Consider the following 288,358-nt stretch of genomic DNA (forward strand, 5'->3'; position numbering starts at 1 on the left):
GAAAACGAGGTAGTTATCTTCGGGAAGGGAAGTGATGGACCCATTAATCAAGGCCTTTAGTCCTTTGTTTATAAATCCTTCTTAATCATGAGGCACAAAATAACTAACAAGCCATTTATCTCTCTTAAATTGACTACTTTGTAAATAGCAAGTTGTTTGGAAGTTATCAACAATGAAGAGCAAATTAAACTGAAGCAAAATATTTTTTAGACATCACTTGTATTAGTCAAGTTTCTCCACAGAAAAAGGATAGGTTTCATATATTTATATATAGATATACATAAATATGTAAATATAGATATAAAGATATATCTATATATAATATAAAGATGTATCTTTAGATCTACACATATGTATAAATATATATGTGTAGATATACCTATATAGAGTTATATAAAGATATATGTATATGTATATCTTTATAGATATATATCTTTATATCTATGTAAATATATCTTTATATCGGTATTTACATATCTTTAGATATGTCTAAAAATGTGTTGCTTCAATTTATAAAGATGTATCTTTATTTATAAAGATATACATACATAAAGATGTATCTTTACATATATAAAGATATATATAAATATATACATAAAGATGAATTTTTATATATACATAAAGATACACATAAATACACACACATCTTTATGTACATATAAAGATTTTTTAATAAGGAATTGGTCTATATAATTATGAAGGGTGAGAATTATCACAACCTTCATCTGCAAGCTGGACACCCAGGAAAGCCAATGGTATAAGCTCTAGCCCAACCTCAAAGGCCTGAGAACCAGGAAAGTCAGTGGTATGAGTCCTAGTCTGAGGGCAACGGAAGGCCAATATCCCAGCTCAGACAGTCAGGCAGAGAGAAAATTCTCCCTTCCTTTGCCTTTTCTATTGTCTTCAATAGATTGGATAATCTCTACACATGTTGGGGATGGCAATATGCTTTACTCAATCTAGAAGTTCAAATATATTTATATGTGTGTGTGTGTTGCAGGGGATCGTTTTGTTTTTAATTTTTTTTTTTTTTTTTTTTTTTAGAGGCAGGATCTCTCTGTTGCCCAAATTGAAGTGCAGTGGTACAATTCTGCTCACTGTTGCCTTGAATTCCTGGGCTTAAGTGATCCTTTCTCCTCCTGCCTCAGCCTCTTGATTGGCTAGGACTACAAGCTTGTGCCACCACACCTGGCTGATTTAAAAATATATATATTTTGTAGACATGGGATCTCACTATGTTGCCCAGGCTGGTCTCAAACTCCTGATATCAAGTGATCCTCCCACTCTGGCTTCCTAAAGCACTGGTATTACAGGTGTGACACAGTGCCCAGACCTTGATTCAAATATTAAATCTCATTCATAAGTACCCTCATGACATAATCAGAAAAAATTTTTAACTAAATATCTTTATATCGTGTCAAGTTGACATGTAAAATTAATCATCACATCATTCCAAATAATGTATTTCACCTATTGAAAAACTATACTGCCTAGTCTTCCCAAAATACTTTTGTTCTTTTACCCTACTTGGAATTATAGGCTAGAATTTGAGGTGTTTTAAAGATATACTCTTATCAAGGACTACCAATTACCAACACTGCAAATCAAATTTGCAATTCTCAGTTCTTATCTTTATGGACTCATTCACAATATATGATATATCCGTTCACTCAAAACATTTTCCTCTAAGAAATAAATTTTTGGGTAATTTGTTACCACATCATTAATTAGCCTAAGTGATCTGACATGACATACTATATAAAATAGTCTCTATTGCCATCTCCCACTGTCTTTACACTACCTTAATTTTTTTCTTAATATTTAGTATTGCATTGAATAATAGACATTTGTATTTATATTTGCTTGTTTTGCCCTTGTTTGAAGGAATATGAGATCCATTAGGGCAGTGGTATTTTATATTATATTTATTCTGTGCCCACTGGCACATAACAGGTTTTAAGTACCTACTATAATTGTGATGTTTGTTGTTGAATATGAAAACAAGTATCTATACATAGTTGTAATGCTTGTTGTTAAATATGAAATCAATGATTTTCAACTTCCCATTAATATTGTAATAAGCAATTAAATACCACATGTCAAAACTCTGAAACACTGAAATTCTTAAAATACTTTACAATAATTTAAAAATCTTAGTTGAAACTGGTTTAGTAATTCAAGAATGTCCATCAGTATTTTAGCAAAATACCTTTAAGCACTTTAGTAATTATCATGTATTTATTTAGTATATATTACCTAATATCACATGATAAAATGATGCCACTCTTTTAAGCATATTGTTATTACCAGGGTGGGCAAATGAGAAGTTAAAGAAATATTCTAAAGCTTGATAAGAGTTGTAACTCTTCTTTTAAGGACTCCACTGCAAAAGCAAATCATGTAATTAAAGTCATAGTTCAATTGCAGAAATTATGTTAAAGTATACTTTGAAATGTGTATCTCTCTAGTCATTGCAGGATGTTTAATAATCCACTTACATGTAGAGGTTGTTTTCTACTGAATAGTTATATTAACCTTTCCAGGACACTATTTTATTTTCTTAAATTAGACCTAGTTCCTTGAGGCAATGAACATAGTACCTGAATTTCACTAACTAAAATGATGAAAGTATTTTCTCAAAAGAATATAATATTATAAGCAAGGAAAAGATTGATATTTAAATTTTATTTGAAGTATAAAAATGTTAAAGTGATTAAACTTTGCAAAAATATGCTATATTCACCTTGGTGATTGGCATAAAAATATTTAAATGCAATGAATCTTAATCTTATGACAATTTTTACAAATGAAAGAAAGCTGCCTTATACTTACACAATTATATTTTGTGAAGATGAGATACAGTTCACTGTACTTTAATATATCTTCTGATGCTCTAATATATGTTTCTACTTGAGATACTGTATTCTGGAATTTCAGAATGATTTCTAGAATGGGTCAGAGCTTGGAAAATTTATTTCCATATATGGAAAAATAACCTAGATTCATCTGTATGGGAATCATATCACAGAAGAACATTTATGTTTTAATAAAAAAGAGTGACCTAAAACACTGACATAGATGTGAAAAATGCTATCCTTGGATATTGGAAGAACTCCAGATATAGGCAAGAAAAGAATCTTAAGAAATAATAATTACATATATCTATGGGATATGGTGTGATGTTTTAATATGTATTGTGGAAAGGTTAAATTAAGCTTATTAACATATTCACCACCTCATATGCTTATTTTTTGTGGTGAGAACATTTTAAATCTACTCTCTTAGCAATTCTCAAATATACATTATTTTTAACTATAGTTGCCATGCTATGCTTTAGATCTCCAAAGCTTATTCTTCCTGTATAAATGAAATGTTATACCCTTTAATCAACATCTCCTCATTCCCACTCTATTCCATATTCAGCCCCTGGTAACCACCATTCTACTCTCTGCTTATTTGGGTTTGATTATTTTAGATTCCATATGTAAGTGAGATCATACAGTATTTGCCTTTCTGTGCTTGGTTTATTTCACTTAGCAGAATGTCCTCCAGATTTATCCATGTTGTCTCAAATAACAGGACTTCCTTCTGTTTTATGGCTGAATAATATTTCATCATGCATATATACCACATTTTCTTTAGCCATTCATCCATTGGTGGACACTAAGGCTGATTCCATTTCTTGGCTATTGTAAATAATGCAAATGATTTTTCATAGGTATTGGAGGGAGTTTTCTCTTGGGAGCTTCTTATTGGTAATATCTGTGGCTTAAGTGCTTTTCCTAATCTGGTTCTCAATGATGTTTTTACTTAGACGCAGAAGGAATGGAAAGGGGCTAATTCTTCATATGATAAAGGAACATTAGTCACTCATGTTACCTGGAAGAGGGCAATGCTTCATCATTTCGGTGGTTGGGACAATGTTGTTTATATCTGTGGTTTAATTTTTGCTCAAATAAGATTATGAAACCATGCTGCTTTTTTAGTCCATTAGTCAACCATGATCACAGAGTGACCCTATTTTACATTGATCTTTTGTGAAAATATGTAGTTTTATTCATTTGGAAAAGCCCATGGTCTAGTTGTTAGCACATGAGTTGAAGGCTACTTTTTCTATCTCAGTCTTTTAGTCAATTCTAAACATAAAATGAAAGATTATATTTTTATTATTATTACTCCTGATGTATTTTGGTCAATACAGTAACTGCCAGAAAGCTCATGTCATTTACATTAAAAGTTCAGTTTTATAATCTTAATTATTTTACTTTTCGGAATCTAAAAATAATATTTAGACTTAAGTATTTCTCCACCACTTGATATAGGACTTTCTATTTTTTCTTTATGATGCATTATTGAAGACCTCACCTTATCATTGAACTTCAAAGACTGAAGCTGAATAGAAATATACTAGAATTCCTGAGCAAGTTAACATAATTTTTTGTTTTCTCACCCATAAAATGAGGGGAATCATGCATATGCCACAATTGTAGGTAATTTGAGTTTATTTTTGACATTAGATGGTTTATAACTGACATTCTTCTTCATTAAAACTTTCAAAAGCTCAATAGTCTTGATATTCTTCTGAACTCTTCTTTATTTAAAAATAATGTAGGAATTGTCTCTCTTAAATGCACTGACAACATTTTTAACAAGTTACAATCATTACTTTTCAGTGCATTAGAAATAATGAATAGCTGTCCTTTGAGGTCCAACTGTTATTTCTTGAATTAGATATCCTAATTAGTGGACACCTCTAAAAATAAAAAAAAAATCTTACTTTCATTAAATTCCCTGCTATATTTTAAGACATCATTAAGTTTGGTGTGCAAAAGAATATCTTGAAATTTGAAGTAATGTTAGAAGTACTGATTGGGTATTTTGTAGGATGCTTCTCTATTTGAATTTCGCTGGTGTTTTTCTCAGTTAGATTGAGATTATGGGTCTTTGGAAAGAAGCTGACAGAAATGAAGTGCTATTTTCATCACATAATACCAAGGTGACATGCTACAAACATGATTTTTGAATATTGATGATGACTCTCCCCATAACCCACTCTTTTTCTTACTGGACTCTGAAGGAATTCACTATGCATAGGTCAAACTTAAATTGTGCTCCCCTCGGCCAGGCGCGGTGGCTCACGCCTGTAATCCCAGCACTTTGGAAGGTCGAGGCGGGCGGATCACGAGATCAGGAGATCAGAACCATCCTGGCTAACACGGTGAAACCCCGTCTCTACTAAAAAAAAAAAAAAAAAAAAAAAAATTAGCCAGGCGTGGTGGCGGGAGCCTATAGTCCCAGCTACTCGGGAGGCTGAGGCAGGAGAATGGCATGAACCCAGGAGGCGGAGCTTGCAGTGAGCCAAGATCGTGCCACTGCATTCCAGCCTGGGCGACAGGGCAAGACTCCATCTCAAAAAAAAAAAAAAAAAAAAAAATTGTGCTCCCCTCTTTGAGAGCAGTATATCTACGAAAAGCAAATTGGTGTCTTGTCAACTAATGTATTCATTATCTGTATCAGTGTTAGCTCACAGTCATTTATTTCATACTTTAGATTATAATACAATACTATCTTATTTAATTTGTTTCTCAAACTGCTCCAGATATGGCCATCTAGACCACTTTCAGTTGCCTTATGTACCCCTTTTACCTACTCCCATCAATGTGATTGTTTTATTTTGTTTTGTTTTGTTTTCTCACTGAACTCTTCCTTACTTTCTGGTACTGAAAGATTCATCATATAAATTTTCGGCCCTTGTTCTAGAATCAACCATTTATCCCAAGAATCTTCTCTTATTGGAGAATTACATGAAAAATCAACATCTGGGACTGAGTCTGTTACAGCTACTGGGATATTATTTTAGATCTGACAGAGTAAATAAATAGACACACAAGCACACACAAATACATATATACATACATATACATATGCATATATACACACATATACATATACATTCACACACATACACAATATTTACTTTTCTTCTTAAACTGGGGAGGACATCTAGTATGATGTTGAATAAAAATAAAGAGAGGGCAACTCCTTGATTTCTTCTTGATCTTAGGTGGACAGCATTCAGTTCCTCACCATTAAGTATGATGCTAGCAGTATAACTTCTGTGGATGTTTTTTATCAAGTTGAGAATATTCTCCACTTTTCCTAGTTAGCTGAGTTCACCATACAAATTTTACTGAACTTTCTCAAATGCTTTTTCTGAGTCGATTGATATGATCATATGTTTTTTCTTTTAGTTTGTTGATATGATGTATTACATAATTGATTTTCAAATGTTGAGCCAGCCTCACATACCTGGAATAATTGTCTGCAGTTTATGATTCTTATTAAACTCATTATATATTGTTAAACATCATTATTTTTGGAAAACATTAAAATACATATTTATGAGAAATATTGATCTAGTTTCCTTTTTTATGACTTTATATAGTTTTGGCATTAAGACAATGCTGACCTTATTTATATGAAGAGTAGGAAGTGTTTTTGGTTTTTGTTTGTTTTGCTTGTATATTCTGAAAGAGATGCTCAATGGTCATGTCATTTTTCCTTATATGTATGGTAAAATTCATCAGTAAAACCATCTGAGACGGGTGCTTTAAAAAGATATTAATTATTGATTCAATGTCTTTAACAGATTTGGTTTTATTGAGGTTATCTATTTCTCTTGTCTACGTTTTGGTAGTTTGTCTTTAGGGAAATTTGTTCTTTTTATTTAAATAACCAGATTTTTATCAAAATTGCCACTTTAACATTCCTGCCATCTTATGGCCCCAGCAGTTTCTTATAAAAGTCAGATGATCTCAACTGTGGTTCTCTGACTTGGCATTTCTGTCTAAATTTCAGGGTGTTGGTTTGGCCTGTGATATCATTTTCTGTTAGGTTTAAGAGAAGCCACTGATGTTCAGTTTGTTCCGATTTTTTCTTGCTATAAAAAATGTAAGCGATGACTTCTAAGCTCTTTATGCATCAGAGCTGAAACCAAAACCTCACATTTCTCCTTCCATATTTTGCCATTGTCTTATCTCTTTACAAATTTTGGTTAAATAAACAGTGTTATTAGTTTTATTTATTGTGTGTCTCAATGATGGTAGTATACTTAAGCACATTAGTTTAAATAGGTGTCAAAATTAGATTTTTATTAAAAATACTGGTATGTTTCATCTTTTAATCTCTTACTCTATTTTACTATTCAATACAACTTCTCTAGGTGAAATCTATTTCCTTTGTGCTTTAATAATTTTTGTGCACTCTTCTAACATAAATCTTATGAAGTATGGGATCCTTAAGGAAAAATTATCTATACCCATAATGTTACATGACTCTTTACCTAACATAGGTATTCAATCAATTTTTATTGAATAATTTTAATGAACAAAACACTTATTCACCTAATTTTGAGTAACATGATGTATTCCCAGTTCAAACTTACTGTTTGAACACAATTGTTTTCAGTAAATATTAATGAATATATGAATAAATAAATAAACTCCCAATTCTATTCTCTTTTACCAAATCTAAGTCAAAATAACCATTTTATGTTTTCTTCAGCTCATCACATTTATTTCTCTGACTTTTCTCTTAGTTAGACGTGTATTCTCCTAGTACAGGAAAATATTTCTGTAAGAGAAATGTTGATGAAATCTCCTTATGCTTATGCTCATTAGGTCCCTCATTTTTATTTTTTTATATTTAAAGTAGAAGCCAAGAGTTTTTAAAATTATCTTCAAGAATTTAAATGGGAAAAAACTAAAAGTTACACTAATTTTATGTAGCACACTTTTTTTCATTTAATAGTTTTTTTTAATTGTGAAGGTAAAGGAGATTTTTTTTCTCTGTATTTGTATTTTTACTCAACAAAATTATTGGTACTAATGGATAAAGACTAACTCAAATTGAAAATATTTTTCTAAAATATTTATATTCAAAACTAGTCACTAATGTTAGTATTATTTGTCTGTATTGTGATTTTTACCTGTATGTAAGAAATTTAGTTAAGAGAAAGAAGGCTTGAATATATACTGAGGTGTAATTACACTGAAAGTTTCTGCTTTTTACCAGTACATTTGATTTATACAAACAAGGACTAATGGATTTCATGGTGATATTTCCTTTGGCGAGGCAGACACAGTTGATATTCTTACCAGACTCAGTAACGGAAATTTCTTGTAGTTGAAACATATTTCTTTAGAGACAGAGATTTTCAAATTGTGTCTGACTGGACCAATACTTGGAAAAATAGAGGGCTTGCTCCTACAGAAACTATTAAGAAAAGAAACATTTCACTTTGTTTCTGGTTTTTATTTATAGCCACCATACTTCTTTCGTTGTTTACATTTTGTGGATTTTCTCATAGTACGTTTTCTAAATACTGTAGGCTGCTTACATGTTTATTCGTCAGCCTTGAAAACTATAAAATGCAAATTTTATTTTTTCTTAAAGGATTGGTCTTATTGCTGTATAGAAATCTGTCATAGACACGGCGTCTGGGGTCTGTAGAAGAGTTCATTTAGAAAGCGTCTTATTCCATGTCTTGGTTATGCACAGTATTCCAACACAATGTCCTTTTCCATGTCAAGCAGTTATTTTTTCTTAAGCTTTGTCAGTGTAAAAGTATAACAAATTATTATTTTATTTTTAACAGAAATTATGTCACGCTTGTAAAAACTAGTAAGGCAGTAATGTAACATAATGGGGCCAAGATCATATCTGGCTTTCTGCTTTGAAGATCTAGCTTAAGAACTCTTTTTTGATTTGCCCAGAGATGACGTGTTCCTGAAGTAATGACTCATACTAATGAAAAAAAAAATACACCAGACTACACATGTATTCATGTCCAGTAACACTACTATCAAACAAAATGCAAATTTTCCAGTTCAGAAAAACCAAAGTCTAGTGAAACAAGAAATGTTCTGCCCTACACAGACCTAGGTAGGGGAAAGCAAAAACATAATTGGGACTAACTTAGAATAACCTGTTGCACAGGCCAGAAGCCTATAATTACACACTAGCAAGGTTTACTCTTCAGGCAGAATGAAATTGGAATACAATTTGATAAACAAAGAATCATTATGAGAGAAGTTAGAAGGGTTAAATGTTAAGTGACATAACCATCTCACCACAGAAGCAGCCATACAAACTCAAAAGCTTCTGCAGCCACTCTGAAAATTAAAAAAATTAATATTTCAAATGATCAGCTGTAAAGCAGTAGGGTATGTTTGATAATCCTACAAGGTAGAGAGTATTTGGAGTATTCAGAAACCTTGCAGGCCTAAGAAAATCCATCTTTGGAACCATGATCAATATCCATTATCCCCCAAAGTATTCAAACAAAAGGAGAAAACAATAAGTTTCAAAACTTTTTGCAAGAACAAACAAATCCATCCACCAGACTACATTATACTAGTAGGTATAAGTTTGCATCTTTGCCATACAAACATTTGGAATTAGACATTTAAGGTTTCTTGAGTGTACTAATACTAGCTATAACTAATAACTCTAACCATAGTTATCTTAAAATAATCAGTTGACAGTCTTACTTTTTGCCTAGGTAGGGTCTCTGTCTGGTAATTTTTATATCCTTGTTTTGACCTCTATGAAATACATTTATTTTGGAGTTTAACTCAATAAATATTTTAAATTAATCAATTAATTAATATTTTTCAAAATTTGTGGGGAGTATCTCACTCTAATTCTCAGATCTTCAAATAAGACACACAACACAATATAGTCAAACCATATTTTTGTAGTATTTTATTAGGTTGGTGCAAAAGTAAATGTGATTTTGGACTGTGAATTTTAAATCATTATAACTAGGCTCAACACATCTTTATTAATCAAAATAGGAACGATTACAATCAACACATTTTTGCCAAAGAGAAATAAGTCTGTTTATTCCTGTAGCATAAAAATCAGTGTGTTGGAATTCCACGAACTCTTCGAAAGCACTTTTTGCAGGCAAGTGTTTTCCCTGCAAAAAGTTGCTGAGAAGCTTGAAGAAGTGGTAGTCAGTTGGCAAGAGGTCAGGTGAATACGGCAGGGTCAATATGGCAGATGAGGCAAAACTTCACAGCACAATTTGTTCAACTTTTAAAGCATTGATTGTGTGACATGCAGTCAGGCACTGCCATGGAGAAGACTTGGGCCTTTTCTGTTGACCAATGCCAGCTGCAGGCATTGCAGTTTTCTGTGCATCGCATCAATTTGCTCAGCATACTTCTCAGATCTAATGGTTTCACCAGGATTCAGAAAGCTATAGGGGATCAGACCAGCAGCAGACCACTAAACAGTGACCATGACCATTTTTTGGTGTAAGTTTATATTTGGAACGTTTTTTGGATCTTCTTCTCAATCCAACCATTGAGCTGGTCACTGCCAATTGTTGTATAAAATCCATTTTTCATGGCACATCACAATCCGATGGAGAAATGGTTTGTTGTTGTTTTGTAGAATAAGAGAGGATGATAGACCGGACGCGGTGGCTTACACCTGTAATCCCAGAACTTTGGGAGGCCAAGGCGGGCAGATCACCCGAGATCAGGAGTTCAAGACCAGCCTGGTCAACATGGTGAAACCCCATCTCTACTAAAAATGCAAAAAATTAGCTGGGCATGGCGGTGGGTGCCTGTAATCTCAGCTACTCAGGAGGCTGAGGCAGGAGAATCGCTTGAACTGGAGAGGTGGAGGTTGCAGTGAGCTGAGATCACGCCACTGCACTCTAGCCCGGCTACAGAGCAAGCCTCCGTCAAGAAAAAAAAGAGGACAACACTTCAAAACAAAGATTTTTTTTTTCACTCAGTTCATGAGACACTCACTTATCAAGCTTTTTCATCTTTACAATTTGCTTCAAATGCCGAACAACCATAGAATGGTCAACATTGAGTTCTTCGGCAACCATCTCATGTAGTTCTAAGAGGATCAATCAGCTTCGATGACTGCTCTCAATTGGTAGTTGTCAACTTCCAATGGCCAGCCACTAGACTCCTCATCTTCAAGGCTCTCATCTCCTTTACAAAACTTCTTGAGCTACCACTGCACTGTATGTTCTTTAGCAGTTCCTGGGCCAAATGTGTTGTTGATGTTGTGAGTTGTCTCCACTGCTTTACGACTCATTTTGAACACAAATAAGAAAATCACTTGAATTTGCTTTCTATCTAACATTATTTCCATAGTCTAAAATAAATATAAAATAAACAGCAAGTAATAAGTCATTAGCAAACAAAAGTGAAAATGTGCATTAAAATGATGTATAACATAACCACATTTATTTAAGAATGTATTCCAATATCAAATGGCAAATTCCAGCAATGCAAAACTGCAATTATGTTTGCACCAACCTAATAAACAATGTCCTCCTATTCTGTTACATAATAGATAAGTGTTTATAAGTAGGACTTCAGATGGTCTTTTTTGTTTCATCTCTAATATTCAAAAATCTTGGGCCTCAAAAAAGCTTAGAAAATAATGTGGAAACATTTGTGTAGACTGGAGATGAAAAAATAACTTGCTAGATAGGGAAATGATTGACATAACATTTATATGTTGTTTAAATCCTAGTAAGATTCACCTGCAACTTACTTCAAAAATACTTTGCAATCAAATTTTCTTACTGTAATAGAACAAAGAAATAAAATAAAATCCCACAGACAACCATCTAGAAAACCAAAGCTTCATTTAAAGTTTATAACTTATGTATTATTAGTATGAACACTGGTAAAACAGCACCCACTGGTGTAAATTTATTTAAATTAGGAATATATTTTTGACAGCTCCCATAGTTTCTTTAATCCCTTGTTTATCAAGGGCCTACTGGACAATAATGACTGTACTAAAGTCATACTCCTTAAATTATTAAGTGATGCACCTATAGTCTCTCAAAAAATACCTTATACTGATGATAAAGTGCCATTTAAGATGAACTCATAATAATTGTTATTAACACAAGCGTGATACATACTATTAGAATATTAAATATTTAATGAATAAATAAATATTAAATTACATATTTAGGGCATTGGTAAAATATTTTAATGAATTATAATATGTAGTGCTAAAATTTCTGGCACTGTGCCAAATGGCTAAAGTTTTACTATTTAAGATATACAACCTTCCTGAAACAATTGCCAGTTCTCAGTGAATGACTCTTAAAATAATTTGGTGCAAGGAAAAAATTAACTCCCTCTGCAGACCAGTAACACGCTCTGAAATTGAATCAGTAAAAAATAGTCTACCAAAAAAGGCCTAGGACAAGCAGGATTCATAGCTGAATTCTAGCAGATATATGAAGAAGAGCTGGTCCCTTTTCTACGAAATCTATTCCAAAAAATTGATGAGCAGAGACTACTCCTCAGCTCATCCTATGAGGCCAGCATCATACTGATACCAAAGTCTGGCAGAGACACAACAACAACAACAAAAAGTTCATGCCAATATTTTTTATGAACATTGATGCAAAAAATCCTCAACAAAATGCTGGCAAACTGACTCCAGCAGCACCTCATGAAGCTAATCCACCACAACCACTTAGACTTTATCCCTTCAATACAAGGTTAGTTTAACATGTGCAACTCAGCAAATGTGATTTATCACATAAAACTAAAGAAAAAATCCACATGATTATTTCAATAGATGCACAAAATGCTTTCAATGAAATTCAACACTGCTTCATGTTAAAAACTCTCAATAAGCTAGTTATTAAAAGAACATACCTCAAAATCGTAAGAGCCATCTATGACACACCCACAGCCAACATACTGAAGGACAAAAGCTGGAAGCATTCCCCTTGAAAACCAGCACAAAACAAGGATGCCCTCTCTCACAACTTCTATTCAACATAGTATTAGAAGCCCTGGCCAGAAAAATTAGGCAAGACAGAATACAACAACAATCAGAATAAAATAAAGAGCACCCAAATAGAAAGGGAGGAAGTCAAGCTATCCCGGTTTGCAGATGACATGACCCTATATTTAGAAAATCCTATAGTCTCAGCCCAAAAGGTCCTTAAGCTGATAAACAACTAAAACAAAGTCTCAGGATAAAAAATTAACGTGCAAAAATTATTGGCACTCCTATAAACCAACAGTCAAACTGAAGGAATGCAATCCCATTCACAATTGCCACACAAAAAATAAAATACCTCATATATTAGAGTTTTTTAGAGAAAGAGAACTAACATATATACATAGAGAGAGAGTTTATTAAGGAGTATTCAACTCACATGATCACAAGGTCAAACAATAGGTCATCCGCAAGCTGAGGAGCAAGGAAACCAGTCTGAGTCCCAAAGCTGAAGAACTTGAAGTCCAATGTTTGAGGGCAGGAAGCATCCAGCACAGGGGAAAATATGTAGCCTGGAAGGCTAAGCCAGTCTAGTTTTTTCACGTTCTTCTGCCTGCTTTATATTCTAGCCTTGCTGGCAGCTGATTATGCCCACCCAGATTAAGGGTGGGTCTGCCTTTCCTAGCCCACTGACTCAAATGTTAATCTCCTTTGGCAACACCCTCACAGACACACCCAGTATCAATACTGTGCATCCTTCAATCCAATTAAGTTGACACGCAGCCTTAATCATCACAAGTCGACCCCTTGTCAACTTGAACCCATACACATCTCCTGAGATCGGACATAATCTTCAAATAAAGACAATAATAAGGTCAAAATTATGCCTAATGTAATACAACTATCCTTTGTACAACTGGAAATGCACCAATCCCCAAGCCAAATGCTATTACATAGAGTTAATAACACTTAAATGCTGATATGAAGTCAATAAATCTTATGTCACATGATGAAGGAAAAAGGAAATACAATGAGGTATTTTCTTAGTACAAGTGTATACATGCACAAACATGTTTTTAACAAAAGAAGGAGGAAATACTCATGACAATTACAGTCCCCGTTTCTGCATTTGGTCATGTGGTCATAGCTAGTATTGATGACTACCTTCCTCTACTACCCCTTCTGTATTCCCTTTTTCTTCAGCAAGCACCTCAGCAGGTTGTGGGTTTTTTTCCTGGTAGAGTGACCTAAACCTTCATTCCTGAAGGGCCTGGGTCATTTATAGCCCTGCCTGGACTGAGCTGTTGCAGTTCCCCATTGACCTTAACCACAGGGCATGGCAATACTAAGAGACACCCCAAGGGATCTACTGTATTCCATGCATAGTCTTCCATACCTTTATTGTGGAATCATAGACTGATTTCATCTTGATAGTGTGGTCAATCACCCCAACCAACACCGTAACTCCCTTCTTAGCCTGTTGACTTAAGGGTAGGAGAAGCCCAAAGGGTAAAAGTTATTTTCCTTCAGCACTTTAAACATGTCATGTCACTCTCTACTGACCTGTAAGGTTTCCACTGGAAAGTCTGCTTTTATTTGTTTCTTTCCTCTTGCTGCTTTTAGAATTCTTTCTTTAATCTTGACCTTTGGGAGTTTTATTATTACATGCCTTGAGGTAGTCTTCTTTGGGTTAAATCGGCTTGGTGTTCTATAACCTTCTTGTACTTAGATTTAGATCTTTCTCTTCTTTCCTTTGTCTCCTCTGACTGTATTTTCAAATAGCCTGTCTTTAAGCTCACTAATTCTTCCCTCTCCTTGAGTAATTCTGCTATTAAGGGACCCTGCTGTATCCTTCAGTATGTCAATTGCATTTTTCAACTCTAGAATTTATTATTCTTTTTAATTATTTAAGTTTATTTGTTACATTTATCTGATAGGACTTTGAATCACTTCTCTGTGTTATCTTAAATTTCTTTGAGTTTCTTCAAAATAGCCATTTTGAGTTCTCTGTCTGAGAAGTCACATATCTCTGTCTCTCTGAGATTGGTCCCTGGTGCCTTATTTAGTTCATTTGGTGAGGTGATGTTTTCCTGGATGATCTTGATGCTTGTGGATATTTGTTGATATCCGGGCATTGTAAAGTTAGGTCTGTATTGTAGTCTTCACAGTCTGGGCATGTTTATGCCTGTCGTTGGTATGGCTTTCCAGGTATTTGAAGAGACTTAGATGTTGTGATGTAAGTTTTTGGTCACTGCAGCTGTACCTGCATTAGGGGGCGCCCCAAGCCCAGTAACACTTTGGCTCATGCAGACTCATATAGGTATGGTCTTAATGGTCTCGGACAAGTTCCAGAAGAACACTCTGGATTACCAGGCAAAGACCCTTTTTCCCTTTCCTTACTCTCTCCCAAACAAAAGAGTCTCTCTCTCTCTCTCTCTCTCTGTCTGCTGAGGTGCCCAGAGCTCTGGGAGGTGTGACACAAGCACCCGTGTGGCTATCACACTTGGAACTGTACTGCATCAGACCTGAAGCCAGCACAGCACTGGGTCTCACCCAAGGCTCACTATAACCAATACCTAGCTACCTCCTAGGAGTGCTTAAGGCCCCAGGGCTCTACCGTCTACAGATGGCAAAGCTAGCTCGACTTGTGTCCTTCCCTTCATGGCAGTAAGTTCCCTCAGTCCCTGGATGAGACCAAAGATTTCACCCAGGAGCCGGGGCCTGGAGTCAGAAATCTTAGAAATCTACATCTTTTCCACTTCTGCTGAGCTGGCACCCAGAGGAGAACAAGTTTTTCCCACTCTTTCTTCCCCTTGCCTCAGGCAGAGGAGTCTCTTCCCATGTCAACCATTACCACAGGCCCACAGTGGGTACTGCCAGGCAACCACCAGTGCTCACAGTGTTCACTTAAGGCCCAAGGGCTTCTCAGTCAGCTTATGGTGAATGCTGTCCAGCCTGGAACTCGCCCTTTAGAGCAGTGGGCTCCCCTCTAGCCCAGAGTAGGTCCAGAAATCACATCAAAGAACCAAGGCCTGGAATTTGGGACCCCAAGTGCCCACCTGGCACTCTATCCACGTGGCTGAGCTGGTGCCTAAGCTGCAAAGACAAAGTCACCTTTACTCTTCCCTTTGCTTTTCTCAAGCAAAAGGAATTTTTGCTTATAGCCACCACAGATGTGAATGTGCTGGGTCACTCCTGAAGCCATCACATCTAAGATTCATACCTAAGGCCTATGATATGTACTACCTGGCTACTGCTGCTGATTATTCAGAGTCTGAAGGGAAGGACACAAGTCGAGCTCACTTTGCCATCTGTAGACGGTAGAGCCCTGGGGCCTTAAGCGCTCCTAGGAGGTAGCTAGGTATTGGTTATAGTGAGCCTTGGGTGAGACTCAGTGCTGTGCTGGCTTCAGGTCTGAAGCAGCACAGTTCCAAGTGTGGTAGCCACACGGGTGCTTGTGTCATACCTCCCAGAGCTCCGGGCAGCTCAGCAGACAGAGAGAGAGAGAGAGAGAGAGAGACTCTTTTGTATGGGAGAGAGTAAGGAAAGGGAAAAAGAGTCTTTGCCTGGTAATCCAGAGTATTCTTCCGGAGCTTAGACTTCAGTCAGCAAGTGATGAATCCTGCCAGGACTGGATTTCCCTTCAAGGCAGTGGGTTCCCTTCTGGCTCAGGGTGTATCTAGAAATGTTGTATAGTAGCTATGGCCTAGAATGGGGGCCTCATGACTCTGCCTGGTGCCCTATCCTACTGTGGCTGAGCTGGTATCCAAGTTGCAAGATAAAGTCCTCTTTACTCTCCCATCTCCTCTCCTCAAGCAAAGGGAAGAGGTCTCTTTCAGAGATGCAAGCAGTGCTGCCTGGTGTTGGCGATGGAGCAGATGGCAAAGCTAGCTAGGCTCATGTCCTTCCCTTATAGGCAGCGAGCACTGATTTAGTCACCGTGGCTTGTGTCTTACTAGACTGTGTGCCTCCCAAGGCCACTGACTTAGAGCCCAGTACAGCAATAGGACTTGCATAAAAATTGCTGTCCTTGTGTCCTAGACTGCTGTTCAAGTTTATTTAGGACCTCAATGCACTTTAGCCCTTGGTGGTAAGGCTTGCTGAAACTCAGGTTCCAGCCACTGGGATGGGCAGTTCTTCTCTGGTTTGTCTAAATGCTCCCTCTGTGGGCATCAGTGGAGCTCTGCTCAGTGTTGGCAGCACTGTGTTCCAATGCAAAGCGCCATAATTGCTGTGCTCTCCCTCCACCAAGTGTACAGATTATCTCTTCAAGACAGGTGACTGCTGCTGAGGAATGGAAGATGGATGGCATCAGAATTCAAGACTCTTTTACCCAACCTCTTTAGTTCCTCTTTCAGCAATATGAAGTTAAAATCAGATACTGTGATCACTCACCTGCTTTTTTTAATTCCTATGAAGGTGCGTTTTTGTGTAGATAGCTGTTAAATTGGTGTTCCTGTGGGGAGGATGATTGGAGAACCCTTCCATTCAGGTATCTTGCTCTACCTCTACCTCTCTCTAAGATACATTTTTTTTGTATTCAACATATAATTGGTTTTATTCTTTTCATTCATTTTGACGATGTCTTCATTGGTGTACTTAGACAAGTAATATTTAAGTTGACTAATTATATATTATAATTAATACCTACCATGTTTATAATCTTTCTAAATTTTGCATTTCCTTTGTTTCTCTCCCTTCCATCTATTTCTGTTCTTTCTGGTTTTAATTGATTGTTTTATGTGATTTGATACTAGCTGATGTCTGAGGATACACATTACACTTAGAATGTATCGAATTCCTTTATACATCCCTTGTGATATTGTTGTCAGTCATTTCATTTATCCATGTGCTATAATCACCAAATACATTGTTACTATTATTACATTAAACAAGCAATTATCTTCAAGATAATAAGAGACATATAAGATTTTTTATTCTTAAAAAAAACTCCATTTATTCCTTCTCTTACACTCTTCCTTTCCTTAGACCCAAGAAAATAGCAGTTCCCTTCTGCTCAAATAATTTTGTTTATTATTTCCTGTGGGAGGTATGGCATGGTGGCAATAAATTCCTTCAATTTTTGTTTAGAAAATAAAGAAATCTTTATTATTTATTTTGAAGAATAATTTTGATGCATATATAATTCTAGGTGATTTTTTTTTCTCTTAGCATCACTCTCTTCTTGCTTGAATATTTATGAATAGAAGTGCAATGTAATTCTTCCCCATGCTCCTGTATAGGTAAGATGTATTTTTGTTTGTTAATTTGTTTGTTTCTCTTGTGGTTTCTTTCATGATATTCCTTTTGTCTTCGCTTTTCTCCACAGTTGTTTATTTGTAACATTCTTAGGTTAGTTTGTTTTGCTTGTTTTTGTTTGTTTCTTTGTTATTGTCCTGCTAATTGTTTTCTGAGCTTTGTGGAACTATGGTTTGTTGTTTGTCATTAATTTTGAAAATTTTTCAGCCATTATTTTTCCAAATATATTTTTCTACTTTGTTCTCTCACTTTTTTGCTTTTGCATTCCACTTATGTATATATTATAACTTTGGAAATTGTCCCACAGCTCTGAGATGTTTGTTGTTTTTCATTCTCTTTTCTCTTTGTATTTCATTTTCTGAAGTTTCTATTGTCCCTTCTTTTATGTCACTGTTTATTTCCTCTGCCATGTCATCTTCTGACAGGTTCATTGAAGACATTCTTTATTTTGGTTATAGTGTTCATTCCAGCATTTCTTTTCGACTATTTCTTAGAGTTTTTATCTCTCTGCTTATATTATCTATTTTTGCATGTTATCTAGTTTTTCCATTAGTGTCCTTAACATATTAACCATAGTTATTTTAAATGACTTGTATGATAATTTGAATGTCTGTATCATATATCTGTCTGGTTTTGATGATTGCTTTACCTTTTCAAAATGTGTTTTCCTTGCTTTGAAACATGTCTTATAATGTGGTGGTGTTGAAATCTGCCAATGTTGTGGAATAGGAAAAATAGGACTTCAGTGTGAGATCCCATGTTTATCTGGCTAAGAATCAGTCTCTGTTCAAAATTTGGTGGAGCTACTGGTGCCAGAGGCTCCAAATTCTGCTGTCTTTGTTTTTGTCTCACTTTGACTTTGGACTTTATAAGTACTCCTCTTCCGCGAGTCTATTTCTTGCACAGCATTGTTCACAATGGGTACTCTTTCCTTCCCCAGAAACAGTTATAGATCATCTTTTTCATTGCTTCACTCTGAGAATATGGTGGGATTCCTAGAGATTAAATCCACAAAAGTCTAACTTTGAGTTTCTCATTCTCAAGTTAAAATCCATACACAGCCAGGAGCAACTTGTCGAAAATTACCATTTAAGTTTTCCTACCAGTTTATTGTCTTAGCAGCTGCTGCTCAAGGTAAGCAAATCTCTGCTGTATCTCTGATTCAATATATTTCTACAGATTTTGGTGTGATGGTTTGCTTTATTAAATGCAAGTAGAGTCAGTAATATTGTCTGTCTATCTGGTTTTATCTTTATGTTTTTGTAATGACAGAAATGATGACTGCCACTCTCTGTACATGTCAGACCTGGGAATAAAAGCCCACTTCATAGATTTTAATTTTCTTATTTTTAGGACAGAATGTGGTTATAAATTATAGTTTTAAAAAACTCATTTTAGTCATGGCCTAATACACTTCATTTAAAATATTTTTATGTATGAAGATTTTAAAATATTTTTGAAAATATATTTGATAAAATTTTTTTTCTTAATATAACAGTTGTCAGTTGATCCTGGTTCCTGATTATCTTATGGTTAAGTTAAATGGTAATAGAGTGCATATTTCCCATTGAGTTGAAGTATTCAGGGTATTTAGAAGTATTTAGAGGACATATAGACTCACACGGTTTACTTTTTCTTCCAAATCTGTAAGCAGATAGGAAGGTTCTCCAGGGATTACAGAAATTTGGTCAAGTTGAGCAACAGCCTGTTTAGTCTCCTGACATTCAGCCTGTTTTTCCCTAAATCCTATATGGAATACAGTCACCTTGTTGGTCAAAACCAGCTTCTAACACAACCTGGCAAATTATAAATGAACCCAGGTGGACTTTCCTTATTACCATGCTAAAGTCTCCATCATGAGAGGAACTGCAGCTACATTACAATAACATGTGACCTATGTGCTGCCATAATGACTCACAGCGTCTGCACAACTGGAACTCCTCCTCTGCATGCAATGATGCACTGTCTCCCCACTCTATCACCCCATAAAACCCTTCTGTCACTTTCCCTTAGAGAGACATTGCTTTGGAGAATACTCCCAGTGTTCTCCTTACTTATGCCAAGTAATCAAACTCTTCTTGATCAAAAACTGCATTCTCATGGAGAGTCATTTGTTACTTGCTAGGTGAACGAACCCCATCTTTTTCTGGGTAATAGACCCATAGTCCCAATCCTGGCCACAGAAGACTAACACAGCTGAATGTTTTATGACTTTACTAGATCCTTAAAGATATTATAGACTGTCAGATATTTTCCTAAAGAAAGGAAATGTTCATTTCTGCTCCAGAAAAAAAATATTATAAAATCCTAGCGTCATATTCTACTTAGGGGCCAGAGAAAGGAAGGCAGATTTTATAGTTACAAAAATATTATTTTTTCAAATGCCAATGATGACATTTATTTCTCTCATACAAACAGTGATAAATATGATTATTTTTATAAAGCATTTTGAGTTCCTTGAGAAAAAAATCCATAGTGTTATCTGTGCTGTTTTTGTTTAGTCAAAAAGCAAGACTCACTCTAGCTTACAATTTCAGAAATCTTCCTGGAGGGCAATAGCTGAGCAAAGTTGGGAGAGGGGGAAGAGCTGACTAAGAAAGGCCATCTTTTTATGTGGAAAGAATGAGTTACCATCAGAGAAAGAAAAAAATGAGTACATCAAGGAAGCAAATATATCAAGGAAACAGCAGAATGTCTCCTAACAACAACAACAAAAGGTTTCTACTTAAAAGAGCGTAAAGGAGCAGGCAGGACAGAAGTGTACTCAGAGATCTTTCATGAAAATTTTGAGGAAATGTTGAAGAATTTGAATTCAATTTTGGAGGCAAAGTGGAGCTTTTGTCAAAGTTGATGTAACAGATAATGAAGGTTTAAAGGACCATAGTGGAAACAGAAAAAGAAAAGGAGCAAGGGAGTCGAAAAGATATTGAAGCCACATTTGCATGATTTTATTTTCAGATATAGAAATTAAGGGAAGGTAGAAATCAAGGTTGTTGTTTAGATTTCTAGGTTTGGTGACTGAATGGATGTTGCTGATACTTCCAGAAAGAAAAAAAAAAAGATAATTGTGGAGTGCAATGGACTGAATGTTTATGCCTCTCCTGAATTTATATTTTGAAATTCTAACCCCCAAAGTAATATTAGAATATTGGGATTTGGGGAAGTGATTAGGTCATTGAGGCAGAGCCCTGATGAATGGGATTTCTGCCCTTATAGAAGAGGTCCCAGAGAGCTCATTTGCTCCTCCCACCACATGAGGACACACTGAGAAGGCACCACTTCTGAGGAAGCAGGTCCTCATCAGACACTGAATCTGCCAGTGCCATGATCTTGGACTCCTAGCCCCCAGAACAATGAAAACTAACTCTCTGTGTTTTTTTTATAAGCCCCATAGTCTGTGGTACTTTGTGATAGAAGCTCAAATAGACTAAGACAGGAGAAAATGCATTTGTAATGAGGTGAAAATTTGAAAAAAGGTACAGGCCCAGGTTGGTATTCTGTGGATGAGGAGTTTGTTATCTGTGGTATATTTATAGTCAATAACATAACACTTATAGTAAGAGCTGTGAGAATGATTATAGAGAGGAAAGAGTTAAGGTAAGGACTCCAAGAAATATCACTATTAAATTAATAGAAAAAAAAGAGTCAAGGAAAAAGAGGGAATACTAATGTTTAAATGGAAGGGGAAGCAGAGTGAGTGGTGTTACAAATCCAATTGGAAAAATTACTGTAAGGCAAAATATGTGGTGAACAATATTGAATACAGTGAGTTGGAGGTGGAGTATGAAATTCCCATTGTTTTATGAAATATAGAATTCACTGGTAACCTTTTCCAAAGTAAATTTAATGGAGTCAGAGATGTTATCAAATAAAGAAATGAATGGAATATGATGAAGAAGGCATCAGACCAAGACTATAAATAAATTTAGTTGCAAAATTAGAAAGAGAGAGAGAAAGAGGGAGAAATACTGTAATTGGGGAGATAAATCTAGGGAATCTAGGGGAAGGTTGTGTGTACATTAACAAGAAAGATTTCAGCATATTTGTAGTGTGGGGGGAAGAGTAGGTATCAAAAATAAAGATGAAGATGCAGAAGTGATGTAAGAAGGGAGGGGATATAGGGACATGTTCTTTCCTGAGACTCTGGAAAATTGGTTAGCTCTGTGTGCAGATATGTGTGTAGGATGGAGAAGCTGTGGAAGACTAACAGAGAATTGCAGAGACCATGCTTCATCATTTGTATATCCTTCTTGTTTTAAATCTGAGGTAAAATAATTTTGTTAGACAAATCCACAAATTTTTAAAAGCGATTTCATTTAAGTAAATGCTTACCTATTTAAATTCTTTACAGAAATGCATGGTTTGTTAGTGGCCTGCCTTTGTGAAAGCAAACAAATTTAAAACAAAAACCAACAAAGAGAAATCAAGACAACTTGTGTCTGCTTATGTGGTATACTGAATGTAAATCCTGTATTATTTAGAACTTTATGAAACATTTGGGAGTTGCATTACCTTAGGAAAACTATGATCACATGTGAATCTTGTAATATCTTAATCAGTAGAAAAAGATAAATTATTGGCATGAAAAGATAGAAAATAAGAGAGGCTTGCACATTTTTCCTCCTGTTCGTTCTTCACTCCATTTTCCTTCCTACATCTTGACTAGGCTCAGGTACAGGGCACCAGCTGCTCCAGGAAATGCCACACCAGCTTGTGCACAGGTGCTTCTTACCCATTGTGAGTGAAATTGACTGGAATCACACAATCTTCGTCAATTTCCCACTTGTAAAAATCAGTTCTTCTAGGCAAGGGTGCTGCACTACATTTGCTCTGCAGCTGGCAGTCCCATAGAGCTGAGGTGGAGGAAGAATAGGAGATGACCTGCTGCCAGCACATGATGTGCCCTGTGTTAGTAAGCTCCCCTGATTTTTATCAGTATCAACCACCTATATGAAGAGACCAGGAGAGTATCTGGCTGAACTGAAGGAAGTAAAGAGTTTCTTGTTTTAATCCTCAAGCTCCATTCTAACTCATAACTAATGAGCTAGCATCATGCACAGCAGTACCATCTTCCACAGGCAGCAATTATATAAGAATAGCATCCCAAACTTGGTAATTCTGTGACTGGCTGGCACACAGGCTGCTAGTGTGGGAAGATGCTTTTCACACAGATGTTAGCTAGAAAATAGACTGATGGAAGTGACTGTAGATTACTGGGATCACAATAAGAAAGGACAAAGATTTAAATTTAAAATCTTTAATGCACAAGATGATTCATGCTGAAGATATTTTTTCTTTGTGTGACTCATGAGACTTCTAAATGGGTGGATTTCAATTAAGAGCACAAATAGAGGTGATTTTAATAACCAGCCTGGTGTGTTCTCCCAATAACCTGAATTGGAATGTCCTATGGACCTTATCACAAAGCAGATACCTAGATTATACCTCTGTTATTCTAATCAGTAATTATAGGTGAGGCAGAAGAATCAGCCATATATAACAAACAGGTGATTCCTGTGCACAATAAAGTTTAAGAACTACCAGTATATACTGACCTTGGTAAGGGACAAACAGGCAACATAATTATGCAGAGAAAATTCAAAGGCACTTTCATTTTAAATTTTACCATTTTTAAACTAACAGCAGTTAAATAAACTCTGATGTGAACAAATAAGAATTAAAATTATATGGATAAAGAACAACTGAGTAATTTTAGCTATCATTTGAATAGCAAAAATTGATGTTTCTTTTTGCACAGAAGTACTCCTGGGCCAAGCATTTGAAGCTATTTGGTAGTTGTTACTGACCTCTTCAAGTGTGTTAGAGCTAGATGGCAAACATGCTTACTGGATGAGAAGGCTCCAGTGTCTTGCTGGAACCATGAGACTACCCTAACCCTACCTGTTAGGGAACTCAATTTGCACATCGTCACTTCAGCACACAAACAGAATAGAATGAGATAGTGTATCACTCTGTCATCCAGGCTGGAATGCAGTGGTGTGATGGTAGCTCACTGTGGCTTCCATCTCCTGGGCTCAAGTGATCCTCCTGCCTCAGCCTCCAGAGTAGCTGAGATTACAAGCAGGAGCCACTATTCCTGGTTCTCTCCCATTTCTAAAATCACTGATACTGTTCTTTAATTATAGCAATCCCACTCCTGCTTCCATCCCCGACCCAATTTCTGACTTTGCCTCAGAATCCATGTCCATATGACTCCCCATTTTCCTAATCCCCAAATTACAGGTAACCACAACTGAATAAATAAGTTACATCATGGAAAACAATTCTTTTAGTTTATAAACATGTATCAGATAAAAGACAGCTAATCTTCAAAAGGAAAATTTTACACAATGCTTGGACACACATTAGCCTTCATTTGCTTAGTTTGAAAAAGTCAAATATAGACTAATACCTTACCTTACCTAGTAATGATAACTACCTTGACTTTATTATGGTTTTGAATATTGAAATTCATATTTTTCATATCAATTTACTTATGCAAAAAATTTATGTAATCAAGGAAGTAAAGATGTTATCCACAACATCTTCGTTTTTTCAATTAGTTCTTAGAAAATTAATTCACAAAAAGATATTATTCAGCAAAACTGAACATCAAATTTATAATCTAATCTGTTTAGGAGACAATCTTTGAAATTTAATTAAGCTAGCTAGAACAAAGAATGGTGCGTATGATTAGAGTCTACCTATAATATGTCCAGATATCTGTTGTCTTATTAGTCGATCACTGTTGGAAAGTGTGCACTCCCACCCCTGCTAAATGCACAACTAAAATAAGAATTTACACATTGAAATAAACTTTTTAATGTTTATACTGAACTTTCTGTACCAGTGAACAGGAAAACAAAGTGTAACTAACCAATTAGTAATGAATCTTTCTCTTTTGAAATACTGTATATTAATATCTGGTTTTCCAAATATCAGCATGTCATATACAGAGTAGTTTCACTGTGGAAAAGAAAAGAGAGTGATGATTTTTATATACTGTTTTTATGTCTGGTGGAATTGCTAGCATAATTTCTGTGTCCTTAATAGCCTTAGGAGCAAAACATAAAAATCAAATGAAAAGGAGTAACAAAGAGATTATCATAAATTTTTTTGTAGCCCTAAAATATGTAAAATCTTCAAAAACAAGAAGTTGTATTTCATGATACTATGCTGTATTTCAGGCTCTGTAATGATCCCTTGTGACATCTTCTTTAATTCCATCCCAGCTATACCCAGGTGAACCTGATGAGTTTTTGCTTGCCCATCTTACATTCATAATCTTTCAGAATTTACACAATAACCTTGTAATTACTCATTTTTATTACCAATCTCTTAGTTCCTTAAAGGTATGGATCGAAGTTTGTTCATTTGGTATCCTCAGCAACTAGAGTACATTTTGTACGTATCAAGCAGTCAACAAAATTTTGTTGAAGCAATAATAAAATCATTTGAAAAAAGAGTCCTGAATATTAACATAACATACATCTTTTGAAAAATATAGATTATTTTCCCACAGATCTTTTTTTTCCTCTCTAGGTTTTAAGAAATATAAGAGTCTTCAGGGGCTAGGAGTGAAAAGTTGTTAACTCAGACCACTTATGTTTCAATCATGAGACAAGTAACTTTTGGTAAAACTATTCTCTATGTAGATTGTGTTGAGTTTATTTAAATCTGGATAATCTACAATTAACGTTAGACTTTTAACAGTTTTCTATTCACCACTGAACTGGAAGAAATTAATGGATGAATTATTTTAATTAAAAATAAATACTACCTATGTAATTGTAGCTTCTGTACTCACATTACTCAAAAATATAAGAATATTTTGAGGCTTAGTATTTGTCAATTACTGAGAATGTCACAATAATTACACTAAAAAATCATAAATTTAGAAAAAAATTGGTACATAATATATTTTTACTATATGTAATCCAGCCTACTGGTGTCATCTATGCCTCACAACATCAGTACTTGCTATGAGCTCTGAATGTAATCTTGGGTTCTTTGAACCCAATATTTTATGCCAAGAAGGCATAAAATACTAACAAAGATAAAAATATATTTAAATAGATAATTGACTGGAGCTTAGAATCTATTCCATGTTAGTTTACAAAATGCACTCTGCTTTCTATTCTAACATTATATACCTTCTATTAATACTATTAGTCAATGATTGCTACACCTAAAAATAAATGTTGTGTCAAATTTTCTAACGTGTATTTTTTTACTCCAACTCATCTTTGTGTTATTTAAAATGATCATAATGCTTTTGACTTTTTGAGATATCTAGTCATTTTTGAGGCTGGCATTTTCTATCTTTCCAATCTCACCTATCATACATTAAAATTAGAGAAATGAATGGAACTTCTGATGATAAAAGAAATCAGTCAAGCATTTCACAGAGGTAATTGAGAGCAGAAAAAGAGGAATGTGTTATGTCTAAGGGGAGAATATTCTATTTTAGAAAATTCACTTGCAATACAACACCACTTTTAGATACCTTGTTTTTCTTCTTTCATATATTATGATCAAATACTAAGAAACAGGAATAATTAAATGTATATACATTTATTCTACTGAAAGAATAATTCATAAAGAGACAGTTTACCTTCAAAGAGAAAACAGCATCTAAGGTGACCACTTCATTATGAAAGAGTGAACACAAACGATGTGGCAAAGTTGTTGAGATGAGAGACACAAGTTTCTCATTTCTTATCATTACTTAAGAATGTATTTTTTCGGGGCAGGACTTTATTCAAAAGAAATTCACATGAACCTCTGCTGAACCTCTATAATAGGTATAAAGTGGCAAGTGAAGGGTTCTGTAGTTGTGGATTGGGAGAGGAAAAAAAATGCTATTAAAAATAAAAACGTTTCTAAATTATATCAACATTATATTCTGTATCAATGATTTTTATATATAAAATAACTTATAATTAAGCATGTATCATTATACATATAGGAAAGGAGTCATATTGGGACTTGAATAAATATTATCTATATTAAATAACATAAACCTATTAAAACACTAAGCAAGCATTTCAGTTTCCCTTTGATTTTCAAGAAAATGTATACTCCATGGTAATTCTAAAATATGCATCTATCAAAGGCCAAGAAGTATCAAAGTTGTCAGGTGAATAATTGGGATTTTAATGGTTACCATAAGATTTGGGAATTGTAATATAACTAACATGATTAACAGATTAGACAGAATGTTGTTAGATCAAAATAAGAGAATTAGATTTTCTATAATCATATAAAGTCTTAAGAGTGATTCAAAATATAAATTAAAAGATTATAACTCTGTTGTACCATTGATTAATTCATTAGATCAATTGTATATACTTGAAACTTCTTTTTAAAGACTAGCTTATAAACTATTTTATGCCTGTTTAGAAATACAACCAATAGAAAATTGATTAATCTGTGATCTCACTCTGGGATGTAACTATTGAAAGATAATCAGTGTTTACTAGCAATACATATTTATGTAGAAAATAACCGTATTCCTTGAAGCTAGTTACAAACATTTTGTCTTCCATCATCATACGTAACATAGTGCCTGGCACACAATCAATGTACAATATGTATGTGGAGAATAAAAGAATAAAAATAAAAATTCTTGCAGACTTTTAAAATTAAACATATAGGACTTCTATTTCTGGTCTGGCATGTGAGTTGCTTGGAAGTCATCACTTCATTATAACAAGTAGAAGGCTGAATAAACTGGAAAACCAACACCTCTTAGGTCCAACAGAGAAGTGAGGTCACTGGGCAAACTGCTGCCCTCAGAATTACAGAGAATTACACTTCTTAGAACAGAAACTCATGGGTAGAAACTTCCATGGGAGATAGTACCAAGGTAGGAGAGAAGGATTAGGATTATTTTGTTATTGTAAAGTACTTGTACTACCTGTAAAATTGCATAGTGTCATTTGAAAGTAGATTTGCATTAGCTGTAAATGCATATTGCAAATTCTAGGGAACCACTGAAAAAGTTTTTTAAAAAGTATAACCTATATCCTGAGAAAACAGAAAAAATAAAATCATATGAGATGCTCAATTAAAAGCGTAAAGGACAGAAAAAAGAGTAGAAGACAAAACTAGGAACATAACTATACTTTTTTTGTTGGTAGATATTAATCCAACTACATCAATAATCACTTTACACATCAATAGCATAAATACACCAATAAACAACAGAGATTGTCAGAGTGGATTTAAAATAGGATTCAACTCCATGTTACCTACAAGAAACCCACTTTAAATATAAAACACATATATATTAAAAGTAAAGGGAAGGAGAAAGATACATCGTGCTAACACTAATCAAAAGAAAGTAGTAGTTATATTAATTTCAGACAGAACAGACTTCAAACAAAGGGAGTTACCAGGGATTTTTTAAAAGGCCATTACATAATAATAAAGGGATCTATTCTCCAAAAAGACATAACAGTCCTTAATGTGTGTGTGCTAACAAGAGAGCATCAAACTATATGAGGCCCAACAATGATAGAACTATAAGAAAAAATAAATTAAAAAAAAAATCTACTATCGGCCAGTCGCGGTGGCTCACGCCTGTAATCCAAGCACTTTGGGAAGCTGAGGTGGGCAGATCACCCGAGGTCAGGAGTTCGAGACCAGCCTGGCCAATGTGGTGAAACCCCATCTCTACTGAAAATACAAATCTAGCCAGGCATGGTGGCAGCTGCCTGTAATCCCAGCTACTCGGGAGGCTGAGGCACGAGAATCGCTTGAACCCAGGAGGCGAAAGTTGCAGTGAGCCAATATTGCGCCACTGCATTCCAGCCTGGGCAACAGAACAAGACTCTTCCCCCACCACCCTCCCAAAAAAAAAAAAAACTATGATCATAGTTAGAGACTTCAACACCATTCTATCAGAAATAGATCCAGCAAACAGAAAATCAGTACAGACATAGTTGAATTCAACATTATCAATTAACTGTATATAATTGACATCTATAGAGTACTTCATCTAACAGCAGCAAAAAACACACTCTGTGAACCTTAAACTGCTCCAAAGAAGTCTTTCTTAAAAAGTAAACATATAGGCATTTGCTAAATGTAGCTTTGTGATTGATGCAGAAATTTACCACTCCTTTCCATCAATACACAATGAAGCATATACAACATAGCAAACCTCAACGCCAAAATAAATATCTCAGAGAAAAGAAAAACAGCACAGCAATAAGAGAAGGTCAAAGCCTCAGAGCAACAGCCAAAATTCCGGATCATGTGATGATTAATATTGTCAACTTGATTGGATTGAAGGATTTTATTTTTTCAAAGATCAATGTAAAGTTTTATTGAAATGGTGCAGAAGGGTTTAATTCTTTTTTTTTTTTGAGTTTGCTTTTTTTTTTATTATACTTTAAGCTTTAGGGTACATGTCCACAACATGCAGGTTAGTTACATATGTATACATGTGCCATGTTTGTGTGCTGCACCCATTAACTTGTCATTTAACATTAGGTATATCTCCTAATGCTATCTCTCCCCCCTGCCCCCACCCCACAACAGGCCCCGGTGTGTGATGTTCCCCTTCCTGTGTCCATGTGTTCTCATTGTTCAATTCCCACCTATGAGTGAGAACCTGCAGTGTTTGGTTTTTTGTCCTTGCGATAGTTTGCTGAGAATGATGGTTTCCAGTTTCATCCATGGCCCTACAAAGGACATGAACTCATCATTTTTTATGGCTGCATAGTCTTCCATGGTGTATATGTGCCACATTTTCTTAATCCAGTCTATCATTGTTGGACATTTGGGTTGGTTCCAAGTCTTTGCTACTGTGAATAGTGCCTCAATAAACATACGTGTGCATGTGTCTTTATAGAAGCATGATTTATAATCCTTTGGGTATATACCCAGTAATGGGATGGCTGGGTCAAATGGTATTTCTAGTTCTAGATCCCTGAGGAATCTCCACACTGACTTCCACAATGGTTGAACTAGTTTACACTCCCATCAACAGTGTAAAAGTGTTCCTATTTCTCCACATCCTCTCCAGCACCTGTTGTTTCCTGACTTTTTAATGATCGCCATTCTAACTGGTGTGAGATGGTATCTCATTGTGGTTTTGATTTGCATTTCTCTGATGGCCAGTGATGATGAGCATTTTTTCATGTGTCTGTTGGCTGCATGAATGTCTTCTTTTGAAAAGTGTCTATTCATATCTTTCACCCACTTTTTGATGGGGTTGTTTTTTTTTTTCTTGTAAATTTGTTGGAGTTCATTGTAGATTCTGGATGTTAGCCCTTTGTCAGATGAGTAGATTGCAAAAATTTTCTCCCATTCTGTAGGTTGCCTGTTCACTCTGATGGTAGTTTCTTTTGCTGTGCAGAAGCTCTTTAGTTTAATTAGATCCCATCTGTCAATTTTGGCTTTTGTTGCCATTGCTTTTGGTGTTTTAGACATGAAGTCCTTGCCCATGCCTATGTCCTGAATGGTATTGCCTAGGTTTTCTTCTAGGGTTTTTATGGTTTTAGGTCTAAGGATTTAAAGTATTGTTCCTGGATGTGTGCATGAGGGTGTTGCCAAAGGAGATTAACATTTGAGTCAGTAGACTGGGAGAGGCAGACCCACCCTCGATCTGGGTAGGTACCATCTAATCAGTTGATAGCACTGCTAAAATAAAGCAAGCAGAAAATGGAAGAGCAGACTTGCTGAATCTTCCAGCCTTCATCTTTCTCCCATGCTGGATGCTTCCTGCTCTCGAATATCAGACTCCAAGTTCTTCAGCTTTTGGACTCTTGGACTTACATCAGTGGTTTGCCAGGAGCTCTTGGGCCTTTGGCAACAGACTGAAGGCTGCACTGTTGGCATCCCTACTTTTGAGGTTTTGGCACTCAGACTGATCCACCGCTGGCTCCTTTGCTCCTCAACTTGCAGATGGCCTGGCCTATCATGGGATTTTACCTTATGATTTTGTAAATCAATTATCCTTAACAAACTCCTTTTTATATATACATACAACATATTAGTTATGTCCCTCCAGAGAACCCTAATACAGATCAGAAACAGATAGAGAATTTTTTTAAAATGCACTAGAGAATTTTTTAAAAATAAGTTAGAGGAATAGCCCTGGAATTCAGGGTGAAGGGATACTGTAAGAATCTCTTTCTCATGATTAGAGACTAAAATACATGTTATCATATGCTGTCTATGGCCTCTACCTACAAGCTTATTAGATATCTGTTAAGAATTAGAGAAAACCCTTAATCATGTCCTACATCAAGCTACCCAATGGTTCCAGCAAATGATCTGAATTATATGCATAAGAAAATGAGTCTATGCTACCAACGCAAGATCTGGTTCTGACTAGGAACTCAGGTGAGATCCAAGGAGTCCAACAGGTACCAACATAGACATCTATACTCAGCCTCTCTTTTTCATAATAAGCTTGAAAAAAATCAGTTTCAAACAAATAAGAAAAGCTATGTCATGAGATAATCATCTATTGGGAGAATTCGCTGTCATTTGTGAAAAGACATATATTAGAATAATCTTCTAAAAATAATTTAAAGCCAATATATTTTAAATACTTAAAAAGGAAATAATATTTCTTTAATAATCCAAAAAAGTTATAAAACAAATATATGTAGATATAAATCAATGATAAGTAGAAAAAAATAACAATTTTGGGAGATAAAGTAGATATTAAAATAAAAATAGAAAACTCTTAAACAGTGCATGTTATAATGACTTCATGTAAAGAGAGAAATAATCAAAATAGTGTACTCAGGAATTGATAAAATGCCACAAAAACATTAATGACATGAACAATATAAAAAATAAGTTAGGAAACAAAAAGAATAAATTGAAAATCACCAAAACGCACCTGAATGAGGAATCAGAATTAGAGACTAGAAGGAATAGCAGAGACACAAGATTAGATAAAATGGAGTTTTACGATTCAAAAAGACATGGTCCTTAGATAGACAAAATTGTATCTAATTCCAAGAAAGATAAATAAAAATAAGGCAACATGTGTGTATGTCACTATGAAGTTTTATAACATCAGGAAAAAATTGAAAACCTCAGAAGCTACCAGAGAGAAAGATACAAATACTTACGTAAAAAAGTGACAATTTGACAGCAAACTTGTCATCCACAACGAGGAAGTAAAAAGTAAATAGCCATTTGTAGTACAAGGGAAAATGTTTAGACTTCTATATCCTGGTAAAATTACATATAATTATATACATTTTATATAAATTATTAGTATATTTATATATAATTTTTTCTCCAATACTGAAATAAAAGTAAATATATGAGTACTCAACACACAAATCACCATTGAAAAAAGACATTAAAATTTGTTCTTCAGGTAAACCAAAAATTTTCTGAGAAGAAGTAAGATTCAAGAAGAAATAGTGAGGCCAGGCACCGGTGGCTCATGCCTGTAATCCCAGCACTTTAGGAGGCTGAGGTGGGAGGATTGCTTGAGGTCGGGAGTTCGAGAAAAGCCTGGCCAACATGGCAAAACCCTGTCTCTACTAAAAAAAATACAAAAATTACTCGGATGTGGTGGCGTGCCTACGTAGTCCCAGCTACTCAGGAGGCTGAGGCAGGAGAATCGCTTGAACCCAGAAGGTTGCAGTGAGCTGAGATCGTGCCACTGCATTCCAGCCTGGGTGACAGAGTGAGACTCCATTTTAGAAAAAAAAAAAAAAAAAGAAAAGAAAAGAAAAAAAGAAAGAAAAAAGAAATGGTGAGCAACATTTCAGTAAAATATTTGGACTAATTAGTTGACAATTGAAATATATTTGTAATATTTTAACTTAAAAAAAGAAATACTAAGTAGCAGTAATTAAAACATAGAATTGAGGGAAGTGGATTGGAAATTGAACAAAACATTCTAAGACATTTTTATCCTGTTTGACAGATAGATGAGAGTGAGACTAAAATGGCTTTCATTTTCTATGGATGTGTTTTGCAATTTCTGTGGTCCAAGCTGGCTTGACTGGAATGCCGGGTCAAGGAAAGCCTTCCTCTCACTTCTCTGCTGGAATATCTGGGGACTCTGCATGATCTATTATCTTCTAAGGGAATAGCATGAGCTAATTCACATGGAAGCAAAATGTTTCTCAGCAGCAAAAGAGAACAAGCCCCAGTAGAGAGAGATTTTTTAAGCCTCCTCTTGGATCGTATTTGCTGTAGTTCAATAAGCCCAAACAAGTCACAATTCATGCCTAGAGCCACTGTCAGAAGAGACTACAGGGAGGGGTGAACAAACGAAGAAGCATTCTGCCACAATATACCACAGTTAGAAAAACAGGATATTAAATACACTTGCTAACAAATGAATGATAAGCTGAAAAATAAGCGAATCCATGATGCAACTTTACAACCGTGGGAGAATAAAAAGGGGAGGGAGGAAATGTCTTAATAAAATCCAAAATGAGGCAAGGATGTTGGTGAAAAAGGCAAAGAATGCGTAGAAAATATAGTAGAAATAAGTCGAAATATATTAGCTATCAAAGAACTGTAAATAAATTATAGAGTATATTAAAAATCATTATTACTTATAAGAAGTTTACTTTCAAAAGGACAACAAAATCACAGTGAATGTTTACAAATTGGAAATTAAAAATTTGCCTTAAAAATAGTTTTAAAAAAACAGGCAGGAATATTGTTTTTGACAAATTAGGTTTTTGGCTTAACTTATTCATAGTACAAAGAAGTCATTACACAATGATAAAAAACAATCTAATCTAAATATGAAATGGTTATGAATGTTTGATGTTTTAACAGCATATGCTCACTTTTTTAAAAGAAAGAATTATAAGAAGCAAAAAGGTCTATGATTATATACAGATATTTCAGCATGTCAAAAATCTCAAAAAACTAGTAAAGCAAGTAGATGCAAAAATGTAACAACATAATGAAGATTTTTTTGTTGTTGTTTTTGATTTTTGAGACAAGGTCTCACACTGTCACCCAGGCTGGAGTGCAGCGGCGTGATCATAGCTCACTGCAGCCTCAACCTCCCAGGTTCAAGGGAGCTCACTCTCACCTCAGCCTCCCAAATAGTGGGACCACAGGCACATGCCTCCACACCTGGCTAATTGTTTGTATTTTTTCATAGAAACGGGGTTTTGCCATGTTGACCAGGCTGGTCTCTAACTCCTGGGATTAAGTGATCCACCTGCCTTGGCCTCCCAAATTACTGGGATTACAAACATGAGCCACCACACCTGGCTCAGAAGACTGAAGAACACAATTAACATGCTTAATTTGAAAAAAATATGTGAAGTACTCTGCACCCCTAAAATAGGGTAAATGCATTCTTGTCAAGCACACATGAAGTATTTACCAAATTTCTCTATTTTCTAATCAGTAAAGGAAGCATCTATGGATTCCACAGAACATGTATTATACAAATCATATTTTCTGATAACACAAACTATAATCCAACAGTGAAAAGTTAGTTAAAAGTCTATTTTTCAATATTATATAGGTTAATAAGAAAATTATTATAGAATATGGGATCTATTTAGAGCTCAAGTGGCAAAATATTTGTGATAATGGTACTTTAAAAGTAATTCATATTTATTTTTATTTAAGATAAAAAATCAACTAATTTTTAAAATAATTGAGCTGAGTGATCAATTTTTAAACCTCAAACAAAAAGCAGATATTTGAATCAAAATGTAAGAAAACAACTAGATGGAAATAGACAAAGGACCTCAATGCGAGCTTCATAAAAGACGAAATAGACAACAACAAATGAAAAAGTACTTCATCTCATTGACTTCAGGTAAACACAAATGAGTATTTCAAGGAGACATCTTTTTTTTTTTTCAACTTTTATTTTAGAAACAGAGGGTACATGTGCAGGTTTGTGAAAAAGGTATATCACATGATGCTGAGGTTTGGGGTATGATTAAACCTGTCACCCTGGTAGTGAGCATAGTACCTAATAGGTAGTCATTCAGCCCTTTTCCTCCTCTCCCTCTCTCCCCACCTCTCCCTTTCTCCCCACGAGTAGTCTAGTGTCTCTTGTTCCTATCTTTATGTCCATGTGTACTCAATGTTTGGCTCCCAGTGAGAATACGTGGTCTTTGGTTTTCTGTTTCTGTGTTAGTTCGCTTAGGATAATGGCCTCCAGCTGTATCCATGTTGCTGCAAAGGACATGATTTTATTCTTCTTTATGGTTGTGTAGTATTCCATAGTGTATATATACCACATTTTCTTTATCTAATCAACTGTTGATGGGTACCTAGGTTAATTCCATGTTTTTGCTATTGTAAATAGTGCTGCGACGAATATACAGGTGCCTGTGTCCTTTGGGTAAAACAGTTTATTTTCCTTTGGATATATACCCAGTAGTGGGATTGCTGGGTTGAATGGTAGTTCAACTCTCAGTTCTCTAAGGAATCTCCAAACTGCTTTCCATAGTGGCTGGACTAATTTACACTCTCACGAACAGTGTTTAAGTGTTCCTTTTTCTCTGCAGCCTCGCCAACATTGGTTATTTTTCTTAACTTTTTAACAAAAGCCATCCTGACTGGTATGAGATGATATCTCATGCTGATTTTGATTTGCATTTATCTGATAATTAGTGATGTTGAACATTTTTTATATGCTTGTTGGCTGCTTGTATGTCTTTTGAGAAGTGTCTGTTTATGTCTTTGACCCACTTTTTAATGAGGTGACTTGTTTTTTGCTTATTGATTTGTTTAAGTTCTTTACAGATTCTGGATATTAGATGTTTATCAGCTGCATAGTTTGCAAATATTTTATCCCATTCTGTCACTGTCTGTTTACTCTGTTGATAGTTTATTTCGCTCTTCAGTAACTCTTTAGTTTAATTAGGTCCCATTTGTCAATTTTTGTTTTTGTTGCATTTGCTTTTGAGGACTTAGCCATAAATTCCTTCCTGAGGCCAATGACCAGAATGGTGTTTCCTAGATTTTCTTCTAGGATTGTTAGAGTTTGTGGTCTTATATTTAAATTTTTAATCCATCTTAATTTTTGTATATGGTGAAGTGTATGGGTCCAGCTTCATGCTTCTGCATATGGCTAGCCAGCTATCCCAGCACCATTTATTGAATAGGCAGTCATTTCTCCATTGCTTATTTTTGCCAATTGTGTTGAAGATCAGATAGTTTTAGGTGTGTGGCTTTATTTCTGGATTCTGTTTTCTGTTCCATTGGTCTATGTGTCTGTTTTTTACCAGTACCATGCTGTTTTGGTTAGTGTAGCCTTGTAGTATAGTTTGAATTCAGGTAATGTGATGCCTTCAGCTTTGTTCTTTTTGCTTAGGATTGCTTTGGCTTTTCAAGATCATTTTTGGTCCTATATGAATTTAGAATAGTTTTTACTAATTCTGGGAAAAATCACAACCTATACACCAAATATATTAGTAGAAACTAAAAACAATTTTGACAATCCAGTGACGGTTTGGATATGGATGTAGATTGGTTCCATTCTACCTATGCTAAACAAGAGAAACACTAACCCCTAACTCACAGTGTCAAGTGTCTGGAAATGGTTGGAGGTAAGCTGGTTTCCAACCTGACACTCTTGACTGGTATATTTGAGTGCCTTCCAAGAACAGCTAAGAAAATTCTGAAAAAGAAAACAATGACAGCTCATTGACCTTACTACTTTCTGAAGCCTATGGATCTTTCATACATTACAAATCGTCTGTAAATCAATACTAAACTACAAAAACAAATAACTTTGCCTATCTACACACCTTACTTCAGATGAAGTCTGAAAATCACATTGTTCTTGTTTTTACCTTGAATTAAAGCATTCTACTTACCAAATACTCCTTGGAATATTTATGCTATTTCCATCCAAAATTCTTCCACAAAAAAAATAAGTTTTAGTTTATCTGTCTTCAGAAGGCCTACCTTTGTACTCTGCTAACTTCTCTTCCTCCTTCTCCCACTCTTTTTCCTTTCTTACCTTCCATTATTTTGTGTATAAGGTACATTGTGCCAGACATTGTGCTAAATGCCAGAAATACAAAGATCAATTAAAAATGACCACTTTTTGGGTAGAGTTTAAAAACTTGTATAGAGATTTCTTAAGAAAGAACAATTATATTTATAAAAATAAATGCACTACCACTTCATAAACTAATAGCAGCCAAATTTTCTTCATTGGGTTTTCTTGATATCTGTTCTGAGATATTTTGGTAACTTCTACTGATATTCACAATACGCTTATTGACTACATATGGAAAAACTGCTAACTGAGAAAAATGTCAGTAATTAATGGGCTAATTACATTCTTTCAATTAAATGTGTTCTCCTCCTTTAAGATCATGATAAAGACAACCAACATACAGTTAGATACTAATACAGAATTGTGGGAGGTTTTCAGATTTGATAAAGTTTTTTGAAAATTTGGAGTGATAATTACAATGTTATTTGTAGGCTCATAGGATTCCCAGTAATACATGAATTACACCAATTAGCTCTAATAGGTATGGCAGAGGAAAAAGCATGGAGTAGCCCAGAAATAATTTATGTTGCATGAATAAACTGTTCTTTGGCTCATACTAACAGGTTTCTTGATTATATAAACAGTTACAAAATGAATTGAAAACAGGAATTATCACTTACAGAAACTTTCCTTTATGCAAACTTTAAATATTAACAACTTTAACTTATTTTGCCTGACAAGCACCCTTATTGCTTAGATTTTGACTATGTATCAAAAGTTATCTAAAATAAATGTGGTACTGTAATTTACATTTTATATTTACATAACTACTACTGATTATGTACATATGGAATAGATAAATTAATCTCATCGCTTGATGAAGGTAAACATAATAAAACTTTTTGCTAATATTAAGGATCATCATTTCACAGTGCCTTATATTATGCTGAATGATCTAGTAGACAGAGAAACTTTCCAACTTTCCTAACATTTTGCATTTTTCTCTTGTTCGTCTTTTTTATCAGAATAGAATTATCTGAATTTAACTAAAATGCTATGTCTTATTTTGCTCCTAGGGTGTCGTAGGCTATGTCTACATCAAGACTTGTTAGTGTCAAGAAAAAGATAAGCTCAGTTGGAAAGAAAATTCCCAATGTAAACCTCTTTTTCACTTTGCCATGATTCTAGCCAAGGTGCTTCTCACCTCAGCAGTGACTTCACCTGACATTATTACTTAACTTGCATTTTCCTATTCCTTACATAAGGGAAATCTTCTGGAAACATATTAGATCTCTACATTCCTTTATCTCTAATTCTAAAGGATTATGAGTTGGAAACATTACTTTATTTTCAGTAACTCTTTATGTTGATTTAGTTTTAATCTTTTTGGTACGGTTTTAAACTTCCAAAAAGTATAGGAATAATACAAGAAACTCCTATAGGCTCTTTACCTAGACTTATATATTTTTTATTTTCCTCATTTGCTTTAATGTGAGATAAATTATTATATACTTTTTCTTTTAACACTTTAAATATTTATTCCACTAGTCTGATTTCTCACATGTCCACTGTAATTTTTATGTTATCCTTTATACTAAAAGTTCCTTCTTCTCTCTTCTGGCTTCATTTAAGATTTTTATCTTTCTCTCTCTCTGTCTCTCTCTCTCTCTCTCTGTCTCTCGCTCTTTTGAACATGATAGGCTAACGTGTTTTTTTTCGGGGGGAGAAGTATTTTTTCTGGTTAGTGTTTTCTCAGCCTCCTTTTATGTATGGTCCGGTGTTTATCATTAACTTTGGAAAGTACTTAGCCATTATTACTTCAAATATTTTTTCTGCTGTTTTCTTTTTTCTCTTCAGGTAATCCAATTACACATATGTTACATAGCTTGGAACTGCCCCAGTGTTCTTTGATGCTGTTTTGTTTTTGTTTTTAATTCTGCTCATAAGCACATCATGAGCATTTTTAATCTTGTTACATTGCTTTTTACTTCTAGTATTTTATTTTGATCTTACATTTTTTATCTCTCTGCTTACTTTACCTACTTGTTTTTGTTTGTTGCTTAATTTTTTTATTAAAACAACATATTAATTATAGTTATTTTAAATTATCTAATAATTCCAAAATCTGTGTCATATCCAATTCTAATGATTGTTTTCTCTTCAGACGAGGGATTTTTGTTTCTTTGTTTTATGTGTGTCTCTGTTTTGGTTGGTATATCTTATAATTTTTGGTTGAAATGCAGGGATATGATCAGTTAATAAGAACTGAGATAAGTAGGCCTTTAGTGTTAGGATTTATGGTAACCTGCCTAGAAGTGGATTGTGTTAATATTTGCTATATCTATAGATGCCAGAGGCTTTAAATTACTCTATGGTCTGTTTTTATATTTCTCCTCTTGACTTTATCCTTAACTAAATACTGTTCATCAGAGAGAGTCCATGACATGCCACTTTTTTTACCTGTAATCCACTGTTACTCTCATGGGGCCCTGTTGCAGTGGAAAGGGGATTAAAAGGCATTTTATCATCTTCTGATTAAATATCCAACTTTTAGATGATCTGTGTCTCTCAGATCTAACATTCACAATTGTTCGTATTTTTTCACGAGTATAAATTCCTTTTTCCTTGCCATCTACTTATTTCCCTGGCTGAAATATTTGTAGTCTATTTATGACAACCCTGACAGCTGTTTTTTGTTTTGTTTTTCTTTTTTTCTAATTTCAGTTTCTATTTTGGATTCAGGGGATACATGTGCAAGTTTGTTACATGGGCATATTGTGTGATGCTGATGTTTGGGATATGATTGATCCCATCACCCAGGTAGTGAGCATAGTACCAAAAGAGAATTTTGCAACCCTTTCCACCCTCTCCCTCTACCCTCTCTACTAGTCCCCAGTATCTCTTGTTCCCATCTTTATGTCCACACATAGCTGAAATTTAGCTCCCACTTTTATAAGTGAGAACATGTGATATTTCACTTTCTGCTTCTTCATTAATTCACTTAGAATAATGGCCTCCAACTCCATCCATTTTTGCCACAAAGGCTATAATTTCATTCTTTTTTATCGCTGTGTAGTATTCCATATTATATATTTACTACATTTCTTAATGCAATCCACCATCAAAGGGCACTTAGGTTGATTCCATGGCCTTGCTATTTTGAATTGTGCTGCGATGAACATAGGAGTCATGTGTTGTTTTGGTAGACTGATATATTTTCCTTTGGGTGGCTATGTACCCAGTAGTGGAATTACTGGGTTGAATGGTATTAGTTCTGTTTTAAGTTATTTGAAAAATCTCCAAACTGCTTTCAACAGAGGCTGAACTAATTTACATTCCCACCAACAGTGTATGTATTCCCTTTTGTTTGCAGCCTTGCCAGCCTCTGTTGTTTTTTGGCTTTTTAATAAGAGCCATTCTGACTGGTGTAAGAGGGTATCTTATTGTGGTTTTGATATGTATTTCTATGATGATTCATGATGTGGGAGCATTTTTACATACATGGGAACATTTTTACATATGTCTGTTGGCTGTTTGTATGTTTTCTTTTGAGAAGCACCTGACAGTTTTTGACAGTTTTTTTTTTCTTCCTTAATGAAACGGAAAGGCTGGTGGGAGAGACCTGGAGTAAAACGAATTTCCATTCCTCATCTGGGATAATGCTCTGGCAAAAAAAAATTCTCTGCACATAGTAGTTCTTATTGTGAAGTCTCTGGGTTTATTTCAATGGTTACTCTTCTCCTCTGCTTGCCACAACCAGAAGGGGAATTTTTCCTGGATCTCATTTGTAAGAAATTAGTGAAGTTTCTGTAGGTAAATCCCATGAATGTGATGGGCTCCCCTGTAAAACTTTAGCCCTCAGGAATTTTACACTCTCATGTTTATTCACACTCAGCCTCCAGCAATTTATCAAAATTACCATTTCTACCAGTTTATGGCTTCTGAGTTCCTACTAGTTTATGGCTTCTACTGCAACTAAGCAGATCTCGTCTGTATCTGTAGATTTAAATGTCCAGGTTTTGGAGTAGCAGTTTTTCCTTTTATACACCAGTTTTCTGATATTTCCTAGAAAAGTTTTTGACCAGTTCACCCAGCTTTGTCTTGATATAAAGATGAAAATGACAACTTTCAGGATTTTTACATAGCAGAGATGAAACTGGAACTAACTTCAGCAAAATGTATCTAGTATTTTTATCATCTACTGATAATTTTCTAACACCTTCATTCCTTCCGTATGACTTCACTTTGTCCTTGTTTTATAAGGAAGTGCTTTTCCATTGTTTGCATTTATTTATGTGCTTATTCATTTATTTATATCAGTGTAGGCTAAATGATTTCTTTTTCATTGAATAAGACATAATTTAGTAAATATTTTGATGCTCAAATTGTTCAGATTTGGCCAGTGTAAAGCCCAGCAAGCTGATTCCTGGGAACATCTGAGAAGTCCCCATGATTTTGATACTTTCTTTCTGACACATCACTATGTCTTTGGATCATTTTTTATTCTTCTTATAGGAATTAGTCATTTCTTCAAGGAACTTTAATTGCTTTTGTGGAAATTGGCATTTAGAAACTGAGATTTGGACTCTTAATGCTTTCATTAAGCATTATTTTCCCTTTCTGTATTTATAATTCCCTTTCTCAATAGTAAAAATATCTGGCTCCTGTTGATCAGCCCTTATAATGTTTTCATATTCTAGCAAATATAAATAGAATTGTTATGAAAGCGTTTTTCTGATTTTATAGTTTATTCATCTTAAATAAAGACTGTAAGTGGAATAGTAGGTCTTAGAATATGTGTTTGTTTAAGTTCAGAAGAATGTGCCAAATAATGTGTCAGAGGTTCCATCGAAGAAGGTCCCACTAGTAATATATGAGAGTTACTAATCCACATCCTTGCCAACATTTAATGTTGCCAGAATGTAAAGTTGTCCCATTTGAGTATGTCTCATGTGATTTTCATTTGCATATGCCCAGCGATTCATGATATTGAACACTTTTTATATGCACACTGGCCCTTTATTTTGCTTCCTTTGTGAATTGTTTGTTTAAATGTATTGCCAATCCTTTGTTATATATTTATTCTTAGTTTTAATTTATATAGGATATTATATATTCTGAACACATGCTTTGTTCTAATATGTGTTTTATATTTTTTAACACTGTCATATAATAAAAACATGTTTCTAAATTTGATTAGGTCTAATCTATCATTGTTTCCTTCACTATTTATGTGTTCTAAGTAAGAAATATGCTTCTATTACAGATGTCAAAATAATCTGCTTTTGTCACTTAAAAGCTTTTTATGCATCTTTTTCATGTAAGTCTATAATACATTTCTAATTATTTGTGTGTGTGTGTGTATGTTGTGTGTGTATGTTGTGTATGTTTCTGATGTGAGCCATAAAGATTCATTTTTGTTCCTTCGCATATCTACTTTATCCAGCCTCATATCAGAAAGACATTCCTATCTCCCTCCACTGAATTCCTTTAGTGACTTCAAAAATAATCCATTTATCATAAAATGTGAATCAATTTTTGGACTTTCTGTTATGTTTCACTGATCTATTTTTCTAAGTATTGTTTAGAGGAAAACTTATAACTACAAATGCCTATGATAAAAAAGAATGAAAGAATGATTTCAAATTAATAACCTAAACTTCCACCCCAAGAAAATAGAAAGAATAAACTCTGAATGGCCAGGAGGAAGGAAACAAACAGACAAAAAGTTAAGCGGAATAAATAAAATTTTGCATAGGAAAATAATAGAATGAATCAGAAAATTCCAGAGTTGGTTATTTGAAAAGATCAACAATGGTGACAAAACTTTATTTAGACTTACAAAAGAATGTTCAAATTACTAAAAATTAAAAATGAAGGAGAGGATATCATTTCAGAACTTAAAGAAATAAAAATAATTATAAGTAAAACTGTGAGTAACTATATGCCAACATATTAGTTCACCTAGATAAAACTGACTCCTGTCTAGGAATTAAAATGCTATCAAAACCGAGTCAAAAGAAATAGGAAATATGGATAGAACTTTAAAATTAAAGAGATTAAATTGGTGATTTTAAAACTTTTCACAAAGAAAATCCCAGGTCTAGTGGCTTCACTGGTGAATTTTAGAAATAAATTAAGGAATTAAATTCAATTCTATGTAAACTGTTTCAAAAAATAGAAAAGGAGAGAACACTTACCAACTCATTCTGAGATTAATATTAACTTGTTACCAATACCAGACAAATGCATTACAAAAAAGACTACTGACCTATATATAATAGAAATGTAGGTTTAAAAAAAAAAGGCAAAACAAAACAAATAAAAAATACTTCAAAAATATTAGTACACCTGCAGTCTTAGCTACTCAGGAGGCTGAGGTAAGAGAATTGCTTGGGCCCAGAGGTCAAGGCTGCAGTGAACCATGATGGAGCCACTGCACTCCAGCCTGAGTGACATTGTCAGACCATGTCTCAAGGAAAAGTATATATATTATGTATAATATATATTAGGAAATCAAATATATATTTGATATTATATATACCGTATATGTAGTATATGATATATAGTATATTTTTAATATATAAAATAATATATAATCTATATTAGCATATAGATTTACTAATACATATTTATATTATGTTAAATACAATGTATATATTTACTTATATATTGTATATATTTACATATATTATATATATAAATCTATAATAGCATATATACTAATATATATTTATATAATTATATATTATATAATATATTAGTATATATACTAATATATTATATTATTAGTGTATATACTAATATATAAATACAGATAAAATACATTAGTATTATATACACAATATATATTAGTAAATCAAATTCAGCAAAATATAAAAATTATTATGTATCATGACCAAGTGGGATCTATCCCAGGAATTTAAGATTAGGTTAATACCCAAAATCAAAAAATTCCAGTAGCTGGGATTACAGATATGTGCCATTGCTTCCATATAATTATTTTATCTTTGTAGTGAGAGGGTCTTGCCATGTTGCCCTCAGTGGTCTCCAGCTCTCGGGCTCAAGTGATCCACCATGGCTTCATGGCTTCCCAAAGTGCTGAGTCTACAGACCTAAACCACCACACCCAGCCTTTATTTTATTATTAATATGGTTCAATTTAATTATTAATATGATTCAATTCAGGTCTGTCTTTTTTTAAAAAAAATGTATTTCTTTCTCATTTTTCTCTCATTTGCACCCTCTCTTAGATTTTTTTTTTTAGTGTTACATCTGGAAATTATAATATGCATTTTAAGCTTATCATTGACTATTAGTGTTTATATTTTACCATATCACATAAAATCAAAAAAGACTGCAATAATATATTTTCATTTACCCCCATTCCTTTGTGCTATTTTTTTATATACAGCTTCTACATATTTGATGAAACCTACAATACATTGTTAGAATTTTTGCTTGAATGAACAAATTTAGGAGAATAAAATTAAGCTAATGAAAATATATTTTTGATATGGTTTGGCTCTGTCTCCACTCCATCTTGAATTGTAGTTCCCATAATCCCCACGTGTTGTGGGACCCAGTGGGAGGTAATTTAATCATGGGGGTGGTTACCCTCCTGCTGTTCTCAGTGATAGTGAGTTCTCATGAAATCGGATGGTTTTATAAGGGGTTTGTCCCACTTTGCTCAGTACTTCTCCTACCTGCCACATGTGAAGAAGGATGTGCTGCTTCCACTTCTGCCATGATTATAATTTTCCTGAGGCCTCCCCAGCTCTGCAGAACTCTCAGTCAATTAAACCTCTTTCCTTTATAAATTACCCAGTGATTTATTAATAGCAGCGTGAGAATGGACCAGTACAACTATATGTCTACCAACATATATACCATTATCAATATTTTTATTGCTGGTTTAATCTCTTCAGTCCAAACAACTTTCTTTACTATTTTATGTAGTGTATATTTTTTATGATGCTGCCATGACATTTTCACATTACTTAAAAAGGGGAAAAACATATGCCAACCAGAGTTGTATACTTGGTGAAAACAGTATACAAATATTAAACCAATTTGAAGTCATTTTCAGGTAAACAAAAATTATGGATGTTAACCGTGGGGAGGTTTGTCCAGTAGTATGTATACAATCAGGGACAAAGTGGGGAAATTGCTTAAGCTATATTTGTTTTTCTCTTTGTATACAGCAATAAAAATATCTGGCTCAAAAAAGAGCTTTGCTCAGAGTACAAGGAAAACCTGTTAAGATGGAAGATGGAGGTTGCAATGCAGATAATAAAAAAATTAGTGGTCCCTAAATTAATTTTGTTATTTCTTTATTATTTTATTTTTCGTACATATATTTAATTTTAACAATTCAGTATTTTTTAAATTGCTTATTTCATTTAGAAATGCAGACTTCCTACTTCTGTTAAAAAATCTGCAGATCTTACATTAGTCCCTCATATATACTGTTAACACTTAGTGGATCTTGAAATTCCAAGTTCTCTACAGTCATCTCCACTTTATCCTGCCTATTAATGAAATGCATTTTATATTAAGAGTAGGTCTCTGAAGCCATTGAGTTTGATACTCCCATAATGAAAAATGATGCACAAAAATTAATCTTGATCTATATGGAAAAGTAGAAAGGGTGACTGGAGAGCTTTTTAGAAAATTATATGTACTTATGTCCAGGTATTTACATCACCAGGAGGTTCCAGCTTGCAATTGCTCCTCAATCCATCACCTACTTGAACCAACACAATGTCTCTCACCACCTTCCACATCCTTCACACTCTTGCTTTCCTGAAATCTAAGTCCTCATTCATGGGCAATAAATTCTGCGGAGCCAAAATGTATATAATAAATCTTACATTTCTGGACACATTCTTACATAAAGCATGTTATATAAAGGCTGAGATTTTAGAGAAACATTAAGACAATATTTTATTTTTGGCATGTTATAGGCCAAGATAGTTTTGAGGCTGATTTTTAAAAATTAAAATGTAATTCTACTCTTATAAAGGTTAATTTTAAATTAAAGAGAAAGACAATTTGCACATAGGCTTTTATAACATTTTAAAGTTTAGGGATACAATATATTCAATACATCAGTAGGTGGATAGGGATGGGCAGACAGTAGATGATAGCTAGCTAGATAAACTTGGTTTATTCAAGTCATATTACATTCTCTGGGAGGAAGTTAATTAATTTTCCTTACATTTTCTCTTATTCGACCACATGCTATCTCATATCTTTCTGACATCTTGATTTATATTATAATACTCTCAGTAACAATAAAAATAAAGCAGTGATATCTGAAATTGAGATTAAATATAATTATTTTCAGGAAACGTATAATTTATTTTCATTTTCTTATCTCTTCAACTTAATGTGATATGTTATTCATAAATAATTCTTCAAAATTTCAATAACCATTGAAATCCTATTTACTTCGACTGGAGGGTAGATTTTAGAGTCTACATATTGGCCAGTATAATTATAAAACTTCATAAACTACCTTCCTTTATGGTGGTGTTTTGCAATTTATTTTCTGGTTAAATTCTTAGGTAATATGATTCACTTTTTTTAAGACAAATATTTCTACTGGTGATAATGTCACAACTAAAACTCAGTTGCTCATGGATTCAGAAAATAGGCTGTCATTGTAGTGTGACTGTCTGAATATTTCAAATAATAAAAAAATTTAGCATGGAACCCACCCACCAAAATATGTTTGAGTACTACAATGTTTGACATGTACAGAGATATTAATAAGATAAAATTTTATAGTATTAACTTAGGTATCTTGGCTCATTAGAAATCTACCTAAAATGAGAAAAAATATTATAATTCAACTGTAATTTTAAAAAAAATAAATAGCTTTACTGTTCTTATGCTGAATTTATCAATCCATTCTGACATTGGGTTGACACAGCCTTAGGCTGTTTTCTAATTTTTTTCTTATAAAATAAGCAATGCTGGAGTAGAAGAATATTGCTGGTGTTTTAGATCTATGTACAAAGATAAATTACTTCATATACTTGGATGCATTTTCTTCCTCCCCAACACATACACTTCTACAATCTACCCCATGATAACTGTATTGTAAGCTGAGAGGTTAAAATGTAATCGAGAGCTGAGCCTTTATATGACATGCTCACAGCAACCTTCATGAAAATTTCATTTGTTAAGAATGACTTACTTAGAGTAATAAAAGACAAAGATATTTTGAAACTATATCCTCTAACATCACCCCATCTTTCAGCGAATCCTTACTGCCAAAAAAAGACTGCAACCAGCTGTAAAATATAGAAAGTTATTTAATCTTAGAAATCTGGGGAGGCTGAGGCGGGCGGATCACGAGGTCAGGAGATAGAGACCATCCCGGCTAACAAGGTGAAACCCCATCTCTACTAAAAATACAAAAAAAAATTAGCTGGGCATGGTGACGGGTGCCTGTAGTCCCAGCTACTCGGGAGGCTGAGGCAGGAGAATGGCGTGCACCCGGGAGGTGGAGCTTGCAGTGAGCCAAGATCACGCTACTGCACTCCAGCCTGGGCAACAGAGCGAGACTCCGTCTCAAAAAAAAAAAAAAAAAAAAAAGAAATCTGGATTGTCTTCATTTGGTCTTTCAGAATCTTCATCTAAGCTCATTGCTAGAGTCATTTATTTCTCTAACAATAACCTCACATGTATATGTCTGTAGTCCCGACCACAAACTTGCAACTTGCATATATAAAGACTTTGCCATTTCGAGGCTTGTCACCTCAAACTCGCTATTGCAAAATTCACCTCCTCCACATCATCCCCAAAGCTCATTTGCTTTCCAGCTAACCCAATTCTGTCAATGAAGTTTTTTCCAGGTAACTTTCTAGATTCTCTATCTGGAAAACTTAGAATCATATATGATGCATCCTTCTTTAAAAAATACTTTATGTTCTCTATATCACTGAATCCCGCTAATTATTTCTTTAAAATAAATTCCAGTTTGAACCTTCTTCATGTTTACCAGAGGTTCCAGAAAGATAATCACCATTGTTTCTACCTAGATAATTGCAACATCCTTACGTTTACCTCCTTTCTTCTGTTTTAACTGTGTTTATAATTTATCCAATCTGCTACTATCACAGGCTATCAGAATTTTTTTAAAGTAGTTCACAAAGCTTTAAATAATTATTCCACTCCCCTGCACATTTTAGGAGGAAATCTAATATTTTTCCTGAAAACCTTAAATAACTGTAAATTATGTAATGCTTACCTCATTGTTATAGTCCTGTCTTAAAGCATGATTTAAATGTATCCAAAAATCAACATGCTATAACAATTTGATAATCATCAACTATTAAAATAAATTACAAATCTCATCATTAATTGTAGGAAATATTTCACCTGCTGTATTTCTAAAAAAATCATAGAAAATTTTTTTTTCTGAGTGTTGTATGGTCCTAATAAATATCTCGTCCAGTTTGACTAAATATAAAATATTAGTTTTTCTTTGCTTGAATATTCTAAATATATTATCTCATTGTCTTATGGTCTTAAGCATTGTCAAAAAGATTGATGACAAGCTGATTTTCCTTTCTTTGTACATTATGTAACCTGTCTGCCTAAATATCCAAAGATTATTTTTTTCTTTCCCTTTCTACTAAAACACTACTTTTCCTGTGATATGTCAATCTGTGGGTCACTTCGTGTTACTTTATGTATGAACTGTGACACTGCAAAATTTTGTTTACAGTAGATTTTTTTTCAGTTACATTTAAAAATTACATTTCTTTCTGTTGAATTGTTTTGCTTTGTAGGGGGAAAAAATCCTATTTTAGTTTGTTCATTTATCATGTCTCATATGCTATATCTAATACTTTAACTCAAATCCATTTGAATTTTTCATTTAAGAATATTAAAATTTCATATTTCCGTATTTTATATATCTTATGAAATTATCTATGACTATTTTTTAAAAAATTTTAATTGTTTTTATATCTCTTTCTTTCAAATACTTTCTTGACCTCATTTCTTATTTTCTTTGACTTGTGATTTAATTTGTTCTTTCACAGCTTCAATTCTTTTAGCACTAATTTTTTTAATTTTACTTTGAGTTCTAGGATACATGTGCAGAACATGCAGATTTGTTACATAGGTATACATGTGCCATGGTGGTTTGCAGTACCCATCAACCCCTCATCTATGTTTTAAGCCCCACATGCATTAGGTATTTGTCCTAATGCTCTCCCTCCCCTTGCCCCACACCCTCCAACAAGCCCCAGTGTGTGATGTTCCCCTCCCTGTGTCCATGTGTTCTCATTGTTCAGCTCCCACTTATGAGTGAGAACATGCAGTGTTGGGTTTTCTGTTCCTGTGTTAATCTGCTGAGAATGATGGCTTCTAGCTTCATCCATGTCCGTGCAAAGGACATGAACTCATTCTTTTTTTGTTTTTGTTTTTTTTTTGGCACTAATTTTAGATCATTTTAAAATACCAGGATATATTTTTAAATTTGTGAGCAGGTCTTTCTATTATGCTTTTACTCTTTTATGAATGTTATCCTGCTTTTTATTCTCTTTTCTTTATAATTATTTTTTATGGAAACATAATTATTTAAGTACTATTTATTTATTTATTTTTGAGATGAAGTCTCACTCTGTCACCAGGCTGGAGTGCAGTGGGGCGATCTCGGCTCACTGCAACCTCCGACTCCCTGGTTCAAGCGATTCTCCTGCTTCAGCCTCCAAAGTAGCTGGGATTACAGGTGTGCACCAGCACGCTGAGCTAATTTTTGTATTTTCAGTAGAAACGGGGCTTAAACATGTTGGCCAGGCTGGTCTCGACCTCCTGACCTCATGATCCTCCCACCTTGGCCTCCCAAAGTGCTGAGATTACAGGTGAGTATTCCCTTATTTATATATAACACATTTCAGATACTCATTTTTAAGTGAGATTAATGTTTTTGTATTTTTCAAAATGTAAAAATGAGCCAGCATAGTTTTTCTAACTCCACCATTCTAGAGCTTTTTTCTTCTGTTATTTTTATAAAATTATCAAACATGTTCACATGCTTTCTGAGATATCATTCCCCTAAACTCTTCTCTTTTCCCCTGTGTCTCTGTCCTGCTCATTTCCATCATATTTCCAACACTTTCTTTGTAACGGAGGGTCTTATCCTGGATGTGAACTTCGGCTTTTTAGGTTCTAGATTTCAAAGGGCTCAGACTGTCCTTCAAACAGTCTCCTTAAAATCACCCATTTGTTTAGGCCTAAAATCCCCCTCTCAGTTTTGGATACTCTTCTCAGTTTAATCTGGGAAGATTATCTTGGGTGACTTGAGGGTTCATCAGATTCCAGGGCTGCAAGAACCTATTTACTTTTCTTCTGATTCTCCTCTTGCAGTTTCTTATTCCACATGGGTTTTGTAGGTTTGACTACACACACATATTTCAGAGTTTATGAAACCATTTTTTCATGTGATTCTATGTAGATATTTCAATGGGACATTTGGTTTTGCTATATTAATTTATCTATCTTTTTTTAATTTAAGAGATTGGGGGAGATTCACCAAGCTACCCTGACAATGCATCCATCTATCCAGAATCCCACCCTAGCTTATTTTTTACAATAAATTTTTAGAGATCATGAATTATTTGTCTCTAGAAATCTTTTTGTTTTTGAAAACAATAAACTCTTGAAATTTTATTTATAGTATAGGTTATACTAATTAACTTTGGCTGTTTTTCTCACTTTATAATGATACAGAATTTCAATATTCCTTATAAAAGCTGACAAAAATACTTGAAGGAGGATTCCTCTATATTGTGAATGTTAATCAATGTTTGACTTTCTGTCAACATTAATGTTTGACTCTCTGTAAATCTAACTTAACTTATAAAGCCTAGAATGTGTATGTATACAAAAAACTGTTCAGTTTAACTCTGAAGCTAGCATAATAAAATTGTTATTAGGAATATATTATCAGGATGCATTAACTAAGGACCAAGACAAATGTTACCACTCAGAAATACCATTAAGAGTCAAATGTGCAACCTCCTTCAAATGATGTTATCTCCAAAAATATTTTCACACATATTTATCTCAGATTTGTGGTTACTTTCAATGACGATTCATATGCCTTCATTCATTAGATGTTTTTAAGTGTATACTCTGATTATCAACAGAACTGAAATATAATAATACATGAAATTTCCATAACTGGAAATTTACATTGAATATAATGCCAATCATCACTGTATATAACCCTCATTTTGGGAACAAGTTTTATTTTTATTTCTTATAATCAATTTACATGAAGCCACATAGTCCTCTTAATTTGAACTGGTCTTCTTAATATATGTTTATAATACCATATATACATTCATATTTACACATAAGGTAGAGCTACTAGATTTACTGCAAAGACATCAGATTTCTTAAAAGTATTTTCATCCAACTCAATTATTAATTATTAATGCAACTTTTCCCTGCTTCTACCCTTGCCAATCTACATTTTAGTCTTAAAAGAGCAGCAGAAGAGGCCTCTTTAAAACTATAAGCAAAAACATGTCACTCTTTTGTTCAAAACCATTCAGTAGTTCCCCATTTCACTCAGAGTCAAAGTAGAAGTCCTCTCTATGGCTCATATTGTATTACAAGATCTGGCCCCTCTTCATCTCTAATCTTACATCCCCAAGATGTAAGATTGTCACCAAGATTGTTTAGTCTACCACCAAGGCCAGCTTCACGGGCATGCAACTTATGTCCAGTGCTCAAGAGGACCCCAAATTTGTTTGATTCTTTATTGTCACCATCTTTAAATATTTAATACTTTTAACATTTTAATTGTATGTAAATGACATAACCTATTCTCTTGACCACTTTACTATGTCTTGACTATACCAGTCATTCCCCATTTTATCCTTTATAGCAGTTATTCCATTTCCTGGAATGCTGTTTTCTCAGAAAATTGGATGACTACCTTTCTTACCTCTTTACAATTTTTGCCCAAATGTCAGACCTAATCTGTACACCTGTAAAAAACTATAGTTATTCCACCATCATAAGCCCCTTCATATTTCTGATTTCCTCTTACCATGCTTCATATTTTATTTTTCTCTGTAATTCCTAATGCCTTACAATTTATGTCTATAGTATGGGTTTCTTTTCCTTTGCTTCTTTTTTGTTTCCCTTCATTTGCTTGTCTGTAGACCATAAAAGATAGTGATCTTTGCTTTGTTCACTGACATATATCAATCACCTACACAAGTTCCTGTTATGAGCTCATAAATCTTAGTTGGATAATGATTCTATTCATTCCACTTAACTAGAATGTAGCAACTGTAGCTTCGCTCATATGTATCATGTATTCACAAATTCATAATTTACCATTGAAAAAAACTTGCTACCATTTGGTCACGGTTTCCTGATTGGCATTTTATTGATCAAAAGAATGATACCCATCTAGAAATTAAATCATTTCACTGGACTTGAGAAAAACACTGACCTAAGTTTTATTCAGAAATTTCAATATGCTCACTAGCACTAGGTTTTTTTTAATCTCTCATAAATTAAAATCAGAAGACAAGAACTCTAGAACAGACTCATTATAATAATGCTTATATAAGATGTAAAAAAATCACAATTTCATGATGCCCTATACCTTATTTGTGATGTGAGAGGCAATAAATAAACGTTATGATGAAATTCTATGAGGCCAGATTGCCTGGGTTGTATTCAGGCTCTACCACTCTTAAACTGTGGGATGTTGAAAAGTTACTTACTTTCTATGACATGATTCCTTCATTACATATAAATGGGGAAAATAATAGTGCTTCTTTTTTTGAGTTTTGTAAAACCTACATAAGCTCATCAATATAACACATTTGGAACAGGCAAATTCTCAACATTCACTAAACAGGAATATACTAAACACTTTGCAAATACTTGCTAACATTACATGTAAAATGGGAAAATTAATGTTTGTGTATTGTGTACTGCTTTGGTTCTCGTGACACTCAAATATAAAGTTAAAAAGTCAAATTGAAAATTATAAAGAACTATAAAAATATGTATTTCATGATTCAGCTTTCTGCCTATCATATAATAATATTTCTTTTTTTGTTTTTTAAGAAAATAGCTCAGTGACACAATTATAGCTCACTACAGCCTTGAACTCCTGGCCTCAAGCAAACCTCCCGCCTCAGCCTCCCGGGCAGCTGGGATTACAAGTGCCAGTCACCTCACCCAGCATGTTTTTTAAGAAGTGATTTTGACATATAAAAGACAGTTTTTACTACATATATTTTTTTTCCTTTCTCTATTCCACCATGTTTGTCTCTAAGATGATGAGTACATCTTGTGTATTGCTATCTGGACATTAGAAAGATAAGAAATTATCAAGCCTGTAGGGTTCATGTGAACTATGTGGTAATGAATAAAGTCTTTCTGAGAAACATGAATGGAGGAAAAGAGACTATTATTTCAGGACTGATATTTGAAAACCAACACAAACTTTACAGGTAAACAATGGTTCCAAGTTCACTGACAATTTCTATTTCCTAGAGTAAGCAGCAGTAAACAGGGCTAGCCTAAAGAAGGAACAGAGGAGTATTTGTTAGAATTGTTAATGAAAAGGGTCATTTAAATTATTGTTATACAATGATTTTATTCGTATAGACCATTTAATTTCAAGAAACTTTGCACTTTAATCTCTTAGTTCTTTCTGTGCACTTCTAATGTGCATCATCAAGCATTTAATTGCATTTCAGTTACATGCCTTCTATGGATCTAGAGACTTTTTCTTTTAATCTGCTCAATCTTGTGATACATTGACTGACAATTGAGCATAGAGTTTAAAAAAATATATTTTTTTTCAACAAAGAACTCTTCTGTAACTCTGGAAGCCTGTGTAAACTGATAGCTTACAAGTAGCAGAGCAAAGACTCAAAATGAAATTTTATCCAGAGCTCACTCACATTTCCAAAATCAGGTTACTGACAGAAATATTCTCTCATTTCCTAGGGACCAAGAAATGTCTCAGTTTGCTAAACAACCTTATGGTATGCATGAGGGTACTAAAGAAATCTGATTCCAACCCTAAGGCCGGCTTAATTCACAGCTGCTGAATAGTTGATATCGGATTGGCCCTAAGCAGAAAGCTACTTGGAAACTAAAGTATGAAAATATTCTAATGTACCTGCATAGATCCAGATTTCACAATTGAAGAAGTCAAGCAGAAATTCAAACTGTAAACAAAGCCAGAACAAATGGTCATTTTTTTGGTGGCACCTCCCTAGAGAACAAGGGACATACATTTCTCTTCAATATGTCTCCACTCAACTTCATGGCAAACATGCAAATTGGTTTTAATATAATTTGTTTTCACCATTAAGAAGGTATATATCAATGGGAAACATTTTATTTTTCCAGATTTAAATTATTTGATCTGTGAAAGAATGATGATGGATAATTTTTCTACTATATGAAGTATACTAGAGATCTCATTCGAGATCTATCAAAAAGGAATCTTTATTTGGAAAAAAAAATGCATTAAAAAAGAAAAAAGTTACAATTCTTCAAAAAGTTATCAAGATTTATATTACTGGATTTTTTTAAAAAATGTAATATATCCTTACAGGAAGAAAATGATGCAATTACCTGACAACAATAATCAATAAGTAAAGGAATAACATTACTAAATTTAAAAATGCTAAAAATTTTTGAGGGAAGCAAAGGGAAAAGTTAGAAGATACATATAGAGATAGGCAGAAAAACAGAGCATGGAGCGATTTTCATTATCGTTGTAGTCAAAGCTTTGGACCACAAGCATTAGAGGAATAACCCTGACTCAAAGGTCATTCTAACCAAGTCACAACTGTATGTTCTACATGGAAGTTTGAGGTCAAAGCTTTGTGCTAAATGCCTGCACTATACCATCTGTATATCTACTATGTGAACTTTGGCTAGGGCAAAAACTGTTAAAGGATTCAGGATTCTACTAGTTCTTCAAAGATGCATATAAAGTATAGCATAGTATGATTTCATCTGATTTACAGTCATAGAAAGGGAGAAAAAAGTCATTGTGGGGTTCTGTGCTTTAGTGTATGTAATTTACTTTTACGGGAAGTTGTTTCATTCCAGAACAATCTTGTTTATCATAAATACTGAATCTTGGAAAATCACCTATTAATTCTATAATAAATGAGTCACAAGGAATATCAGGCTGAATTTCAACAAATAATTTCAGAATTATATCCATCATAATTTACACCTGAACTTTTTAGTATAAAAGGAAGCCATAATCATTGAATTAATAATCCAACATAATAATCACTCAATAGGAGGGTTAGGATGGTATTGATGAAAAAGAACCCATGTACTATTAACTATAGTGAAGTTTCATAGCACTTTTAACCTCCTTTGTCTTTCTTTTTTTTAGATTTTATATTTTACTTAAACCCAAGTACCTAAATGCTATTAATAGTATGTGGATTATGACAATTCAGAGGCTAATGAAATCGCTGAATAGCTTATATGGCTACCCAGAAGGGATTTGGAGGCAAGATGTACTTTAGGTTGACATTCTATGTAGTAATTTGTATTATAGTGAAATGAGTCTACAAAGTATCTAGTAGACCAGGAAAAAAACAGTGATTTTTTTTTTTTTTTTAAGAATAACATCCTTTTATCTCTTCTTATGCACTTACCCTCTTAGGTTACTTAGCTTGTCACCACAATAAATAGCTTCTACCTCCTGCTAAGCCATGCTCAGTGGGGGCTTTGTAAGGTCAGAAAACTAAGCAAACAGGAACAGAGGATGAAAGGAAAATAGTTTTATAAAAAGGCAGAAATGTTAGGAAAACATAGAAAAATATATACGGTTAGTCTACAGTAGTACTTTGCAAAGCATGCTGTATGTAACATGAAATCCATAAAATATTTTTATCGTGAGACAATCCATTAAAAAGTGCCATATTCAAAAACTGTGGAAAATCTGCATATGCCAACAGATTCAAAGGTATGTTTGCACATCTAATGCTCTAACTCATGAAGAGAAGAAACTTATTTAACCTTGCTTAGCTATGTGATTCCAAATGTGTTTGATTGTTGAAGTCTTTCTACCACTTAATTCCTATCAAACAGCTGCTTAAATCAGGGTTCTGCAAATCACACTTTGGGAAAACGTGGTTTGGGTTAAATAGTCAAGTGTTGATTGTTCCCTTCCAAAATGAAAATTAAAAGAGCTAAATATATTCAAAAGACAAACATTTTATATTTGCATTTCTCATGCATATATTCATTCATTTAAAAATTTAAAAATAAAACAACTATCTGTGAGATCATGTCAGTCAAACTGGAGTTCCTGCCACCCTGTTGATTAGATAGTGCTTTAATCCCTTGGATTGAAATTCTTTAAAAAATTACAAGACACCATTTCCTTTTTCTCTCCCAAATATACTGCCAAGGAGGGTACAGCTATAACAACCCATTGCTCTCACCTTCTTCAAGTATCCTACTGGTTTTGTAACCAAGAGAAGGAAGCATGGCTCACTTACAGAATGAGGCAGACAGACGGATTTTCCACCGTTAAAGCCGAGTATCTGAATTCTACCCTTTAACTCTACCAACAGTGTGAGAAAGTGTTTTGACACCCTTATGATTTCTTCAGAGCAGAAATTTTGGACCTAGTGTGACCTCCAGCCATAAATGTCAGATCTCATTTGGAATAAAAAGGGAAGAATTTCCTTCAGTTCCTTTTACAGGAAAAAGAAAAGCAACCTAGCATGATCTAAACAAATAAAAGCCTTAACTTTTGTAGATATATATTCTTCTCTTTTAATTCAGATATTCAGTCTGTTTTCAGAAAAGAGTCCATAAATATTGGTGTATAATATATAGGAGTAAATGTCTGTTTATATCATTGCCTTCATATGAGAAGGCTGCGTGTGTGGGATAGTCTTAATGTCAAGGGACTAGATGCAGTTACCTTCCAATAGAAAATATAGCAATATTATATACAAGATTATAATATAATTAGACAATTAGAAATAGACATATGCACAGAATTAAAGATAGAGTATTAATTAGAGTCATTTGAGCTATTTCTAAAGAAAAGGTTAAAATAGGAATAATAAGAGGGACAAAAAGCAACAGCATGTTATGCATAGGATATTATATGCATATAATCAAAGATATAAAGAGACTGAAAGTGGTGAAGTATGACACAATGTTCTTATCTGGGTGACTGGGCTAACTGTGATACTGCAATATGATTTTGAGAATACATAAATAGACTGCGAGGATGGGATGATGAGCTTATTATAGTGCATTTTGTTGTGGAAGTATCCACTAAATGTTTAGATAGCAAAGGGGATGGGAGAGGTGGAGGGAGGTCTGGCCTAAAGCTACAAAACTGGTAATTTTCAGCACATCAGAGATAACTGAAAGCCTGAGAGAGAATTAGATAAGCCAGATAAGTGATAGGTTGGGAGAGATTTAGTGAGAATACCTTAATTTGAAGGGATCCATAGGGAATATTATATCCAACTACATATTATTTTAATATTATATATTATATTAATGTCTTATTTCTCTTTATGTGCCATTTACCTTTTTAAATATGTTTACACTTAAAAAGCAGTCTTGCAGTATATCCAAATAATTTAAATCTTTGTAGAAAAAGAAAACTCCTACCTTCCAAATAGTTTGTCAGTACTACTATTGAACCCACACACCATGAGTGTAACCAAAGTCCTACTCTTTTATTTGTCCTTTAATATAAATAGGGAAATTCCAATTTTAAACATAAATAAATCTTCGCTTGAGGTGATATTTTATGCAGAATTATTGATGAATTATGTTAAATTGTTCCTATATTAATATGATGTCATCAGTACTATTATTCAGGACACATTCTCTTCCATGTTTCAGGGTAACTGAACTTTAGAATTAGATATAGATGGTATTATTTATTTTAGGAGAGCAATATGGCATAACGGAGATTGCATGGACTTCGGAATTGAAAAACTCAACCTCAAACTGTAATTTTTTTTTTTTTTTTTGAAACAGGGTCTGGCTCTGTCACCCAGACTGGAGTGCAGTGGTGCAGTCTTGGCTTTCTGTAGCCTCAACCCAGGTTCAAGCAACCCTCCCACTTCAGCTTCCCCAGTAACTGGGACTACTGGCACACACCACCATGCAGAGCTAGTTTTTTGGATTTTTTTCTAGAGGATCTCAAATAATTTAGTGTTAGAAAACACACTTCAGCCAGTTGTAGTCCACCTGTCCACACACACACAAAAGTGTAGAGCTTGAAGATAGTTTATGTACAACCCAAAATCAGATATACAATATTTTTCAAGACTGCAGAAGATTCCCTCATTCATTTTTCTGTTCATTTCTCACCCTCAGTTTTCTAATTATTCTGGCTTTCTTAACCATCATTTAGTCCATTCTTGAAATTCACATAAATGGATTTATATAATATATCCTCTTTTGTGTCCTGCTTCTTTTGCTCAACATAATGTTGATAAAATTAATCTACATTATTCTGCATATTAAGATTTTATTATTTTATAGATTAGTATTGATTTTGAATAGGTGGGTAGCATTTATTTTTTATAGGTGGGTATTATCTATTTTTTATATGTAAGTAGTTTTTTTTTATAGGCTGGTAGTATTTCATTGTTTGAGTGTATTACCACTCATCGATTTTCTTATAGGTAGATTTATGGGTTGTTTCCAGTTTGGAAATATGAATAAACCTGTCGTAAATATCATTTCGGATATGAGTTTTGAGAATCTATGCACTCATGTCTTTCAGGTACGTAGTAGCAATGGATTTTCTGAGTCAGGATGTAGGCAAATGTTTAGCTTTAGTAGATACAAGCAGTTTTCCAAAGTCTTTTAACCAATTTATACAATCACCAAAAGTGAATACAAGTTCCGGTTCCTCTACATCCTTGCCAATTATTAATACTGTAAATCTATTTAATTTTAGCTATTCCATAGGTGAAAAAGTGGTATATCATGGAGGAATCAATTTGTTTCTCCAATGGTAGATAATGTTAAATATTGTTCCATATACTTATTGGAGGTTTGAATATTCTCCTTTATAAAGTTCCAGTTAATGTTAATTTCTTTCATTGGATAATATATTGATTTCCTCTTTATTCCTGAAGGATATTTTCATTAGATAAAGAATCTTGGTTGGTAGTTCTCTTCTTTCTGGCCTTTATGGTTTCTGATGAGAAATCTGTTGCCTATTAGAATTATTTTTGCCTTATTGGTAATGTGTCATTTCTCATTTACAGCTTTCAATGTGTTTTCTTTGTCTTTAGTTTTCAGAAGTTTAACTGTCATGTCTGTTGGTGTAATATTTTTTGTTTTATCCTGTTGAGAGTTTGCTCAATGTATTAGTCAGTGTTCTCTAGAGAATCATAACCAATGAGATAGATGATAGATAGATAAGAGGGGATTATTAAGGGAATTGGCTTAATTGATTATGGAGGCCAAGGAGTCCCGTGAACAGTCATCTGCAAGCTGAAGACTCTGAAATGCTGGTATTACGTATGGTTCAGTCCAAGTCTGAAAGCCTCAGAACCAAGGAAACTAATCATGTAACTCTCGAAGGCAAAAGCCCAAGAACCCGAGGGGCTACTGGTGTAAGTTTTGGAATCCAAAGGCTGGACAGCCTGGATGTACCAGGTTAGCAGAAGAAGGGTATTCCAGCTGTAGAATAGAAAGAGAAAGAATTTGCCTTTCCTTGGCCTTTCTATTCTATCAGGACCCTCAGATAATAGGATAGTGCTCATCCACACTGAGGGCAGATCTTTCCTAGCCAGTCCACCAACTCACATGCCAACCTCTTCTGGAAATACCCTCTCAGACCTACCCAGAAATAAGGTTTTTCCAGCTCTCTAAGTATTTCTTAATCCAGTCAGGTTGACAGCTGACACTATCACACTTAGCTTCTTTAGACTAATGTGTTTCTGTTTTTGCCAGCCTAGAGACATTTTTAGCCATTATTTTTTAAGTACTATTACAGCCTCACCTTTTTTGTTTCCTTCTTGGACTCTAATAACATGAATGTTATGGTTTTTTTTTTTCATTATAATCCCACTGTTCCTGCCCAGTTCTGTCCACTTTTTATTCAGTCTATTTTCTTTCTATTCTCATTAAGTAATTTTTGTTGTTGCATCTTCAAGGTCTTTGTCTCCTTTGTTTCATCCATTATGCTGTTGAAATTATCCATTGAGTTACTAATTTCAATTATTTTATTTCTCAGTTCTATAATTTTTACTTAGTTCTTCTTTATATCTTTACTTTCTTTACTGAGACTTTCTACTTCCTTGCCATAGATTCCTATTTTTATGTTTCAAGCTATTTTTTGTGGCTTATTTAAGTATTTTTATTATGGCTGCTTTAAAATCTTTGCCAGATAATTCTAACATCTCTGTTATCTCAGTGTCAACATGTATTGATTATCTTTTTAATTCAGTTTGAGATCTTTTTGGTTCTTGGTATGATGTATAATTTTATATGAATACCTAGATATTTTGGGTATTATAAAATGCTGCATCTTACTTAAGCCTGTTTTAGCTCTCTTTCTCTGACATCACTCTGGCAGGGGAAGAGTGGGGCACCCCCTTGTTACTGCCAGAAGGGGACAGAAATTCGGTTCTACACTTGGCCGACATCTATACTCAAGGAGGGAAGGTACTAATTATTGTGAGATATTAGGAGTTCTGGCTCACCGCTAGATTTCTACTAATATCTCCCTATCTAGTAGGAGAAGGGGTGCCTTGTTTCTGTATCTCACATGACCTGTACTTACACTAAGATAGCTGGGGGTGGGAAGCCTTATTGCTACTGAGAAGGTGAAAGCATTGACTCTCTGAGAGACATCTTTTAATACCTTCCCAGTGAGGAAAAGAAAGAGTAACAGTTCATTACTGCAAGGTAGAAGTGAAAATGGAGGCTTACCATTTGGTCTTCATTAATACCATGTGAGGGTCCTTGTTACCACCTGGAGAGAAGGAATGTCTTGGTACCCAATTCAGCCTTCTCTGACACCAGCCCTGTAGGGTAGAGAAGGGAGGTTTATAAACTTCACTACAACCTAGAGACAATGAAAATCTAGGCTCTGAACTCTGCATTTGCTGGCTGGATGAGGGTGGTACCATGGTCTTTCTTAAGGTGTTTTTCTTCAATAAAGAGTTTATTGTATAAAAGTTTCTGTCTTGCTAGATTGCCATTTTTCTGTTCTTTCAGTTAGGAACAGCAGGCATCTGTTAGGACTTTTTAAAAATATGTTTCTGTTGGCATTACCAGGTTACTATCTTAGCCAGCTCGCAGTTTGGAATATGTGAATCAAAAAGAAAATCCAGGAAACTCATCACTACATCATTTCTCCGGTACTGAGGCCCCTAAACTGCCTGATTCTCTCTCTCCACCTTTCAGAATACGTTTTATATATGTCTCAGTTTTTAATTGTACATAGCCAGAGGAATAGGGAAAAATGTGTCTAATCCCAGGCAAAAGTATATATACATATATATATGTATATATATATACATATATATATATATACACATATATATGTGTATATATATATATATACACACACACACACACACATACACACAAACACACATATATGTATTTGTGTGTGTGTGTATATATATATATATATACTTTTTGTGTGTGTGTGTGTGTGTGTATATATATATATAAAACTTTTCATTATTGGCTCTATAACCACATAACACAACCAAATTTTAAAATTCTAGTGAAATAAATTTCTAAATAAAATATTCACAAATACTTATTTGATACTAAATCGAATAAGTATCATCTTATCAGATATAACCATTCTCTTTTAAGGCTAAGAACGAGGAGCATCTCCTTGGTTATAGCTTAATACTTGCCGTGGCAAAATGTGCAAACTTACAAGAGAAATGCAATATATATACATATATATAATATATATATAATATAAATTATATATGTACATATATGATTTATATATACACATATATATACACACAGTTGTGTAATAAATTAAATAATAATTATCTTTGAAAAAAGTGGGACTTGGGATCAAACATAAGATTTGAAGAATACAATAAAAATATTAATAATTTCTGATATGGGATGGTGAGTATGTACCCAGGCATATGATGAAAGATCTATAGAGTTTAATATATTTTTATCATTTCACAAAATAAAAATTATTTGCATATGTGGAATGATGTATACAACACTGAACCATTACATCTGAAAATCGAAGTAAAACAGGTAATTTACAAAGAAAATTTTATTTAATGAAGTTGGCTGAATAAGTAATAAAAGTTTGAAGGAAAAAACAATAGGAAATTATGAAAATAGTAAATATATTTTGTCCTAAATTAGAATACACTGAGGTTATTTTATTCTGAGTTCTGAAATGCCTTCAGAAAGTAGTTTCCATTATTTACACTATTTGAGAACACAAGAAAAGTTGTGAAACTTTTTAACTTTTCATTATTGGCTCTATAACCACATAACACAACCAAATTTTAAAATTCTAGTGAAATAAATTTCTAAATAAAATATTCACAAATATAATTTACCAGTGTTTTGAAAATAAAATATATCATGACAAAAGTAATATTCAACCCTGAGAAGACAACACATATTAAATTCCCTAAGAATTAAATTTTTGGTAGTCATTCTAAGTTGTCAAAATATTGTAATAAAGCATAAATTTATAAAATAAAATATCAAACTCTTAATATGACAGGACTAATTTACCCACCATGTAAGATAACTATTCTTAGTGGAGAGTTAAGAAATAATGTATTAAAGACAGAAAAATGTGTGAATAGTTGCATCTAGGTAAACTGTAGCCTAAGTGCACAATATAGGGTAAACAATTTAGTAAAATGTGGTATACAACCCATATTCTAAGAAAATAAACATTTTATTGACAGAAGCACTGGGAAGAAAATTTGACTTGATGTCTTAAACTTGAGTTATTGTTCTTAATTTCTTAATTCAATGATATTAGAACCTAGATGTTTTTGAATCAGCTACATCTCATTTTTATCCTCTATACATCCTATTGAATGTATTATCCTACTATAAACAGTTGACCTGGAAACACAAAATTCATGAATACTGAAAGAAAACTGTGATTTTTTTCACTATTTTTAGTTTTGTTTTAAAGAATTTCTTATTGTTGTGTTTGTAAACACATGTACGCATGCATATACACAGAGTTGCATTTCTCTTGTAAGTATGCACATTTTGCCACGGCAAGTATTAAGCTATAACCAAAGAGATGCCCCTCATTCTTAGCTTTAAAAGAGAATGGTTATATCTGATAAGATGATACTTATTTGATTTCTTACTTGATCTGTTGGCTGGAACACCTAAAATCAACTCCTCAGTCCTTCTCTTACATGGTCCTCTCTCTAGTTGAGGCAACCTCCAAGACTCTAGACACCAATCTCTGATTCTCCTATTTTCTTGAATTATTCAACTTTATGGTCATCTCCATCCTGACTTTCTAACTATTTGAGCCACATTCGTATCATATTTTAGGATCAATCAAGAACTGCCTAGCCTGAGGGCATTTTGAATAGCAGCATTCTGTATCTGAAAGTTCTATAAAACAGAGACTCAGTATAAAACTGAAGGAAACCTAGACAAGGAAAAATCTTTAAGTTGGTTTACTCCACCAGTTTCTGATGTCCTTCCTCGGTGACACTCCAGAGGATCAAAGCCAGGTCTAGGATTGTAATTCAGAGTTCAGAGGTGGCAGGAATAGGAGTGAAGTGGAGTCAACCTCTCAGCAGAGAGACTTGCCTCACATATAGGAAAATAACAACAAAACTTCTCTAAAAAGTATATTTTTGGTGAGCTATCATGAATCTTCTTTTAGGAAAAAAAATACAGCTTATTTTGTTGAATTTTTTGGTGTCATTTAAAAAATTCCAGCCTCCAGTTCTCTGATTAAAACACCTCCCAACTTGACTCAGGTCAAAACCATTAATTAAGACAAGCATAATCTCTCCTACAATGTGAGCTGAAATTTCCCCCAATTATCTTTTAGTAACTCAGCTTCTGGTGACAAATTATTCCATATTAATCAAAACACTTGTATGAACTCTGTAGGTAGAAGGCCACACTGCTTTGCCTCTAAGGAACTTGGATTCCACCTTCAAGATCTCGTGTCAGAGAATGATTCATGACTGACAAGAATCCATGCTGAAGGCTAACCTTAGGGCTTCTGAGACCTGCGGCCCCACCCTTTCTCTTAATGAATGGCGAACAGTCTTCCATCTCTTAAGTCTTGTAGAGCCTAATTCTTCTATCAGTTGTTCTGCTCTTTGTTGTAGTATTAAAATAACGTCAATGACTTCCAGGATTTATTTTACATAGAAATTGCTTCTAATAAAGTTGCTCACCTGTTGCTAATGTTGAATTTGCCTGGTCAAGTCAAGTTGATCATTAGTCCCAGCAAGTGCTACACATGTAGTTCTTGGGACATAGTTAAATTGACCTAAATTCCCATGAAATCGTATACAGTTGATCTCTTATCTTTTACCCAAATTATTTTTAAAAGAAAATTCAACCTGTATCACTTCACTGATAGAATTAACATTTAAAGCTGGGTGGCTTATGCCTGTAATCCCAGCATTTTGGTAGTGCTGGGCGGATCATCTGGAGTCCAGAGTTTGAGACCAGCCTGGCCAACATGGTGAAATCCCGTCTCTACTGAAATTTTAAAAAATTAAAGGGACGTGGTGGCATGTGCCTGTAATCCCAGCTACTCGGGAAGCTGAGGCAGGAGAATCACTGGAACCAGGAGGCAGAGGTTGCAGTGAGCCAAGATCGCAGCACAGCACTCCATCCTGGGTGACAGAGCAAGACTCCATCTCAAAAAAATAAAAAGAAAGAAAAGAAATACAAAAAAAAAAATTAGGAACTGCCTATATTTAAATACTGTGATTTCTTATTTAAAACAAATTAATGAGGGCCTGGCCTGGTGGCTCACGCCTGTAATCCTAACACTTTGGTTGGCTGAGGTGGGTGGATCATTTGAGGTCAGGAGTTCAAGACCAGCTTGGTCAACATGGTGAGAACCCCGTCTCTACTAAAAATACAAAAATTAGCCAGGAGTGGTGGCACACACCTGTAATCCCAGATACTCAGGAGGCTGAGGTAGGAGAATCACTTGAACCCAGGAGGCAGAGGTTGCAGTGAGCCAAGATTGCACCAGCCTGGGTGACAGAGTGAAATTCCGTCTCAAAAAAATAAATAAATAAAAAATAAAAATAAATTAATTAACGAGAATATAGCAGTAGTTTTTAGATAAAGGGTAAATGATATTTTTCTGTAGATGGTTAAGCTTTTCTTGGCAGGTACTAAATGATCAAGGGTCACACTGAAGGTGTTCTGATTGAAAAATAATAACTGCACCTTATAATGTTTATATAGAGGAGACTTGCTTCTGCGTTTCTGAAAGTTCTACATCTCACCTTTCTCCTTTTACAGGAATGTGTTACGGAGGGATGGGAAAATCTCCACAGTTTTGTTACTGATTATCTGAATATATACACAGCGGAAGCTAGTTTTCAACTACCATTTTCCCCCGCAATTCTCCCCTGAGAAGTGTCTCTTGAAGTTGTTTAGTTGAAAGTTTAAATGGTAACGAGACCAGAAATGATATTTAGGATTCTGTACGGGGATAAGGAATTGAAAGAGGGCAGGCTCCTGAGATTAGTCTATGGTGACATATGAACACAATTATGGCCTCAGGCTGACCATTGAGAATCCATGAACCAAGGATTTAGCAATAAAAAGATTTGGTGCCCTTTTGCTGAGAGAATCTTTGTTCCTCTCCTAAATTTCACAGACAGCACAAATAGAAGAAAGAAAGACAAACATGCACATGGAATGTGTAACCAGTTTAGGGGAAGAAAGGTTAATTAGTAGCAGAAATGGTTAAGGTTGCACTGTAAGAGAAAGATCTTCTTAAGGACTCCACTGAAAAGCAGGGCATCAAAGGATCATAAAAGAGCAAGGGGTGCACACAGTAGAAATATGGATTTTGTTATGTCAGAGCCTAGATTTTTAAAGAACTACTATGATGGGGCTACAAAAGTGTACACAGATATTTTGAACTCCAGAGTTCATATCTTCCCTACAGAGTTGTATTAGTCAGTTCGAAATTTTAAAACTTTGTTAAAACTTTATCAACTCTTTTATATTCAGCTGTTTTGAATATTTATGTTATCTAATATTTATGTTATCTAATGTTATCATAATTGTTCTCTTTCCTGTATTGTGAATTGTCAGTTCATAGTGTATTTATCTATTATTATATCAGTATTTTCTTATCTATTTGTCTGAGGCATTTAAACTTTAATGATAGAAACAGTCTAATTTGTTTTAATAATTTGATTCATAGTATTTGTCTTTTAATTGCAGTTTCCTCAAAGTTGTAGTATTTTATGCTGAGAATTTACTGACATTCTTATTTGGAAGTTCTTCCATTGCTTTTAAATTCAGATAACTTGCCCTGCTGAATTTTTTTTCCCACAATACTTTTATAATATACAACACAACTAGTATTATTTAGAGCCTCATTATGATATCATTAGGACATCATCTTTAATATGTTTATTTGTGTTTGTTTCTGCTTCTGTATTAATCTGAAAACAAATTTTATTTATAAAGTAGTTATTAGTTCCCTCATATTTTCTTATCAAACTAAAGCAAAGGGGTGGAGAAAAATAATATTGCCTATTTTAGCAAGAATGTATGATAAGTAGCTGTTGAGGAACATACTAATAGTATAGTAAAATTCTGGAAGGTAATAATTTCTTAAAGCCATTACAAGCACTGTGTCTTTGAAAATTATGCATGTGATAAAAACAATGAAAGAAATGATAGCATCTGCACTGCTAAGCAACAACCTGAGAAAAGCAAACTGTCAAAATATAATTTTTCCTTCCACATAGCATATGTAGTAACACACTACAGGGACATAAAATGCCAAGGGAATCTATAAAGTCTCTTTTAGAATTATTAGATATCTATTAATTTTGTAATTGAAAACTATGCTTTGTTTGTAAATGTGTATGCGATGTGTACAAATATTCTGAAATATCTTTAATTTATAAACTATAAATATTATCTATGGAAACAATTTTAGGATAATAAGGTACTTCATTCCAATTTCCTCACAAAAAGAAAGTGGTAACCAGGAGGTTTGAATAGCTTGTAAATTATTAAAATTTTGGGAAGGTCATAAGATGATCAGCACAAGCATGTTTCACTTCATGTAGCTACTGGAGTAGGATGTAGTGTGATTGAGAAGGATTAGATTCAGTTCTGTCACAGTCATTCAGTGATTCTGCTTATTGTGACAGCCCAAGTATCATGAGGGTATTGACAAATGTTGATATAGAATTATATGCTTCAAATTATCTTCTTAACCCATTTATTCCTAAGGTTGCAATGTCTTGAATTTTTGCAATCAGACTTTGGTGATGATCTTGATCAGTAGGATATAAACAACCCCCACATGCTCAGTGTTCCAATAATAAAACACAAGGCATACATGGAATCATTGAAGAAAAAATTCATTAAAATGTTAATATGTATAACCAAAAAAAATTTTACTATCTAGGAACTAAGACAAAGCTTTCAATTAAACTATGTTGATTCACTCGTTACTAAATTATAATCAACAATTACACATACACAGTAACATATAATGATAATAATAGTAGTAATACTGCTACTAATACTAATACTAATGATTTTTTTAAAATCTAGGAAGCACCAGGCATTGCATTGTGCATTTTATATGCTTTCTCTATTTAATCTTCACAAAAACTCTACATAGAAGTTACATTCTATAACAATGCCTCTCACACTTTTTTATTTAGTTTTTTTTTTTTAATTCAGACTGAAAATGTCCAAAGACAGGGATAACATGGCAAAATCAGAGTATAAATCTAAGTGTTTAACTTAACTGTGTAATACTGGCAGTTGTCAATTCTAAAAAGCATTTTAACCTTTTTTATTTTATCTGGTAAAAATTATATGTTTAAAAGACAAAGGAGTAATTTCAACATTTAGGATGATGGTTAATTATGGAAGGGAGGAGGACAGGATAGGAAAGTAAGGAGCAAAGAGATAGAGTTAATATTTGCAATGTTCTGCTTTTTTTTTTTTTCTTTTTTTGAGACAGAGTCTCGCTCTGTTGCCAGGCTGGAGTGCAGTGGCACGATCTTGGCTCACTGCAACCTCCACCTCCCAGGTTCAAGTGATTCTCCTGCCTCAGACTCCCAAGTAGCTGGGATTACCGGTGTGTGCCACCATGCCCAGATAATTTTTGTGTTTTTAATAGGGACAGGGTTTCACCATGTTGGCCAAGATGGTCTCGATCTCTTGACCTCATGATCCGCCTGCCTTGGCCTCCCAAAGTGCTGGGATTACAGGTGTGAGCCACCGCGCCTGGCCTGTTCTGCTTTTTAATTGAGGTGGTAGATCCATAGGTGTTTGTTCTATATTTATTACCAATATGTGATATATATTATATATATATATAAAATACATATATAATCAATTAAACAATTTTAAAGTTTCTCAAATTTCTGGTAATTTAATATCCATTCAGATAATATAAAGTACATTTTTGAACTGATTAGGCCCATCTAGAACCTTGCTTAAAAATGCTGTGCCAATCAGAAATGAAAAAGGTTACGTTACAATCGATTCCACAGAAATATAAAATCCTCAGAGACTGTTACAAACATCTCTATGAATACAAAACTAGAAAATCTAGAGGAAATGGATAAATTCCCAGAAACACACAATCTCCCAAGATTGAATCAGGAAGTAATTGAAACACGGAAAAGACCAATATTGAGTTCTGAAATTGAATAAGAAACAAAAAACCTCCAACCAAAAGAAGCTCCAGACCAGATGGATTCACAGCTGCGTTCCACCAGACATTCAAAGAAGAATGGATACCAATTTTACTGAAACTATTCCAACAAATTAAGGAGGAAGGAATCCTCTGTAACTCATTCTATGAAAGCAACGTCACTCTGATATCAAATCCTGGCAAAGACACCACAAAAAAAGAAAACTACAGGCCAATATCCCTGATGAACATAGATGCAAAAACCCTCAACAAAATACAAGCGAACCAAATGCAGCAGCACATAAAAAGTAAATTCACCATAATCAAGTAGATGTTCTTGCTAGGATGCAAGGTTGGTTCAACATACACAAATAAATAATGTGATTCACCACATAAACAGAATTGAAAACCAAAACTATATGATCTCTCAAAAACACGGAAAAAGGCTTTGATAAAATCAAATATTCCTTCATGATAAAAACACTCAGGAAACTAGACATCGAAGAAGCATACCTCAAAATAATAGGAGACATCTATGATAAACCCACAGCCCACATTATGCTGAATGGGCAAAAGCTGGAAACATTTCCCTGGAGAACTGGAACAAGACAGGGATATCTACTCTCACTATTCCTTTCAACATAGTACTGAAAGTCCTAGCCAGGGCAATCAAGCAAGAGAAAGAAATAGGCATCCAAATAAGAAAAGAAGAAGTGAGATTTTCTCTCTTCACTGACAACATGATTCCACATCTATAAAAACCCTAAAGACATGAGCAAAAGGCTCCTGGAACTAATAAACAACTTCAGGAAAATTTCAGGATACAAAATTCATGTACAAAAATCAGTAGCATTGCTATACCCCAATAAGGTTCAAGCTGAGAGTCCAATTAGGAATGAAATCCCATTTACAATAGCTACAATAGAAAAAAATATATATCTAGGAATACACCTAACGAAGGAGGTGAAAGACCTTACAAGGAGAACTACAAAATACTGATGAAAGAAATCATATAAAGGACAAACAAATGGAAAAACATTTAATGCTCATGGACGGAAAGGAACAATATAATTAAAATAATCATACTGCCCAAAGCAATCTATAATTCAGTGTACTACCTATCAAATTGCCAATGTAATTTTTCAAAGAATTATAGAAAAACCATCCTAAAATTCATTTGGAACTAAAAAAGAGCCGGAATAGCCAAGGCAATCCTAAGCAAAAAGAACAAACCTGGAGGCATCAAATTACTCAACTTCAAGCTATACTAAAAAGCTACAGTAACCAAAACATCCTGGTCTTGGTCCAAAAACAGACACATAGACCAATGGAACAGAATACAGAGCAAAGAAATAAAGCTGCACACCTACAAATATCTGATCTTTGACAAAGTTGACAAAAACAAGCAATTGGGAAAGGACTCCTTATTCAATAAATGGTGCTGAGATAGCTGGCTAGCAATAAGTAGAAACTGGACCCATACTTTTCACTACATATAAAAATTAACTCAAGATGGATTAAAGACTTACATATAAGACCTCAAACTCTAGAAATCCTGGAAGAAAATCTAGGAAACACCATTCTGGACATTGGCTTCAGGAAAGAATTTGTGGGTAAGTCCTAAAAAGCAACTGCAACAAAAACAAAACTTGACAAGTGGGTCCTAATTAAACTAAGGAGTTTCTGCACAGCAAGATAAACTATCAACAGAGTAAACAGACAGCCAACAGGATGGGATAAAATACTTGCAAACTATGCAGCTGGTAAAGATCTAATATCTAGAATCTTTAAGGAATTTAAACAAATCAACAAGCTAAAAACAAATAACCCACTTAAAAATGGGCAAATGATATAAAGAGACACTTCTTAAAGGGAGACATACAAGCAGCCAACAAATATATTTTTAAAATGCTACACATCACTAATTATCAGAGAAATGCAAATCCAAACCACAATTTGGAGACTCAGGGGAAAGGGTGGGAGGGAGGTTAGAGAGAAAAGACTACCCATTGGGTACAGCGTACACTGCTCGGGTGTTGGGTTTACCAAAATCTCAGAAATCACCACTAAATAACTTATTCATGTAACCAAACACTATCTGTTCCCCAAAGGCCTACTGAAATTTTAAAAATTCGTAAAAAAAAATTAAATAACTTGAAAAAAAAAACAACCTGAATGAGATACCATCTTACACCAGTCAAAATGGCTATTATTAAAAAGTCAAAAAAAAAAAAACAGATGATGGTGAGGCTGTAGTGAAAAAGAAATACTTACACACTGTTAGTGGAAATGTAAATTAGTTCAGACACTGTGAAAAACAGTGGGGACATTTTTCAAAAAACTTAGAACTACCATTTGACCCAGCAATCCCATTACTGGATATATCCAAAAGAAAATAAAATCTTTCTACTAAAGAAACACGTGCACATATATGTTTACTGCAACACTATTCACAATAGCAAAGACATCATCACTGATAGGTGATCATCAATGCCGGATTGGATAAAGTAAGTGTAATATATCTATAACATGGAATACTACTCAGCCATAAGAAAGAATAAAATCATGTTCTTCTGTAGCAACATGGATGCACCTGGAGGCCATTATCCTAAGCAAATTAATGCAGCAACAGAAAACCAGACCAGTTTTCCTCTAATTCTGCATTTTCCTAATTATAAATGAGAACCTAACACTGCATACTCATGGACATAAAGATGGAAACAATAGACACTGGGGACTACTAGAGAGGGTAGGGCAGGAGGGGAGCAGGTATTGAAAAACTACCTATTGTGTACTATGCTCAGTACCTGGGCGAGATCCACTGTACATCAAACTTCAGCATCACACAATATACCCAGGTAACAACCCTGCACATGTACTCTCTGAATCTAAACTAAGAGTTGAAAAAAAAAACATAAAATAAAAATAAAAGGAAAAGTAAAAATGCTGTACCTATGGAGGGCAAATGAGATAAGCAGTATTCTTTTAAGAAAGTTAGCCTAGTCAGGCTTATTTCTGACCTTATTGGGATATATTATATCATGGTCAGTCAACTTAATAGAGAGGATATGATTTAACACAGGATTTAATTTTTATTCTTATGATACATAATGAAAAAAGACTTTACCTGCAACATCTTGAATTGCTTTCTCTGTAAATGCTTAGTTTTGAAATTTTCATTGAATTAGCACAACAGAAAAGTCAACTACTATTGTCTTCACTAGTCTCCCATATGGATTTGTTTTCCTGCAAGCACATACACAGACCTACATAGACACACACACACACACACACACACACACACACACACGGCAGCACTGTCCAAACACAAGATGAAAGGAGATACTGGTACACCAAGAAAAGTAATTGGTACATTATGTCATAGTGAGCTTACTCCATAACTCTTGCTAACTAGTGGGAGACAAATACAGTATGCAGTGAAATACTCAAAATTTATCTAAAGAAAAATCCCTTCCAAAATGGAATACTTACATCAATATTAAAGTATGATAAAATATTTTGCATTTACTCTGAATATTTTTAGTAAACCTTCAAAGAATATAACTAGAGATTTTATTGACATATTTAATGTAAATGTACAGTGGTAGAGGATAATTTCTAGAAGAGATAAAAATCTTAGATTTTACTATTAGCTAAATTCATCTCAGATATTTATATCCATAATGCTTAACATGAAATACCCTGATTTTTTTAGAAATCTTAAAGCAAACTCATGTGTAATTGCAGGTGAAATAAAGCTAAATTAAATTATAAATGTATTATTATATTAAAAAGGTTAAACTTCTCTGCAAGTTACATAGGAACTTTTCAAGTTGTTTTCTATAGATACATTAGTATAATTTAGAAATTTTATATCAGCTTAATTTTTCAGAAAGTTTTCAAGAAAACAGGGTAATTCAACAGCTATATCATGATTTTATTATCTAAAAATTTTGCTAAATGTATGATGCTGAAGAAAAGCAAAAATGCAATCTCAAAAAAAGTATTGAGCCCTAAATATTAATCTCAGATTTATGTGCTAACTGAAAAACTCTATTCCCCTTTCCATGACTTGCACTTTTCTGTCCAACTTGTATAGAAATTGGGAAAATATTGAAAGAAAATAAAATCTTTCTACCAAAAAGACACATACACTTGTATGTTCACTGAAGCATGTAGATGATTAGTGATTGAACAATATAAGTATTTTTAGAGACGTTGTAAAACACTATGAAATAAAGATCTTCTTTATATTCCTCGTTTCAGGAAACTTTGTATCCCACTGTTACTAAGTAATCAATGTATGTTTTTGGCATTTCTAAATAATCAATGTATGGTTTTAGTATTTAATTTTGGGCTTACCCACTGCCATCTTCCCATTTCTTATTTGTTCTTATTAATTTATAATCCAAAGCATGGGTTTCTACATCTCTTTAACTGCCTTGAAAATACGTTTTTATATTATTTTTTTACAGTAACATTTTATAAAATAAAGTGAATTTCTTCCCATAGAACTGCACTGTAGAGGCCAGGAGCAGTGGCTCACGCCTGTAATCCCAGCACTTTGGGAGGCCAAGGCAGGAGGATCGCCTGAGGTCGGGAGTTCGAGACCCACCTGGCCAGCACTGTGAAACCCCGTCTCTACTAAAAATACAAAAAAAAAAAAAAAATTAGCCGGGCGTCGTGGTGGGCGCCTGTAATCCCAGCTCAAAGTTTCACCCTCAGAGGGAACCGAGACTCGGAAAGTAATAGAGAAATTGGCCCACTTTGTGGCAGAAGAAGGCCCCGCGATAGAAAAAAGTAGCTATAGAGGACTACAAGGAAAACCCGGCATTTGCATTTTTGCAGGATAAGAATAGCAGAGAATTTCTCTACTACAGAAAGAAGGTGGCTGAGATAAGAAAGGAAGCACAGAAGTCGCAGGCAGCCTCTCAAAAAGTTTCACTCCCAGAGGATGAAGAGGTCAAGAACCTTGCAGGGAAGTTGGCCAGGTTCGTAGTAGACTGGCATCCGGAGGTGGAAACCATCGCCCTCCAGAACAACTGTGAGAACCAGGCATTCAGCTTTCTGTACGAGACTAACAGCCAAGGATACAAGTACTACCGATAGAAGCGGGAGGAGTTCCGGAAAGCCAAGGCCGGCTCCACAGGCAGCCTCAGGGCACCCGACCCCGGCCTGAAGCCCAAGTCCCCTCCTGAGGCCCTGTTAGGGTCTTGCCTCCGGCCACCACTTGTCCCATCTCGTCCCCGCCTGCGCCTCCCGCCCCCCGTTCTCCGTCATCCCTGCTCCAGCCGCTCCAGGGAAGCCAGCCTCGGCAGCCACCGTGAAGAGGAAGCGGAAGAGCCGGTGGAGGCCAGAAGAGAATAAGGCAGAACTCCCACCTGCTGAGCTGGTGCAGAGGGACGTGGACGCCTCTCCCTCGCCTCTGTCAGTTCAGGACCGCAAGGGGTTCGGCTATAAGAAGGGGAAGCCCGTGGGTCTAGTGGGCGTCACGGAGCTGTCGGACGCCCAGAAGCAGCAGCCGAAGGAGCAGCAGGAGATGCAGCAGATATACGACATGATCATGCAGCACAAGCGGGCCATGCAGGACATGCAGCACCAGCACGGCTACCACAGCGACGAGGAGGTGGACAGCGAGCTGGGCACCTGGAAGCACCAGCTGCGGCGCATGGAGATGGACAAGACCAGGAAATGGGCCAAGCAGCTGACAAAGGTGGGCTAGGGCAAGCATTTCATGGGAGACTTCCTGCCTCCCGACGAGCTGGAGAAGTTCTGGAAATCCTCAAGGCCCTGAAGGAGAGCCGTGAGCCTGACTACTCGGAGTACAAGGAGTTCAGGCTGACTGTGGAGAACACTGGCTATCAGATGCTGATGAAGATGGGCTGGAAGGAAGGCGAGGGGCTGGGCTCGGAGGGCCAGGGCATCAAGAACCCAGTCAACAAGGCCACCACCACAGTGGAAGGTGCCGGCTTCAGCATTGACCGGCTGGCCGAGTTCTCCAAGGAGGACGACGAGTACGAGGCCTTCCGCAAGAAGATGATGCTGGCCTACCGCTTCCGGCCCAACCCCCTGAACAATCCCAGACGGCCTTACTACTGAGCGTTCTGGAAACAGGTATGAGAACCGTGCTGTGTAATAAAGTCCCCGTGCTCATTGAAAAAAAAAAAAAAAAATTGGAATGGGTGGAGGAAGACATTGAGGATTTAACTTTTTAATACTTATTATTTGCATATTCTACATGACAACTTCTCCATTGCTCACAAACTCCCAAAAATCTCTCTTCTCCCTCCTTACCCAGGAAAAAAAGGAATCCCAGAACTCAAGGACACAAACTCAATGCTACCCTGACGCAAATGGAGAGTGAAAGAAAATAACACTCTATCCATTTTCTGGTGCTATGGCAAAATAAAAACTAGACAGTTATTAAATTTCTCAATACGTTATTCTGCCACATTTAATTCTTAGTAAATCAGACTGCCACATCACGCACAGAAATAGATTTTGCTTTAACTCTCTATTGAATGCATGGAAGGTTTGTGCTTGGTGGAAAGCAGGGAAAATGGAAGGCAAAGAGTGTCTTGTTCAGTAAAATATATATTAATAGACATTCCCTTGTGTACTATAGAAAAAGTGAGTGAAATACTTATAAAGGCTGTTTCTGATACCTCTAGAGCACTGAGTTTTTATTCTGAGCTAATATAATGACCATGAAAGCCTAGCATTTATCCTCACACTCACACAAAATTGATCCCCAATTTTATATTTATTTTAACACATCACTCTGGATTACACCTTCATAGAACAGAATGTTTTTATACATGAGAGGAATGGTCTCTTTTCTGCAATTTTGTAATGTTTGCTCTCCGCAACTCCCACCCCCTCCCTTTTATATATTATAGAGAAATTTTGGTTCTATGAATGAAATATCTGGGCTCATTACATAAAATGGGTCTTTCCCAGTTTTTTTATTGAAAATTTGAGGACAATAGACAACGAGACTTGCCACATTATAAAACAAATATGTAACTTCCAGAGTCCTCCCACCCCAGACTCCACCTCCTTTTTTAGAGGGAAGATAAGCCAAACTAGTGTTTCAATCTTCACTCCTACCAATCCAGCCATATAAGCAGAAAATGGAGAGCACTGGAGGAAGAAACTGAGTCTGTTCATGCTCAGCTCACTAGGATAACTGAAAGGAGCTCCATCTCAGAGAGATTAGAGATGTTTACTAAAGAGAAATTGACATTAATCACTTCTGGTTGGATGTTTCAAAAGCTGTAGAAACCCTTAGGCCCATCCCAGAACTGCCACTGGATGGGAATATGGTAAAAATATTCTTGAGAAACTGACATTTGTCTTTAGTTGTTTGAATATATATATGAATATATGTATATACTCATATATATGAATTTTCATTCATATATATGAATATATATACACACTATATATATGTGTATATATATGTATACTCAGTGTTTACAGCCTGTTTTCCTTCTGAGGAATTTTGAAGACTGTTAGTCTCCTGGGTGAGCCATGATTAGTAGGGCAAGCAGAAAGGGAAGCAGAGACAAAGGCCCAGCTGCATTAATTTATAGGTTAAGAGATGCCATAAAAGTAGCTCTGCCAAGTCAGGATACACACTGTACAGTATGTATACCCTGAGGAAGGCAGCTTCAAAAGAGTCCACCAATACACCCCATGAAAAGACAACATTCTGATGCCAGCCAATAGAATGGGAATGCTAGTGGAAACGTACTAGTATTCTCTGTTTGCCTACACCAAAAGGATCTTATCAGAGTGGCTATGTCTGCCATGGAATAGTTGTGGAATACAGTGTGAATTCTAAGAAACAAACAAACAATAGCAAGAATCTAGAATATTCCCAACACTTTTGAAAAACTAAGCGGATTTTTTTAAATCAATGTATTTGGTGTAGAACAGCTAGAACACTTTTTTTAAAAAAATATTAGTTTCTATTAAAATAATGTTGATAGCATTTTTTGTAAAAGCACATAAAGTGGTAAATTAGTGATTTTTGAAGACTATTATTTCACATATTTACTGGAAAAATCATGCATTTGTTCCAATGGTCAGCCAAAAATATTTATCATTTAAATGCTTAGAAACTGCAAAATAAGAATGAAGGTTTGTTGTTTGACCTTTTGTTTCAGTTGCCTAGATTATTGGCTATGTTTTCAAATTATCCTTTTAATGTTTAAAGTATAGCTCTAGTTTTAAGTATATTAAATTTTGTATTTTTCTGATTAGAAATTCTAATAAATGTGTAAATTGTATCTTTTTTTAATTTTATATTTTATTATTATTATCCTTTAAGTTTTAGGGTGTAAATTGTATCTTTTTAACATTTATATTAGTATTTTTGTAGTTTTGTATTTTAGTGAATTTTTATTACCATCAAACTGAACACTTTATTTTACAATATAATTAATTTTTAGTAAGTACTTAAGATCCATGCTTATTTTAAACACCTTGAAACATGTGAAAACATTTTTTTAAGTTGTTCAGTACCTACACATTTCAGTGACCTGTTTTCATGTGCAGTAAATAAACTTGAATTAACACAATTTACAGTGGTTATTTAAGATTACAAATAGGTGGAAGGAGAAAACAAAGAATATTAGCTTGTTAGAAGATAAAGTTTTTCAAAAGCAGAAATGTCAATTCAACTCAAAATATTTTTACAAGTGTAGATTTTGCATAGCATGGAGTCTATGACAGTTCAGTATATTTCCAGGTTCAGTAGGGCTTCCTGGTATAACCAATAATACCATGGCTATGATGGGTCTCTGACATCTGTAGAGAATCACTCCTCCATTCAGATTTATGTAAAGTCTGTTGAGTTCTAAAATATTATTTAGGAATGGCTTAATGTCTATCTACTATTTCTTAAGTTTTTGTAGAGCTTATAAAGTATAGAAGGGTAATGGATGATATTTCCTAGTAGAAAATCTTAAATTGGGCACCAATGTTAAATGGTTCAAAGTAAACAGTGTTCTGTCGGGGGAACTCACTCCCAATATTTCAACATAGGTTCTTTCTATTTTCCATAAGTGTCGGCCAGCTGAGAAATAAAGAGAGACAGTACAAAGAGAGGAATTTTACAGCTGGGCCACCAGGGGTGACATCACATATTGGTAGGACCATGATGCCAACCTGAGTCTCAGACCAGCAAGTTTTTATTAAGGGTTTCAAAAGGGGAGGGGGTGTAAGAACAGAGAGTAGGTACAAAGATCACATGCTTCAAAGAGCAAAAAGCAGAACCACTGATAAGGGTCTAATAAAGATCACATGCTTCTGAGGGAACAAGGCAAAGGGCAAAAGCGAACCACTGATAAGGGTCCAACAAAGATCACGGGGCAAAGGGCAAAAGCAGAACCACTGATATGGGTCTATGTTCAGCAGTGCACGTATTGTCTTGATAAACATCTTAAACAACAGAAAACAGGGTTCAAGAGCAGAGAACCGGTCTGACCACATATTTACCAGTGCTGAGTTTTCCCAACCCTAGTAAGCCTGAGGGTTCTACAGGAGACCAGGGCTTATTTCAGTCCTTATCTCAACTGCACAAGACAGACATTCCCAGAGCTGCCATTTATAGACCTCCCCACAGGAACTCCTTCTTTTCCCAGGATATTAATATTAATATTCCTTGCTAGGAAAAGAATTTTGTGACATATTTCCTACTTGCACATCTGTTTATAGGCTCTCTGCAAGAAGAAAAATATGGCTCTTTTTGCCCAACCCCGCAGGCAGTCAGACCTTATGGTTGTCTTCCCTTGTTCCATAAAAATTGCTATTATTCTGTTCTTTTTCAAGGTGCCTTGATTTCATATTGTTCCAACACACATGTTTTACAATCAATTTGTACAGTTAACACAATTATCACAGTGGTCCTGAGGTGATGTACATCCTCAGTTTATGAAGATAACAGGATTAAGAGATTAAAGACAGGCATAAGAAATTATAAAAGTATTATTTAAGAACTGATAAATGTCCATATCAAGATGAAATCTTCACAATTTATGTTCCTCTGCCATGGCTCCAGCCGGTCCCTCCATTCAGGGTCCCTGACTTCCCATAACAGTGTTCTTGAAAAGCAAATAGATAAAAGTATTATTTAATCCAAACAAGTAAAAATTATTATCCTAGACTGGGCTTTTAGCTGTAAGTATGTAGGAAAACCATATTAAGTATATATACCTCAGGGGGTAAACATCTTTTTCTGATACATGGCACGAAAAAAAATTTGGTGACAAAATTTAAGCAAGTTGAACATATGTAGAATTTTTACTGAAGAAACTTTAAAAATCTGACTTATTGATATGTCGCCCAAACAAGATGGGTGTTACACAATTTATTTTGAAGATATTGCCCTTAAACTGCCCTCAATTAAAATAAAAGTGAAAATCTATTATCTTTGAATTATTTTCTATAAAAATTGACCAAATCAAATCACTTTTTTATTTCATGCCTAAGCTTTTTTCTGTTCAGTTTCCATAGTTAATTTAGGTCTTTTATTGTTTTGGTTACTTCTGTCCTTTCTTTCCTTCATGCTTTATTCCATTTTGTTGATTGGGAAAATACCACTTTTATAAGCCACTATTTCTGTGTGCCTCGTACATGCTGGCAGATAATACTAATTTTATAAGTAGATGCTAAACCCTAGGACTAACTTAGTTTCAAAATCTGTAACATTTTACTTGGAATCCTTTGAAACATTTTTTACTAATTAATTAAGTTACATTTAAGCATATTAAAAAAGGAAAGGAAAATTGTTTTTAGAATAAATGAATAGCTCATGACAATCTGCTGGAAATTTATTAGGTATTGTCTGAAAACATGGTTGAGCTTGAAAGAGAGCATATTCATAAGCATTTTAAGAACAAATTCATATGGATTGTGTTATATTTGAACAAGTATAACACTTATAATCTATATCTAAAAATTCATGGCCTAGATTGAAAAGTTGGTATCTGTTATGAACTGAAAGTTTGTGTCACCTCCTCCATTCACATCAACAAATTCATGGGTTGAAACCCTAGCCCCACCCTCTGCACTGTGAGGCTGTATTTGGAGATGGCAACTCTAAGGAAGTAATTAAGGTTAAATGAGGCCATAGGGTGGGGAGTAATGGTAATATGTGACAAGAGTAATGCCCTTATAAGAAGGAATCCCAGAGCTCACTCACTTCTGTTCTCTCTCTCTCTCTCTCTCTTTATTTTCTCTCTCTCTACCATTCCTTCTCATGCATATACCAAGGAAAGCCCATGTGTGGACATAGGAAGAAAGTGTCAATCTTCAAGTGAAGAGGAGAGCTCTCACAAGAAACTAAATCAGCTGGAACTTTGATCTTGGACTTCCAGCCATCAGAACTGAGAGAAAATTAATTTTGTTGTTTAAGCAGTCTATATTTCTTATGGTACCCCAAGCAGGCTAACACAATATTCAAAGAAGGCATTCAATTCAGTTCAATGCAATTCAGTTCAAATATTTATTTTGAGGCTGCTATATGCCAGATACTGTTCTACTTTTCTAGTTATTAGGAAAGTTCGATCAGGGTGGGGACAGATAGAAGTCAGTGGCTTCACAGTGGTTATATTCTAATGAGATAAAGCAGAGTAAAACTAAAATAAAGTATGTGTGTTATGGGGAAAACTAAAGCAGGAAAGGGAAGTAAGGAGTGCTGCAAGTTAAAATAACATAGTCATGATGGGGCATCCATATTTAGAAACTTATATTTGAGCAAAGACTTAAAGTGGATGGAGATGCTAGCTTGTACATATGTGGAAGAGAAGCACCATAGGCAGAGAGAAGAGCAAGTGCAACGGCCATGGGGTAGGAATCTAATTGGCAAGCTCAAAATTTAGGCAAGGAAGCCAGTATGGCAAACATGCTATGTAAGAGAAGTTAACAGGAGTAAACATCAAAGAAGTAAGGAACATATATGTGGGAATTTTCCAAATTTCATAAATAAAGGGAGCGATATGAGATGGCATTGTAAATTTTCTTAGAAAAGAAGAAACATAGTCCAGATATGTTTTACAAGTGATCATTCTGGCTACAGTATTAAGCATATATTCCAGAGGAAGAGATAAAAACTTGAGGTGCTGTTTTAAAGGCTTTTGCTATTAGAAACCTTGGACCAGAGAGGAAGTAGTGGATGGGTAAGTAAATGTCTGATTTTCTGTATATATATTTGAAGGGCAGCCAGCATGTGAATTTAATGTGATATATGAGACAGAGAAGGTAAAAAGAGACACCTGGGCCTATGCAACTAGAGGAGTTGTGGAAGACTGTATTAGGCAAAATGGGGTGGCAAAATTGAGTGGAGGAGATCAAGTTTGAGATGTCTGTTAACTATCCAAATGGATTTGGTAGGTAGGTGTATTAGTCCATTCTCATGCTGCTATAGGACATACCCAAGACTGGGTATTTATAAAGGAAAGAGGATTAACTGATAACACAGTTCTGCAGGGCTGGGAAGGCCTCAGGAAACTTACAGTCACGGCAGAAGGAGAAGCAAATATGTCCTTTTTTACATGGTGGCAGGATAAAGAAGGATTAGTGCCCAATGAAGGGGGATGCCCCTTATAAAACCATCAGATCTTGTGAGAACTAACTCACTATAAAGAGAACACGATGGGGGAAACTACTCCATGATTCAATTATCTCCATCTGGTCCCTCCCACAACATGTGGGGATTATGGGAACTACAATTCAAAATGAGATTTGGGTGGGGATACAGTCAAACCATACCAATCCGCCCCTGTTCCCTTCCAAATCTCACGTCCTCACACTTCAAAACACAATTATGCCCTTCCAACAGTTCCCAAAGTCTTAACTCATTCCGGCCTTTACTCAAAAGTCTAAGTCCAAAGTCTCATCTGAGACAAGGAAAGTCTCTTCTGCTTATGAGCCTGTATAATTAAAAGCAAGTTAACTACTTGCTAAATACAATGGGGGTACAGGAATTGGGTAAATACACCTGTTCCAAATGGGAGAAATTGGCCAAAACAAAGGGGCTACAGGCCCCATGCAAGTCCAAAATCCAGTAGGGCACTCATTAAAATTTAAAGTTCCAAAATGATCTCCTTTGACTCCATGTCTTACATCCAAGACGTGCTGATGCAAGAGGTGGGCTCCCACAGCCTTGGGGAGCTCCACCCCTGCGGCTTTGCAAGTTATAGCTCCCCTCTAGGCTGCTTTCACGGCTGGGGTTAAGTGTCTGTGGCTTTTCCAGGTGCGTGTTGCAAGCTGTTGGTGAATCTACCATTCTGGGGTATGGAGGATGATGGGCCTCTTCTCCAGCTCCACTAGGCAATGCCCCAGTGGAGACTCAGTGCAGAGGCTCCAACCCCACATTTCCCTTCTGCACTGCCCTAGCAGAAGTTCTCCATAAGGGCTCTGCTCCTTCACTCCTGCTTTGACATCCAGGCATTTCCATATAACCTCTGAAATCTAGGCAGAGGTTCCCAAACCTCAATTCCTGTCTTCTGCCCACCTGCAGGCCCAACACCATGTGGAATCTGCCAAGGCTTAGGGCTTGCACCCTGTGAAGCAATGGCCTGAGCTGTACTTAGTCCTTTTAGCCATGGCTGGAGCTGAAGCAGCTGGGGTGCAGGGCACCAAGTCCTGAGGTTGCACACAACAGGGGCACCCTGGGCCTGACCCATAGAGCCATTTTTCCTTTGCAGGCCTCCAGGCTTGTGATGGGAGGGGCTGCAGTGAAGGTCTCTGACATACCCTGGAGATATTTTCCCCATTATCTTGGTTATTAACATTTGATGCCTCATTACATATGCAAAGTTCAGCAGCAGACTTGAATTTCTCCCCAGAAAATGGGGTTTCCTCTTCTATTGCTTCATCAGGCTGCAAATTTTCCAAACTTTTATGATCTGCTTCCTCTTGAACACTTTGCTGCTTAGAAATTTCTTCCACCAGGTACCCTAAATCACCTCTCTCAAATTCAAAGTTCCACATGTCTCTAGGGCAGGGGCAAAATGCCTCCGATCTACTTTACTCCAGTTCCCAAGAAGTTCCTCATCTCCATCTGAGACCACCTCAGCCTGAACTTCATGGCCCGTATCACTGTAAGCATTTTGGTCAACGCCATTCAACAAGTCTCCAGGAAGTTCCAAACTTTCCCACATTTTCCTGTCTTCTTCTGAGCCCTCCAAATTGTTCCAACCTCAGTCTACTATTCAATTCCAAAGTCACTTCTACATTTTTGGGTATCTTTACAGCAGCACTCCATCACCCGGCACCAATTTACTGTATTAGTCTGTTCTCACGCTTCTATAAGGGTATACCTGAGACTGGGTAATTTGTAAAGGAAAGAGGTTTAATTGACTCACAGTTTGGCAGGGCTGGGAAGGCCTTAGGAAACTTACAATCATGGCAGAAGGGAGAGCAAACACATCCTTCTTCACATGGTGGCAGAGAGGAGAATGAGTGTCCAGCAAAGGGGGAAGCCCCTTATAAAACCATCAGATCTCATGAGAACTAGCTCAATATCCTAAGAGCAGGATAGGGGAAACTGCCCCCTGTGATTCAATTATCTCCACCTGGTGTCTTCCACGATGTGGAGATTATGGCAACTACAATTCAAGACGATGTTTGGGCTGAGACACAGCCAAACCATATCAGTAGGCAATTGGATCTGCAAGTATTGTATTCATAGTAGATGTAAATGTGGGAGTCTTCTACATGAAGCCTTCATGAGATTATCATGGAGTAAGTATAGACAAAGGAGAAAGGCCAGTGGTCCTCGACACTCTCTATATTAAAGAGTTGAAGATATAAAGAGAAACTAGCAAGTGTGGATGAAGAGGTGTGGTCAGTAATTGAAGAAGGAAAACATCAGTGGTGGTGTGTGGCCTTGACAGCTAGACAGTAAAAAGTTCTTGTAGGGAGGGAGTAATCAATTGTGTCAAACAGAGCTGCAATTTGATGAGAACTGATAAATAACATTGAATTTAGCCATAGTGGTAGTTGATGGCCTTGTCAAGAATATTTTCAGTGTTTGGGGGAAAATCTGACTGGAGTTGATTTAAGGGAAAAAATCAGAGGATAAAGATTGAAGAGTTAAAGGATTTATAGAACAACATGGGAATATGATACTAGAACAGGTAATAATTCTTAGCTCTTTATGCATTATATCGCAGTTCATTAAATTCTTATGGAAATTCCTAAGGCAGAGACACTTACTTCTCTTAAAATAGAATAGTGACTTGATAGGTGAAATATCATGCCGCAGTGAAAAGTTAGAACTGCAAGGATTACACACAAATGACATTTGTCTGATGCCTGACTCTCACATTCCAGGAGAACAGAAAATAAAAATATTACTTACAAAATGCCATTTGAGTTCATTTTCAAAGAATGAAAAGTGGGGAGAGAATATGCTAAGTATAGATAGTGATGAGATAGGAAAAAGTAGTGAAAATGGTTCTGAATATGTCTTGGGTTTTTTTCCAGATTAACTTTCTTTTTTGCTTGATTTTCTTTAGATCTGTTTTAATTTTCTGTAGATTTCTGACTATGAGCTTACAATAATTTACATAGTCTATGCAATCATTCTAAGGAAAAAAAAAGCTCAGAAAAGAAGAATTTGATTACACTGAGAGATAAAAGACTTGTAGGAACAAGCTAAAAATAAAATTTAAAATGTAATATCAATTGAAAACAGATAACTTTAACTATTCTCCATTAAATACTTATTGAATTATTTTCTTGTTTTGTGTATTTAGCAATTTAATATTAACATTGGTATAAGCATGAACCTGAAATAATGTAACAGGTTTATAAATTTATATATATGCTAAGATATGTTCATATGTAGCATACATCATTCTGCAAATATGTGAAACAAATTTGTTTATTAATTACTAATAAAAATTTATTTTGAGAAATAATGCTTTTTAAAGTTTATATGTTCATTAAAACTACACTCTATTGACCAGACTGGAGCACCTTAAATTTTTTTTTATATCTTCTGAGTATGTGTACATTTTAAGAATTTCTCTCAATTACATACAATTTCTTTACAGTTAATTGGAGTTGATTTGCAATCGCTGTCTTATAATCATATTTTTAAATGACCATTTTCATTATTTGAAGCAAAGTACATTTTAAAGTATTTGGTTTACTTAATGACTTGTTAATTTTCCTACCTGTCTGAATCTTTTCTTGTAGGATAGTGCATAATCATCAGATCTAGTACTTAAGAAATTCTACTTGAAAATTAACAATTTATTTTGTATAACAGACAACTACTATTCTTAAAGATAAGTTTTAAAACAACATATTATGTATTTTTGTTACAATAAAATAAAATTATTGGGTTGGATTTGTAAGGAACAATTGTTCATTTAGTGGAGGATGGTGAAAGCATCTACAAATTTGAAGGCCCACCCAGTCTAGACTAATCTAACTGTCCTGCTGAGTAACCCAATGCTTCCCTGCGAAAACCTGCTGCTCTCACAGGGACCTGTGAAAGGTGCAAACATCTCACCTTATCCAGCCTATGTATTTGCCCCTGCTCATCTTTTTTGAACTATCTACTCACATGCTTTCCATGTTCAAATTCACCTTACCCAATAAGGCCCAGTTCCATTGTCACCTTCTTTCTCATCTATCCCTGGCCTTTTGCAATGAAGGAATATCCATTGCCTAAACTGAATTGAATTTTGCATATAATCTCTCAAGGGACATTTACTAGTTTCTACATTTTTAGTTATTTATGTATTTACCTCATTGCTCTTAACTTCATGTCTTCGTGGTTTCATTAACAATTTTATTATACCATCGTTGTCAAATCTGGAATAATTTCAACTGACTTCCTGGTGACTTAGAATAAATTTTGATTAAATTTTAAGTGAAGGAATTTGTGTGTTATTTTGTCAAAGCCCTTGAATATCTGAAAACATCTTTTTGTTGACATCACAGATGACCATATAAAAGGCGGACCATAATAAATCTAATGGTATCTAGTCCTTAACGTGTTTTATTTAGTGAAAAATTTATAACTAATTAATCGTTTTATCCTAAATAGTAATCATGTCTATTACCTCGTACCCACTGTCAACTTTTAAAATGACAATTTTGTAATTGCATGGCATAATTTATTTATCCCCTTGGCACATATTTCTCAGCTCCAAACTTTATCTAAAGGCCTATTTGACAGCTTCCCATGTGACACCTGTCACAGAAACTTTTCACCAATGCTACTCCTTCCATAGTCATCCTGCCTTCGGAGAGACTGCACCATCTCTGTGCAGTCTCTCTGGACATAAGCATGGAAGCTATTTGGAAAAAGCTGAGTAAGTTAACATTTTAGTCCAAAGATGATAGAAAATTTTTGTAAAAGGGGTATTTTCAAATGTTAACAAAATATGTTAATCTATGTATTAGTACATGTTTACATAAAAAAAGAACACTTGAAAATAATACATTTTCTTATTACAAAATGAGGTCCAAATCTTCAAAATCAGAGAGATTCATGATTAACATTGCTAGTCTTTTTTAAAAAAAGAGGTAAACAATCATATAGAGAGATGCATAGCACAATATACAGAAATAAATGTTGGTATAAAACATATTTTTGAATTTTTTTTGCCTGTTTTTTGTCATGTCATTTTCATATTTCTGTTTACATTATTTATATGTGCATAGAGACATTATAATTTAACAGTTTCACACTTGATAGGCATTTAGGCATTTCCAATTATTTCGCTATCAGAAGAAATGATAAACAAAATAACATACAGATTATAATATTTCAATACTTAAATAATTTATTCCGTCAAAAAATACTTATTTAGCCTCAACTTTTCTGATACAAAGTTGATGAAAACCTCTATAGAATGTTGAAAAATACATTTAGGCTACCATACCACTATTGATAAATGAACAACATTCTTAACATGCATTCATAAGCAACTTTGAACGAAGAACTGAAGAAAGGGAGTGAGCCATGTAAAGAGCTGTGCAGGGGGAGGTGTTGGACAGGGAAAGAAGTATTCTGTTTTGTACAGTGTATTTTAGGATGTTTTTGTTTCCAGGTGAATATGTTACTTGGAAGAGTGATATATGATCCTGAATAATAGAGGAAAATGTGAAGTCATCAACTTATAAATGTAATTTTTAAAATGCATTTTAAAAGAGATTAGAGAAAAATAAGTGTGAGTATTGAGCTCTAAGAAATGTGAAAACATAAAATTCTAGATGAGGAGCATCTAGCTAATAACATAAAGAAGGAAGTGTGACACAAAAAGAGATGCCTTTTTCCCTTTCTCAATTATCTAAAAGAAATATGAGATTATCTCCTTCATAACTGTATGTTGCAGCTTAATATTTATGAATTTGTGGTTAATTTTATTATTTATAGAATTTTATTAATTTTATTTTATTTTTATATTATTGCCAAAATTCAGTATATTTTTTAATTAAAAAAAATACAGAGGTAGCAATGTCACCAAGATGGTAGAGTAGGAGATACCAGTCTGCACCCCACCAACAAAAATTAAACATAGACAACTATCCACAAACCAAAATATCCACAAACAAAAACCTCATAGGACTCAACAGCTTATTAAAGGCCCTGCAGCAACATAATGGTGCAAACAAACAAACAAGCAAAAACAAAATGGAGAATATTCACACAGAAATGCTCTCTGGTGAGACAGCATACCCAGAAGGAGACTGCTAGGCACAAAGAATCAAGATGGAGGCAATGAGTATCAGCACCGTGGTGCAAACCCATGTGGTTCCCCACGGCCTGCTCTGCAGAAGACACAAGCATCTTTTGCCATTGAGGTAACAAACAGCCTTAACTTCTGGGGAACCCCATAGAGGGACACACGGCAGCACATTCCTGCCACCCAAGATGTGGCAACTGTTGAGCCACTATGGGAAAAGAGCTTCCACTTCTCCCAACACCACATGCACCCTGACCCCAAAGCCATGGCCACTCTTCAAGTGCCCACACATCAGACCTGTGCTCTGTGGCTTCACTGTGCCTTTCCACTGGAGCCATCACCATAATGAGCTAGTTCACACTCTGGGCCAAGGTCTCACTGACCATGCCCCTGCTTCAGGAACTGGCTTAGTTGTCTTGGAGAGCTAGGCCCCACCCTCACCCTGGAGCTGCTCTTAACTCTGTGCAAGCCTATGCTCCCATTCTCAGATCCCCAGCTACTTCACAAGCATTACAGCCTTGCATACTGTTACCAACCTGGTAGTGGGAGTTCCTGAGCCTGAGGCATCATTGCTATTACTGCCCTAGATTGCAGAGCCACAGTCCCTCCACATGTGCTCATGTGTCAGGTCTTAGCTTTATGGCTGTTCTGCAGATACCATTCATCGGGCACTGGTGCTACTACTACCACCATAAATGGGCCTGCAAGCCAGAGCCAGTGACAAGGGGGATTCCCTCAGCCACAACTTGCCTGATAGGAGAAAAAAAAAAAGTGGGAGGACCTTAGCAGCCATCACCGCTGAAGACCCAACAACTCTTGCCACCACTGCAGATATGCATATTATTGGCAACTGAGGATCCCTGCAATTTTTGTTAAGACTGACCTTAGCTAAAAGAGCTGCACAGAGACTTCACAGCACAGCTGCACCCTCACAGGTACCAGAACAATTGCATTCCAACCAATAAGCACCCTTGCAACACCACCCCCATCCACGGAAGAAAGCCTTTCCTAGAGAAACTAGCCCATAAAGTCTAAAGAAGATGACTGTTTTTTCAAATGTGCAGACATCAATTTAAGGCAACAAGAAACATTTACAAGAAAAGATGACGTAACACCACCAAAAGGACACAATAATTTCTCCCAAAGAAACTAGAGATAAATAAAGAATTAAAAATAATTATTTCAAAGAATCTTAGCAAACTTTAATAAAATAGAGAGAAACAATTCAGTCAAATAAGGAAAACAGTAAGTGACCAAACTAAGAAATTTAGCAGAAATAGAAATTATTTAAAAACAAATTAAACAGAAATTCTAGAGCTAAAATGTACTATAAAATAAAAAATGTAATAGAGAGTCAACAGCAGAATTGGTCAAGCAGAAGGAAGAACTTATGAACTTGAAGACAGGTTATTTGAAATTAAACAGAAGCGAAAACAACAATAAAAACAAGAAAAGTAATGAAGAAAACTTATAGGATTTATAACACAGCATCAAAACAGCAAATTTTTTTTTTATTATAGGAGTTTGCAAAAAAAAGAGAGAGACAAATGGGAAGAAAACTTATTTAAAGAAATAGAGGCAGAAAACTTTCGAAATCTGAGGAAAGATGTAAATATTCAGATACAGAAAGGTTTTCAAAGGTCTCCAATCAGACAACCCAAATAAGACTATCTTGAGACATATTATAATTAAATTGTCAAAAATCAAAGACAGAGAGACGACCCTGAAAGCATCAAAAAAATCAAATCACATATGAGGAAATTCCAATAAGACTAGCAGCAGATTTTTCAACAGAAACCTTACGGGCCAGGAGAAAGTGGGGTGATATATTCAAAGTGCTTAAGGAAAAAAGAAAAAGAAAAAACTGTCAACTAAAATACTTTACCTCGCAAAGCTGTCATACAGAAAAGGAGACATAAAGACTCTCCAAAACAAAGAAAAGTTGAGGGAGGTCCTTACCACCACAACTGTCTTACAAGAAATGCTGAACGGAATTCTTCAATCTGAAAGAACAGGACGCTTCTTTCATGTTACATATGAAACATAGGAAACATGAAAACATATGAAGGTACAAAATTCATTGGTAAAAGTATGTACTGTAATGATAGTATGTAAATTACTTATATATAATTTAGTATGAAGATTAAAAGAAATTACTAAAAATAATAGCTGAAATAATTTGCTAAGAGATATATAACATAAAAGGGATGGAAATTGTGACATCAAGAAGTAGATGGGGGAGTGAAGTGCAGAGGAGTTGTTTTATGTGATCAAAGTTAAGTTGTTATCAGTTTAAAATAACTTATTATAACTATGATGTTTTATGTAAGCCTCATGATAACCATAAAGCAAAAACCTTTGGTAGACATACAAAAGATTAAAAATAAGAATTAAAAGCATGCTACCAGAGGAAAAAAAATCTAATCACAAAGGTACTTAATAAAAGGAAGAAAGGAACAAAGATCTATGAAACAGCCGAAAGGCAATTAACAAAATGTCAACAGTTAAGTCCCTACCTATTGATAATTACCTTGAATGTAAACTGACAAAATTCTTCAATCAAAAAGCAAAGAATGACCAAATGGATAAAAAAATATATAACACTCATCTAAAAAAAAAATACAACACATCATCTATAAGAGATTTATGTCACCTTTAAGGATACAGATACATTGAAAGTAAAAGGATGGAAAATATATTTCATCCAAATAGAAACAAAAAGAGAGCTAGGATAGCTATATTTGTCTGAGATAAAAATAGATTTTAAGCCAAAAACTGTAAACAATAAAGAAAGTCATAATTATAAAGTGAACAACTCCTCAAGAAGATATAACAATTTTTTTTTTGTTTGAGACAGTCTCCCTCTGTCACCCAGGCTGGAGTGCAGTGGAGCAATCTCTGCTCACTGCAACCTCCGCCTCTCGGGCTCAAGCGATTCCCCAATCTCAGCCTTCCAAGTGGCTGGGATTACAGGTATCTGCTACCATGACTGGCTAATTTTTGTATTCTCAGTAGAGTCAGGGTTTTGCCATGTTGGCCAGGCTGGTCTCGAACTCCTGACCTCAACTGATCCTCTCACCTTGGCCTCCCAGAGTGCTGGAATTACAGGCATCAGCCACCATGCCCAGCCAATATAGCAACTATTAATATATGCACCCAATATTGGAGAACTTAAATATATAAAGCAAATATTAGTAGATCTAAAGATGAACACAGACTGCAGTTAAATAATAATAGGAGACTTCAGTGCCAATTTTCAATCATGGACAGATCATCCAGACAGAAAATCAGTATGAAAACACTGGATTTGAACTATTCTTCAGAATAAAAATGGACCTAACAGATATATATATAGTACATTCCATCTAATAGTAGCCAAATACACATTCTTCTGAAATATACACTAAACATTCTCATGGATGGATAATATGTCAGACCACAAAACAAGTCAACACATTTAAAAGGATTGAAATCATATCAAGTATCTTTTCTGACCACAATAGTATAAAACTAGAAATACATAAGAGAAATTTCAGAAAAATACCCAAATATGTGAAAATTAAACGATATGATTCCAAACAAACCAATGGATCAAGGAAGAAATTATACAAGAAATTTAAAAATATCTTGAGAGAAAAAAATGGAATATAGGAAAATTTATAAAATTCAGGAATGCATTTCTCAGAGGAAAGTCTGTGGCTATAAATGCTGACATCAAAAAAGAAGAAAGATTCATAATAAACAACCTATACTCTTACACCTCAACAAACTTGAAAAAGAACAAACCCAGAGTTAGTAGAAGAAAGGAAACAATAAAGATCAGAGCAGAAATAAATTAAATAGAAAATTAAAAGATGGTAGAGAAGATCAAAGAAACTAAGAATTGTGTTTTTTAAGGAAAAAAATTAACAAACCTTGAGCTTCTGAGCTTCACTAAGAAAAAAACTCAAGTAAATAAATTCCATTAAAAAACTGTTAGAACTAATAAATATATTTAGTAAAGTTGCAGGATACAAAAGTAACATACAAAATCAGTATTTTTTTACATACTAACAACAAACTATCCAAAAAATTCCATTGTATAGGAGGAATAAGTTCAATAGATATACTCTACCTCATGGTGACTATAGTTAATATCAGTATGTTACATACTTGAAAATTGCCAAGAGAGTAGATTTTAAATGTTCTCACCACAAAAAAAGTGATAAGTATGTGAGGCGTTTAATATGTTAATTAGCTTGATTTAGCCATTGCACAATGTATACATATATAAAAATATATTGTACAACATATTTATACTTTAACTTTTTTACTTATATGTTACAGCTTTTATGTTGATTAATAAAATAATAAAATGTCTGCTTCATTGGTCTTCTCAGACTCATTTAATGTTATATTACTACATATATAAACATTATATATAATATATAGTTTCTTGAGTTTGCTTCTTCACGTTTTTACTTTTTTTCATTACAAAACATGTTTGTATATATTTAACATAATAAAGTAACTTCTACTTGTCATCTTAGCTGTGTCTTAAATGATTTGTTATGTGGTATTTCATTTCAGTTGAGTTCCTAATTTATTTTATTTTTTTCTCTTGAATCATGAAGTATGTGAAACTATAGGATTTTAGTTTTTTCTTTTTTTTTCTTTTTCTTTTCTTTTCTTTTTTTTTTTTTTTTTGAGACACAGTCTCATTCTGTCGCCCCGGCTGGAGTACAGTGGTGTGATCTCAGCTCACACTGCAACCTCTGCCTCCCAGATTCAAGCAATTCTTGCACCAGCCTCCTAAGGGACTGGGATCACAGGCATGCACCACCATGCCCAGCTCATTTTTGTATTTTTAATAGAGACGGGTTTTTGCCATTATGGCCAGGTTGGTCTTAAACTTCTGGTGTGAAGTGGTTGGCCTGACTCAGCATCCCAAAGTGCTGGGATTACAGGCATGAGCCAACACACCTGGCTGTGTTTCTTCTTTTTATAATTAATTTATAATTAAATACCCTTGAAACCAAACAATGAATGAATGAAACATATATATAAACATATATATACATATATATATATACACACACACACACACCCCTGTGTGTGGGCGTGTGATATATCACACACACATAAATATACCATATATAATATGAATTAATACAAATTTGTAAAGACTGGCTTTATTACTTAGTTTAAAGGGTAATTTTTCATACATAATCTATAGTTACTTGAAAAGAGTATGCTTTCTACTGTGGTAGGGTATAGTGTGCCCCTCTCTTTCTCTTCTGTCTCCTCTTTTTGTCTTTCTCTGAAATCCATTAGGATATTTGCTTTATCAATTACTTGCTCTTTTTTTGGGTGTGTTGGCTCAAGCCTGTAACCCCAGCACTTTGGGAGGCTGAGGCGGGCTGATCACTTGAGGTCAGGAGTTCGAGACCAACTGATCAACATGGTGAAACCCCATCTCTACTAAAAATACAAACGTTAGCCAGCCGTGGTGGCACATGCCCCAAATCCCAGCTACTCGGGAGGCTGAGGCAGGAGAATCACTTGAACCCGGGAGGCAGAGGTTGCAGTGAGCCAAGATCACACCATTGCACTCCAGCCTGGGCAACAAGAGCAAAACTCTTGTCTCAAAAAAAAAAAAAAAAAGTGCTCTTTTCCCAAAATTTCTGTATCTATATTAATTTCATATATTCAATTTCTTTAGAACATATTAGAATTCTCTACTATGACTTTAGTTTAATTACTTTTCTTCATATTTTCTCCAACTTTCACATCATGTATTTTGTCTATATAGTAAGGCATATATAATGCCTTAATTTCATATCTTCCTTCATTCAAAGTTATTTCTTTCATCATCATACCTCCAAAATAAATTATTTCCAACATTATCCTTGCCATACTCATGTTCTTAAAATGTATTTCCATTGGTGATTTTGTTTCTTATTTTTTCAATTTTTTAAAAATATTTAATTTAAGCCTGTTTTTTTTTGCAAACACATATAGATGAATTTGATTGTATTTGATTCAATCCACACTGAATTTAACCCAAAGGAAAATAAATTGTTCTACTGAAAATGTCCTGCACTTATATGTTTGTCACAGCACTATTCACAAGAGCAAAGACATGGAATGGAATCAACCCAGGTGCCCATCAGTGGTGGTACATATACACCATGGAATACTATACAGTCATAAAAAAGAATGAAATTATGTCCTTTGCAACAACATGGATGCAGCTGGAGGCCATATCCTGAGCAAACTAACTCAGAAACAGAAAACCAAATACCATATGTTCTCATTTTTAAGTGGGAGCTAAACATTGGGTACACATGGACACAAAGATGGGAACAATAGACACTGGGGATTCCAAAACTGGAGAGGGAGGAACAGAGGCAAGGGTTGAAAAATTGCCTATCAGGTACTAAGTTCACTGCTTGAATGATGGGATCATTACAAGTTTAACGTCAGCATTACACAGTATGCCTCTAAACAAACCTACACATGTACCTCTTGTATCTAAAACAAAATTTTAAAATAATAATAATAAATGAAATAAAATTCCAATTCAACAACTATAACTTAATTTATATATTGTAATGCCTGATACTTTTGGGATCAACCTTGCCCTTTTTTTAAAAAAGCACATGATTTTAACATGTGTTAATTAAATAATATATATAATTATATAATAATATTAATAATACATTTCTTTAACATAGCTACTTCATAATTCTCAAAAAGTTTCGTATATCAAAAAGTGAGGTTTTTTAAATTTGTATTTTAGTTATTACAGGTACTTAATAGTTGTATTATCCTCTTATTTTGTGTTTATTTCCATCTATTTTTCTTCATCCTTCCTTCTTTCTGTGGATAAATTAGAGCTGCATTTAAATCAAATCTAAAGTTAAGTAAAAGAAGAGAAACGTTTCTGACTATACCCTAGGCAGAGTAAATATTGATTTGCATTCATTATCTTACTCCATTCTCATAAAAATCCTATTAATTTACCATTAGCATTATTTCTATTTTTTCAAAGGAAGAAGTTGAGGCATCAACTGAATAAATAATTATTCAAGGCCATGAACATTGCAAAGGTAGAACTAAGTCTTAGGTCTTCCAGCCCCAAAGCCTGTGTTTTGTCATGTGCAGTACATTATCTTAATTCCATCATGTTCAAATAATTATAACCAATAGTCAATAATGCATTTTTAGGCATGGATAAAAACGATAAAACTCTTAGTTATTCTAAACAGAATTTCCTAGAAAGCTTAACAAATTCCCCCAAAGAAACAGTTTTTTACTCCACAAATTTTTAAAATTGGCTTAAAAGTTGAAATTTTCAAACTAAAGGATTAAGAAAACACTTTTTTCCAGTTATTTACAAATGAGCTAACTTCTAGAATATCTGTTCCATCTAATTTTTGCCATAAAATTGTAGTTTCTACAAATCTCTATATGATTTAGTCTTATGCAATAGCCAGTACTAAATAAATATGACCGTACCGTATAATATGTTTTTATAAACATTAAATAAATTCATGCAAAGTACACCACATGTTTATATTTCTAAAGGCAAAGCTTTCTGTTATCAGCAGTGACTTCAAAAGAGGTAGAAGACAGGCACAATTTCAGACTGATTTCTCAGCTAACATTCAGTCATTTTTTAAATAATTTATACAAAACTGCATTAAACAAAAATGACTGTTTTAACTATTTTTCTTGCTTAAGAGAAATCACAAGCTTTAGCTCTTTAGGTGAAGCTGAACTGACTGGTACTGAATATCTGTCAGTTTGGTTTATTGCAGTTTGTCTACAGTGCAGATTTTTGTGGTAAGAGCCAATGGATACTTGCTTGGTATTAAAATATCTGCTATACTGTTTCTGGCTCTGGCTTTTGCTTTTTCTTGCATTTTATAGGTTGGCATAGATTCTGCCAAAATATGTTCTACTTTATATACAAGATGCTGTTGTAGTACTTCTAATAGCTTGAAATAGGAACACTGGAGAAGAAGGTTGTTTTTATTTAGTAAAACAAACTTCCATCATAAAAAACATTGGCTTCAACATAAAAACGGGATTCTGGGAAAATGATGGCAGTAACATTATATTTAATCTCAAATATCTTTATAAAAATAGAGCAATGAAATAGTAAAGTGAAATCCATGAACGAAATTTATAATATAATTAGGTTGCAAGTTATCCCTACAAACCCGAAATGCAAGTGGGTGGGGAGAAAACATGGCAGTTACAAGCCCTGCGTTATCTCAGCCTTTGTACACATGAAAGCCTAGAGAAACAACCAGACATCTTAAGATCTGAGAACATAAGGTTCACCAGGGGCCAATCTGAAAACAGCAGCAAAGTCTGGGAGGAGTTTTGCCTACTTCATAGTCGGGCAATACAATTGTCTGTTAGGAAGGTGTGAAGGGGTCAGAGAAATTTAGTCTCTATGAATTACTGAAACTGAGAAAAGAGTTCCACACTGCGTGGGGGGAAACAAAATCAACTACTGAGAATTGAATTAAAACTTAACCAGGGCAATAAAAATGAGGACAAAAATGTCTACATAAAAGTGAGGGAGGGGCCTGCTGGGGCAGGAGGAGTGGCAGTTAGGTGGGCTATGCCAGATGATCTCAGGCATCTCTGCTGACACCGGTGAGCAAGCTTTGTCTCTAGCTGTATCATCATGTTATGAGGCCATCCCATCCTGTCATTGGCATTCTAGTGTTCCTGCCGGGATTTTACCCCTGTGCATTACCTACCATGCATCCAAAGGCTGCTGGGATTACTTTTATGCTGTCATTTCAGATTTTGATGACAAGCACACATCTCAGACTTGAAGAGAAGTCACAGTGGGACTCCGCCCAGCTTTAAGATATTGAGCAGAAACTGCGGCTAAGGGCTAAGGAATTGTGCAGTTTGCAGATGTTTAACAAAATAATTGCCAGATTTTATGGGTCCATTCCAAAGATGTTAACTGAGCTTATAATTAGCTAATTAGGACAAGCTCTGCTTTTCATCTCCTGGTTCTGGCAAAAGCTCCTGACAAATTTTTCCACATGAATATGTATCATGGAAGAATAGCAATGTTAATTGCCTGAGAAAATGGGAGTTTATTCTTTAGTGGAAAGTGTTGCCACCACCACTCTCTTTAGAGTTGAGCATTTCTTTTAGATAGTCTTCACTGTGAATTTGTTCTTGCAGCAAGTGGAAGAATGCAGTGTGTCTAATTTCTTATTACTAAGTAATTTATTTTTAAAAAATCTAAGTAACTAATCCCCTACACTTAACTTTACCTTCATGCTGTAGTGAAAAATCTTGGTAAAATCAAGTATCAGTGTGAGTCCATCTGTAATATTTTTTAGTCGCTTTCTCATTGACAACAACTGGGACTTTATTTTCTTAAAATATTTTTTAAAGTTCTGGGGTACAAGTGCAGGATGCGCAGGCTTGTCACCTAGGTAAACTTGTGTCATAGTGATTTGCTGCACTTATCAAACCATAACCTAGATATTAAGCCCAGCATGCATTAGCTATTTTTCCTAATGCTCTCCCTCCCCCCATCACACCCTCCAACAGTGTGCCCACTGTGTCCAAGTGTCTTTCATTGTTCAGCTCCTACTTACAAGTGAGAACATGCAGTGTTTGACTTTCTGTTCCTGTGTTAGTTTGCTGAGGATAATGGCTTCCAGCTCCATCCATGTACCTGCAAAAAACATAATCTCATTCCCTTTAATGGCTGCATAGTATTCCATGGGTATATGTGCCACATTTTCTTTATTCAGTCTATCATGGATGGGCATTTGGGTTGATTCCATGTCTTAGATATTGTGAATAATGCTGTAATGAACATATGTGTGCATGTATCTTTGTAATAGAATGATTTATATTTGGTGGGGGGTATATACCCAGTAATGGGATTGTTGGGTTGAATGGTATTTCTAGTTCTAGATTTTTGAGGAATCCCCACACCATCTTCTCCCACCCATCAGAATGGCATTTATTAAAAAGTCAAGAAACAGCAGATGCTGGCAAGGTTGCTGAGAAATAGGAACACTTTCACACTGTTGGTGGGAATGTAAATTAGTTCAATCAGGACTTTTTAAAATCACAGAGCAAGGTTTCAAAATGTAAACATTCACTGTTTACCAATCCTTGGCCAGCTTTGATCTGTCTGGTTGACCCAAAGGTTGGACGACATACAATTTGGGTTACTCTGTCCTTTGTAGATCAAGATGTTCTCTATATCATGTCTTTAAGGACTAGACTTTTGGCCATTTCCTAATGAAAAATACAGATAAGTTGTTATTATTTAGAGTCTATAACCCTATTGCCAGCATCTTCTATTATGATGTCATTCTGCTAACGATTGCAAGACTCAGCCTGGATCCTTACAAGACTAGATTGCCTTAGGTTGATTATGTTTCCTAGCTTGGAAAACATGACTTATATTCAAAAGAAATTAAAGTGTTGAAATCCAAATCCTAAAAAAAAAAAAAAAAATGTGAGGCAGGGGAATTAAGCCAGAATAATCTTATATTTTTAAATACAAAGTGGAAAAAAATATGAGACCTCTGTAAAGTTAGAAAAGCTATTCTGGTACAAACTGGCTTTTCAAAGTCAAGAAATCTAATTTTATATAAAAATCAGCATATGAAAATAAGCCTTGGGTATATCATTAGCTATATAGAAATAAGACTAAATGAGAAGAGAATATAGAGTATAAAGGCTATATGCTAGGACAAAGTAGGTATAGTAAAATCAGATATAGCTGAGAACAAAAAAGAACACATGCAAAACAATTAAGTATACCCAATCATTATTTTAGTTTTGGAAATATTTGCATTGTTATTCCAAAACTATTGTGAATATGGTTTAGAATAAGGCAAATGAGAAATTATTGAATACTGAAATCTTATCACAAAACCAGTATTCTAATGGCAAAAGGAAGAAAGTAAAGATATAAAGTAGAAAATGTTGAGTAGTCCTGAAGTCCTGAATTTGAATTGGAAATCAGGATGAACTCATTAGTCTCTTTATCTGTCTATTGATGAATTAATTATTCTCTTTTTCTTTCAAGCTCCATAAACAACATAGTAAAGGAAAAAAGTGGATGAAAATGAGCATTCCTAGCACCCAGACAGTAGTCTTTCAATACATTTTTCCACTAAAGAAAGTGAGGGCCTCTTGAAAAAATGGCTGATTCCAGGTCTGAGGCTAAGAATAACCAAAACAAGCCTGGGGTATTTTGTCTGTTACTATCACATCAAAAGGAGACAGGATCCAACTTGAAGATGTGCTACTAGTCAAAGATAGACAACTTAATAGAAAAAAGATAGGACAATCTGAACTCCAAACTGGGTTGAATTTATACTCATAAATGGAAACCCATCAAATATGTTTAAATGCACGAGTTCCTAATCATACTTTAAAATCTAATTAGTTACTTTCAGGAGATGAGATGGAACAAATTTTCTAGAAATATGTAAAATAAAGGGAAGGACCAAGAACTTATTCTGTTTTCTCCCCAAATGTTAATTTTATTAATATTTTATTGTTACTTAATAATGAAATAAAATGCGTATTAACACTTAAATATAATAAATAGTACATATGCTGATATCCAATTAATAGGTGAGGAAAAGTGAAAACTTTACAATGTATTCCAGCTAATAATAATTGTAACAGAAATGATCGGATTCAATTCTCAATAAATTAATGGATCTAGGCATTAAGCATGACTAACAACTAACACATAAAAAGAGACAAGGTGGAAAAATAAAAATCATGTGTGATCTTGCCAAAAATATCTCACCTAAGTCTAATTTCTTCCAAGTTGGAGAAAATATAGGGGACAGTGGAAACAATCATTAGCGTAAAATTAGCAAAATCCAGATGGGGGAAATTTGCAATTTAAATGAATTGTGTTTTTCAATTTGAAACATGGCAAGAAAAAGATGGCATTCGAACCTGTAAATTAACAGACTTAAGATATACAACAAATTTTAAGAAAATATGTAATACTAAACATGTCTAAAGATGCATATGTAGATAAAAAAATAGATATACAAGGAAACCATTACATAAAAGACAGGATTATATTTATTTATTGAGTGTTGTGATCAAGATTGGGCAAATGAAAAGGTTTCAGAGCTTTCAATCTATAGAATTCCCCCCATAGATATAATTTTTTAAAATAAAATAACCTTTTATATTTAGCTATATAGTATGATTTTTATTTAAACATTATATCAAAAATTTTTTACATCAATAACTATGCATGTATAAAATATGCTATATATGTAGTAATCTATTACATGGATATAACAGAATTCATTAATTGTAATTAAATTCATTAATTATTTTTGATAGATTATTCAATTTTTAAAAATTATAAACTATGCTATATTGAAAATAGCTAAAATTTGCAAAACACTTCTATATATGTGATTGTCAGGCTAAAAGATATTTAAAAAATTATTAAGGATTTGGTATGTATTGATAAATTATTCACACAAAAATTTTGTGCATGTTTGCATATTATGGTCTCTCCTATTTGTGGTTATAATCCTTAACATATTCATAAATGTAATAATTCTTTTTTATTTACACATTTAATATGTTCTCATTGCTAAAAAATTAAAAACAAATAAAAAGTTAAAATTAAATTTTAGAAAACAGATATTCAGGATGGGTCAGTGACCCATGTCCTTGAATCCTGATCATAATATAATTGTATGACTCATGCCAATCTCTGGTCACCTGATGTGTCAAATGGTATCTTTCTGTTATTTGATTGTTAGTGTAAAGATTGATTTTTAGCTATATTTCATTTTGTTAAATTTATTTTCATATTTACCTATTTTTCTATTAAGCACTTCATTTTTATCCTATTCATTTCTAAGAATTCCTTATACATTTAGCATAAATTTCCTGTATCACTTCTGTACAATTTCCAAATTGTTGGCCTTTTATTTTTACTTTCTTCCCCCATGTCATCAGTGTTTTTTTTCCCAATATAGTCCTATATTGCTTTCATTATGTCTTCTGCTTTTCTCTTGTATTTGACACTGGTAATTTAATTGTTCTTAATTTTTATATTTAAATATTTTATATTTAAATATTAACACCCTTTGCAAAACTTTCAAATTCTCCCAAATTCAAGTTGTTTCAAAAATAAAGTTTCATTAAGATCGATATTTATTTGAAATTAATAGTAAAATTAAAAAGCACTCAATCATAGATAGAAGTGTATTGATTGTAGGATAAACCAAAAGTTCTGTGAGAAAATTTTTGGGATCAGAGAGTGTTTTTTACACTGTGACATTAATAACTTGGTGTCTTGCCAATTAATTCATCTGATCTTCCACCTATTCCCTTGCTGACTATGCTCTAGCAACACTGGTCTTTCTACTAATTCTTGAACATGCTATTTAGGCTCTGGCATATGCATTTCTTATTTATTCAGCCTGGAGGTATCTTTCCTCAGACACACGAATGGCTTGCTTTTTTTCCATGTTTAGTTCTACATTAAAATGTCTACATTTTAGTGACATTTTCTTAAACTAGTCTCTTTGAAATGGCAGCATCACTCTTTTGACCTTCCATCTCACATAGCATTACCACCATCTGATGGATTGTCTTTACTTATTTATTTATGTTTGGCCTATTTTTACAACAAGAATCTAAGCTCCAAAAAGAGCAGTTATTTTCCCATTTTATTCAATTCTGTAGCAGCCCAAACCTAGATTAGTGTCTATGACATATCATATTCTCTATAGGTATTTATGGAATTTATGAAAGACTGTAAATTTATTATTACAGCTTATTTATTCTGCAGCCATTATTGACTAATGATTGTAAGGCTTTCCTGACATTAATGTTGTATGATCTAGACATTCCAATTTCTTAGCATATTAGAACTCTTGGCTATTGGCGGCAACTTACTTGCATCCAAGAGATTTGCTGCCTGCTTACGTGGTGACTGAACCACCTAAGGCCCAGGAAAACTAGCAAACTTCTCTCTTTTCTAGTGGGTTGCAAGTACACTTATTCTTTAGTTTGAACCCCAATCTTGGTAAGAAAGCTTTCCTACCAAGTTTATGTTTTCCTGGGGAATCTCTTTCAGTCCTACTCTACCCTTATATCTGAGTTACCCTTTCAACAGATTTCAATGATCTTCACATTAAACTTCTGTTTAAATTACTGTGCGCTTTCTTTCTATTGACTGGACCCAGCATAATGCAAATACCATTTATAAAACCAAAAACATAAAATGATAGAGATGATTAAAATATATAAATATGTAAAAGATCAGTACACTAAAAATGAAAAACTATTGATGAGAAAAAGTAATACCTAAGTAATTAGAAAGATACAGCATGCTCCTGAATTTAAAAAGAAAACTTAATTTTATTAAAATACACATTTCCCCCAAAATGATTCCTAGATTTAATACTATTCTAAACAAAATTCTATTATGCTTTCTAGTAGAAATGTAAATTTCATCTACATTGTCAATTTGCTAGTGTAACACTGTTTAAAATTTTTCTTGTAATCTTTGTAATGTAGGTAGAATAGGTAGTAAAATTTCCTCCTTTGTCCCAGATATTGGTGATTTCAGTATTTTCTGTTTCTATTTGTTTCATTATGTTTTACTTATTATTTATCAGTCTAGCTAGGAGATTATGTGTTACCTTTATTTCTGGAGAATCATCTTTTGCCTTTATTAATTTTGCTTATTGTTTGTGTTTTTGATTGTTAAAATTTGTTTTCAACCATTCTGCTTTTATCATCGATTCCTTCCTTCTACTCCAGCACTCTCTATTCTGTTTTATAGACTTATTTGTTTATCTTGATGCCAATACTGTACCATCTTGATTTCTTTAGCTTCACAATAAGTCTTAAAAACAGGTGATTTTATCCCTTCAACTTTATTTTTATTTTGAATGCTGTTTTAGCTACTTTGGATTCTTTGCATTTCCATATGAATTTTAGAGAGAATTCATCAGTTTTCCTAAATATTCATTTAAGGTTTTTATAGAAATGACATTTAATTTGTAGATCAATTTGGAGGTGTATTAGACCTTTTTCACATTGCTGATAAAGACACACCCGAGACTAGTCAATTTACAAAAGAAAGAGGTTTAATTGGACTCACAGTTCCACATGGCTAGGGAGGCCTCACAATCATAGCAGAAGGCAAGGAGAAGCAAGTCACATCCTTTGTGAATGGCAGCAGGCAGAGAGCTTGTGCAGAGAAACTCCCATTTTTAACACCATCAGATCTTGTGAGACCCATTCATGATCACATGGGTCTTTCTCACATGAATGGGATCATGAACAGCATGAGAAAGACCCGCCCTCATGATTCAATCATCTCCCACTGGGTCCCTCCCACAACATGGGAGGATTATGGGAGCTACAAGATGAGATTTGGGTGGGGACACAGAGCCAAACCATATCATTCCACCCCTGACCCCCTCCCAAATCTCATATATTCATATTTAAAACCAATCATGCCTTCCCAACAGTTCCCCAAAGTCTCAACTCATTTCAGCATTAACTCAAAAGTCCACAGTCCAAAGTCTCATCTGAGACAAAGCAAGTCTCCTCCACCTATGAGCCTGTAAAAACAAAAGCAAATTAGTTACTTCCTGGATAAAATGTGGGTACAGGCATTGGGTAAATACAGTTATTTGAAATGGGAGAAATTGGCCAAAACAAAGGGTCTACAGGGCCCATGCAAGTCCAAAATCCAGCAGGGCAGTCAACTCTTAAAGCTCCAAAATGATGTCTTATGACTCCATGTCTCATATACACGTCATGCTGATGCAAGAGGTAGGTTCTCATGGTCTTGGGCAGTTCTGCCCCTGTGGCTTTGCAGGTACAGCCTCCCTCCTGGCTGCTTTCATGGGCTGGCATTTAGTGTCTGTGACTTTTCACGGCACATGGTGCAAGCTGTTGGTGGATCTACCATTCTGAGGTCTGGAGGACAATGGCCCTCTTCTCACAGCTCCACTAGATGGTGCCCCAGTGGGGACTCTATTGGGGGGGCTCCAATCCCACATTTCCCTTCTTTGCTGCCCTAGCAGAGGTTCTCCATGAGAGCCCACCCCTGCAGCAAACTTCTGTCTGGACATCCAGTCATTTTTATACATCCTCTGAAATCTAGGCTGAGGTTCCCCAACCTCAATTCTTGACTTCTGTGCACCTGCAGGCTCAAAACCATAGGAAAGTTTGGACCCTCTGAAGCCATGGCACAAGCTCTACCTTGGCCCCTTTTAGGCATGACTGGAGGAGCTGGGATGCAGGGCACAAAGTCCCTAGACTGCACACAGCACAGGGACCCTGGACCTGGCCCAGGAAACCATTTTTACTTCCTAGGCCTCCAGGCCTGTTATGGGAGGGGATGCCATGAAGACCTCTGACATGCCCTGGAGACATTTTCTCCATTGTCTTGGGGATTAACATTTGGCTCCTTGTTACTTAGGCAAATTTCTGTAGCCAGCTTGAATGGGATTTTCTTTTCTATTGCATTGTCAGGTTGCAAATTTTTCAAACTTTTATGCTCAGTTTCTTTTTTAAACAATGTGTTTAACAGCACCCAAGTCATCTCTTGAATGCTTTTCTGCTTAGAAGTTTCTTCTGCCAGATACCCTGAATCATCTCTCTCAAGTTCAAAGTTTCACAAATCTCTAGGGCAAGGGCAAAATGCTGCCATTCTTTTTATAAAATGTAACAAGAGTCACCTTTGCTCCAGCTCCCAACAAGTTCCTCATTTCCATCTAAGGCCACCTCAGCCTGGACTTTATTGTTCATATCACTAGCAGCATTTTGGGCAAAGCCATTCAACAAGTCTCTAGGAAGCTCCAAATTTTCCCACATTTTCCTGTCTTCTTCTGAAACCTCCAAACTGTTCCAACCTCCATCTGTTACCCAGTTCCAAAGTCACTTCCACATTTTTGGGTATCTTTTCAGCAGCAACCCACTCTTCCAGTGCCAATTTCCTATATTAGTCTGTTTTCATGCTGCTGATAAAGACATACCCCAGACTACTCAATTTACAAAAGAAAGAGGTTTAATTGGACTCACAATCATGATGGGAGGCAAGGAGGAGCAAGTCACATCCTTCGTGGATGGTGGCAGGAAAAGAGAGAGCTTGTACAGAGAAACTCCCATTTTTAACACCATCAGATCCCATGAAACCCATTCACTGTCATAAGAACAGCATGGGAAAGACTCACCTCCATGATTCAGTCATCTACCACTGGGTCCCTCCCACAAAACAGGGGAATTATGGGAGCTAGAAGATGACCATATGAGGAGGTTAATTTATATCTTAACAATATGTCTTTTGACCTATGAAAAAGTGTGTGTCTTTATTTGGGAGGTTTTCCTTAACTTCCCTCATCAATGTTTTGTAGTTGTTAGTGAAGATTTCTTTCCTTGCCATGTCAGATTTGTCTCTAAGTATTTAATATTTTTATCTAATGTAAATGTATATATATATAACATATATACATATATATTTGTAGCAAATATAACAAAATATTTTTCAATTTAAATTTTCAATTATTTGTTGCCTATATATAGAAATGCAATTGATTTTTATAATAATCTTGTACTTATTTGTGTTCTGTAACCTTACCTTTCTTTGTAGACTATATGAGATATATAGACAATCATGTCATCTGAAAATTAGACAATTTTACTATTTTCTTTCCAATCTAAAGAACTTTGTTTATTTTCTTACCCTTATTTCACTGACTAGAGTATCTGGTACAGTGTTGAATGAAAGTGGTAAAAGTAGAAATTCCTCTTGTTTCTAATCTTCCGGGAAAAGCATTCAGTCATTCACTATTAAGTATGATGCTAGCTATAAGTAGTTCATAAATGCCCTATCAAGTTGAGAAAGTATCTTTATTTCTACTTTGAAAGTTTTTATCATGAATGTATCTTGAATTTTGTCATTATATTTTTCTGTCTATTAAGATGATAATTTTTAAAGAAATTTAGCTAATGAATATGATGAATTACATTGATTGACTCCTCAATATAAAACCAAACTTGCAGTCCTAGGGCAAAATCTACTTGGTAATAATTTATTATCTTTCATATTGTTGGATTCTATTAGCTAAACTTTTGTATATAATTTTAGCCTCTGTGGTCATAAAAGATATTGGTCTGTGGTTTTCTTTTCTTCTAATGTATTTGGCTGCTTTTGATAAAATAATAGTTTTGATTTGATAACAAGAATTGACAAGTATTCCCTCCTCTTCAATATTCTGGAAGAATTTGCGTAGAATTGCTCTTAATTCTTTCTTAAATATTTGGTAAAATTCTAAAGTTCAGCAAGGTAGGTCAGCATTTTGGGGGCTTATTTTTAACTACAAATTCAATCATATATATATATATAGTGCAAATTCAGATTTTTCTATAATGTCTATAGTGCATTGTGTCTTTAATTTGTACATTTTATCCAAGTTGTCAAATTTACTGGCCAGAATTTTTCATAATATCCCCTTAATGTCATTTTCAAACCTGTAGAATCTAGAGTGATATAACTGCTGTCATTTCAGATGCTGTTAATTTGTATCTTGTTTAGTTTGTTGATCATCCTGGCCAGGATTTTATCAACTTTATTCATCTTCTCAAAGAACTATATTTTGATTTAATTGATTGTCTCTATTGTTTTTATTTTACATTTAATTTATTTTCAGTCTGGCCTTTATTATTTAATTTGTTCTAAAAACCATGACTTTGATCATTTTCTTAAAGTGGAAGTTGAAGTCATTTATTTTGAGATCTTTCTCTTTTTCTAAAATAGGTATTTAGTGTCATAAAATACCAAGTACTGCTTTAGCGGCATTTGCTGTTTTTAATATGTGTTTTTAATTTTCTCTCAGTTCAAAATATTTTATAGTGTCACTTTTTATTTCTTCTTTGACATGTGGGCTATTAACACCTGTCTGATTTAGACTTTAAGTGTTTGAATAATATCCAGATATCCCATGTATTTGAATATATTTTTATTTTCATTCAGTTTTAAATATCTTTAAGTTCCCTTGGGATTTTTCTTTTTTTACGTATATATTTTTCAGAAGTGCTTCAATCCTTTGAAATGTGTTGGGACTTTTTATGGACTAGCATATGGTCTATCTTGGTTAATGTCCTCTGTTTTCATGCTGCTGTTGTAGTATCTAGTCTTTTATACATATCAGTTAAGTCAATGCCTTGATAGTGTCTTTCAGATAATTTATCAACTTTGAAAATATACCTGTTTTATTAATTCCTTAGAGATGGGTTTAGATACTTACAACTATGATTATGGAATTGTTTATATCTTACCTTAATTCTGTCAAATTTTGGTTCATGTAAATGTGTCTACACAAACATTTACAGTTGCTATGTCTTCCTGGTTAATTTACCCTTTAATCATTACTATTGAGGGAAAAGAGAGAAAGGAACCAGTTAGGCAGATAGCTAGGACAAGTCCTTGGTAGAATTCCTTTTTTGTTTTTTTTTTTTTTCTAACAAAGGAACAGCCTGAAAGATCAGGAGGCAAGGATGGATAAGGAGGCAAGGTCCACCATAAAGATGCCTTCTGTGTAACTAACAAGGGTCATGTATACATGGTAGGATTCAGTAAGCACATTCCTTCCCTTTTTTTGGGGACATACACAGGTAAGGGAGTTTGCACAGGGAAGGGAGGTGGGAGACTTGCTTAAACATGCCTAAGAGGAGTAACACAGAACCTAGCACGTTTGCAATGAAAATTCCACCCCCTCACACATGCGCAGAAAGGGAAATTAAACAATATAAAGTAACTTAGGCTAAGAGTTCGCATGCATGCTAAAAGGACATGGAATTTGCACCTTATGCAAATGAACACCTAGTCCTAACCAGTTTTTTGCTCCTTATGTAAATGAAATATCTCGCCCTACTAGCCTGTTTATAAAAGCCCATGTATTCAATTGTAGAAAAACAACCCTCTTTTGGGCCCCTTCTTCTTTGTGGAGAGCTTTCTCCTTTCACTTATTGAAGTTTCACTCCAACCTCACCCTTGTGTTCATGGCTCTTTAATTTTCTTGGTTGTGAGACAAAGAACTCTGGGTCTTACTTCAAACAACAAAACTGAAACATTGTGGTGCACTGGCAAGGCTGCTACAGCATTTTGATGTTCTTTACCGTTTTCAGAGATCCAAGTTACTTTTGTCATCATTACTCTTCAGTTTGGGAAACTTCATTTAGTATTTGGGAACTTTATTTTAGTGCAGGTTTTCTGGTAGTAAATTCTATTAGCTTTATTTTGTCTGAAAATGCCTTTATTTTGCCTTTATTTTTGAAGGATATATTCCCAGGATGCAGAATAATTAGTTAACTTTTTTCTGGTAATTTAGAGTTTTCTAGCCTTCATATTTGCAGATGTCAGTAGTCATTCAAGAGATTATTCCCAGTATGTAATCTGCCATTTTTGTCTGACTTTAATATTTTTCCTTTATCTTTCCTTTTTGTCACTTTGATTATTCTGTACCTATAATGGTTTTCTTTGTATGCATCCTGCTCAGATTTACTGAGCTGCTTAAACTAATACATTTATATCTTTTTCTCACTAAGGAAAATTTTTGGCTTTTATATACTGAAATATATTTTCTAACCATTTTTTCTCTCTCCACCTTCCACTACTCCTCTTAAACATATGTCATACTTTGTGTTATGCTTTCTTGAATTCCTTAGGTTTGGGTAATATTTTTCAAGATTTTTCTCTCTGTGTTCTTCAGATTAGTTGGTTTGTATTGATCTATCTTCAGGTTCACTGATTTTTTTCTCTTAATGAATATGTATCTTTTCTTAAAATTTCAGATATCATAGTTCTGTACTTGCAGAATTTCCATTTCATATTTTTTCTATTAATATTTTAAATATTTTCATTAGTTATGAACACACTTTTTTAAACTTCACTAAGCATTGTTATAATATCTGGATTAAAATTCTTATCTGCAAATTCTTATCTGTGATCACAGATTTGGGTTGGATTCATTGTCTTTTCTATTGAGAACAGAGCACATTTCTTGGTTCATAGTCCTTTAACTAATTTTCCACTGTACTTTGGACAATGTTAGTATTTTCTTTGAAGACTCTGGGAGTTTTCCAAAGAGTGCTTATACTTTAGTGTCAGTCAGCTGTTAACTTGGTTGGACTAAAACTTTAAACTCTGCTCTTTGGTGGCAACTCAGACCTGTAGATTGATTTTGTCTTATTTTTATTTTACTTTAGCTAATTACATTCTATTCATGCATGGCTTAAAGTCAACCAAAAGGTTCTTCAGAGTTTACCTATGCAACTCTGGCATGTGCTCTCAGGCTCTGCCATTTTGCCTTAACTTTCTAGGTGGCTGTATTTGCCCCAAAGTTATTCTCTTTTTTTCTTAATGCCAGATAGACTTCATGCTTTTATCAAAATTTCAACCACCCAACATGGAACTGAGTTTAATCTACCCTCTTGCTAATGGCTATTAAAAAAGCAAGTTACTCTGCAACTTTCATATTTTAACTCCTTTCAGAAGTTTCCTGTTTTGCTTTACTCACCAGTGCCTACTGGTCATTTAGTTTTCTCCACATTTAATGGTTGTTATCTATGGGTGAGTGAGAAATTGTGGAAGGTTACTCAATTTACTGAAAATGGAAATTTGAGCAATTAATGTTTTAAATGTTTTCTAATATAATTCAGATGGGGAAATTATAATGTTTCACTGGAACCACTGGACTTTAATATGGAATAAATGATGCCTCAATCCTTATGTAACATCATACAAAAAATTAATCTGAAATGGGTAATTGTCTAGAACTGAAATGCAAAAACTTAAAATAAATTTAAGGACACACATACAAAAATACCTTATGATGTAAAAGCAGTTGAAATTTGCATAGATAGTTCACAAAAAGCAATACAATGAAAGAAATATTAATAAGTACATGTAGTAAGCAATCTTCAAGATAACCCTGGATATCCCCTGGTACTTCCTGGTCTTCACTCCCTGATGTAGTAGTCCCTCCCACCCAATACTAGTGTTGGTGTGTGTAACCAATAGACAATGGCAGAGGTGATAGTATGCCATTTTCTGAGGTTAAGTTTTATCAGACACTATAGTTTCCATCTTGGCCTTTCCTCTCTTGAATAACACTCTCAGGAAATTGAGTTGACTTGTGATAAACAGCCTTATGGAGAAGCCTATGTAAGCAGGAACTGGAGACCATTCAAAAGCCATGTGAGTGAGCTTGGAAGCAGATTCTCCAGCTCCAGTCAAACCTACAGCTTTAATGCAGCCTCATAGGAGATCTGAGCCCAGAACCATCCACCTAGCTACTCCCAGATTCGTGATTCTCAGAACTATATGAGATAATAAATGTTGTTGGTTAAGCTGATTGTTAAATAGTAATAGACAACTAACAAATGAGATTTTATTAAAAATATTAAAAATTATGTTCTGTTAAAGATGCTACTAAGAAAATAAAAGGCAAGCTATATACTGGGAAAAATTACTCAAAATAAATATATGTAACAAGTATTGTAACCAAAATACATAAAGGCCCCTTGGGGAAAAACCCAGCTTAAAAATGGACCCCAAAAAATAGATACTTCACCCCCCCAAACAAATAATACAAATGGTCAATAAAAACATTTAAAAAGCTTACCATCATTAATCTTCAGGGAAAGGCGGTGCACGGTGGCTCATGCCTGTAATCCCAGAACTTTGGGAGGCCGACGTTGGTGGATCACCTGAGGTCAGGAGTTCCAAGACCAGCCTGACCAACATAGTGAAACCCCATCTCTGCTAAACATACAAAATTACCCAGGCATGGTGGTGCATGCCGGTAATCCCAGCTACTTGGGAGGCTGAGGCAAGAGAATCACTTGAACCTGGGAGACAGAGGTTGCAATGAGCTGAGATCAAGCCATTGCACTTCAGCCTGGGCAACAAGAGTAAAACTCCATCTCAAAAAAGAAAAAAAAGTCTTCAGGGAAAGAAAAATTAAAATCACAATGAATTACCACCACCCATCAACTAGAATAGCTAAATGTAAAAGGCTGGCTATTCCATATGTTGGGAAGAATATGAAACAAGTGGAATTCTCCTTGACTGCCAATGGGAATTAAAGTGGTAAAACACTTTAACTTTGGCAGTTTCAAACACTTTAAGAAACTTTGGCCGTTTCTTAAAATGTTAAATATACACTTATCATACAGTTAGCATATGATCCAGCAATTTTTAAGTTATTCACTATGTATTTACCTGAGATAACTAAAAACATATGTGTAAAAAAGACCTGATGTGAAGGTTTACAGTAATTTATTCATAAAAGTTCCAAGTGGTAAATACTGCAACTACCCATTAACTAATGACTATTTGAATGCATTGTTTTGTATCCATACACTAGAATAGTTATTATTAATATAAGGGACAAACTACCGATACACTAACTAGATGAATGTTATGTTAAACAAAAGAAATCAGACATAAAATACTAAATACTGTATGATTTCATTTATACTAAATTCTAGAACATGCGAAACAATTCAGTGGTGAAAGCAAGCAAATCAGTTGTTGTCTAGAGGTAGAGGGTGAGGGTCAGGGGTTTGTCTGCAAAGGAATAAGATGGAATGTTTTGAGATAATAGCATCATTGAGGTGCTGATTTCATGAGTACATGTATTTGTGAAATTCATCAAACTGTGCCTTTAAAATCTGTGTATTGATTTATACATAAATTAAATTTCAAATAAGTGTATTTAAAAAGACAAACTTTTGTCAAGTAAATGAAGCTGTGCATTTTTTTATTTTTAAAATAGAGGTTGAATATCTGAGATCATAGGGTGTTTAAACACTTTAAGATCATACCCTAATTGTTAAATAACAGACATAGGAAGTTTTTACAAGTTCTAAATTTAACATCTACAAATACTTATTCTGTATTTAAATAAACCACAAAGATAAGGATGCTGGCTTTTGTAAACCTTGTGTGCTTATGTGTTAGCTATATATGTGTGTAGAAAGGAATAGAAGAGGGGGAGAGAAGAGACTAATAGCATAAGAAAAAAAGAAATAAAAATAAATATGTCGTTCTACACAAAATTAGAACTAAAGTTTGCTCACCTTTATGTCAATAAGAAAATATTTAGAACCCCAATTATTGAATATTTAAAGAGACACATGAACTATTTCTACATAATATGAACTGTAGCTACAAAGATAAAAAACATAACAATGCTCCTAATTTAGCTATTTATATACTTTGCATTTTACCTTTTCACTGTCTTTTACATTTGCCTCTAACTTATTTCATGTTAGAGAAAAAACACTAAGGTTGGATACTGGAGAACAAGATCTCTGTAACTTACTAGTTATAAAATAAACTTAGGCAAATAATTATGTGATCTCAACTTAATCATCTGTGAAAGAGAAAAAAAGGATGCATTTTTGGGGTTTCAATTGAGAGTGTGACTAAATGATGTCAACATTTTTCTAAAGTTTTAGATTTTGTAGTTAAAATTAGATTCATAGTTTATATACACTCACACATAAATACACACATATGTATATTAATACTTACAGAGGGATAATTTATACTGAATTTGGTTTTGAATTGCATTCTGTATTTAAAAAGCATAATTGTTTTTAAGCATTATTAAGGTATAATTGAGAAATTAAAACTTTATATATTTACAGTGTTCAAAGTGATGTTTTGATATAACTATACATTAAGAAATGATTAAATCAAGCTAATTAACTTATCCATCACCTTATATATATTTTTTTGAGTGAGCTGAGAACATTAAGATCTACTCTCTTAGAAACGTTCAAGTATACAATACATTCTTGTTGACTACAGTCACTATAGTCACTATGCTGTCCAATAGGTCTCTAGAACTTACTCATCTTGTCTCAGTGAAACCTTAAATTCTTTCACCATTTCTCTATCCTTCAGCCCCTGTCTCAGGTCCTGGAAATCATCATCCTCCTCTCTACTTCTTTGAGTTTGTCTTTTATTCATTTTCACATATAAGTGAGATCATGCAGTATTTGTGTTTCTGTCATGGCTTAGCTTATCTTGCATAATATCCTCCAGGTTCATCCACATTGTTGTAAATGACAGAATTTTAGTTTTTATTACTTTTTTAGAGGCTAAATAGTAATCCATTGTGTATATATATTACATTTTCTTTATCTGTTCTTAGGCTAATTCCACATATGGGCTATTGTGAATAATGCTGCAATGAACATGGGGGCACAAATATCTATTTGCCATACTGATTTTATTTCCGTAGAATATATATCCAAAAGTGAGATTCTTGAATCATTTTATCCCACACCATATATAAAAATCAACTCAAATTGGATTAACGACTTACAAGACCTAAAACTACTTGAAGAAAACATATGGAAAATATTTCTTGATAGTGATCTCAGCAAAGATTTTTTTGGATATGATCTCAAAAGCACAGGCAAAAGATCAAAAAGTGTGCAAGTGAGATCACATCAAAATGAAAAGCTTCTGCACGGTAAAGGTAACAATCAACAAAGTGAAGAGAATATATATAGAATACGAGAAAATATTTGCAAATCATATGTTTAATAAGGGGAGAATATCCAAAATATATAAGGAATTCAAAAAGGTCAATAGCACGGAAAAACTAGCAATTAAAAATGGAGAAAATACCTGAATAGACATTTCTCAAAAGAAAACATACAAATGGCCAATAGGTATACAAAAAGTAATCATCACTAATCATTGGGGCTACGCAAATTAAAACATCAATGAGGTATCACCTACAAATGGCCAAGAAGTGTGTAAAGAATGCTCACTATCACTAATCATGATGGAAATGCAAATTAAAACCACAATGAGGTATCACCTTACACCTGTTTACAATGGCTATTATCAAAAAGACAGAAGATAACTAATGTTGGTGAGGATGTAGAGTAAAAAGAAACTTTGTACATTGTTGTTGGAAATGTAAATTGGTACAGCCATTATGGAAAACACTGTTGGCATTTCCTCCCAAAACTGAAAAAGTTATTCTTAGTTTTGACTATTTACATAGCTAATTCAATAAATATTCATTTTGCTGAAGTCCAAGACTTAATTTTTCTCTCTAGGAATCTCTAGGTGTAGACTGTAAAGGGTGAATGAAAACAAAAAAATTTAATAACTTCTCAACAGTTATACACACAGTTTCTTAAATACGTAATTTACAGTATCCATGCTATTACTATTATCACTATTATTACAATAAACCTACTGCATAAATTTTCTCATGTTCTATAAAAATGGCATTAAATAGAGTTTGAGTAGTTACTGGTTAATTATTTGATCTCAAACATAACAGATATATTCCCTATACATTTTTAACAATGTGTTTTAGTTTTCTGTCCTCAAGACACTGGCAAATAAATATGGCAATTGGCAAAGGCAGCTGTCAAAATAAATAGTTGTTTTCCTCCACACACATACATTGTTTTATTTTAATTGTAGGTGGGATTTTGTGAACTCATCACATTTTGGGAATTTTTTTTTTGTCTATTCTAAGAGCAAGACAGCAAAAATAGAATTGTAAATTCCAAAGGTCTCCAAAATCATTGATGCCATTCAATAAAAGTATGAGAAATAAACTATTTGGTGTTTATAAAAGCATCAGTTAGCAAAACTTGAAGGTCAGTATATCAAAACTTCTCTTCAAAGTTGAAATACATGATTTTCTGTCATATTAGTCAGTATTGTTGCAAGTCTTTTAAATATATGGGTCCATAAAAGGGGCCAAATGAGATACAAGAGAAAAACATATACTCTGAAAAAGAAAAGATTCTTAAAAGATACAGATCATACTCACAGATTCATGTTAATATATATTGCACTTTCCCTGTAATTCTAGGATTTTTCTTTCTTTTTATGGGGGGTGAGTGGTGGATTACCTACTGGTAGTTCATATACCCACTGCTGTAAATTAAAACACATCTTTCAGCATTGATATGAAAAATGACAGTAATTATAAATAAATAGCCATCAATACAGTGTGTTTCCCTGATGATTTACTAATACAGTTCTTGCAAACTGTTGATGGGAATAATCAGAGCCATGCATTTTTTATAGCAATTTTCCTTTGAAACTTTTGTGTAACATAAATGTTACCTAGGAGAGATAGGGAGAATTTGAAAAAACAAAAATTTACAAAAATGTTGGATAGTATTTTCATGTACATTATCACTTTATGTATAACTAATCTTTTTCCTAATAGTTATAAATTTAATCACAATATACGATCCCCTGAGTTTAAATTCCAGGTTCAACATCTTGACCTTAGGCAAGACACATAACTATAAGCATCGGTTTCCCTATCTATTGTTAAAAGAAAACCTTTTAGCTCAATTAAGTTTAAAGTTTAATTGAGCAAAGAACGATTTGCAAATCAGGTAGCCTCCAGAGCCAGAGTAGGCTCAGAGACTCACATGCAGCCTTCTGGTAGAAAAAGATTTATAGACAGAAAAGGGAAAATGATGTACAGAAAACAGAAATGAGGAACAGAAACAGATAGATTGATTATAGCCTGGTGTTTGCCTTATTGAACACGGTTTGAACAGTTGGCCACCTTTGATTGGAACAAGAGTCTGTTTATAACTTCATTTAGGTTATAGTTCGTGATGTGCAGAGAAACCTTTAGGTTATAGTTCGTGATGTGCAGAGAAACCTTTAGGCCAAACTTAAAATACGTAAGGCGGCAGCTTTAGGCTAAACTTGATTTAACACTGTAGAATAAAAAATTTTAGGATATGTATTGTATATTTGTTAGCAGGGAGAAAGCAAATAGTATCTACCATGCCAGGTATAACACCTAGAATAAAATAAGGATTAAAAATGTTAATTTATATTCCTGTTCTTATCCTTACATTGTGATGTGTTATAATATGATGTGCAATATATTATTCAGCAAACATATTCCAAATTACATAGATCAATTTATATCATCTCTCTTACTAAGTAAACAATGGTTGTAGTATTTGATAGACATTATATTTCAAAATGCTCAGGACTAACTTAATTAGCACAATTTCCTAAAAAGTTTGTGACATAACGATCAACCAAACTTTCTTAAATTAATATACCTATGAAAAGTGAATAATAAAAATTCAACAAAGTGAGAACTTAAGGGTGACATAAATAATCCTACTAAGCTAAATGGAAATTTCTGAATTACAGGCATAACTTGGAGACAGTAAAAGTTCTGTTCTACACCATCACAACAAAATTAATATTGCAATAAAGTCAGTCACATAAATTTTTTGGCTAGCCAGTCACATAAAAGTTACATTATAATACACTACAATCTATTCAGTGTGCCGTAGCATTATGTCAAAACTGTACATACCTTAATTTTAAAAAACTTTATTGATAAAAAATGCTAATGGCCATCTTGGCCTTCAGCCAGTCATTAGCTTTTTGCTGGTGTGGTCTTGCCTCAAGGTAGATGGCTGCTGAAGATGATGTGGTGGTTACTGAAGGTTGAAGTGGCTGTGGCAATTTCTTAAAATAAGACAGCAATGAAGTTGGCCACATTGATTGACTCTTCCTTTGATAAAAGATTTCTTTGTGTCATGTGATGCTGTTTTACCCACAGTAGAACTTCTTTTGAAATTAGAGTCAATCCTCTCAAATCCTGCTACAGCTTTATCAACTAAGTTTTTGTAATATTGAGATGGGAGAGTTCCCTGGCCCCCTTCATAGGATGTGCAACAGGGTTGTGGCTCTCCAGTTGGCTCCTGCGAGCTCAAACCCGTTACAGGAGGGGGAGCATGCTGACAGGCAGGTGCAGGAGCCAGGGTGAGCTCTTTGGACTCTGCCCCAACATTAATGTCTAAAGGTGGATGTCTTCAACTGCCAAAGTCCAAGTGGGCATGTGTTACAGTGTGCTCTTTCAGCTTTGCTATTCACAGATGGCTTAAGTGTTAACCAGCTCAGTGTCCTGTTGGTACCCAGGTCCTTGTCCGGCATCCAGGAAGAATCAGGTTACACATGGACTGGAAGGATGAATGTAGGGGTTTAACTGAGTGGTGGAAGTGGCTCTCAGTGGGATGGACGGGGAGCAGGAAGGGGGATGGAGTGGGAAGATGATCTTCTCCTGGAGTTTGGCTGTCCAGCGGCTGATGTCCTCCTCGATTGTCCTGAGCCAAACTCCTCTCGGTATTCAGACATTCCTTTTCTTTTTTCCTTCTCTACCATGCTTTTCTGCCATTCTTCTGCTCATCTGCTTCTGGAGCCTGGGGTTCAGGGTTTATATGGGTATAGGATAAGGGATGTGGTGGGACAAAAGGCAAACTTTTGGACGTGAAAGCAGGAATACCTGTTCTCATTTAGGGCTGGGGGATTCCAGGCTTGAGTGTGGGGACTCTGCTAGGGAACTGCCCTCTTCAACCCATTATTTCTCTGTCTCCTGTTTGTATGAATATTCTAAATTATTTGTTTGCCATTTGAACATTGTTCACACCATCTTTACCAGAAGTAGAGCCCATCTCAAGAAACTTTCTTTGTTTATCTAAAATATGCAACTCCTCATCTGTTTAAGTTTTATCATGAGATTGCAGCAATTCAGTCACAACTTCAGGCACCACTTCTATTTCTAGTTCTTTTGCTATTTCTACATCTGCAGTTGCTTTCTCCACTGAGTTTTGAACCCCTCCAAGTTATCCATGAAAGTTGGAATCAACTTCTTCCAAACTCCTCTTAATGTTGATATTTTGAATCCTGAATATTTTTCATGGCATCTAGAATGGTGAATCCTTTCCAGAAGATTTTCAATTTACTTAGCACAGATCTGTCAGAGAAATAACTATCTGTGACAGCTATAGCCTTACAAAATGTATTTCTTAAATAAAAAGACTTGAAAGCCAAAATTACTCTTTGATCCATGGGCTGCCAATAGAATGTTTTGTTAGCAGTCATGAAAACATTAATCTCTTTGTACTTCTCCATCAGTGCTCTTGGTGACCAGGTGCATTGTCAAAGAGCAATAATATTTTGAAAGGAATATTATTTTGGAAGAGTAGGTCTAAACAGTGAACTTAAATGTTCAGCAAACCATGCTGAAAACATTTGAGCTGTCATCTAAACTTTGTTGTCCCATTTATAGAGAACAGGTAGAGTAGATTTAGCATAATTCTGAAGGGCTTTAGGATTTTTAATATGGTAAATAAGCATTGGTTTCAATCTGAAGTCACTAGTTGCATTAGCCCCTAAGGAGAGTTAGCCTGTCATCTGAAGCCTTCAAGCCAAGCACTGACTTCTCTCTAGCTACAAATCCTAGATGGCATCATCTTTCAATATAAAGCTGTATCATCTACACTGAAAATCTGTTGTTTCGTGTTGCCACCTTCATCAGCCTTCTTAGCTAGATCTTCTGGATAACTTGCTACAGCTTCTCCATCAACACTTGCTGCTTCACCTTGTGCTTTTATGTTATAGAGATAGCTTCTCTCCTTCAACCTCATGAATCAATCTCTGCTAGCTTCACACTTTTCTTCTGCAGCTTACTCACCTCTTGTAGCCTTCATAAAATTGAAGAGAGCTTGAGTATTGCTTTAGATTAGGCTTTGGCTTAAGGGAATGCTGCTGCTGGCTTGATAATCTATCTAGGCCACTAAAACTTCTTTCCTATATGTGATAAAGCTGCTTTCCTTTCTTATCATTCATCTGTTCACTGGAGTCATATTTTTAATTTTCTTCAAGAATTTTTTTTGCATTCACATATTGTCTAAGTGTTTAGTGCAAAACACCTAGCTCTCAGCCTGTCCAAGCTTTTGACCTGCCTTCCTCACTAAGCTGAATTATTTCTAGTTTTTGATTTAGAGTGGGAGATGTTTGAGTCTTTTTTTCATTTGAACACATAGAGGCTATTGTAGGGTTATTTATTGCTCTAATTTCAATATTGTTGTGTCTCAGGGAATAGCAAGGTCTGAGAAGAGGAAAAGAGGGAGAGAAATGTGGGAATAGCCACCTGATGAAAAGTCAGAACACACACATTTATCAATTAAGTTATTTGTCTTATACAGGTACCATTTGTGGTGCTCCAAAACAATCACAATAGTGACATCAAAGAACACTGATCACAAATCATCATAACAAATATAATAATTTAAAAGTTTGAAATATTACAGAATTACCAAAATGTGACACAGAGGCATGAAGTGAGCACATGCTGTTGAAAAAATGGTGCTGACAGATCTGTTTAACAAGGGATGCCACTAACCTCTGATTGGTAAAAAATGCAATATCTGCAAAAGTCAATACAGTGAAGCACCATAAAACATGATACTCCTATACTCAATTAAGCCTCAAATATCTTTGCTAATGAGATAGAGTAGTGTTAGAGGTGGGAAAGTTGGTGTTCTAATTTTAACAGTAAGAAAGGTGGGAAAAGCTAATTGAAGACATTCTAGGTTGATATTATGGAAGTAAGCTTGAATAAGAAATACTTAAGGGCAGTTTTAGTCACAATATATTCAGGCTGCTGATTGTGAAGTAAGAAAAGTTCAGGAAAAACTCTGGGAATCAGTTGAGATCAAAATCAAGACAGGGTCATTCAGTATTCAGTTCTTCATATATAAATGAAGAACTAAGAATTGTATTTGTTAATTTTGTGATGTTTTTATTACATATAAGTAGCTCAGAACCCAAAGAAGATTAACCAATAAATGTAATCACTGAATTTAGAAGACATTTCACTATCCCATGTTTATGTATTTATTGAGTCAGTTTATGTATTCATTCTAACTACATTAGTTGCTCTGAGTGCCCCCTTTCTATCAAAGATTCTCAAGATTGTCTATCCAGTTAAATTGAAAATCCTTTCCAACTAGAAGATATCTTAGGGAAGAAACACCATGATGAATTTTAAAAGATGAACTTCAAGGGGAGGTAGATGAGTGATCCTTATATCTGGTCTATTTTCATCTACTGAGATCACAAACGAAGCCTATAGGAGAAAAAAATGAACTTTGTTATATATAAAATTAGGGTTTTTGTGTACCACAGGTCCAAGTTATTTGATGAAACAAGTTATTTCACAAATATTCTTTTACTTTGATATCTCAAAGTGAGAGGTATAGAAATAGTAGACATTGATTGCATCAGATGCACTAGATTGGATTTATCACAGGATGAATTACCATTTTAGAGTCTCTGATTAAATCATCCAGAGAATTGTCTTCTAGTTTTGGCATTGTGAAGGAAAATCTGAGGCAACCCTATTTTTTACTTTTTAAATAAATAGGTAAGATTTTCTGTTAAGCCAAAATGTTTTGAAAGTTTTTCTTCTCCTTTGTACATATTTTATTCATTTTTCTTTTTTTCTCTTTTTTGCTTCTCTTTACATTGGATTTCCCTGGAATGTTATAATTTCTTTTAATTAGGTCATGTTTTACCCTGGGATGTATTTCTGATTTTTGCTTCTATTCTGGTCACTATTGTTTCTTTCTCTGAGTATGTTGGGGTTCAGAAAGTGATATTTCCAAAAACTGGCACTTTGATATTGAGAAGCCTTAGAAGCTGCCTCAGAATCAAGTTTCCTCTAACCCTGTCTCATTCTTCCCCTAAGGGCAGGGAGGGACTTTCTCCGGAGTTTTCTTACCTGACCCAGAAAGCTATCCAGAAGACAAGCAATTGTCCTAACTGTCTTTAGAGATCTCATAAAATAACCAGGAAAGGTCAATTACCTGAGAAGAGACTAGGAGTTATCCCCATGGCCAGAGACTTTCCATCTATTCTTCTGAGAGCAGCTTTAAGAAATTACCTGGGAAACTTAATCTGCATAAGGCTTTTGTTCCTGTGCAGCTCTGCCTCTCACCTTCCTGTAATGATTCCAAGATATATACATTTCTCCACTATGAAAGAGTATTTAAGCAGTAACCATCTGACCCCTCTCTGAGTTCATATTTTGTGCAACTCCTGTGCATACATGGGCAGGTTGATAGACTTTGTACATCTTTTCTGCTATTAATCTGTTTTTTGCTAGTTGATTTTTTAGTTACCCTTCAGAGGGGGAAGGAAAACTTTCCTCTTGGCCCCTACAGTTTTGGTGATGTGAGTCGAATAAACAAAACTCCTCTCTCTTTTGTAAGCTGCAGTCAAGGGAACCTAGAACTTAGCGAACCGGCAGAAGTATAAGAATTTGTTATCAGCCAGATTTCTGGTTGTCTGTCTTTGGAATCCCATCAACTGAATGGTGAAATCACGGTTTGCCTCTTTTTTTTTTTCTTTTTCACATTTAATATTAATGGGAGAAAAGCATTTATTTAGACTAGTCTTAGGTATAGCAACTATGATGTATTTTTTTATCTGAATATTCATATTGTCTGATCCTTTTCTTACCAGAGAGTCTTTATTATTTTCCTTGTCTTTCTGTCTCATTTGTCATGAAGATTCCTTCTCATCTTTTATGTTCTTGAGAGCTTGACTGTGACCAAGTGAGAGTAAACTCTCTTGGTATCCACCATCGGGGTGAGAATATGATTTTTTGGGTCATTTCCGGTGGCCAATGTGAAAGATCTGGGAACCTGAGTCACGTAAGATATTAAAAGGCACATATTTTTTTCTCTTAGTTTTCTATGTGTGAAACTCTCAAGGGAGTTTGTCTTAATAAGAGCTCCCACCTATTAGGGGCTTTTGCTGTTTCAACCTTTGTTGCCCAGTTAGCCTAAGACAGTTTCGACCCAGGAGGACCTACTCAGTGTCATAAATTAATAAGTCTGTGACTGGCAGCCCCCAACAAATATGTGAGATAGTGGAGACAGCATATGCACAAACACTGTCCTTATCTGTCCATGGCAACAAGAGTCTTTTGCTATCTTAGCCTATTCCTGGGAGTGAATTTGTGAGGAATCATGAGGGGATACCTTTTATGTGCCCATTTTTTAAATGCCCCTTACATCCATGGTGTACGCTAAACCTGCAATGTTACCCCTGGGACTTACTGTGAAAAAGGCTTATTGATTTGAGTCACTTATGGAATAAGTAAATTGGTTATATTTAAAAGAAAACTTTTTTAGAGGGCTCTCGTCTTAAACAACTCACTTATTTGTTTCTATAAAAAGTACAACAAAGGTTTTCTTCTAGGGTTTTTATGGTTTTAGGTCTTATGTTTAAGTCTTTAATCCATCCTGAGTTAATTTTTGTATCAGGTGTAAGGAAGGAGTCCAGTTTCAGTTTTCTGCATATGGCTAGCCAGTTTTCCCAACACCATTTATTAAATAGGGAATCCTTTGCCCATTGCTTCTTTTTGTCAGGTTTGTCAAAGATCATATGGTTGTAGATGTGTGGCATTATTTCTGAGTCCTCTGTGCTCTTCCATTGGTCTATATATCTGTTTTGGTACCAGTACCATGCTGTTTTGGTTACTGTAGCCTTGTAGTATAGTTTGAAGTCAGGTAGCGTGAGGCCTACAGCTTTATTCTTTTTGCTTAGGATTATCTTGGCTATACGAGCTCTTTTTTGGTTCCATATGAAATTTAAAGTAGTTTTTTTCTAATTCTGTGAAGAAAGCCAATGGTAGCTTGATGGTGATAGCATTGAATCTATAAATTACTTTGGGCAGTATGGTCATTTTGATGATATCGATTCTTCCTATCCATGAGCATGGAATGTTTTTCCATTTGTTTGTGTCCTCTCTTATTTCCTTGAGCAGTGGTTTGTAGTTCACCTTGAAGAGGTTGTTCACATCCTTTGTAAGTTGTATTTCTAGGTATTTTATTCTCTTTGTAGCAATTGTGAATGGGAGTTCATTCATTATTTGGCTGTCTATTATTGGTGTATAGGAATGTTTGTGATTTTTGCACACTGATTTTGTATTCTGAGACTTTGCTGAAGCTGCTTATTAGCTTAAGGAGATTTTAGGCTGAGACGATGGAGTTTTCTAAATATACAATCATGTCATCTGCAAACAGGGACAATTTGACTTCCTCTCTTCCTATCTGAGTACCCTTTATTTCTTCCTCTTGCCTAATTGCCCTGGCCAGAACTTCCAATACTACGTTGAATAGGCATGGTGAGAGAAGGCAACCTTTTCTTGTGCCAGTTTTCAAAGGGAATGCTTCCAGCTATTCCCCATTCAGTATGACCCAGCAATCCCATTACTGGGTATACAACCAAAGGATTATAAATCACTCTACTATAAAGACACATGCACATATATGTTTATTGCAGCACTGTTCACAAAAGCAAAGACTTGGAACCAACCCAAATGCCCATCAATGGATAAAGAAAATGTGGCACATATACACCACGGAATACTATGCAGCCATAAAAAAGGATGATGAGTTCATATCCTTTGCAGGGATATGGATGAAGCTGGAAACCATCATTCTCAGCAAACTAACGTAGGAACAGAAAATCAAACACCGCATGTTCTCACTCAGAAGTGGGAGTTGAACAATGAGAACACATGGACGCATGGTGGGAAATATCACACACCGGGACCTGTCAGGGGGCAGGGGGCTAGGGGAAGGATAGCATTAGGAAAAATACCTAATGTAGGTGATGGGTTGATGGGTGCAGCAAACCACCATGGCATGTGTATACCTATGTAACAAACCTACACATTCTGCACATGTATCACAGAACTTAAACTATATTTAAAAAGTACAGCAAAAATATAGCATGAAAAAATCTCTTGGAAGATTTTTTTTAAAGGCAGAAATCAAATTTTAAGAAAATACCCCAAAAATATAGCCTTAAAAAATTTCTTGGGAGGTATTTTTTTAAGGCAGAAATCAGATGTTAAACAAAGGATTTAAAGTTAAAATCCTTTGTACACTCAAACTGCCTGCTTGTATACCCTGCAAGATTTGGCAAAAAAGGCACTCTACCCTGAAGTCTAGTGGCTAGGGTTCCATGCATTCATTGACACACCATGGCACAAGCTCAATTTCCATCAGAGAACCAACCACTTGAAGATGTCATACTTTACCTTGACAAAAAAAGAAATATTTATAAGAATGAGTTTGAATTATTTGTTTTGAGTTTATATTTGTGTGATTCGACTTTTGAGGGCATCCATTTATTATTGATCTTTCTCCCTTCCATAAGCAGCCATTCTTTTCCTGTTCATTGCTAAGTTTCTTTTTCTTTTAGCTGCCTTTGGGAGTGGCTTTGGATCTTGTGAGGACTGCTTCTTTGCATCACTTTGGAGATGCTCACAAGACCTTGGTTAAATAATAAAAGGCTTATTGGTTTCCATTCTGAGTTACTTGGTAAATATAAATATCTTTAGTTTAAAAGAAAGGAGAAAAGGAGAAAAAAAGGTTAAAATGCAGGAATATTGGCTGTGTGCCCTGGCTGAAGCCTGATAATAAGAAATTTGAAAAAAAAAAAGATTTTTTAAAGAGGTTTATGGTCAGAAATTGGCTTAAATAAAAGCTGATATTCAGGCTATATATATATATTCTTTTAGAGATGTTTCTGCCTTTTTTGAATCCTGTTTCTCCTCTGGGGACTCTTTTTAGTCAACTGAAACACTTTTTATAAAAAATTATATGTTTGGTCTCTGCTTTCTTTCTTATTGGAAAATTTTTACTGAGAAAAACATAACATTTTATTGGTCTTTTTAGGAAGATTGAAATCTCCCCAAACTGACTCCTTTAAGACTTGTTGCATCTGCTTCTACTCCTTTTTGTCCACCTTCATAGTTCCATCCAGTTGTCTTTAATCATTGATATGTTTTCCTTCAAGCCTCTACCTCCTCCCTTTGATGAGCAGTGAATGGAGAATTACTTACACACACAAACGCGCACGCACACACACACACACACACACACACACACACACTTCTGGTTATCACATGAAGGGTTCTAGAGAATCACTTCTAGTGATTCTGAGTCTCCTTAAGGAATATACCCAAGGCACCACTGGCCCCTTTCGGGGTCAACCGTCTTTCAAGTGGAGCCCCAAGAGTCATGAGGGACTTCAGCCCTATTTGTTAATGGACTCTGCCCTGAACTCAGTAATCCAGTTAATAAATAAATTAAAAAGCCACCTACTGAAATAAACTTGTTTCCAAAGTACAACATTCTGACATTTAGATCTAAATTCTGTGTCTTTGAGATTTAAATGGATATAAATGTTCTACTTTTTTATGTAAGAATCGTCCCATTAAAAGTATAAATTTATGATCGCCTAGCTAACAACTGTTTGGGGCAATGGAACAGGTAATAAGAAGATTGATGGTCTGAATGGAAAAGACAAACTATAAGCCAGCAAATGAAGAATCTTACTGAAAGTTATAAGATCTGCTCCTGTTCATGTCTGTATGTCTATATGTGTCATGTGTGTGTGATATTTCTATGTGATCTGAGATAATATTTGATAAATAAAGCTAGTTTTAAAATTGTTGGCAAAATAAAATAGAAATGTCTTCAGAATTTAATTTAGACATTTTTGCCTAAGTCTATTGGTCAGGCAAATTTATCTTCCCAATGCTAGATGTTAAGGTCATAAAACTGTTGCTCCTGTGATATTTTATACTTGCTTGATTTTTCCATATGCTAAAACTGCAAAAATTGTTTGTTGGGCTTCCCCAAATTACACATCAATGATAGAAAACTAGACTTACAAAATTGCTAACTTAACATCAAGCAGAACTAGAATTAACTACATGGGACTAAACTGATGAAGGACTCAAATTACTTTTTTTACTTTTTAAATTTGAAACATTGCTGATTATTTTTGTTTCTCAGAACCAATTTTTTTTAAGCTACTTATAGCTTGCAGCAATTAGGTAACATGCAAAATGGAAATATTTACTTTTCTCTCTATTGGATCCCTCCAGAATTCAAAACTATTCATGATTATTCTTATTTTATAGCAATACAGTTGTTGGCATAAGTTTAATAAGAATCTGTTTTCTTTTGCAACAGGAAACAATTAGAGGCACTGGTTATTTTACTAAGAATTTGAGTGGTGTATCAGTCTGTTCTTGCATTGCTATAAAGAAATACCTGAGACTAGGCAATTTATAAGAAAAAGAGGTTTAATTGGCACATAGTTCTTAGGTTATGTAGGAAGCATGATGCTGACAACTGCTTGGCTTCTGGGGAGGCCTCAGTATACTTACAATCATGGCAGAGGGCAAAGGGAGAGCAGGCACTTTATATGGCCAGAGCAGGAGCAAGTGAGTAGGGGTGAGGGGGAGGTGTTACATACTTTTCAATGAGCAGACCTCACGAGAACTCACTCACTACAAGGAGGACAGTACCAAGAGGGATGGTGCTAAACCATTCATGAAAAACTCACCCTCATGATCCAATCACCACCTCCCACCAGGCCCTATATCCAACATTGAGGATTACATTTCAATATGAGATTTGGGCAGGGACACATATTCAAACTATATCAACTGGAATGTTATAATTTCAAATATGGCCAGACTGCTTTGAGAGACTGAGGTTTACTTTTCTGGGGCCAATTAAAAACCCCAAGAAAAAACTTGACTGGTACCTTGCATGTCTATTTTTTACAGAGTTCTTGACCTTGCTTTAAGGAAAGAACAGCACTTTCTGACCGGCTGAAATATTTTGGGATCTTAAACAGAGTGATACTCACTTGATTCACACAGGAATAACAGACACAGGCTTTAGTCTCAGGAGGCTTTTAAGAAGTTCAGTCTGAGATTCCTTATTTTTAAAGTTCCAGAAAAAAGGATTTAAAACTGCCTAAATGATAAATTACTGTTCTTACTGCACTTTATGCAAATAATCAGGCCAAGTATAATAGGACTACAGCTTATTTTACAAATAAATTGTTCTTACTATGATTTTGGCTTAAATAGAAGAATGGAAAAACAAAAAGTTGTGTGTCAGAAGAAAACCATAGTGCACCTGTTATTAGATTCAAGCCTTGTGAATTGTTTTCGATTTTTATTATTAGACTAAAATTTGAACTGAATCCAGAATTCTTTCATGGCTGTAAGTCTCCAAACTAACATTTCCACATTTTTCTCCAATTTTTCTGGCTTGGACTCACTGATATTGAAACTACCTTCTTCCCAAGACCCTACAAGATAAAGCTCATGTATAAACTACCTTATGACATGCAAAGTATAAACCAGAAAAACTTTTCAGGTTGCTACTGCCTGCCTGATGCAACTGGAGATGCTTCAAACAGAAATCTAAGAATCTTCTCAACTGACTGCCCTCCAGACTCTAAACAAATTAGTTTATAGACTACTCCAGTTAGTAATTTTTATTTTTCTTTTATTTCATAGAAATACCTCTTATTTAAGACTTGTTTGTGTGAATCTTATATAGAGGGGTAACTTTGAAAGTCCATTTGCAATGCCATCTCTTTAAATGTGATACAACTGTTTATTTGGACAGGCTTATTCTCACAAAAGGGAGACTGATTTAATACACTTCTTTGCCACTTAGTTATTAACTTGATTTTTCTCTTCATAGTCACCAACTCAGGTTTTAGTGAATAAAACTGCTAAACAAATTTCAAACAGGGCAATGATAGGGCTCAGAAAATGATACCCCAAAGACTGGTGCATTGGCAAATTTTTTCATTCTCATTACATTAAATTTTGCTAAAATGTTATAAGGTTTTTGATATCGTTTACTATGTCACGTTTTAGCCCGAGAAATAATTCTTATTTTGCTTCTTTTCTAGTCACTGTGGTTCTTTTCTCTGGGTATGCTGAGGCACAAAAAGTGATACCCTCAAAGACTGGTGCTTTGACATACTGAGAGACCTGAGAAGCTGTCTCAGAATCAAGGTTTCTCTCACCTTGTTTCTCTCCACGTGCATGGAGGTGGTCTCTCTGGAATTTTCTTATCTGACCAAAAATGCTTTCCAAAAAAAAACCAAAAAATGCAATTGTCTTAAGCCGCCTCATTTACTAACATGAAAAAACCAACCACCTGAGAAGAGAAGCCATTGGAAGTCACCATGGCCAGACACACTTCTCGTTTATTCTTCTGAAGACAGCTCCAAAAGATTACCTGGGGGACTTTATCTGCATAATAAGACAACTTTTATTCTTGGACAGCTCCGGCCCTCACTTTCCTTTAATGTCTGTCTGCTGCCGCCTGGGTCATATGCCCTATGAAGAGCATATTTAAGCATTAACCCTCTGGCTTCTCTATGAGCTCATAGTTTGTATGACTGTTGTACACACGTGTGCACATTAATAAATTTTGTACACTGATTCTTTTATTAATCTACCTTTTGTCAGTTGATTTTTAGCTAAACTTCATAGAGCAAAGGGAATGTGTTCCCTTTCCCTTACAAGTACTACATCTCCAAAGGTTGGCTATCTTTTTGTTGTTGTTATCATGGTAATAATGATATTTTTTAATTTTTTTATGTTTATAGATTTAGAGGTACAAGGGAAGTTGTGTTACATAGGTATATTGCATAATGGTGAAATCTGGACTTTTAGTGAACCCATCACCTGAATCACCTGAATAGTAAACATTGCAGCCAGTAGGTAGTATTTCCACCCTCACTCACCTTCCACCGTCCTATTTTTTGGAGTCTCCAATGTCTATTAATTTACTCTATATGTCTATGTGTACCCATTGTTTAGCTCCCACTTATAAGTAAGAACACAAAGGTTTTCACTTTCCTTTTCTGGGCCATTTAAATAAAGATAATGGCTTTTAGTTCCATCTATGTTTCTGTAAAAGAAATAATTTCATTTTTAAGGGCTGAGTGGTAATCCACTGTATACACACACATACATTATATGTATATATATAAGACATATGTGTATATATACGTACATATATTATGTATATATGTATATTACATATCAAATATATTATTTATACATTATATACATATAATGGATTTCATACTTTATTTTCATATATAAAAATGAAATATCTTTCATATGTATGTATATATATAAAAGATATAATCTCATTTTATATATACTTATATTTACATATGTGTGTGTCTATCTATATATATGTGTGTGTATATATATGTCAGTGTGTGTATGCACACACCACATTTTAAAATTCAATTATACATTCCTGGACACTTAGTTTGATTCCATGACATTTTTATTTTGAATAGTACTGCAATAAACATACAAATGCAGGTGTCTTATTGATATAATTATTTCTTTTCTCTTGGGTAGGAACCAAATAGTTGGAATGTCAGATCAAAAAGTTGCTCTGCTTTTTGTTTGTTGAGAAAACTCCATACTCTTTTCCATAGAGATTGAACTAATTTCCATCCCCACCAACAGTACATAAGCATTCAATTTTCTTCATGTCACTGATAACATCTGTTGTTTTTTGACATTTTAGTAATAGCCATTCTGACTGGTATAAGATGTTATCTTATTGTAGTTTTAATTTGCATTTCTTTGATTAGTAATATTGAGCATTTTTCATGTGTTTGTTGGCCCCTTGTATGTTTTAACTTGAAAAATGTCTGTTTGTGTCCTTTGCTTACTTTGTAATGAGGTTATTTGCTTTTCTCTTGTTGAATTGTTTGAGTTCCTTGTAGATTCTTATTCCTAGGTTTTCTTCTTTGATTTTTATAGTTTCAGGTGTTATGTTTAGGTATTTAAACCGTCTTGACTTAATTTTTTGTATATGGTAAGAAATATGAGTCCAGTTTCATTCCCAGCACCATTTATTGAGTATGGTGCCCTCTTTCCATTAGTTGTTTTTGCTAACATTGTCAAAGGTCAGTTGATTGTAGGTATATGTATTTATTTTGGGGTTATTTTTTCAGTTCCATGGATCTATGTGTCTATTTTTGTACCAGTACCATGCACCTTTGGTTACTGTAGCCTTGTGGTATAGTTTGAAGTCAAGTCATGTGATGCTTCTGCCTTTGTTCTTTTTGCTTAGGATTGCTTTGGCTAGTCACTCTTTTTTGATTACATATGAATTTTAGGATTATTTTTTTCTAATTCTGTGAAAAATGAGATTGGCTCTTTGATAGGAATTGCATTGAATCTGTAGGTTACTTTGGACAGGACAGTCATTTTAACTATATTGATCCTTTCAATCTATGAGCATGGGATGTTTTTCTATTTGTTTGTATCATCTATTATTTATTTCATCAGTGTTTTGTAGTTCTTCTTGTGGAAATCTTTTACTTCCTAGGTTAAATGTATTCCTAATTTTGTGTGTGTGACTATTTTAAATGAGATTGAGTTCTTGATTTATCTTGAATGCCATTGGGTGTACAGAAATGTTATTTGTTTTTGTTTTGATTGATTTTGTAACTTAAAACCACATATATGGTGGTGGTCCCATAAAATTATAATGAAGCTGAAAAATTTCTATCAAATAAACATCATAACATAATGCATTACCCAGGTATAGAAGATGCTGGTGTAAAGAAACCTATTTCACTGCCAGTTGTGTAAAACTATAGCACATACAATTATGTACAGTACAAAATATAAATAACAATAAACAGCTATGTTATTTATGTATTTACTATATTATACTTTTAATCTTTTAGAGTATAGTCCTACTTATTTAAAAAAAAATAAAAGTTAGCTGTAAAGCAGCCTCAGGTAGGTCCTTCAGGAGTTACTCCTGAAGAAGGCAGTATTATTGCAGAAGATAACAGTTCCATATGTGTTATTGCTCCTCAAGACCTTCCAGCAGGACAAGATGTGGAGATGGAAGACAGTGATGTTGATGATTGATATGGTTTGGATTTGTGTCCCTGCTCAAGTCTCAAGACCTTCCAGCAGGACAAGATGTGGAGATGGAAGACAGTGATGTTGACGATTAATATGGTTTGGATCTGTGTCCCTGCTCAAGTCTCATGGGAGTGGTTTCTCATGAATGGTTTAACACCATGACCCTTGGTACTGTCATCATAAATGTGAGTAGTGAGTTATAGTGAGATCTAGTTATTTAAGTATGTGGCACTTCCCCTGGCTCTTTCTTGGTCCTACTCCTGCCACGTAAGATGCCTGTTCCCACTTCGACTTCCATCATAAGTAAAACCTCCCTGAGACTGAGGCCTTCCCAGAAGCAGACACTGCCATGCTTCCTGTACAGCCTGCAGAACCATGAGCCAGTTAAACCCATTTTATTTATAAATTACCCTGTCTCAGGTATTTCTTTATAATAGTGTGAGAATGGACTAATACAATAATCTTGACCCTGCGTAGACCCAGGCTAATATAGGTGTTTGTGACTTCATTTTTGACAAAAATATTTAAAAAGAAAAAATAAAAATAAACATTTAAATATAGTAAAAGCTTATAGAATGAGGATATAAGGAAAGAAAATATTTTTGTACAGCTGTACAGTGTGTTTTCATTTTAAGCTGTGTTATTACAAAAGCATCAGAAAGTTTACAAAAACAAAGTTTATAGAGTAAAAACATTACACTAAGTTATTTATTAAGCTAGGTTATTTATTTAGTAAGCTAAGTTAATTTATTGAAGAAAGAAAGGTATTTTTAATGAATTTAATGTAGCCTAAGTGTACAGTGTTTATAAAATCTACAGTAGTGTACAATGATGTCCTTGGCCTTCACATTCACTCACCACTCACTGAGTCACCCAGAGCAACTTCAGTCATACAAGCTCTATTTATGGTAAGTGCCTTATGATTGTGTAACATTTTTTATTTCTTAGACTATATTTTTACTGTACCTTTTCTATATTTAGATATGTATAGATACACAAATACCTAGCATTGTGTTACAATTGGCTAAAATATTCAGTACAGTAACATGCTGTATGGGTTTATAGCCTTGGAGCAGTAGGTTATATATACCATATAGCCTAAGTGCGTAGTAGGCTTTACCATCTAGGTTTGTGTAAGAATGCTCTATGGTGCTTCCACAATGATGAAATCTCCTAGTGATGCATTTCTCATTCCTCACTATGCACGCATGACTATATTAACAAATATCTTGCTCTCTATGACTTGCTGTATATGCAATGTCTTTCTGTGTTACCCATTTATTCTTTTTACCATTTGATGCATTTTTGAGAACACATGACGCTTCAGGTAGGATGACTGATGAGGATGACACAGAGGTGATAGCAAATATGAACCAGGTGCTACTGCTTTTTGTTTATTCCCTTATTTTCTGCTCAAGTCTTTTCTGAGAGTAGCAGAGATAATAAATATTAAGAACAGGAAGAGTAAAGACAATGGAGTGTAGAATTCTAAATGTCTCAAAAAGAGTGTCTCCACAGTAACATATATATTTGTAAAATATTTTTAAAAAGATGTATATGACTGGAAAAAATGGAAGTAAACTATATTTCTTCTATATAGTTTGATTATATATACATGTTTACAAAATAGAATGCAGCAAATAGATATAAAAAATTATCAAGTAATAAGTACAATCAGTAATATGCTTTGATTATAAATAACTTAGACAAACATATAAAATTTCATATATGCTAGTACAATAATAATCAGTGAGTAAAGAAATTGATTCAAATATTATATTTACAATTGACAATCTAAATACATCAAATGCCCTACTACAAACTCTTTCAGAATAACAAAAATACAAACCAAACCAAAACAAAACAATCCAGAGATGACTACCTTAATAAAAGGTAAAAGCACATTCTGTTATTGGATAGAAGGATTAAATAATTCAAAATGTCATTTTTTCTAAATTAATATTTTATGTAATACTGCTTTATCTGTATCAAGTAAGAAAACTGTTCTTTAAGTTGAAATGAAAAAAGAAATATCTAAGAAAAATTGGAAATTATCTGTCAAAGAGAAGGACTGGGATAATGGCAGAGGAAATAGTACAGCTGGACATCAAATGATAGAGCTCTAGTTAATAAATGGTTGGTATAGAGTAGACTGACATATCAGTGGAGCATAATAGAGAACCTGAAAATCACCTCTCACACATAAATTGCTTTAACCTATGAAAATTAGTTGAAAAACATGTGTAGGTAAACAAATAATGGTGGAGAAATTGGCTAGGCATTTGAGTAAATATGAATTTCTACTACATGCCCTACTATAAAATTTATTCTAGATGGATATAATTTATACATGTTAAAGTGAATCTAGAAAAAGTACTAGAAGAATATATAATTTTTCTTTATGTCTTCTAATGGAGTAGGCTTTTCTAAGGATGACACAATCTATAAGCCTATAAGCCATAAAAAGGTTTGAAAAGGTTTGCTCATATAAAAATGGGAAAAAATGCAGAAAAATCTTTCACAAACCCATAAAATAAAAACAGGCTGAAAATATGTTTTTAATGCATAATAGGCCAAAAATAATAATTTGTGTTATATATAGTCACTTCAACTCAATAGGAAATAGAAATAACTCATTGAAAAAATAGGCAAGTGGCCTAGGATGCTTTTGGAAAATCTTAGAATATTCATATATAAAATATGCTTACTATTACTTAATTTTAGAAGGTTAATTAAAACAAAAATGAGAAAATATTTTTCAAAAGTGCAGCAAAACACTGTGTTGGAGAGGATGGGTAAAATGAGTATTTTTGTTTAATAAGAGCTGTTGATAAGTTTAGTAAAACTAAAATTATTGCATATATAAAAATCTCAAAAGTTTACTAAAACAAAACTGTTATATATTTTGAAGTCTTTAGAATATGACTAGAAGGAGAGGAGAGTAGTGTCAAAAATAGTGAAAACAAGAATTAAAATGAAGAAAAAATTAAGATAGCACTTGAAGCGGTAAATTTGAGCACTTTTTAATATTGTAATTAAAAATCAAAGTAACAAGAAGAATTTGACAAAGAATGAAAAAAATTAAGTCTGATCTTAACAGACAGTAAAAATTTTTCCTGTTGGCAAGCCATTAAGAAAATGGAATACATATTAGGCTTAAGTTAAAAGCATGAAACAACAGAAAATCTCACCTACTAAGAAAACATCCATTGGAGGAGCAGCAAATAATGAAAGTTAGAAATATTGGCATATGTGATTTTTAATTTTAGGTGTCAACTTGAGTGGGCTAAGGGATGCTCAAACAGCTGGTCAAACATTATTTCTTAGTGTGTCTGTGAGGGTGTTTCTGAAAGAGATTTGCATTTGAATCAATAGACTGAATAAAGAAGATTGCCCTCAGTGATGTGGACAGACATCATCAAAGTCATTGAGGGTATGGGTAGAACAGAAAGAAAAAGGAAGAGTAAATTCTCTCTCTCTTCTTGACTCACAACATCTATCTTCTCCTGTCGGCAGGCATCACAGCTCCTCTGGCCTTCAGACTGCAAGATTTACACCAGTACCTCTTGCCCCCTGCTCCCCCATTTTGCAGATCTTTGGCCTCTGATGGTTAGTTACATTATTGGCTCCCCAGGTTCTCAATCCTTCAGACTTGGAGTAAATTTCTCATTTGGCTTTCCTGGTTTTCCAACTTACAGATAACATATTACAGCACTTCTCATCCTCCGTAATTGCCTGAGCCAATTCCCATAATAAATCTCTTCATATATTTATATGTAGACGGTCTCCAATTTACAATGGATCAACTTATAATTTTTCAACTTTATGATGGTTTTATCAGGATGTAACTCCATCATAAGTCAAAAGCTCCTTACAGCTTACAATGGGATAACAGTTTCTACTGAATGTATATCGCTTTCACACCACTGTAAAGTTGAAAAATTGTAAGTTGGACCATCATAAGTTTGGGACCATCTGCTCTGTTGCCAGCATTAAATGCATTTTTGACTTATAATATTTTTGATTTGTGATGGATTTATCAGAATGAAACCTCAGTGTAAGATGAGGAGCATTTATATATCCCACTGATTCTGTGGAGAACTCTGAATAATACAGGTTTTGGTGCCAAAAATCGTTTTAGAGGAATAGAATTTTAAGTATGAGTTTTCTGAATTTGTTTTGGGGTTTGAAGAACTTCTTCTGTAATGTGATCATTTAAAGATTATAAGTACTCTATTTCCAGTCATAAAGTGAGCCTTGATACTCTATGATATGAACTGTTTATACAGATATCCAAAATATCTGCACTGGACACTACTAAGCAATCACCTAAAGGAAGCAAAGAGCTAAGTAACTCTGAATATGATGCTTCCAAATATTTTTGGTGAAAAATATATAATAACATTGGTTGGTTCTTCTTAATGTTGCTGGGCAAAGTGGTGATGAGAAAGGAGGAGTTTAAGGAATTTGAATTCGCAGCTCAAGGGCCATATAAATGACCTAAGAGCTTCTAGGTGTGCCCTGAGGGACAGACTTATCTCCTGCTGCCCAGCACTGCAATTATTGAAAATCAAATATAGGACCTTAGATTTTCAAGGTCCTTATCCTGTCATTGGCTAAATTACAACACAAGTTAAACTTTCAGCCTCACACAATGTCTCTTGTTAAAGTGAGAGCATTGATTGATTGATTGGGAAAGAATGAGATACTGTAAGTTAGGATGAGGATGTGTAGGAAGACCCCGATGAAGCTGGAGACAATGAGCCCTTAAAATCTAATGAGCCTTCTTTGCCACTGGAAGAGGTCTCCCCATACCCAGCAAAAGTGGTCTTCCCAAACCCAGCAGAAGCTGCTTTCCCAACAGTGGCATTGATCTTTCCAACTCCATCTGAAAGAATTAACCCTGCATTGCATGAGAAAAATGGTAATTACCTTTTCAAGAAAGACATACTCATTTCCTCAGGATCCACTTTCCTCCTCTTTCTTCTAGACCTAAATCTCAGCAGGCTCTTAAAGGTGAAGTACAAAGTGTGACCCATGAGGGTGTGGACTATAAATCCAGAAGAACTACTTGAGTTTTCTAATTTACAGAAACAGAAATCCAGATGAACATGTGTGCGATTAATATAAAGGATGTGTGAAAATGGTGAAAGGAACATAAAGTTGGATCTGGATAAATTTATTCATAAGGGCCTATTAAGGAGAAGTTCTGCATTTTATTCTTCAGCTCGTGGAGTTAGAAAAGGCTCTAACAGTTTGTTTGGGTGAAACATGGATCAAAAGGTAGCCTACAACGAGTGAATTAGAAATGCCTTATCTTCCTTAGTTTAATGTAGAGGAAGAGATTCAAAGGCTTAGGGAGATGTTAGTATTAGAGTAAATTTGCCATTTAAGACCTTCTTGACTCATCCACACTGGGAGAGTCGAGAAGACATATCTTTCAACAAAACTTCAACATATAAATTTGTGAGGGGAGTCCCAACATCCTCGAAGAGCTCAGTAGTTACTTTTCTCTGTAGGGCAGACCTAACAGTGGGAACCTCCACCACTCAATTGGAAATCCTATTGATAGCATAGTAATGGTAGTAGTAACTGGATCACAGGGTGGCAGAGACCAAGTGACAGCACTCAACCACCAAAAGCAAAGTGGGCATAATTACCAAAATGGACAAGAGAGTCAAAGGAGCAATCAGAATAGTATGTCTTGCCCAGATCTATGGTGTTAGCAAGTCAATCATGATGTTCTCAGATATAAAATAAATAGGAAGTCTACTAAATCTTACTTGATCTGTATAAGCAGTAAAGTTACAGGTCCAATGAACAGAAATTTGATTCAACTCATTAAAATATAGAGTCAAGGTCCCTTGAACAGTTCCCAGATTTCAGCCAGTTTGCATACCCAGGACTCCATGAATGCAAGGGAGGCCAGTTATGCCTCAAGGAAAAACATCAGTACACCACTGAAAATTTATACTGCTAATATTTCCACCAGTCTACTCCAGACAGAACAATGTCCTTTTACCAGGTTAACTGTGCACTAAAAAGAAAAGAAAATATTAAGACTTTTTTGAGACTACTGGACATTGGATCTGAAATAAAATTGGTTTCAAGAGACTCAAAACATCAGTGTGGCCTTCTATTTAGACTAAGGGCTTATGAAAATTAGGTAATCAATGACTAATTAGTAATTAGTAATTACTAATTACTGCTCATGTTCAACTCACAGTGGGCCCAGTGGTTCTCCAAACCCAAACTGTGGTTATTTTTCCTAGTTTCAGAATGAATCATTAAAATATAAGTACTTAGCAGCTGGCAGAATTCCCATATTTTTCTCCAACCTGGAGCAAGAGTTAATATGGTAGAAAAGGCCAAATGGAAGTCAATAAAACTGCCTCTACCTACAAAAATAGTAAATCAAAAGTAATACCAAAGTCCTGGAGAAATTATGGAGATGTGTTCCACCATAAAGAACTTAGATGCAGGGACAGTAATTTCCAATACATTCCCATTCAATTCTATTTGACTTGTGCAGAAGACAGATGGATTTTGGAGAATGACAGTAGGTTATTGTAAGCTTAACCAAGTAGTGACTACAACTGCAGCTGCTATAACAGATGTGGTTCCATTGCTTGAGTAAATTAACATCTCCCCTGATACCTGTTATGCAGTTACTAACCTGCCAAATGTGGTTTTTTTTTTTCTATAATTGTCCATAAAGCCCACCAAAAGCAGTTTTCTTTCAGCTGGCCAGGTCAGCAATATATCTTCACTGTTTCACCTCAAGGGTGTATTAACTCTCCATCCCTGTGTCATAATTCAGTTCACAGGGATCTTGATTGCCTTTCTCTTCCACAAGATATCACACTGGTCTATTGCATTGATAACATTATACTGATTGGACCTCATGCATAAGAAGTAGCAACTACTCTAGATTTATTGGGAAGACATGTGTGTGCCCAAGGATGATATATAAATCCTACTAACATTCTGGGCCTTCTCCATCAGTGATATTTCTATGGGCCCAGTGGTATGGTGCACCTTGATGTATCCCCTCTATGGTGAAGAACAAGTTGCATTGGGGCCATTCTACAATCAAGAAAAAGCCCCAGTGCCCAGTGGGCCTATTTGGGTTTTGGAGGCAACATATTCCTCATTAAGTATGTTACTCTGGTCCATTGATGGAATGATAGTTTTGAGCAAAACCCAGAACAAGAAAAGGGTCTGCAACAAGTCCAGGATGTTGTGCAAACTGCTCTCCCCTTGGGCCATAAGAACCAGCAAATCCAATGGTGCTTGACATCAGTGGTGTTTGAAGTATCAGTGGCAAGTAGGGATTCTGTTTGGAGTTTTTGGTAGGTCCTCATAGGTGAACTGTAGTACACCTTTTGGGATTCTGGGGCAAAGCCTTGCCATTATTCATAGATAACTACCTTCCTTTAAAAAACAGATCTCGGCCTGCTCCTGGGATTTAATAGAGACTGAATGCTTGACCATATGCCACCAAGTTACCATAAGACCTGAGCTGCTAATTATAAACACAGTGTTATCTGAATCAATGAGCCATAAAATTGGGTGTGTACGGTAGCATTGCTTCAGAAAATAAGAGTTGTATATATGTGATTGGGCTGAGCAGGACCTGAAGGCACAAGTAAGTTACATGAAGAAGTGGTCCAAATCCCCATGATCCTCACTTCTACAACACTGCCTTTTCTCTCCCAGCCTGTACCTACAGCCTAATGGGGAGTTCCTTATGATACTTAGAGGAAGAGAAGATTCAGGCCTGGTTAATAGATGGCTCTGCATGACATGCAGGCACTACCCAAAGTGAACAGCTGTAGCACTACAGCCCCTTTCTGGGACATTCCTAAATGACGATGGTGAAAGGAAATATTCCCAGTGGGCAGAACTTTGGTCAGTGCACATGGCTGTGCACTTTGCTTGGAAGGAGAAATTACCAGATATGAAATTTTATACTGATTCATGGTCTGTAGCCTATTTTTTCACTGAATAATGGGGATTTTGGAAGGAATATGAATGAAAAATTGGTTACAAAGAAATCTGGGAAAAACATGTGGATAGACCTCTCTAATGGGAAAACAACATGAAGATATTTGTGTCCTATATTAATGGTCAAAGGGTGACTTCAGCAGATGTCAATTTTAATAATCAAGTGGACAGGATGACTCATTTATTGGACACCAGTCAGAATCTTTCTCCAGCCACCCCTGTCATCACCCAATGAGCTTATGAACAATGGGCTATAATGGCAGGGATGGAAGCTAAGCAGGGGCTATGCAACATAGATTTCCACTCACAGAAGCCAGCCTAGTTACAACCACCTCTGATTTCCCAATCTCCCAGCAGCAGAGACCAAGCTGTAACTCCTGATAACGCATCATTCCTTGGGGTGACCAACCAGCTACCTGGTGGCCGATAGATTATAGAGGATCACTTCTATCATGGAAGGGGTAGCATTTTGTCCTTACTACAATAGGCACTTACTCTGAATATGGATTTGCCTTCTCTACACCAATGCTTCTGCCAAAATATATATGGATTTACAAAATTCTTTGCCAACTTACATGGCTTGGATATTTCTCCCCTCCAAATCTCATGTTGAAATGTGATCCTCATTGTTGAAGATGGGCCTAGTGGGAGGTGACTGGGTCATGGGAGTGGACTTCCCATAAATGGCTTGGTGCCATCCTTGTAATGAGTGAGTTCTCACTCTATTAGTTCACAAGAGAACTAGTGGTTAAAAGAAGCCCAGCATCTCCTCTCCTCTCTTTTGTTCCCTCTCTCACTGTGTGATGTGCCTGTTCCCCCTTCACCTTCTGCTATGCGTAAAAGCTTCCTGAGGCCTCACAGGAAGCCAAGCAGTTGCTGTTTCCATGCTTGTACAGCTTGTACAACCGTGGCCCAAATAGATCTCTTTTCTTAATAAATTACCCAGTCTCAGGTATTCCTTTATGGCTATGCAAATTCAGCTAATGCACCAACCATCATAGTATTCCACACACCATTGCTTCTGACAAATAAACTCATTGAGCAGCCAAATAAGTGTGTCAATAGGCACATATTCATGCAATTCACCAATCTTACCGTGTTCCCCAACACGCTAAAGGAGCTGGCTTGACGGAATGGTGGAATGGCCTTTTGAAGACTCATTTACAGTTCTAGGCAGATGGCAGTACCTTGCAGGACTTGGGTAATGTGCTCCGGAAGGCTGTATATGTTCTTAACTAAAGTACAACATATGGTACTGTTTCTCCAAAAGACAGGATTTATGGTTCTGGAATCAAGGGATAGAAATGGGAGTGGCACCACTCATCATTATACCTATTCATCCACTAGCAAAATGTTTGCTTCTTGTTCTTGCAACTTTATGCTCTTCTGGCCTAGAGGCCTTAGTTCCAGAGGAAGAAATGCTTTCACTAGAAGGTACAATAATGATTTTATTAAACTGGAAGTTAGACTGCCACCCAGCCACTTTGGGCTTCTCATACCTCTGAGTTAACAGTCTTAGAAAGGAATAACAATGTTGGCTGGGGTGATTAATCCTACTGCCAAGGGGAAATTTTACTACTATGCCACAGTAAAGGTGAGTAAGAGTATGTCTGGAATACAGGACGTATGTGAGGGCATATCATATCTTAGTATGGTCACATAATGCATAAAGATGTTTCACTGAATGACAGATCACCATCCCCAAAGTTTATAATATTATATTTTACTATGCCTTTTCTATGTTTAGATACACAAATACCATTGTGTTGCAATTGTCTACAGTATTCAGAACAGTAACATATTGTTCAGGTTTATAGCCTAGGAGCAACAGACTATACCATACAGCTTAGGTGTGCAGTAGGCCATGCCATTTAGGTTTTCATAAATACATTATATAATGTTTGCACAACGGCAAAATTGCCTAACAACAAATTTCTCTGAATGTATCCCTGTCATTAAGCAGCACATGATTATATTACCATGTGCTGTGATTAAGTTCAATGGAAAATTACAACACAACCCAGACATAACTACAAATGGCCTTGACCCTTCGGAAATGAAGGTTTGTCTCACCCTGTCACATCAAGAACCACAACCAGTTGAGGTTTTAGCTGAAGGCAAAGCAATATAAAATGGGTAGTAGAAATTAATTATAAATACCACTTACAACCACATAACCCATTATAGAAACTAGCAGTGTAGTTGTCATTGGTATGGTTGACCTTTGAACAATATGGATTTGAATGCTTTGGATCTACTTGTACAAATTTTTTTCAATAAATACATTAGAAAACCTTTTTGGAGACGGGTTAAATTTTGAAAAAAAATTGATCCACATAGCCCAGAAATATTTAAAAATTTGAAAAAGGTATGCTGTGAATGCAAAAATATATATACATACTAGTCAATTTTATCATTTAATACCATGAAATATACACAAATCTATTGAAGAGAATTAAACTTTATCAAAATGTAAAACTTTATCAAAATGTACACAATCACAGATATTATTCATAGATCATACATGGGGCCATTGCAGTCAAGAGAAATGTAAACAAATAAATTTGTAGTATTAAATCATAACAGCATAAAATTAACTGTAGTAATACTGTACTACAGTAATAATTTCGTAGCCACCTCCTGTTGATATTGCAGTGAACTGAAGTATTCTGAGTATCCATTTAAAACACCTGTGATGCTAATCATCTCCAATTTGCAGTTTGTCTCTTCAATAAATTGCCTATCACAGTAAAAAGTGATCTCTTGCAGTTCTTACATATGTTTCACCATGTTTGGAGCAATACTGTAAACCATGAATAACACCATGGGACCAATAGGGAGTGCCATAAATGATGCTGAAAGTGCTCTCAGGAAGCAGAAAAAAAAATTATGACATTACAAGACAAAGTTGAATTGCTTGATATGTACCAAAGAGTGAGGTCTGCAGCTGTGGTTTGCCACCATTTCAAGATAAATGAATTCGGGATAGTGACCATTGTAAAAAAAAGAAAAGGAAATTTGTGAAGTCATCAATGCGGTCACACCAGCAGGTGCAAAAAAGCTTTTGTAAACTACATTTGTATCACATATTGAAAATGCAGCTTTTATATGGGTGCAGAATTCCTATAAGAAAGGCACACCAGTAGACTATAATATCATTCAAGAAAAAATGAAGTTATTATATGACAACTAAAGCAAAAGGAAGATGAAGAATCTAAAGTTGGATAATTTAATGCCAGCAAAGGATGGTTTGATCGTTTTAGTGAGATGTTTTGGCTTAAAAAATGTCAAGGTAACAGGAAAAGCAGCTTCTGCCTACCAAGAGGCAGCAGACAAGCTCCCAGACTCTGTTAAGAAAATTATTGAGGAGAAATGATATCGGCCTAAACAGATTTTTAATGCAGATGAAAATGTCCTCTTCTTAAAATCATGCCACAAAAGTCATTTGATATTAAGGAAAAGAAGTGAGTACTAGAATTTAAGGCAGGAAAGGATAGGCTAACTCTACTGTTTGTGAAAATGTAGTCAGCTTGATGATCAGGATTGCCTTTTTATAAAGTTGCTAACCCCTGACCCTTGAAGGGAAAAATTAAACATCAGCTGCAAGTCTTTTGGATGCGCTACAACAGCTCCCAGGCAATGAAAACCCTTCTTCTGGATTATTTCCATTGACGATTTGTTCCTAAAGTTAGGAAATATCTTTCCAGTGTGGTACTATCTTTTAAAGTTATTTTGATATTGGACAATGCCCCTGGCCACCCAGACCCCAGAAGTTCAATAGTGAAGGTGTCAAAATGTTCTACTTGCCCCAAACACAACATCTCTAATTTAGCCTCTAGAACAGAGGGTCATAAGGACCCCTGATGCTCATTACACGTGGTTCTCTATGAGAAGAATTGTCAATGCTGTGGAAGAGAAGCCTGATATAGAGAATATCATGAAAGTTTGTAAGGATTATTGAAAATACCATTGTTAATATTTTAAAAAGCTGTGAAAGCCAGCAGGCTTTCAATGCAATACTGGTGAAGAAAACTGTCCAGATGTCATGCATAACTTCATGGGATTAATGATACAGCCAATCAAGGAAATCATGAAAGAGATTGTGGATATGGAAAAGAAGGTGAGGGTTAGGATGTTGAAGGGCTTCAAGATATGAATCTTGCAAAAATTTAAGAGCTAATAGACGCCACTACAGAGGAATTTATAGAAGATGATTTGATAAATATGAATGCTTCAAAAACAGTGCCAGAACACAAACTGACTTTAGACAATCTGGCAGAAAGATTCTAATTATACAAGACTGCTTTTGATTTCTTTCATGACATGGACCCTCCTATGATATGGGCATTGAAACTAAAATAATAAGTTGAAGAGGGCTTGGTATCACATAACAACATTTTTAGAGAAATGAAAAAAGCAAGAAAGTCAGACAGCAAATACAAGGTATTTCTGTAAATTTACACTGAGCGTGCCTGCCTCTTCTTCCTCCCTTTCCACCTCCTTCACCTCTTCTGCTTTTGCCATTGCTAAAACAAGAACTCCTAATTTTTCTCCTCCTCCTCAGCATACTCAACGTGAAGACAATGAGGATAAAGACCTTTCTGATGATAACACCTCCACTTAATAAATAGTAAATATATTTTCTCTTATGATTTTCTAGCCTGATTTATTGTAAGAACATATAACCCACAAAATATGTGCTTATTGGTTGCGTCATTGGTAAGGTTTCTGGACAACAGTAGACTATTAATATTTAGGTCTTTTGGGAGTCAAAAGTTGTATGCAGGTTTTCAAGTGCACTAACCCCTCTGTTGCTCAAAGCTCAACTGTATTTCCTCTTTATTTTGTTATTAATATATTTGTGTGTATATATACACATATTAAGCACATATATTGGTTTTCTTATCTTTCTTAATCCCTTATGATGTAACATAAAATGTATTGACTTTATGTCAGTATTTAGGTATTGTTAATTTTACATCATAGTATTTAAATTAGGGTACATCAGATAAGAATAAATATTACTCAAGAACTTTTATCTCCACTTCTGAGTTTTCAGCTGTAGGCAAGCAGAATATTTGTATCATGTAGATGGAATTATAACCTTGTTATTGTCTTTATTTGGAGATTAAGGATGGTTTAAGGGTATGCTCATGGGTGCCAAATTGACAAGAATTGGACTTATGATGGTTAATTTTATGGGTCAATTTGAGTGGACTAAGGGATACCAGATCGTTGGTAAAACATTATTTCTGGGTGTGCTTGTGAGGGTGTTTCTGGAAGAGATTAGAATTTGAAACAGTAGCCTGAGTAAAGAAGATCTTCCCTCACTAATGTGGGCTGGCATAATCTAATCCATTGAGGGCTTGAACGAAACAAAAAAGCAGAAAGGTGAATTTTCTTTTTCTCTTTCTTCTTGAGCCAGGACATTCATATTCTGCTTGTGGACATTAGAGCTTTTGTTTTGGAGACTTTAGACTCTGGGATGTATACCAATTATTCCATCAGTTCTCAGCCTGTGAACTCAGACTGAATTCCACCACTGGTTTCCTGGTTCTCCGGCTTGCAGATGGCATATCTTGGGACTTCTTGGCCACCATAATTATGTGAGCCAATTCTCATAATCATATCCTCATATATCCATAGATATCCAAGTGGTTCTGTTTCTCTGTGGAACTCTGACTAATATAGAATAATATAGATTATGAGTTTCCATGCTACTTAAATAAATTCAAATTTCTTTTTACTATAATGGGGGTTGTTATAAAATATTATAGAAAAATTACTCTAAGGTTACCCGAAGGAATGGATTTGAGATGGAAGAAAGACAGATTTTTCTGTTACAGAGAAAATAAAGAAAGGAAATGGTGTGTTAGCAGCACTGAGAATAGAAAACAAAGATAAATTCAGATTTATATGAGTTGATATTACTGGGCCTTAGCAAATAATTGAACTGTGGAGTGGGAAAGAGGCAAGGGATTTCTTAAGTATGTTGTGAATATTGAAGCAGTCACAGAGATAGAAAATTCAAGATAGAAACCAGTATGGCAGAGAAAGGTTGGAGCTGCAGAAATTACATAATCACATATGGGCACAATGATGCTGAGCTTTTTGTGGACTTTCCTGGTACATGTATCCACCAGGCAGATGAAACTAAGAAACTACATCTTGGAAGCAGATTCTGCATTGGTTCAAAAACATATGGTAGCCTTCAACCCATAATAGAATCTGAAATCATCTGAAGGAAATCACGGAAGGAGAGTGTTCAGAGTGAGGTGATGACAGAGGACAGAATCTTAGGTCCTACTAAACACTTAAAAAGTCATATGAATAAAAAGGAGCTGGTGATGGAATAAAAGATTAACAGTAATGGTTAAATGCATTAGTACTGAGTCAGTCACACTTCCTGGATTTGATTTGCATCTTTGTTTCTTATTAACATGACTATCTGGAGGGAAGTTAGTTTTCTTTCTGTAATAAAATATCTAATAGTATTATTCAGGTAGTTAAAGGAGAAATGCATTTGGAGTACTTAATAGAGTATTCTAAAATTATAAGTGCCTAATTATTAGTAAGTATGATGATATTAGGGAAAAAAAGGAGAAAAGATTAGAGAGGCACAAGAGAGTGTAGTGTCAAGGAAATCATGAGAGTGAAATTTTATGAGAATGTACTTTTTCGGCCGGGCGCGATGGCTCAGGCCTGTAATCCCAGCACTTTGGGAGGCCGAGGCGGGCCGATCACAAGGTCTGGAGATCGAGACCGTCTTGGCTAACACAGTGAAACCCCGTCTCTACTAAAAAAAAAAAAAAAAATTAGCCGGGCGTGGTAGCGGGCGCTTGTAGGCCCAGCTACTCAGGAGCCTGAGGCAGGAGAATGGCGTCAACCCGGGAGGCGGAGCTTGCAGTGAGCCGAGATCGTGCCACTGCACTCCAGCCTGGGCGACAAAGCAAGACTGTCTCAAAAAAAAAAAAAAAAAAAAAGGAATTTTTCTTTTTCTTATGGATATGAACACCAGACTGAAGGTAGAAAGAAAAAATCAAGTGCATTTCATTCAGCTTCTGTCTCTTAGGAACAGCCTATCTTTTCACTTCAAAGACAGGTGATTGCAAAGAAAATGAGGCAGCTTCTAATAACAGTGATTATGGCATTACTAGTGACTATGCTTATATAGAATAACATTCTTCCCTTTTGCAGGCATATATTTTTCTACTTTATTCACAATGTAATTTTTTCAACAACCAAGTGGACATTTGTGACTTGTGGGTATTCATCTAGAAAATGTTTAGGAATATTTGTCATAACTCCACATTACAAAACCTTGATTAACATTGGAAATAAAGACATAGTTACAGTTGTTAACAAATTTACCAACAGTAGGTAAATCACACTGGAGGAGATCAACTTTGGGCAAATTAACAACACAAAGGCGATTATTAAACTCTCCTTTGAGAGACAGGTGGGAATATTATCTTGGCAGGTTTGTCACTAGCTATGATGATAGTGAAAGCAATTGCTGTACAAAGAAATTATCCATATGTTTTAATTGTGAAATATAACAAGTGACACATTCAAAATGGTCATTGACAATCACTGAAGTGCAGAAGTTATGTGTATTATCTCACTTTAGTGAGTTTTTAAGTTTCATGGTAAAAATATATAATTGTAAACATCAGATACAGAAGAGCAAATGCTAAGAGAAGCTGAAAAACTATTGTAATTACTATAATTTACATGTCTGTGGAAAGTTTTTTTTTTTTTAATGGAGGGCTCAGTGTTCATTTTAGCAGAGATGCAGCTGAAGAAAAGCCATGGTATTTTAGCATTTAATAGTATTTAGTGTGGATTTAAAACTAAATGATAAACACACATTGCTAAAATGTTTAATTTCAATAAAGTTAAAATTTAATTTTTAGATATACTTCATTACTCAGAAGACAAAACATTAAAAATACTGGGAATCATTCACTGAATTCCACTTCTAGTGGTTTATTCTACAAAAACAATCAAAATGGATATATCTTTGTGTTTAAAGATGTTCACCATAGCATTGTGTAAAAGCAAACAAAAAACCAAGAGAAGTGTTTTTAAAAAATTAGAAACTTTCTGAATGCACAGTTGATATTTATTTATGTCTTATTTATTTAATTAATTTATTTATTTATGAGACAGAATCTTACTCTGTCGCCCAGGCTGGAGTGCAGTGACGCAATCTTGGCTCACTGCAACCTCTGCCTCCCAGGTTCTAGTGATTGTTTTACCTCAGCCTCTCAAGCTGTTGGGACTACAGGCATGCACCACCATGCCCGGCTAATATTTGTATTTTTAGTAGAGACGGGGTTTCACCATGTTGGCCAGGCTGGTCTCAAACTCCTGACCTCCAGTGATCACCCGTTTTGGCCTCCCAAAGTGATGGGATTACAGGTATGAGTCACTGTGCCCAGCCACAGTTGATAATCTTGAATGTCCATCATGGAAAAAGAGAAAGGTAAGTCTATTTTGTTACGCTCTATATGCTAGAATATTATAAAATAATAAATATTTTAATGAAGTTTAAATAATAAAAAATCTTAACATTAGAATGTTAAACAAAAATGATAAAAAATTATATATACTATAAGCACTGAAATATTTAAATAATAGCTAGGCCCTTACTAAGTGCCAGTGATGTTCTATGTGAATCCCACGTATTAACTTACTTAGTATTTACAATAACCCTGTGGATGGGTACCACTAGTATTTTTTTTCCTCACAATGACCCTATGAGTTGCTACTGCTAGTATTGACACTTTTAAAAGAGCAATTTGATGCACAGATTCATGATGCCTCACAACTATTAAGTAGTAGCGTCAGGATTTATAGCTAGACAATCTGTCTCCGAATCTGTTCTGTTAACCACTAAATTACATTAGAAATACCTAGCAAGAAGAAAGACTGAAAAGAAATATCCTAGACCTACAGTGTTAATAGCATTTATTCATCTACTTTCAAGGGCTTTGCTACTTCTCTTCTTATCTTCTCTTCCCTTCAGCATGAATCTTTCCATTTCTGCTGAATCATTTTCCACTACCTACCATCTTATATAGAATGATATTGCTTCATTATCTACTAAGTTATAGAACCAAAATATATCAAAAACTATGAAAACTAAACAAAATATTCACTTTGTAATTCTGTCTGTTTTAGCAAAACTTTTGGAAGAGCTGTATGTATCTACTCATCTCCCACTTTTCAACCTTTAGAAAAAATTTTATCGAGTTAGTTAAACTAGAACTAGTTTTTCTCATTTTCCTTCCCTGCGTGATTCTGGCTTAATTGGACAATGAGAGGCACTGTCATCAAGATGTAGATGATGGAAATGAAGTCATGTTCTTTTCAGTATAGGAAGGACAGAGGAGGGGACGAGTTGCTACCATAGCTCACGCATGTTTGTCATTTACTGGTGGCTCACCTGGTTGACATGGACAGCAGCTGGGCTCACGGCAACTCCAGCTCCTGCCTCATCTCCTGCTTAAGGGTCACAGACTCCTCAGTCATGTGCATTTTTAACTTGGCAAAGTGCACTCAGTTTATTGACCAAAAAACCCTCCAGTTTTTCTTGCAGTACTACCCTATTGTGAAAGCTGAAGGCTTAGAGGTGAATGGAGACCAATGTCAGTATCATCCTGAATGCATAAGGCTCATTTATCCTTGGAGATTTCAGTTTTTCCTTGTTTCTTCAAGTCACATGCAGGACCAACATCATGTGGAAGCTGCCAAGTCTTGGGGCTTGCACCCTCTGAAGCAATGGCCTGAGCTGTACCTTGGACGCTTTTAGTTACAGCTGGAGTGGCTGAGATGTAGGGCACCCACTCCCTAGGCTACCCAGAGCAGGGCTGTCCTAGACTTGGTCCACAAAACCATTTTCCCTCCTAGGCCTTGGGCCTGTGATGGGAGGGGCTGCCATGAATGTCTCTGACATGTTCTGGAGACATTTTCCCTATTATCTTGGTGATTAATGTTTGGCTCTTCATTACTATACAAATTTCAGCAGCTGGCTTGAATTTCTCCCCAGAAAGTGAGATTTTCTTTTCTACTGCATTGTCAGGTTGAAAACCTTCCAAGCTTTTATGCTCCATCGCCTCTTGAATGCTTTGCTGCTTAGAAATTTCTTCCACCAGATACCCTAAATCATCTCTCTCAAGTTCAAAGTTCCATAGACCTCTAGGGCAGGGGCAAAATGCCACCAGTCTCTTTGTTAAAGCATAGCAAGAGTCACCTTTGTTCCAATTCCCAACAATTTCCTCATCTCCATCTGAGACCACCTCATACTGGACTTCATTGTCCACACCACTATCAGCATTTTGGTCAAAGCCATTCAGCAAGTCTCTAGGAAGTTCCAAACTTTCCCACCTTTTCCTGTCTTCTTCTGAGTCCTTTAAACTATCCAACCTCTGTCTGTTGCCATTCCCAAAGTTGTTTCCACATTTTCAGGTATCTGTATAGGAGTGCCCCACTCCTGGTACCAATTTACTATATTAGTCCATTCTCACACTGCTCTAAGGACATACCCAATACTGGCTAATTTATAAAGGAAAGAGGTTTAATTGACTCAGAGTTCAGCATAGATGGAGAGGCCTAAGGAAACTTACGATCATGGAAGAAGGGGAAGCAAACATGTCTTTCTTGACATGATGGCAGCAAGAAGTGCTTAACAAAGGGGAAACGCCATTTATAAAACCATCAGATGTTGTGAGAACTCATTCCCTATCATGAGAACAGCCTGGGGGCAACTGTCCCCATGATTCTATTACCTCCCACTGGGTCCTTCCCATGACATGTGGGGATTATTGGAATTATAATTCAGGATGAGATTTGTGTGGGAACACAACCAAACCATAGCAGTAGCCTAATCAGTTCCTATCACTTTCTAAGGTCAAATCCCTAGAAAAAAATATTTATTCATGTAATTAGTAATTAGTCCTGATTCTCTGATCAAACGTTGACTGATACAAATCTTGCAAAAAAAATTCTCAAAGCATACATTTGTTTCCTACCAGGCCAATGAAATATTTACAAGTCTTACACATCTCATGCCAATTTTTTCCAGAATTCAGTATATTTAAAACATTTTTTTCTCCTGTTTTCAGCCACACTTAGGATTTTTTTCTTGTACCACTGCAAGTTTTCATTATTCTCTTTTGCAGGCTCTTCTTTCTTACCCCGTTTCTAATTGTCAGAGCCGTTTCAAGGCCAAACTCTTATTTTTATCTCTACCACGTGTAAGTGAAATTCACTTCTGTATACTGATGGCCCAGATTTATAGTTTCTCCCAGGTCCCTTGGACTCCAGACTTGTGTGACCAATCCACCTCCCTGATATTTGTATTTCCATGTTGAGTGTCATTCTCAAATACCATGTGTGAAAAATATAGCTATTGACTTCCTCCCTTCTCTGCCTTTTGAAACTATCTGGGCCAAGTCTACTCTTTCTCAGCAAATGGTACAGACTACCCAGTTACTTAAGCCACTCATTTGAAAGCCTTCCTTGATCACTTTGGTGTTTTTATAGATTTTGCTGTAATTTAACTAAATATAGGATGCCTCAGGATGAGAACAGAGTGGGTACCCAAAAAGTAGTTTTTGAAGTAATTAAAACTGAGTAAAACAACACTGAAGTTTATTTTCTAAGATAAAAATTTGGTATATATTTGTAATAAGATAAATTAATACAACAAACATATATCATAATATGACTTTATCTTCTATCTTCTTTAACAACTTTATTAACAATGATCACTTATGACTTGATTATAATAAGTAAAAGAAGACTTAAAACTAACCCTGAATAGTATCTACTGAACATTACATGGTATGTTCTTATTCACATCTACACACATATTTATTTCACATTTGAGCATTGAAGTTGCTAGAACTTTATTTATAAATGTTTGTTTCATCAATGAATCTATAAAGTTGAAATATAAGAATATTAAGAAGTTATGTTTGAAGGTAAAAGAGATAGCTTCCTGCCTTATACCTATTGTTTACATATATATGAGAACATATAAATCACTTTACTTCTCAAAATCAGTTTTCACATCTGTAAAATGAAGAAAGTATTATTTACTCTAGCTAGTTTACCAACTGGTTGTGAAAGTTATGCAAAACTGTATATCTGGCAGTAATTTTAAATGATGGAATCAAGTGTATTGTAATAGTGCTAAATAAAAACTACAGTTTTACTGTCATTGTTAATTCTTTTAATATTATATTTTTTATTAATACTTCTTGTTTCCCATGTTAAAAACCTGGTGTCAATTTCTGCATATTCCCAGGCAAGCCAAAACGATTTTTCAGCCCTTGCTGTCTTCCTTCCCCTACTTTCCCCCATTCTTAGACCAATAAAAGCATAGGACTTAAAGACAATAGAAATTTTGACCACTAGGAAATACATAGTGGATATAGTTTCCTGTTGTCTTATTCCCAAGGAAAAAATACAATCGAGATCTCAGAACATGGCCTTGAATATATAATATAAAATACATAATGTAATGACCTCCAGTTGAGGCAGGGAGGTATTAAGGGTGCTTATTGAAGACACTTCTCCTCCAGTGAAGTCCCAGTCTTGAGTGACTAACATCTAGATTCAGCTTTTACTTGTCTACTTTGATAAACCTATTGCTTAGTCTGGGCATACTTCCTAATCTCAATGCAACCTGTCTCCCTAATTGTGGGTGAATTTCTCAGCATAAATCCTAGTTCTAGATTTTATGCTCTTATAATATGCTAATAGCTACAACAATAATCATACCAATGAGTACATTTCCTCAGCACCTGCTATGTATGTAGCATTTTATACATACTATTTAATATCATTTTTACAAAACTCTGTGGGGTGGATCTCATTATCATCATTTTAATTTTACGGGAGACGTACTAAGGCAGACCATTTTGTATGGAATAAGCATAGACATAAAGATATGTGAGAGGTAGAATGTGTACATATGTGTATTTAATATACACAAAATGTATATATTACATATGTAAATATATATGTTATACATATAAATGAAATTTTCTATCGAAATTATTTAATCAATTATTAGAATCACTGAGCTTAAGAAAATTATTTTGTTTTATTGTGGTTTCTCTAATACAGGGAGAGGAAGAACAGAACAAGGACACCATGTTAGATTTATAAAGAAATAATGTCAAAATGGTTAATGTAATTCACCAGTTCAATAAACTGGATTACATTTTAGTAGGACAAAAGATCAACGAAAGCTTATTTATATTCATTGGCTGAAGGCTGAAACAGCAACCAGGTAATGCTTTTCCTATCTTTAGGCTCATTACCTGTGGCTATTATATTTGTGGGGTATCATAACATCCAGATGTTTCTGGACAGCTCAGCTGATTTTTTTCTCTATGTACAGATTAAATAATAATGGATAGCAGGTGAAAAAATTCAATCAGTAGTCAAGGTCTGAGATTTATTTTTATGTTGCTATTTTTCATCTCCATATTTTTCAAAAATGTTGATATCTTCATAAAACAGAACTTGAGACACATTCCACTTCTCTCAAGGATGACTATGGTTCAAGGAATGCCTTGTATTTCTTATTTGCATAATATGCTCTTCCATTCCTCTACAGACATGGTAATGAAGTATTATGCTTCCCCCTCTATGATTACTCTTTAAGAAAATAAAATAATAAGGACTTGAAACATTATTTTTCACATTAACTTGTTCTTTCTACAATAGTCAGTGTCACTTCCCTGAAGAGAATATTGTTGGTGTTCCACAGAGAATGGGAGTAATATTTATTTAGTAGATAATTGAGTTCTACTATGTTATCTCTTACCTCTTATTTTATCTAGTTGAATAATAGATTATTTTTTCTAATAAAAATATACACACATACATATATATACACATACATATATATGTTAATAATAGAGAGTTGAAATAGCATTTAGAAGAAAAAAACTGATCTATATGTCCAACAGACAATGATACTACTGTACCATTTTAATGGGTAATCAACAGCATTATTTTCTGTTGGTGGTAGTAATTCATAATATTACCTTCCTCCTTCTTATTATTTAAAGAATAGTTACTGTCATGATAAGCCTTGAAAATAAGGTAAAATGTATTATTAAATACATTTCTTATTGTGTATGTGTGTGTATGTGTACATTTGAAAAAAATGGCATTGCCTATCTTCCTCATATATTTATACTTTAACCAAAATATATACTTGTCTTAATCATCCTCATCATGACACTAAGTGTTGATTAATTGCTTGTTTTTAAATGTCACTTTGACAGCCACTGAACAATGAGAACTGATTGTAAGTAGCTTACCTCCTAGGAGGTTGCAGTCTATGGCACACACCTCTCCCCGGATATATACGTCAAAGAAATATAGGGAGTTAGAATAAAAACGTCAAATTATAAATAGCTTGTGAAATATCTCCAGAATAGAGCAGTCAAAGGCACATCCATGTCAGTACATTTTATATTCAGGGATCAACACAAGTATAATTAAGGTGAAGATCAAAGAGAGTAACTGCAGAGCCTGATGTCCCGACTAGGTGATGATTTACTAACTTAATTATTTCAGAATCTTCTGTGAAAAATGGGGTAACTGCTCTTTAACAGAAGTTGCTCTCAGGTGTGCCATGGAATATGTGATGACATAACACAAATAATTATACCTTATTTATTAAAAAATATATCAGAATACATGATGGAGGGTTCAAGTGAATGCTTTTGGATTCTCTTTGCTTAAATAGAAAATTTGCATGAAATGCCATTGTTTTTCTATGTGTCTCTCAGCTCCGGCAGTCAAGAATCAAGCTTGCTGGACTGAGGAAAACTGAGTTTCTCTAAGATACTTAATGTGAGAAGCATGCAAAAATATATGAATTAAAAAAAACTGGGTTTTTCATCAGCTTCAACCTAGATCTTAGAAACAAAGACTATCAAAGAGTATTAGAAACAAAGAGATTTTAAAAATAAAGAGAACTAGACAAAAATGGTTAAATATTTTACCTTTGACTTAAAAAAGTTTTTCTGGTAAGCTTGTGTAGGTGTATATAAATATGTGTAAACATCTGCATTCTGCAAACTTTAGCATATTGAACATTATTGCTTTCTATATCAAAATTAGCAAGAGTATTTAGGCGCATTGGCCAATCATATATTTGTGATGCAAATTAATAAACAGAAAAGGGAGAAAGATTCAAAGTTTTCTCACAAATTACAGTTTCCTCTAGACAAAATTAGTAATTTCCTACAATCTTCATTTCACCCACTAATTCTACTTACACTTCATTAGAGCATGAGATGTTATAATTTCCATCTCTTTCTCTGTCTCTCTCTTTCAGCAGATGTTTTGTGAAAATAGGGAGGTTTTATTTCAAATCTGTTATTGTAAAAGCAAAATAAGAATAATAAAAAAGATTAGGCCAATGTTCAGTTAAATGTACCTATAACTGTGCACAGAACATTGCTATTTCCCATTGGATTGTTATTTTAAATACTAATTGACTTTACCTGTACTATTTCATTTATCACTTCAGCAATGTTTCAGGGAACACTTTTTTAAGAATGATTTTTTTTAAAGTAAAAGATTTCTTTTCCCAAGTTATTTTGTTTTAAAAAGATTTTATCAGGAATCTAGAGCTGCAGCAATAAATGGATTAAAGTCTAATGAAAATTAATTAAATTAGTGTATTCATGTAAAATGTTTCATTAATTGTCTTAGCATCAGGATAACCAAGAAATAGTGCTGGACAAAGTCTTTATCAGGCCAGCGGGCAATTTTGGCTTAGTTTCTTACTCCTTTTATGGTCTTGAGCTATCTCCATAAATGCATCCTTCCTGGTAACCATAGGAACAGTGTCCACTGTGATTTCTTGAAGTGGAAGAACAGCTAGTGCCTAAAGACATCTACAAGGAAATATATGAACATAATTACACCCTAATTATTATATATGATATCTCACATTGTGTATTAGCTGTTAATGTCCTCTGTGCCTGAATGAAGAATTAGATCTGTGACCTTTCCTCCACAGATGATTCTGATGGATGATATTGAAAGCATATTCTTGAGATTTGGGGGAAAGAAAACTAATGAAGGCAATAAAGTATTTTAATTTTATTCATGATGGAGCTTATGAGTGAAAGCTTTTTTAAAAATCCTATTGTACTTAGGCTGCTTCAAATACATCTGTTGGTGGATGAAAACTCACCTAGTGATTTTTGCATCTGTAAGCTGACATTGCATTTTAGAATGTTTTTTCACTATCCCCGTACCATAAAGAAGAATGTGTACCACCTAAAAAATAATATGCTAGACAATTTAATCAATGTTTTTTCTATTGTGAAATGTGACTGTTAATATTAAATTAAATCTTAATAATTCACTACATTTTCTTTTATGTATATTTATTCCATACACTAAAATGCTATGTTTTCTTCAAAAAAGATATTAAGTGATCAACTTTCTAACCTTAAAGAAATGTATATTTCATGAGGTTCATAGTAGCAAATTCTTAGTTACTTCATTATTTAATCAAGTTTTGTGAATTGATGTGAATCATTAAGACATATACCTTCGGCCGGACATGGTGGCTCACGCCTGTAATTCCACCACTTTGGGAGGCCGAGATGGGAGGACCATGAGGTCAGGAGATCGAGATCATCCTGGTTAACAGAGTGAAACCCCATCTCTACTAAAAACACACACAAAAAATTAGCCAGGCATGGTGGCAGGTGCCTGTAGTCCCAGCTACTAGGGAGGCTGAGGCAGGAGAATGGTGTGAACCCAGAAGTTGGAGCTTGCAGTGAGCCGAGACAGCACCACTGCACTCTAGCCTGGGCAAGAGCGAGACTCCGTCCCCAAAAAAAAAAAAAACATTAAATTAAAATTAAAAAATAAAAAGACATCTATCATCAAGATCTGAAAGTAATGTATATTTTTATTATATAACTATATAGCCTTAGTTAATAGCTTTCATATAAAATAGTTATTTATAAATTAGAATTTTAAAAATGTATAAATTTGGCAAGCATTATATGGTAAATCTTTCAGGGTAGGAGCTTTTTTATAGGTTAGTCTAACAATGTAAGAATCACAATTTTTATAAATTCTCAAACATTATTTTATCTAACAAATACAAATTTTTTATTACAAAATATGAACTGTTCAGATAAATTATGATATTTAAATGACTAGAATTTTATAAAGTCTTTGAATGGAATTTCTTGTTCTGGCAGAATAATAACGTCCTGTGCCTAGTATTCAAACTGATTATCCTAAAGACCAAATAATCAGGGAATAATACATTAACTTTCTATAATTGACATTCCTTCTACTAATATATTATTACATGTATACTATTGCTTATAGTCAATCCAAACTTCTGTTTAAATATAAAACTTCAGAAGACCCTCTATGAGGTTGTGACACTTTACAATCATCACCAGAGTATCCTTGCTCCAGAAAAAGCCACCTTACAATGGCACCGAAGACAGATTTAGCTGAAGTACTAGACTCTCTGCTCTCCAGATTACAGAGCAGGCAATATGGCTGGGGGCCAGGCTGCTGTCTAAGCTCCTATTCCCATGCAGGATTTCTACTTCTCCACAGCCTTTGAAGAATGGTACCTCAGGATGTGAGCAATAGTAAAGGTCCCATCTCAGGTAGTTAATTCTAAGTTCAAACAAGGTGGTTGTTGAACAAATTAGAACTATAATATGTGTTATTGTTTTGTATTTATGCCTGTGCATCCCAGAATTCATACTTGTCTGGTCGAGTGCACACTCTCCAACTCAAAAATGATTCATCTCAAAATTTGCAAGAGTTTTTGGATACAAAATAGGGCCAACTTGTTTCTACCTATTTCTCTCTACTTACAGGTTGTATTTATTCCTGCATTCCCTCTAAGGCTTGATTAGAATCTTCTTGACTATGACAAATCTTTGAACTTCTGGTAGAAGTGGCTGCAAAGAGGTTCTGTTAGGGAAATAGAAAATTATGCCTCCCTCCCCAACTTTGTGTCAATAGAGAAGAGATGGAGAATTATTGAGTATATATGTTAATTATACACATGCAGACAGTCCATGAGAGACTGCAAAGTATGGACAGAAATTCACATAAATTTATACAGTAAAATAAACAAAGCTTCTGTTATCTCCATGAGAAACAAATGGTTACACTTGTGATGGCATCTTGGACCACCATCTTGAGAGACTCTTGAGTGAATTTTGAAGGTATGAATATGAAGGTGCAGAAAGAACTTGACTTTGCCATATAAAATCAAAAGGTTGGGCCTATTATTATTCTCAAGGAGACACTCTAAGGAAGGGAGAGGAATTTGCCACTTTCTCTCCTTAATTAACCTATCGGGGGAACCAGCCCCCAATATTTCACCATAGCTTCTATTTTCCCTAAGTGTCAGCTGGTCTGAGAAATAAAGAGAAAGAGTACAAAGAGAGAAATTTTACAGCTGGGCCTCCGGGGGTGTCATCACATATTGGTAGGACTGTGATGATGACCTCGAGCCTCAAAACCAACAGTTTTTATTAGGGATTTTAAAAGCGGAGGGGGTATACAAACATGGAGTAGGTCACAAGGATCACATGCTTCAAAGGGCCATAAAGATCACAAGGCAAAGGCAAAATTAGAATTACTGATGAGGGTCTATGTCCCGCTGTGCAAGCATTGTCTTGATAAACATCTTAACAGGAAACAGGGTTTGAGAGCAGAGAACCAGTCTGACTCGAATTTACCAGGCTGGAATTTCCCAATCCTAGTAAGCCTGAGGGTACTGCAGGAAACCAGGGCATATTTCAGTCTGTATCTCAACTGCATAAGACAGACACTCGCAGAGCAGCCATTTATAGACCTACCCCCAGGAATGCATTCCTTCCCCAGGGTTGTTCCTTGCTGGGAAAAAAAATCAGCGATATTTCTCCTACCAGCACATCCATCTATAGGCTTTCTGCAAGAAGAAAAATATGGCTCTATTCTGCCCAACCCTGCAGGCAGTCAGACCTTATGGTTATCTTCCCTTGTTCCCTGAAAATTGCTGTTATTCTGTTCTTTTTCAGGGTGCACTGATTTCATATTGTTCAAACACACGTTTTACAATCCATTTGTACAATAGTGATGCTGAGGTGACGTACATTCTCAGCTTATGAAGATAACAGGATTAAGAGATTAAAGTAAAGACAGGCATAAGAAATTATAAGAGTATTATTAGGGAAGTGATAAGTGTTCACAATTTATGTTCAGAGATTGCAGTAAACACAGGCGTAAGAAATTACAAAAGTATTAATTTTGGGAACTGATAAATGTCCATGAAATCTTCACAATTTATGTTCTGCCTCGGCTCCAGCTGGTCCCTCCATTCTGGGTTCCTTACTTCCCGCAACATTAACCAAAGAAAATTTCCTTATTTTAATCTTATAATTTCTTCCATAACGAAATACCTTGGAACCCACATGCAGATTTGTATTTCTGCAGCCATCTTTAGTTTGTCAAATATCAATACATACATAATAATAAATGTTATATAATGTAACCAATAAGTTGCTACCCATTACATGATTAAAATCATATTAATAAAAGTCATACTGAGAAGTTTGGAACCTGGGTTTTTAAACAGGAAGGCTAAATTCTTACAAGTGTGAGAAATTAGACATTTTTATGCTAGGTACATCCAGGTGTCATCCTGGCTTTACATCTGCTTTTGAGAAATAGGGAAATGGTAAACAGTCATATTTCTTTGAAAAACAGAAACAGAACAAAAAAAGTGCTGAAGCTGCAGAACTGATGACTTTTTAAAGATTTAGATGTAGAACACAATTAAGCTGGGTGATATTTATCAAAGTGCTCTATGTCTGCATCTCAGAATCCCTTATATCTGTTCCAAAGTAAATCTTTCTAAAGAATAAAAACTTTTGTCCATTCAACCATAATTTTTGTCACAATATCCAATTTTACTAGTACTTTATGGTTTCACTACTATTTCCTATATGGTATTTTATTTCATTCCTATAACCTGATGAATTTAATATTATTATTATATATACATAATAAAAAACAAAGATTAGAAATATCAGTTGATTTTCCCAAGGTCATGTAGCCAGTAAGTGAAGAGGTCAAACTTCTGACACCAAAGCCACAACTCAAAAACATAGTGCCTGTCTTGTTTACAGAGTTATACTTGGGTATACAAAAGTGAAGCGTGAATCACAGTCTTTGAAATGTAAGAAGGTGAAATATTTTAGGGGACAAAAGGAAGAAAATATGAACACATAGAGTCTTTAAATATTGTTTAAACTTTATGAAGTAGTGTCTAATACCAAATTGTATATGCAAGAAAGAGATGCTTTATGCATTTAGAGAAAAAGATTATGTATGTTGAAATGTTCAGGCAAATATTCACGATGAAAGTAGGACCTGTATTCAAACTTGAAAGCTGGTTAAGATTTTGAGAGATGTGAGAAACAGGAGTCAAGGCAACATTTTAATTGTGTCTCACCTAATTCTTGGAGAATAAAGACACTAGTCCATGTCAGTATCCCAGATATTTCAGGGACTTATACTAAGTAAGATCTGAAACTACATAAAAAGTAATTTGAACTTTTATGGCAGTTTTAAGCTGACAGTAAGTTTATGTAAGGTGCTAGTCAATAAATAAATATATTGTCCACAACTGAAATAATGATCTGATATTGATGCCTACTTTAAGTAATATATAAAATGGTAAATTAAAGTCCATAATTCTCAAGACCCTCTTTTAGGTTGTTTTGGATTTTGTTGTTATTTTATTTTTTATTACTAACAGAAGCTCTTTTCCATGGCCAGCTCTGACTTTAATTTCTTCTTTTATCTAACTTAGACTCTAAGTATTCATACTTTCCCTGATCACATCTCATTCCTCTTCCACTTACAAAAGGAGAGACCCAGAGCTTCGTGAATAAATTACTCATGAAAAGTGGCACTTTGAAGGCAGAAAGGGATGAGTCTTTCACAAATCACAGGTCAAAATGTTGAACATGGAAGGAAGTCAGTACAAAAAGCCTATGGACATACTGGCAGCACTGAGAATGCCTTTCTTCCCCATTCTTTCATTATAAATTTTAGGTTTTCACATTATAATACCTTTAAATAGTTTAAGTTCTGAACCCTCTGGCCTACATAAATTTGCATAGCTGGATTAATCTCATAGAGTTTAAGTACTTAACCTAAATTTAATCTAGCATTAGAGTGAAATAATTATGTCAAAATACCTGTCTTGCAAATGTAATCAATTTAAAATAATATATCTTTGCGTTTTTATATGAAGATTTAATTTCAGCTGAAATGACTGGCTAATATCAATATTACAAATGGCATAACCAAACTGTTAAATTGACTCACAGTCTAAAAAGTAAGTATGGAAGGCAAATTTCCGCTATTAAACTAATAAGCAAGGAGCACCACTTGTAGTGCAATGCATTGTTATTTTAGGACTTCTGAATAATAGAGCAACATTAACTGGGACAATAAAGAATAAAGCATCGTGAAGTGTGGCAAAATGAATTCATCAAAAATGTATGAACTACTAAAAAAGTTTAAACTGTACATAAACACATAGGTCTTGGACGATTCATAGAAAAGTAGTAATCCAGATAACATTATTGTATTAGCAAAAAGCCTGGACTTTGTGTGATATGAGCAAGATTTTGAACTTGAGCTAAAAAGCACATCTATTTGAAAAAGAGGATCTTAATCATCAAAGCAAGGCAGCCTAGGACAGAGATAAAATGGAAAATAATGTTTATTTAAACATTACAAATGTATCAGGAACTCTGTTAAATTACTCTGTTAACTAAATGTTAAATAACTCTGTTATTGAATTCAACAAATTGACCTAAGTTATAGAGGAACCCCAAGATTTGTCTTGCCAGTGGTATTACAACATATTAAAAAACCATAGTGTATTCAGATTTCTGACTTTCACAAAGTAAATCCTTTGCTGTGCTATAGTCATAACATACATCTCATTCATTAACTGGGACAGAAACGTTAGTAAAATGCATCTATTTAAAGGTTAATATTTTATTTACTATAGCACCATAAACACTAATGCCCAGAAATATGAGTTTACTTTGTTGTAACTTATTACAGAAACTAAATGCAGGTACTGTTGTCTTAATCCAGCCCAGCCATATATACAGAAATCTACTAAAAGCATATGAGAAATATAAAAAAAAAAATTAAAATGCTCCAGATTTGATTCTCAATTATGTTACTCTTAAGTTTTAGGAGCCAATAGAAAATACATTACTATTTTAAATTGTATTAATATTTAATAAATTTAATAACAAAAAGCAAAATGGTGAGGCAAGATCATTATTGATGACATTATTATCATGTTAGGGACATGATAAGCAAGTAGTGGTCAGAATAATCAACCTTCATGAAATTTTCCTACATTTTATTTTAGGAGTAATTTGCAAATAACAAAATAAGCTAAGATTGGGAATTTATTTTACAAATCCTGAAAATAACCTGGGCGTAGTATAAATTTAATCAATACAATTCACTTAAGTATTTAATTAATCTCTAATGCATCTCATGTAAATAATGGCTATTCAGACTGATAAACCTGCCATACTGCAAGTGTTGAATAACTCACAAAAGAGAGAAAATACTTAGATTTATCATACTCTAGTTTGAATATACCATTTATTAAGTTTTGTTTGTTCTCCCTAGGTCTAGCATTAAGATATTCAATCTAATAAACTTAAAAGTTTTTCACAATGAAAGAGGGAGGATATTCTATTAACTAACATCAGAATGCTCACATTGCGGGGGACAATCACACCAAATTATGGTAACTGCCATAAATATTCACTTTTAAGATATAATTTGACATCTGTAGTAATAATGGTAATCAGAAACTCAACTGCCATTACTTGGTATCAACTTTATACTTGCAATATACTAAATGTCTCACTTCTTTTCACATTTTCTTCCCAGGACAAGTGAGTTTGAGAAACTTAGCTGAAATCACATATTTTTCAAATAGTAAAACTTTGGTTTGTCTGTCCTGTCAAGTATCTAGTCACTGCATTCTACTTAAAACACACTAGGAAACACACTGTATTACTTTAAGATTAAATTAATTCTTTATTCTGATATTAACTCCTTATTAGCAAGAAATTCACTAAATTTTGAAATTGTTTTTCACCTTCCCTACCTCTGAACCTACAAGCTGGCCCCTTTTTCTCTTTTGAAGCTGTGGGAAGATAAGGATAAAGGCATATTTGCAAGTTTTTGGCAGCATTAATTGCAGTGTCTGAAGCAAATTCACATTTTGCAGCCTTGAAAAATGAAAGATGCAGTGAGGGGGCGAAGATGGAGGACAACTGAGAATTTCTTTCTGCTTTATACCACTTACTGTATGTTGATTTCTAGTAATTAACCTTGAGCAAAATCTCATATTTCAATTTTTTAATTTTTAGACTAAAATTTGATACAGGTTTAATATATTTTTGTGTAATTTCTGTAGCCTTTTTCCCCATGATTTCTCAGAATTACTTATAATTGCCCTATTTTATTTTTATATGTCCAAAAAGGCATGGTTATCAAGGGTAATTATTATATTAATAAAAAGTAATAGATCATTTATTTGCAAATTGTTTTATAATATTAAAACATTTTTACTTAAATTATTATGCTGTTCCATTTTCAGAATAATTCTTTGAGATAGAGATAAATTACTATTTCTGTTATTGCATGGGGATAATTGGGACAAACTATACTACATCAGCCAAAGGGAGGAAGAATAATAATTTTCTTTCTTTTTCTTTGTCTCCATTGATTTGTTAACCATTGGTGAAACATCAACAAACTTTACAAATAATACATGAGCATAAAGCAAATGAAACTGTATTGAAGATTGATGCATAAATGACCCACACAAAAACCAATAAAATCAAAGATAAATGAATCACAATTCTTGCAAAGTTTATTTTTTAGAATGCTTTAACTGTGTATCAATTACTCTAATATCATGATTTCAATAAATAATGTGGCATTCTTAGGGAAAAGGAACACATTACAAATCAATGCAAAACAATGATTTAGCCACAAGAGTTTAACAGCAACAGCAAGCTTTGTTTTTCTCCCCTCTGGGAGACATTTCTGAAACAGATTTTTTTCAGAAGCTCTGCAAACAAAGCTTTGCATGTATCATCACATTGTCATTTCTCTCCTTCTGGCTATCTTTATTCATAAACCTCAAATATTATTGAATTTGTTTATTTGCTATGTGGTTGGAATTACTCTTAACTAGAAACTGGGGATTTCGAATCCTCTTAAGCCAAATTATTTTCCTTCTCAACTATGCACTAATGCTCTCATGATTTCTTGTTGATAATATAACATGTTCTTTAATCAGCACTTTCACTAATACAGTAGGACTTACATGGTTTCAGACTTCTCCTGCCTTGCTTGTACTTTCCCCCAGGTATGAATTATAAGGGACATCAATGTGTGACACAGAGTGGAAAATTAGACCAGCTCACATCACCTTATTTCAAATTCTTACTTTATTTCCCTATTGAGAAAAATTTCACCTTACATATACTATAGAATTCACTAACGGTATATTTGCATCAGGATTAGAGGTACTTAGAGCATCAGATCTACTTCTAAGTCCATTTCCATTTCAAAATCATGTTTACTTACTGTTTATATCAGACATAGCCTACATTTTGGCTTTACATAGGGGGAAGGGAAAAGATGAGGGTGGCTGTAGGGAGACCCCCTGAAACTATTGCTACAGAATAAAAGATGAAATGCTCCTGATTATTGTAAATACAAAGTTGCATGCAGGATTGTGTAAAGACAATGCTAGGTTGGACTGCCAGAACGAGCCAACAGCGCGTGATGTGCTTCCCCCTGCAGAGAGCCTATGAATGGACGTGCAGTCAGGGAGGTTTCACATCACCAAGATTCCTATCCCAGAAAAGCACATGTTCATAGCTCTGGGAATGGAATGCGACCCTTGTGGAGAGCCTATAAATAGACGCATGGGGGGGCACCTGTCCATATGGATAAGATAGGGCTATAAACGCCCTCATCTTGCCACGGCTCTTCCAGGCCTCTTTAGGGTTAAGGCATACTCCCTTCTGAGAATTTCTGGTCTAACCGGTTGTCTAGCTTCACGTCCTGTTTCCATGGATTGTTTGTAACCAACTTTTGTGGCAATTGTTACTGCTGATTAATATCTTGCTAATCATAGGTTATGGAAAGATTGTGTTTCTGTTTTAAGGCTCTGTTAGAAATTACTGATGCACACACTATATTGTAAATTCTTATCTCTGTATACTGTACTTCTACATACAAATGTACTATACTTCTACATACAAATGTTATGTTAAAGAATTACTTCATCCCCAAGTGACCATCTCACCTCATAATCAAATGACCCTAAATCCCTCACTAACCTACGCCCGCCCTCGCTAAACTTAATAATAAATGCTGGTATATCCAGTGCATTGTTGGCACTGCGGGACCAGAAGGTGGTGACCCCCCTGGACCCAGCTTTCACTATCATGTGTGTGTCTATTATTTCTCAACCTGCCGATCCACCTAGGAAAAAAGAGAGAGCCCCGTTGCATTGCGGGCTGCTGGCCAGATCCCACAATAGGTGGCTAACACAGTTTTAACTCCATTCACAAAAACTGATTTTTAGTAAATAAAGGCTTTTAAAAAAAATTTGAGCTAGCATAACCTGAAAATTTTAAAAATATTATATGTACATATTTTTCTATATATTGTAATGAATTTGGTTTTATAATATGATGATATATTGGGATCTCTACACTTTATTACATATAGAAATACTTGTATATGGAATGTGGGGAATTTTAAGTTAAGTTTCAAACAGAGACAATACTAATGAATTTAAAATACATCTATTTATTAAGAGATTAACTTAATTATTATTATTTATGATTATTTAGCATGAAGAAAATTAAGGCAAAACCAGAAATATATTAGCCTTTAAGTATAAGAGCTATTGCCCAAATGCAAGTAAGAGGTTTTTTAAATGAATATGAGACATAAAATACAAAGTATTCAAAACTTTTATTTCATTAAAATTATACTCTATAATTAAGTTCCATATTTCAAATACTATTACTATTAGCTTTATCATATGGCTCATCATATTATTTATTTTTACTCTAAAAGACTTTTAGACCCTTCCTAATATCAAATTAATTCCAAGAGGTAAAAATAATATCACTGATGCTATTTAAAAGTGATAGCCTTAGTCTCTCCCCTTTATGGTCCTTATTGTTCTTTTATTAGGTTATTTAAAAAAAATTATCTGAGATACTTCAATACTTCTGCTATAATCTTATTACAGTTCTATTTACCAACCTGATGAAGTCTAAATTCATTCCTCATCTGGTTTCAGATTGAATTTTAGCTTAAATTTAAATATTTCCTACTCACTTGGAGTCCATCCATATCAACTTACTCTTTACATGTACAAACTTATGTGTTTATTTATTTCTGCTATGTTGTACATGGTATTTCCTTAATTTGAGATGTCTTATATACAATATCTTTAGCCTCAATAGTGTATACCAATCTTTTTGGAATAAATCATGCTTTTACCCTCTATATAGTCTTCCTTTTAATCTTTTACTTTGTAATTAGTAATGCTAGCTCCTGTTGGTCTGCCACATCTATCAAGCCCAGGACACAATCTGAATTTTGCCGTTCACTTTAGTATTTTAATGTTTGGTTCTTCATATTAAAATTATTATCCTGATCTCACACAGATAATTGATTTCCCCAGAATCAACGAATAGGGTTGGTGGCATCAAGTCTAGGATGTTAGTTCAACTATGGAACTATTTATAATCACTGCATCATTTTGAAACTGAACATTAGGCCCTCTTTCTACCTGATCATAGCTATATAATACTTCTTGTCATTTCTTTCTGCTTTTGTTACATTCCTTACATTTTCTGTAACTCTCTATGTTGACCCCTCTCTACTCACAACACAGAAATAAATATTATGCTTTATAGAAATACTATGTAGACTTCATAAAAGAAACAGAGCACTGTATATAGCTACCTAATCTGTCTTTTTACTTATATTGGATAATCAAGCATGAGGCTGTGTCCCCCACAATGTAGGCGCTCAACAAATGTTTGTTGAACAACGAATAAATAAATAACAAACATTTCAATTTTTGACATGCTAAGTTAGAATTAACAAAACCATACTATTTGCACTGAATTTTTTTGGTGTTTTATTTTCTAGAGCATTCTAGGTTATATCCAGTTAATTTAAATAGAATGTGATAATTATCAAGGAAAGTCTAAAAAATGTAGAAAGAAATATATTCCTGCTTTGCCTTCAAGAAGGCTTAACTACTTCTTCAGGAGACTATCTCTAATAACGTTAATTCTCTGTTTTAAGTCACAGGTTCCTGAGAACAATTACTATACGCAGAATGAAAATAGCTCATGCCATTCAGGTCAAAAATGACTCATATCAAATGTCAAAGGTCAAGAAATTGAAAATATAAGCTGCTATTTTCTAGAATAACCCTCTACAAGAGGACATTTAAGCCTAGCAGTGCTGCCTAGAACTGAATGAATCCATAACATTAATGAACATTGTTTCTAAACACAATTTCAAAAAAAGTATTCAAACATTTCTTTTCACCAAGGGAGACACCTTCAGAATGAAATTTCTGTGATATGCCTGAAGTAAATCAATCTCTGTGCCATGAAATTTTCCAAAATATTTGTTAAAAGTAACAATCATCTTACTTAATCCTTCAAGCTTGTTAATTACTACAACACTTAGCAGAATGAGAAAGACTGGTATAAAAAGATTGAGATGTACTATATTCTTTATTCAGTTCAAAAATAGTTTTTCATCGCATCTACTCGATATTAGTCCTGGAAAACTCCGCGATTTATAGAAAATGCATCTTTTTATTTATTAAGATAGGAAAAAAAGGACTTCTATTTTAATCAGTTTGGACTTCTATAACGAATTACCATACACTGGGTTATTTAAATAAGAGAAATTTATTTCTCATAGTTCTGGAGTCTGTAAAATCAAAGATCAAGGTACTGGTATATCCAGTGTCCAGTGAAGGCAGGACTATTTCCATGGTTGGTAGATGTCCACTTTCTTGTATCCTCACATGGCAGAGAGCAGAGAAAGCGGAAGAAAACTCTCTCCTGTCTGTTTTTATAAGGGTGCTACTTCCATCATGAGGGCTCTTGTGACCTAATTACCTCCCACAGACCCCATCTCCAAATACTATAACATTGGTAATTAGAGTTTCAACATACGAATTTTAGAAGAATACATTTAGTCCATACGCTCCACCCCTAGCCTCCCCGAATTCATATTCTTCTCACATGCCAAATGCATTGATTCTATCCCAACATTCCCCAAAGTCTTCAGTTATTTCAGCATCAACTCTAAAATTAAAAGTCCAAAGTCTCAGCTAAATATTATCTAAATCAGGGACAAATGAGACTTGTGGTAAAATTCATCCTGCAGTAAAATTGCTCTCCAGCTGTGAAGCTGTGAAACAAAGTAATGTGCTTCAGAAGTACAATGGTGGGAGAGGCATAGGATAGACATTTCCATTCCAAAAGAGACAAATAGGAAGGAAAGAAGAGGTGAGAGTTCCCAAACAAACTCAAAACTTAGCAAGGCAAAGTCCATGATATCCTAAGCCTCAAGAATAATCCTCTTTGCTTTAATGGCTCTGCTTTCCAGACCCCCTGGGGTGGCACCTTCACTTCCACAACCTGACATAATGCTGTCCATGCCAGGTTCCCCAGAAACAAACATTCAGTCCATAGAAATTTGTGCTTGAAAGTTTTTCATCACTAATATATATTAGCAGGCATCTTTGTATCCGTTAGGTAAAGAGTAGCTCATTTTGGAATTAGAGAATTGGAAAAACAAAGCCAAGTGAATCAGGGTACATGCATACGTGTGTGTGTGTGTGTGTGTGTGTGTGTGTGTGTGTGTGTAGAAAGAAGGCATACAGTTTAAGGAAGACAACATTAAAATTTTAGGACATAGAAACCAATGGAGGAGACCACCCCTCATATTGTCTTATACCCAATTTCTGTCTCCAAAGAAAGAAGTAAAAACTAAAAGGCAGAAATGAAATCCACAAGCAGGCAGCCCGGCGCCACATCCTGGGCCTGGTAGTTAAAGATTGACCAGGACCTAATCAGTTATTTGCATAAGAAAAGCACTGTGAAGATCCCTGTCCTGTTCCATTCTAATTACCAGTGCATGCAGCCCCCAGTCATGTACCTACCCCCTGTTGCACAATCGATCACGACCCTCTCACACAGACCCCCTTAGAGTTGTGAACCCTTAAAAGGGACAGGAGTTGCTCACTCAGGGAGCTCGGTTGTTGAAGACATGAGTCTTGCTAAAGTTCCTGGCTGAATAAAGCCCTTCCTTCTTTAACACGGTGTCTGAGGGGTTCTTGTCTGCAGCTTGTCCTGCTGCATTTCTTGGTTCCCTGACCAGGAAGCGAGGTGATTAACAGATGGTAGAGGCAGCCCCTTAGGTGACTTAGGCCTGCCCTGTGGAGCAACCCCAAGGGGGACTCCACCAGCTTGAGCAACGCAGGACGCGGATCCTGAGAGCGCTCCCGGGTGGGCAATTGCCCCGGTGGAACGCCTCACCAAAGCAGCGCTTGACAGGCCCCCGTGGAGGATCAACGCAGTGGCTGAACACCGTGAAGGAACTGGCACTTGGAGTCTGGACATCTGAAACTTGGTAAGACTAGTCTTTGGAACTTGCCTACTCCATTTGAGCAGAAGCGTGGCCTGATCACTCATGGCATGTCCGTACCAACACTTTGTTTTTTTGTTTTTGACTTGATTTGGATTGCTTGATACTTTGGTTTTAGTTTTGACCTGGCTTGGACTTCTTGATACTCTGATTTCGGTTCTGATTCTGATTTGGTGTAAACTGAAAAAGTGTGTGTATGCCCTTTTTACCTGTTCTTTGTTTTGTGGTGTATGTGTGGTGTGAGCATGGTGTTTTGTCTTGAGAAAACATGGGTCAGGCACAAAGTAAGCCCATCCCACTAGGAACTATGTTGAAAAATTTCAAAAAGGGATTTAAGGGAGACTATGGAGTTACTATGACACCTGGAAAACTTAGAACTTTGTGTGAGATAGACTGGCCAGCATTAAAGGTGGGTTGGCCATCAGAAGGAAGCCTGGACAGGTCCCTTGTCTTGAAGGTATGGCACAGGGTAACCTGTAAGCCAGGGCACCCAGATCAGTTTCCGTATATAGATTCTTGGTTACAGCTAGTTTTGGACCCCCACAGTGGTTAAGAAGACAGGCAGCAACAGTACTAGTAGCAAAGAGACAGTTAGTTAAGGAAGGTTCGTGCTCCACCCACCGAGGGAAGTCAGCACCAAAAAGTCCTGTCCAACCCAACACCAGAAGAATCATGGCAGGAATTGGTACCAGCAGCACCCCCCCCCCGCCTATCGAGAGGAAGGACTCCCAACTCCTGAGCCCACAGCACCTACATCTCCACCAGATAGCAACGCTCCTAGACCACCCAGAGTAGACAAAAGAGGAAGTGAAGCCGCAGGAGAAACTCCTCCCTTGGCAGCTTGCTTACGGCCCAAGACTGGAATCCAAATGCCCCTGAGAGAGCAGCGATATACTGGGGTAGATGAGGATGGACACCTGGTGGAAAGGCGTGCCTTTGTGTATCAACCTTTCACCTCTGCTGAACTCCTCAAATGGAAAAATAATACTCCATCTTACACCGAAAAGCTTCAAGCTTTAATTGACTTGCTCCAAACTATTATACAGACTCATAATCCTACTTGCCCCCAAGTAGGATTGCCACCAGCTGCTCATGTACCTCTTTAATACAGATGAAAGGCGAAGGGTGCTCCCGGCAGCAACTAAGTGGCTAGAGGAGCACGTCCCAGCCAATTACCAAAATCCCCAAGAATATATAAGAATTCAGCTGCCAGGAACAGACCCCCAATGGGACCCGAATGAGGGACCAGACATGGAGAGGCTAAGACGGTAACGTGAGGCATTAATAGAAGGTCTAAAGAAAGGGGCTCAAAAGGCTACAAATGTAAATAAGGTTTCTGAGGTCATCCAAGGAAAAGAGGAGAGTCCAGCACAATTCTATGTAAGACTGTGTGAGGCTTACGGTATGTACACTCCTTTTGATCCAGATAGCCCTGAAAATCAGCGCATGATTAACATGGCTTTAGTTAGTCAAAGTGCAGAAGATATCAGGAGAAAATTGCAGAAACAGGCTGGGTTTGCGGGTATGAATACCTCACAGTCACTGGAAATAGCCAATCAAGTGTTTGTAAATAGAGATGCAACAAGCCGCAGAGAAAGCCGTAAGGAAGGCGAACTCCAGGCCAGGTGAAACGCCAACTTACTGGCCACGGCTGTTAGGGGAATTCCCCTGAAAGGAGAGGGAAAGGGGGGTTCCGGGAAGAATACCCAGTCTAATCGCCCACGCTTGCAATGTAACCAATGTGCCTATTGTAAGGAAATAGGATATTGGAAAGATAAGTGTCCCCAACTGAAGGAAAAGCAAGGCGATTCGGAACAAAAGACCTCAGATAAAGATGATGGAGCTTTGTTCAATCTGGTTGAAGGGCTATTGGACTGAAGGGGACCAGGCTCAAGCACTCCCAAGGAGCCCATGGTCAGGATTACAATTGGGGGCAAGGACATTAGGTTTTTGGTCGATACTGGTGCTGAACATTCAGTAGTGACCATCCCGGCCACCCCCTTATCCAAGAAAACCATTGATATAATGGGAGCAACAGGAGTTTCCACTAAGCAGACAGTCTACCATGGACCTGCTTGGTGGGGGGACATGAAATAGTTCACCAGTTCTTGTACATGCCTGACTGTCCCTTGCCCTTGCTGGGAAGAGACTGGCTTAGCAAGTTGAGAGCCACCATCTCCTTTACAAAACAGGGCTCTTTACAGCTAAAGTTACCGGGAACAGGAGTTGTCATGGCTCTTATGGTCTCCCGGGAAGAAGAATGGAGACTTTTTCTAACCGAGCCAGGCCAAGAGATAAAACCAGCTCTAGCTAAGTGATGGCCTTGAGTATGGGCAGAGGATAATGCTCCGGGACTGGCGGTCAACCAATCCCCCGTATTCATAGAAGTTAAGCCTGGGGCCCAACCAATTAGACAAAAGCAGTATCCGGTTCCCAGAGAAGCTCTTGAAAGAATCCAGGTTCATCTCAGGCGCTTGAAAGCCTATGGAATTATAGTTCCTTGCCAGTCTCCATGGAACATCCCCCTCCTGCCTGTCCCTAAGCCAGGGACCAAGGACTACCGACCAGTACAGGACTTGCACTTGGTCAACTAAGCTACAGTGACTCTGCACCCAACAGTTCCTAACCGTTACACATTGTTAGGGCTGCTGCCGGCTGAGGATAGCTGGTTTACCTGTCTGGACTTAAAAGATGCCTTCTTTAGCATCAGAATAGCTCCCCAGAGCCAGAAGCTGTTTGCCTTTCAGTGGGAAGATCCGGAGTCAGGTGTCACTACTCAGTACACTTGGACCTGGCTTCCCCAAGGGTTCAAGAACTCCACTACTATCTTCAGGGAGGCCCTGGCTTGAGACCTGCAAAAGTTTCCTGCTAAAGAGCTAGGTTGTCTTGCTCCCGTACGGGGACGACTTTCTGCTGGGACACTCCACAGCAGTCTGGTGCGCAAAAGGGACGGATGCCCTGCTTTGGCACCTGGAGGACTGTGGGTATAAGGTGTCCAAGAAGAAAGCTCAGATCTGCAGACAGCAGGTACGCTACCTGGGATTCACTATTCGGAAAGGGGAGCACAGCCTGGGATCAGAAAGAAAGCAGGTCGTCTACAGCCTACCAGAACCTACAACCAGAAGGCTAGTAAGGGAATTCCTAGGAGCTGTGGGGTTTTGCAGATTATGGATTCCAAACTTTGCACTGCTAGCCAAACCTTTGTATGGGGTTACAAAGGGGGGCGACTGGGAGCCCTTTGAATGGGGGCCTCTACAACAGCAAGCCTTTTGTAAGTTAAAGGAAAAACTTATGTTGGCCCCAGCCCTAGGACTACCAGATTTGACAAAGCCCTTTACAATCTGTGTGCCAGAAAGAGAAAAAATGGCAGTTGGAGTTTTAATCCAGACTGTGGGGCCCTGGCCAAGGCCAGTGGCCTCTCAAAACAACTACATGGGGTTTTCAAAGGCTGGCCACCATGTCTAAGGGCCCTGGAAGCAACAGCCCTGTTAGCACAAGCAGATAAACCCTTGGGCAAAACCGGAATATAAAGGCCCCCCCATGCTGTGGTAACTTTGATGAATATCAAAGGACATCATTGGCTAACAAATGCTAGATTAACCAAGTACCAAAGCTTGCTAAGTGAAAATCCCCACATAACCACTGAAGTCTGTAACACCCTAAATCCCGCCACCCTGCTCCCAGTATCAGAGAGCCCAGTCGAGCATAGCTGTGTAGAGGTGTTGGACTCAGTCTATTCTAGCAGACCTGACCCTCGGGACCAGCCATGGGCATCAGTAGACTGGGAGTCATACGTAGACGGAAACAGCTTCATCAACTCACAAGGAGAAAGATGTGCAGGATATGCGGTGGTAACTTTAGATGCTGTCATTGAAGTCAAACTGCTGCCACAGGGCACTTCAGCCCAGAAGGCTGAGCTCACTGCTTTAACTCGGGCTGTAGAACTCAGTGAAGGTTAAGACTGTAAACATCTACACTGACTCTCGAAATGACTTTCCAACCCTCCAAGTGCATGGAGCATTATATAAGGAAAAGGGCCTGTTAAACTCTGGGGGAAAGGACATAAAATATCAACAGAAATTCTACAATTACTGGAGGCAGTGTGGAAACCTCAGAAGGTGGCAGTCATGCACTGCAGGGGAAACCAGCGAGCCTCCACCTCAGTGGCATTAGGAAACTCTCAAGCTGATTCAGAAGCTCGAAAAGCAGCATCTACCCCTTACTGGGCATCGATAGCAGCCCCCTTACTCCCTCAAACACCTGACCCGGTACCTACCTATTCTAAAGAAGAAAAAGACTTCTTCCATGCAGACGGGAGGCAAATAATAAAAGGAGGATGGATCAGACTGCCAGATGGGAGAGTAGCTGTGCCGCAGTTGCTGGGAGCCACAATCATATTGGCCATGCACGAAACCACTCATCTAGGTCAAGAGTCATTTGAAAAATTGTTAGGCTAGTACTTCTACATCTCACACTTGCCAACCTTTGCCAGAGCAGTAGCACAACGGTGCGTTACTTGCCGACAGCATAATGCGAGGCGAGGCCCCACTCTTCCACCTGGCATACAAGCTTACAGAATGGCTCCTTTTGAGGATCTTCAAGTGGATTTCACAGAAATGCCAAAATGTGGAGGTAACAAGTATTTGCTGGTTCTTGTGTGTACTTACTCTGGGTGGGTGGAGGCTTATCCAACACGAACTGAAAAGGCCTATGAGGTAACCCGTGTGCTTCTCCGAGATCTTATTCCTAGGTTTGGACTGCCCTTACTAATCAGCTCAGATAACAGACCGGCATTTGTGGGTGACTTGGTACAGAAGAGAGCAAAGGCATTAGGAATCACTTGGAAGCTACATGCCACCTACCGACCTCAGAGTTCCAGAAAGGTGAAGCAAATAAATTGGACTATCAAAAATAATTTAGGGAAAGTATGTCAGGAAACAGGATTAAAGTGGATAAGGCCCTTCCTCTGGTATTGTTTAAAATTAGATGCACTCCTTCTAAGAAAACAAGATACTCCCCTTATGAAATACTGTATCATAGGCTTCCTCCTATACTACAGGGGCTTCCAGGCACTCCCCGAGAGTTAGGTGAAATTGAATTACAGTGACAGCTACAGGCTTTAGGAAAAATTACACAAACAATCTCAACTTGGGTAAATGAGAGGTGTCCCATCAGCTTATTCTCCCCAGTTCACCCCTTCTCTCCAGGCGATCACGTGTGGATCAAGGACTGGAACGTAGCCCCTTTGCAGCCATGGTGGAAAGGACCTCAGATCGTCATCCTGACCATCCCCACGGCTGTAAAGGTAGAAGGAATCCCAGCCTGGATCCACCACAGCCATGTGAAACCTGCAGCTGCTGAAACCTGGGAGGCAAAACCGAGCCGGGACAACCCCTGCAAAGTGACTCTCAGGAGGATGAAAAGCCCTGCTCCAGTCACACCCGGAAGCTGACTGGTCTCTACGCATGGCCGAAGCATGAGGAAGATCATCGTGGGACTCATTTTCCTTATAATTTGGACTTGTATAGTAAAAACTTCCACTGATTTTCCCCGCACGGAGGACTGTTCTCAGTGTATACATCAGGTTACCGAGGTAGGGCAACAAGTTAAAACAATCTTTCTGTTCTATAGTTACTATGAATGCCTAGGAACTTTAAGAAGAACATGTTTATATAATGACATTCAGTACAAGGTATGTAGCCCAGGAAACGACTGCCCAGATGTGTGTTATGATCCCTCCGAGCCTCCCATGTCCACAGTTTTTGAAATAAGATTAAGGACTGAAGACTGGTGGGGACTCATAAATGATACAAGTAAAGTATTAGCCAGAACAGAAGAAAAAGGGGTGCCCAAACGCATAATCTTGAAATTTGATGCCTGTGCTGTCATTAATAGCAATAAGTTAGGAAGGGGGTGTGGCTCTTTTAGTTGGGAAAAAGGCTATATGACTGAAAATAAGTACATTTGTCATGAATTAGGACTGTGTGGAAATGAATGTGGATACTGGTCTTGTGTCACTGGGCCACTTGGATAAAAAATGAAAAGGATCCAGTTCACCTTCAGAAAGGAAAAAATGGCCCTTCCTGTACTAAGGGATAATGTACCCCTTAGAGCTAGTAATAACCAATGCCCTTGATCCTTGCTGGAAAAAAGGGAAGCATGTAAACTTAGGAATCGACGGGGCTGGACTGGATCCTCGAGTAAATATCTTAGTTCCAGGAGAAGTTTACAAACGCTCTCCTGAGCCAGTGTTTCAAACTTTCTATGATGAACTAAATGTGCCATCACCAGAAATTCCAGGAAAAACAAGAAATTTGTTTTTGCAATTAGCCAAGCATGTGGCCCGGTCTCTCAATGTCACTTCATGTTATGTATGTGGAGGAACTGTAATGGGAGATCAATGGCCATGGGAAGCCCGAGAATTAGTACCTACAGACTCAGTTCCTGATGAATTCCCAGCTCAAAAGAATCACCCTGATAATTTCTAGGCCCTAAAAGCCTCAATTATTGGACAATATTGCATAGCTACAGAAGGAAAATAATTCACTAATCCCATCGGACGACTTAGTTTTCTGGGACAGAAACTGTATAATAGTACCACAAAAACAGTCACTTGGTGGAGTTCAAATCACACAGAGAGGAATCTATTTAATAAATTCCCAAGTTGCAAACCATATGGACCCACCCGGAGTCCCAACGGGACTGGACAGTCCCCACTGGATCATACTGGATATGTAGGCATAGAGCTTATGCCAAATTACCCGACCAGCGGGCAGGTAGTTGTGTTATTGGCACTATTAAACCATATTTCTTCTTACTGCCCATAAAAACAGGCGAACTCCTGGGCTTCCCTGTCTATGCTTCCCGCGAAAAGAGAAGCATAGCTACAGGAAATTGGAAAGATGATGAATGGCCCCCTTAGAGAATCATACAATATTATGGGCCTGCTACTTGGGCACAAGATGGCTCGTGGGGGTACCAGACCCCCATTTACATGATCAACCGAATCATACAGTTACAAGCTGTCTTAGAAATAATCACTAATAAAACCAGCAAAGCCTTGACTATTCTGGCCCAGCAAGAAACTCAGATGAGAAATGCTATCTATCAAAATGGATTTACTCTAGACTACTTGCTAGCAGCTGAAGGAGGGGTCTGTGGGAAATTTAACCTTACTAATTGCTGTCTACACATAAATGATGAAGGGCAAGTAGTTGAAGACATAGAGATATGACAAAACTGGCATATGTGTCCATGCAAGTGTGGCATGGATTTAATCCTGGGGCCCTGTTGGGAAAATGGTTCCCAGTGCTAGGAGGATTTAAAACTCTTATAATAGGAGTTACAATAGTAATAGGAACCTGCTTACTGCTCCCTTGTTTGCTACCTGTACTTCTTCAAATGATAAAAAGCTTCACTGCTACCTTAGTTCGTCAAAATGCTTCAGCACAAGTGTACTATATGAATCACTATTGATCTGTCTGGCAAGAAGACATGGGTAGCGAGAATGAAAGTGAGAACTCCCACTACTGAGTGAGATTCTCAAAGGAGGGGAATAAGGGAGGAGACCACCCCTCATATTGTCTTATGCCCTCCAAAGAAAGAAGAAGTAAAAACTAAAAGGCAGAAATGAAATCCACAAGCAGAGAGCCCGGCGCCACACCCTGGGCCTGGTAGTTAAAGATCGATCCCTGACCTAATCGGTTATTTGATTAAGAAAAGCACTGTGAAGATCCCTGTCCTGTTCTGTTCCGTTCTGATTACCAGTGCATGTAGCCCCCAGTCACGTACTCCCTGCTTGCTCAATTGATCACAACCTTCTAACGCGGACCCCCTTAGAGTTGTGAGTCCTTAAGAGGGACAGGAATTGCTCACTCGGGGAGCTTGATTGTTGGAGACTTGAGTGATGCTGAATTTCCTGGCCAAATAAAGCCCTTCCTTCTTTAACTCAGTGTCTGAGGGGTTTTGTCTGTGGCTTGTCCTGCTACAAAACAATAGAACAATGACATTGAAATGTTGTGTGTAATATCCTATATTTTAGTATCTTATGGTAAAGAAGTTTCTAATATTTGCTTTTTTAAAACAAATTTAAAAGGCACAAACTAGGGTAGAATATTTCTGATAACAAAACTACTACTTTTGTGGTTTTATGATATGCATTCTTTGACTTTCTTGGAAGTATCCTCTGTACTTGTCCACTCTTTAAAGAACCACAGAATTTTACCCTTACTGATGAATTGAAAATACATAGAAAATAAATTGGCATTTGTTTAGGATTCCCCCCAAACTCCATACCCTTAGAAGAAACTAGTGAGGAAAATAGTCTCAGTTAAAAAGAACTTGAATTTTACAGCAAATTTAATCTTGGAAATCTCCCTCCATACGAAGCAAGAGAACAAAGAAAAAATATTTACAATATAAGAATATCTATATATTTGAATACCTGGAGGACAAGATTGCCCTGATGTGGATAGGTCTGTAGAAGACCCTGAATTGGTTTCTAGCTGTTCAGCAAGCTGCAATTGGTGGCCGCATTATTATTGTGAATATTCTTATGAAACCAACAGTAACTAGGTCACAGTATGCCAGTTGTGAGCCATCCTGTTTGCAGGGTTGTTTGAAAAAGAAAACTTTTATTGTTACTGTTTAGAAAAGGCACATTCTATTTGAGCCCTTTCAAACAGGGGTCCAAAGCAATTCAGCTATTTTTTAGGCCACAAAGCAATGAGTATAAGAAGGAAGAAAAGGCTTTTAAGGAAAAATAATGAATCCATATGCCACATAATGAAAGTTAGCTGCTCTTTCAATGGCATCTCTCTGTCATTTGCCAGTTTTAATCCCTTTTTCTATGTTGGCAAGAATAGAAGCAGGAACACAAGATGACAGTCTGGGTCAGTCATTATCGTGTTCATGCCAGGTACTCAGCCTGTTATCTGACTCTAAGATGACACAAAGCACCCTGAAAATGTTCCAAATATGGTTGGATTCCATCTTCCACACTTCTTTTGCATCTCTTAATGGTAGTGTGAAGTCTCAGTAGAAATAACAAGAAACATACCTTTTCTTAACATACATATCATCCAGATATTTAAAATCCATTAACTCTTTTAAATGATAGAATTTTAATGAAGACATTTACATTAAGCCTACTTGATTAGGTTTTCATATTTTTATGCATACTGGCAATGTATACTAAAATAAATGTATGTTTATTATTTTAGTGGTGACATTTTTCTGAATACCGTTCCACTATCCTCCAATTAACATTCATCTGGTTGTAGCACTTGGGAACTTCCAGTTTCACCTCTGATGGGTAAGGAGCTTGCAAGTCACTATTCCCATGCTTACAACAAGAAAAAAAGGCTGAACAAGCAGAAAATAAAAGGCTGTTTTGAACCCATCAGAGAATTGAGGCCACAGGGCAAACTACAGTACTGAAATTTGAAATAGGTGAATTCAGAGAATCACAGCAGAGCTCTGCTTACTTGGAACAGAAGCCACTGCAGCCATAACCTAGTAGTAATATTCCAGTGGTGACTTTGACAGATTGTGGAAGGCTGAGTGGAATAACAGTATGAGAGTGAGAACTCCTGGGTGATGCAGATTCAGGAGGGTCTCAAGACTTTTGTGAATTTCACCTCCAGGAACCCCACCAGTTCCTCAGTGGGGAACCCCTGAGATAACCCCACCAGTTATCTCAGTGAAAATACAGTAAAGATCCCTATGGCCACAGCAGAAGGGAAAAGTAACCATCCTAAAATCCTGTAGTCTTCTTCGTAACAAAGGGCTCAGCTGATCTGGAGGAAAAGTTAACTGTCCTATTCTAGTCCCTTCTAACCTGGCTGTTTTACACAAGTGAAGAAAAAGAGAGTTTAAAAAATATCTGTGAAGGTTTAAAGTCCAAGGACATGGTGCCTCCAAACAGAATAAAGTTAAAAAACTAAAACCTGAATTTCCTATATACACACCTTTAGAAAGTATATAGATTCACTCTTATGATCATGGAACTTCTATAGAAGAAATTGAGGAACAAATGGATGATTGGTTGGAAAACAGGAACTGAACACAGAAGAAAAAATGCACCTGAATGGACAGAAGAGGACCTCAGCCAACTGATAAGAAGTATGGTTAAGTTCCCAGGAGGGACTCCAGGTCGATGGGAAAAGATTGCCCACGAATTGGGTCGATCTGTGACACATACTTACCCAAGGGAGACTGATTCCGTGTCTGCAATAGATATTTTTTCCTTTTATCCTGGAAGTGGAAAACCTGACATTATGAAGTGGTGTTTTTTCTGTTTTTTGGGGTTTTTTTTTTTGGCCAAGTATTAGTTCTGTTTTCATAATAACAAAGGTACCTTGGAAATAAATATGTAATAAATCTAAACTTCTGTTGTACAAAAAAAAGACTGATAAATAATAAAATTATAGAATGCTCCCCTTCCCAAAACTTTACCTCCACAACATCAGTGGGGCCATAAACAATAGTGGGTTGCAGCTGAAACTGCTGAAAGACAAAGACTCAATTCAAGGAGTTCTTAGGAAACCCAAAAGAAAACAGGAAATATTAAAAATAAGGACAACTAGATCAATTGGAAGACTGCCAACTACAACCACAGTAAACATTAAACATAGCCCAATTCCTAGCAAGTTTAACATAAAAATTCACACTATGTGACTATTACATTTGGAGATTTCAACACACTCTTTCAGTAATTAACATATTCAACAGGTACAAAATCAAGTGTGGTGGTTAACACTGAGTGTCAACGTGATGGGATTGAAGGATACAAAGTATTGATCTCGGATGTGTTTCTAAGGTTGTTGCCAAAAGAGATTAATATTTGAGTCAGTGGGCTAGGGAAGGCAGATCCACCCTTAATCTGGTGGGCACAATCTAATCAGCTGCCAGTGGATATAAAGCAGGCAGAAAAACGTGAAAAAGAGAGCTGGGCCTAGCTCCCCAGCCTACATCTTTCTCCTGAGCTAGAACCTTCCTGTCCTTGAACACTGGACCCCAAGTTCTTCAGTTTTGAGACTTAGACTGGCTCTCCTTCCTCCTCAGCTTGCAGACAGCCTATTGTGGGACTTTGTAATCATGTAAGTCAATACATATGTGTGTGTGTGTGTGTGTGTATATATATATATATATATATACACTATTAGTTCTGTTTCTCTAAAAGAACCCTGACTAATAGATTTTGGTACCAGGAGTGGTTCTAGAGGAAAAGAATATTAAGGATTGAGTTCTTTTGGGTTTGAGTTTCTAGAGTTGGTTGCTTAATATGATTAGACCCAAAATGCTAAGGACTCTACTTCTAATACTATGAAGAACACTGATAGTCCTTTGCATGAACTGTTTAGAGAGTTACACAAAATAAATGCATTTGACACTCCTGATTCACTGCTCATGAGAGGCATAGAGTTTAGTGACTCTATACATAATACTTTTGACCATATGTGGAGAAACAAGGAACATAATGGAGCTGGTTGGTTGCTCCTAAGTTCACTGGAAAAAGTGATGAAAGAAAATGAAGAACTCAGGGATTCTGTCTCCTGGCTTCAGAAGCAGATACTGAGCCTCAAAACTGCTAAGATTGCCCTGATTAAGAGTTTTATCTCCTGTAGAGAAAGAGCTGAAATTGTGGAAAAACAGACAAAAGCTCTTTATCATGCGAGTTGCTGATCTGCAACAAAAGATGAATGCACAGCCTTACCAGGTGTCTACTGTTAAAATGAGGGCATTGATTGGAAAAGAATGGGACCCTGCAACTTGTAATGGGGATGTGTGGGAGGACCCTGATGAAGGTGGGGACACTGAGTTTGTAAACTTTGATGAACCTTTTCTGCCAGAAGGAACACCTTCCTCCTCCCCAGTAGTGGCAACATCCCCTCCCTGACCCATGCTGCCATCAGCCTCTCCACATTTGTCTGAGGAGATAAACCCTGTGCTGCCTAAGGCAACAGTGATGACTCCCCTGAGGCAGTTGCCAGGCAAGATAATGTTGATTCTCCTCAGAATCCATCCCCAACACCCCTGTTTGTTTCTAGACCTATAACTAGGCTAAAATCTCAGCGGGCCCCTAGAGGTGAGGTTGAGTGTGTGACCCAGGAGGAGGTGGAGTACCCTAAAAAAAACTGTTTGAGTTCTCTAATTTATATAAAGAGCAATCTGGAGAACAGCCATGGGAATGGATATTAAAGGTATGGGATAATGGTGGAAGAAACAGAGTAGGATCAGGCTAAATTTATTGATTTGGGCCCGCTAAGTAGGGATTCTGCATTTAATGTTGCAGCTTGGGAAGTTGAAAAGGGTTCTAATAGTTTATTTGCTTGGATAGCTGAAATGTGGATTAAATGATGGCCCAATGTGAGCAAGCTGGAAATGCCTGATCTCCCTTGGGTTAATGTAGAGGAAGGGATTCAAAGACTTAGGGAGATTGTGATGGTGGAGTGGATTAGTCACTTTAGGCCTACTCATCCCAGCTTGGAGAATCTAGAAGATATAGCCTTGACCAATGTCTTGCAAAATAGATTTGTGAGGGCAGAACCTGCATCTTTGAAGAGCCCTGTAATTGCTCTTCTCTGTATGTCAGATCTAACGGTGGGAACCACAGTCACTCAACTACAACATTTAAATACAATGGGAGTAATTGGATCCCAAGATGGCAGGGACCAAGTGGCAGCACTCAACCATCAAAAGCAAGGTGGGTGTAGTTACAGTAATGAAAAGCAGAGGCAAAACGACAATCAGAATAATCTGACTCGCATAGAGCTCTGGCATTGGCTAATTAATCAGAGTGTTCCTAGAAGTGAAATTGATAGGAAGCCTACAGCATTCCTACTTAAATTATACAAACAGAAAACTTCTAAGTGGAATGAGCAAAAGACTAATTTGCATTATAAAAACAGGGGATCACAGCCCCTCAATCAATTTCCAGACTTGAGCCAGTTTACAGACCCAGAATCCCTTGAATGAAGGGGAGGCCAGGTCCCCTTGAGGAAGGATTCCACTACATATGGACAATTTATGCAGTGAATCTTTCTCCCATTCTTCCCCAAGGAGACCTGTGGCCTTTTCCCAGGGTAACTGTGCTATGGAGAAAGGGAATTGATCAGACATTTTGGGGACTACTGAACACTGGCTCTGAGCTGACATTGATTCCAGGGGACCCAAAATGTCGTTGCAGTCCTCCAGTTAAAGTAGAGGCTCATGGATGTCAGGTAATTAATGGAGTTTTAGCTCAGATCCAACTTACAGTGGGTCTGGTGGGTCCGGTGGGTCCAGTGGGTCCCTGGACTCATTCTTTGGTCATTTTCCCAGTGACAGAATGCATAATTGGCATAGACATACTTAGCAGCTGACAGATCCCCCACATTGGCTCCCTGACTGGCAGGGTGAGGGCTATTATGCCTTCAGTGGCCTTGCCAGCTGAAGGCAAATTGCTTCTGGTGGGCCTTATGGACAGGAATGGTGCGAAAGGCCAACTGGGAGCCACTAGCGCTGCCTCAATCTAGAAAAATAGTAAATCAAAAACAATATCACATCCCTGGAGGGATTCCGGAGATTAGTGCCACTATCAAAGACTTGAAAGATGCAGGGGTGGTGTTTCCCACCACATCCCCATTCAACTCTCCTATTTGGCCTGTGCAGAAGACAGAGGGATCTTGGAGAATGACAGTGGATTATCATAAGCTTAACAAAGTGATGACTCCAGTTGCAGCTGCTGTACCAGATGTGGTTTCACTCCTTGAGCAAACTAACACATCTTCTGGTACCTGGTATGCAGCCATTTACTTGGCAAATGCCTTTTTCTTTATTCCTGTCCATATGGCCCACCAGAAGCAATTTGCCTTCAGCTGGCAAGGCCACTGAAGGCACAGCAATATACCTTTACTGTGCTACCTCAGGGGTATATGAACTCTCTGGCTTTGCATCATAATCTTATTCAGAGAGACCTTGATCACTTTTTACTTCTGCAAGATACCACACTGGTCGATTACATTGATGATATTATGCTGATTGGATCCAGTGAGCAAGAAGTAGCAATGCATTAAACTTACTGGTCAGACGTTTGCTGGCCAGAGGATGGGAAATAAATCTAACTAAAATTCGGTATACTTCTATCAGTAAAACTTCTAGGGGTCCAGTGGTGTGGAGCCTATTAAGATATTCTTTCTAAGGTGAAGGATAAGTTACTGCATTTGGCCCCTCCTACAACCAAGAAAGAGGCACAATGCCTAGTAGCCTATTTGGATTTTAGAGACAACACATTTCTCATTCAGGTGTGTTACTCTGGCCCATTTATCAAGTGACCTGAAAGGTTGCCAGTTTTGAGTGGGGTGCAGAATAGGAGAAAGCTCTGCAACAGGTTCAGGCTGCTGTGCAAGCTTCTCTGCCACTTGGGCCATGTGACTCAGCAGATCCAATGCTGCTTCTGGTGTCAGTGGCAGAAAGAGATGCTGTTTGGAGCCTTTGGAGGCTGTCATAGGTGAATCACAGCAGAGGCCCCTAGGATTTTGGGGCAAGGCCCTGTCATCTTCTGCAGATAACTACTCTCCTTTTCAGAGATAGCTCTTAGCCTGTTACTGAGCTTTTGTGGAAACTGAACATTTGATTATGGATCATCAAATCACCATGCGACCTAAACTTCCTATTATGAACTGGGTGCTTTCTGACCCATCTAGCCATGAATGACCCATGCACAACAGCATTCCATCATTAAATGGAAGTGATATATATGTGATGGGGCTTGAGCAGGTCCTGAAGGCACAAAAAGTTACCTGAGGAAGTGGTTCTAACACCCATAGTATCCAGTCCTGCCACCCTGCCTTCTCTCCCTCAGCCTGCACTGAAGGCCTCATGGGGATTTCTCTATGATCATGGGGAGTTGACAGAAGAAAAGAAGACTAGGGCTTAGTTCACAGATGGTTCTGCACGATACGCAGGCACTATCCGAAAGTGGACAGCTGCAGCACTACAGCCCCATTCTATGACATCCCTGTAGGACAGCGGTGAAGGGAAATCTTTCCAGTGGGCAGAACTTCAAGCCATGCACCTGGGTGTACACTTTGCATGGAAGGAGAAATGGCCAGATATGTGATTATATACTGATTCATGGGCTGTAGCCAATGGTTTGGCTGAATGGTCAGAGATCTGGAAGAAGCATGATTGTAAAATTGGTGAGAAAGAAATTTGGGGAAGAGGTATGTGGATGGACCTCTCTGAGTAGTTGAAAACTGTGAAGTTATTTGTATCCCATGTGAGTGCTCACCAAGAGGTGATCTCAGCGGAGGAGCAGTTTAATAATCAACTGGATAGGATAACCCGTTCTGTGGACACCACTCAGTCTCTTTCCCCAGCCACGCCTGTCATTGCCCAATGGGCCGATGAACAAAGTGGCCATGGTAGCAGGGATAGAAGTTACACAGTAGCTCCGCAACATGGACTTCCACTCACCAAGGCTGACCTGGCTATGACCACTGCTGAGTGACCAATTTGCCAGCAGCACAGACCAACACTGAGTCCTTGATATGGCACCATTCCTCAGGGTGATCAGCCAGCTACCTGGTGGCATGTTGATTATATTGGACCTCTTCCATCATGAAAAGGGCAGAGGTTTGTACTCACTGGAATAGACACTTACTCCAGATATGAGTTTGCCTATCCTGCATGCAATGCTTCTGCCAAGACTACCATCCGTGGACTCACAGAATGCCTTACCTATAGTATTCCACACAGCATAGAAATTCTGACCAAGGCACTCACTTTATGGCTAAAGAAGTGCAGCACTGGGCTCATCCTCATGGTATTCACTGGTTTTACCATGTTCCCCACCATCTGGAAGCAGCTGGATTGACAGAACAGTGAAATGGCCTTTTGAAGTCACAATTACAACTCCAACTAGGTGACAATACTTTGCAGGTTTAGACAAAGTTCTCCAGAAGGCTGTGTATGCTCTGAATCAGCGTCCAGTATATGGTACTGTTTCTCCCATAGCCAGGATTTACAGGTCCAGTAATCAAGGGGTGGAAGTGGAAGTGGCACCACTCACTATCACCCCTAGTGATCCACTAGCAAAATTTTTACTTCCTATTCCTGTGACATTACATTCTGCTGGCCTAGAGGTCTTAGTTCCAGAGTGAGGAATGCTGCCACCAGGAGACACAACAATTATTCCATAAAACTGGAAGTTAAGATTGCCACCTGGACACTTTGGGCTCCTCCTACCTTTAAGTCAACAGGCTAAGAAGTGAGTTACAGTGTTGGCTGGGGTGACTGACCCCTGACTATCAAGATGAAATCAGTCTACTACTCCACAATGGAGGTAAGGAAGAGTATGCATGGAATACAAAGATCCATTAGGGTGTCTCTTAGTATTACCATGCCCTGTGATTAAGGTCAATGGGAAACTACAACAGCCCAATCCAGGCAGGACTACAAATGGCCCAGGCTCTTCAGGAATGAAGGTTTGGGTTACTCCACCAGGAAAAAAAACACAACCTGCTGAGGTGCTTGCTGAAGGCAAAGGGCATACAGAATGGGTAGTTGAAGAAGGTAGTCATCAATACCAGCTACAACCATGTGACCAGCTGCAGAAACAAGGACTGTAATTGTCATGAGTATTTCCTCCTTCTTTTGTTAAAGATGTGTTTGTGCATGTATACACTTGTACTAAGATATTCATTTTATTTCCTTTTCCTTTATCATGTGACATAAGATTTATTGACTTCATATCAGCATTTAAGTATTTTTAACTTTATGTAATAGTATTTGGGTTGGGGATTGGTGAGTTTCAGGTTGTACGAAGGATAGGTATTACGTTAGGTATAATTATGACTTTATTATTGTCTTTATTTGAAGATTATTTATGATCTCAGGAGATATGTATTTGTTCAAATTCACAAGAGATGGACTTGTGATGATTAATACTGAGTACCAACTTGATTGGATTGAAGGATACAAAGTGTTGATCCTGGGTGTGTCTGTGAGGGTGTTGCCAGAAGGTATTAACATTTGATTCAGTGGGCTGAGGAAGGCAGATCCACCCTTAATCTGGTGAGCATGATCTAATCAGCTGGCAGCAAATATAAAACAGGCAGAAAAACCTGAAAAGGAGAGATGGGCTTAGCCTCTCCAGCCTACATCTTTCTCTCATGCTGGATGCTTCCTCCCCTCAAACATTGGACTCCAAGTTCCTCAGTTCTGGGACTGGAACTGGCTCTCTCTGCTCCTCAGCTTGCAGACAGCCTATTGTGGGACCTTGTGATCATGTAAGTTAATACTTAATAAACTCCTCTATATATATGTATGTAAGATATATACGATAACTAATAGGATATATATACATATATACATATATATCCTATTAGTTCTGTCCAAGAGAACCCTAATACAACAGTGATACTTTCAAACTGAACCGCACAATTAATCAGCAGATCGAATTGATGTTTGCAGAATACCTCATCCAATAACAGCAGCATATACATTTTTCTCAAGCTTATATGGAATATTAACCGAGATAAATACACTTGAACAAATGTAAAAAATAGAAATAAAAAGTATGTACCAGACCACACTAGAATTAAACTAGAAATTATAGGTGACTGGAAATAGCTGAAAAATTTAGAAATATTTAGAGATTAAACAATGTATTTCTAAATACAACATAATGCAAAGAAGATAGTGCCAGAGATGTTAAAAAATATTTTGAACTAATATGAAAATGAAAATAAAACAACATTTGTGGGATGCCACAGAAACAGTGCTTAGAGGCAAATTAATAGCACTGAATACATACAAAGGTCTAAGATAAATGACCCAAGTTTCCATCTTATGAAACTAAAGAAAGAAGACCTGTTTAAACAGAAGGGAAAAAGTAATAATTAGAGCAGAAATCAATGAAATAAAAAAATAAGAAATCAAGAGAGAAAATTAACAAATTGAACAGCTGGTTCTTTGAAAAGATCAATAAAATAGATAAACCTTTAGCCAGGTTAACTAAGAAAAAATAAATAGGATAAAAATTTCTAATACCAAAAATGAAGAAGGAATCATCGCTACTGATATTACAGACATTAAAATAGTAATAAATAATATTATGAACAACTTTAAGCTGTTCAAATGTTGCAGCCATGTTTATAAATACTCACCTTGGCCAAGATTGATTGGTCTGGTATAAGCCAATACACAGAAAATATTTATTGAGCATTTATTGTATAATAATTTACCCTAGCTTCTGAGGATCCAACAGCAAGCAAAACACAAAAAAGTTCTATCCTACACTAAGCTTACATTTACTTATTGCCTAAGTAAATAATTTTAGAGGTAATGAGAATTCAGAATTTTTTTCCTTGCTTCTGCCTGTGATTCTTAATTCTGTGATTTAATCTTAAAAACAAAAAATACTAAATCAGTGAAATCATAGTTTTTGTTCAAAGATTTTTGACTTTCCATCACACTCCGAATACAAGTCCTTGCTGTTAAAGTGTCCCTATTTGCTGTAACCCTGCCTCCCCATATTTCCATGACTCTACTTTTGCCACCTTTCTACTTACTTACTCTGCTTTTGAGTTTCATGGATAGTCTTGTTGTTTAGTTTACCTAAAATACTCTTCAGTGAAATAGCTGCATGGCTTGTTTCGTCCCTCCTGTTAAGTCTCTGCTCAAATACATCTTTATTGTTGAAATCTTTCATGACCACCCTGTACAAAATAAGTCTTTCATTATTGTTCTTATCCTGCTTTAATTATATTCATAGAAGTGGTCCCCAATGGATATAATATATAAACTATACTTTATCATCTATCTACACTCACACATGCCACTAGGAGATAAGCTGCATGAGAGCGAAATGTTTGTTCAGTTCATCGCCTCACCAACATTTGGAACAATGTCTGATACATAGAAGGTACTCAGTAGCAATTTATTAAATGAATAGATTCCCGATTTAAAAATATGTATATATTTTTCTATATTTGAAATTTTCAAACATATAATCATAAGAAACAATCTGGAGAATTATAAAACATTCATATTTCAATTTCAATATTCTTTCAGCTTTTCTATGCTACTAAAAGATGACAAGTACTTCTAGCATCTTTACATACAGATATTAAGGGGAGAAAGGAATGGTTCTGAAGTACAAAGTGAGGAAAATAGATATATTAGGATTCAGGGGTAAGGAGTATCTGGAGAAACAGAAAAACATAGACAGGTAATCACAGTCTTAGAGATAGTCTAGAACTGAGCAAAGTGCCTGGAGGATGGAGGGTGCAAAGGCAGGTGGACAACAAAAAATGCGAAAAAGAAAGTGGCCAAATACATTTTACATTATACTTCAATGTAAAACTTCTCCACTGGTTGAGAACTTCAATGAAATATTCAACGAACAGTGACTATAAAAAAACTCAAGAAAAGGGGGTCTATTTCACATCTGAGTTTCAAAACATAGAAAGAAGTTAGTGAACAGAGGCATGATTGAGACTGGTTGCTGAGGACCAATTGTGTTCTCACCAAATTTATATGTTGAGATCCTAACCCACAATGTAACAGTATGAGGAGGTAAGGCCTTGGGGAGGTGATTAGTTTGTGACGGTGGAGCCCTCATGAATGGGATTTGTGCCCTTTTTATAAAAAAGACCCCAGGGAATTCTTTCTCCTTTTCTACCATGTGAGGACACAGCCAGAAGATGGCTATCTATGAACCAGAAAGTGGGCCCTCACCAGATACCAAATCTTCCAGTGCCTTGATTGATCTTACACTTGCCAGTCTCCAGAGTTGCGAGAAAAAAATGTTTGTTGTTTCTGTTACCCAGTGTATGGTATTTTCATTATAGCAGCCTGAACTAAGACACTGGGAATCATTGAAAGCAGAAACTTCAGACAGGACACTGGGTTTCAAAATATGGATCACTGTTATCAGTTCTGATTTGATGAGAAAAGGAGAACTATGAGAAACAAAATGGATATATTATAAAGTTTAAACCTTACATGATCTTGGGTGCTGGTTAGGCCTTCTATGTAAGTCTTCTTCCCCTATGTCAGATGATGGTCCTGAAGCTAGAAAGGAAAAATAGAAATAAAGTGAGAGAGAAGAAAGACAAAGTAGAGTATTTGAGAATGAGCTGAAACCCATGAGGATAAACTGAAATTTGTCCATCACATAAAGCTATATTAGTCTCTCATTGTCTCCAGCCTACAATTTTGTTTGTATGGGGGGCCTGCAGTATAGCTGAGGTACTTCTCTACAGAGTTTCATGTAAGTGTGGTCTAGGATCCAGGGAAACTGAAGAAAGAGATCAAATGGAAGCTGAAGGAGCTCTGGGTCTGGCTGCAGTCCCAAGGAGATCTGGCAGAATCTAAAGCTGTTGTGGGCTAGCTACTGCCTCTAGCCAATGACGTGAGCCAGTAGATCCACATTAAAATATGTGACTTGTAAGAGCATCTCACTCTAGTCTGATTTTCCAAGCATAAACAAGACTGCCGCTTAACTCCTTTCTTCCAAATCTTGTTAACATATCTATTGTGGAAATCCGTAACTTAGAATCACGTAAGAAAGCAAATTGTGAAAATGTGGTTCCAAATTTGTGATTTTAACAAAATATAAATGCAGTCTGTAACTGATATGTATTGCTGTGTGAAAAGCACAGAGTAGTGTAAACAATAGTGTAAAACGACACCTTTATTTATGATTATCTTTCAAAGTTCTAGAGATTGGCCTTGGCTGGGTGGTTCTTGCTCCGGGTTTCTCATGTGGTTGCAGATAATGAGTAACATCATTCTAAGGAGTTCTCTCACATGTCTGATAGATAATGATGTCAGTCACCTGGATTCCATTTGCTGCTTTGGGCTGAAACACAACTCAGTTGCCTGGATTTCATCACAGCTCATGGTTGGTTTCCAGGACAAGCATCTGAAAGCCAAACAGAAGCTGTTTCACCTTTTATGACATAACATTTGGAGTCATGCATTGTTACCTCTGTCACATTAATAAATGTATTAGTCAGGGTTCAGTTAGAGAAACAGGACTCATAAGGAATGTATACCTTGAAAGGAATTCACTTATTTTGGAGGCTGGTTAGGCAAGTTTCACAACCATAAGGTACGCCATCAGCAGCAACAACTTGGAACTCTTGGATATGACTGAAGCTGCTGTCTATAGGCACACATTTTTCAGAAAATCCCTGTTCTGCTCCTAATCTGGAGATCATCAAATTCCACAGAATGGTTGCTATATGAAAATGACAGTCACTGCTTCAGTCACATCCACTTTGAAATCTAAGTTCATGCTGACAGCCTTTAACCAGCTCATTGATACACTGATACTACTACTCCAAGTTAATGAGCCACTCAAGATGAGAATAGAAGGAAAAAGTCAGGGCTTGCAAATGAGTTTAGTCGGCTTATCCTATAGATAAGAGCCTTGATGTGGTAGCTCTTAGGCTGCATCACACTGATTTGGAAGGCTTAGAAAATGCCATGCCCATTTGCAGATCACTAGATAAATAGCTTGATGAGAAAGTCTTGCAACACTGATAGAATCAGATATATTACCCATGTGTTTTTGTTTTTGTTTGGTTTTGCCTAAACATCTGTCTGTCACACATGATTTTCCTCTTCTGTGCTCTCACAATAATTTAAAAACAATATTTATAAAGATAAATCTAATTTAAAAATTAAATAGATTCAAAACATTTAAATTAAGCAAAAATGCTGACTCTATGTGGAACAAATTAAATGGAGTCTCAATTGCTATATTACTGATATCTTTAAACTTTCTTCTCTTGCTTATTTAACATAAACAAATAAGAAACTGATATATTTAAGCTCTCTTTCACTGCTGATCACCAGCTTTAGAGTCTATTCTCAGAACTTTAGATCACAAATGGTGAGATCCATGACTATGTATAAAAACAAGCTGGAAGCAGTTTCAACCTTTGGCATTCTGAGAGTTTCTTCCAGAGAGTGCTTATCCCAGCAAAAGCTAGTGAAAATATACGTCTAAATGCACAGTACCCTGTCATGTCTTTGACTTTACTGCTAAGACTTCAAAAAGAACTTTTCAAACTTTTTTTTTCAGGGACTTCACTACTCATGAAAGAATCTTTCCTTTGTTAAAGAGAGATCCACTAATTTAGGAAATTAAGCCTAAGACGTTCAACTATGCAGTATTATTAGTGACAACATAAGATGTTAAATCGCGTAGAATTCCACATTATAGTGTGAGTTTCAAGCCTCCATTGAATACTCAACTGACCAGGAAATAAGAGGAAATAGTTTATGTAAGAATTCATTGTAACATGAATGAGTTATTTCTGCTTTTAACTTACTGAAAATCTACTTGAAACACAAGGAATATATGTAAACTACTAACAGATTTATCAAGGGAGTCTATCATTGGCACAGTCTATTTTAAGGAAATTCAAGTTCACAAGGCATGAAAGACAAGTCTCACTGTTTCCTGCTAGTCAGACCACTTGCTACCATGAAAACATCATATTTTAAGAGTGACATATGTACACGTGAGTTGTTGGAAGTTTTCCTGGAATCATATGCTATGGAGAAAAAAAAAATCACGATTCTAGTGTGGTTACAGTCCTTTAAAAATTCTTAGAGAATACATGACAACTTTTTCTTCAATATATGAAGATTAGTCACAGAAAAGGGGGAGAAGACACTGTGAAAGTAAATCTGTAGCAGAAAAGTAAATATTACAGAAAAGATAGTTTTGTTCACTATAAGAAATAGCATAGCATTTGGAGATATACCTAATGTTAAACGACGAGTTACTGGGTGCAGCACACCAACATGGCACATGTATACATATGTAACTAACCTGCACGTTGTGCACATGTACCCTAAAACTTATAGTAAAAAAAAAAAAAAAGAAATAGCATTTAGACCTGTCCAATCGTGGATAAATTTCCACAGGAGGTATTGAAGCTCGTTATTTTTCGTTCTACTTCCAGTTTTTATTAATAGGGACAAACATTCACCATTTCAGCAACTCTGCATCCATTAGCAAGTAATTTTATAATGTCATTTGGCTTAATAAGAAATGCATTCACAAAGGTCCTTTTAAAAAACAAGCTATTTGTAAATCAAGGCACATCTCTAGTTATTTTCTTATGATTGGAAATATTAAAGCTGGATATCAATTGCTAGTTAACAACTAGAGGGGATTTTTGTGCTTGATGGAATGTTGACCTCTATGTTCCTAAGTATTCTTTTGTAATGATAAGATTGTTAATAGCTTAATAAAGACCACCAAAATAGAATTCAAAAGAGTTTGGATTTACTGTTGCTTTTTCCTCATTTGATCATGGAAAATTATTTAGCCTCTCTCTTTTTCACGCTTAGAGCATTATTGTGCTATAAGTCAGCAAGATAAAAGATGGCATAATGCATGAAATAGTTTATGATAGTCTAGTATGCATGAAATATCATACTCTCTGGAGTTCTCTGATGTGGTGGATTTCAGGCGGAATTTGAAGAATGAGTAAGCTTTAATTTTGAAGAGATTTCATTCTAAAAGGGGAGTAAAGACAAAGGCAGATTACTATGATTTGGAAATACTTTTTAAAAATTTCCAATGGGCTATTCCGGGCAAATGGAAGGTAGGATGAACCTACCCTATATGGCATCAGTCAGTAAACTAGAATCAGTGGACCAACTCTGGCCTGTTTTGGTAAATAAAAGGTTATTGGATCCCAGACTTGCTATTTCTTTACATATATTTATAGCTGCTTTTCTGAGACAAACTGGAGAGTTTAGTACTTGTGACTCTCTAGAGACTGAGTGGCCAGCAAAATTCTAAAATATTTGCTATCTACCTCTTTAAGGAAAAGTTTGCTTACTCCTGCTTTAAGGAATCTTTGTGTGTCCTTAGAAAAGAAAAAGAGAAATACCTTGCCTGTGAGAAATTCCCAGAGGATTTTCTCTGCAGCAGCGATTCTTTGTTCTTTATTATTTTGGCAATAATTCATATGATAGATTTTAGAATATAAAAGACAATAATGGTTTAGTGGAAAAGCAGGAAGATCCCAGTATTTCACAGCAGCTAAATTTCTGTCTCAGCAACAAGAAGAAGGTTGATTTACAATTTATTTAAATGACAGTAATCATGATACTTGCAATATATGACATTTTGTGTAACTTCAAGTATTATTTCATCTTTAGTATTAAACAATAAACCTTGATATTGCTTAGGATTAGGAGCAGAGTTAACTACGTAAGTACTCATGCTATATACGTGGTAGAAGATATATTAGAAAGTCTTCATTCTTCTTCAGTACCTCATTTTTCCTTTATTCATCTACTCATTTATTTCCTCTTGCCCCAAAAGGCAATTCACTTCAAAAAGCTATATTACTGAAAAATATGATGGAAGACATAAGTCACATAAATTAGATAATTCAAAGATAAGGCTGTTTCTAGCTCACCACTAATTTTCCTTTGATTTGTGCTTTTTTCCTTTTTACATAGAAGTCTGCATGTGTTTTGCCATAAGTCAGCTTAACTTCACACCTGATGATTAGTTCCACGTGACTGGTGAAAAGTATTGCTATACATAAAACATACCTGGTTTCAGACCCTATCAGCCTGTAAGCACAATGATTATTTACTATATCAATGTGATTCTAAAATTGCTTTTTAAGACTTTTGTTATTTAGTGCTGACATAAAAATTTTTGAAGCAGTTGGGCTTTCATTGAAATTGCTTGAGAATCATGAGTAAATCTTTTCACAAAAATACTGAGAGCAAGTAGAGAAAACACTGGCTGTATTGCCTGGAGGTAAGAGTACAACACTATTTTTTTTTCTCTCTCTCTCTCTCCGGTGCTTAGTTAAGAAGCTTTAAGGCTTTGCATGGTCCTTGGGTGGGACTTGGAATAAGTCAAACAGAAGCTTAATTCCTGCTTCTTTTTGACAATGATTTTCTCAAGCTCTGTACTTCAGTTTTCACATCTGCAAAATTAGGCTAAAAATTTCTCTCAAAAAGTTGCTATGCTTTAAGTTTAAGAAAACACATAATAGGCACGCTGTCATATACACAAGCATTTTCTACATCAATGTTATAGACCCTATTTCTTACTGTTTAACAATATACTTAGATTAACATCCGTATATTTAATAAAACAAAATTTTAATTGAAGGGAAGAAAATTAGGCAAATTATTTACCATGACCAAATTTGTCCATAATTACAGTTTACTCATTTGTAACTTACCCAAATATCATTCTTTTATATATAACACAAATTAGTACATATCATTGATATTCTTTCTCTGATAATGTCTACTGCTGTAGAGAAAAGACTTCATTAAATATTGTCAAAATCCTGCTATTTTCACATAGTCCTTAATGCTTTTGAATCCTGGGAAAGTGGTATTGATTATCATCTTACTTAGTGTCACATCTTCCAGAATTTTTATGGGAGTGGTGACAATTGCCACTGCCCACAAAGTGGCTATGAATGAAGATTAAACAGCTGCTTTGATTCTAGATTGTTATCACCCAAATTGAAATGTCATAACACATTGTATAGAGAAGGCAAGCAGCTTACTGAGGAGGAAATCTCCTAATATTGACATCCTACCTATTTATCTAAATCAATTCTAAAGACAAAAATATCAAATCAATGTTAATCAAATGGAATGCAAGCTGACCCTGAGTATAAGGGGAAGGAAATGTTACTCAAAACATGTGACCAGCTAGTTTTTATATCCTTTTACTTTTCTTCTTTTAAAAATATATAAAAATAAAATAACTACAAAATTACACATACATGATTGTCTGCTTCAATGATGTAGTTACCGTCTGTTTTTAGGAAGAAAGTTTCTTCTCCAGAAGCTGTACCATTGATGTATATTGTACAGTTGGGAGAAGCAATTCAAAGAACTAAGGAGGGAGTAAACTTCCAATAAGTTCCTTTGCAAGATATTTCAGGGATGCTAACAATGAACCCAACTGAGGATCTGTGGTTCTTCCTCCTGGGATTTTTTTTTTTTTTTTTGGAAGTTGCTGGGTTTCTTTTAAATACTCTTAAACAAAAGGGAAGGGTGTATAATTGGAAACAATGGCTCTGAACCAGATCACAATATCTGGTCTCGTGTGTGTGTGTGTGTGTGTGTGTGTGTGAGTGTAGAGACAGAGACAGGATCTTGCTATGTTGCTCAAGCTAGTCTCGAACTCTGGGCCTCAAGCAATCCTCCCACCTCAGCCTCCCAAATTGCTGGAATTACAGGTGTGAGCTACCACACCTGACCCTCAATCTGGACTTTAGCCAACTGAGTGATCAGTTACTTGTTGTAAGAGATCTCCATTCTAGTGTTTTTGAAGATGACAGAAACCCCTCAATGTAAGAAGAAATTTAAAGGAAAATGCCATGTGTGGTTACTTCTGAAAATTCACACACTTTAGAGTTTTGTTATACGCAAGGTAGTAGAAATCATACTATAAAAGTGTCAAGTTTAAAGAGTTTGTATGTTCTATGTCAAAAATTGTTTTCTATCCCATCCTCCAAAACTGTATCTTGTAGACACAGATGTGAGAATTTAGTTTAGTAGATGTTCATCACTGTTATAAGTGACCCCAATTTACAGAATTTATCTTCTGTTTTCTGTTGTCACATCAACCAGTCTAATATAATTAGACACATGAAGTAAATGTATTTTGTAGGTTTAAAATATGCCATCTGCTTGACAGTTATACATATTGCAACCACCATTTAGTGCCAGCATTATAAAAAAATTATATATATATTTTTTGGGGGGAAACAGAACTACTTTGTTGCCCAGGCTGGAGTGCAGTGGTGCAATCTCAGCTCACTGCAACCTCCACCTCCTGGGTTTAAACAGTTCTCGTGCCTCAGCCTCCCAATTAGCTGAGATTACAGGCACGCACCACCACGCCCGGCTAATTTTTGTATTTTTAGTAGAGACAGGGTTTCACCATGTCGGCCAGGCTGGTCTAGAACTCCTGACCTCAAGAAATCCACCTCAGCCTCACAAAGCGCTGGGATTACAGGCATGAGCCACCGCGCCAGGCCATAAATAAATATTATCACAAGAAATTAAATCAAAGTAATCTCACTTTTAATTGGCAAAAATTAAAAAAAACTCAAATTACGTGGTCTTAAGGAAAAAGAGTTTAAGCTTTACAATATATTGACAACATAGTAACATTAAAAATTAAAAGCAAATATTATTTTATAGATTAAAAAAATCACCCAGGTAGATCCTGCGCCTGGCCAGCCCCGCCCAGCCTTCCCTCCGGCCCACCTGACGGCCTTGCGTCTCTCCTCCTCCCCAACTTGTGGCCGGCAGCTGCCCTCCAGCTTTGGCTCCGTGGACTGGCTCTCCCAGAGCAGCTGCTCAGAGCCGACTCACACCTCCAGGCCTGCCAGGTCTCCCAGGGGAGCCTCCCTGGCCTGTGTCAGATATCCGGCACCCGGGAGCCCCCTCAGGCCGTCAGCATCAAGGAGTCTAGGTCCTCAAATCGGCCTGCGCCGGAGAGGACCGTGGTTGGGTTGAGTAAGGGGCCAAACCCCTGGCGGGCCCCCAGTGTCCGCACAGCCTTCACCACTGAGTAGTTCCGCGCCTTGGAGACCGTCTTCCGGTACCACCAGTACTTGGGCTCTCAAGAGCGGAAGAGGCTGGCCAGGGAGATGCAGCTCTGGGAGGTCCAGATAAAAACCTGGTTTCAAAATCCCCGGATGAAACACAAAGGGCAAATGCAGGACTCCCAGCTGAATAGTCCCTTCTCTGAGTCACTCCATGCGTCCCTGGCTTTCCATTCCCTGTCTTCTGGCCTTCCCAATGGCCTGCAGCTGCTGTGCTCTCGGGCACCCCTGCCCAGGCCCCAGGCTCTGATGCTGCCCCCGGCTCCTTCTGGGGTCTCTGCCGAGTGGGACAAGAAGCCCTGGCCTCTGCATGGGCTTCCTGCTGTGGGCAGCCTCTGGCGTACCATCCCCCAAGCCCAGGAAGTGGCGTGAATCCGCTAGGACCAGCCCTGTCTACGGGGCTCTGAGGCCTGTGTGCTCTGCTGGAGACAAGGGTTGCATTTTGAGTAAGCGCCTCTGACTCCATGCCTCCCACACACGCGGCCTTGTGCAGATCGCACCTGGCACCTACCTGGAGGACTCAGCTGTTCTGTTTATATCGTGGGGGCACCTCTCACCCTGACCCACACAAAGGTTCTGGAGATTTCTGGAGAATGTATTTATTAAAGCTACCTCTTTACTGAAAGTTACCAAAAGGGTCGGTTTACGAAGTAAATGAAGGGTCAGTGAACAGAGTCAGACGCAGAAGTGGGTTTGTTATTGGTAGGGCTTTCAGCATATGATAAAAGGATAATTTGTTTTTTAAAAAGTGTTGGAAAAACTGTTTTTCCATTTGGAAAAAGTAAAGGTTGTAAGCTTTGTGTGTAAAAAAAAAAAACCATGAAGGATTGGAAGGGAATGCAGGTGTCGTGTTTATAACTTTGTGGTTCGAGTTCCTTTTAACAAGGACGCCGAAGCTGGAAAGCAGGAGGGACAAGGGTGAAAATTAAGGCGGGGTGCTGGGGCCCTGCAGTGCGCTCTAGGTCGTGCGTGAGCTGGGACTGTGCCCGCAGCCTGCTGGGGGCTGCTCTTCTCCAGCCAGGGAAAGCAGAAAGCAGGGCAGCTGGAACCTGCTGCTGTGCCTGGACCGAAGCCTCCAGCATGTGCTTACCTATCCCCCTCCTCGCAGCAGCCTCAGGACAAAACAGAATGACTCAAGGACAGCATTTCCTGCAGAAAGTCAGGAAGTGCCCATTATGGGAGGCATGGAAGCCCCCCCACCCCGGGTAGTACTCTCCCTCATTGATGGACCATTCTTGGTGCAGACTCCTCACTGCACACACCAAAGCTGAGACAAGAGCGCATCCGTCCACGTCGCCCCAGGAGGTAGGCAGCGCGAGGCGCCCAGACAGACGGGTTCAGCCTGCAAGACTGTGAGGCGACTTGTGAAACCGACCCAAGCATTCCAACAGGAACAAAAGTGTGGTCCTGTGGCCACGTCCACAGCAAGTTCCACTTTCCCCTTGCTCATTTCTGCGTTGTTGGAGGTGTTTACAACCAGCATGTGCTTTTATAACACAACCTCAGGTAAGAGTGGAAGAGCTGCCGTGCGTCCTGGAGAGTGATAATGTGACGGAAGCCTGGGCGAAGCCCTCGGAGAGCAGTGGCTGGACAGGGGCTCCTGGGTGGGGCTTGGACAGCACTGATTTGTGGGTGTGGAAGGGGCCACGTTGTCCGTGATAAAAGTAAAAATGCGCCGCCAAAAAAAAAAAATCACCCAGCACTTTGGGATGCCCAGATGGGTGGATCACTTGAGGCAAGGAGTTCAATTCCAGCCTGGCCAACATGGTGAAACCCCGTCTCTACTGAAAATACAAAAATTAACCAGGCATGGTAGCCTGGGCCTGTAGTCCCAGCTACTCAGGAGCCTGAAGCACGAGAATCGCTTGAACCCGGGAGGTGGAGGTTGCAGTGAGCAGAGATGGCGCCACCGCACTCCAGCCTAGGTGACAGAGCAAGACTCTGTCAAAATTTAAATATATATATATTTATATTACATATATATTTAAATATATATATTTATATTACATATATTTAAATATATATATTTATATTACATATATATTTAAAAATATATATATTTATATTACATATTTAAAAAATATATATTTAAATATATATATTTATATTACATATATTTTAAAATATATATTTATATTACATATATATTTAAAAATATATATTTTTAATCACAGTTGGAAGAATGTACATCTAAGAAGTTGCCACAAGATTTTTGTATCTTTGTGGTAGACTGTGATAAAATATGTTTGACCAGTGAATTAATTCACAGAACACATTTAGGTTAAAAATAAAAACAGAAGAGTAAATTTTATAGCTTTTATTACAACTATGGCCAAAAAGTGAGCCATATAGAGGGAGCCTGTTGTCACTGCAACAAGAGGGAAGAACAGAATAGCTTTTGCTATTCTGTTGCTGTACACTCTTGGATATTCCAAGAAACAAGATTCGAATATCATATTGGCAACTATTGCAAATGTAGATATTTGTGGATTAATCAATGTAAAGTAGGTACATTTTGTTTGGACCTTTATTTATTTTTCTACATTCTCCCCCTTTTGTATAGTGCTTCCTCTCTACCTTCAGTAAAGAATCGCCTACCATTTTGGCAGAGGTGGGTGGAAAGTTTCTTAGCTGGGCCTTAAATTCCTGCCTGTGGGGATCTCAGACTAAAACTATATATTCCTTGATATTATGAATATAACAAAGATGTTATTTTTCATATTAGGGTATGTTTCATACAGTACTTTGCTGAATGGTCTCATTTCTTCTATGCTAATTTGTTAAAAAGATATAGATTCAAATGATGAAATAATATATAAATAGGATTTATTCAATAAATATTGAAGTATTACAAATACTTAGAAGTGTTCCATTTTTTGAATCTGTTGATTCAATCCTCATAATCCATTTGTTCGTTGTAATTTCACATTTAAAAAAGGCTACTTGATTCTCAGTAGCTGAATTTTCAGTGCATGTGAGTGTTTACTATTTAGCTTATATTGGTAAGTTATCTGACATGACTATTGGTATATATGTTACCTTATGTCGTTTTGGGTAAAAGTGTCTTTTATTTTGACTTCTACAAATTGATACAATAAAGAAAACTGGAAAAAAATAGTTTACCACTATTTAAACACATTTTTTTAAAAAAGCTTTCAATTAGAGAAAGCTTTCAATTAGAGGTGTTAGTAAAATTTTTAAAAAGCAAAATTATACAGACTTGCTAACATTTGGAATAAACATAATCAGCAGTATTAATAATTTACCAAATATAAGAAACTATAAATAGCATTATCAGTGGCAAGTAATGCCATTATGAATGTTTTCTTTGTTGTGAAGTGGGATCAAAATATTGCTTTGTATAGAATTTTTTATCATTAATTTTAAAATAAAGGCACTTCTAGTAGTTGAAGATTATCATAAGAAGGAGATGATTATATATTATTTGTAAATTTTAGGAAATTTAGTAATCATGTTTTAAAGAAAATTGTAGCCATACTGAAAAATGGTTGAATATCTTATAAATAAAGTGCTCTAGCTTGTTCCCATTGCAACTGAATCCTACAATGTGCTATTTGTCTTTTCTTTATGTTGAAGTCCTTACACACTTGCTTTTCACTTCTCTCCATTAAGATATATTTATATGAATGTTCTTCAAATGACACCTGAATAAACAGCAGTTAAATCTAATGTATGGTGCTTAAATGTGTGATAGGTGACGAAATATATAAAAACTAGTCTTATAAGTTTTAAAACAACTTAGCATATTCACATATTATTAACAAGTAGTATTAGAGAATCCCATACCTTTAAAGAAGTTTGCAGTGAAATAGTAAATGTGACTGAGAATGGAAGTAAAATAGAGAAAGATGAATTCCATGTAACCTTTGGGAACCAGTAATCTGCTCTGAAGCAACCAACTACATGAAGGTCACATCAAGGCAAGAATAAAGTGACCCTGTATAAAATATTAGAACAGTTTAATGCAATATTTTGTGATTTTCAAAGGTTATAAATCTAAACACTGTACCAAATCTGAACTCTCTTGAAATCAAGTGCCGTTAAGACTACCCTGATCTACCACTCAGACATGTAATTATGTCAAATTCCAGTGCTGTATCTTCATAATAGACATTTCCAGGGCTTAAGTACACTCCACACATGAGAAGAATAATGTACATATTCTGAAACATCAAATAATAGATCAATGACTTTTCTTTGGTTTCGTTATACATTGCAATTCTATATTTGTCTCTAAAATTTCTGCCTTTGTTATTAAGCTTATTTTAGCTACTCTTTGAATAAGTTTAATTTATATAAGCAAGATGTAAATATCTGTAAAATTAAAAGTGAAAATAATTGTTTAATTCCAGCCCCCTTCCCTCCCTCCAGCAACTCTTTACAAAACAAACAAACAAAAAAAACCAACAACAAAAAACAAACAAACAAAAACCCACCACCAACAAAAAATAACCCAGCAGTTTTGCAAGCCTTTTTATGGAAAGGGGATTTGAAAAGAACAGTATTTGGGGTGCCAGTGCATTAGGAGATGTACTCATTAAGCAGCCCACCTTTCTTCCTTTCTGGGATGTTCAGGGTTCTGGGCACATAGGTGTTTTACTGAAGATAGTTGGGCACCCGGTTCACCCACAGGTTCTGTTATTGCCTTAAAACAATACAATAACCTCATCATCCATATTGTCCTTGATACTTCCATGACTAGTGATAATAGAAGGGGCATGGAGGAGAAAAGTTGTTGGCAGGTAATCTCATGTTCCAATGGCCTTTAGTTTCCATGCATATTGATTTCCCACAGAATAATACTCCAGGCATATCTCTATCTACTCCTCTTTTTTTTTTTTTTTTTTTTTTTTTTTTTTTTGAGACGGAGTCTCGCTCTGTCGCCCAGGCTGGAGTGCAGTGGCGCGATCTCGGCTCACTGCAAGCTCCGCCTCCCGGGTTCACGCCATTCTCCTGCCTCAGCCTCCCGAGTAGCTGGGACTACAGGCGCCCGCTACCACGCCCGGCTAATTTTTTATATTTTTAGTAGAGACGGGTTTTCACCGTGTTAGCCAGGATGGTCTCGATCTCCTGACCTCGTGATCCGCCCGCCTCGGCCTCCCAAAGTGATGGGATTACAGGCGTGAGCCACCGCGCCCGGCCTACTCCTCTTTAAAGAAAATAAATGATTAGATTGCTGAGTTAGGGAAAGGGAGTTAGGGCTACATAGCTCAGCTCCTTTCTACTTATCTTCAAGTTTTATACTTCCCTGACACATCCTGTGATAAGCCTCGTAGTAGAGACTCTAGTCTGGTGGTGGTAAGGCTGTGGATTTCCAGGACTTCTTGTGAGTTGTAGAAGTGCACATTGAGATTTGTAGCAAATACCACAAAGCTCACCACCATCAAAATTATTTTCTTATATTTCCCAGAAACTTTTCAGTTAGGAGACAGCCTGTGGCTAATTTGGTCCAACGTCTTTTAAGGTGAAATAAATAGCATAAGACACTTCCAAGAAGAATAAAGATAAGCTCTTGAGTGATTATTCTGTCTCTCTTTTGCTAACCCAGCAACTAGCAGCTTTTCACGATGGCACAGCTACAAGATGGTGTAGCTTTAAGCCTAAAAATGCCTGGTTCCAGAATCACCCCCCTGCCCCAACAACATCTGCCCATGCAGTTGTTTTATAACCCAGCCAGGATCGGCTTTCTGAGTGTATGACTTGTGAAGGTGCACAGGGGTCTGTGATTAGAAACTCTCAGTGTTTGATTTAATGTTGTTTTTGCCATCTTAAAATTCTTAATATTTTTGAGCAAGGGATCTCATATTTTCAAAAATTACGTAGCTAATAATGACCCCAGCAAAATCTAGAAAAACAAGTTATAACTAGGAGAGAATTTTTACAGCTGACAATAAAATCCACTCCAGCTAGTATGAAAGAACAAATGAGTTTATTTAAGAATATTATTTAGTTACTGGAATTACATGCCAAACTTTTAGAAACCATACAAATAGGAAAACTATACAATCACACCATAGAAATATTTTATTGAAAGTCTGAAGCAGCAGCAGCTTTCTGCCCCCTAAACATACAGAATGCCAGGGACCTGATAACAGAAACCCTTATATGGCTACTATTAAAAACAAACAACCAACCAACAAACGAAAACCTCCAAAAAAGGAAATAGAAAAATCTGTTCTGACTTTGCTTGCTAGAGAAGACTCATGACCTCTTCCACATAATTTTTAGTTCAGCCTTTCAAGTCTTTTATGGGAGCCTGCAGTGTAGAACTTTGTCACTTTTGAAAACTTAGCTTCAAAAGTATAAGAAATGAGATTTTACCTCGCCATTCCCTAGTTTAAAGAATATATGTTGATTGAACCAATCTGCAATATTTACCAGAGACAGGATTGATCTGTTTATTTTTTATTTTATTATGTTTTATATATTTATTTATTTATTTTTGAGATGGAGTCTCGCTCTGTTGCCCAGGTTGCAGTGCAGTGGTGCGATCTCAGATCACTGCAGCCTCTGCCTCTCGGGTTCAAGCGATTCTCCTGCCTCTGTCTCCCGAGTAATTGGGACTACAGGTGTGCGCCACCACGCCAGGCTAAATTTTTTTGTAATTTTTGTAGAAATGGGGTTTCACCATGTTGGTCAGGCTGGTCTCAAACTCCTGACCTCAGGTGATCCACCCACCTTGGCCTCCCGACGTGCTGGGATTACAAGCATGAGCCACTTTGCCCGGCCCAAGATTGGCCTGTTTAATCTTGGGACTCAGAATTGGGAAGCCATCCCAAAGACTCACTCCAAATTAATTAGGATGCTTTGTAGATGTCTTTAAACATGCCTCCTAATTATTTAATTTTCTCCAATACCACTAAAATCAATTGATATCCACATATCATTCTGGCTTTTCTGTTTTTTTCTAAAATTTTGTCTATATAAGATCTCTGTAAAAGGATCTTTAAAAAGACAAACAAAAATGCATCTCTGATCTTGATGTTCCTCTGCTTAACCAATCCTCTATTTCAAAACAAACCATTGCTTTGAGGATGCATCCAGCGTCTTAACGTGGTATACTAGGCTCTCCATCTTCTGGCCCTTACTTTTCTTTCTATTTTCATGTCTTTTCACACTCCATCTTGCACTCTATCTTTCATCCATATTGAACTATTTTTTTCTAGCCTATAAGCTTCCTCTCTACATGCAGTTATTTTGCATGCACTGTTCTCCCACTTTTTCCAAATTCTGTCTGCCTTCACTTGGCTAATTCCCATTCTTAGGTAAGGACTTGGCTTAAATTCACTTCTGAGGTTTTTTTACTGTCTCCCTTTCCCAGCCACAGATTAGTATGCCCTACTTTCTGATTCCCTTGCATTCTTTACTTTTCCTGTGTTAACTGCATGGAAATTACTTGTATAATTGTCTATATTCTCTGATAAACTACACACTCTGTGAAGACTGAGGACATGATTGTTTCATGTATTGATGCATCTTTATACCTAACAAAATTTCTCAGAGATAATGTGCTATCAACAAATTTATGAATAATAACAGAATGAATAGATGAGTGAGTGGATGAATACATAAACCAATGATTAAATGAAAGAAAATGTAGCTCTGGCTTCTAAGTATGTTTTATACTATCCAATGGTTCTGTTTGTTATATAGTGAGACAAGTTCTGGAGACCTAGGTTTTCTCTTTGGATAGTCCATGGGTTTATTAATTCAACAAATATTTCTCATAAAATTACTATATGCCTAGCCCTATGGCTTTGTGTCTTTGTTTACCCAAGCTAAATATTCAGGATCTCAGTTTCATCATTTGCAGTATCAGAGTAATAATATTTATCTGAAGAGTAATAATATTTATCTGAAGTTTTTTGTAAAAATCCAGTGAATTTACAAAAATATTAATTTTGTATTACTGTTAGTATTGTTAAATAGTTGAGTTTCCTATTAGATGCTGTTTGTATTATTGACAGTGTTTTAGAGAATTTATTCCTATTAATATGTAGATATATGACTTACTTCACTAATATATAAGCAGAATATGTTGAGACTGATAAATAGTTTAGAATAAAATTTTAACTTAATAAAAACATGCTCTGTATTATTTGTCTAATTTATGGTGTCCATCCCAGAGACTTAAGGTACAATCACATTTTTATATTTCCCTTAGGATTTGCAACCTCAAAAAAAATCCATACTCAGACTCAAGTTTTGGACTGCTCTACAACTGCATTTATCTTACATCAATGCAATTGCATTGTCCATCCTACCATCTAAATTTATCTATCTATCTATCTATCTAATTAGCTGTACTACTGTATTTGTGCAATCTATCTCAGAAATAGTAGTCTAATCCAGATTAAAATTGAATTGAAACTCCACTTTCTGACATGAAATGAACTAAATACAGGGAAAAATTAGAAGTGATCAAGAGGAAGAAGAATGTATGTGTGAACATCTGTCATGCCAAACTCTACTGTTCCCACTTATACATTGTACATTATATCTCTCCCAAAGTTAGAGCTTGCATTTCAAAGAAATGTCATTGCAAATTAAATTTATCTGACTGCCAGTCAAAATGTCCATTATGGGCACAATTTGCATTTTAACGAATACTTCCATTGTTATATAATTTCAAGCATATTTTGAACATAATTCATGGCTTCAACCCTCTATAGACAACCCTACTGTTCATTCCACATTACCTGATACAGACCTCTATAAATTTTTCAGTTATCTGTTTCATCTTTACTTTAATACCAAACATTTTCTTTTTATTTCATATACATTGCTCCTTTCTGCCAAAAAAGGTCTCAGGGATTTTTTTGTGTTTTGTTTTTTAGGTTTTTTACTTGTCTTTAGGTTTTTTCCTCACATTTTTGCCTAGATATTTTTTCTTTCTCCTGTGGTTCACTAAATACTTTCCTGACTTATTTGACTCCTGCACCCTTTTATATCACAAGGTATATCCCTCATCCATGGTGCATATCACATTTGTAATGTCACTTTACTTTTTATGTACAGTTGATTAATGTCTGTGTCACCCAGTAGATTATATGAACCAAGGGAGCATGTCTCTTCATGCTCACAATTTTAATTCCAGGATCTGGCCTATTAATTTACACATAAGAGGTTTTCTATACATGGTTTAGAATGAATAAATGATTCCCCAATCCCTGGGGTATGAGGTAGGTGAATTTATAAGTCAAATTGAGACACATAGAGTCAATTTAAATACATAAAAATATCATTGTTATATAAAATATAGGGACAGAAATATAAGAAATAACGAGAGTTGAGAAAGGATGCTGCCATTCATGGTGCCTCCTACTTTATCACACTCTACTGTAATTCTCACTGTAAACTCATGTGGTTTTTATTATTCTCATTTTACAACTGAGAGACATATGATGCAAAACGTTTAATTGGTTCAACTCCCTACCCCTAGGAAGTGGTGAGGCTGAGCTGTGTAACCCATTCTAATCACCTCCAAAGCCCACTCTCTTTCCACCACTCCATGATTGAACTACTTGCTTCAGAACTTCTGATACTCTGTGAGATTCTCTTCAGCTTGGGGCTTTGGCCTCTGGAGTCTAAAGAATGAGTTATGTAGAAATTGTGAGTTTAATCCTATCTTAGACTCACGTCTTCTTAATTGCGTTTTCTCTCTTTTTTCCCCATAAGTGCAGTCACAACTTAAATGCTTCTGCAATTGTTGATGACTACACTTACAACATGCCAGATGTTATTTCATTTAAATTATGCCCACACAGTGCAGGTGCAAAATGGAGGCCACAATTGCACAAATTTGGACTTAAGTAGTTCTGTGTTTTCATTTAATCTCTATGCTTGGCTCAATGTAAATCATTTTCTTCACTTTTTTTTTCTACTTTCTATCTTCCTACTAAACTTTTAAAATATATTACTTTAAAAGTTCTCAAAAGTGAGAATGGTACATATATTTTTTAGAATAAAAAAGCCTTTGCCTCTTAGGTAGACTTTGCATTTTCCCAGACTGCAAAAAGAATTATCTTGCCTATTTTTATTTGAACAAATATAATATGGCTAATCCAGCCATGCTTTCCAAAGAGAATACATGGCCATAAAGCATCAAATATCGATACCAAATGGATCAACTATAATCCCACAATTACACCTCATTTAAGAGCTGAACCCCTCCACGTTTCTCTTAATTTTACTTAAATGTGTTCTCTGTTCATTCTTTCATGCTGTCATGTCCCAAAATGTAATACTTGTAACTTTGTATGGCATCTGCAGTGGGGGTCTATTGGCTGTTATACCTGAACTAGAAAGAAAAGAAAAGGAAAAAATCTAAAATGTCTATAACAACGCTCATCCTAGGATACATGCTAGATCACGATTTTATAGTTTCTGAGCAACTACTGTATTTCATTAAACCCAAGACAAGATCAATTTTATGACACACTATTGTTTTAATTATCATTAAGAACACACTGTAAATTAAAATGTATCTCAGTATTTTCTTACTTTTTATACTATGGAAAAAATATTTTTGGACTCAATTTAGACTTGCATTTAAAAATGTATCACTCTTGTATATACATTTAAAAAGGACATACAAGAGATATATTTTGGTTAAAGTACTCCTAAAATATGTTCGATTTAGTCTGGCTCTTTGGAATCACCAGAATTGTCAATCTTTTTATTTTACCTCAGTATAACATATCCCTTGTGAACTTCAATAGTATTAATAATAAAATGATACAGGATTACCTTCAGAAATACTTTAGTTTTGTCACCAAGATATTTTTCCATGTCAATTACTGCCATTCTGCAGACTTAATTTTGTTGTTCTCTTGGACTTTTCAGAAGATATTATGGAATATCTTTTGACAACAATGATAAACCATATACCTTTTTCTCAAATGGTTCTTAAATGCCCTGTTGATATAAAGCAAGGGGTTACGGCTATTGAAGGGTGGCAGAATATGCCACCCCAAAATATGCCACTTTGGCATAAAGACTATTTTGAGCTAAAGGCAAATTATAAATACCACAGATGCAAGAAGAGCACTCTGACCCTCCCCTTTCACTGTACAAATGGACTTTATTAAAATAATTATTATCTTCCTTTAGCCTCTGCACAGGGTTTAGCTACTTTTACATAATTGCCTCTCTTTGTTCAACCTAGTATAAAAACATGTAGATTTGGCCACTTCTTTGAGTCTTCAGTTTTTCATGAAAGCTCTCATGTCATTTAACACTTACGTGAAATACATGTTTATGCTCTTCTCCTGTTAATTTGTCTTATATCAATTTAATTCTCAGGCCCAGCCAAAACTCTAAGAAGGTAGAGATAAAATTTTGCTTACCCTACATTGTCCAGCTATGTTCATAAGAAATGACAGCTAAGGTCCCCAAAGCATAGGTAATCGCTTCTACTGCTTGGCCTATGACAATGTTAAGAGGCATCAACATTTTAAAGAACTTAAAATATAAATATGTACATATAATACACACATAAGCCTCCTTTTCAAAAATAAAATTTGGGTAACCCAATAGCAATCTAAGATTGGCTAGTGTTATACCATGCCTGGCTAAATGGTTTTATTGGATATCTGTTGCCATGTTTCCATTAAACTAATGAGGTCCACCTATCCAGTGAATTATTATACTATAGATTTCCTCTCTGGAGATGATAAGCTTAACCATGTGTTCCTTGTTTTTTGAAATCTGTGTCACTTCATCTTTGCATCATGCTCCTTCCTATAATATTTTAACTTATACATCCAAATAGTTAAAGAAGCATTCACTAAGTACTGCCCCAGGGAAAGAAGGAATTAACACAGCTAACATTTTATGGTCACCTATCATTATGAACAAGTGATAGTTTTAGATCTGCTTTTTAAATTAAATCTCAGGAACAATTTAGTATTTATAATTGTCATCTTTAAAATGAGGTAACAAGAGATTGCTTTGGTTACATAATTTAATCAAGATAATCCACAGTAGAACTTCTATGTTATAATTGAAACTTTTGATATCCTTTTAACTTCTCTTCCTATTCTAATTCCTTATATGCTAACCAACATATATTAGTTTTTCTTCTTATTTTTTATGCTATTTTCATTTAATAAATGCTTCCTTTAACATCTCTGAACCACTCCATGTTTATGCTTATTGAAGTACAAATAAACACTTGATGTTTTATTTTGGGTTTTATGTACGTGGAATGATTATATGTTCATTCCAAACAAGGCCCAATTAATAAAGTCCCTTAAAAATCTGATCAAGTTACTTGATCATAGCTAAAATTTAAAATTGCGTAGGAATAGGCAATAAGGATGAAGGACCAATATCAAAGACTATGAATTTGGGGCACTGTCTTAATATATTCTTAGGAAATACAGTAGTATGTAGGAAGCAGCAACCGATATAGTAGAGGAAGAAAAGGCAGTGTTCCTTTTGAAAGGCACACCCCAGTAAAATGCTGAGTTTGGCCGTGAGAAAGGCAAAGACTGCTACATCATCTGCTTCTTAATTAGAAAAAATAGCTTTAGAATATAAATACCTTCACTGCCACGGAGTTCATTTAGATAGAACCTTTCTTAAATGTAAGGTAGAAGGAATTACGTGCTGGTGTTTTACGTATCAGCAAAAATATTTAGAAAATTTTGTATTTAAAACCTGCATTATATGAACTGGAAATTAAAATTTAAGTTAAACAGGTAAGCTGATTTTATCTGATCATAAAAAGAGGGAGACTTACGTCTCCATATTTTTCATTTGCCTAAAAAATATGTACTGATTATTCTCCCTGGATACATTTGTGTTGTCTGGAGATAGGGGATGAAAGGTTGCCTGAGGTTGCATTCTCCATCTGAAATTAGCAGGACCAATTATCTTCATTTCCTATAGGGTCTGTAGTATATTTTCCAAATAGAATGCCTGAAGATATTGTTGTATCTAAGTCTTAACATTTAAAATTTGTCAATGTAGCTATGAAAGTTTGCTACATAGATCAAGACAAGCATTGACTTTTCCTTCTCTATATCTATGAAAGTCTCAGATAGCATCTTATTCTGATATAAAACTGCTTTGTCTGTATTGAAAATATGTTGTTTAGTGTGGCCACCTTCCTGAGTTGCCTTAACTCCATCTGGATAACTTGCTGGAGTTTCTCCATCAGCGCGTAATGCTTCATTTTGCACTTTTGTGTTGTGGAGATGGCGTCTTTCCTTAAACTTCATGAACCTTTTTTTTTTTCTGCAGCTTTCGGACCTCACTCTGCCTTTATGAAATAAAAGAGGGCCTTGCTCTGGTTTAGGCTTTGGCTTTATGGAATGTTGTGACTGGTTTGATCTTTCCAGATCGCTAAAACTTTTTCTATATCAGTAATAAGGCTGTTTTAGTTTCTATGTTCATTTTTGTGTTAATTGGAGTAGCATTTTTAATTTCCTTCAATAACTTTTCCTTTGCATTCACAGGTTGGTTAACTGTTTCAAGCAAGAGGTCCAGCTTTCAGCTTGTCTTGGCTTTCAACATACCTTCCTCACTAAGATTAATCATTTCTAGCTTTTGATTTAAAGTGAGAGATGTGTGACTCTTCCTTTCACTTGAACACTTAGAGGCCCTTGTAGTGTTATTAATTGGCCTACTTTCAATATTGTTGTGTCTCGGGAATAGGAGGCCCGAAGAGAATGAAAGAGACAGTTAGTGGAGCAGTCAGAACACACAAAACATTTATCTATGAAGTTTACTTAATAGATATGTCTTATATGTCTTATATGGGTTTGGTTTATGGTGCCCTCAAATATTACAATAGTAGCATAAAAGTTACCTTATCACAGATCACTATAACAGGTACAATAACAATGGAAAAGTTTGGAATATTGTGAGACTTACCAAAACACGATACAGAGAGGTGAAGTGAGCACACGCTCTTGAAAAATGGTGCTGAAAAATTTGCTTGAGTCAAGGATGCCACAAACTTTCCATTTGTAGAAAAACAGAGTATCTGCAAGAAGCGATAAAGCACAGCATAATAAAAGGAGATATGCCTATACAATTACTGTGTCAGTTTTTAGAAAACCCCATACTTTCTAGTTACTGTTTTATCATTTCTTCTTTTTTCTAAAAGTTGAGTTTTGAAAAACAGAAGTTTCATTAATGTTTTATTATATATAAATAATGGCCAGTAAGAATATACAAATTAGCCTGGCAAACAGAAAACTGCAATTATTTTATGCCTCATTGGAAGATAGAAGTATCAAGGAAGGCTCCTGGAGATCAGAATGTGCTTTGAAATTACTCAACACAATCAATAAGCAGTCAGTGGAAAATGTGAATGAGTGCACATCCAAATCTATAATAATAAAATGTTAGAAGCGAGAGATAATAAATCAGTTTGATCAAAAATACAGATGGATCTGGACAGCTGGAGAAATTATTCAGATTAGAAAGAGATGAGTTCTAATGAAAATAATAGTAGGATCATGCATTTGAAGAAGAATAATACATAGCAGAAAAATATAAACTAATAAAAAGCTAAGATATATATGAAGTAATTAGAGAGAACTTTATTTTAGTGTATTTGTTGATATACTGAAAAAGAATTTTAAGTCCAGTGTTAAAACAATGAAGGATAATTTTGTTCTAAGTTTCCTAACTTGAACAATTGGGAAAAAAAGAGAAAAATTATAATGCCACTTAGCTAAACAATAAAATTTTGTCCATAAGCTTAATGGAGATTTTATAAACTTAGCCGATTTCAGAACAAAGTAGAAATTGTAATAAAACCTTGATCGAGCATTTAGAAAAAATATAAATTCTTGTGCCAATTATATCCTATTTGCTTTGTAGTCTTGACAAGCCTGATTCTCTCTAGGACTTACTAAAATCATTATAGTAAGAGTTAATGACAAAACTAGAAGTCATATATAAAGGTAAACGATTACTATTAACCTTATTAATATTAGTTTTAATATTATTTATTTATAAACAAATACAGTTATGTTCCAGATAAAATACAAACGTGTTCTAGTGAGGGTACTTAAATATGGTTTTATAAAACTTATATAAAATATGTTTCATAAAACTCCTGAACACTAAAATTTTAACCTTGTATCTCATCCAGTTAGTCAGTGTGGGCTGCCATAGCAAAATCACATAGACTGGTTGTCTTGAACAACAGACATGGATTTCTCACAGTTCTCTCTTCTTGTACGGACACTAATCTTATCACTGTCATCTACTCTTAAGATCTCATCTAAACCTAATTACCTCCCAAAGGCCCTACCTCCTTAATCCATCAAACTGGGGCTAGGGCTTCAGCATATGAATTTGGGCGGACACAAACATTCAGTCCATAACTCCAGGTGTCATTTATTTTTCTCTCTACTCTTTAAGAAAATAAATCTATTGTCTTGGGTTTCTCTCTTTTATGTCCTTTTAGAGTGTCTTTTTGTTTGTTTGTTTGTTTGTTCAACTATCTCTTCTGTCCTACATAATTGTGCTTATCATTGTCACCAATGGTAATGATTTACAATAGTTTTAATAAGTCATAATTACTATCACTTCTCATTTCATGTGATGTCAGGTAAGTGAGTGCTTTCTTGTTTTGTCACTTGCAAAGAAAGGAGAAAAAAATTTAGTATTCATTGTAGCTTCTTCACTTTTATAAATGGTGTTTCTTCCTGCACTGCTTTCTGCTGCAGTCCCAGAAGCACTTACTAATTCTGAACCCCTCTCTTGGGTGATTCTCTGAATTGGAAATTGTGACCTTGAGGCAGTACTGATAGATCACTTCTTGTGTGCTGTGACTCCATGACTATGTTGAATTCCAGAGAAGAGCATCTTTCCTTTGCTCTGGGTGATTCATTTATCTCAAGGGTCTTTGCTACTCTTCCCTCATGGGGACAATTTCATGTATGTGACCTCTCTGGGCACTGAATGCAAGTACAAACACATGGCCAATTATATGCTTACAATATATTCATATAGCTAAGAGGATGGAAGAAGCCAGGTAGAACATATAAATCAAGGAGTCTATTCAGCCAAATAATTTCATGATATAGCATATATGGGTCAGAGAATATTTTTGAATAAATCACACATCTTAGAAATTATTAGTAAAACAAATGTTTACTTGAGAATTGAACTTATTTTTTACATTGCTATTTTAACATTTGACTATAATACTTACACTAATACTTAAATCAAATTTTAAGGACAAATCAGGATTATCTCATTCAATAACCAGCATCCTAGAAAATAGTTCATTAAGATTTTTCCTTATTACAAGGGAGGAAACTGACCACATCCCAAGGGCTCCCAGATGATAGGCAGGAGAACCAGGGTTAAGATATATGTTTATTACAATTCAGAGCAGTCCAAGATCTTAAAAACTGTCTCTACATATTGGGAAAATATTATAGTCAGCAAAAGTCTGAGTCCCTGAGTGTATTTGTGAAGCTAAAGTCCTGGAGGTAAAAGTGACATTCCAGCCCTCATATTCTACACTGATCAGGCATGAAACAAAAGCCTTGTATCTAGAGTTTGGAAAGTATAGAAAACCCTTCTACTCCTGGCTTTTACAGGCATACATTGAAGACCTTGATAAAGTTATTTAGGAAAGTCAGTACATTGCTGACTCTGTCCTGGAAGCACACATTCCAGAAGACATGCAATAAATTATGGATTGTTTAAAGGCCCAGTATAATACAATGAAATGACAATCATCCTGAAAACCAAGGTCTTGCTGGGCAAATCCTACACTTGGCAGCAACTCTCTCCTGACCTATAGGGCTTAGAGCTGTCATTGTATTCTGTTACCTCCATAGTTCATCATCAGTCTCCATTATACTGTGTTATATGGATACATAAGCACCCTATTTATGGATTGGCTTCATAAAAGAAAATATCACTAAATATTATAAAACAAAAGTAGCCACATTATACTGAGAGTAAACTCAGGAGAAAAATCAAAAATGGAAAGAAAGATAAGGAAGAGCAAAACACTTTCATATATGAGTACATATTACATCAAATGTTTCTTTGTAGCCATGGAAGTAAAATGATAGGTGTTAATGTCAGTAAAACAGTGTTTACTAACTTATCACATAATAAATGATTTGCTTTATCCTAGAGTTTATGGTTCTATCATGCTTTTTTTTGTAAGTATCAATACCAGTGTTAGGAGCTAAGGATGCTATATTAATCAATGCACTCTATAATACAATTTAGTTGTGGGGAGCAGTAACCCAATGCAGACTGTTCCAAACAAAAATAAAGAGAAGGAGTATTTGGCAGGCATAACAGAGAAGTTCAAGCATAGAAACAGTTTTAGGTATGACATGATATATGTGTTCAAATGAGATAGTCAAGAATAGCTCACAAGGTAAGTCTTCACTACCGATTTGCTTTTATCTTTGTTGACTTTATTTTTAGTCAGTTATTCTCAAACACAAGTAGTGCCAAGTGACAACCAGTGACAGCAAGATGATATTGGATCAGGTAAAAATTTCTTTTTGAGAACATACAACAAACAAACAAACATTCTTTTTATTGAGTTTTAACAAACTCATATGTAAGGATCTCACTGGTTCAACTGAGGTAATGAGTCATTGAGAAGCTTAAAGTGCCCTGAATGGCCACACTGGGGTTACATCTATTCCTAAAGCTCAAAGTTGAGCCAAACTCTCTCAAATCACATGGACTAAGATTGAGGAAAGAATTATCTCTTCCCCAAAAGTAAAGCTTCTTTTACCAAATAAAACCTAAATGGTTGCTGGGTAGGCAAAATATTAGGTCTCCCATATGAATGACACCCGGGGAAGAAATGAAAATGAAAACAATTTAAGATTAATAATGTATGCTCAGAGCTTAGAGAACCTTTAAACACTATCATTTCCTTTGTTCAGTATTCAGACATGATTTATTGTCAAGCACTGTGTTAATGTTGTCTTCAATTAGCAAAATACACTTGAAATTATCAAGATCCTGGACTAGAATGCATCAATTACTTTTACAGCCATGGTTAGTAGACATGCTCTCATGTGAAGCCAATATATTTTTTAGCCAAAAGAAAGACTGGACCACAGAAACTCAGCCTGTAGAAATTTAAAAAGAGTTGTTGATTATTTGAAATAAACAGAAATAGCAGCAGGCAGCTGGCAGCTAGAAATCTGCGATGGGTTGATACCATTTTGGAAAAAAAAATGTCTCTGTAGGACTACATTACAGAGACTAATAGAAAAAAGGTAGAGCTTCAAACACAAAGGCATGTCTGAAAGCAGAAACCTCACTTGCTAAAGAGCAGCTTCCAATAACTGCCTGCTTCATAACAGGTTCTGGTCTTTTCAGTCTCTTCCTCCACTATCACCATCAGTTTCAAATATTAAAGTATGATAATTATGTTTGCATGCCATAAAGGTGTAAATGCCATGCACACCCTTATGGGAAAACCATCCCATGGACTTAAGCAATATAATGAAATGACCCTGTCTCCAAAACAACCAACCATACAAACCACAAAAAATAGCAACTACAATTTCATGCCCAAATTCCAGTAATCAAAATAGAGATCTTATACCTCAGCCCCAGTTCAATTTAAGACTACTTGAAAAAACATGATTAAAATCATATGAAAAGTACATTGTCTAGTCTGCCTGAAGCCAGGAAAATCAAAATTTGAGTGAGAGTTTGTTTTAGTCATAGAAATTATATTAGCAAGCTCTTGTATACATGTGCTGTATCTAGTTTAGTCTCATCACAGTTTAAAAAATGTATGAGTGTATGTATATGTATATGTGCCTGTCTGTAGGTATGTATTTATGTATAATATTGTCCTTAATGGCAAAGGTATTCAGTTAGGCTCTTAAGAACATGCTATAAAAAGAACAATTCTTATGGTGTAATTTAAATGCAGTATGAGAAAAAGGATTAAGTGCATACACTTTCATTTAGCAGGTTCAGCTAGCTTATTTGTGCATCCAACATAAACTCTTAAAAATTACCATAAGCGAAATATAACAGATTATAAACGGTTGCTCATATTAATTTAGCTAAGTACTTGTAATCTGCCTAAGCGTTATTTAACAGAACATAATTGCAAAACAGTATGATACCTCCAGAGTTTGAAAGACTCTCATGTGCCTAAATCATATTTAGCAATCATAAGGCCAAAATAGAAAATACTTAAACAGGAGATACTTTTCAATACATGCAGATTTATTTTTCTTCCAAATGGAAAAGTACATTTGATTGAATCAGAAAATCAACAAAAAATCTCTGGACTTGAATGGGACTCTAGACGGAGCTAATAGCCATTTACAAAAATATTCTATCTAACAGTGGCACAATATACATTTTTCTCATCTATGCATGGAATATCCCCCAAAATACACCATATGCTTGGCTACAAAGTTTCAATAAATTCAAAAATATCAAAATTATATCAAGTATCTTCTTGGACCACAGTGGAAAAAAATTAGAAGTCTACATTTGAAATTATTTCTGAAACATAGTTCCACCTCTTGGTATTTTATTTCATTCATCTTTGAAGCAAATGCAAACACAGTAAGGAAAAAGGAGTAAACCACTGTCTGAAAGACAAAACACTAGTTTTGTAAGAACTAGGCTTTGGTGGCCGGGCGCGGTGGCTCACGCCTGTAATCCCAGCACTTTGGGAGGCCGAGGCGGGCAGATCACGAGGTCAGTAGATCGAGACCCTCCTGGCTAACACGGTGAAACCCTGTCTCTACTAAAAATACAAAAATATTAGCCAGGCGTGGTGGCGGGCGCCTGTAGTCCCAGCTACTCGGGAGGCTGAGGCAGGAGAATGGCTTGAACCTGGGAGGCGGAGCTTGCAGTGAGCCGAGATTGCGCCACTGTACTCCAGGCTAGGTGACAGCTGAGCGAGACTTGTCTCAAAAAAAAAAAAAAAAAAAAAAAAAAAGAACTAAGCTTTGGTGAAAGATAAAACGTTTTCTTAAAATTCTAAAAGACCTACCTATATTGCATAGTGCTGGAATCTGGGCTGTTAGTGTAACCATTACCCAAATAGTGTAAATTGTACCCAATAGATAATTTCTCATCCCTTGCCCTATCTCTCACCTTTTGGAGTCTCCAGTGTCTATTATTCCACTCTGTATATTCATATATAGACATTGTCTAGCACACACTTTAAGAAAACGTACTGTATTTGACTTTCTGTTTCCGAGTTATTTCACTTAACATAATGGCCTCTAGTTCCATCTATGTTGTTGCAAAAGACATGATGTCATTCTTTTTATGGCTGAGTAGTATTCCACAGTGTGTGTGTGTCTCTCTCTATACATATGCGTATGCATATAAATATGCATATATATATCGCATTCAGTATATATATAATATAACATATTCAGTGTGTGTATGTATACACACCACATTTTCTTTATTCAATCATTCATTAATGGACACTTACTTAGGTTGGTTCCATGTCTTTGCTTTTGTGAATAGTGTTGCAATAAAGATATGAGTGCAGGTGTCACTTCATATATTGATTTCTTTTCCTTTGGGTAGATACTCAGTAGTTCTATTTTTAGTTCTTTGAGATATCTCCATTCTGTTTTCTATAGAGGTTGAACTAATTTATATTCCTACCAATAATGTGTAAATGTTCCCTTTTCTCCACATCCTCATCAACATCTGTTGTTTTTAATTTTTAAATAATAGCCATTCTGACTGGTGTAAGACAGTATCTTAATGTGGTTTTAATTTGCATTTCTCTGATGATTAGTGATATTGAACATTTTTTCATATGTTTGTTGCCGCTTGTATGTTTTTTTAAAAAAATGTCTGTTTCATGTTCTTTGCCCACTTTTTAGTGGAGTCATTTGAATTTTCTTGTTGTGTTGTTTGAGTTCCTTATAGCTCTGGATATTAGCCAGAATTGTCTAATGAATAGTTTTCAAATATTTTCTTCCATTCTGTAGATTTTCTGTTTATTATTATTTCTTTTGCTGTGCAGAAGCTTTTTAGTTAATGAAGTCCCATTTGCCTATTTTTGTTTCTGTTGTGTTCGCTTTTGAGAACTTTGCCATAAATTCTTTGCCTAGGCCAATTGTATTAATCTTACTGAAACTGTTCCAAAAAATCGAGGAGGAGGGAATTCTCCTTATCTGATTCTATGAAGCCAGCATTACCCTGATTCCAAAGCCAGGCAATGATACAACAAAAAAGAAAACCAGAGACCAATATCATGATAAACATAGACGCAAAAATCCTCAACAAAAAACTAGCAAATTGAATCCAACAGTACATCAGAAAGATAATACAGCAAAGTTTTATTCCAGCAATGGAAAGATGCTTCAAAATATACAGATCAATAAATGTGATTCACCACATAAATAGAATTAAAAACAAAAGCTGTATGATTATCTCAATAGATGCAGAGAAAGCATTCAATAAAATCCAGTATCTCTGCATGACAAAAATCCCCAAAAAGGAGGCATTGAACAAACATACTTCAAAATAATAAAAGCTATCTATGACAAACTCACATCCAACATCATTCTGAACAGGCAAAATTTGAAATCATTCCCCTAAGAACCAGAACAAGATAAGAATACCTACTTTCACCACTCCCATTCAACCTGGTACTGGAAGTCCCAGCTAGAGCAATCAGGCAAGAGAAAGAAACAGAAAGTATTTAGATTGGAAAAGAGAAATTCAAATTATCTTTATTCATTGATGATATCATCTTATACCTAGAAAACTCTAAAGATTCCTCAAAAAGAATATTGCATTTAATAAATGACTTCAGCAAAGTTTCAGCATACAAAACCAACGTACAAAAATCCATAGCATTTCTATACACCAATAATGATCAAGCTGTGAAAAAAATCAAGAACTCAATCCCATTTACAATAGCTACAAAAAAAAACCTAGGAATACATTTAACCAAGGAGATGAAAGATCTCTACAAGGAGAGCTATAAAACACTGATTAAAGAAATCAGAGATGACACAAACAAATGGAAAAACACCCCATGCTCATGAATTGGAAAAGTTAACATCATCAAAAGGACCATACTACCAAAAGTAATCCTCAAATTCAATGCCACTCCTATCAAATTATCAATGTCGTTTTTCACAGAATTAGAAACAAACAACCCTAAAAATTCAAATGGAACCAAAAAACAGCCTGAATAGCCAAAACAATCCTAAACAAAAGGAACAAAGCTGGAGGCATCACATTATCTGACTTCAAATTATATTGCAAGGCTATAGTAAACAAAAGAGCATGATACTGGTATACAAATAGATATATAGATCAACAGAACAGAATAGAGAAGTCAGAAATAAAGCCACATGCCTGCAAGCAACTGATCTTTGGCAAAGTTGACAAAAACATACACTGGAGAAAGGACATCCTATTCAATAAACAGTGCTGGGAAAACTGGCAAGCTGTATGTAGAAGAATAAAACTGGAACCCCTATCTCTCACCATATACAAAAATTAACTCAAGATGAATTAAAGACTTAAATGTAAGACATAAAGCTATAAAAATCCTAAAAGGAAGCCTAGCAAAATTAGACTTGAAATACTAAGAGCTGATTTTGAAATACTGAGAGATACGTTTTATGTTATAAAATACAAAGAAGGAAAAATGTAGCAAAATGATTTTCAAGCCCAAAAGAAAATAACGATTTATCTGGGTGAGTGGTCCGTGGACAAGCAGCATCAGCATCACCTGGAAAGTTGTTAGAAACTCAAGTTATCAGGCTCCACCCAGGACCTCCTGAATCACAAACTCTGGCGGTGGAGCTCTGCAATCTATGATTGAAGACATTTTCTGGCCAGGTGCAGAGGCTCACGCCTGTAATCCAGCTATTTATGAGGCTGAGGGAAGGAGTGTTTCAGCCCAGGAGTTTGAGACCAGCCTGGAAAACATAGTGAGACCCCATCTCAAAGAAAAAAAAAAAAAAACACACACAACAAAAAATACTTTCCAGCACAGCACACTGTAGATTATCAGTTGTTCACCATCGTGATCTCTTGGCCATCTGGGAGCTTTGGCTCACTGGCTGCCCAGAACTAGAAGGGAGTATTGTATCATACAACATATTTTCAGCTTGGGAATATATCACAATTCAAAATTTGAAGTACAGTTTCTACTGAATGCATATTGTTTTCTCACCATTGTAAAATTAAACAATCGTAAGCTGAACCATGGTAAGTCAGAGACCATCTGTAGTTGATTTACCTTGAACGAATAATATTTTGAAAATGGGGGCTTATGAGTTAACTTGTTTTCATTTGTAGAAAAGCAATGGCAGTTTTCTTTTTTTTTCTGTTCCAGTCTGTAACTGTTCATTTTGAACATGGTACCATTAAATTATGGAAGATTTTTAAGGACGGAAAGGGTCCCATGATTATACTGTTAATATTTTTAACTTGAAAGATACGGCTATGCATTGATTTTAAGAATTTCAGTAACTGACATTTGATAGGTATAAACTGTGCTTCAAGTATTATGCTTGGCCCTTCTCCCTTGCTATGTCATTAATATGCCTGACAACTCTATGGTACATATTATTTTATATATCAGAAAAGTATTTTAAAAATTACCAGAGGTCACATTACAGTAAGATGCAAACACAGATGTTTAATATCAAAACCTTATATCTTGAAATCTATGCTATGCAAGAGTGGCAATAATTGATACCTGAAGAATGTAAATAATATTGACTAAATGCTAAATAGAACATCTGACATAAATTATATATATTAGGTAGTCAATAAATACATGTTAAATGAATGGATAAATACCACTCAATTTATATGTACTCACCTGTGTATTTGATTAAGAACTTTACTCACCCACCTTATCTAAATCACACTGCCCTTTTCCCCACATCTCTTTATCCTGATTCATATTCCTTCTTCACACTTACCACCACCAGACTTTTATAACTGTTTGTAAACTCACTTGGTATTTGTCTTTCACACTCATGTGCAAGCTCCATGAGAGCAGGGTGGTCTCTCTAGCCTACTGCTGTATCCTTAGTGTATAGTATGTAGTGGAGGTTTAATAAAAATCTCAATAAAATACTTATAAATGAATGAGCAAGTTTTCTTGCAATTTTCAATAACAAATATTTGTGAATGCATATTCGCCTCCAGCTAATCCCTTTTCCTTCTATTACATAGACATTGAATACTAAGAAAACATTCCATAATCTTATTCATGGGTCTTAAGGGGACAGTTTCAAAATGTTTACCAGTATATGAATATAGATTCTAACTGTTGAATATCCCCCTCCCCTGCAGACAGCAGACAGTCACACTGATTGTTTTTTGACAGTTTTGAAGCTAATAAAGTGCCACAGCAATGTAAGCTTTCAGAATGGCAGTTGTATGAGTTTCTAGAGAAAGGGGAAAAGTAAAACAGTCAGAGCCAGAGACCAGGTTAAAACAGAAGAGTGATTGGGGATGGGAATCACAATATCACCTCTGCCTTTCAAAGATTTATACTACCCTCTTGTGGTAGAGGTAATCCTGAACTCCACTGAGCCACTGTGGAGTGGTCCCTCACACCAGCTGCTTATCATGGTTAACCCAGCAGAGCACACCAAGTTCCTAGGCCGGGAGCCAATTGCAACAAAAACACAACTCAGAACAAGAGCACAAAATGAAAGGTTTTAGGACAGCAATTTAACACTCAGCAATTCCCAGGAACCTTTTATTTCAGCAGGCTGGGAAGAATTTTGGTTCTTATTTGTTTTCACCTAGCAAAGACATCTGTTGGCACCCAGAGCTGCAGAAAGTGTCTGCCAAATCCATGATAGTCTTGGCCAGTTTTCAAGGATGTGCTGTACAGTACATTAAACATTATCCTACAGGAAAGCAACCTGTGACCACCCAGATCTCTGTACTAAAGACCCAGCCAAAACGTAAAGATTTCTTGATTGGCTGACAGATCATCTTGAGTTGATTTACCACTTCAGCTCTAAGAGCAAATGTAACAGCTGCAAGAAATCTCTGTTTTGCTCACTCAGCTTGCAGAAAACACATTTTAGTTTGAGAACATTTCCTTCCTTCCTTCCTTTTCTTCCTTCCTTTTCTTCCTTCCTTCCCTCCTTTTCCTTCCTCCTTCCTTCCTTCCTTCCTTCCTTCCTCCCTCCCTCCCTCCCTTCCTTTTTTCCCCTCTCTTCTTTTGTTCATATATATATATATATATTTTGCTGGCTTTTGCTGAATATGTAAGTGACTCTGTTCTTTCATTATTTTGCTTTAATTTAATCATGTCTTTTCTTGGCTTCTCATCAGCTTTGTTTTATAGTCTGGGTTCCCTCAAACAAGCCAGAAAAGGAAGGGAATTAGAAAAAGGCATAACATTTTTTCAAGTATGCTTGTCTTAGAAATATTTAAAAAGTAATACCATACTTTTAAAATCTCTAAACATAGACTCGGAGGTAAGACATGCTTATCTTAAAAAGTAGTCATTTACTTGCCTTTCTTATGTTGGGTACATGCAAGAAACTAACTTAATTGCAGTATGGACGCTTTCATTTCCTCAACCGTGAATACAGCAAACTATGAAAAGAAGGGAGCATCAGAAAGGAAAAGAAATAGCAAACCAAAGGCTATTGCCACAACAGTGTAAGAAACTGGCCAGAGCTTGAAAGTAAAATAGCCAAACATGGAGGATTTGCCACTTTCTCACTAGCTTCTTTGTCATACTGGGGAAACAATAAAACATCTTTTCATAAGAATGTTGCCCACATGTGCTAAAAAAATATGCTACTAGTCTAAATGAATTTTGTAGGCCCTTGATATCCTATTTTGTATTTTGTATTGAATATTATTTTTAGAGTGCAGAAAGAGCATGTATATGGTCACAGAGCATCAAGACTAAATTCTGAAAGATAATCAGGACCTGAGACAAACAGAATGAGAGGCAGAATGTCTAAAATTGTGAAAATATAACTCGTAAAATGTGTTTTCAAGTTAGAAGAAATATTTCCTCTAAACAAAGTTAAGTTATCCTAACTGGTATTATCATTTCCCAGTGACCACTTTTTAAAGATTTTGAAGAAAAATAACACATAGTTTCAGATCCATTTATTTAATAAAAGTAACATTGGCAAGTGGGCACAATTAATTTATATTATATGCAAAGTATCTCAGTTTTAATGAATGATTTTATGTAAATGAATAGACAGCCTATTATTTCATATAATGTTATCAATGGATTGGAGTGTTGCTTTGTTAATGCACTTACCTGACCAGGATATTCTAGTATAAGGAAATCTTTCATGATAACCAAAGGTAGAGAACTCATCATTCCTGAATCTAAGGAATAACTAAATTCTCCAATTACTATATCAGAGTACTGTCAGAAAAAGAAAAGCTCATTAGTTCAGCATAACTACCTGATTATCTCCACACAGTACAATCTTATTTTTTATGCAAAAATGGGTTGCATTTGGGAAAAGCATTGTTGCGTAGAAAATGTATTAAAAGAGCTCTGTGATACGTGCCTAATGTTTTTGTATTGTTGAGGAGTTTGGAAGACAGTATTATGCATACAGATGTGCTACAGATCATTAAAGATCAAGAGCTTTCAGATTGTAAAGTCAACAGGCTGATACAAAAATGGAAAGTGACAAGCAGCATCTTACTCAGAATAGGAGCTTTAAGGGGTAGAAGTAAAAGTAATATTCTAATCACTAACCCCACCCATCGAATATTCTGGTTTCCATCCTAGATTACTAAAAATTTAGTGGACACTTTAAAATTTTTATTTATAAAATCATTTATCAAATATGTCCAGAAAGTAATGTTGTATGAGAAAGGGTTTATGTCTGCATCTGTGTCAGTTTGAGAATAGACAATATAAATAAGTCATAAATATGCTTTGGTGGACTAATTTAATAACAGGATCTCTAAAAGGATAAAAAATTATGGCATTTATTGAAAATACCAGTTACCAAATTTTGACACATTTCTTTTTTCATTTGAATGCAACATTTTAAATTTAAAATGTGCATAACAGGGAAATATCTCAAGTTTAAAGATACTCTGTATTTCTTGATTTTAAATAATGTGCCCCACCATTCGAAATGGCTGAGATAAACATTTTGACATGTAGACAACATAAGCAATGTTTACCAATGAACAAAGAATATCCTGTATACGATATGCTATTCTTAATAATAAGAGAAGTACCTATTGCTAGAAAGCTCTAATGTTCCTAATTAAAGTATATAATTAAAGACTACTGAAAAAAAAGTAGTATGAATACATTATGAAATGGGCCAGTTGTTCACAGCATCAGAAGCTGGCTACCATTCGTTTGCCAGACTTTTTGACATTAAGCTTAACCCTGCTGTACTTTCTAGACCCAAAATTCTCCCTTGCCAGCAAGGATTTAATTCACGGCCAGATGGTCAGCAACAAGTTGTCATTGCTACCAATCTGGCTGTGACCATACAGGCCAAATCAAGAAATTATGCTTCTGCTTTGTTCGAAGGTACATGTCTGTAATCGCAGATCGGTCCTGGTCCCCTGGGCAAAGTTTCCCACTTAAGTTCCTCACCCTGAACTCCTGCTTTCTTTCTGGTCAGTCCCTTTTCTCTCACCAGTTTAGAGACTGCAATTAGTCCCCTAATATGTCACCCTGTTACTTCGTGCAGTTATTTTTTAGCTTACTTCTGTGGATCTCTGAACAGTGACAGCTCCTAAATTGTTCATTGTCATGCTCCAATGACCTGACTATCGGTGATTTTCTGATATCCCTCTTGGAAAGTCCCTGACATTTAACCACTTGCCTGTGCCTATACTTTGTCACAAATTCTCTGAATACCATATTCTGCCTGTTAACCCAAATTTGCCTTTTGTGGAAAAAAAATGCATAGGTTTTGCTTTAAAAAGGTACTTGGACAACATACTCAAATATCATTTTAAAAGACAGCCTCAGTCAACACTGCAAAATTAAAACAAATGGAAAAAACAAAATAGTGAAAACCTCCCTAAGAAGATGTATAATAAAATAGAATAGAAAGCTGAGGGACTACTGAAGACAAAAATTTTGAAGACACTTCACCTGACTGAAAATATAGAGCTAGACTAAGATAGACCTGTCCCAAATTCAACACATCATTTTGAATCTCTGAGTCTTTAAAGAGAAATACATTTACCCTGATCTCTCCTGTGTGTCTGTCTGCCTTGTGACTCAGAGATTTGGGATTGAAACAAATCAGAAAAGTGTTCATATATAAGAAAATTCTACTGTCCATCTGCTCCTTTAAGTGATTAGATTAAATGAAAAATAAGTGGTCAGAAGTTATATTAGAATGGATTTTCCCTGAGCTAAAAGGACTGAGTGAGTTGCAAGCAATGTTAGTGAAAATTGATCTACATTTAGTTACATTCACAAGGTAAAGTAAAAATTTAATATTCTCTGAACAAGTAATAAAGTACAAAAAATGAGATAGTTTCAAAGCTTCCTCTTTAGCAATCTTTTTGACAACAGGTTGCAAAAGAAGATAAATGTTTTCAATAGGAAAGAGTTTAGTGTGCCAAGAATTTTAGACATTGTCACAGGACCTTCAAGTATGAAGTCAGAATATTCTAATATATGCAACATTTAAAAATATTAAGGATGAAATTATCTCAAAATATGTGTAAAAACAAAGTAAAAACATGAAGCACAATTTAGAGCAACAAATTTGTGTAGTACAAATATACGGTTACAGCATATCACAACTCTGGCTTATGGAGTAGGTCTGGGCCCCAGAAGGTTCACAGCTCATATGTCTTACAGTTTATTCATTCCCACCGTCTCCATGCTTTGGAAAAAGGGGTAATGTCCCAGCTCATTCAGTCTCCTCACCTGGCTCCAGCACGTGGCTCCTGGGCTGGCCCAGCTCTGCCTCCACTTCCTGTCACATGGGACTGCCACTCAGCGCCAGTGGAGGATGGAAGATGGGAGGGCTGTGGTGTTACAGCAGCATCTTTGGCACCTGCTGTTCGGCAGGTCTCAGGTTCTTGTTCTGTGTCCAAGAAGAATGAGGACAACCGAAAAGTGAGGGAGGCAGGGAAGAATTTTATTGAGAGACAGAACAGCTCTCAGAGGAGGGGGAACCCGAAGTGGGTAGTCCCTACTGGAAGGCAGGTCCCTACTGGAAGGTAGGCATGTGTAGCTAAGTCTAGGGTTTTTATAGGCTCAGAACTGGGGAGGCCCAGGCGGTAGGTGCCTTGCAAAAGGCAACATTCCGTTGGTTAAAAAGCATTATTCAGAAAGAACCAGCTAGGAAAGAGCTGGCAAACAGGAATAGAGGTTCTCCCTCTGGTCGTGGACTCCATCCAGAACTGGCAACCTGGTTTTCAGGCTTCAGGCTGTTTTTGGGTTGAAGATCTGGTTTCACCAGGGACGTGCCCCTATCTATCTAGAAATTTGTCTGCCTACTGCCTCTAACAGAATGTTCATATATAGAAAGACCTAAAGTTGTAAAGATGTCAATTTTATCTAATTGAAATTATATGCAAGGTAGTCAGTATCAAAATCCAAAAGTAATGGCTGATGGTTCTGAAAAAATTAATTCTAAAGCTTACCTCACATAGTAAATGTGAGTTAAGCAACTTTCAGAACATTAAAAAATAATTTCCCCCCAAATTTTTAAAACATATAAAGTATGGTAATTAAAAACTTATGTTACTAGGTCAGGCACAGTGGCTCATGCCTGTAATCCCAGCTACTTGGGAAGCTCAGGCAGGAGAATTGCTTGAACCAGGGAGGCAGAGGTAGCAGTGAGCTGAGATTACACCACTGCACTCCAGCCTGGGTGACAGAGTGAGACTCTGTCAAAAAAAAAAAAAACAAAAAAACTTATAGTTCTGAAACAGTGTTATATTGGAAATAGATTGTCTTGCATCATGCCCAAATACATACATAAATGAATATCAGATGAAGACGACAAATAATGGTAAATTAGGAAATATTCAAGTGGCATAGATGTAAACAACAAGCATGGGAGCAGATACAAAAATAAATAAATAAATAAATCTCAACCTGAGTACTACCTCGTAATAGATATTAGAAAACCATACAATTGCTGCAAGATAAAATTTTGAATACATATGTAATCCTGCTGTGAGTTTTACTGTAGGAAAATGAACAAAGTGAAAGAGGCAGTAATTTATGAATAATTTGTTTATATAAAATACTTGAACATCAATTTCTAAAAAAAAATAGGAAAAGGACAATCTGGAAAAATGCTTTCAATATATAAAAAAAATAAATTTTGAAAATGTAAAATGTCCTAACAAGTCAACGTGAAAATGATGACCATAGCAGAAAAATGCACACAAGTTTTGTTCATGTAATTAGCATAAGAGAAAATTTAAAGGGACATTAAACATTTAAAAATTTTTCAATGTTTGTAATGTAAGCTCACTGTAATAAATAAATTCATTTTTTAAACATCAATGTAATGAATAAATTCATTTTTTTAAAACGACCACAATGTGTCACCTTAAGTAATGTCACTTATGTTGGCTTTGGTGTGAGCATTTTTGTACATTGTTTTTTGAGACATAAATTAGTACAATTCTTCTTGAGGGTAATGTGTATATTTCAACCCATGCATATATTTAGATCCATTATCACAGAAATTTAAACAATACAATAATTGGAGAAGTAAACAAATTAGTAACTTCAGTGCAGCACAGTTTAACATAATACTATTAACAACCTAAATACTCCGTATTGCATAATATTGAAATATACTATTCCTAAGAATATTACTACATAATTATTTTTAATTGCATAAGAAAATCTAGTTTTAATATAGGAGTATCAAAATTGTTACTTGTTATAAGAAGCAAAATACAAATAGTTGAAATATTTAAGGATACTTTCAGGTAAAAATATAAGTGGGTATAAAGTTACAGTTAGATAAGAATAAACTTTGGTGTCCTATTGCAGAGTAGGGTGACTATCGTTAACAATAATTTATTGTATATTTCAAAATAGCTAGAAGACATTTTGAATGTTCTGACTACAAAGAAATGATAGATGTTTGTAGTGATGGATATGCTAATTATGGTGATTTTATCATTACACATTTATAGAAACATCACATTGTATCCCATAAATATGTACAATTATTATGTATAAATTAAAATTAAAATTTTTTAAATAAAACTTAAAAATCAAATACATAAAGAACTTGGTGATTGATTAGGGCATGGGCTGAATAACAGAAAATAATCAGCAGTTACTTTTAGGAATCTAGACTGAGTCACTAGGCATTAAGTGAAATCAGAAATAGTGGTTAAGGCTGGGCTCACAGAGTCAGACTCCATGTCAAAAACAACAACAACAACAACAAAAAACAGTGGTTAATAAACACTTTTGGAAAAAAGTTGATGAATTCAAACAGTGTGAGATACCCAAATAGAGCTGTTAGGTAGACAAAAGTTCTTAACAGGGGCCAGATTTGGCATGACATTTCAGGTATATTAAGGACTAAGAACAATAGAAAACTATTAAAGGATTTGAAAGAGTACATGAAAATTTTACAGACTGCAAACGGATAATAGATTAGAAGAAGACAATAGTGGGACATAAAATAGAAGAAAAAAAGAAATTATAACAGTCCAATCTTGAACCATGCTAATGTCTGTGGACATTGTAAGAAATGAATAAATGGGCCGGGCATAGTGGCTCATAACTATAATCCCAGAATTTTGGGAGGGAGAGGCACGCAGATCATCTGAGGTCAGGAGTTTGAGACCAGCCTGCCTAACATGGTGAAATCCCATCTCTACCAAAAATACAAAAAATTAGCCGGGCATGGCGGCACATGCCTGTAGTCCCAGGTACTCGGGAGGCTGAGGCAGGAGAATTGCTTCAACCTGAGAGGCCAACGTTGCAGTGAGCCAAGATCATGCCATTGCACTCCAGCCTGGGCGACAGAGCGAGACTCTGTCTCAAAAAATTAATTAATTAATTAATTAATTAATTAAACAAACAAAAAAACACAAAAAAATGAATAAATGTTTAGACTCAGAAATGACAAGACAGGTTCTTTTAGTGGTTTGATGGGTATGAGAAAGGAGAAGGTGTCACAAATTATCTGTTGCACAATGTGTAAATTTTGTATGATGAATTGGATGGTGGAACTATTTCTTGCAATGATAAAACACTAGCATTCACAAATCTGGGGTCTCAAAAATTAAGAGTTTAGTTTAGCACACATTATACCCTCTTTTTCCCCCCTCCGAGACACAGTCTGGCTCTGTCGCCAAGGCTGGAGTGCAGTGGTGCCATCTTAGTGCACCACAACCTCCGGCCCTCCCAGGTTCAAGCAATTCTCCTGCCTCAGCCTCCTGACTAGCTGGGATTACAGGCATGCACCACTATGCCCGGTTAATTTTTGTATTTTTAGTAGAGATGGGGTTTCACCATGTTGGCTGGCTGGTCTCTAACTCCTGACCTCTAGTGATCCACCCACCACGACCTCCCAAACTGTTGGGATTACAGGCATGAGTCACTGCACCTGACCAAGCATATATTATACACTTTTGAAAAAAAGTGCATATATCAAAGATATAGTTGTATATATCCATGAGACAGAGAAGTGTGGTCTAGTATACAGACACATAGAAATACGTATTTAGGAGACAAACAAATAGTCTTTGTATGAATAAGAATATGTTGTCTACGGTGCATTTAGAACGTGAACAGTTGTGAACTCAGGAAAGAGTTCTAAAAGACCCGGATAGAAGTCAGTTTGAGGCAGAAGCAGTAGAGGAGACTGAGAAGGAAAGGAGAAAATGAGAATTAGAAGACTGGAGTGCACGGAAGTTGATAATGCAGATTGTTTTAAGAAAAAAAGGAGAGTTCAATTTTGTCAAATGCTGTTGATACGATCCTTTGGATTTAGTAACATGAAGACTATTGGTGAACCCAGGGACAGCTATTCCCATGCAAGAGTGAAGAAAGAATAGATAATGCTCATTCATCCTTTCATTATTTTGATAAATATTAATTGGGCTTTTTGAGGACCACAGTTAAAGCAACGAACAGACAAATAAGATTTCTTCTTGACCAAAAGTTACATTATAGCCAAGAGAGATAAACAATAGAAAATTAAAATAAAAAGACATGGTGACTTCTGACAATGAAAAATATAATGGGGAGAACAAGGCAAATAATAGATAAAGTTGTTAGTGGGAGAGCTAAGTGAGATGGGGTGATCTGGTCATGTTGAAGATCTCTGCTGCAGCTCTCTGATGAGGTTCCTCGAAAACTTGCACTGCAACTAGGACTTCCTAAAAAGGCCTGCTTACCGGGGATCTGTGCTAGAGATGGTATCCTTGACTCCTATTGTTGTCTCCAGATGCTTTGATAGTGCTAGCTTGCTGACAACATAGATGCCTGTGTGCATCTCTTCTATTGAACACCTGAGCTGTAGCTCTTCTCCAGGCGCTAAAGCAGCAATGATTTCTCTTGAGCCCTAAATGCTTTGAGACAAAGGTATGTTCTGTTTATGTTTTCAGAATGCTTGTTTGTCCTATTTTGTTCACTGTTAGAGAGACACCAAATTAGCAATGTTTTACACCCAATATCTTATAGAAATTTTTTAAAAAATAGATTTATAGCTACAACCTTCTCATTTCCTAGGACACAGAATAAAGGCCATGGTGCATTCTAGAACAGGGAAAAAATAAAATCTAGTTGCAAATAACTTATCCTCAAAAGTCACTTAATCGTAACCATTATTAAGTATTTGTTATGTAGCTGAGTTGTTATTTAGCAGAATTGGGTTGGCTATCTTCTCTGCCTGAAGATTATTTTCTCTATCTCTCTGAAAGTTCCTTGATAAAATGATATCCCCAATGAGCAATTATTACTAGTTTCCAAGACAGTAAACATAGCTTAGACTCAAACTTAGATTGCAACTATACAGCAAAAAGATAATCTGTTGAAGGATGTAATTGCAGTGGTCAAAGAAGGAAAAGAAAGAAAAAAACAAAACGATAAACAATGAACCTTTCAACGACATGAAAGCAATAGGTGGCAAATAAAAACCAGGATTCAGCAGGGGCTTATAACTTAATATCCATGAATACATAACTACAAAGTACCTGCATAGGAAAAAATATTTTCTATAAACTTTTAATGAAATTTAGTAATTCTTTTAACTAAGTATATAGGCAAAAAAAGAGTACAATTAAGAGCACCTGTTACTACTTTGTTACTAATAGAAACAGTAGATAATTTTATGTCACAAAACAGTTGATTCAGAAATCTCAAAATATTTACACTAATCACTACTTTGAAGTTATGAAAGTTATTGCAGCTGGCACTAGATCTGTTGATTAATTGCTTTTAGAAAGCAAATGCATTACTACATAAAATGTATTATAAACATTTTATAATTGTCAAAATGATTTATTTTCATCATATATTTTTATTTTAGACATTCTGGGTTCTGTGACAGCTTGACCAGTAAAATACAGTGGAAGTGATTCTTTGATTTAATTTCCTTATCCAGGCCTTAAGAAGCTGGATTCTAATTCAAATATCAATATTCTCATAGTAACTAAATGTGCTATAGGTAATATGTAGGTATTTGATTTCATTTTATTTTTTGATATTAATAAACAATTATTGTAGCACCATCCACTAAACGGTCTTTCCTTTCTCCCTACTGAATTATATTTTTTCTCCCATTTGTTGGCTGGAAGTCACAACCCCTATGACCTTGGAAGAAGCTAACTGGGTCCTTTGATGACTGCTTGATGCATAACACTCAGCCTTCCCTCCCTATCACTACCTTTATCTGAGTAAGAAAAAAAAGTCTCTATTGTGTTAAGTCTCTGAGATTTCACCTTTTACCTATTAACAGTCATTAGTGTTAGATTGACTTACGTGCTGTTGAGTTCTATGCAGAAAATTTTCATTTTCATTTTACATGTTGAATCCAAAGAAGTGGTCTATAATTATCATTTTATCTTTATGTTGTCCAGTTATAATATCAAGTGTAAACTGGCACCCAAAATAAGTTGAATATATTTCTTTCCTTTTTAATTATCTTAAACATTTTGTATAAAGTATATATTATCTAGTTTTTTTTTAAGGTTTGGCAAGATCGTTATGAGGCTTTACTCCCTACTCTTTGGAGGGAGTAGGGATTTTTTAGTACTTTTGATCACAAATCCACTTGAGATTGCTTTTAAATATTATGAAAACTATGGATCCTTTAATTAGTAAACCATTGCATAAATACATATTTACTGAAAAGTTTTGCACTAAACTTTGTGTGTCCCTTTATCAGTTAATTGAATCAAGTTTATAAACCACTTACTTCAGCACAATGTTAACCATGGGTCAGAATGCTTATCATCCCTTATCAAAAATTTCCTTTATCCTTTTGTGCTGTTTTCTCCCTGGACTTTTATAGTGTTAATAGCTATAATTCAAATTCATTTAAATACTCCAGTTCTGACTTTCTTCTATCAAACTTGTTTTAATGTGAAAAAGTGCCACCAAGAGATATGTTGAGTAATTAAAAAGTTATCACCATTAGAAGGAGCAGTGAGTCACAAGTGAAGTTACTGTCATTGTAGGTTTAAAATAAGAAACTGTAATAAGCAAAACAAAAATCCTATTAAAATTAGGTAAGCAAAAGTAAACAAAACAATTTGTTTTATATTAGGACTTTATTCCTTTGAATAGAGTCAATAATTTAGTGACTTAAAATGGCTATAATCATTTTTCATATGCATTTAGATAAGGTAAATCACCCTAATGTTTATATAGAGCTGGTCAAGTTCGAAGGGCATTTGTGCCCATCTATTTCCTGCATTTACTTTATCCCTTCTTCTTCATGCATACACATGCACCATAACAGTGCAACACATCATGGATAGCTAATATCTGAGGGCCCATTAACATGCTGCTTATTTCTTGGCTAGGAGAATTGTTGGTGAGCCACATGTCATATTTTTTGGCCTCTAACTTTGTTTTCAGGCAACATCTACTACACAATGTTTGCCAAATAGCCTGAAGAGGTAGCAACTGACGCTGGGAACTGGCCCCGCATCTTTCTTATGGCAATAAAAAATGTTGCTAATGAATTACTCTTTAGGCTCCTAAACAAGAACTGAATTCATAAGATTCTCCAAATACCTATATTAGAATTCCTCACATGCCTAGACCATACTCTAGTCACTTGATAGATCCCTGACAGATTTGCCCTTTCTGAAACTGCTCCCTAGACATGTGTCCACCTCTTTAAGCAAACAGAAGTAATAAGCAAACATGCTTTTGAGCCATATTTCCAAATGGGACTTAAGATGAAGGATTCTTCTCTTATTTTTATCTCCATTTGGAAATGATCTCTGTAACATTACCTTTCAGTTCAAGTGTGTGAATGTGCCATGGGGACTGCTATAATGCTAGTCACTTGAAACAGAGGACATTTTTACATGGTACTTGAAAATTTTATATTCAATGGAGAAGTGAAATTGAGAACCAAAATCATTTGTACATAGCTTTGAATTTTCTACATTCATTTTCTCTTTTATAGTGAAAAGCAACCCTAGGTAATAAGAAGCGTTAGAGAGAATGCAATTTACTGCTAAATCTACTATTTGTAGGACGTATGTAAAACTGACTGAGGGGGACAGATGCTTGGTTTTTATTCCCCTCTTTACTACTAACTTACTTTACAACCTTTATCCATGCAATTAACTTCTTTATTCTTGATTCATCTAATTTAACTGTAATGGCCATTATGAAAATTACAAAAATATGTATTTATTTTTTTCATACTTAGCCTTTAGTGTTTCCAGCCCATGTAAATAAATTGTTACAAGACATTATTATGATAAAGATTATATCTTCTGTCCAAATATTATGTCTCAGTTTCCCTCTCTATCTTTGAGGTTATTCAATCAAATGCTCTCCAAAGCTGTAGAGGGGAGAAAGGACTATTTGATTTCATCTGCGATATGGACTAAATTAGACTAGTTTATTAAAATTGCGAGTCATAGCAGAATTGAAAAATAAGTTTCACAGATTACAAGCAATATTTAAAAAAAAAATTACCTGATTTTTTTTCAGTAATATATGTATTTACTGAGGCACAATGTAAAATGCCTTCATTATTATGGATTGAGATTATAAAATTATTTGATAATCTGCTATTTAGACTCTATATTTGATATTATTGAATCTACTAGTTCTTTATTTACTTTTGTTTCCTAGATTAAAGTCATTTTTATTGACAAATTTTAAACCACTTTATTTAGCTATGATTACCATACAATAAACCATACATGTTTAATGTATACTGCTTGATGAGTTTGTATATATCCATGAAACCATCACCACAATCTATGCCATAAACCTATCCATCACCTCGAAAGGTTTCCTCCTGCTTTCTTGTTTATTAGTTTTTTTGTGTGTGTGATAAGAACATTTGGCATAAGATCTGCCTTCTTAGTAAATTTTTAAATATACAATACAGTATTGTTACCAATAGGAGTACATTGTACAGTAATTCTCTAGGATTTCTTCACCTTACGTAACTGAAACTCCATATCTTTTGACAAAAACTTCTGTTTCTCCTTTCCTCCAGTTCCTGGCAACTGCTATTTAACTCTCTGTTTCTGTAAGTTTAACTATTTTTAGATTTGTTATATAATGGTAGCATGTAGTATTTGTTTTTCTGTGTCTGACTTGTTTCACTTAGCCTAATGTTTCCAAGATTCATCCATGTTGTCACAAATGGTAGAATTTTCTTCTTTTTCAAGGCTAAATACTATTCCATATACATATACTATGTATATGCCATATTTTATTTATCCACTCATCTGTTGATGGATATTTAGGTTGTGAATAATACTGCAATAAACATGGGAGTGCAAATATCTCTTCAAAATAATGAAGTCAGTTCCTTTGGATAAATACCCAGAAGTGAAACTGTTATATCATATGGTAGTTCTATTATTAATTTTTTCATGAAACTCTATACTGTTTTTCATAATGACTTCACCAATTTATATTTTCACCAACAGTATATAAAGATACCCTTTCTTCACATCCTCATCAACATTTGTGCTTTTTTATAATAGCCAGCTTAATATGTATGAGGTGATATTTCATTGTGGTTTTGATTTACATTTTGTTGATATTAGTGATCTTGTGCACTATTAGTGATGCTGACTAAGAATCCCATTTGGTAATTTATATTTCTTCTTTGGAGGAATGTCTATTCAGTTCCTTTGCCCATTTTTAATGTGGTTACTTGTCACAAAGCTACAGTAATTGTGACAGTATATTACTGGCATTAAACAGACATATAGATCACTGGAACACAATAGAGAGCCCAGAAATTAAACCACTTCTATACGGTTAACTTAGATAAGTGTGCCAAGAATGACAATGGGGAAATGATGGTTTGTTCATCAAATGATGTTGGGAAAACTAGATATCCACATGCAAAATAAAGAAATTGAACCCTTATCTTACATCCTACACAAAAATCAACTCTAAATGGATTAAAGACTTAAAGCTAAGACTAGAAACAATCAAACTTCCAGAAGAAAACATTGAAAAATCTTGACATTGTCCTTGGAAATGATTTATTGGATAAAACACCAAAGGCACAAGCAATGAAAGCAAAAATAGACAAGGGAACTATCTCAAACTAAAAAGCTTCTGCACAGCAAAGCAAACAACAGAATGGAAAGACAACCTACAGGATGAGATGAAATATTTGCAAAAGATATATCTGATAAAGAGGTAATATCCAAAATATATAAGGAACTCCTACAACTAAATAGCAAAAATAAATAATAATTATAACCCAATTGAGTGACAGTCTTAAACCTTATTTTTTAATATTGTATTCGAATATATATTATCCCAATCTAATCATGAAGAAAACATCAGAAAATTCCAAATTGAAAGTAGTTTTATCCAAATGGTAAAACTGATTGGTACAATAATTTTGCCTAAATATTTCGAAAATAAGAGCTTGTTGTCTCTTTGGAAAGAGATTTCACATGGGGTAAAATGTTTTTCCTCTAGTTTCATAGCCATTAGTATTTACTTATATTAATGATTATTAGGTGACTTGGAGGTCTAGTGGGTAGCAGCTTTAACACATGAGTACTTGACTAATCCTCTAATAGGAGCAGAGGGCCTCAGAAGTGACCAGGCAGATGTGAGATTCATTATTCACATAGGATCTGATTAAGCAGATCATCTTTCTTTCAGAGTATGAAAGGAATGTTGTTATTAGGGCTGATTTGCACTCTAACTCCTACCAATTACCTTACTAATTATGCCTGTGGGCCACAAAGTGTCAATATGTTCTAAAGATACAGGAAAAGCTTTTTCACTTAGTTTTATTGGCAAGATCTTTGAGTTGAGTTTGTGCATCTGTGTATGTGTGTTTGCGTAATCATGGGTGTGATGTATCTCAGAGTTAAGCTTATATCATTAGGTTCTCTGGAAAAAATGATATTTTCTTGGAGACAAAAGTCTTTGAATGATCACTTAAAGGACATACTTTCCTTGGAATCCTCTTCTTTGTTTTAGTACAAGTTTGAGTTTCTCAGTAATAGAAACTTGAGTGAAATTAGGAAAGTGGAAGCGAAGTGATAAACATTAAGGTAGGGCTGTTCCATTGCTGGTCAGGCGTGATGCTTGGTGTCCTCTATGACTTTCAGTTCTGGGAAAAAGAGAAGAAGGCTTGTCAAAAGTCCCTGGGGTTGGTGGTTTCCTTCCTACCTGCCTCAGCCTATGCTTCAGCTGACAGCATTAGAGACTCTTTCCAGTCCTTTAGCTCTAGTTTACCTATTTTTGCTCCCCCAGTTTCTGCCAGATACATGTAAACTGAAATCCCTATATTTAGACCCTTTATTCCTGTAATTCTATTTTTCTAAGAAAGCAGAATAAAATTATCCCTGAAATTAGCAATAGGGGAAGTAATATTAGGCAAAAATAATGTTATTCATACTATATAGCAGATAAATTGAAATCCAAGGAAATTACAATCTCAGAAATATTACAAATCAAAACTAATTTTTATTATTGATTGTGTTAGAGTACCTTTTTCTGATATGAAGAAATTCTCAATTTTTTGATAATATTAGCTTGTACCATCAAGCTGGATTTGTAGATCAAAATGGTTGAAGGCTGGCAATTTCATGTAGCTCAGTCTAATAATTTATATCAATCAGGAAGAAATAATTATTTTTTATAGGTGAAGGTAGATTAACATTTTCTTCTAGATAGCACTCAAGTGGGAAATAAGTACATGGGGAATGGTGTTCAAAAGCTATGAAGAGTGTACTTGAGTGGAACATTACTGACCAAAGAAGTTAAAAAAAAAATAAAAACTGAGAGAAAACTTTGATAACTAAAGTCTTTTCCAATTTAAAAGTGTTTTCTTGCTGTCAAGCCTGAATGATTTCCCAGAATGTAAGAGCATCATATGATTTTGGAAGAAATTGTATTAATGCTATTTTTTTGATTGGTAAAACTGTGTTTATGTGAGATTCCACCTTTCCATTCACTAAGCAAATAACATTATAATGGGTTCTGAAATTAATTAATGTGTTTCTAGCCCATGCACATATTTAGGAAGAATGAAGAATTTGGCTTCTAAATAACATACTCCAGTATAATTTTTAGCATATATTTAAGAATGACCTAAAGGACACTTATGTTAGAGTACTCATTGTTGTATTAAAATACAAAAACTGAATTTAGTTTCATGTTCAATTTTCCTTTCTTCTAATTATCCCCAGGAATAACAGATGTTTAAAAGGACAATTTCAGAAAAGTTTCTTCAGCTACAATCAGTGTGAGAAGTCTGGCAGGTGTTTATTTTTAAAAGTGGTGAGATTAATGTACTCTGTGAATAATGTAATGAGGTATGCTAGGAAGATTTCTTATAAGTCAAGAGAGAGAAAAAAAGTAAAACACAGTTAGAATGTAAAACCTCTCCTATAATTTGTAATTCATTTATAAAATCCAGAGTCATTGCAATGATTCAAAGCAATATAGTCAGACTAAATGCTTTATTTGGTGAATTTCTGCTAGATAGCAATGCTAAAACTAGGAAAGAAGCAAGTGCATGCCTTTTACCACATTATGAGATATATTTTCTGAATGTTTAAAATGCTTTAATTTGTAGGATTGGTTCGATTCCACCATTTTCATGATTTATATATATCATAAGCTTTACCTTTAGTCAAATGTGAACTTGTACAATTGAGTCTTTCATTTTATACTCAGATGCTTTGAAGTCCACAGATCTAATAATTCTCGTAGCTCCTTTGGAATTTTCAGTTTGGGAGGAGCTCAAAATTTACAGATAAAGTGATTAAATAATAATGATTACATGTAAATATAATTAACATATATAAACATAATTTTGATCCAATCTTTAATAATTAAACCTCTTTCTTCCAAAATTTTTAAACTTTTGTCCTTTATGTTTTAAAATATATCTAAAGAATATTTCCAGGTACCTATTCTGCATCTCATTTAATTATTTTACATATGAAAAATGGAAACTACATCTTAAATAGCATTTAAAAATAAAATGTATGAACCCACACAGTAGGTAGTCCAGATTTAGGCCAGTCTCCTGGAATGTTTGATTTGGCTTCTAAAAGATGTTATGAAGGGCTAAGTTTATTTCTGTGCCCTTTCTCTGCCACTGAAGATTACAGTCATCATAAGGTCAGTTCTCCTCATAAACATGAGATGTCTGTTAGCAGAAATTGTGATACCCAGCATCCTTGTTCACATCAAATGGAAAAGACTGGATTAACTTTATAAAAAGTCCAAAGCAAATATTTAGTTGCATTTCATGGTCCAAATTTGTCAAACTTGTCCATCTCCAAACTAAGCACTGACAAAGTTGAAAACATCATCATGACTTAGACTGATTGACTTAGAATACCTATTTCACAGGGAATATGTGATGGTTACTCAGTCATAATGGCTATGATATACTCTCCAAGCTGGTTTTTAATAATTAATGCCAAGATTAGTTTTAGTAAAATAGTTTTGTCATTTTTATGTTTACAGTGATTATTTGAGGAATATACTTCCATTAAAACTGAGACCAAATTATGGTCTACAACTTCAGATGGACTCTTAATTACCATTTGGCTATCCTCTTATGTATTCCAATTTAGCATCTTCTCCTATTTCTAACCACAACTATGGCAAGTCTTTCCTAATCTCCTTCATTGCTGGTGCCAGCAATGTCTAAGTACTTCCTGTGAAACAAACAAAAGCTACAAGGTAAACAAACCTATTATAGTATCATCTCAAATTTCAATACATGAGAATGCCAGGAAGATGGGAGAGACTCAGCATCTACAACTAGAGTGACTCCTGAGTGAGAAGTGACTTGATTTTGCAAGTAGTCTTCAAAAATGGAGAGGCATTTTTTGGAGACAAGAGAACTCCAGTAGGAGGGGCCCATAATGAATATAATATTTCCACGAAAGAACCTGTTGCGAATTTCACTGATGGGTGAGATAGAATGACTTATGGAAGACCAAAATTTCCTTGAAAAAAAAAACTAGAGAAGTTATATTAAATAAGAAAAAAATAAGTACATATTTCAAGGTTTCAGAAAACTATTAAAATGCCTTGGACTAACAAGATAAATATTACAAAGGGTGAAAACCCACAGAAAAGTGATGTCTTAATCTGATATTGAATTTTCCCTAAGCGAATTTGAATTTTTCACATGTGAACATAAGACTATGATATGAACTTTTCCCTGAAAAGGGCCACTGAGAGACAAAATTGGAAATAGGAGAAGCCCCAAACACATGCTCCCTTAACACAGTTGCTGAAATCTGAATATTCTTAGGGAAGGAGACTAAAGGGCCAAGTTTAAGTCCTCTAAGAAGTAGAGCAGAGTTTTCATCGAATTTACAGAAAATAAGAAGATTAAACTTATAACGAATAGAGTAAAATGATGTTAACATTTCAAAGTATCAGTTGAAGAAAGATGAGGCACAGTAGAAGACAGGATCAGTGAACAGGAAAACAATTCAGTAGAAAATAGGCAACCTAAAGCATAAACAAAAATTATAAAATGATAAAAATTATAAATGTTATTAGAAAAAGTTCCTAAAAGAAAAATGAGTAATGAAAGCTTTGAATATTTCCAATTAAAATCTCTGAAAAATAGGACAGAGGGAGTCAGGAAGATACAATCTCTGAACTGATAATACTTCGGAATTTCTAAAAACTTATGAGAATATTAACCTACTTATGAGAAAAGACCCGTAAACCCATAAGAACATATACAAAGAACCTACACATAGACCTTTCAGAGTTAAACTGCTGAAAATTAAAGACAAAGACAAGTTCCAGACAAAGGTAGAAGAGAAACACACCACTTCCCTGCTTTTCCCATTCTGCCTTTCAGCTTGCCACAAGCCCAGCTGGATAAGGAGACACGGGTTGGGTTAAATTAAGTTTAACTCCAATTCTGTTTAATAATTTAATATCTTTCCCTGAACATTCTTATACTCTTATGGGAACTGTTTACAATTAACTCTTATTACAGGAAAATATTTGTTATATAGGAAATAGAGCAGCAGAGTTACAGGTCTGCTCGAGCTCTCCTTTAGGAACTACAGAATGTAGTCTCCAGCGATATATTTTGAAGAAATTAGAGTAGAAAACAAAAGCTCTGTATTATCATTTCTCAGAAGATGTTAGCTAAATGTACTGATTCCTTGAAAGTGTACCAGTATATTTTATCTCTTCAAAAAAGATTCTCACTTGGTATTCTACATTATTTCATTATTAAATTCTTCCTCTATCACTCAATGCATTTTGTCTGGCTGAATTCTCACACAAGGTCAAGACTACACACTCTCACATCACTCCATCTGGCCTAGACTGTTTCTTTAAATTTCAAAAACACATATATAATTGTCCTTCCACCTGGCTAATATCTTATCCATCTCACTAAAAACCTGAGATTAAGGCTACAGTCTTTCCACTACCTTTCTCTTACTCCTACCTCTACATATTCCTGTACCCTACTCTCTTTCTGTTCTGGTATTTTATCAATCATTCCATCATGTTGCTTTTTTCTTCCTAAATATGTTTTTTTGATTTTTCATTTCTACTTGCAGCCACTCTTTTAGCTGTAGTGCTACTTAGCTCTTTCTTGTCTTGTCCCAATAACTTCCTAATTGCTCTTTTTGCCTCTGGTTTTATAAAGCCTGGTGTGTATGTTGTCAATATTTGATATTATCAGGATTTTAAAAAATTTGGCCATGTCACTTTTAATGGTTAAAAACCTGCAGTGTATCCAAAAGAAATAAAAGACAATATATCCAAGAGATATCTGCACTCTCATGTTTATTGCAGCACTATTCACAATAGCCAAAATAAGGAATTGACATAAGTGACTATCAACAGATGAGTGGAGAAGGAAAATGTGGTAGGTTTACATAATGGAATAGTATTCAGTCATAAAAAAGAATGAAATCCTGTCATTTGCAGCAAAATGCAATTAGCTGAGAGTCATTATGTTAAATAAAATAAGCCAAGAACAAAAACACAAATATCAAATGTTCTTACTCATATATGGAAGTTTAAAAAGTGGAGCTAATAAAGATAGAGAGTTGATTGGTGGTTACCAGGAGATGCCAAGGAGGTGAGGATCAATGGGGGAAAATATAAATGTATTTATTATTAAAGGTGGTCATTTATGTACATATAGTTTATCTCAATTTAAAAAATCTAAAGTAGTTGTAAGAAACAAATCTTTTTATAATCATCTTCCTGGTTTCTATCCTCATGTCACATAAATATAGTCATGCTTCGGGATTGGTTCTAGGACCAAAATCTGCAGATGCTCCAGTTTCTGATATAAAATAGTGTAGTATTTATAGCTGACTATATACATCCTCCTGTACACTTTGTCATCTCTAAATTACTCAAAATGCCTAATATAATGTAAATAATATGTAAATCGTTTTTATGCTGTATCATTCAGGGAATGATAACATGGAAAAATGTCTCTACATGTTTAATATGGACACAATTTTAAAAAATAGTTTTGATTCACACTTGGTGGAATCTACGTATATGAAAAGTTGACTCTATTTGTTAAATTGAATGTATTAATAATGTATGTTATCTATTGCTCTAGGTGTATGTATATGAAAGAAATGGAAAAAAATGACAATGATGATGAATTTAAGGGTCTAAATTTCCATCAAACAACTTTTGGAACTCTTATATTCAGGGCATTTTTCTCTAATTAAAACCTTTTTATATAGACACATTTTGGTTACAATTCACATTTGAATACAACACTAAGTGATTGATTCATAAAATGTATAATGTTTGTTTTAAACTGCCTTTTGAACAGAGGATATGATTCAGTCTGAGTCATTCATACTTTCTCTGTGAGCCCTGGATGGACAATGACATAGTTCTGTACAATGGCTGAGGTGCTATCTCTTGTCCCTAAACAGACCAGATGAGATGAACTATTCTTGAAAATTAATATGTTATTGGTCACTAAGCCATACTTCCATAATTTACTAAATTGATGTGATAAACGACACCTTACTTATATAAAAGTTCTAATGCATTTCAAAAGTATGCAATATTTTCTAGCCACTGATTTATTCATGCAGCACCAAATCTATCAAACAATATATAAACCTCCTTATTTTGTATGGAGAGTTGTATGAAATTGAACAATGGTGTATACAATAAGCAAATTGTAAAAAAATGAGAGAAAGCATGTTTCAAAAAGGAAAAAAAAATCCATAGTTCATCTTGACTCTTTAGAAAAGTCCAAAATAAACAAATCTGATCTATTTTTTTCTGAAGAACATTAATATCTAATATTTTTTGAGCATTTACAATATGCCAGGTATTTTCTCTTCTAGACATTATTTATTCATTCATATCCACTAAATGAGTGTTTAGAGAACCCCTTCTATGTGATTCCAGTGGTGAAAAAAATAATAGACCTTGTCCATCTGTAACTTACGTTCCAGTGAAAATTATCTCATTTAAACGTTAGAACAGCATAACAGCTTAGTATCTAATATTGGCTTCCTTGAGAGAAACCGAGGTTTAGGCTAACATGATAATTTACCTGTGGCCACAGGTGGCAGTTATATAGGAGCTGGGTCTGAATAGTTGGGTCTTTCTTAACTCAGAAACCCCAGCATTTAACCGCTACTCTCTATTGCCTACATATAAAAGTGTATAAAATGTTACACAGTTATTATATAAATTCAACTATCAATATTACAACCATGAGATTAGTCTTTCAAAAGTAAAGAACAGGCTCTACTAATCAACATGAGTTAGATGCTAACGTCAAACATAATTTCATGTAAATAGTATTACCCAAATAGATTACCTTTGAAAATCCGTTCAAATGGATCTACATTGAGACTGTCTCTCAATATGTAATTAGAGCCAGGTTTTTCTTGTTTAGTTTGTTTTGTTTGGGGTTTATATTAGTTTCCTCGGGCTGCCATAACAATGTACCACAATGTGGGTGGCTTACAACAAGAAAAATTCATTCTCTCACAGTTCAGGATTTCAGAGCCCCAAATTAAAACGTTTACAGTGTTGGTTCTTTCTTGGGAGCTCAGAGGGAAAATCTGTTCCAAGTTCTCTCCTAGCTTCTGGTGGCTGCTGGCAATTCTTTGAGTCCCTTGGCTGATGTCAGCATAACTCCATGTCTTAAATTTGAAAATACTACTTATCAATGTGTCACAGGCTTTGAGTCAGGATTCTCTAATACTTTTTTTATGTTAGTCCTAAATGTTTCCTAACATTTTTCTCACACCACAAAAGGTACAAAAGCATATGACTACTGCTTAAATAGGAACAAAAGATGTAACATTGGCACAGGCTCCATTGAAATGTACACAGAAAGTAAAAAGTGAAAAGGCTCAATGTCAATGCTTACCTCTCCAACAATATAGAGAAATCCTGAAACCACATCTGGAAGCTACATGGGGTTTCACTGAAGAGTGAAAGATGATGATAGATTGAAAGTGAGTTTCATTGTTTGAAGTAGGGTATTCTAGGCAATGATGACTGAGGGGGAAAAAAGGAGTGTCATTATCTTTGAAAGGAAAAAGTAGAGATATCATTTTCTAGTTAAGTGTATTCAGTTTGTATGAAACAGTATCCAAAAACTGATTTTAAGTTAGCCCATTGTCTTATGAAACCTGCCTCTTTATTCTCAGGGGTGCCATCAAACAATATATGAAATTGAAATTAAGTACACTTGTTTATCCAAACTTGTAGCTTAATGGGGTGAAAGGAAGAGGAACATGGCTTATCAATGGCTATGTATCATTACTCTCAAATGAAAAACATGCAAATTATACATTGTCCTGATAATAGACTATAATCAGAATGGAATTAAAAATGTAACTTACCTCACTGGACCTGTGACTTCATGGATAAAATGTTCAGTTATGGATCAATATGCTGCGATCAATCCCTTGACACTATTTAATTAAAGCATAGAATTCTGGCCAGAATTTATGTCTCTAAATTAAAACACATTACAGATTAACCAGTGCTATACAAATCCAAACACCTATGTAAGACATGGCTGAGCACATAATGACCCAGACACTTGCCTGCTTCAATCCTCGCACCCCAAATGAGCAATTCACTACCATAAAAAAGCTTCCAGATTGTTCAGAGAGAGACAATGATGCCAGGTCTCAAATTAGCCTGTGTGGAGATTGGTTTTATCATGTCCCACATAAATCATCCAGAGTTGCAAACAAAGCTTTAAGAAACTCGAAAAAAATGCTAGTTAATATAAAAAAGGAATGTGTTTATCATTATATTATCAGATGTAGTGTTAGTTGAATAGTAATAGTCACAAAATAATAATTTAATGATGATAATAATAAAAAAATTTATCTTCAGTGTGTCAATCCAATTTAACCTTTAGTTAAAGGTCATTTAAAATATATATAAAATGAAATATATCTACTTCAGAGTTTGATATTAGTTTTCCCAGCATATTGATTTCTTATATCTCAAAATGGAAATTTCTTGAAATTTTGCACTATTTATAATGCACACGATGATAGAACAAGAGTCATTGATATAAGTTATGGTGGTAGAGTATCTCATGTTGGCAGATATAGTCTTCTGTAAATATTTCTATTACATAGTTCTAATTACACAGTCCTAAGTTCTTTTACATAGCAATAGTTCTTGATAATAAGCTGATATATATGACTTACAAATCAACTTGATTTTTATCATATAAAATAAGGATTTTTTTGAAATTTAAAATAAAATAAATTCTGATATTTGGACATTTTTTAGTGGTTAAAAAGTCAAACTGTTTCTCACATATCTGCTAGGTACAATGCTCTCTTTAATGCATTTAATGCAATAGTATTTGGGTAACTAAAAAAATTAGAAATTGAGTTTAAATGAATACAATAACTTTCGGGAGACTTGAGAGTAAAATAAATATTTTCCCTCATGAATTAATTCTGCTTCATGTGCCTAGCTTTCTTTTACAAATATGATACATAAGCTTTATCGCTATTCCATATTTAGTAAAAGAACCACAAGCCAAGGCTGGGCCCTGTGGTTCAGGCCTGTAATCCCACCACTTTGGGAGCCTAAGGCGGGAGGATTGCTTGAGGTCAGAAGTTCGAGACCAGCCTGGCCAAGTGGTGAAACCCCATCTCTACTGAAAATACAAAACTTAGCCCAGTGTAGTAGTGCATACCTGTAATCCCAGCTATTCGGGAGGCAGAGGCAGGAGAATCACTTGAACCTGGGAGGTGAAGGTTGCAGTGAGCTGAGGTCACGCCCCTGCACTCCATCACTCCATCCTGGGCAACAAGAGCGAAACTCCATCTCAAAACAACAACAAAAACAACAGCAACAACAAAACCCCACAATCTTTACTTAACCTATTTATAGTGAAAACAATTTTGTCACTTTATGCTTTCCCTCTGAAGTCTTGAACAAACTGAATCAACTTTTGTTTATGTTAAGCTGATTTTAGCATAAGAATGTTTCTGGTTTAACAATAAAATCTGATTCATTACATACTCCTTATTTGCAGTTGTTACAATGGCACAAAATTGAGCTTTTTTGCTCCTTGAACTTTTGTTTATTAGCTAAGCAATGCTAATGCTCATTCATAGTATTTGCATTCAGTTTATCAGGTATATGAGTTGCTGGTACCTTTAAAAATATTTATTATGAAATATGTCAGAGATGTCAACATTACATAAATGTACATTAAAATGGAAAATCATGCATTGACCATTTATGCAACCAACATCCAGGTTAAGTTAGAAAACATTCCCATCAACCCTATATCCCTTCATAATCACATTTCCTTCCTAACCCCTTGAGGTTAACATTGTCTTGACTCTTATTGTATTCACTTTTGTAATTTCCTTTATAGTTTTACCTCCCATATGTGCATCATAATAGAGCAGAGTTTTTCCTCTTTATGTATTTTTAATCAAAAAACATCATACTAAATACATTTTTTTAGTGTGCTTCTTTGGCTCAATATTTTTTTAAAAAATGAATCCATGGTGTTGAATTTAGCTTTGGTTTGATTAACTTCTTCACTGTAAAGCCTTCCATTTTATAAATATATAGAAGTGTATCCATCCTATTGTAAATAAATATTGTTATTTTTAATTTGGGACAATTATTAATAATCCTGCTACAAGCATCTCTATGCATGGGTCCTGATATGCTCCTATGGGCAATTCACTCAAGGCTGGAATTGTTTGTTTATCGGGTATGGATACTTTCAATTTCAGCAGATAATACCAGAGTATTCAAAATGATTGTAAAAATGTACACACAAACCAGTTGCATATAAAGAGTCCCATTGCTCCATGCATTTTATAACACATGGACTTGACAGATTTTCTAAGTGATTATTAAACACATTCCCAATTTTTCATATGATGCTGTGGTTATTTTAAATTTTATTCTGTTTTGAGGTTCTCATTCAAGAGTTTTGATAATTTTTTAAATGTGGTTTTTTTTTCCTTAAAAATAAATAGAAGTTCTGTAAATATTCTAGATATGAATTGCTCATCAATCATATATGTCAAAGTGTGTCTCCTGTTTTGTGACTTGTCTCTTCATACTTTTGTGGTTTCCCTGGAAGAAAAAAGCCCTTAATTTGGATCTAGATAAATTTCTCAATTACTTCCTGTATATGTCATAGGTAAAAAACTTTCCCTACCCAATTTGGTGAAAATATTGTATAATTTGTTTCTTCTCAAAAGCTTTAAAAACTTTAATGGCAAAGTTTTATTTCATGAAATACAGCATACATGCAATGTAACACATAAATATTTAGTATACAGCCTTATCAAATTTTGCAAACAAGTTCAACTATGTAATCACTACTCAGATCAAAATATAGAACATTAACAGCATACTAGAAACTTTGTACACCCTCTTTTCCAGCCAACAATATCCCAAATGTAACTGTTTCTGACCTTCAACAAAGTTGTTTTGCATATTTTAAAAATTTGTATAAATGAAATCATATAGCATACATCTCCTTATTACTAACCTCTTTTGCACATTATGTATTAGAGATATATTCATGCTATTGCATGTAGCTCTAACATGTTCCTTTTCATTGCTGTGTGACTTTCTACTTTCCGTTTATTGAAAAATACAGACAATGCATGTCTTGTACTGTAATTGACATATGAGTCAGTCCCGGTTTAGGGCTGCCATGAACATTCTTATACATATTTTTGATGCACATATATTTTTGTTTTTGTGGCATAGACCTAGAAATAAAATCACTAGGGTATGCCATTGTTCAGTTGGAGAAAATACTACTAAATTGTTTTAAAAATGTATTTTACCTTGTTGTGCTAAGGATTTGGTGAGCTTCTTGACTCTGGACTGTTGACACTATTGATTCTGGAACATTCTCATTTTATATTCAAGCATTGTTTTGAATTATTCCTTCTATCTGCTTCTTCTGAGACTTCAGTGATGTAGATTTTTGAATCGCTTACTGTATTTGTGGTTTTATTATCCTCTTTTCTCTAATTTGAGTCTTCTTGTTTCTCAATATTGTATTTTGAGTCCTTCTTAGATCTATTTTCCAGTTGGTGGGTTCTTTCTCTAGGTGTGTCTAAACCGCTCATACATACAGAATCTGCTTTCAAAACTATTTAGTAGTGAATTTTTTTTCCTGTTACTATCAGTTTTTAGTAGTATCTTTTTTTATGTTACTATGGGTTAACGTACAGGTACATTTTCCCAAGAATTTCTACTTCACTCTTATTCAAATATACTATGTCAGATTTTATAGATTTTTATTTTGTGCTAAAATTTTATGCTTTTTAGAACTCTGTATGAGCATGGTAAAATTTGTATGTGTTTGTGTGCACACGTGTGTATGTTTGTGTGCATTTAATTTGTAGCTGAAAATGCTAAAACTGAAGTCAATTGTTGGTCTATTTTTGAATTCTCTCCAGGTTTTGCTATGTCAGTCTTTTCTTTGTTTGTTTTGTTATTTTTGAGTATTTGTAGTACATTGTATTAAAAAATTCTTTAGAAACTTATATGCCTCATATAAAGCATTTTAAAGTTCTGGGCCTACATCTCCAGGGTCCTATATTCTTTTAACTTTGACCCAATGTTAATTTTTAAATCTTTAAATTTTTTTAAATTAAATTTTTAAATTTTTAAATTATTTAATTTGACCCAGGTTCCTCACTATTTTGATAGTTTTTTGATGCTTTAAAGGTTATTTTTATTACATATTTTGCTCATTTCTTAAATTATTCCCAGAGAGAGAATTATTACACAATATTTTCTCAAGAGACATTAAAATTATGACTGCCAACTTTTACCAGGACAAAAGAAACACACATATTTATATCTGGTGGTTGTGATATCTTGATTTTTTTTTGTTTTCTTTTGTTATTACATAGGATTGACTCTTTGATATATATGTTACTCCCAAAGTACAACTTTGGATATAAAATATTTATAAAATACAAAAGAAATGGTATCATTTGACAAAAATTTGATATTTATAAAAGCTTAGTACATCAAAGATTGTCAATGCCAAATAAAATAATGCAATAAAAATAATAGTGGCTCCTTTCTACAAAAACATTAGTAAAATATGCTTTGTGAATTTGCTAGGGATATTTTCATATTAGAGTACAGTTTTAAAATATAAACAAAACTAAGATTTTAATGAATACATCACTGCTCCAGAAGCCTGGCTAACACTTTGCCCATTTTTATTTTCTTACTACTATATATTTCCTTTTTCTCATTTATTTAGTTTCATTTTTCAATTTTTAAATCATGTAATGTTTCTTTCCCTTTTCTTCATTCCTCTTCCATCTATATGCTCCTGCAAATTTCTCATTTTCCATATTATTAGTTTTCTCATATGTTCATTTATTCCACTAAACTATTATTTAATTCACATTAGGTATGCATAAATTAATGCTTCTTCCGAGAGCTTTCTTCTAGTAGATTTAATCTCTCTGAGGAGGGTGGACTGTCTGAGCCCAGGAATTCTAGACCAGCCTGGGCAACATGGCGAAACCCCCATCTCAACAAAAAATACAAAAATTAGCGTGGTGTTGTGCTGCACACCTATAGTCCCAGCTACTTAGGAGGCTGAGGCAGGAAGATTGAGTTCAGGAGGTCAAGGCTGCAGTGAGCTGTGACTGTGTCACTGCACTCCAGCCTGAGAGACAGAACAACACCCTATCTCAAAAATAAATATAAAAATAAATAAAATAAAATGAAAAATAAAATGTAAAAGTTAACATAGTATGAAACAACAATTTTTTTGAAAGTACTAAATCTCAAAAGTTTTAGGTATAGTTAATTTATTTATTATTTTTTCCCTATATTCTTATGCTGTAAATTATGTTTAATGATTCTTTTCATCTTTAAACCATGTTAATTACACAACTGTTACAAAAGAGAAATGATTTGCATTTCACTTCAGAATCAATGCCTTGAGGTCATTGCCATGAACCATGAAATTAAAATTTGCAAATGCAAAAAGCTCTGTTCAAAGTGAGACATATTAACAAAATTATATTCCTAATTTGATTTCATCCCATTTTCAATATGATACTGGATAGACAAAATTAACTAGTCAGTTTATATTTTAAAACCGTACTCTAATATGAAAATATCCGTAGCAAATTCACAAAGCATGTTTTACTAACATTTTGGTAGGAACGAGCCACTATTATTTTTATTACATTATTTTATTTGGCTTTGACAATCTTTGATGTACTAAGCTTTTATAAATATCAAGTTTTTGTTAAATGATACCATTTCTTTTGCATTTTATAAATATTTTATATCCAAAGTTGTACTTTGGGAGTAACATATATATCAAAGAGTCAATCCTGTGTAATAACAAAAGAAAACAAAAAAAAATCAAGGTATCACAACCACCAGATATAAATATGTGTGTTTCTTTTGTCCTGGTAAAAGTTGTCAGTCATAATTTTAATGTCTCTTGAGAAAATATTGTGTAATAATTCTCTTTCTGAGAATAATTTAAGAAATGAGCAAAATATATAGTAAAAATAATCTTTAAAGCATCAAAAAACTATCAAAATAGTTTTCATATGTTGCAAATTGACTAAAATGTAATTGATGGCCAGCTATAGTGAAAGTCATTTTTCTCTGCTTGCTTCCTTGTTCCTTGATACATATACTTATTATAATTCCTCCCTCATAACCACTGTGAGAAAGCCAATATTTCTTTTGTTTCAAAATATATGTGATGCATCTGGCTGACCCTGAGGCAAAGAGACTAAGAATCTTCATGTCTTAAATGGGCCCATTAAATCAAGAACTAGTTCTCAACAATGATAAGACTCTATCTCATTGATTCTAGAAATAAACCTAAGATACATGTTATAATTAAATATGAATGAATTTAGTGTTCAGTATGCAGCTTCATAGTTAAACTCTTTACGCATTTTTAGGCTGTGTGGATTTTGGAAGAAATAACTTTACAAAAATAATTTCTGAAAATATATGTTATACACAAAGTTTAAAAATATGACTGTAATTCATATGTTTATAGTGCATAGAAAGATTTTCAAGTAGTTATTTGAATCCAAAGATGTAGCTAAAATAAAATATAGAAAGTAAATTTTTATGAACCTTACTTCTGTCCAACTGGCAGATTGAGATGACGAATGATTCTTCCTCCTAGTTCAGCTATGTGCAATTAATTACTTGATTAAATAATAATCCTTAGCTTTTGGTGCTGAAAGGAAGTTGATGGTGTTTAAATCATAGGATTGGTGGTATTAGAATTTGGATTCGGTATAAACAGATTGTGTCTAGGATTTGAATTGTCTAAAAAAGGCTGAGAATCAAAAGTAAAGTCCCTTGACCCCATGTATACTCCTCGATCTGAGTCACTGATATTTAGAATGTCAGGGAAATATTCTTCACCTGCTTGCCTCTAGGGTTCCTGCATAATTTAAGCTATCTGCACCATATTCTAGGAAGAAAAAAGGTAAACATTATCTAAAGTAGCAAAGTAGTGTTGAGACTATAATCACACTAGCTGTGCAGGACAAGTACTAATGATGACTTGTCCAGAACTGGTAAAATCTTTAAGGACATTGTATCAGCATAAGAAAACTACCCCATGGGGTAGGCTCCATAATACCTCCTACTTTTAGGAATCCATATTTATCTCACTGTGGATGATCTAAGAAATGAAATTATCTCCACAATAAAGTCCATTGGCCAAAGACTGCTGGCAGAGCCACAGTGGGAGAATCGTTGGTAAAAGAACTGAAGATAATGGAATGATTTGAAGGAAACTTAAATTGAGTATACTCCAAATGTTCAAAAAGATAAAAGATGGAATCCAGAAAGGTATAAAGATTTTAAAACAAGAAAGATTTGAAGAGAACAAAGTAAATGAAAAATACAAAAAAATGTATTTCCAAAATATAACATAACAAACCTCAAAAAACAAAGTGTAGTAAAGAATTCATCCATTAATTGAAGGTAGATAACATGATAGGTTAAGACATTAGAATATAGGTCTATTTGTATTAGCAAAATAGGGGATAGAGGAATAATAGAATGGAGGAATGGGAAAGAGGCCATCTTTAATGAGAAGATAGCTGAGAATTTTCCAGAATTAGAGAAATATTTAAATTCTTAGATTAAAAAATTAAACCTTAATTATACATTTATAAAACCATAGAAATTCAAAGTTTGTGAAGAAAAGTTAAAAGCTATCAGATGAAAAATCTGAGCATACCCAAAAGTATGCCAATCAGAATTACAGCAGATTTTTTATCATAAGATAACATTAAGAAAAACAATATTATCCTCAAAGTGTGTCTTTTAAAAATTATCAGTCAAGAATCCTATACTAAGCTAAACCATAATTTAAGCATGCAGAAAAAATAAAGCTCTTATCAAGAAAAGTATCTAGAAAAAAGAATGAAGATTCAAGTTGTAATGATTAGCAAACAAATAATTTGAGACAGATAATTATTATATAATGATTATGTAATATAGATAATATTTTTTTTTTTTTTTTGAGACGGAGTCTCGCTCTGTCGCCCAGGCTGGAGTGCAGTGGCGGGATCTCGGCTCACTGCAAGCTCCGCCTCCCGGGTTCACGCCATTCTCCTGCCTCAGCCTCCCAAGTAGCTGGGACTACAGGCGCCCGCCACTACGCCCGGCTAATTTTTTGTATTTTTAGTAGAGACGGGGTTTCACCGTTTTAGCCGGGATGGTCTCGATCTCCTGACCTCGTGATCCGCCCGCCTCGGCCTCCCAAAGTGCTGGGATTACAGGCGTGAGCCACCGCGCCCGGCCAATATAGGTAATATTTTAATGTGCCTTATATCACTGTAAAAGTTAAACCAAATAACTTATTCAAAACAATTGACAGATTATGTAATAATATTTTTACATTTAGAAACTAACAGAGCTAAAAGAGACAAGTAAAGCTAGCACTTGAAAATGTTGAACAAATTTTCAGGAAGTTTAAGCAAAAGTAAAGTCTTTGAAGTGTCCAGAAAGAAGCTAAAAAATATTAATTAATTTTGTATATAAACATGCATACACATGTGTAATATATTTCATCAAAGGCCCGTCATAAAAAAATGCAGAATAACAAGTACTTATCTGATAGAAAATAAAATTGACTGAGGAATACTTTATCTCAAACTCTTGGCTCAAGTGATCCTCCTGTCTTGACCTCCCAAAGCACTGGGATTACAGATATGAGCCGCTGCACCCCGCCTCAGAAATATTTTATCAATCCAATAAAAATAGAAAAGAAATGAACTAAGGTAAATACATTGTAAATAGAATATAAATTATACAGGACAAGGAAATATAAAAACAATAACAACATAGTTATAAGCAATAATGTAAACTGAATAAACTCACAAATTAAAGCCTGTTAAATTGAATTTTTAAATAAAAATTTCCAATTATATTCCATTAAATTGGAGTTTGTAGGGCATAATATAATATGGAGATGTTAAAAATATAAGAATGGAAACTATATAACCAGGAAAGGAATGTATTAGCTATATTTTTATCTGTCATTCTGTCTATATAAATACAGATAGGTCTTTAAAAAAAACATTGTTTATTAAATAATTAATTGAGAAATGATACACTCTTGTAACATGTATACATTTTTAAATGCAAATAATTACCCAATTAAAGAATAACAAAAAACAGATTAAAAAGATACACACTACATTCATGGTATTAATTGTGTTTAGGGAAGCAGAAAGCTAAATGGGACTCAAGATTACATGAAAATAAGACATTATTCAAACAGAGAGTTAGCCATATGCAATATTTTATATTTTTAAAACAAAATCAAACAAGAAATCACAAGAACCACATGTGACAGTGTTAAAATAGTTGATTCTAGTTGGTGTCTATTGTATTCTCTCTCTCTCTCTCTTTGCGTGTGTGTGTGTGTGTGTGTGTGTGTGTGTGTGTGTGTGTGTGTATGTTTAGGCCTGAGTGAAAATACCTTAATCTTCAATTCTCTAGTCTATTTTATATTCTTAACTTTTATTATTCAAAATCTAATAATCAAAATAAACAAAACAGAAATAACTATAATAAAAGAAAAAAGAGGGGCAACATCTCTGATAAGCCCTTAATTGGGCTTATTTTTAAGTTTGTTATTACCAAAGTGAATGAGGAATATTACTGAAAGACATAAGCAGATAATGTTAATTTCTAGCCATTTTAGTTTCATCTGAACTTCTACAATAATGTTTTCATTTTTTTAATCGTTGGTCTTTTGCAGGTTTCATGTAGTCCTAGTTATAGCTTAGTTCCCATCCAGCATCATCACGTGATCCAGCTAACACTCACCAAGGACATTCCTTTGCTGTTTTCAATTATCTTCAATGAACCATTTCAAAAGAAAAAAAAAAAAAGCATGCCTGCTAAAATTGCCAAAATCTAATACTGCTCTTCACGAAGTCTAATTATGGCAAAATGGTAGTCTTTGTTTCAATAAATGTCCCAAGTGCAAAAGTAGCAGTAATTCAAATCTCTGTGTGTGTGTGTGTGTGTGTGTGTGTGAGAAAGGGAGAGAGACAAAGAGAAAGAGACAAAATATGTTCGTTTTTCTGTGTGAACAATATGGAATAATAAATTTTAGTAATTTTGGAATAGCTAGTCAGTGTAGACAAAATGAAAAGTTAGAATGGCATTTATTTAAATATTTGGACACTGACTATGTGAATTGTAAACAACTTTTTTGTGGTTATTACAGTCAATTGGTTTAAATAAGTTATTTGGCTTAACTTTTATAGTGATACAAGTTACATTCAAAGCAATATATATTTTACAGATAAAATATCGGATCAAGCGAAAAGCTAACTAGCAATAAACACTGAATTCTAAGTGATTAAATTTACTCTTTTCATGGACTAGCACAGTCTGATAATTTATTTTATGTATAACAGAATGTTTTTAGCCATGTTATTGTAGCTAAATCTCTCTTTCTCTCTTCTTACTCTTTTTCCACATTTGTATTTATAATAAACTAGAAAACCATTACAGTAGGTGTATTCTTTCTCAAATAAATTTGTCTTGTCACTAGAGACATATACAATCTAAATTGGGTCCTAAGTAAAGCTTAATATATAATATTGAACAAATAAAGAGCAATTACATGCATGTGTTCTGGTTTTTTTTTTTTGAGGGAATAAATGAAAGAAAATGAATTTAATGTGTAAGCAATTACACAATTGTTGATAATATTGTGCTGGCCTTGTTCCCTAAATGGGGAACATGTTGCATGTCATATCATTACCCTTAACTATGTAATCTGCCATGAAAAATGGTAAAGTGAAAAAAATACACATTTTTTAAAAATGTCTACATATTTATAACTCCATATTTCATAGCTACTATACCTATGACATTTTCAGGATAACTATTTCTCAGTTTACTAGCACCACAGTTTTTAAAATCTGGAGTATCAAAAATAGCATCAGATTTGAGTAGAACCTAATTAATATAAAGCACAAGGCAATAGAATTTATTTTAAAATGTTAATAGATCTATTATTTTTAATTTAAATGATTTTTAAAATATGAGAATTAAAATTAGCAAGCACTGATCTTGTGATTACTGTTGTGTACATTGATTTCCACTTTTATTTTATTTTATTTTATTATACTTTAAGTTCTAGGGTACATGTGCACAATGTGCAGGTTTGTTACATATGTATACATGTGCCATGTTGGTCTGCTGCACCCATTAACTCATCAGTTACATTAGGTATATCTCCTAATGCTATCCCTCCCCTCTCACCCCACCGTACAACAGGCCCCAGTGTGTGATGTTCCCCTTCCTGTGTCCAAGTGTTCTCACTGTTCAATTCCCACCTAGGAGTGACAACATGTGGTGTTTGGTTTTCTGTCCTTGCAATAGGTTGCTCAGGATGATGGATTACAGCTTCATCCATGTCCCTACAAAGGACATGAACTCATCCTTTTTTATGGCTGCATAGTATTTCATGGTGTATATGTGCCACATTTTCTTAATCCAGTCTATCATTGATGGACATTTGGGTTGGCTCCAAGTCTTTGCTATTGTGAATAGTGCTGCAATAAACATACGTGTACATGTGTCTTTATAGCAGCATGATTTATAATCGTTTGGGTATATACCCAGTAATGGCATGGCTGGGTCAAATAGTATTTCTAGTTCGAGATCCTTGAGGAATCTCCACACTGTCTTCCACAATGGTTGAACTAGTTTACAGTCCCACCAACAGTGTAAAAGTGTTCCTATTTCTCCACATCCTCTTCAGCACCTGTTGTTTCCTGACTTTTTAATGATCACCATTCTAACTGGTGTGAGATGGTATCTCATTGTGGTTTTGATTTGCATTTCTCTGATGGCCAGTGATTATAAGCATTTTTTCATGTGTTGTTGGCTGCATAAATGTCTTCTTTTGAGAAGTGTCTGTTCATATCCTTCGCCCACTTCTTGATGGGGTTGTTTGTTTTTTTGTTGTAAATTTGTTTGAGTTCTTTGTAGATTCTGGATATTAGCCCTTTGTCAGATGAGTAGATTGCAAAAATTTTCTCCCATTCTGTAGGTTGCCTGTTCACTCTGATGGTAGTTTCTTTTGCTGTGCAGAAGCTCTTTAATTTAATTAGATGCCATTTGTCAATTTTGGCTTTTGTTGCCATGGCTTTTGGTGTTTTACACATGAAGTCCTTGCCCATGCCTATGTCCTGAATGGTATTGCCTAGGTTTCCTTCTAGGGTTTTATGGTTTTAGGTCTAGCATTTAAGTCTTTAATCCATCTTGAATTAATTTTTGTATAAGTTGTAAGAAAGGGATCCAGTTTCAGCTTTCTACATATGGTAGCCAGTTTTCCCAGAAACATTTATTAAATAAGGAATCCTTTCCCCATTTCTTGTTTTTGTCAGGTTTGTCAAAGATCAGATGGTTGTAGATGTGTGGAATTATTTCTGAGTGCTCTGTTCTGTTCCATTGATCTATAACTCTGTTTTGGTACCAGTACCATGCTGTTTTGGTTACTGTAGCCTTGTAGTGCAGTTTGAAGTCAGGAAGCGTGATGCCTCCAGCTTTGTTCTTTTGGCTTAGGATTGACTTGGCAATGTGGGCTCTTTTTTGGTTCCATATGAACTTTAAAGTAGTTTTTTCCAATTCAGTGAAGAGAGCATTGGTAGCTTGATGGGGATTGGCACTGAATCTATAAATTACCTTGGGCAGTATGGCCATTTTCACAATATTGATTCTTCCTCTCCATGAGCATGGAATGTTCTTCCATTTGTTTGTGTCCTCTTTTATTTCGTTGAGCAGTAGTTTGTAGTTCTTCTTGAAGAGGTCCTTCCATCCCTTGTAAGTTGGATTCTTAGGTATTTTATTTTCTTTGAAGCAATTGTGAATGGGAGTTCACTCATGATTTGGCTCTCTGTTTGTCTGTTATTGGTGTATAAGAATGTTTGTGATTTTTGCACATTGACTTTGTATCCTGAGACTTTGCTCAAGTTGCTTATCAGCTTAAGGAGATTTTGGGCTGAGACGATGGGGTTTTCTAAATATACAATCATGTCATGGGCAAACAGGGACAATTTGACTTCCTCTTTTCCTAATTGAATACCCTTTATTTCTTTCTCCTGCCTGATTGCCCTGGCCAGAACTTCCAACACTATGTTGAATAGGAGTAGTGAGAGAGGGCATCCCTGTCTTATGCCAGTTTTCAAAAGGAATGCTTCCAGTTTTTGCCCATTCAGTATGATATTGGCTTTGGGTTTGTCATAAATAGCTCTTATTGTTTTGAGATACGTCCCATGAATACCTAATTTATTGAGAGTTTTTAGCATGAAGGGCTGTTGAATTTTGTCGAAGACCTTTTCTGCTTCTATTGAGATAATGATGTGGTTTTTGTCTTTGGTTCTGTTTATATGCTGGATTACGTTTATTGGTTTGCATACGTTGAACCAGCCTTGCATCCCAGGGATGAAGCCCACTCGGTTTGCCAGTATTTTATTGAGGATTTTGGCATCAATGTTCATCAGGGATATTGGTCTAAAATTTTCTTTTTTATGTTGTCTCTCTGCCAGGCTTTGATATCAGGATGATGCTGGCCTCATAAAATGAGCTAGGGAGGATTCCCTCTTTTTCTGTTCATTGGAACAGTTTCAGAAGGAATGGTACCAGCTCCTCCATGTACCTCTCGTAGAATTCAGCTGTGAATCCATCTGGTCCTGGACTTTTTTTGCTTGGTAGGCTACTAATTATTGCCTTAATTTCAGAGCCTGTTATTGGTCTATTCAGGGATTCAACTTCTTCCTGGTTTAGTCTTGGGAGGGTGTATGCGTCCAGGAATTTATCCATTTCTTCTAAATTTTCTAGTTTATTTGCATAGGGGTGTTTATAGTAGTCTCTGATGGTAGTTTGTATTTCTGTGGGATCGGTGGTGATAGCCCCTTTATCATTTTTTATTGCATCTATTTGATTCTTCTCTATTTTCTTCTTTATTAGTCTTGCTAGCGGTCTATCAATTTTGTTGATCCTTTCAAAAAACCACCTCCTGGATTCATTGATTTTTTGAAAGGTTTTTTGTGTCTCCATCTCCTTCAGTTCTGCTCTGATCTTAGTTATTTCTTGCCTTCTGCTAGCTTTTGAATGTGTTTGCTCTTGCTTCTCTAGTTCTTTTAATTGTGATGTTAGGGTGTCAAATTTAGATCTTTCCTGCTTTCTCTTGTGGGCATTTAGTGCTATAAAATTCCCTCTACACACTGCTTTAAATGTGTCCCAGAGATTCTGGTACGTTGTGTCTTTGTTCCTATTGGTTTCAAAGAACATCTTTATTTCTGCCTTCATTTCGTTATGTACCCAGTAGCCATTCAGGAGCAGGTTGCTCAGTTTCCATGTAGTTGAGCAGTTTTGAGTGAGTTTCTTAATCCTGAGGTCTAGTTTGATTGCACTGTGGTCTGAGAGACAGTTTGTTATAATTTCTGTTCTTTTACATTTGCTGAGGAGTGCTTGAGTGCTTTACTTCCAACTATGTGGTCAATTTTGGAATAAGTGTGATGTGGTGCTGAGAAGAATGTATATTCTGTTGATTTAGGTTGGAGAGTTCTGTAGATGTCTATTAGGTCCACTTGGTACAGAGCTGAGTTCAATTCTTGGATATCCTTTTTAACTTTCTGTCTCATTGATCTGTCTAATGTTGACAGTGGGGTGTTTAAGTCTCCCATTATTATTGTGTGGGAGTCTAAGTCTCTTTGTAAGTCTCTAAGGACTTGCTTTATGAATCTGAGTGCTCCTGTATGGGGTGTATGTATATTTAGGATAGTTAGATCTTGTTGAATTGATCCACTTTGTATGTGATGTTTCTGTACCATCCTAAAATATTATTTATGCTGGCTGATTGTATTTTCAAAATAATATAAATGTATATTGATTTAGTTCTGGGCAATTTAAAATAATGGTAATATTTAAGACTGTATTTAATGTAATTGACAAATCTGATAATTCAGAGATTGGGGTCTATCAATTTCAAAGTGATATTAGACTTGGAGGACAAAATTCCACAGAGAAGGGATCCACATAAAGTGAACTCAAATATCTTTGCACAATTTCTCCCGAAGTATTTGGCACCTGAGATAAACAAGCTCAGTGAGATACTACAACAGTTTGTACAGAAAACAGCAACTGAAAAGCTAAAGAATTTCTCAGAGGTTTCAGCAGCAGTGGAATACTGGGGAGGAAGAGGTCTATAACCAGTAAGATGAGAAACAATCCTAGTTTGCAGGTAAGACCCCAGAGGGGCACAGACAAGGGGTAGGGGCTAAGAACTAGAAGGAAGGCCAAAGTTGAAGAAATTCAGCCTGAAAGAAGAAGAAAAAAAGAAGCCTAAAACTAATCCTCTGTGGAATCGAAAGAATCAGCCTCTGCTCTATTTTCTGTCCAGAAAAATGTTTAACCCCCTTTGAGAAAAATATCAAACAGAGCATCTGTGAATTTCTATATATGATATCTGGCATTAAACACAAAAAAAGTATGAGGTATGATTTACCAAAAGCAAGTGACCAAAAACCAAGATAAAAAATTGACAAATCAGACATCACAGCTTACAGACAAGAATTTTATATAATGATTAATATGTTGGCAAGAATAGAGAAAAAAAGGAGACTATCAATATAAACTTCAAATCTTAAAAGATTCAATTTAAGTGTAATTTTAAAACCTCAAAAGGGTCCATTCAAAATTCTAGAAGTTAAAAATTATGTAGCTGAATACTCTGGTTCCAGCAGCAACATGTAAAGAAGTGCTTGGAAGTTGTCACTCCAGTCCTTACAATGAGAAGCAGCAGAACAAAAGAAAATCAATGACTTTTATTGAACTCGTCAGAGAACTGAGATTACAGGGAAAATTGCCAGTCGGAAATCTGAAGGGACAAACAAATCAAAAACCACAGCTAAGAACTGCTTACTCAGAGCAGGAGCCATGGGAACCATAAATGTGTCGGGACACTTAAATGGTAATTTTGATAACCATGACAATAAAAAAATCTAAGGAACACAGTCTTGGGAGAAGCCCCACATTTTGCAAGTCTACTATGTTTTCAAGGTGGATATCCTAGAAAGATCCCTTTGTGGCTCAGACAATGGAAAGGGAAGAGTAATAATTGTCAAATATTCCCAGCATGTTTTGTGTGTATAATGCCTGTTCTTCAGGGGAAAAATAAAAATCCACATTTTTATTTCAACTGGAGAATGAAGTATTTTACTTAGTCTCCAGTTCTCATCTAACTTTTCTACCTCATATTTAGGAAATTAAAAAAAAAAGCTGTGCCTTGGAAGAAATTTTTATGAAGGTCATAGCCCAGAGGCACAAGCTCATTAAAATATATAAATTAAATCAAAAGATTACAGAATGCTTCTCCTCCCCACATCACATGACCAGATCTTTATTATAATAACAGTAGATTATAATGGAAATAACTACAGTATTAGGAATCTCTTCATAGGATGAGTGTTTAAGGAAATCCAAAGTCAAGAGGGAAGCCAGAAACAAAAACACTAAAAGAATTTGAAGCCTCTGTCATTTATGGCTATGAAAACATTAAACACAGGCCAACTTCTACATTAACATAAATTATCACACTAAAGGCCTTTTACCTTTAATTTATTATCCGATAAACATGCCCAACTTGCAAAAAAAAAAAAATGGCAAGTTGAGATAGAGAGAGAAACAGAGAAAGTCTGAAGAAGCATTAGAAGCAAGAGCAGATGATACCACAGATGTAGGACTCGTTAGACAGGGAATTTATTAATAAAACAACTATGATTTTTTTTCTTTTATTATTATACTTTAAGTTTTAGGGTACATGTGCACATTGTGCAGGTTAGTTACGTATGTATACATGTGCCACGCTGGTGCGCTGCACCCACTAACTCGTCATCTAGCATTAGGTATATCTCCCAATGCTATCCCTCCCCCACTCCCCCCACCCCACAACAGTCCCCAGAGTGTGATGTTCCCCTTCCTGTGTCCATGTGATCTCATTGTTCAATTCCCACCTATGAGTGAGAATATGTGGTGTTTGGTTTTTTGTTCTTGCGATAGTTTACTGAGAATGATGATTAACAACTATGATTAATACGTTAAAGGCTGTAATGGAAAAGTAGACAACACAAAATAACAGATATTATAGTAAGTGGAATTATGGAAACTCTAAGAAGCAAAAGAATATGCTAGAAGTCAAAAACATTTTAAATAAAATAGAGAACAGACACTGACATAAAAATCAGTGAGCTTGAATACAGGTCAACAGAAGCTTCTCAAAATGACATGCAATAGCAAAGAGGTGTGAGCAATCAAGAACAGAAACATTTAAGAACTATGAAATTATTATGAAAGGTGTAACATTAGCATAAATAAAACATGTGAAGGAGAAAAAATTACAGGAGAAGAAACATTTGAGGAAATAATGACTGAGAGCTTTCCAATTTACAGCAGACCCTAATCTACAGAGTCAGGAAGCTCAGTGATTACCAAGAAGAATAGATATCAAAGCAAAATCGAACAAAACAAAACATACCTAGGCATCTCGTGTATAAAACATAGATAAACAGAAAATCTTGAAAGAAGTAAAATTGACAAAAGCATCTCACCTAGAGGAGAATGAGGATAGGAATTACAGTAGATTTTTTGTAAAAAATCATGCATGCACCAAGAGAGTGGAATAAAATATTAAAGTGTTGAAGGAAAAACATTAAATCTAGAATTCAATTTTCACCAACATTGTACTTCCATTTAAAAAACAATTACATTATTTCTTAGATAAAAAAAAAACTAAGGGAATTAATTGCAAGCATAATTACCATGCTAGAAAAATTAGTAGTCCTTCAGAGAGAAGGAAAATTATATAGGTTAGAAATGTGGATTGACATAAAGAAAGGAAGAACAGAGAAGAAATAAATTATGGTAAAATAAAATCTTTTCTCATTCTTACTTTTAATGTTAAAGATAACTGTCTAGTTTAATAGTAGAAAGAATGTATTAGATGGTTATCACACATAGATAAATAAAATAAATGACCAAAAAATTCATGAGATGATAAGAAGGAATTGGGAATATTCTGTTACAAGATACCTGCACCATGCATGAAATCACATAGAGTTACTTGAAGTGGGCCTAAACTAGTTGTAAATGTATATTGTAAATTGTAGAACAACTAATAAAAAATTTTAAAACAGAAGCACAATTGCTGGACTAAAGAGACAAAATGGAATTATATAAAATGCTCAGTTAAAACCACAGAATGCATAAACAGAGACGAAGATAAAAAAATACACAAAGATACAAAGGAAAAGTGTAAGGAATACACAACATTGAGAAACATGGTAAATACTACTTCAGCTATGTCATTAAAGCTTTGAATATGAATGGTCTCAATGCAGCAACTAAAAGACAGAGATGTCAGAATGGATTAAAAAAATCCCAACATATGTTGCATACAAAAAAACCATTTTAAGTGTGAAGACACAAATAGATTAAAAGTAAAGGGGCATAGAAAGATAAAATATGCTAACACTGATAAAAAGAAAGCTGAATAGTTATATTGATTTCCAACAAATCAGACTTTTAAACAAGGAAAATTATTGGGGATGTAGAGGGGCACTACATACTGGTAAAGTGCAAATTCTCCAATAAGAGATAACAATACAAAATGCGTATGTGCCTAACAACTGAGTATCAAAATGCATGATATATAAGAAAAAATGAAATCATGTCCTTTGCAGTAACATAGATGCAGCTGGGAGGCCATTATCATAGGCGAATTGAAGCAGAAACAGAAAACCAAATATTACACATTCTCTCCCATAATTGGGAGCTAAACAATGGATACACATGGACACAAAGATGGGAACAATAAACACTGAGGATTCCAAAGGTGGGAGACAGGGAGGGGGTAAAGATAGAAAAACTACCTAGCAGGTAATACATTCACTGCTTGGGTGAGAAGATCGTTAGAATCCCAAATCTCAGCATTATGCAACATACCCATGTAACAAACATACACATATACGGGCTGAATCTAAAATTTCTTAAAAAGACATTACAAAGCTAATTTATGATATTTTGATATTGGCACAAGGATAGGAAAATAGACCCAGTAACAGAACAGTTACTAGAGTACTGTACTAGAATCAAATCCAGCTATATCTGCAATGCTATGTATAAATGGTCTTTTTAATAAATGGTGCTTGATCAATTGGGAAAAAATGCATAACTGATATAACTGAGAAGATATAGACAAGTATACTATTATAATTGACATTTAACTCTTTTTCTAAATAATTGATAGATCAAGCAGGGAGAAAGTCATTAAGGATATAAATGAACTGAACAGCAGTATCCACCAGCTCAATTGAGATTTTCAGAATACTCCATCCAACAAAATTAGAATCATCCCATGAAATATTCTCTAAGGTGGATGACATTGTGACCGTAAAACATATTTCACCAAATTTAAAAGAATAGAAATCATACAAAGTGTATTCTTAGACCACAATGAAATTAAACTAGAAAACCCAATAAGAAAAAAATAGCAGAAAAATCCTAGATTTTTGGAAATAGTAAACATTAGAACATACTTAAATAAAATAAGTGGTCCCAGGCAAAATAAAAATATTATGAACTAAATAAAAATGAAAACAAACCCACAAATTATCAAAAATTGTGTGATGCAGCAAAAACAATGCTTTGAGGAAAATGTGTACATGGGATGCATATATTTAACAAAGGGGAGATCTGAAATCAATATGCCAAGGAAACTATAGAAAGAAGAATTTTTCAGCCTAAAGCAAACAGAAGAAAAGAAATAATAAAAACTGGACCACAAAGCAATGAATTAAAAATGGAGAAATGATGGAGAAATTCAATGAAAAAAGTGATGGTTATTTGGAAAAACACCAACAGGATGTTTAAATTTCTAGCCAGTCTACGTAAGATAAAAAATAAATAAAATAATAATTACAAATCTTAGTATTGAAGGAGTGTTTATCATTAATCATTCTATGGACATTAAAAGAATAACAAAGAAACACTACGCCCACCTATGTTCCACCATGTGATAATTTAGATGAAATTAATTCCATATAACAAACAAGTTGCCAAAACTCAAATAAAGGGAAAATAGATAATCCTAAAGGGAATTTTGTATATTAAAAATTCAAATTAATAATAAACTAAAAAAAAAAAAGTAGGTCCAAGTGGGTTAACTCTTTAATTGTTATAGGCATTTTAAAAAGAAATGTCATCAACTTTTTACAACATCTCCAGAAAATGGAAGCAGACAGAAAACATCCTAACTCATTCTTTGGAGTCTTAGCATACCCTGACACCAAAATCATATCAACATTGCAAGAAAATTATAGACCAATATCTTTCATAAAGACACATGCAAAAACCCTCAACAAAATATTAGCACATGGACTCCAACACTGCACACAAAGAATTATACACTACTTCATGATCAAGTGGGATTCATTCCAACCACGCGAGACTGCCTCAACATTTGAAAACCAATAAATATAATCCACCACATAAAAAGGACAAAGAAGAAAAATATGATCATCTCAATTGATGTATTTGATAAAATCCAACCTCCATTCATGATACAAACTGTTGTATTTATATTTTAGTCTTATTTTCTATTTTTTAATGTTATAATAGTTACGTTAATTTAAAAAATTACTTTATACCAAACAATGTAGACATTTATTTATTTATTTATTTATGGGATGGAGTCTCCCAAGCTGGAGTGCAGTGGTGTAAACTCAGCTCACTGCAACCTTCACCTCCTGGGTTCAAGTGATTCTCCTACCTCAGCCTCCTGAGGAGCTGGGATTACAGACATGCGCCCTCACGTCCAGCTAATTTTTGAATTTTTAATAGAGACGAAGTTTCACCATGTTGGCCAGGCTGGTCTCAAACTCCTGACCTCAGCTGATCTGCCTGCCTCGACCTCTCAAAGTGCTGGGATTACAGGCATGAGCCACTGCTCCTGGCCTATTTTTATGTTTTTATTTCAATAGTTTTTGGGAAACAGGTGGTGTTTGGTTATATTAATAAGTTATTTAGCAGTAATTTCTGAGATTTTGGTGCACCCATGACCTGAGCAGTGTACACTGTACCGAATGTGTAGTCTTTTATCCCTCACCACCTCACCCTTCCATGCTAAGTCCCCAAAGTCCACTGTATCATTCTTATACGTTTGTGTTCTCATAGCTTAGCTCCCACTTAAAAGTGAGAACATACAATGATATAGTCATGCTTTGTGTCCCCACCCAAATCTCATCTTGAGTTGTAATCCCCATAATCCCCACGTGTCAAGGGAGAGATCAATTACAGGTAGTAGAATCATGGAGGCTGTTTTCTCCATGCTGTTTTCATGATACTGAGTGAGTTCTCAAGAGATCTGATGGTTTTATAAGGAGCTCTACCCTCTTCGCTCAGCACTTTTTCTTCCTGCTGCCCTGTGAAGAAGGTGCCTTGCTTCCCCTTCACCTTCTGCCATGATATTAAGTTTCCTGAGGCCTCTCCAGCCTTGCTGAACTGTGAATCAATTAAACTTCTTCCCTTTATAAATTACTCAGACTCAGACAGTTCTTTATAGCAGTAAGAAAACAAACTAAAGCATACAATGTTTAGTTTTCCATTCCTGAGTTACTTCACTTAGAATAATGGTCTCCAACTCCATCCAATTTTCTGTGAATATTATTTTGTTCCTTTTTATGGCTGAGTAGTATTCTATGGTAGATATATATATATATATATATATATATATATATATATATATATATATATATAATATTTTCTTTATCCACTCATTGATGAGCATTTGAGCTGGTTCCATATTTTTGCAATTGTGAATTGTGCTGCTCTAAACATGCATGTCAAGTATTTTTTTCATATAATGATTTATTTTCCTCTGGGTAGATACCCAATAGTGTGATTTCTGAATCAAATGGTAGTTCTACTTTTAGTTCTTTAAGGAATCGCCAAACTGTTTTCCACAGTGGTTGTGCTAGTTTACATTCCCATCAGCAGTGGAAAAGTGTTTTGTTTCCACTACACCTAGGCCAACATCTATTTTTTTTTATTGTTAAATTATGGCCATCCTTGATGGAGTAAAGTGGTATGGCATTGTGATTTTGATTTGCATTTCCCAGATAATTAGTAAAGTTGCACATTTTTTATATGTTTGTTGGCCATTTGTATATCTTCTTTTGAGAATTTTCTATTCATGTCATTAGCCCACTTTTTGATGAGATTGTTTTTTTCTTGCTGATTTGAGTTCCTTGTAGAATTTGAATATTAATCCTTTGTCATATGCATAGTTTGCAAAGATTTTCTCCCATTCTGTGGGTTCTGTTTACTCTGCTGATTGTTTCTTTTGCTGTGCAGAAGCTTTTTAATTTAATTAAGTCCCATCCATTTATCTTTGTTTTTGTTGCATTTGCTTTTGGGTTATTGGTCATGAAGTCTTTGCCCAAGCCAATGTCTAGAAGGGTTTTTCTGATACTATCTTCTAGAATTTTTATGATTTCAGATTGAACATTTAAGTCCTTGATCCATCTTGAGTTGATTTTCCTATAAGGCAAGAGATGATAATCCAATTTCATTCTTCTACATGTGGCTTACAACTATCCCAGCATCATTTGTTGAATAGGGTGTACTTCCCACACTTTATGTTTTTGTTTGCTTTGTTGAAGATCAGTTGGTTGTAAGCATTTGGCCTTATTTCTGGGTTCTCTATTCTGTTGCATTGGTCTATGTGCCTATTTTTATACCAGTACCATGTTGTTTTGGTGACAATAGATTTGTAGTATAGTTTGAAGTCAGGTAATGTGATGCCTCCAGATTTGTTCTTTTGTTTAGTTTTGCTTTGGCTATGCGGGCTCTTTTTTGGTTTCATATGAATTTTAAAATAGTTTCTTTCTCTAATTCTGGGAAGAATGTCAATGGTAGTTTAGTGGAAACAGTATGGAATCTATAAATTAGTATGGTCACACTCACAATATTGATTCTACTCATTCATAACATGGGATGTGTTTCCATTTGTTTGTGTCATCTATGATTTCTTTCAACAGTGTTTTGTAGTTTTCCTGTAGAGGTGTTTCACCTTCTTGGTTAGGTATATTCCTAATTACTTTACTTTTTTACAGCTTTGTAAAAGGGATTAAGTTCTTAATTTGATTCTCAGCTTGGTCTCTGTGGTATAGTAGTGCTACTCATTTATTTATATTAATTTTGTATCCTGAAACTTTCACAATACAAACTCTTAGAAAACTAGGTATAGAAAGAAATCTCCTCAACTTTATAGACAGTATCTACATAAAACCTACAGCTAACATTGTACTTAATAGTGAGAAACTGGATGTCTTCCCTCTAAGTTCAGGGCAAAGGAAAACATTTCCTTTCAACCAGTCCTTTTCATCATTTTACCGGAAGTCCTAGTTAGTGCAATAATACGAAAAAAGTAAGTATAGTTATACAGATTATAAGTGAAGAAGTAAAACTCTCTCTACTCATAGATGACATGATTGTATATGTAGAAAATCACAAGAAAATCCTATAGGTAATATGCAGTTACAGCAAAGTTAATATACAAAACAAACAAAGAACTAAGGTTAACATACAAAAGCCAATGACTTTCTTATATAGCAGCAATTAACAATTGGAATTTGAATTTAAAAAAGCAATATCATATATAATAACCAAAAAAATGAAATACTAACACAGAAACTTAACAAAATATGTAAATAACATATATACAAAAACTACAAAACACTTATGAAAGAGATCAAAGAAGATCTAAATGAATGGAGAGAAAAGTTCATGTTCAAGGATTAGAAGACTCAGCTTTTTTTTTTTTTTCCTTCAAGATGGCTAACTAGAGACACTGGACACCAGTTCTCCTCAGAAAGAAGGACCAAAATTACATATAGATAATCACATCTTGAATAGGCTATCAAGGAGGGTTTACTAGAACCCAATAGAGAACTCCTGGGAAAACAACAACAACAAAAAAAAACTGAGGCACAGAAAAGGAAGAAAGCAAGAGGCCAACGTGGCTAGCATAGATCAGCTGGGAGTCACAAGGGACTTGGTGTTGTGTGGAAAAGGTAAGTGGAAATACTTTTACTCCCCTCATTCCTGTGGCAGACTGCCAGTATTTAAACTGTGGGAGAACTCCTCTGCACTTGCAAGCCCTGACATCATTGAAGGTAATGATTTGGAGATTTCTCGAGAACATTACACCAGACTATGAATTCAGGCTGCGTCACTTGCCTTCCCCTGACACTCAAGTGACTGTGGTGTGTTGCCATTGTCAGGGCACAGCCACTGGGGGACTGTATCTTTCCCTGGGAACCTCAGCTCTTGTGCTCCACATCTTGGGAGTTCTTGCAGGTATTCCTCAGCACCTACTCAGACAGCAGCAGCAGTACAGTGCTAGCTGGACCCAAGATAACTGCAGGGTTCCCAGGGATCTAGCCCTCAGGGAGTACTACTCCTAAGGGAAAGTAAAGTGTAGCATACAACAGGGAAAGCCCCTGGGACAAAGGAAACCAAAGCACATGCCTTCTAGGGTCTACCAGCTCACTACATGGGGCTGTGATTGGCAACTCCATCCGCCAGAGACACAAATTCTGTGCTGGACTCTGTAAGCAAGAAGCAAAATCCCATCCCACTGGCCGAGTCACCTCGGTGCCCTAACCCATGCATAGAGGGGAGGACTTCTCCCTCTCCACTCATCACGGCAAAGGCTGCCATTTCTCCTTCCATGGGAAGTTGACACAGGCAAACTAGAAGGCAGGCTGCCTGGGAATGTGAAGGGTGGCTGAGTGTCCACCGGCAGCATGAACTCCTGACCCCAGCTTGCCCAAAATGTAGGGTCCTTCCCCATCTCTGCATGAAGTTGTAGCTTTCCTGCCATGGAGACCAGGAGAGCTGTAGAGCTGTATTTGGTGTTGTTGGGAGAGACTTTACACTGTGCTCCAGACCACACAGAAGTTTAGTGGTGAGCCATGGAGCAGGCATCTCCTATGGCTCCATGCCACATTGCAATTTGGAAGTAAACAGCAGTGTTTAACCAAGCTGAATATCCCAAGCACCAGGATGGGCATATGACAGATAAACAGATCACATTCCTGCCTGCCAAGGCCACAGCACTGAGATAGTCCCATCCTTCTCTCCCAACCCCTTTTCAGGGACCTCAGCACATTTCATAAAGGTCCCAATGACTTCCCTGCTACCCCCATCGGGGTTGGTGCTTGAACGTGCTATTAGTGGACCCAAGGGCAGCAGGCTTGTTCGATCCAGCTCCATTTAGCTTCATCCTTTCTCCCAGGCTGTGTTCTGGGAACAAGCCCATTGTCTGAGGCCCTGGAGTGCTTCCCTCCATAAGTGAAGATCAGGCATAAACCATGCTGCTGCCACCGGCAGTCAGTTCTTATCTGTGAGTGCCACCTACTGGCCTGGAGGTTGACCTGAACAACCCAGTACAAACTCTTTTGACACAAGTATTAAACGTAATGGCAAAAGTTGGCATTCTGATACAATCTAACTTCAAGACTTACTATGAGGCTACAATAATCAAGAAAATGTGGCATTGGGGTAAGAATATAAACACAGATCGAGAGAACAGGATAAAGCCCCAAAATACATGTAAACAAATATGGTCAATTTATCTTTGACAAAGAAGCAAAAGCAATTCAATTGAGAAATTACAGTCTTTACAAGAAATCACGCTGAAGCAAATTGGATGCCCATTGCATAGTTTGTTTGTATTGCTATAAAAGAATACCTGATCCTGGGTAATAATATAAAGAAAAGTGGTTTCTTTGGCTCATGGTTCTGCAGGGTGTGCATGAAGCATAGTGCCAGTGTCTCCTTCTGGTGAGGGCCTTAGGAAACTTACAACTATGGAAGAAGGCAAAGGGGAACGAGAGTGTCACATGGAGAGAGAGGGGATAAGAAGAGAGAACAGAGAAAGTGCTAGGCTCCTTTAAACAACCAGCTCTCATGTGAACCGATAGAGTGTGAACTCACTCATTACCATGAGGAGAGCACTAAGCCGTTCATGAGGGATTTGCCCCCATGATCAAAACACCTCCAACCAGGCCCCGCCTCTAACACTGGGGATCACATTTCAGCATGAGATTTTGGAGGGGACAAACATTTAAACTATATCATCTATATGTAAAAGATGAACTTAAGCATCTTACACTTTTCATTAAAATTAACTCAAAATTGATAATAGAGCTAAATGTAAAATACAAATTATAAAATTTCTTGAAGAAAACAAAAAAGTGTGCATGACCTGGGTTTGATTATGGGTTTTTAAATACAACATTAACAGGACAATCCACAAATTTAGCTATCAAAATTATAAACTTTTGCTCTGCTAATGACACTATTGAAGGAATGGAAAGATAAGCCACAAACTGCAAGAAAGTATTTGCAAAACACATATCTGATGACGGACTTGTATCTAAAATATATAATGGACTTTTAAAACTCAACAGGAAAGTGAACAGCCCAATTAAAGATGGGCAAAATATCTGAATATCAGACACCTGACAAGATGATACACAGATACCTTAAGTAAATAAAAAGATGTACAATAATATTTGTTATTAGAGAATTGCAAATTAAAATGACAATGAGATATACTATTACATACTAACTAGGGCGGCTAAAATCCTAAAATATAAATAAAACAAAATAAACAAAAAAAGCAAACCTGACAATGCCAACTGTTGGGACATTTTGAAGACAGTTTGGCAATTTCTTCCAAAGCTAAATATATTTTTACCAAAGGTCTAGCAATCATGCTGCTAAGTGTTTACCTAACTGATTTAAAAAAGTCCACAAAAATTAACTTTTTATAGCATTATAAATGTTTATAGCATTTATAGCATTGATAATCACCAAAAGGTAGAGGCAACAAGGATGTTTCAATAGATAAATAGATAAATAAGCTGCAACATATTTATAAAATGGAGTCTATTCAGTGGTAAAAAAGAGATGAGCCATTAAGTCACAAAAACACATAGATAAATCTTAAATGCCTATTGCTGATTGGAAGAAGGCACTTTAAAATAGCTACATATTATATGATTGCAATGTATATAACATTCTGAAAAAGGCAAAACTATGTGAAGACAGAAAACAAATAAGTTTTCCAGGGTTTTAGGAAGGCAGTTGTTCAGTTGGTAAAACACAGGGGCTTTCTTTTTTTTTTATGAAGGTGAAACTTTTATATACAATACTGTAATGTTGAGTACTGGACTGATACTATGACATTGAGGACTAGACACTAAGCACTTGGCAAAGTCTACATAAGCTTATAATATGAAAAATTACCTTAATGTATGCAAGTTTTATCAAATATAATTTAGGAGATCAGGAGATTCCAGCATAGAATTCAGAAAATGACAAAGAATATAAATGAATTACAAATGCATAAAATAAACTTGTTCAAGGGTTAGGGTAATAAGGTGATAACCCAAATAACTGTTGAAATGACTGGAATTCGTAAGAATAACAGCAAAAAGTAACTACATAATCGCTCCAGTTGATAAAGTAGCATCTACAAGGGTAAAGTTAATTAATCATTCTTAAACCGCTATACGTAAACAGTATAACTGAACAATTACATAAGGTTGATGGCAAATGTTGGTAGCTGGAATTCCTACAGTTAGATTTGGAGATTTTAAATAAGCAAGAGAAGGAGGCAAGAATGATCTATGTGATAACATGTTAAGATTTGGAGGCATTGGAGTAAACTCATGTTTAGATTAATATCCATACAGATGGTTAAATATTAAAAACATGGAGATACAAATTTTTAAATACATGGGATAGTATTCAGGTGTATATCTCCTTGTGGTAAAGCTAGAACCAATGGGCGTCCCGTAGCAACAAGGAAACCTGACACTCAGATCTTGGTTTCTAATATTATTATTCAGTAAAAGGGACCAGAACCAGACCCCCTGGAGAAATATCTGTTTATAGGACTGACTCAGGTTAGATACAAGGTAAGCCTGGAACATCCTGTAGTATTAGAGTATAAGAATATGTTAAAGAAAAAACAGCAAAAAACACACACACACACAATGATAAGGGTATGTCAGAAGACATAGGAGCAAAATGAAAGAGCTTGCAATGGCCACTAATAGAACAATTTGAGTGATAAAATAAAGTAGTACTGGGTTTTAACCAAATGTATAAAGTAAATATATGTGAACCAATAGAGGAATCAATAAATCATTGAATAGATAAATAAATGAAAGAGAAGAGACAAATTTATCACATGGAATAATTCCAAATAAATCCTGTAGATACTCTACCCTTGATGACATGCATCAATACTTTGCCCTTCTTAAGTGTAGGCTACACGTTTTCATTTTCTTTCACAGAGTATAATATGGAAAGGGAGGAAGAAAGATTAGTTTTACAATGGAGGAACCTATCAAACTCTGCCTCAGCCAGTTAATCAAGATTAACATCAACAGTGCTGAGTCAAATTGAAGGTAGGTATTAACCTTGGGATAATGTGATGAGAATGTCACATTAACTTTGTGGTCTAACTCTTAAAAACATACGGCCTTGGTTTAATCATGAGAAAAACTTCATATACGTTCTAATTTAGGGATATTCTGCAAAATATCTGATGAGTACTCCTCAATACTGTCAAGATAATCAAAAACAAGGAAAGTCTGAGAAACTGCCACAGTCAGAAGTAGCCTAAGGACTCATGACAACTAAATGTAATATGTTATTATAGTTGAAATTATGAAACAGAAAAAGGATTAAAAACTAAACAAATTTGAAAAAACTGTCGACATTAGTTAAAAACAATTTATCAATATTGGCTCACTAATTATAATAAAAGTGCCATATTAATATTAGATATTAATAATGGGAAAATGAATATGAAATATATGTGGAATCACCATAGTATCTTCACTATTTTTCTGTAAATCTGAAATGATTCAAAAATAAAATGTTTATTAATGAACAATATAATATCTGAAACAGGTGGATCCAATAACAGATTAGAAAACACATTGATAATCAGGAACTTAGGTAACTTTAAAATGTTGAGATTGAAGCAAAGATTGAAAAAGAGATGGAAAATGACAAAAGGAATGTAATAGTGCAGCGGAAAACCATAAAAGATCTCAAGTAATTGCAACTGAAATCTCTCCAAAAAAAAAAAGGAGAGAAAGAAGCTATAGTTGAGGTAATACTTAAGAATTTTCTAAAACTGACAAAATATATTAAATCACAGATTCAAGAAACTTTACAAATCCTATAGAGGATTAAAACAATGGTCAGAAATCCAAGAAGGTCAAATTCAAGTCCTGTATGAAAATCTAAGAGAGGAAACTAACTTATTACGGTGATGAATCAGAGGACGTTTTCCATGGAAGATATGAATAATTACAGGGCTATAGCAAGGTGAAAAAGGCAGAAAAAGAAGTATTCAAGGTAAAGACAACAGGAAATATAAAATCCATATGCAGGAAGGAGCATGGCAAATAAAAATGTTATGGTAGGCAAACCAGAATTTTCAGCATTCTTGAAGTGAGGAGAAAAAAAATGTATTTTGAAGTCTGTTCATTCGTCGGGCACAGTGGCTCATGCCTGTAGTCTCAGCACTTTGGGAGGTCAAGGCAGGAGGAGAGCTTGAGCTCAGGAGTTTGAGACCACACTGGGCAACGTAGCAAGACCCTGTCTCTACAAAAAATACAAAATTAAAAAGTAGCTGGGTGTGATGGCACGTGCCTGTGGTCCCAGCCACTTGGGAGGCTTAGGTGGGAGGATTGCTTGAGCCTGGGAGGTCAAGGCTGCAGTGAGCCATCATTGTGCCATTGCATTCTAGCCTAGGCAACAGAGTAAGAGCTTGTCTCAAAAAGAAATAAATAACAATAGGTAAAATATGTTAATGAGAGGGCTCGTTAATGCAAAGTTGGGAAACTATGAGAGTTACAAACTGTGAACTGTGAGGTGAATCTTGTTTCTGTATCTGTCATTTTCTGAGCCTTACTGTCCCTAAGAGTCTGGCATACTGTCTCCAAGCAGCTCCAAAATTCAGATACTAACCTATTAGTCTCAGCTGGAGGTCTTAGAAAATCAGTCTGATCACCCCAGCTTGGGACATGAGCTTGTATTAGTACACCAGCTAGAGAGGGACCAACACTATCATTTAATGTTACCACAGTAGTATTAGCCAGGTAGATTAACTTCACCCCAATCTCAACCATTCTTGACTCTAGCTTGCATCCCTGCTTCTTTAGACAAATACTGATTACTGAAATGTTTGCTTTCAAATAAGAGAATTACATGTGTATTATTGAATATAAGAAACTGAGCAGTACTCTCCACATCAGAGAACAGAAAACAATGGGAAGCCCTATACCCAGAATACTAGCACTGAAACCCACATCCTGGTAGCCCATTTCCATATTTCCTCTAAAGACCCAGAGACAAACTGTCATAAGATGATAGGACAGGCACAGACAGGATAAAGCCTTTCAATATAAAATGTTAGTGAGGTGGAACCAGAGTTGATTAACAGCTGGACTGGGAAAGCTCGGTCTTTTTATCTTGGGACTTCTGAATGTCTGGTTTTTGACTCTTGGCAAGATGAGAGTCATGGGATTTATGATGCAATGTTTAAGGTCTGACACTTCCCTGGTGACCCACAGGACCAATTTCTTAACAGCTGCTTTGCAACTGGCCAAACTTATTTGACAAGAGTAGTTTGATTATTTAAAGGGATAGTGATTTTTTTTTGGAGAAGCACCCCCTAGTCCAAGATTTCTGCATAGATCATGGCAGCTAAAGCCAGAGACTCAGCATGGTCCGTGAATGTGTTTAAAAAAATTTTCTTAAAAGGAAGTCATTGTGGAATGTCTCTTTAATCTCTAATACCTACCTGCACCCTGTTTTACTCTATTGCATCTTTGTCTTTAAATAAAATCCTATGTGATTATAGTTTGTGGAGAATAGTGAGTCCTTTCAAATATCAGAACCAGGATAAGCGACACAAGTATACAAATAGAAATGACCAAGTATTTGAGGAAAGCCAATAAAATGACTAAATGTAATTGATATTTTCAAAGACATGTTAGAATATAGTGTATCAATAAACAATCAAGCTAACCACGTAGGATTTTAAAGCTTGCTAGATGAAAGTAAAAGCTAATGATAAAAATAGTAATAAAAACCTTAATAGGCTCAGGTGAATTTCTGTATAGATACTTTTGAGTAGTGAATTAAATGGCTGTAAAATTCAGTGTAGGAACTAGTTCAAAATATAGTACAAAAGAATAAGGGAATACAATGATAAAAGTTGAGACATGGCAAATGAATAATAAAGTTTAACATCTGTCTACTAGAATAAGAGAACTAAAAGTAGAAAATAGAGAGATTCTATCGGATTTCAAACAGGGATAACTGAACTGAAGAAAATAGAAATACTTATACTTTCTTTCTTTTTTCTTTTTACTTTTTTTTTCTTTTTTGAGACGGAGTCTTGCTCTTTGGGCCAGGCTGGAGTGCAGTGGCGTGATCTCTGCTCACTGCAACCTCTGCCTCCTGGGTTCAAGTGATTCTCGTGCCTCAGCCTCCCTAGTAACTGGAATTAGAGGCGCCTGCCACCACACCCGGCTAATTTTTGTATTTTCAGTAGAGATGGAGTTTCACCATGTTGGCCAGGTTGGTCTTGAACTCCTTACCTCAAGAGATCCCCCAGCCTTGCCCTCCCAAAGTGCTGGGATTAGAGGTGTGAGCCACCATGCCTGGCCAACACTTACACTTTCTTTTGAAAAATGTTTCCATGAATTTCTGATATTCTCATTTCAAAGTGGAACAGAAAATAAACCACTTTACAATATTCAACAAACATATACGTAGACATATACATACATATGCATGTATGTATTTATACTCTTAGTTTCTCTTATCCTTTGAATCTGTAATAATTTCTTTAATCTTTAACTTATCTTAGCCTAAGATATGTGTCAGAAACTGTAAATTGGCTTGGTATAATCATTCCTACCCCTTTCTAGCACATATCTCTTTTCAGTAAGGATAGACAGCTAAGAACCAGAACAAAAGAAAGCAAAAAGCAAATAAAAATTCATACATATTTTAGTCTAAATGCATATATTTCTGGTTATTGTTTGATTTTCACCAATCTTATACACATGTGTGAAGCTTTAAAAGTAAGCTACCTATAGAGGGTGGCAAAGTATAGCACATCCATTTTGATGGTGGGGTTTAATGGCTCAGACCCCATATCTATGGTTCTTTGATTCTGCGTTTTCCTGCTCATGCCAGAGGCACTGACTATCTTTGAGAGCCAGTTATATTGTGTGGTTATAGAAACTATTCTTGAACATTCAACCCATAGACTATTTCCTGAATGCCTGCCATGATTCTATGAGCCATATATACCCTTTAATAAATCTCCATCTACTTAAAATCCTTTTCAAGGACATTCTTTTGTTTTCAAATAAGATTTTTGTCACAAATTCAGAAGAATATTCCTATAAGCATTAGGATTCTTACATGAACTAGATAAAGTTATTGTTTTAGGAACTATATTTAAGTTGTACTTGCTATACATAGGTGCTAAATCAAAAAGAAAGCTAGTGTGGCCCTATGGATATCTGAAAAAGTAGACTTTAGAACCAGAAGTACCAGTGATGGGCATTACCTGATGATGCAAAAGTCAATTCACCAAAAGACATAACAACCCAAAATGTGTATGAACCTAATAACAGAATACTTAACTACTTGAAGTATAACTGATAAAAATGAAAGGACAAAGAGACAAATCCATAATTAAATATAGAGAATTCAATTCTCTAAAACTGATAGAAAAAGTCGAAAGGATGTCAGCAAGAAAGTTAGATTTGAAAATTGCTATCAACCAACTCCACCTAAAGAAAAAACAAGCTAGGACTTAGGAAAAAATCAGTTCAAAGAATCTTGTCTCGCTCTGTATCTGTCATTTTCTGAGCCTTACTGTCCCTAAGAGTCTGGCATACTGTCTCCAAGCCCCTCCAAATATTCAGATACTAACCTGTAAGTCCCAGCTAGAAGTCTTAGAAAATCGATCTGACCAACCCAGCTTGGGACATGAACTTGTATTATAACAACTACTCTGGCTAATGGTTGAGAGTCTAGATTTGACCTAACTGGGTCATATATCACTCCTGTGGAAGGAGAAAGAGCATTGTGAGACTCCATCAGACTCCACGATTTGAGTGAGGGGAGCAAAATCTCCCTAAACAAAATGGTGAAGGGAGGATTTTGGGTGGTAAAACAATAAATATCAGTGACATTCTACTTCATTGACATCTTTTCCACCAACATTCCATTTTGGGTAATGTGGGTCCAGCTGATACATCCTCAAGTCTCTTTCTATCTACAAATTACTTAGCAGAAATAATTAATAATTAAGCTTCTTAATATCACTTTTACACTATTTTTTGTTCTAATGCATGTTCCCTTGTATTTTTATATGCTGTTTGTTAAACCAAATGATACAGTAGAAGCGATACATTTGGAATTTATCGAAACAATTATTTTTTCAAAAAATATTCCATAATTATTTTTGTAGACGGTGCCGCTTTCCTTCGGTGTCCACTGTACAAAATGCTACCTACTTTGGGATGCAGCGTCTCTTGATGAAGCAACCTCCCTGCCAAAAAATTCAGAATATGGATCAGTACAGGGTCATTTTGAATTCCCTTAGGCTGCAAGAAACATATCCAGCTTGGAATCAACTGGAGACAGATGCCTTATTTCCTAGCACCAGAATTTCCTGTGTAGAATATTTTCTACAGTTCTGGAAGTGATAGCTTGTGGGCATTTCTGTTTAATCACTTTATCTCCAAAATTGTGTGAACAATATCAGCTTAACGTGAGCCTTTCTGACACTAGAGAAACTAAACATGTGAAAATAGAGCTAATTCTCTTTTTAACTATCTGGGAGTAATTCTTCACAAAAGCCTGGACTGCTTTTTTGAAGTTTCTCCAAGCTTCTCTCCAGTCCTATTACACCAAAGATTAGGCCTGCAGCCTAATGGAAACAAAGCAACAGGATCCTGTCAATATCTACTACGACAATATAAGAAGAATTACACCCAGAGCCACATTTTGCTTCAAGTCTTTTCATTTAAAACATGTATAGCATTAAACTCTTGGGTAATAATGGGTAGCTAGAAGCATTAGTCTTAAGCTCATTAGGGATATGCACATTTGGGAAACCAATATATACCCTCTTTTGTGATTGAAAAGGAAGAGTTTTTCTCCAAAAGTTACCAAATAATACTACCAAGAAACACATGAATCTGGTATCATTTTAAAAACTTTCCAAGTATGCCTCCATATATTACTTTTGCAACTTAAAAAAGACTGTAAACCATCTTGGCAAAGAAGAATAAAGTGATCTGAATCACTCTAGCTGATGTTAAGGCTTATTGTGTAGCAAAAAGTAACCAAGACAGTGCATGATGGCAGAGAGATAGACATGTATGTCCATGGAACAGAATAGAGAACTCATAAATAGAAAATTTCTGGGGTGTAAGGCGGCAAAGAGTTCTTCCCTTGACATCAAAAATACATGCCATGAGAGAAAAAAATTGATAAACTGAACTTCCTCAAAATTAAAAGATTTGCTTTGCAGAGATTCTGTTAGGAAGATGAAAAGACAAGCCACAGATTGGGAGACCTGCATCCACATATCGGACAAGGAACTGAAACCTGGAATATATGGAGAAGAATACGTGACACCCTTCCAGAAAATGGCACTTCTCCATCCAAACTTGCTTCTTTTGGAGCTACCATTGTACAAGCTGAAGGATAAAGTGGAAAGGAAGCATCCCAGCTTTTCTCCATATTAAAAGAACTAAATTAGTAGACAAGCTAGGTCAATGGCAGTTTTAGAAAATGATATTTTGTGGCACTCTAAATACTTACATTACATAAACAGAGTAATGACGTATGGTACTCTGTCAGTACTATGCACAAGTTGAAACTAAAATTAATTTCCTACAAAACTATTTTAAAGTGGCATATTTATACACAAACAGAAGAGCAATGCAAAGCCCCTAGCAAGTGGGCAAAGATTCAGGGTTCAATCATAATCCAAAAGAGAACTGTTAAACCAAAGCTGTTTAACCCGTAAGAACAAAGTAGTGAGAACCATGTTGAAAGGCCAGTCCAGTGTGATTATGACAAAACTGAAAAAGAGAAAATTGTAATTTTGCAAATACAATTTAGTTTTGTTTAGGATAGGAATTCCAAAGGATACTCCTGAATTGAGTTTAGGATCCAAGGTCTAAAGGACAGAAAGGAAGCAGTAAAACTCTAAACAAACATTAAAAAAAAAAAAAAGCCAGAAGTCATAGTGTTGGGTCACTGAATCCCAGAGCAGTGAAAGAAGGCATTAGAGAACTCACATTTATGGAGGAGCTAAAACATGCCTCACACTATACACTTGCCATCATACTAAAACCTAAAATAACTTATGAGATTAGTAATTTATATTTCCATTTTGCAGACAATGAAATTGAGATTAAAGGAGTAATTAACAGTCCCAAGATTATAAGTCTCAAAACAGGTGTTGCCTAGCTCTTCCTCTGCATTGTAACAACAAAATGCTAATGTAAATGAATTAGACCTTAATATGGCTTCAATTTGTATCGTGAGCCACAAGAAACCTTAATATTCATTATTTTTTCTTTCTTTAAACTGAAGCTTTGAACTGAGCTAAATTTGATATGCCCATTCCTTCTTGTCAGATAGGGAGACTAATCCTTAGAAAAACCCAACGGCTTTTTTGAAGACACACATGGTAGGATGGATTTTTTACTCTGTGCAAGGGTCTGTCAGGTTCCAAGTGAAGTGCTCCTCCTATGACACAGAGACAACCTGTTGCTATAGCAGCTCTATTAGCATTATTTTATAATCCTCAAATCACTATAATCCTGAGTATGGTATTATCTGCTCTAGTCCCATTTCCAGAGTCAGTCCTAACAGAGCTGCTGTAGCAATGGCTGGTCTCTGTGCCCATTATCATTTGCAGGCATGCTAGTGAGTTTGCAAACAAGTGCTGCCTCTACTGGCTGAGATCATGAGCAAATTACATAGTCTTTACCGTGTTGCCCTTCCCTCATATATAAACAATGAGGAATAATAGTGCCACAGGATCCACCCCTTAAGTTTCAGTAAAAAAAAAAAAAAAAGCACTGGAATATATATATATATATATATATATATATATATATATATATATACACATACACACACACATATATATACATCTATATATAGTGCTCAATAATATATATGATTAGTAATAGTAGCAATATTAATAGTAGTAATGATTACTCATAAAGTAAGAAAGTATTAGGAATGTATAAGAAAAGATAGAAAATAAGGTAGGGAGGATGGCCAAAATATTCTATTTTAATCTGTTTTATTTTGAAATGTTCTGCCTGAGTGGATTAACAAAAAATGGCATTTCCACTGTTGCCTTTCATAGCAGTGATATATATCAAGGCTTTTATATACTGACAATAGAAACTAAGGCTAAAATTGATATTTATGTTGATATTATAAATGCTTAAAAATAAATATAAAGTATTATAATTTGCATTTTGTTCTTCCTTAGTTTTCAGAACAATTACAAATGTTTACCTTTATATAATACACATAATAGTTATTATATTGAAATATGGTCTTTCAGATATTTATTTTGTTATGTCATAGTATAGTATATTATTGTTATATTCAACTTTATAATTTTGGTATTCTGAAAAAAAGTAATAATGATTTTACATCATTGAAATACTGCAGTCGTCACAAAACAAAATTTTATGTTATTTCAAGCCAATTGGTGTTCATAATTTCTCTCTTTCTTATATTTTACCAGGTACAAAAATGATAATCCTTATTTTCATACTATCTGTTCTCACCTTTCTCTTGCATGTAAAATTCCTATTTGTTTATTAGCCACTCATTTAGTAAGCGAATACCTACTGAGCATCTCAATATGCTTATCATGGCATTGAAAAAGAGATAGGCCTTGCCCTCATGAGCTTACGGTCTAGTAAGAAAGACAAACATTGTCCAAGTCATTACAAACAACTAATTTAGATTTATAATTACCATTATGTGGCATATACAGAAAGAGATACTTACAACAGGTATACCTAACCCATTTTGGCGATCAATAAAGAACTTCCATAATAATGGGCTGTTAATTTGAGATCTGAAATTTGAAAAAAAAATAGATATTATGTGAGTGAACAGGTACAGATTTAGAAGGTAAATATTGTTCCAGAGTGAAGGAAAAATGGTGCATAAAAATTCTGAGTTAGTAAAAATACATGACACATTGAATAATTGAGAGAAGGATCTTGCCACTAATTCTTAAAGAACAATCTCACAGGTGGCCAGTGAGGCAATTATAGGGACCCAATCATACACCAATTTTAAACCAGATTAAGAAATTTAGGCTCTTTCCTATGTCTAACTATAAGCATTGGAAGACTTTTTAAAATAATAATGTGACAAAACTATACATTTTAGAAGATCAATTAGAGCTGTACAGGATGCAAAAAGTGACGAGGGAATACCAATTATGATACCAGTATAGAAGTCAGAAAAGAGAGATGGAAAGCAGAAATAGAAGGATGACAGTGACAGTTTGGGGAAGTGGAGGGTTAGCTGGCCATGTAGGGATAAACAGAGTGAGGAAAAAGATGAAATCAACTTTTATCTTCCTGATTGGAGCAACTGAGTATACCATAAGATTAAATGAAAAATAGCATACTGAAAAAGGTGACACAATAAAAGTAAAGGAAAAAAAGTGAACTAAGCATGATGTGTTCTTTCTTCAAAAATCACTGATCAGATAACTCTCTTTTCTTATGGCAAGGAGTAACTGAGAGGTTAGAAAGAGAACAAGAATGCTACCTTAAAATAATTCATTTTACACCTCTGGGAATTTCAGAGAAACTCCAGCTTAATAAACTTTTGGCTTGTTCAGTATAAATTATACCGATGGATGGATGTATAGGTAAAGATGGATAGATGGATAGATAGATAGATAGATAGATAGATAGATAGATAGATAGATAGATAGATAGATCGGATAGACAGGAAGACACAGTTGAAGCTCAAAAGGGTACATACTAGAAATACATACTTCCTAGCTTTGTCAAGACATGGTAAAACATGAAAGACAGGGTAAATTGAAAATAGAGTTGAGAAAGAAGGCATGAGGAAATTCAGTGTTGAAAGATGGTATACACATATAAACCAATGGAAGGAATTTTAAAAGTAGGAAAAATACTTGAAGAAAGTGGGATCAAATTTAAAGAGAAGATATTGTGTCAATGAGCATATCATTTATTCAGAAAGATAGTCAGAGGCTACACAAGAAGACTGAGAAGTGGCCACTGCATCAGAGTGACGTGGAGGTCACTGGAGCCATTTACTAGGGTGGTTTCAGTTGAATGGTAGATGTGCAAATGACAGACAATTAAATAGAAACAAAGGTTTCAGAAAATTAGGCTGAAGAAAGAAGAACATAAAAGTCTATCTGAAGTTATAGGTATCTTAAATAGAGGCCTTTTTTGTCGTATTGGAATGTTTTTAATATGTATAAATATAGATGAGAAGAGCTAGTCCCATTTTAACAGTTGAAGATACTAGATAGAAAGGGAAGGGGAATGAAATAATCTAAAGAACAATTTAAACACTTTATTTTTAGAAAGGAAGAGTGACAACTCCAGTATTGTGGCAGAAAGAAAAGAATAGAGAAGGTGTAAAAATATATACTGGTTTGTAGATTAGTAATGGGAATCTGAACTAATTTATTTCTTATATTTCCTCTTTTCTGTCTGAAGAGAAAGTGTGAGTTTCGACTAACGGTGTAGAATGTGATGAGAATAATGGACAGTTTTACAAAGCTGTAAAAGTTATTTTAAGTCACTGATTGCACAAGTCATCACAGGGGCACTGATGCGCGTGATTAGAAATGAACCATTCTATTGATCTACCTGGTGGTTCGGTATGCATCCATTAAGGCTCAGAAATCTGAATGCAGGCATTAAGAAGGCTAACATTATATACTTCTAGGTTTTGAGTTTCACTGGAGAATTTAGGCATATATTTGGGGTAAGGGGGAAATCCCAGTAAGATATTATGAAAGAAAACAAGATACCAGGGGAAGGACATTTGCTGTAGTAGTAACTGAGAGGGAAAATGAAAGATTGGAGACTGTGTTTCACTGTAGAATTTAGGCATATAGTTGGGGTTAGGAGGATATCCAAAAAAGATAATATGTAAAAAAAACCATATATAAGAGGAAGAACATTTTCTGTAATAGTAGCTGAGAAGGAAAATGAAAAGTTTAGAGACTGTGTTTGGGGAGCCAAATGTTTGTCACAATTTCTGAGGTTAAACACTATTAAAGACTGATGCTCTAGAGTGTGACTATGGTCACAGGAAAAGTTGATGAAATGGAAGATAAATCTATAAGACTAAAGTTTCCCAAAAAACTAAAGGCCAGCTTGTTGAATAATCTCTTCTGCGTGATCTAAATGGTGGAAAAACTTGGGGTGGAGATGAAGTGTAAGCACATATGATCTGTGTAATAACAATGACCCAGGGTGGAAAAGCAACACATCTATTACTGGTTTATACCACTATGCTCCATTTTACTCTTCTGCCAATGATAATCTGTCTAGCCTAGATGAATCCTTTCTCATATGACCAATATTTCTTATGTACAATTTCTATCTAATAGAATATGTGAAATAGAAAACTAGGTTATAGAAACTGAAAGCTAAACTTGGTAGAGAATCCAGCCTACCAACTTATTTTATCAATGCAAGAGGCCAGGAATGTTTAAATATGTGTTTAAATTTACAGAAGTAGTAGCAGATTAAAGTTAAGCTCAGTTATCTGATTGTGTCTGTCATGTGTTCATCCCAAATAATTTAACAAGTGAAAAAAATTATTTAACAGGAAAAATATAACCCATCTTCAAATAAAGAAATGTAATATCAGTAAGAAGATACAATCTCTCTGTAAGTGACATCACTCAAAAATTTAGACATGCAATAAACTGTAGTATTTCATTGCCAAGCTATAAAATAAGATCAATATTGGTACCAATTGAAACAACATCAGACAGAGGTAGGTTAGAAAGTAAATGTGTGACAAAAAGAGTGTGCTCAAGGAGATAATGACCTTAGGTATCTAATTATAAAAATAGTCACATAAAAATTAAAAGTAACACATAAATACCAGTAAAAGGTCCATAGGTCCCTGAATTTGCTGTTAATATTTAATACATATAATTTATAACAGATGATGGAAGTCAGAGGTGACACAAAAGGTGAGGAATAATCATAGCATTTCAAGGGCTAAGTGGAGGCTCCCTATTTTGGTGTACCTAAAGATAATCAAGGAATATAATATGCACATTTCTCTTAAAACTTTGACTAATGTAACACTTTTTTAGATATTTTATATTTTCAGGTTAAGTTTACTTACCTGCCTGTGCTATTATCATTTTTATGAATAAAAAGAATATAAGAAAACTTTTATTTTAACATTGAAAAAATACTCTTAAAAGCAGCATTGAGAACAAAAACTGAATATTGACTGTTTGAACAATATATAGTTTCAGATAATGCTATGTAAATAATATCAAAGTCAGTTTTTGCCAAATACTTTTTAATATTATAAAAATAACACAATGATGGCAAGCTTTAAACCAAAAGTATCCAAATCTCTTGTTACAGAATTGGGAGTAGGAAATAATAGAGTGCTATATTTTATGAATGGGGTAGTTTTATTTTAAATGAGCTAAAATGGATATTCCAAACTTTAAAAAGATGATAACATTGATCCCCATGTCTTCACAGATTTTGACTTAACCATGGTAAATTAAATTAGATATTAAAAAAGAAAAATTCTGATGAAAATAAACTTACCTAGAGAGAGAAGTATTTATTTTAGGCAATATATGTAAAAGTCTTGAGTTCAACAATGGCAGAGTTTCAGGGAGAAGATGATTTCAGATTTTGTATTAAAATGATTGTCAGCCAACTGAAATTTTGTGTGATAACGAAAAAAAATAAGAATAGCAAGATTCCAAATATAAAATATTTATTTCTTAATATGATGATATGTTAAAATCACAACATACCATTTCCAACATACATTTGAAAATGCTTTAAATAACCTCATTGATTTCAGACAAATACTATTTATTGACTAGCCATTTTCACCACCCTAGGTGCTAAGGAAGCAAAATAAAGTAACACATTTTTTGAGTAATGTTCTTTGAGTGTCTTCAGTGAATTTATTATTTTTGATAAGATAACCATAAAACTAAAAGTAATGCAACAGATAATGAAGACATTAAATCCCATGGATTGATTTTATTTTCTAAGAATATTAACATAAATATGAGAGGTATTAATATGATACAAATCAGGGTCATACAATAACTACACTCTTCAGGATGCATAAATATTAGCCAAAACACAGCTACTCTGGTCATGACTGAGAGAATACATATAGCTAACACACAAAGTTTTAACCTGGGATTCAAATAGAGTACAAGGTTCATAGGATAATAGTTCAGAAGAGAAAAAAAATGGAATTGGAGAATGCAAACGAAATAGCTTTACGACCATCTCATTACAGGGGTGACTTAAAAAATATGGGATAAAGGAAATGGGAGAAACTAAATGACTATGTTGCAATCTTTCTGCTTGCCAAGAGCAAGTAATGATGACTCCCACCAGGGAAAGCTAAATTGAGAGTTGAGAAATAGCATCAAATAGACATAAAAATGGAAGATACTGTGTATTTTAAACAAGGAAAAGTGCTTCCATTAGGCTCTTTTATATAAACCATTTTCTATTTGTTCATTATGTGCAACTCAATCATTATTACATAGGAAAGGAAACTAAGTCTTATATCCATCATATACTTACTGAAATGGAAAAAATAATACAAAAATGTAATGCTGTGAAAAGAGTAATTTTCCAGTTATACTAGACCTGAAATGAATCAATAAAAGAAGAAAAGGAGCAGCAGCATGTGAACACAGGAAAAAAAGTTCTGAATAAACTAGTTAGCCCAGAAAAGTGGTAAGAAGAGGAGGGAATGGGAATTATAACATTAGGCTCAGAAAGGATTGTTTTTCAACCTATGGCAAGCTGATGCCCTAAAGCAATAAAAGAAATTTATAAAATTTCTTGTGACCAGCCCAAGTCACAATGTAGGGATGAGAGGTCTATTACATACGTTTGTCAAGAATGCCCAAAGATCATGGTTCTGAGCACATATAAAATAACATATTAAACAAATAATAGATTGTGACCTTTCAGTGGACCAAGGTTTACTCAGACTCCCTATCAAGACAGCAAAAGAAGACAGAAAAGATTGATTACATACTAGCTCATATCAAAATGGAAGGCTACTTCAGTGTGAAAATAAATTGCAATGCAAACATAGGAAGGAAAGTGCATTTATATAAAATTTTTCTATCTCTAGTTTGCTGAAAACAGAACAATAAATATGTTTCCTAATAAAATATATTTTTTCCATTTTAAAATGCAGACTCTTAGTTGATTGAGCTCTTGCCTTATTAATGATGAAGAGACAAGCTTCTGACCACAATGGAGTAAGAAGGACTGAATTCAACTTCCTATCATAAACAACTGGACAAACTAGACAAAATATATGAAACAGCTGCTTTCAGTCATTAGACAACTGGCAGTGTGGAACTGTGATCAGTGAAAGAAAAGAAACAAATGATGTAAACCCTATGACTTCCTCCAAATCTTGCCTGGTGCACATTACCAAACAAGAATCAGGAAGGAAAAGTCTGAGAGTGCCATTTTGTTAAACTGGGAAGCTGGAGATTGTATTTCACAGATTTTGTGGCACTTGAAAGTTGAAGAGCTAAATTCCAGAAAGGAGGAGCTGAATAGTCCTACTTTCAAAAAAGTTCCAGAAATTTCCATTCCTTATCCCTGTGATTCTTGATTGACTACTGAATTAGTCAGACTTCTCTAAAAAAACACAGCCAATGAGAGAGACAGAGGGAAAGAGAGACATTTTAAGGAATTGGCTGGCAGACAGAAATCTCAAGTAGTTGTTGGTGCTACAGGCATGGGGTAGAATCTTTCCTCCTCCAGAAAACATCAGTTTTTACTCTTAAGGCCTTCAATTTGATTGGTTGGGGCTCACCCACATTATCAAGAGTAATCTTAAAATCAACTGACTGTAGATGTTAACCACATCCACAAAACACCTTCACTTACTAGTGTTTGATTAAATAACTGGGTACCCTAGTCAAACCACTTTGACACATAAAATTAACCATCACAACTACTGGTATGTACTGTATAATGATGTTTTGGTCCACAGTGGATGGCACTTAAAATGGAGGTCCCATAAAATTATAATATCATATTTTTACTGTTCCTTTTCTATGTTTAGATATGGAAATACCATTGTATTGAAATCACCTGCAGTATTCAGTACAGTAACATGCTGTACAGGTTTGTAGCCTAGTAGCAATAGGCTATACCACATAGCCTAGGTGTATAGTAGTCTATTCCATCTAGGTTTGTGTAAGCACACTCTATGATGTTCACACAATGATAAAGTCACCTAATGATACACATCTCAGAATGTATATCCATTGTTAAGTGATGCATGACTGTACTAAATTGCAGAAACATGGGGTGAAACTCCACAAGGCAGAGCAACCAGAAAGCTGTGAGCTGAACCACACGCATACAGTCAAATGATTCAAATTTCAATTAACCAGAGACAAGAGTTCCTATTAACCATAAAGGACATTCGGTACAGACCACAGAAAGACACTCCTTAGTAGAGGAACCAAACTGTAGACTTAATAAAAGCTACCCCAAATCAACCAAATGAATATTAAAAACATGTATCAAAAGTAACAAATAGAATCACTGGTAATTTAATTCCCTATCAGTCCAAAGCTCAACATTGTTTAAAGGAAGAAAATGATGTCCAGACACGGAGTCATGATGTTCAGAATACAATTTAAAAGAATGCTAGCCGTAGCAAGAAGCAGGAAAATGTGACAAAAAAATTTGTTAATGAAAACACACCTAGAAAGAAAAAATAAAATAGAGTTAGCAGACAAGGACACTGAAATATCTATTATCATTAGGTAAAAGTATTTAAAGGAAAAGATGAACATATTGAGAAGAGAAATGGAAGTTATAAAAAAGGCCTAAATAAACTTTCTAATAGATGAAAAGTACAACATTGAAGATGAAAATTCACAGAATGGACTTGAAAGCAGCTTAGGTACTGCAGAACATAGGCTCACTATACATAATAATGTAGAAATAGAAAATATTCACAATAAAGCACGGTGAAGAAAAGGATGGATAAAAATGAACGAAGCTGTAGTGACCAATGTAACACCACCAACTGACCTAAATACGTATACTTGGAATATCAGAAGGAGAAGAGAGAGGAAAGTTATTATTTCAGTTTTCAACATTCATGCTTCTATTGGTTTTAGATTTAACAAAAAGACAGAAAATCTGTAAAAATATAGAACACTAAAAGGACATTAAAAAGAAAATTGATCTAATTGATATTTATAGAACATGTCACCCAGCAATAGCTGAGTATTCAATGTTTTCAAATTCTCTGTTAAAAAAAGTCCAAATTATGTCCTTTGACTAGGACATTAAACTATAAATCAATACATTAAAAAACTAGAAATCAATAAAGTTATCTGGAAATTCCT

General features: G+C 35.3%; 2 long non-coding RNA genes and 2 pseudogenes across 2 annotated transcripts, besides 4 other annotated features; 2 read left to right on the forward strand and 2 right to left on the reverse strand.

Annotated features, from left to right (window-relative positions):
* Positions 1-36,332: 36,332 nt before the first annotated feature.
* On the reverse strand, positions 36,333-195,791 carry LINC02882 (long intergenic non-protein coding RNA 2882). Its single transcript, NR_038300.1, has 7 exons — positions 195,475-195,791; positions 189,020-189,106; positions 188,185-188,253; positions 97,234-97,313; positions 60,950-61,044; positions 54,162-54,210; positions 36,333-36,376 (listed from the first exon to the last, which is right to left on the reverse strand). It is a non-coding gene; the product is annotated as a long intergenic non-protein coding RNA 2882 (long non-coding RNA).
* Positions 51,495-51,695: a silencer, noted in NCBI's record as "peak1834 fragment used in MPRA reporter construct". NCBI's record gives its function as "represses an SCP1 promoter by STARR-seq MPRAs in K562 erythroleukemia cells {active_cell/tissue: K562}" and the evidence as "EXISTENCE:reporter gene assay evidence [ECO:0000049][PMID:32103011]".
* Positions 73,596-75,045, forward strand: LOC100128674 (SURP and G-patch domain containing 1 pseudogene; annotated as a pseudogene).
* Positions 74,259-74,759: an enhancer, noted in NCBI's record as "H3K4me1 hESC enhancer chr12:74564879-74565379 (GRCh37/hg19 assembly coordinates)". NCBI's record gives its function as "activates a minimal SCP1, AML or CMV promoter by ChIP-STARR-seq in naive H9 embryonic stem cells {active_cell/tissue: H9 hESC(naive)}" and the evidence as "EXISTENCE:reporter gene assay evidence [ECO:0000049][PMID:30033119]".
* Positions 195,145-195,793: an enhancer, noted in NCBI's record as "H3K4me1 hESC enhancer chr12:74685765-74686413 (GRCh37/hg19 assembly coordinates)". NCBI's record gives its function as "activates a minimal SCP1, AML or CMV promoter by ChIP-STARR-seq in primed H9 embryonic stem cells {active_cell/tissue: H9 hESC(primed)}" and the evidence as "EXISTENCE:reporter gene assay evidence [ECO:0000049][PMID:30033119]".
* VENTXP3 (VENT homeobox pseudogene 3) lies at positions 195,425-197,492 on the forward strand (annotated as a pseudogene).
* Positions 195,794-196,441: an enhancer, noted in NCBI's record as "H3K4me1 hESC enhancer chr12:74686414-74687061 (GRCh37/hg19 assembly coordinates)". NCBI's record gives its function as "activates a minimal SCP1, AML or CMV promoter by ChIP-STARR-seq in primed H9 embryonic stem cells {active_cell/tissue: H9 hESC(primed)}" and the evidence as "EXISTENCE:reporter gene assay evidence [ECO:0000049][PMID:30033119]".
* Positions 209,526-244,495, reverse strand: LOC107987178 (uncharacterized). The gene is made up of 3 exons (XR_001749203.3): positions 242,825-244,495; positions 224,695-224,854; positions 209,526-209,829 (listed from the first exon to the last, which is right to left on the reverse strand). It is a non-coding gene; the product is annotated as an uncharacterized LOC107987178 (long non-coding RNA).
* Positions 244,496-288,358: the final 43,863 nt, after the last annotated feature.

Source organism: Homo sapiens, chromosome 12 (assembly GCF_000001405.40).
Source record: "Homo sapiens chromosome 12, GRCh38.p14 Primary Assembly".
Classification (NCBI taxonomy): Eukaryota; Metazoa; Chordata; class Mammalia; order Primates; family Hominidae; genus Homo; species Homo sapiens.